The 281,793-nt window shown below is 51.3% G+C and overlaps 7 protein-coding genes and 1 long non-coding RNA gene across 17 annotated transcripts in view; 3 read left to right on the top strand and 5 right to left on the bottom strand.

Annotated features, from left to right (window-relative positions):
• Positions 1 to 600: 600 nt before the first annotated feature.
• Positions 601 to 123,746, bottom strand: PPP6R2 (protein phosphatase 6 regulatory subunit 2). 3 transcript variants are annotated; one of them, XM_030013014.2, is made up of 25 exons: positions 123,596 to 123,746; positions 93,088 to 93,221; positions 74,161 to 74,406; positions 66,595 to 66,781; positions 65,713 to 65,850; positions 55,371 to 55,436; positions 53,892 to 54,004; positions 49,126 to 49,239; positions 47,789 to 47,915; positions 47,126 to 47,278; positions 46,198 to 46,401; positions 45,465 to 45,529; positions 42,048 to 42,163; positions 40,313 to 40,398; positions 39,891 to 39,971; positions 37,814 to 37,911; positions 35,180 to 35,237; positions 33,573 to 33,700; positions 32,428 to 32,603; positions 30,826 to 30,988; positions 30,348 to 30,436; positions 28,965 to 29,172; positions 26,070 to 26,093; positions 18,036 to 18,191; positions 601 to 16,480 (listed from the first exon to the last, which is right to left on the bottom strand). In XM_030013014.2, the coding sequence occupies exons 3-25, from the start codon at positions 74,385 to 74,387 to the stop codon at positions 16,429 to 16,431; spliced, it is 2,829 nt and encodes a 942-aa protein (XP_029868874.1). In that variant the 5' UTR covers positions 74,388 to 74,406; positions 93,088 to 93,221; positions 123,596 to 123,746; the 3' UTR covers positions 601 to 16,428. The 3 variants fall into 3 exon arrangements, with proteins under 3 accessions (XP_029868874.1, XP_029868877.1, XP_029868876.1); XM_030013017.2 differs by lacking the exon at positions 26,070 to 26,093 and having other exon boundaries at positions 123,596 to 123,743; XM_030013016.2 differs by lacking the exons at positions 93,088 to 93,221; positions 123,596 to 123,746 and adding an exon at positions 86,498 to 86,604.
• A 5,008-nt stretch (positions 123,747 to 128,754) lies between these two features.
• On the bottom strand, positions 128,755 to 130,481 carry LOC115340963. The gene is made up of 3 exons (XR_003923254.2): positions 129,729 to 130,481; positions 129,297 to 129,417; positions 128,755 to 128,902 (listed from the first exon to the last, which is right to left on the bottom strand). It is a non-coding gene; the product is annotated as an uncharacterized LOC115340963 (long non-coding RNA).
• A 189-nt stretch (positions 130,482 to 130,670) lies between these two features.
• DENND6B (DENN domain containing 6B) lies at positions 130,671 to 154,140 on the top strand. Of its 3 annotated transcripts, XR_003923580.1 has the most exons (21): positions 130,671 to 130,855; positions 136,757 to 136,795; positions 136,893 to 136,935; positions 138,296 to 138,408; positions 140,079 to 140,159; positions 141,966 to 142,071; positions 142,624 to 142,703; positions 142,964 to 143,026; positions 143,836 to 143,891; positions 144,508 to 144,630; positions 145,042 to 145,137; positions 145,238 to 145,332; positions 145,898 to 145,963; positions 146,676 to 146,740; positions 147,173 to 147,262; positions 148,183 to 148,236; positions 148,613 to 148,722; positions 150,794 to 150,896; positions 151,186 to 151,261; positions 151,764 to 151,838; positions 152,186 to 154,140. XR_003923580.1 is itself a non-coding variant. In XM_030015566.1 (20 exons), the coding sequence occupies exons 1-20, from the start codon at positions 130,712 to 130,714 to the stop codon at positions 152,306 to 152,308; spliced, it is 1,725 nt and encodes a 574-aa protein (XP_029871426.1). In that variant the 5' UTR covers positions 130,671 to 130,711; the 3' UTR covers positions 152,309 to 154,140. The 3 variants fall into 3 exon arrangements, 2 of the variants coding, with proteins under 2 accessions (XP_029871426.1, XP_040979452.1); XM_030015566.1 differs by lacking the exon at positions 151,186 to 151,261; XM_041123518.1 differs by lacking the exons at positions 151,186 to 151,261; positions 151,764 to 151,838; positions 152,186 to 154,140 and adding an exon at positions 151,684 to 151,744 and having other exon boundaries at positions 150,794 to 150,913.
• Positions 154,141 to 154,146: 6 nt separating this feature from the next.
• On the bottom strand, positions 154,147 to 165,253 carry LOC115341765. 6 transcript variants are annotated; one of them, XR_005932411.1, is made up of 13 exons: positions 162,377 to 165,253; positions 161,551 to 161,594; positions 161,150 to 161,213; positions 160,719 to 160,859; positions 159,939 to 160,037; positions 159,667 to 159,722; positions 159,404 to 159,544; positions 159,177 to 159,219; positions 158,766 to 158,846; positions 158,517 to 158,670; positions 157,865 to 157,935; positions 154,513 to 157,320; positions 154,149 to 154,415 (listed from the first exon to the last, which is right to left on the bottom strand). XR_005932411.1 is itself a non-coding variant. In XM_030015185.2 (12 exons), the coding sequence occupies exons 3-12, from the start codon at positions 161,163 to 161,165 to the stop codon at positions 157,165 to 157,167; spliced, it is 927 nt and encodes a 308-aa protein (XP_029871045.1). In that variant the 5' UTR covers positions 161,166 to 161,213; positions 161,551 to 161,594; positions 162,377 to 165,253; the 3' UTR covers positions 154,149 to 157,164. The 6 variants fall into 6 exon arrangements, 5 of the variants coding, with proteins under 5 accessions (XP_040979455.1, XP_040979453.1, XP_029871045.1 ...); XM_030015185.2 differs by having other exon boundaries at positions 154,149 to 157,320; positions 160,719 to 160,828; XM_030015183.2 differs by having other exon boundaries at positions 154,149 to 157,320.
• Positions 165,254 to 167,801: 2,548 nt separating this feature from the next.
• Positions 167,802 to 172,611, bottom strand: GCC1 (GRIP and coiled-coil domain containing 1). The gene is made up of 3 exons (XM_030015182.2): positions 172,531 to 172,611; positions 170,657 to 171,715; positions 167,802 to 169,330 (listed from the first exon to the last, which is right to left on the bottom strand). The coding sequence occupies exons 2-3, from the start codon at positions 171,701 to 171,703 to the stop codon at positions 168,026 to 168,028; spliced, it is 2,352 nt and encodes a 783-aa protein (XP_029871042.1). The 5' UTR covers positions 171,704 to 171,715; positions 172,531 to 172,611; the 3' UTR covers positions 167,802 to 168,025.
• A 288-nt stretch (positions 172,612 to 172,899) lies between these two features.
• Positions 172,900 to 177,005, top strand: ARF5 (ADP ribosylation factor 5). Its single transcript, XM_030016243.1, is given in 7 exon segments — positions 172,900 to 173,081; positions 173,181 to 173,261; positions 174,750 to 174,859; positions 175,274 to 175,345; positions 176,167 to 176,211; positions 176,213 to 176,293; positions 176,430 to 177,005. Coding segments are annotated over 7 exon segments (543 nt in total). The 5' UTR covers positions 172,900 to 173,014; the 3' UTR covers positions 176,517 to 177,005.
• A 5,707-nt stretch (positions 177,006 to 182,712) lies between these two features.
• On the bottom strand, positions 182,713 to 188,245 carry PAX4 (paired box 4). Its single transcript, XM_030016310.1, has 10 exons — positions 188,128 to 188,245; positions 187,136 to 187,266; positions 186,833 to 187,048; positions 186,029 to 186,092; positions 185,515 to 185,646; positions 185,136 to 185,218; positions 183,961 to 184,030; positions 183,587 to 183,672; positions 183,173 to 183,314; positions 182,713 to 182,918 (listed from the first exon to the last, which is right to left on the bottom strand). Exons 1-10 carry the CDS (start codon positions 188,243 to 188,245, stop codon positions 182,713 to 182,715), a joined length of 1,248 nt encoding a protein of 415 aa, XP_029872170.1.
• Positions 188,246 to 201,059: 12,814 nt separating this feature from the next.
• SND1 (staphylococcal nuclease and tudor domain containing 1) overlaps positions 201,060 to 281,793 on the top strand; it is a 130,938-nt gene continuing 50,204 nt past the window's right edge. The window contains exons 1-14 of the mRNA XM_030014964.1: positions 201,060 to 201,211; positions 205,715 to 205,864; positions 207,132 to 207,252; positions 210,073 to 210,151; positions 212,811 to 212,971; positions 213,195 to 213,286; positions 213,913 to 214,071; positions 214,511 to 214,617; positions 214,895 to 214,985; positions 221,059 to 221,172; positions 249,113 to 249,202; positions 264,661 to 264,761; positions 276,275 to 276,385; positions 281,744 to 281,793. The exon at positions 281,744 to 281,793 is cut by the window's right edge and continues 23 nt beyond it. Of these exons, the coding sequence (XP_029870824.1) occupies positions 201,137 to 201,211; positions 205,715 to 205,864; positions 207,132 to 207,252; positions 210,073 to 210,151; positions 212,811 to 212,971; positions 213,195 to 213,286; positions 213,913 to 214,071; positions 214,511 to 214,617; positions 214,895 to 214,985; positions 221,059 to 221,172; positions 249,113 to 249,202; positions 264,661 to 264,761; positions 276,275 to 276,385; positions 281,744 to 281,793 (1,501 nt within the window). The 5' untranslated portion in view covers positions 201,060 to 201,136. The remainder of the gene's footprint in view (positions 201,212 to 205,714; positions 205,865 to 207,131; positions 207,253 to 210,072; positions 210,152 to 212,810; positions 212,972 to 213,194; positions 213,287 to 213,912; positions 214,072 to 214,510; positions 214,618 to 214,894; positions 214,986 to 221,058; positions 221,173 to 249,112; positions 249,203 to 264,660; positions 264,762 to 276,274; positions 276,386 to 281,743) is intronic.

A 281,793-nucleotide genomic window follows, 5' to 3' on the forward strand; every position in this document is an offset into this window, starting at 1 on the left:
GCCAAGACTAAACCAGGGCAAGTGAAAACACCATCCAGGCTAACAGGGAGAACATCCATCACTTCAGCACCTCTCCTGTTAGCCTTACAGCCCGCAGGCACCAGGGGTTTCCTCCAGAATCAGCAACCCTGCCACAGCACTGTTCCCCACAAGCATCATGTCACTCGTGCTCTGGACACGAGCTGTGCATTTGGAAGAGCAAAGCCGCTCTCGTCTTACAGCAGTGGTGTTGCTGTACCCATCGTCCTGCGAGACAGCGCAGGTGAAAAATGCCGCTTTTACCTTCTCCCTTTGACAGCAACAGATGACTTGAAAACCAGCAACCCCAGCCTCTGCTCTCACCAGGGGCTGCAGGAAGCCACCCGAGCCAGCCCAGCTCCTCCACCAGTCCAGCAGCTCTCCTGGGTGTGCCAGCAGAAGAAACCTGCAGGTTTCTGCAGGCACCACCCCGAATGCTGCCTGCACTCAGCCCCTGCCTGCACTTGCTGCCTGCCTGCATGCAGTGGTCGGGCCGAAGCTGGAGAGCGAAGCTGTGGGTGGGATGCAGCACGGCGGGGGCTGAGCATGTCCTGCAGGATGGAGGAATCCACCACTGGCACGTGAATTTTGAACTTTTATTGATAGTTGGAATTTACAGCCTAAAACTGACAACATAGAGAGATGCAGACTTTTTTTTTCTTTCTTCTTTTTTTTTTTTTTCTTTTTTACAAAAACAAAAACCAAAATAACCAAAAGCCACCAGCATCAGATTTACAATATAAAAGTTTTGACAGTAGAGAGACTAAAGTACATCTGGAATTACTCAGAAAAATAAACAGGGAAAAAAGGCAGTAATTTAAAATTTGTCCCTCATATATACACATAGATACACAGACATTGCTTACAAAGACCCGGTTTCAACATTTAAGGGCAGTAGGCATCATGAGAAAAAAGGCTCCCCTATGTCATTGCACTAAATTAATTAACCCAGGTGGGCACCCCCCCGCCTTTGCCACCCCTTCCCAGTTTAGAGGAAAGGCCACATGAAGCTAGAACGGGATTTCCGCATTCCCCGGCATCGAGCCCCGGGGGTCCAGGGCTCTCCGAGGACCCTCCCTCCCCACACCAGCCACGGTCTCATCCATCAGCCATTACCGGTACGGCCACTGCGACAGCCCCAGGACACCGTCTATGCAGGCAAGTGTTTCTTATTGCTATACAGAGTGCATCTTACCTATCGGCCACCGTTTGATGGGTTGTGGTTTTTTTAAAAGGCATAGATTCAGCCCCTAACGCTTGCTTTTCCAGCCAGGCCACCTGGGCGCCTGCACATAAAACCTGCCCCCGAACCACTCCTCGGGGAAGCACAGCAGCTGGACTTCCCGACAGTGCTCTACAGGTCATCGGCAGATTTTCAGGGAAACTCAGCTCTCGGGACACTGGAACAAAATGACTGGATTTTCAGAAGAGCAGAGAAAAATCAGGTGCAGAGCTATGCTGAAAATCTGGGCTCACGCCTGGGTACCGAGCACTGCAAAAGCCAGCTCTCAAATACATTAATGCCCCATCCCCACTGCAGTGCCTTCCCCCAGCTCAGACCAGTGGATTTAAAGGATCTCCTGCTCTCAGGGGCCCAGGAAGGTTTCACCTCACATCCCCCACGGCCCCGTAGAGCTCTACCTTGGTTGTGACACAGGGACCGCAAAGGTGGCCGTCTCCACGGTCCTCTCCTGAAATGAGTGGCTGCAGCCAAGAGCAAACCCCAGGAGCAGGGCACGGCCGCGGGCGCCCCGGGACGGTCACGCACCCTCCCCGGCCAGAGCTCCGCTCCCTTTAGGAGATGCTGGGATGAACATGCCAAGCTCCCAGGCTCTGACCGGCATCGCTGCAGTCACTACAGCTTCCCAGTTCTCCTGGAGATAAGGAATTATTTAAAAAAACAAAAACCAAACCTGTTTTGGTTTGTTTTTAGTTTAAACAAGCATTTTGGATCCTTTAGCCTAAGGTGGATTTTCTGGGGTGGACAGACCTTTAAGTGGTTTGTGCTAACAGTCAAAAAGCCAAACATTTCCAATTGCCTCAAGTCTAAACTGCAGCCAAACGGGAAAGAAACCGATGGAGGTTACGGAAAAGCCCCGGAGAAGCAACTCCAGAAGCTCCAATTCAACAGACCGTGGACCAAGATAAGGTGGCAAAGAATATTTAATATTTGATTGCTTTAAATATGCTAAGTGCAAATTAACTGGTTAAATGATGGTGTCCTGTCGAGTTAGGAAAATCAGAGCCTAAAAAGGAAGTTTCTGTTTGTCTGAGCAGACACACCCTATAGTAAAAATATCATTAGAACCATGGATATTTTAATGTGCAATAATACATATTACCCACTCCATGTATATACATATATGTATGCATGTATACAGGTACACACACACACATATATATATATGAGACGACTGTCTTAAGCACTGCCAAACTGATCTAGTGCCGGTACTTGGGTTGTATTAAAGAAAAGGTATACAAAATACCAGATCAAGAAAAAGGTTTCTATAAAACTTTACATTTCAACTGAAGCTGCTCATCTAAATTTTACACACTGTCAAAACCCGGTTTGGATACAAAAGGCAAAGACAGAAACAGACAAGGAACGAAAGTTAAAAACCAACAACCTTCTTTTCCATGAGCCTCACTGAGAAAAATGCCAAAATGAAAAACACCCTTAAGCAGTTACTTTTTTTTTTTTTTCAGTCTGAAAACACAGCTTTACCTATCTAGAGAAAATGGCAACAAGTATAAAATAGTATTTTATCTTGAACTGAAAAAACAGTAACAAGTCATTTTGTTCTCACGCCTCAGCCCAGTGGAAGCGAGTCCCCAGCAAATCCTGCCCTTCCTCTGTGTGCCCAGTACCTTTTCATTTGTACCAATGATTAAGCTGTTTTAGAAGGTGCACACTTACTAATCAAGAAGTTATATGCAAACCCAAAAGCTCTGAGAAAAATAGGTTTAAGGTGAATTTAGAAATATATATATATATATATAAAAATATATATATATATATATATATATAAATAGTCCCTATATACGTTAACAACTGAAGATGAAGAGCAGAAGAAGGGAACAAAGAGCCGAGGACTTACAAACCCAGCACTCTCCAGCCAGCAGCTCCTTCCACCAAACCCTCACCCTGCCTGGGATCTGCTCCTGCCCGTCCTGCAGCCGCCTGCCAGCGCAGCCCTTGTCCCAGCAACTTCCACCTCGCAAATAAAACTGCCTTTTCTTTTATTGGGCACAACCTTCTGCAAGCAGAAGAGACAGTTGATACTTTGAGGAGAATTTATAAAAATACACGTAAAATATTTCAGGCACAGCAAGCAAACGGAAGTATATTTCTCACTTCTAAATCTGCTCTTTAAATTACCAACAAGGCTGGTAGAAGAACTGATTTTCTTTTGTGAAATTCCAAGAATTCTTTTAATCACAAGGTCTCCTCTGTTCTCTTCCATCTCATGGTCCAAGCCCACAAGTCTTGGGTTGCTTACATCCTCAGCCAAACAGGAAACCAACAGGAAAATTAACACTCTGATGGATGCTGTAAAAATATCTACAAAGTGGGGTGGGGGAGGTCAAGTGTTATTTACAAATTGGCCGTGAGTCCGTCTGCACTGATGGGCTGTGAGCTCTCCAGGCTGCTCCGACATCCCTCCAGCGCCCGCACCGACACAAACGTCGTGCTGCTTTCTCCGTGCACCTCCTGTGACCCAAACCAGCCAGCGAGCTCAGCCCACCCCAGGGGAAGCCTAACTCCAACCGCTGTCTTTGTTTCACGGTCTGGTTTTAAGGGTGGATTACAGACCTACGCAAAGCCGCTGCTTCGGAAGCCTCTGCAATTAAAACCCTGCAGGGGAGGGGGACGTTCCTTTGCCCCGCAGTCAAGATTACGTCCATCACCAGGGCTCCTGGCCTGCTCCGGCTCCACTAAGACGCGGTGGGCTCTGGGGAACTCCAGCCCGGCCGAGCACCAGGCATTTCCCGACGCAGGGAAACCCCTCGGCTCCCTCCGGCTGTAGCTGTCGGCAGGGAAGCGGCACAAGCCTCTGGATCTCATCTACTACCGAGCGCCGCACCAGGAAAACACAGGACAAAGGCAGCAGGTTTTTACTGCTTCATGACCCCTAACCCTAGCACTAACGAACGGATAATTACAGGCCTGCAAGGTTTCTGCTGCCAGGCTTCTCGCGGGTCGGGCCAGCTAACACCCAAGGACAAGCCGTGTCACACCAGTGACACCAGTAATGGCACAGCTCCTGCCAATGCCACCCAGTTAAGAACCTGCAAACAAGTGACACAACAGAACAGCTTAGGTCAATACATGTTCTCATCTCCCCTAGTACCCCTATTAGTCATCATCTTAGTACACCTTTAGAAACTGTGATTTACGGCGAAGCCAGCTCAGGACCTGACCTGTCTCCTTTGACATGAGAGGCTGCGGATTTGCAGGATCCCACCAAAGGGCAACGATCCATAAATACAGCCCCAAACTGCACAACTGGCTTGCGATGAATTCAATGGCCAGAGCGAGGTCCAATTTCAGCGGGTATCAATTTAACACAGAATGTTTTAATGTTTCCATTATTTTCAGTTATACTGATATCGTGCTGCTACTAAAAGTATGAATAATTATAAAAGGGAAAAGCTTGTCAGCAGCTTTTCAAGTATTTCTCAGTGACTGTTTTGCAGAAAAATTGCTTTTCATTCAAAAAACAAAATTCAGATGAGGAATATTTATATTTCATAAGGGGAAAATATTTACATGCCCATATTGACAAAGGACGTTTTAATTTAAATTACTCATTAAATAATAAAATATTTAATATTAAATATTATATTTAAACACAAAATTAGGTATAATCAATTTCTTAGGCGCTTTTAAGGATAGTTTCTCTAACACCTGGAGGACAAATTCAATGTACATTTTTTAGTTGGACATCAATAAAACATTCTGAAAAGACAGTAGGATGTACATCAAATTTACCTTTACTACTCCATGTTAAATGCCCTGCTGCACTAGCCCCCACCGCATAATCTCCATTATCCTTTAGAAAAAGGAGCCTGCTCTCCTTGCATAGCCCTGTCCTTAAAGGCAACCCACCAACCTTTTGCATGGAGGCACAGCAATGCTGCAACATCTCCTGATTCCCCATGCACTACCAGTAACGGTCCTGAAATCATCTTCACACCCTGACTCCACATAAAAGCCCACGGAAGGGAGGGAAGGGGTCCTTGTTGCAGCCCCCGGTGAAGAAGACCTCGCTGGACTCAGCCGGGAGCTTGCCGTGCAGGAAACACGGCCACAGCCGGGAAGCTCGGCGGCACACGCCGGGGGATATACCAAGTGGCATAAGCAGCTATGAGGTCAGGGAAGCGTAAGAGGAAGGAGAGCACAAGGAACTGAAAATACCTTTTGTTGGGATCTGGATGGATATAAGGCACTCGGAACAACAGTGGGGTATTTGAAAATTATGATTATTACAGCGTGGGATCCTTCTGCGCATCATGTTCTCTTTCCCCGTTTCCTGGCTATCTGGAGATGAAACACGACTTGGTTCCAAAGCTGGAATGAGAAGAAATTACTCCTTCCGAACTAAAACAAAGGCACTAGTGCTTTTCTATCTGGAATTTTTATTGCTGATCATTGTTTTGCCCTAGAGACAGCTCACTCCTTCAAGGGCACTCAGTCATCAGCTGGAATGCAAAGAGGGCGAACTCTGTTGGGGCGAGGATGGGGTCCCGGGTGGGAACGGGGGAGATGAACCCGACCCAGCCACAGCGGAGTGGGCGATCCCGACCCCCCTCAGAGTGGCCACCATAGATGCCACAAACGCATCTCGTGCACGAAAGACGACACACGTACTCGCAAGATGATGCGATTCTGCCCCCAATCCCCGTGGCAGACAGTTTCAGGGGAAGGCTGGCCAGGGAAGGATGGTCTGGTGGATTTGTACCATAAAAGGTGAAGTAGGAAAGTGTGAGAAGCGAGACAAACTGAAGTTACACAACAAAAAAAAAAAAAAAGGCAGGCTCTATCCCAGCTAGGAGCTGGTCAGTATCTGAGTGAGCACAAATGCCTTTTCTTGGTAAAGTTTCAGCAGACAGAGTGACAGAGGGAGAGAAGTTGTTCACAGGTTTACAAGGGAAATAGCAGGAGTGATGTGTTCAATAAATGGCAATTAATTACAAATGAATAGGATACGTGTCACATGAAGAGAAGTTTCTGAAAGGAAACAAAGGAGTCCCCAGTACTTTGAACTCTCCCACCCTGTGCTTTGGCCAATTTATTTTAAGAAACAAAGAAAGAAAGAAAAGTCTGTTCAAAGTCTCAGGCAAAAAGAAAACTGTGCTTTGATAACGACTGCGAAGATATTCTTTACAAAGATAATGCTTCTATTTCAAATGATATATAGGAACTGAACACTGAATTAACTATTACAACTTACTGTGTTATTTGCTAAATACTTCCTTTTTTTTTAACTTCTAATGTTTTCATGTAACATGCATATTTTCACGTGATCCATATGTTACATAAATTTACAGCATGAGGTAATTAATGGTTTTCTTTATGTTATTTGATTCTGAAAGAGTAAGAATGCAGAACTTTAAATTACATGTGTGATCAATGCACTTTAAGGCAAGTTTAGTGCCCTGTGTTATCCTAACTGATACCGGCATGTTTCAGATAACTGACAAATCCCCTAAAAAGGGTCTGTCCCTGCTCTGTAAGGTGCCACTGAGAACAGAAGCCATTTTGCCTGTTTGCCCTTTGAATGTTTTGAGCAGACACACCTGGAGAGGTGGTGATACGTAGAGAGAGCCCGGACAGAGAGAACACACCGCTGTGCAACAGATGGATGTCGTCTGACCTCGGGGGAGAAGAGGTGATTTTCTGCATAAAGCCATTTTTCCAGATTGTCCTGGCAAGTCAGTCACAATTTGGTGTTTAAGCCTTAGTCTGAAGATGAGATGAGCAGGAAAAGAGTTAAGGTTTCAGTGCAACGTCACTGCCATGCGGTGAGGACCATGGAACACAAGGACCATGGAGGAACATGCCAGCACGGTGCCAGCTCAGGGCTCCCGGCAACAGAGGAGCACAACCCTCCTCTCGCACAGCCTCCAGTGCAAGGAAGTACCTACCACAGGTGATTCTTCAATACCTATTTTGTACATCAAAGCCCACACGGATGCAGCATCCAAGAGACCTGGCTACATACACTCCAGTACGTGCTTAAAGGAGGACAGAGCAAGACCAGGACCTCACCGCCGGCAACCCAGCTCTGGCTGGCTCAGACGCAACGTTCACCATTTCAGCAAAGGATTTCCATGGGCTTACCAAGGAGCAAGAAATAGTTCCACGCTGTACACGACAAAAAAGTTTTCAATTAACATTTGCTGTGCCTGTAGTTAATTACATTTCAAGTTTAGTTCCATTAATTATCTAGCCTAGGAGACACTTTTGCAAGCATCTAGCAATGGCAAGCTTTACCGCAGAAGACAAGCTTACTCAAAATCCACCAACAGTGGGAGATCCTCTACAGCATTTCTAGAATTCCTAGAAAGGTCTAGAAAAACTAGCTACGAGCATCAAAATTACATGAGAAAAGATTTTTAATAGTTTACATCTGTCCAAACAATTTGAGAAAATAAAAAATAGATGGGGAAGGATCTGTCCTTTATAAAAGCCCCCCCAACTTCAAGGAGAGAAAAAGGATTCTTCTCTCCTGATCAGCATCAAATATAAAAATACATTTTACATATAGGCATATTTCACTAACATTTTTATACTTATGTTGTGAAAGGTGACAGATAACAGTCACTAGGAAATACAGTTAATTTTTGTACAAAAATGAACAGGGAGGTTGGACTGGTCACCACAATGCCCTTCTAGTAATGAGGTAAGTGAGTTTTAGATGAGATAAGCTAGCATATAGGAGCCAAATTGTTTATTTTCTCCATTCAAATTTGTCAGAAAGTTCATAGTGAATGTACACATAAGATGCCTGCTTAGATTTACTAGAAACTTCCTATCAGCTGGCATTTTATCAGCAGCTACCACGGAGGGAAACCATTATTAAAAATCGCTTTCTCGCCCCAAATGAAACAGCATTCCCTATAAAGTTGGAAACTTCAGCCAGTATGAAATCAACAGGAATTGTATCAAACCTATTTGCCAAAGAATCTTAAACTTTCACTGAACTGAATTTTAAAAATGGTCTATTACTTTAAGTACCTCTAAGGTGTCCATTTCTGCTACCTAAGACCTATAAAAATAATTAACGATGCATAATTCTGGGACCAAGCTAAGGCACTGTCCATAATGAAACTAAAAACGCGCAGTTCCCCTGACCAGAAGGATTTATTTTTTGCAAGTTGTCATGCAAAGGTAAAATTATTACTTCAAACTTCATCCCGAGTTATTTTAAAATTTAGTAATAATGGAAATCCTGTGCTTAGAGCTCACAATGCCCAAGTCTGAGATATGGCACTCTGTTCTGACTGAGTGAACACACTGGTGCAACCTTACCAAGACATGATATTTAATACTAAATGTCTCTTTCTAAGATTGAACGAGCTACAAGTGGGTTTGGGTTGTTCTCAAGTTTGGGACCCTTTTTTTCTCAAATAATGTTTTCTTGCTTTGATGGAGAAACTAACAATGCAGGTATCTTCTATCCACAAAACAAAAACTGCCAAAACAACACATTTATTAAGAAAAGGGGGAAAAAAAAATCACTTGCATAAAGTCAGTCTTAGCCCATCTTATGAAGGCCATACCACCCGTTTCCAAAACACAGAGCTCTCCCCTCTTGTGCCATGTGCCAGCAGCAAGGTATTCAGCTCCACTAGAGACAACTGTGCTCTACTTGAGCTCGGAATGCACAGACTGTGAGGGGATGGATCTGAAAAAGAAGAGGCACCTATCGCAATAGCAAAGCGCCACAAACTCAGATTTAATCTCAGCAAAGGAAAAAAAATCCTGTTGCAACCTGATTAGCTAGCTATTGAATCAAATAGAGAACAGTTACAAATAAACACCTAAGCCCTAGATTTTTTTTTAAAGACACATATTGCTGCACTCAATGTCAATACACTTGATAGCCTCCAAAACCAAGGTTTTAGTTTAATTAGCTTTCAGAGCGCCTTCAGCTCTTCCCTGCCCATGTTGCTCTTGAAAATAAAACTAAATCCTTGCAAGCCTAGCGTTAACCATATTACACACAACCATATTCTGGATTATGTGGTGGTTTGAGTAACAAGGCTTAAACAAATCCTTTTACACCCTGGTTAGAGAAACCACACAACTTAGGACAAGACTAGAAAAGAAAGAAGCAGTAGCACAATATGCGTTAAGGAGCCAGAAGCTAACAGTAATGTGAAATGTACTGTGCAATGAAAGGAACAGCTTTTCTAAAACCACTCTGAAGTGTGCAGCATCATCAGTTTAGTTAGGGGCCTCTGTGAATTTTCCGTGTACAGTACTCAATGCAACATGTCCTAGTTTAAGCCAATTAATATTAAGCCCCTGAATGACACGACCTTGTGAAGATGGATACACCCAAGTACAGCTCTCCATTCTTCTTCACCTCTTTCCTACGCATCAACTTTTTTTTTTTCCAGAAGTAAAGCCCCCATCCCATGCAATCTGAACAGAAAGCTGTAAGATCTTCTCAGAACAAGGGCGTATCTTTCAGCTGTTTGTTTGGTTGGTTTTTAATGGCCTGTGATGTCCAAACCAGAGAAAAACTCTCCTGCACCACAAGCCAACAGCCACGCTCCTAAATCATGAACCTGCATCATACTGCACAACCCTTTCAGTGTTTTCCCCCACCGAGTGCTCTCCCCTAACATGAAGGGACTGGGATGAGATTCAGAAATTGAGTTTCCCTTCAGGAAGAAACACCTAAAAATGTTTTATTTTAAAGCTGGGGTTGGCAAAAGAGCATGTAGGTGCATTATGCTTGCCTTGTGAGAGCTTACAACCGGAGATACAGATGCTTGCAGAACAACAGAGTACGTGGCAGAATAGGATTCCAGAGAGAACTGATGCCAGGTAAAAAAAAACTAACAACAAACGAAACAAAGAAAATTAGCATCCCATTGTAAACAGCAGGTTTCATTTTGTCATTTTGTTCTAACAACAGCAAAACCTCTGGTAACAAAAAAATCAATTGTTTATAATTTCTGAACATGATTCAGGCTGAGATCACTGCTTTGGGAAGAGCAAGAGGAGAAGAAAACCTGTTCTTTAAATGAGTGAAAACTGCAAGATGAGCTGCTATATGGCATCAAAAAAGTCAAGTATTACATTGCAAAAATATCGAATGATCTTATTTATCAAGTATAATTAATCTGGCAGCCAAGATGCAGGACTTTCCTCTCGTGAAGTCTCAGGTGACATCAAATTGCATGGTCAGTATCACAGTACTTGCAAGACTTTGTGGCACCTCTTCCACCACGACTGGCAAAGCACTTTGGTCTTTAACATTTGCAGAAATTAGGGGACTCTGCCATACAGCAGCTGTTTCCCCCACCAGATAAACTGAACAACTGAAGAAAATGAGGCTCTTTCAGCTTTACTGTGATTATCATTGCAATAAGACAGTGCTTAGCACAACGGAAGGTGAAGTCTAGAAATAACTTACTAGTACATACTGATGAAAACACTACTGAAGACAGTTAAGAGTGTCAGACAAGAAGTGCAGAGAAAGAGGTGTAACAACCAAAAAGCCCTAGCCCAGGGCTCTACAGCCCCAGGCTGTATTCTCAGGCACAGCTCTAACTGGGCAGGAGGGAAATCAAGGCGCTTTGTGGCTAGAAGGATTTAGCAGAGACTGAAGCATTAAGGAGCATGCAGTGTGGTGTAAACCTTTAGTGACTGGCACTAAGGTTTGCTCTAAGTTATGCCACTGATAAATAATGATTTCGATTACAGCTCACTGGCTAATTTTTGGAAGAATGATTTTGGGATGTCAGTGGACAACAATAAAGCCATTTTAAATTTTTCTTCCTTTAGATATATTATTTAGGAATGTCCCTTAACTTTCATCCACCTGGCACACTGCACCATACCTAAAACCTTTCCACTGGCAAACTGGGATGCCTGAACCTTTTTGAATAGATGCTGAGGGGAACACTGTGGGTTTTTTGCTGTTTTATTTTTTCTTTTTCTTCTTTTTTTAAATAAATTTGTGCACCCACTGTTTTTCCATTCTGCTTGCCAGCTGCAGCGCTCTAAAAAGCAATAAGGGCAGCAAAGCCTTGGAATGCTTACAAAATTTATATCAGGCTTTGCTGAGGACCTATTACCCAGAAGAGTAACTGGGATTTTGTCTGGCATAATTGTTATGACTCAAGAGAAGAAGCAATAAATTGTATTTGTGTGGGGGAAAATTTTGTTAGAAGACTGGTGAAACTGTTGAATAAACTACAATCATGTTCCTTGATCACTTTCCTTCAAAGGACTACCTCACCTAAACTTTAATTTGAAGTTGGTGCATACAATTTTAGAGGACCTCACCAATTCGGGACAGCAAGGGAATACAAGCCCATGAACCCAACCCCCGATCTCCCCTGGTTTGAAGAGGGTACGTAACCACCCGCCTGCTCATAGTGCTGTCGTCCCTGCACCCAGCATTAAAAGCCTGTAGTGAGCAACAGAAATAATTAATCCATACCACTTGAGTTTTTATCTGCTATCAGATCACATCTCCATGGCTCCAAACTAGTTACGCTTGATCTTTCTGCAGCACAGGGTTTTCTGACTGCAAGCCCTACAGCTGTGCTCTCCCCACAGTTTAATACCCAGGTACTGAACACAGGAGTTTGGATGCCTGAAAACAGTCATCTGATGTGATGATGGCAGGACTCCTGAACGGCTGCATCATCCCAAGTAACGTATTTTTCCCACAGTCCAACCAGCCAAAGATAAATGTGCTATGATTCAAGAATTATTTAGTGTTGGCTAAACTGATCACTTTTTAACTGCTAATTGTGCACAAAAGGCCCCCTCCTCACCAGCATGAAAGCACGTGGGCAAGGCTCTGCAGCAGCAGGGATGCCAGCAACAGCGGGATCACTGGACAAGCCGCTGCTCTCTTGTAATCCACCGTATCAACACCGAGCTGGGTAAAATCCTTGAACTAGAATATCCTAGCAGAACCATTTCCCCTCAGTAAGGTATGCCTTGCTGGTTTTGGTCTTGTACAACAAATGTTTAATCGATGACTTGCTATTGATCACGGAGCTGTACATAGATATAAAAGTTAGGCTCGTTGTGCTCTGAGTGTCTGCTTCACCAGGTTTCTCACAATATCCAACTGTGTGTGTATAAATATACATGGAATAATACATATTGCAAATATATATCTATATACACACTCATCAGTATACAGATTCAAACCTAAAATTATATATACCATATCGATATGGACAGATTCAAAATACTGCACATAAATGAGGAAGGACAGTGCTGAATATAACTTCTGTTTAGCCTTCACTGCTTTCTGACCAAGTATCTAAGCAAGCTGAGGCGTTTTTCAAAGGGTATAGCTGGGTTAAGTAAATCCATTTTCAGTAGACAATACATCCCGCTACAACCTTGGGTAAGAGTCTTTCCCTAGAGCACAGGGCTTACTCGGTGAGAAGGTAACGCAGCTCTCCCGCAGTCAGTGTGCCCCGAGATGCCACCATGAACAACCGCCATGGAGACACAGTGCTGGCACTGCATGTGGCATGGCCTGACCTGTGGAAAGGGCTTGGTCAAGTCACTGCATGCTGTACCTTACAGTCACCTGAAAAGAGAAAGCAGTCGGAGCACCCAGCTGCCCTGCAGAGCATCTGGCAGCAGTCTGGGACGGCGAGGAAGAAAGCTCAGACAGCAACAGGGACTGAGAGAGGCCATAGACTACAGGCATGGGACCCTCCAACCTCAACACATCCACTGTGACTCCAGATAGACGGGAAGCTCAGACTTACAAAGAGAAAGAAATTTATGCACGGTTTACCTACAAAATCATTTGAGCCAGGCAGGAAGGAAACCATCATCTGACTCTGGATCTGTTCTGAACTGCAAACCCCAACATACCAAGCATGAGGAACTTTTTCTAGATGAGCTTGTTGGCTGGTGTGAAGACCAATCCTACAGGAGCGATGAGGTATAACTCAGAGCTTAAATCCCAAACGTGGAGGAATCATTCACTGTCACAAAAGGAAGAGAGCTTGTGCATTTCTACAAATCTAGTTAACTACCGGTAAAATGTCTTATCACAAAAGTAACTGGACACCAGTAATCAAATTAATAAACTAAGATAATGTGTCCCCCAGTAACTAAACTGTGGTTTTAGATCTGCTTACTGGATATGTTTAAATATATTATTAAAGCTTTCATTTAAATTTATTGACTCAAAGCCAAAAGCTAACGAACAAGTTCAGAGTCTGCAACGAAAGGCACAGACACGTCCTTGCGTGTATCTCAAACATTTTAGGATGTTATTGCTGCCAACTGTTCCGTATAACTTTTCGGGTGGAGGTTACTGCTCCCCAAACCAAGGCATCATGAACAGATCAGGCGGGTACAGCTAATCAGTATTCTTGCAACATCGGCCAGCACGGATTGAGGTGATGTAAGGTGACCCCTGTCTATGACGTAACCTAACGCAAAGATCATTCATCTGTTCAACAAGGTGGCTGAAAATGTATCAAGCCAGAAGGATGATCAAATTGTGCTTGCTATGGACACTTCCCCTTAATCTCTTGATCCTAAATGGACTTGGTCATAATTGCAGCATGGTGGAACCTGCAAGCACCACAGTCAAGAACCATGAATGAGAACAGACTGGAAGAGAACTATTGCCACCTGGTATTTAATGGGACTGAAGCCCAATCATGGTCTTCAACCAGCTGCTGGAATAAGTTGAACTAATGTATTAGAAGAATGATTTTTCAGTTTTCATAGTATCATTTTTAAGTGTTTAAAGAATGCCTGAAGAGAACCTGATTTTCAGAAAAACTCTAGCACCAATCCTCTGAAAATTAAGACTTTAATGTGTCTCCAATTAGGAACTCAAAACCACTAATCATTTCTGATAATCCTGGCTAAGGGTGGGACTGATCTCCAAATAGCAAGCAGCGTAACCAAAGCAGAAAGTGAGATTTTTCCTCCCAGCGCAACGTAACTTTAAATTATTATTTTAAATTACAAGGAGTGAGTGAGAAGGCTTCCAGAACAACAGTACTGTGCCACGAAAGCACCTGCTTACCCAGTAATTGCAGCTGAGAGAAATCACAGCTATGTCAGCAGCATACAAGTGGCCCACAACCCTAGCACACAACTTCCAAGATGCACACAGTAATCTCATCCTGCTTTCTGCACTGCAACCTCCGTATCTGGTATTCCAGCAAAGCAAATCCTCAATTCTCCCTAAGAGCAAAAACGAAAATACGTTATCTTTGGGCACACAAAGATAACCTCGTGCTGCGGGTATGTCACCGTCGGATACTGATCCAGCAGAACAGACTGACTCTAACAGTGAAAACATTTTGTTCATCTCACTCCCCCCCAACACCAGCTCTCAATACAGTTAAGAAAATTCAATATGCACTACATACATATCACAGTTAAAAATAAAGTATTTTTTAAGAAGACTGAAGTCTGGCTAGGATGCCTTTGCTCATAACAACAGATCTGTGTGAGGTACTTTTTAATACTCACAGGATAAAGTCCCTCGTTATGCACAAGTGAGAATATATCTGAAAATAAGCTATTTGGCTACCTATGTGTCAAGCTTCATGCTTTTATTCCAAAGTGAATGATTTTCCAGCTTAGGTCTTGGACTAATAAAATAAGCGGCATTTACCATTTGACAGGTGGATTTCAGCATACAGCTTACACACAAAAGCAGGCCCAGCTCTGTATCTAGACTACGGGGGTAGAGCATAAGCACTGGAGCACTGGTCGTGGCAATCTGCTGTTACCAGCCCGAGCCTGCTTCTGCGAGTGGCCCAACATCTACACCCGTATGATCTATGTGCACAAGTCCGGTCTGGGAACAAGCTCAACGCAGAGGCCAGCACCACTCAGTGCAGACCTGTGTCTGAAACTGGTACAGTCTTTACAGGAGTAGGTCCTTCAGCCTACGCAGAAGATCCTGTGTTCCAGAGTCAAGTACACACCTTCAACTGACCTTGCTCCCAGGCAGTTTGAAGCGCAGTCCATTTCTCCATACTGTTTTACTCTACCATCCCAAGGCAGCGGTATGTGTCCCCCCCACCCTAACTTCTCCATGACCGACTACCTGGGGGCTAACAGCAGGAGTCCTGTGCTGGGGCCATTTCACTCTCCAATGTTGTCACTAGGTACAAAGTGCAAAAGTGTTGCTGTTCCTGCATCCATTAAAAACTTTAAAAACAGAACAAAACAAACAGAAAAGGATTTCCATAATAATTTGAAAATACATTAGTCTCCAAAAAGCCAGCAAACACCTGATAACCTGTTTGTGCCATATCTGCTCTTGTTCCTGCATGGCAGCAGTCCAGTGGATCATTATCCTCTTAGCTGGCAAACAACATGCTACCTTCTTTGCATACTCTCCAGCCAACGGAGGATGACATCCGGGAAGTTGAGTTTTGATGGCTCGGACAGAGGAGACCAAATGCTAACTGACCCAAGATCCTGCAGTGAACTGTCACGTCTCCAGAGGAGAGAGCACTGAGCAATTCACTGGAATGAAGAGACTTCCCATTTCTCAAGACAGTTCAGCATTACAGCAAGTTAGCTACTTGGCCTCTGGCTTGGGACAATGTCAATGACTTCCCTCCCACCCCACAAAAATGTAAAATAAAATCCCTCCCTGCTTCATCCCATTTAAAGTGTTTGCATCTTTTCCTCCTATGAAATGTTTCTGATAAGGCTTTATTGCTATACAAAAGCGGTGCAAATGCTGCCCAAAGACAGCTCCATCAGGAACTTTGGTCACACGACTGCGGGACTCTTGTGCACTGTCCAAGTCCCAGCGTTAGACCTGCTACCTTTCTGAAGAGAAGCTGAATACTGTGTGCAATAACACTAAGGAAATAGGACTGAACCCCAAATACAAAACAAAAACAAGGGAGAGAGGGAAGGGGACAAGGAACTAAAATTAGGCAGAAGGCTTGCTTGGGAAGAACCCCATCATTCCTGTGATGACTAACTGATCAATGCTACATTTAGACAATGCAAGTGTCTTTCAGAACAGATTGTTGGTGTTGAAACTACATGTCTGGTCCTGAATGCCAGCTCTCTCATCAATGCAGCATTTATTAAAAAATAAAATTAAAGTGAAAAAAAAAAAAAAATTGACAAATTGCATCACCAGGTAGCAGCCTGGCCTGGATCACACACGTCCCATTGCATCTGTTTCATCAAGCAGGGCCATTTAATGTGGCTTCAGCACAGGGCAAGACTTCTTCTTTCCTAAAGAGAAACACAAAGAGTAATATTAGAGAAATGTAACTGCTGGAACATACTCACTCCTAAAGCTTACTTTCATCCTGGCTGGAAACTTTCCTCTTCAGTAGTATATGAGCCATCCTTCCTCTATTTTTGTTTCTTCTGCCTGCTAAAACATTATTAGCTTCCTAATAAGAACCTCCTCCAAGTCCTTTACAAAATACTGCGTTTAAAAATCCAACCAGAAACTGAGAAGTCAGCTTTGACCGCTGATTATACAACATTAATTAATTTATTGAACCAGAAGTTTGGAACATGACCGTCAGGGTCCTGAGTCTATCAGAAGGCTCTGACCTGACCAGCCTTGTCCGGGGCCTCCCCCCGTCAGGCACCCTCCACCATCAGCCTGGGAGCTGGATGTAGGTCTTTGCCGGAGCTATGCCATACGCATGGCTTTGCGCCTTCCTGCCGCCGCAGACCTGCTGACTTGACTCCATGGCTTGTCCTTGGATCCACCTCATCCCAGGACGAGGACGTGAATGGCTATCACTGGATGGGGTCCCACGGGACTGCGAACCTTGTCTGCAGGGTTTTTGCCCCCCCACCCCACTTTGCTGTCACCCTGTCAGCGCCTGCTGGTGCACGCAGGGCCCTGACAGTACCTGGAGTGTGGTGGAGAGAACAACGACCCGATGGGATACTTGGCTTCCTCCCCAGTAAGAGTTACCCTAGCACTAGAATTTGTGTGAGACTGGTTGTAAATTGTGGGCTCAAACACTAGGCAGTAGCTGTACCGGGGCAATATAAAGAGCAATAGTGCCAATAGCCGGGACAGATTTTAATGGAGTAGAGTTGAGTGGATCGGTTGCATGAAGCTCAAAGCGCTGGTTAGAACTTCTTCCTTTTACCAAAAGTACCTAAGAGAAGAAGTTCCCGTAGGATGGCTCAGATGTCTGGCTTCAGCTAAGCACCATCATCTGAGATTCAATCTAACAGCAAGCTTGCTCCAGGAGGATTGAGACACCCGAGAGAGGCTGTCTTAGCTCAAGAGCAGAAGCACGTCATTATTAATACGCATCTCTCTGGCCAAAACCAGGAGCCAGAGCAAAGCTGTGGAGATGATAGCACTAGATATGCAGAAGGATTTGCTTCCATATTTAAAAAGACCTAAACTGTCACATTCACAAAAAATTATTAATATCATTTCTCCTTGAGATTACTTCCTAGTTCAGTTATCAAAACACATTTCTACATTCCTCATAATATTTTAAGTGTAAAAGTCTATCTGTTCACCTGAATGTACAACCCACAGTGAGTATTTGTTATGCATGAGTAAGAAATGAGAAGTCCATTATCTTAATAAACCAGATGATTTGACAGCACTTCTGGGAAACAAAGATATGTGCAATATATCGCAGTAATAGCTCTACACTACCTAAAGTATAATGCACTCCAGGACACTCTAGATGTACTACTTCGTCTTTGACTTTACACTGCTCGTAGAATAACCGCATTCAGTGACATGGTAAAAACCAATTCTCTGTCACAGGCAGGTAAAGGAGAATTTTGACCATCTCACCTGTCTTTTGTGGCCGTTTCTGTGACAGCTGTGACAACAGCAGCGGTGTTCTGGTGCTCCTCTGAGTGCTGGGTCACGTTGTTCAGGGGTTTGGATGCTTTTGTTGTTCCGATGTCAGTGATGGCCAGCTTATCAATAACCATGCAGTCTGCATCACTGTGTGGGGAGAATTCAAGTTCACATTAAATTGTCAATTAATATGGCTTAAATTCCAATGGAGAAAAAAATATTCCTCCTCCTCTCCTAGCACAGGCCACAAAAATCCCATAAAGAAATAAGAACCGAAAATAAACTGGAATTAAAAAGCAGTGTATGCATCCTGGAGGCTATGTTTCCTAAAAATCAACAAAACACCAAATACGCACAAGAACTGACAGCTCCTCAAGAAAGGCATTCCGATTTCCTGCAGCAAAATCCAGCCTAAGAGTTCCCCATGTGTCCCCGTTCCCTGCAAACCAGACATTTTACCACTCTCTGCAACTACCTCTGCTGGTGCGCTCTCCTACGGACAAACACAGAAAAAAAGCAGCAGAAGGATGCAAACGTGAAGTACACTTGGCCAAGACTTTGCAAGTTTAGAGTGTCCAGAAAGTCAAGTTTACCACTGGGAGCAACAAACCAAAAGCAGACTGCTTGCCTTGTCGGTAACTGGCGACTGTCAGTACCAGTACACAGGACCACAGGACAACCCGGGCTGAAAGGGACCTCAGGAGATCCTCCAGTCCAGCCTTTCGCAGGAAAGGCAGCCTAGAGGAGTTCACCTCTCCCGGAATTGCCCTCCGTTACCCAACAACGCACAGCAGATTTTCAAGTCTGCTGCTCCTTAAACTGCTGGTTTTGGCAAAGTGCATTTCTGGTCTAATACAGGCACCTACGTGGCTCGGCTCTACAGATTTTTCCCAAGTGGCACCTGACACTTCTGTGTGCACCTAGAAAAGACTTAAATTTAAGTACAGAACCTAAAATCCTGAGGAAGAAAAAGAAAGTTGATTGGATGTTCATGAGTGGTATCTTCAGAAGCCAAACACAGCTAAATTAACTCGCTTTCAGTAATACATCGGACAACAGATTCCCATGGCTGAGGGATAACATTTTCAATGATGTCTCCCTACAACAAACTAGAAGCTCAAATCCTGAAAAAGGAAAAAAACCTGCTAGCACAAAACCTCCAAATCTTCTACATTTGTATTAAAAAGACCCATATTTCTAACTGGAGAAGTGATTTCTGTGAACATCCCTATTTTTTGCCTTCTAAGGCAGAGGACAAGCTTGCATTTGAATGATCTTCCTCACAGTTTTAACCCAGTCCCAGTTTCAAGAATGATTTCTTCTCCTTCTTTCAGAGCGCAAGCCTACAAAAATGGAAGGAAGGCTCAGTAGATGACTGAGCTGGAATCCTGTCACCAGCTGCCAGGGGAGTTTATAATGCATACATATAATCACAGTCTGGTAATTAAAGACATCTGACAGAGATTTTGAGATCAAGGTTCTATTTCTGTAGCTACTTTTCTGTGTGCTCTTGAAAAAAATACATTAAAAATGGGGAATAATAAGATCAAAACATTTATCTTCCTAAAGGGCTAACATGCTCTTAAAAAGAAACACTGTAAGTGCAAAAATATACCTTAGAGAAACTGCAGGGGATAGATGAGACAGCAGAGAATTGAACTAAGTTGCCAGAAATGTCATTAGAAAATTACTTCCCCCACAAGAAACTGGAGCTCATGAGATTTAAATTGCTCAAAGATAAACTTCTTAAATTCAATCACTAAAATTTCCATGACACAAGGATTCCGATGTTATGAAATCCTGAGGTCATCTGACCACTAAGGGGGCATGGAAATTTATCTCTCTTCAACAGGCTCACGAAGAGCGAAGCCGGACATGCAAACCTCTGCAGAAGGATACTTACAGGCCAAACTAACAGGGTAAAACAAAACAAAGAGTTTGCGTGGAACACAGAATACTCTGACCCAGGCAGGATGGTTCATAACAGTATCTAATTCTAGCCTAGAATAAACTCTAGTACCTGTAAATATTTTGGATTAGTATTCCTCTGGTCAGCTTATTTTTAGCAGCTAGCTGTGTCCCTTGAATGCCAGCCTGGAATGACCTTGCTGCCAGTGCAGTCGATCAAATGGTCCACCTCCATGTCACCCAACAGCCTGGTTACATGCTCCAAACCCTGACCGGGCTGAGGGCAGGGACAGAGAGCATGTCACCCACAAAGAATATAACTGTTCTCTCATGAGGTTGGTTAAGGCAGGCTAAAGAAGAGGAGTTATCAGCAACAACGTCTGCATCTACTGCAGACTCTTCTTAGTTAAGCTCTGCAAATGGATCTCCAATACTTCCCATTCCAGAAAGAATTAGGAATTTTTAAGCTCCAATTCAAAGCCACTTGTACAAATTTTCCAACAGCAAGCGTAAGTCTGTCCAGAACTGTCTCTTTTTTCACAATGGACAAGCACTCAGCACAAACAACTTGTGAATGCCACCTACGGCCACGCCCACTGGGCTTTCCAACACAAGAGCTGGGACAATTTTCCTTTATGTTCACGAAGTTCAACATCATAGCCAAATTCTGCAACTTAACCACCAAGTTTGTAAATACTGCTCTGGAGGTCACTTGTAGCAGAGACTCCTCTCTTTCTACAAGCACTGCAATGCTTTCTGAGATATCTAACCAGCCCCGGTGCACAAGCCGAACGTTCAAACTCTTCAGTCTTAGAAGACTAGAAGATAGGACCTGCATTATTAGGCCCAGCCATCTTCACCTGTAGAAGGTTTGAACATAGTTTGCATAAAATAAGTTGGAGATGTCTCCTCCTAAGCACTGGCTGGTTGGTTTGGGACTCCTCACCTGGGTGCCTGGTGAATATCAGGCTTAGCAGACCTGATCAACTTTGCTTCACCGTAGGGATAACACAGCCGAGCTCAAAGCATCCTGAACAGGACAGTCTCTACTTGACCTTCATGCAATAGGGCTTGTGCAGGAGAACTTTAAGAAGTTCTGGCGGTCTAAAGAAACTTTATGGCAGCAGTGGACTATTGCCTTGTGTCTTGCAAAGTGAAGAAAGTGGGCAACTAATCAGCTGGGAATCTCCGGGAGGTATAAATACCTGTGTGCTATTACAGTCGCTAGCAAGGAATACCTCCTGCTGCAGCCAACTTCAGAACATGGAATTTGGTGAGTTTTGGCCATAGTCATTTGAGGGTGATGAACTGAGGAATACCCTCCAATGGCACATTTCTCAGACTGCTTTGAAGCATGGCAGGGGATCGTAAAGATGATGAAAGGGAAACAAGTCAGTCATTCTCGTTTACTCTTCCTGATGTGTTACCTGATGTATTTCATATCTTAAACTTCACCTATGGCTTGCCTTTTAAGGCAGCAAGTTCCTTGAGGCAGGTACAATCACATCTCCTCTGGGTGATGCATACTGCCAAGCACTCAGATTTCACTTAGAATAATTATGTGATAAATTACAATAATAATTTTAAGCTAAGAAGTATTTAAAATACTACTTCTTCAAAAGCTGTTATTTTACGCTAACTGATGTGTACATGTACTAGACAAGGAAGGTTACCGAAACACTTCTGGTCAAAGTCACTGGTGTCTGTGCAAAATATATGCACACACATACGTACATGTATACCACCTCGCCGCTGGGAAACATGAACAGGTTTTCTGTTTACACCAACAATCAGGAGAGAAGGTATCAAGAAGGCTTCCAGTGACCTTTCCCAAATGCACACACATTGCTTTAGACAAGGGACTTCAGAAAATGAACTTTGGCTTCTAGCTGCCTCTGGGGAAGGTTCCACCTTCTGCTGGAAGCCCAACAAAGATGAGCCTACATAGGGCGTAGGACTTGCTCATCCTGCACATATGTGAATGCTTTGCAGAGATGTGCTTTTCACGTGATAATGAAAACTCGCAGCTCTCTCAAGCAATGAGTTCAACTCCATCAACTTCTTAGGGAAAAATCTGCCATAAAGACAGCATGGAGTTCTCAGCTTTTACTATGTGTAATATAATACATGAAAACAAGAAATATTGTATATCCTCATTCCAGACCTTAGGTGCTACAAAATGGTTGTTCATTCTTTTTTGCCCTAATGCCCAAATGTTGAAAATGCAAAGCTTCCTGAAGCTAACAATACAACTGTTTTCCTTGAAGTGCAATTTCTTCTTAGAAAAGCAGGGTTCAACAAAGTTCATACTTCATAACCACTGAAGCTGTCATAAACCCATTCTATATCAAAACTGATACCCAGTTAAAATAAAGTGATATGGTGTTCTATTTATGAAGATGAAAATGTCAGGAGCTCACTTAACTTCTGATAACAATTCAGTTCTTCCTGTAGATTTCCACCAGCTTTATAGAGAAAATACTTCGGTATTGCAATTTTTTTGAACACCTCTCTTGCTCAGTTTCACTGTGCAAACTTCTTTTTAACACCCATTTTGACAGCACTACTGCAAAACACATCACACTCTCATCCTGTCTTTCCACTGGTCTATTTACTGAGAGCCTCTCGGATCCAGCAAGACAAATTAAGCTATAACAGGTTTGCTGGTGGTTCAAATAAGCCAAGCTGACTCTGAACTGGAGTGCCAGATGGAAATCCACATGCTACAGCACCTAAAGCAGCTCTTCCCGACGCTAAGTGCAATACTGATCTACATCTCATTGCCAAAAGGTCTATAAAGAATTCATGCTGTAGTCCCAAACGATCGAAGAGCTTTAGGTATTTTGGGAAAGAAGGATTTGATACTGAATGAAACAGCCTTAGAGTTCAATTCTACCCACCTCTGAAGCTCACTACTGTGGCTCCTGGGATACACTTTAGATATCCTCTAGTCTCTTTGGTAAACAATTAGTATCATAGACAACAAAACACCGTGAAGACACACTAGGAAAAACAGTTGTACTATAAACAAAGAAGCAAGACATGTATAAAAAGCGTACCTAAACACAAGTCTCATGCTGAGCCCACAAGCAAGTCCTTAAAAATCAGGCTCTGCAACAACCAACCACAAGACAAAGTAAGAGATGCAAGGGCAGCCATGCTACACATGTACTTCTCAACACACTCCCAAAGTATTTCTTGGCTGTTAATTAGACAAAGCCACACAGCATGAGAGGTCTGGCTTCCAAATTTACATGCAATCTTCATTAAAAAGGCCAACACTTATGTCAGCTTTGAAGGTCCCATCTATGCCAATTATTGCACTAAGCATTCACCTTTGATTGGAAAAGTTTTCTTGTGAAATGGGACCTCAGATTAGTCACTTTTATGTTTCTTTCTGAATAAACGTACACTGATATGCGGCCAAATTTTACAAAAATGGTGGCATCATGCTCCATGCCCCATTTCCCACAGCATGCTCGTTTCCCTTCAGCATCTGTCCAAAGCATTCCAGCAACTCTTCGCAGTTGGGCAGCAAAAGGAGACAGAAGCAAGACGACCGTTTCTCACGCTGATGCTTCATGCTTGTCACATGCAATGGTGAACCCGAACGTCATGCAAGATGAACAGTCAGCAGGCACAGAAAAGAAACACGTATCCCAAAAACGGGAGAGCTCAAAACATCCACTGTGACAACGTCACTCCATTCAGCTTGGGAAACTGGAGGATTATTTTCTCTGCCGCATGTAAGCGGGCGCTGCACCAAAACTCCTTGCTCAGTGACAGCCAATGCCAAGGGCCACCCTGTGCAAGCGCCCGGCCCGGACCCCCGGGGGGTACGGAGTCCCCAGCCCCCATGCCCAGAGCAACAGGAGGAACCACTGCCAGCTGCTATTTCTGAGCTATTTCAGCAATTTAGGGTTGTCACTGCTGTCAGAACGAAAGTTAAGTACTTTCACTCCAGAACTGTGTATGATCAGAAACAAGGGGAGACTTTTACAGTGATTTTACAGAAACTGTAATGCAGAAACTGAAGAAATTTCTGCAAAATGCAGAAATTGCTAGTGTTGTCTCATTTTCACCTCAGTTCTAAGGAAACCGCTGCAGCACCTACAGTGTCTGCCTCCAAAGCTGAAGAATGCACTAAATGAGAGTTGGTATCATACAGACACAGAAGAAAAATATTTGTTTTTAACAGGCAGCAACCACTATTTTCAGATGGATTCCAGTCTCCCCTCTAAACTTTCTTTTTCAGTTGCTTATCCAAGCTAGTCGGGTGAGGAGGCACTAGGGAAAAGGGACAGTAAACATATCCAACCATTAAAAAAAAAAAAAAAAAAAAAAAAAGATTAGATGGGAAAAAAGCATTTTAGGTAAAGTTAATAAACGGGAACAGAAATTAAAAGCTGCAAACATCCCAAGCCCACTATCACCATACACAGCAAAAGCTGGATTTTTTTTTTTAGCGGGATTTTTTTCAGCTGGATTTTTTAAGTGCAGCTCATCTTTTAAAGAGCTCTTTAGAAACCTTATTTGAACAACTCAGCAGCAAAATACTTCAGATAAGCTTTTGCATTTCTTCTTTTTGATTTTCAAAAGCTGGGTTAATATCATACCATTAAAAATTAAGCACACAGACACAGAAATGCAAGTCATTTCCCACAAGAAGTACTGCTCACATTGCATACACTTTTGCATCCATTATTCTGCTTTCCCCATTAAATGCAAGTCTCATGACTGTTCTGCTACAAATAGATCGATAGACACGAGCAACATGGAGCTGCCCGGGTTAACACTGCTGCAGAGCCCTCACACATTTCACCTATCTCGTTCATCAATTGCTCCTAGAACTTCAGCAAAGCCTTGCAGAAATTTCTGAGACCTTCACAGCTTGCGCTTACTCTGAACAGCTTCGAGAATGCTCAAACAGTCAAATACTGGCATGGACTACACCTCTCAGATCACTCATTAATAGCTGGAATATTACTACATTTTTCTGGCAAAACGTACAGCCTGATAGCACGTAGTGTGAGATAAATGCAATACGTACTCACCTACTTATGAAAGAGGCAGAAAACTTTCAAAAGTTTGTTAAAATGACATTGTTAATTATTAAAATAGTAAGTTAAATAAGTACATGTTGTAATTACAACTATTTCAAAATACCACGCAGCTTACAATTTTGAAAGCCTTTAGTCTCTGCAGACTGCAGGCACATGCTGAGCTGCATTTCCTGAACCTCCTGCTCAGAGAAGTCAGGATGGTATTTCTCTTCATCAGGTAACCGTGCTTTCTAGATCTGAAAGTTTACATGTTCACTGTAACATACTCCTCTTCAAATGAAACAGTTATGAGACATGCTTATTACAGTGAATTTCTCTTTTTGTCTCTGATCTCATCCAGAAATTACAGCAAAGTCTTGCTAGCTTGCACAGTGACTGGGAAAATTAATTTAAATGGATGAATTCTAGAAAATAATCATTAAAAACCCCACAATTTAAAATGGAAAGAAAACATTGGGGAAAAAAAAAATATTTGGTTAAAAAAAAAAAAAAAAAAGCCTTTGGAAAATACATCAACCATTATTTTATGGCGTATTACAACATGCAAGTAAAATAGTTGTTAGTGCTGTTGTGAGAAAGAGTCAAAGAGACTTGACCACTACCCCACCTAACATAGGCAGCAACTCTAGCAGTGTGTGCATTAGGAAACAGCAGTCAGCAAGGCTTTCCTATAGTCATCCTGACTAGAGCATGAACTTTCCCTTTAAAATAATAAAAAAAATCCTATTTGCAGAAAGAGCTCACAAACAGGTGGAATGGCAGAAGCTCAAGGACACGATGCATGAAACTACTAAACACTCTATTTGCTTTTTAATGGTTCATCAATGGCTATGTTGACTGTGTGCATACTTTCACAAAGGACTATACACAACCTCAAATTCAGGTTTTCGAAATATAATTTCTAGGATCTGTTTTAACTGATTGTGAAAAGATGAGCTTTCCCAGTCCAATGGTCCAACAGCTCTTTTTTCCAGCCCAGTATGAAGTAACTAATGGGAGAAACTACTTGTCAGGTGGATGTTTGGAACCCTGAGAAGGTCACCGTCATACATACCCTCTGACTGCAGGTCTAAATACTCTGAGCAATACCCACAGCAAGAGAGAAAGGCAGCAAGAGAGGCAGAAATAGAAAGAAAGCAAAGAAAGGAAGAAAAAGAAAACAGTAAAGATTGCTGAAAAAACAGACAAAAGAATTAACTTTGCAACTGTATCCTCAAGCGGTGCTCCTGTCAGGAGAATATGCAGGAACATTGAAAAGCTATTTCAAAGAGTATAATCACTGAACACATAATTTTCCACATAAAATTCAGATCAATATACAAAAAAAGCAGAAGATTGGATACACTGTAAAAAGCATCCTTCTCAAGACTAACACACACTTTCTGAAGTTATCAAAGAGCGAGATTTAGCAAAACTGGAAGCTCTTTAGTCAGAGAACTTCTGCAAAACTACTTATTTTTTCACAAGAAACCACTATATAGAAGTAGATATGGGAAAGGAAGTTAGCTAAATACATTTAAAGTAGAGAAATTAGCTAAATACATCTGAAACACCTTCTTTTGTATCATGTTTAAGGTAGCCAATATTCTTAGTCAGAGTTTAAGCAGAACTGCCATGAGGGACGTTCTACCAAGCCATGCAAGGACAAATCATTAGCCTTCCAGAGTTTAAATTTTGGGGCAGTACGGGCAGGCAGAGAAGCATCAGCAGTTGAGAAGATGATCATGGAAGGTATTTAGAGGCATGTACTGTAACATCTGGAGGCATGTACTGTAAGATCTGGAGCCTTCATGACCCTAGTGATTGTAGAATCCACAGAGTCCTTCTGTAGCTCCAAGGAGTATTAAAGATCCCCACTGTAGACTTCAGTATTGCAGGGAGGGGAAAAAAGGAGAAGACCTGTTTCTACAGAAATAGGAATGCGGTTCGGTAAAAGTTTAGCACTTTTGTGGAAGTGCTTGTGGAAAGTCATCAAGAACCACATACTCAACCCAAAATACTCAAACTTTCAGCATTTTTCATTTCCTTGGCATCATTAAGGAACATGGTAAGAAATGAATATATTCACTACAGGCCATCTGAGTTTAACTGCATCTGTTCCAACAGAAGGCAGATTGGTTTGGGAGAGCTGGGGATACCAGGAAGTTTCCATTATTGTCACTGGTCAAGATGGCAATCCATACACTGGGAGAAACCTGGCTACGAAACAGATCTGGAACAGCTGAAACCACAATCTATGTCACAGGTTTCTGGCTTCCCACAGCTTCTATTTTGATTTTTGGCTGTGGTTATAGCTGTGGAAAGCTACAGCCACCTTTAAAGTGGAGACTGTGGTTATTCAAGTATTTACTTTCTTTGCCAAAATGGAATTAGTTTTGTAGAACTGCAGTCATGCAAAACCAAGCAGGTTCTGGAAGCCTTGTCCTTATTGAAAGTGCTCGAGATATATACACTTATTTAGAGAGAAAAACATGTTCAAAATTACACTGCCTGAAACACCAGTATAGCCCGCAACATCTAACCAGCCAAATCAGAAAAAAAATTTTAAAAAATCCTACCTGCTAGGAAATAAATGGAAGACCTAAGAACATGCCAAATAAGATTTACACTGCTACTGTGAATCCAGTCACATGTGTAATACTACTCTACTTACACCATGCATTCGGAGAGGAAAAACATCTGGAGCACAGAGTTTGTTTTAGATACACATGCCAATGGATTTAATTAGATATAATTCAAGTACACTGAAAACTGAAAAAGGAGATGCTGCTTTTAGCACAGCAGGCAGTATTCTTATTTTCCTCATCTTTCATTTTTCATGAAGCCAGTCTGCTTGGCCATGCCATCCCTATGCATACAAACTAACGCCATTTATCAAAACAGCTCTTCAGATGCAATCACTGCAAGCAAAGAAATCTCAGGGATCTTACTTATTTCAAGTATGAACAGTAAAGGCCATTTGAGGTGGACTTAAAAAATAAAACCCAGTCATGTTATTAAAAACTCAATTCAGAGTTGCCTAACCAAATGTACCTTTGGTTAACTGCCCCCCCATATTTTTACTTAGTCCTGTAATCCCACTTGTTTTCTGAGCCAGTGCTTTTTAACTCCTAGTAGCTATTTGCTGGAGTGTGTACACATGCCAAGCAGCTCACGTTGACTATCCAAAAAAGTCACATAACCACAACATTATAAAAAGTAAATGCCTGTTCCTGAGTCAGATGCATAAAATACAGTGACTCCAACTAGTTAAATCATACCCTACATACTTGTAAGGAATATGAGGAAAACCCCCAAATATCTTAAAATTCGGTAATATTTCTGGATGCACTGAAGTGAACTAGATGCTTACTGTTTTGAAAATCAACTTCCCCCCTCAAATGATTAATGTAGGCTAGATTCAAGCACATGCAATTCCAACCAAACTCCTGCCCAAAAGCTAACAAATCTCAGGATCTGCTGTATCTTTTTCTGGTATTTTGCATTTTTTATCATTTATCGCCTACAATGTACTACTGTGACAACGAGGGGAAAATGATAGCATGAGTCATTTAAATCTTCCCCCCTGCAAGACTACACACTGATGCCATGTCAGACCTCGCACTTTTGCCATCAGTGAGGCTTTGCTCACTCTTCTCTGCAATCTGACCTGGCACCCCTGCGTGAGCCCAGGCCCGGATCTCTTGTGCAACCAGGCAGACAGATGGGCGATGCTTCTGTGACATGGCTGAGTGACTAAAATGAGCCACACGTTTCTTAAAATAAACCCATTATAAACATTTTCTTAGAACAAAACCCCTGTGACAAGAAAGCTGTAAAACATTCTCCTCACGCAGGACATTTAGAACCATGGTGTCTAAAAGGGAAAAGTAATATATTAACCCCTAGCAACACAAGGGGTAAAACCAGGGCAGAGCAAGACCCCAGCCCAAGGAGATTCCTTTCGCACCTGGTGAAAACAGCCTTCTCATTTTTAGCATCCATAGTCAGCTTGATGGTTTCCTGGCCTGAGCCTGTGCTGATGGTTTCTGTGACGATATCAGCTTTATCCTCCTCCTCGTCGCTGTCAGAGCCTCCAGAGGAGCTGCTGTCTGAGGCCACCAGCGGCGCTTTCCTCGTGACACAGACGTTCCAAACACAGGGAGAGGCAGCACTGACTGAGAAAAGTAAATAATTCACATCACAAAATTAACAAAGCCACAGGAACAACTCCCCAGGTACAACCCCGAATAAGTAGGGTGGTGGAAAATGGAGTGTTTACAATTATTGCAAATTTTGAGATGACGGTTTCTGTGCAGATCCCACAGCATGCAGTATTATTTTTGCAAGTGAGGAAAAAACCCAACCCCACAAATCAGTGTTCTCCACCTGCCACCTCATGTCTGTGTTTAATACACGTAACAGAGGAGACTATTTTCTTCACTTGTGGAACAGTGATAACTCTGAACAGAGGATTAAGGCAGTCCCTGGGGTCTCTGCTAATTTAACTTAGCTCTGAGAACTTGTTGTGATATAATTTAAGCAGCTATACTTTTTGAAGTGTTCATTGGTTTCCATTCCACATGCAAACCTATCAAGAAAAGCCTCTCACGAAAGTGGCGTAGAAGTGTTGTAGTCTCAGTGAGTGGTTTTCTTTCTGAAGTTGGTACCTGCTCACACAGCTTGATGTAACGCACAGTGCCTGACTGAAGATCACTACCCAGGTAGGCTTAAACAATGTGCAATACATAAAGCAGTCATCACAGCCAGTCTGAGCTCTACCGAACTGAACCTCTAGCTCCGCTGGGAGAGTATATCAGAAAATGCATGTGGCAGAAAAAGATACCGTGCTCTCCCTTCCAGTATTAGCCACCTTTCAGTGGTTACTACAGACAAAAGTTTAATTTAGTTCCATCAAAGTCCTCTGTTAAATTTTATTTTTCTTTCCTCAGAAAGGAGGGAAAGAAATCAGACTGAGGCTAACCAACTAGCTCAGCACAATTACCAATAGTATAACCTACCCCATCGTTTTAATTTTTGGCAAGTAATTTTATAATCAAGCGTACAGTTAGAATAGGACTTTTGAACAGTTTACAAATGATTGTCTCTGTGACATCAACTCTCACTAACTTAAATTTCATCCTTTTCTCACTGAATAATATTATCCCAACAAGCATGCACGATTTCTGAGTTACTCTTTTAATAGACTGATCTCTGTACGAAAGAGAACCTTCAAGGAAGATAAGGCAGATGACACTGGAGGGAAGTTCTCCCTAGCAGACTTGGTACGCTCTGCAAAATTCCAAACAGCTTAAATAATACATCTGTTTTGTTTTGTAACATTCTCACTTACAGTTTTTGTCCTGACTCTGCTTCGGGTTTCCATCTGAATCGTTGCTTTCTGTATCGACAGGAGAACTGCATCGTGGACCTGATTCTGAGCTAAAGTAGGGGAAGAAAAAGTCTTGAGAATGAAGTATAGATATCTTGGTTGTGCTTCCAAATATTCCCAAGAGAAGAAATCATTAGGGCTTTTAACTTCTAAAAAAGGTATTGATTTACTTATTTTATACTCCTAGTGTAGCAGCAATGACGATACATAAAGTATTCCTGTATCATAAGACATGAATGCTAACACCAGTTAGAAGCACTGGAAGGCAAAGGGAAGTATGAAGCCCTGATCCAGAACACTCAGACTTTATTAAAAAATAAAAGGTGTAGCAAGGGGAAGGGAAAGGGAAGAAGAAAATATCACAGTAAATGCACTCCATCAAACTGTATTTCAAATATTCTTTCATTCAAAAGTTAAAGAAAGAATGTGTGCCTCTTACCAACAGAAAGGCTGAAAGTCTGTAAACTTTGCCCATCCTTTCTCCTCTGGCGTGGTGTTCTCTGGAGCTGCTGAATCCCATACACTCGATCCAACATCCATGGCAACACAGGGTGCAGGGGGCTTCGAGTTCACGGGCTCAAACACAGCCGTCCATCCAGATCCTAGAGACACAGAAAAATGGACTGGAACGCTTAGGAGTTTTCAGAATCTTTGGACATCCCAAAAAGTGATCCCAGAGACAAAAAAGGGAAGACCATCCAATGGCACTCCTTCAAAAACTACAGGAAGCTTCCTGTCTCACATGTTATAGACAATCAGCTTGAAAATCCCTCTTCTGATAAATACTGATGTTATCCACAAGAAAGAAGCATCAATTAAGAAAAATGACATTATGAATGTCTTCATTCTTTCAGCCAGTGATTTGCAACTGAACTCTAAGTACCTTAGTTTCCTGTCAAAAGCTAAGTGGCATGGCTTTCAACCATTTCAATCACTAACTGTTTAATTTTGGCAATTACAGGTAAGGAATTGATATATGGATTAAAATGTTTAAGATCACAGAAGTCATCTTGAGCAAAACTAAGAACATAATTTGTTTTTTACGGTCCCAGCCTACTCCTTATTCATTAGAACACAGTTCTATTCCTACAAATCACAATTTTTTAAAAAGCATTTTCCAATACCTTTTTCTCAAGAAAGAGAAAGGATTGCAGAGGCCTGTTGTGCAAACTGATTTGCACGCAACAAAACCGAGAGTAGGAGAGATCCACCAAGTTTACACTCACTCATTTGAACCAAACTCTCTAGAAGGGTAACTAAACTGACGTACACTATCCACAGGTTGCCATTTGTGTTGTTTATACTGGTTCTTCCTAATAAGAATCAAAAATATCCGAGACTACCAAATGGGTGTAGAGAGCTGATTACTGGAATAAATATGCATTATGCTCACAGTTACACCCAGGAAAAGAAACATTTTTAAACTGAAAATACTTTCACCAAACAAGGAATGAATGTTAACATTTTTGTCTCTATTTCAGTTGACCAAATTTGTTTTGCTGACAACACTGTGTGTCTCATGAATTTACATAGCCTTATTTGCATTGTGATCTGGGAAAACCTTGTCCCTCTCCAGCCTTCCTCTAGGCATTGTAAGAATGCATTTGCAACATGCGAACTAAAATTAGAAAGGCAGTTAGGCAGAAGAGACCTACATGCGGCATCTACATGGAGTGTGGAGATACTTGGCAAGGGTCTGCATAAAATTCATAATATAATGTAAGGAGTTAATGTCTTAATGCTCCAATAATATTTTGTTCATTAGTATTTGTACTAAAAGAGCTAGTAGTAGCACTGTACTTGTACCTGTGTAGCTGTCTTAGCATAACTGAAGCATCACACTACTATTCTGAAGAAGCTTGGCAGGGCTCAATCTCACTAATATTTCACAGGCAAAAAATGAAACTGAAATTCACTCTTATCTGCACAGGTGGAATTACAGAATAGCCATAGAAACCAGGCAATTTGCAAACTGCTATTCTGAAGAGATGATTGCAGATCTCATTCCACCAGTGGGATGGTGCTGTTTTAAACTCTTTACCTTCAGAGGAGTCAGAGTCTTTCTGCTCAGAAATATTATTCTTGTTGTTGTTTGCTGAGGAAGGAGGCGGCTGCTGTTCTGTTTCCTCCTCTTCTTCGGAGTCCACACTACCATCATGATCTCCATTCTCAAGATCACTTTTTGATGAACTCTCTGAGGTCTGAGATGCTCCAAATCTAAATCGCAGAACTCAGAATTAGAAAAACCCTTACAGCAGCCAGTTCATCCCTCACCTGCTTCCTCTCTGCCCCAGGGAGAAAACACAAAATGCAAGCTGACCAAGTGATGCTGAATGCCTTTTACAGGGCTTATTTCCCAAAAAGAGACAAAGCTCAGACAGACAATAGCAGGCACTCCTCCAGATACTTCCACTAAAGTCCCTACGTGCTTTACTTGTCAAAATGTATCTGCAGAGTTGTAATGGGAAATATGTTGCAGTGACATATTCAGGGCTGGATATTGATATGAGCAGACAAAACAGTAGCAAATGAGGGGAATACTAGTGTAGTATCAACTCTGTGTATGAACAAGACAATCCGTTTATTGATGCTATGCAAATAAACACTAAGGTCTTGGCCATTTTTCCTGTCTCATTTGATCATATTTTCAGACTTAGAATTATAGAAGTAACTTCATTTAATAACTGACTATATCAAAGGGATGAAAGATTGTAAATGATTTGCAATGCCAGAGATGCACCACGGGAGGTCACTCACTCTCACGTAAAACATTACTTTTCCTCTTTCAACATTTTGAAAAAGAATATTCTGTCTACTTCCCTCAGTCTTACTATTCTCTCAGCCTCCTCCTCTTCAAATATAAGGAAAGGAGTAAGTTCTAAGTATTTCGAACTAAGGGTGGGGTTGTTTTTTAATTTCTTTGACAATAGACTCGGTAATTAGGTGTTTCCATCATTATTGCATTCCCTCAAATTGGATCTTTGTTTCACATTCAAGACAAACCATCACCTCTTTTTGCGGAAGTGTGACATGGAAAGCACTCTGGTTTCCGTTAGAAAAAGGCCTCACAGCACATAAGTAACAATTAAACATGCACTTAACTGAAATGTACAGTTTCACAGCATTTAGGGGAAAATAAATAAATAATTAAAAAAAAAAAAAATCTATCTTTTGTTTTCACCTTACCGTGTTCTTGATTTAACTTGGGTTGCATAGGTTATCTCCTTCTCTTCCCAGATATCTTCTTCTTCCTCATTATCATCAAATTGTTGGATCCGCTCATTGCAGCAGGCTTCAAAGAGGGAAGCATTGGGCTAAAATAATATTAAGAAGAAATCAAATTCCATTCATTCTTTGGAGACAGACACAAGAGCTTCAGTGATGAGGAAGTTCATAGAACAGCATTTGTAAACAACTAATACCATAAAGGTGTTGGCATTTATTTCATTTTACATCCCAAGCTATGCAACAAGCAATGTTCAGCTGTGGAAGAGTAATAATAGCACAGTGTGCTCAGAAGCAGCAAGCCCATGATAGATTAAGAAACACACACAACAGTTTCTCAGCCTACACTCCTTCCAAAACAGCAGCAACTCCTGCACGCTGCCTCATAGCTATTCTGTTATGTGAATCTCTATGCATCCCTCACAGTGGCAGGGATATAAAGTCACTGTAGAAAAGGGCTGGAACAAATGACCTTAAGAATACATTTGCAAACTGACTGGCTTGGAACTTAGAGAATAAAGCGATGCCATGTATGCAAACTGTCCCGCTTGGACTAACAATCCACAGTGCAACTTCTTTCAATGACTGCATTCTCCTTGACAGAACTGCAAGGAGCTTCTAAGCAAATATGACAACACTTAACTCACGTGCACACACCCCCTGCTTCAAAACATACAACCTTCCATTCTGGAAATGACAGTTTTCAGACACCAGTAAAGTGAGGTATCCGCATAAATATACAAATGGTCTGCCTATTCGAGTGTTCCGGGATCTCTCAATCAAAAGACTTAATGGTGACTTCCAGATGGTGCACAGTCCAAACCAATGGCTGCATTAGAATTCCATCACACACAAAAACTGCCTACTCAGAAAAAAAACAAGTTAAGATAAGCGCATAAATAGCTATTGGTGGCTGCAGACTTAGCTGGTAGATTCAAAAAGAAAACAAATTTTCTGTATCTATACAGCACTGTCTAGAGCAGCCAAAAGAGAGAAGAAAAACTCTTTGTACTACTGTTCAAGTGAAAAAGAAAGTATTTTAAGACTGAGGAAACCTAAGTCTTAGTATTGACAAAAACAAGCTTCCATCAGGAGATGAGCCTGGAATCACCTCTTTCAGCCACTGTCCAGCTTTTTCAATGAGTACTGATTTAGGTCAATAAAACAGAAAAGGCAAGAAACAGCATGGCAATATTTAGACCCGTAAGTCCTCTCTATTTGCAATTTTTCCTAGTCTGTGCATGGAAAGATTATCAAAGTAAAAATAAGGACAATAGATTGACACTGCAGAGAGAGAGAGAGAGAGAGAGAGAGAGAGAGAGAGAGAGAGAGTCCTTCAATGTAGAGTACTATTTCTGAAGATCCTCACCAAAGCTATGAACTCTAGGGAGATTCTCTGAGGGCACATGTAATGCCCTGAGTTCCTTAGCTGGACTCAGCTACAAGGACACCTTTTCATTGACCAAAATAACATACCAAATCTTTCTTTCAAAATGACAACAGCTGATTCAAGCATAACCTTGCCAGAATCTGTCCTATTAAATAAATATCCCAAAATGCCCACTTACACTGTCATCATCTGCATCTATATTGAAGTTTATCTCTGCAATCCTGTCAAAGGGAGCACTGCAAAAAGAAGGGAAAGAAACTTCAGTGATGGCATGGAACAACAAAGCACTTTTGCACCCCCAACAAAAGACCAGAGGATAGCTAACCACAGAGGCACTCAATGCCTTCTGCATTTGTTCCCTGAATATTCACTTCTGTCTTACGTGCAATGGTCTCCTCTCTTTGAGGTGAAAGATTATTTCAGATTTTCATGCTTAGGCCTGATTCAATAACTGAATGAACAACCTTTGTCATTATCTTGACAATATGGTATTTTGAGGCTTCATGGCAACCACAGCAATGTCTGGCTGTTACTTTGCAAGTCGCACGGTACCTATGCAGCACAAAGGCTATCTTAACTTTTTTTACCGGGTCTTTCCAGCTGAACCAAATCTTATAGAAAAAACCCAAACTCGTAATTAATTAAAAAGAGAAGGAGCTGCACCCAGCTGCTCTGGGATTCCAGTCCTATGTTCACCCAAGAATTCCATCAGGTTCCTCCGCATGAGACAAGACCCAGAGAGACCGAATCCTGCACGGTGGGCATATACCCAGAAATATCCAGATGGGATCGCACCTGCCTGTTTTAACATGATTACAGTAGCTTCAGGGAATCTTAGTGTACCAATGGCTCAACAACCCCAACGCATTACTAAGACATGAATGCTGCAAAAATCATTAAATATCCCAATTTCTGATTTGCACCCAAGAGAGTCTACTGTAAGAACAGCAGAGGGTGCTACAGGCCAAAAAACTCCAACCTACTAGCACAGTTTGGGTCAATGCAGTATTTTTTCACCATATCTACGTACCTCTGAGTTTGGACAGTGTTACTTTCTTTTAAACAAGACTGTTCAGTTAGCAAAAAAATACTGTCATGCAAATCACCAGGACATTGAAACATGAATAATATTTCTTAAAATATTCAAATTCCTATCTGCAACAGTTTTCAACAGCTGGAAAACAGATGACAGGGAGCACTACTCAGAACGTTCAATGCCAGAACAGTTCTGTAGTATATTCCTCCTTTTGTAATCACGAATACAGAGAAGGCTAGCACATCCCAGTTACAGATTTTGTTCAGTTTCATGTTCATTTTAAAATGGACATTACTACCTTCAGCAGCTCCTCACATAAGTTAAGTCTTCCCCTCCACTTACACACACACAAGTTCAATATTTGCTGCTATTTGATAAGAAGTTAAAAGTGTATTTTATTTTTTTAAAAATGTGTAGAACTAAGTAATCCATGTTCCATTAAACTCTCGTTCTAGTCTGGAACTTTTTGGCCTTATTAAAGTTCTGGACATCTACAATGCTCATAAAGAAAAAAGACAGGAAAAGCTTGGACTCCAAAATCTTTCTCCATGTTAGAATACAGCTCCCAACTATTTGGCAAACACCTTAATGGAGCTCCTATGACCCTAGGGATCTTATGACTCTCTACTTTGATTCATCCTTGAAAGCAACTCTGAAGCAGCCAAACTATTTCCACATTGTCATTTTATTTGAGGTGTTTCACGGAGCCCAGTAGTTGCTAAAAATATGATCTGAGCAGAGCCAGCAAAAGAATCCTCAACAAATCAGATCTGGAGCAGCTGAAGAGTTGGAGCAAAGTGGCATGCCCAGAGCTTTCTGGGCTAAAAGTTTCCAGTTTCTGTCAGGATTCCAAGATATCAGGAACCCGCAGTTCTTTGCAGAGCAGACCCAACATTTGCTGGCCCATAAGTATCGGCCCTAGGATGGTATGTACAGCAGGTACTGCCACATACGCTCCCTGTCACCTTGGATGACAAATAATTCCTTTGACTGAGATGAACATTGCCATGAGATGAAAGTGAATGGGCAAAACCGTTGAGCAGGAAACACACTGGGTATCCTCCTGGAGCACTTTTCTGTCAATAACTGTATACTAAACAGTTACAATTTCTGAACCATTATGGACAAGCGAGATAATTACAGACCCAGTAATTTTGTTAGGTACAGTTTTTAAGGTGAGAAGATGAGCTGCAGTTTTAATTAGATTACAGTAGTTCTATAAAGGCAGCACAAATTCCGAACACTGAATTCAGCAAGTTGCGTAACATTAAATCCACCTATATCTGCCTTCTTTGAACTGTTATTTGCTCCTGCCTTATCTATATTTCCTTTTTCAGAAGAGAGAAAATGGCTAAATTTTTCCATGGGCTTCAGAACACTATTCTTTCTACTCCTGATTTCAATAAGGACTTAATGCCACTGGAGAATATCTGTATAATTGCCTAGAGTAAGCTCTAATGCTTTGCCTTCTGTGCAATTAAATTTATTCTAGAACATGGCTGGATAATAATTGTGTGTTTTATTAAAAATATTTCTCTTCAAAATGAAGAAACACTTTTCCTTGGTTCTAAAACTGTCTTTGGAGATCAGGATGGACTCCTATAAAAAGAAAAAAAGGTCAGCTGTTTTCCAAGCCATTGATCAGTCTTCTGTTTGTTTCAAGCCAGAGGAGGTACACAGTGAGGTTCATTTTAAAACCTGAACCAAAAGAAGAAAGATTAGATGCAAAGAGGCTTAAATGCTACATATAAGCCTCTTGAAGTTTTATAAACTTACTTGATATTATCATCCTGGTCTGCAAACTCCTCATCGTTAAAGCCAAACTGATCCACAAAGTTAGCTGTCATCTGCTGGATCTGGTACTCAGAGAAGGCCTGAGCAACGGAACCCAAAAAGAGCTATCATTAAGGTGTCCAAAGATATTCAGTTAAGCTGGCTGAAAACACATATTCTAGGAAAGCATTAATATCATAGAAAACTGATGAATTTTGAGAAATCATCTACTCCAACCCACTTTCTCAAAGCGGGATCAGTCAGACTTCTGCAAGTCCTGGACAGATGCTTCTCTCATCTGCTCTTAACTTCTTCCAAAGAGAGTTATGAAATTTTCCCAGTAAACCATTTGTTGGCTTCACTATTCTATTAAAATGTTGTATTGGGTTTTTTTCATTTGTTTGTTTTCCCCTGATGCAATATGAAATTTACCTTACTGCAATATAAACCCACCACTGACATCAGGAAGGTACTTTTCACTTCCTCTAAACCCCTCTTCCTTGTTGGATGAGGCATATGTCTCTGTATAATCTTGTCTTCTCTTGACCAAGTGGACCAAATTCTTTCAACTTTTCTTCATGTGTCATGTTCTACACCTCCGATCATTCTCATTGTTATCCTCTACCTTACCTTTTGCTAATAAAAATCACTTTTGAAGTTCACTGCCTCCAACTGGACGTTCACCAAGGAGAATGGGAAAATTATTCCATATGTCTTTGAGGCAACACTCCCACCTATCACATGTTTGGTTTCCTGCAGCAGCTTGGGTCTTCTCTTTTTTTGCTTGCACCTCAGGATAATTGCCCAGATATGCTTTTGGTCACATTCTTGCCTTGTCATCCACGCCTCGTTCTCTATTTATGAAAAGGATTGCTTCTGCCTCCAAACAGACTCTCACACTTCCTCTTATGCACTGCGTTATTATTTTTTCAGATCACTTCTCCTATTTGGAGGATAATTCTGAATACTGGAAGGTAGCCCACTCCAGCTACAGCTAAGTAATTCAAATATGCATCTTTGCAGCTGCATTTTGTCGTGACTCCACTGCAGGTGATATGAAGTACCCATGTTCCTGTCTGAGGAGTTCTGCAGTAGTCCTGTCACTATTTCTATTGATACTTGTCACAGTAAAAGACAAAACAATTTTTTTTTTTTTTTTTTTTTTTACAAAGACAGTGCATTTTCCCTTTTTTAATGCGCTTTCTAAGTATCAGCTGAGGAAAAAAAAGGTATTTGTAACATCAGAGTAGGCAGTTAGAGTATTTGGACAAAAGAATAACTATAAACTATTTTCAGCTCATTTTTACCCTTAACTAGATTTCAGATTGAGATTGTTTTTTTACTCCCCATAGGTAGCTTCCTACCAAAAAGGTTGAAACTTGTATGTTCTGCTAATGTTCTTTATGTTCTTAGCATCAAAAAAGGTTGGAAGAACTTGTCTAAATATTTCATCCTGAAAAGCAGCTTCCATATATTTGATGGAGCTTTAACCAGAGTACCTCAGATTTTGAGGATCCTGCGATCTTTGCTAAATGCAGATGAACCCTTAATTACCTCTGTTTCTTCCTAGGTCAAGGGCTTTTACCGCTCTTACTGCTCCTGCTTACTGTTCTTTACTGCTAACATTTTAGTATAGCTCTTTCAGTTTTTAATATTAGACTGCATAGCCCAAGAGGAAGCAGAACCCCACTGTCAGCTCCAATTCTACTGCAAGTAGGTGATGCACACTACCTCGTTGGCTGGGAACTACAGCAACTCCCTGCAACTGGTCTACAACCTCAGGACGACCCAGCCCCCTAGTGTGGAAAGAACCAGGAAAAGAGCAAGAAATATGCAGAGCCTCACAGAAATGTGAGACACATCATGTATCTGGGACTTGCATGCAGTCTGAGCCAAATTTATTTCCAACTGGAGTCTAGACTGAAGTCTGCCACGTAACTAACTATATTGGAAAAACACAAAAGAGCTGAACACACTGACAAAGAATAAAATTTAGGAAGCTGCTCTATACTAGGACAGATTAAGGGTGAATCAGAGAAGCAAGCCTCCCAGGAATAGTGAAGAGCATGTGTCAACTCACCTGCTGGAGAGAAAGTTCATTGGGAAAAGCACTCTCGATGTCTTCATCCTCACTGGAAGAGTGCAGATGGTGAGTGCTCACCTGAAAAAAGTACAAAAAAATAAGCACAAGTGAAAGCTAAGAAAGCTCAAATACTTTCATTCCGCAAATACAATCAAAGACCAAACTCCCCAGAAGACAGGAACTGTCCCAATGAATAACACAGAAACGTGGACTATAGTTTACCACCATGTATCAGAGCTGCTGCTGCTTGAAGAACTATTATGGGATATGTTTTCTACAAACACTCTGCCTTTGTAAGCCTACGTCATAAAAACAAGCAAAAGAAGAAAAAAAAACCAGAAATAGACCTTTTTTTTAGTTACAGAAAGTCCAGAAGATAGCAGGCCTATCTGAAATATGAACAATATCACTGTTCTCACCAAATCCACTGTATTCCTCCTGTTTGTTTCCGTCAGTGTCTCTTCTACAAAACTCTCCCATCTCCCTCTGCAATCTTCAGGTAGCTCTGTAATAAAAGGTCACCATAAAGATTACCACAACTCAATGAGAAGGGATCAAAGCCAGTCATTTAGCCCCACTGGTTACCTGGAAGTTTTTGAGCAGACACATACAACTGCACATGAGCTAAGTAATGCATGCATTATGTAAGTACTCTGCAAAGTGAATTACATTTTACTCATGATTTTCTAAAAATGGTAAATTCTGCAGAGAAAGGAACATCTTTCATTAGGCCAACCAACTAGTCTTAACAATCTTGACACACTTGTGGAATTACAGTGGGCTAAAGATACAAAACTTTTACTACAACTTTCTGAAAACAAGCATACAAGTGACTCAAGTTCTACTCTTTTCTTCCTTTTCTTTCATGGCGATTGTGGTGGGTTGACCCCAGCCAGCAACTAAGCACCCACCCAGCTGCTCGCTCACTCCACCCCACAGCAGGATGGAGGAAAGAACTGGAAGACCGTAAGTGAGAAAAACTCATGGGTGGAGATAAAGAAAGTTTAATAAGTGGAGAAAAGAAGGAAAAAAATAAAACCCAAACCAAGTGATCAAAGGCACTCTCTCACCGCCTCCTACCAGCCAGCCTCTGAGCAGGAGCTACCTTTGAAAGACCGTCCCCCCAATTCCTACTGCTGAGGACATGGCATGGAATAGCCCTTTAGTCAGTCCAAGTCAGCTGTCTGGCTGTGTCCCCCCCCAGCCTCTTGTCCACCCCCATCTGTCCCCCAGGGTGGGGACAGAGTGGGTAAAGAAAGAGCCTTGGTGCTGCGCAAGCACTGCTCAGGAATAGCTAAAATAGTGGTGTGTTATCCACACCGTTTTAGTCACAAATCCAAAACACAGCACTGCACAGCTGCTATGAATAAAGTTACCTTCATCCCAGCCAGACCCAGTACAGTAAAACAATGGAGAGAAATAAACAGGACTTGTGAAACTTTCAGACTTTACTAAAGTATTTATAACTTCCCAATTTTCATGTAGATATGACAACACACCAAGTTACTATATTACCATTTGGTATGTTTGTTAGAAGCCAAAAATGGAAACTCAAATCATATTTGTGCTCATTGTTTCCCGTAACAGATGCAGAAGCAAAATCTTATTTCCTCTCACACAAAAATGTCAGATAGAACTAGTTCTCAAAATAAAGTCCAATGAAGTTACGATGGACAACACCTGGCAATGTGAGTATCTCCGACAAAGCAGAGATGTAGGGCCTCTGTGATCATTTACTCCTGTGTCTCTCTTCCTCTCAGACAGGTATAAGAATAAGGGAGTATAGAAACACCACTTATAAGCACCACCCTAGAATGCTGTAAGCAAGCACTATAAACACACACATAAATCCAGAAGAAAAGAAGCATTCTTTAGCACAAAAAGGTCACCTTCAGTCTCTGGTTGCAAAACCAAAGCTTCAACAATTTCGGTGTAGTTGTATGAAAACAAAGAGCAACCAAATTTGGGCCAGACATTTTTTTAAGTTATGGGAAATTGTGATATTTAACTCAAAATTATTTTCATTATAAAAGGGACCCCCATGAAATACATGCAATAGAAGTCCTTCCAAAAGGTCTGCAAGGGTTATTTAATCAAGAAAAAAAAAAAAACAAAACAACCAAACAAAAAAGGAATGGAGAAAGGAGCATGTACCTTTAATGAACTCACTAATTTGAGTCTGCATGGGGCCCTTCTCCATATTCTGTACTACAGCATTGGCTATCCGGGTGAGGTGGCCCATATTGCCTCGCCTCATTCCACCTTCTGCCCTGAAAAGAGAAAACAGCCAGTAGCAACATAACCAGGCACCAGGAATCCCAGGGTCACAGTCATAACCGCTTTCATAATCTAGACATGCTAAGACTTCCCCACTGTTGCAACAGTCTGACATATGTACACATTACTCCAAGCAGGGTTAGTATAGAAGATGCAGCAGAGAATCAAGCAGGAATGCCCTCTGCTCATGCAGGCAGGACACAGGATGAGTTTACGCAGAACAAATGAACCTTTCTGCATTTTTTCATGTATTGAGAAGGAAACTGATCACTCATCCAGTTCAGAATACACTAGATAAAATTTAAGCCAGTTACAAAGAGGAAGCTACTCAGGTACTTTGAAAGACTACTGCAGAAATAAATAATCTGATTATAATTTCCACTAAAGAAAACTCACAGCAATAAGAATTTACATCACTACTACTGAAAAAATCTTTAGAGTTTTACTTGCGATTGAAGTATTAAGCAGATGAATTCAAGAGAACAAAAGACACTAACCTACAACCATTAGATTTCCCCCTTTCAAAAAAATATAAGAAGCCAACACTAAGTCCAAGTAGTCTCTAAGTTACTTTGAATCTTCATCAGTTCTCCTTCACTGGATAGCGAAGAAGCAATCTTTGGAAGGTTGACTCAAGCCACCATAAATAAAATTGGTAGGTCAGAATCAAACTAAACAAAAATAAACCCCTTACAAACAGGATGACAAGAAGCTTCCACCTCACGTTACTAAGTCTCCAGCTGTAAAACAAGGGTTTCTTTCCTAGATGCTAACAGAGCCAACGCATAACAATAAAGACACTTATTTTTCCTTGGGAGAGAAGAAGACACTAAATATATCAGAGTTAATTTTGAGCTGGTATGCTGTGCTCACATAAATTCTTCTCTGCCCTTGCTGGGGGGATTTGTGTGCAGCAGTCTAAGCTGACAGGTCAAATACAGCAAAGCTATCGGACAGTTATCAGCTCGTCTGATCACATGCAGTTACAGCTACATTTCAAGTTGTTTTTTTTTTTTTCTTTATGACCTCCACACGCATTGAAAAGTGTGATCAGCACCTCCTGAATCTCTAAAAAGGATAAGGTTATACTGAAATTATCCCAGGCTTTCCCCTAATGCTGGAGCTGAACATATGCAGGTGAGGAGACTAGACGGTTTGGAAAAAAACCCTACGTCTTGCCCCTCCACATGTTCCTGTAGCAAAAAACAGAGTACAAAGGCAATACAAACTATATCTGTACGTATGTCCTATAATAAGGACAGCACTCTAACCCCAAATTCAGCATTTAGAACTATTCAAATAAAACAAACACCTGGAAATGAGTTCCGAATGCTAAGCTATAGCCTTTTGCACACAGGCTCATGGCAATTTCTTTCACACCTCAAACCAACAAGAGAGCAAACAGCCCCAGCCCAGATCCACGGCACCGCTGAGCGCCTTGGCTGCACCAGTCCTGCCATGAGCCCAGAGCCACCCCCCGGCACCACTGTCCTCGGGTCGGAGCCCGCCTGCACCAGGGCAGCCGGGAACACGGGGTCCCCACGTACCCCCAAGACCACGCAGGCACACCCAGAGGCAGGCTACAGCAGCACTTCATCAGAGACCTGCAAAGAGCTGCACGAGAGGAGAAAAACCCGTGCATAGCTGGGGCGAAGGCACACAGCACTGTCCTATTGCTCTCTACAGAAACGCATGTTTTCCAGCACACTTGCAAAGCTCAGCTTTCTCAAAAATTTAAAGTGCACAGTGATAAAAGCAGCATACAGCAATGTTATATCCGTCTTCTTTGGTTGTATACTCTGGGAGGACCTATACAACATTTTTTCTGAGCTGAGCAGTCCTTAACACGCTGCTGGAATGCAGCCAGCAAACATGCAAGATTAACTTTTATTTCAACACTTCCAAATACTTTTTATCAACCATGCCACAACTGGTGATTACTACATTTACATGAATAGCAAGGCAACAGTAAACGGATGTTTCCTATAAACTCACACTGATGACCAGACTTACTTTATTTTAAATTCTAATCACCTAGGCAGATCAAATGGACTGCAGTAAAAGAATTATGTGGGTTACCTAGAAGTTAAATTCTAGTAGTTATAAAGTCCTTCAAGAACATATGGAATAACTAAAACTAAGAGAACCCAAAGAGAAATTCCATGATCCAAGAGGAAAATATATTACCACCATTCTTGCTGATGATTTTTAAGAAATAATTCCCAAGCTCTCAATTTGGAATCTCTACCCCTGGGGCTCCCAGTGCTTGACTCCATCTCCTCACTGAGTGCATGCAATAATCTTCATATAAACTCAAACTTCTTAAAGCACACCATCTGAGATACCTCTTGTTAACTCAGTATTTTTTTCTTGCCATTAAAATTCTTTCCAGTGTGGTGACTGGAACTGTTTGGCATGAAATATGTATGAGCTCTAGTTCCTATCTAATTTAATTAGGAAAACTCTTAAGCAGCAACCACAGATATTTCTGTTACCTACAAAACTGTGCACAATGATAGTTGTGCAATGAAACTATCAGCAAAATTTGTTATCAACAGCCCAAGGGGTTGCCAGAGAGAAAAAAAAAAACCCAAACAAAAACCCCTCAACAAACCCAAACCAAACAAAAAAAAGGCAAACCAAAACCCAACCCACCAATTATGGCCTGACAGCAAGCCTAAAATAATTACTTTGGGAATACAAAGCACTTTGAAGTCATAAAGACCTCAAAATAGCAAGGGAGGACCAAAACATTTAGATAGACAAAGAAACAGAGGCCTAGATAATATTTTCACTTTAATATGTTTTAGGGTTTTTTTAATTATTTCATTCTTATAATCATTGCAATCAGCATGAAATCCAACTGTTTTATAAAGTTAGAATATTAAATGTGGGGCAAATCTGGGGCAAAAATGCTTGCCCACCTCAGTTTTCCACACAGCTGCTCACCTCTAAGAAGAATATAATTGTGCATTTAAGAAGGAAAAAAAAAAAAAAAAAAAAAAGTTAATATGCTATATAATTTCCTGAGAAAGCAAGAAAGAAGCATATTGTGTGTTTGGGTTGAGATGTTATAAACATTAAAAAAAATAATCATGCTTTCAAATTATATGCCTATTTGGTGAATTTGTTGTTTAACATGCAAATAATCCTAATTGCAAATCACAACCAAAATCCAATTCATTTTAGACACCATTAAGTTGTAAATTATCCAAATAATTGAAAGAATATTTCAAGGCAATATTCTAATCTGCAGCCCTAGAAGAAAGGCCTTGTGAACCCAAAATCCCTTACTGTATTTTGTCATTGGCTTCCCAGGCATCCAATATCCTTTGTACTAGGCAGCATTTCTGGAACAGCTAGAGGGGAGAAAAAAAAAAAAAAAAAAAGAAGAGATAGGAAGAACATTTCAAAAGTTTGCCAAAGTAAGACTCATGACTTAGGAAGTCTGTACTGAACTATAGTTACTTTTGTTCATTCTTTCACTCCTACTGAACAAGAACTTAAAGTTCAGCACTTATCTTTCCCAAGAGCTCAAGTTTCTTCTTTCTCAATTTTTTTCTCAGAGGATCCAGGGAAAACAGCAATACCTATAAACATCTTCAGCCTGCTTTTGGGCTTCACATGAGCAGTAATGAAGAACACTGTTGTCATTTTACAAACATAACAATAAGTTGTCATCATTGGGGCCACAATCCAGAAGCTAAAACGTAGTTAACTAGTTGTAGTTACTATTTTTTTTTTGTCCAAAGTTTATATGCATCTTTACTAAAAAAAAATTAAATAATAATGGATTCACAAGCCCATTAAATGAGATGGGTGGTATGTTTATTTTGTAATTGGATGCTAAAAACAAATGTACAATAGCAAATACACTTCCATCCAGAACTGACAGAACCAAGTTATATCTAGACACTTTTAAATAAACTCCATGCTCTTGAACAGTTAGTCATACCATTTTCTTGTTAATGCATATGCAGACTGAATCAATCCGTCTAAAATTCTCAGGTGACACAACGAGACTTACATGAGTAACCATGATATTCTCGGTATTGCTTTCTGGAGCCTCTAAGTTCTCTGTAGCCACATTTCCATTCAGCACCTCTTCTTTGCTTTCTAGGTCATTAGTAATAGTTTTTCCCTCTTGCACAGAGTGTGAGAGAATAGCTGCTATGGACAATTCCACTTGGAAATGCAAAAAGTTATTCCATGTGTATTTAAAAAATAAGTCCTGGAAAAAAATGAGAAAAAAATCACTCTAGATGTATCTTACTATTTTTAACAATCAAATGATATCAGAACACTGCCCGACTAGTTGTTTAATCAGCAATTCCACTAAAACGATTTTACTTATATGACTCAGTATCCACTTATAGTTGAATGTGCTCTGTTTGCTCTGCTGTAATGTATACTTTCCTATAAACTGAGCACATGGAAATACTCTCGTACACAGCTAGGGCTCACAGCACAGACACACTGAAAAAAAAGTTATCTATTCTGTGGCTGAATCATAAGAAAAATATTAACTAAATAATTTCTAAGTATAAAAATAATTTTCTGAAAGACTGCCCAGGTTATATCGGCAGTTTTCAGAACACGTCCCTGTTCACAGCTAGACAAAAAGATCACCCCTCAGTATTATGTGAGCTGATACACACAACATACCCAAGCTTTCTCAATAACCAGACTATTTTGCATACGCACTACTAAACTCCTGTAACAATTAATTTGAAGCATGAGGTTCAGTTCAAAATACTAAGCATCTGTATTTGTATTACAAAAGCTATTCTAAGGATGGATGTTCCTACTTTCAGCAGATTAGAAAAATAATTAGACACTGGCAGACATAAAACAAACTACCTTGCACTGAACAGATGAAAAGGGAAAGCAAAAATCTTCCCAGTTTAAAGTTATGCCCCCTCTCCCCATACACAGTGTCACACTGTATTACTCACAAGTAATAAATTCATGGTACTGAGTCTGCATAGTTCCTGATTAATACTGGGAGTGTTTGTGTGAAGCAGAGCAGCTATTAGACGAGATCCATGAAGACGAGCATTCCCCAGTGGCTCCTCCAAGACACCAATTGTAGTTAGGATTGCTGTTTTCTATCAGAGAAAGAGATAATGAGTACCTCAGCGAAGACAAACATTTCCTTTCCTCGAGTGTGTATGCACAATGATTTGACTAAACATAAATAGTTCATTTCATAAATATTCTCTTCAGGTAAACCTAAACCATCTTCCCACACAGAGGACAGTGTCGTGCAACCCCTGTGAGACTTCTATTTCCAAAAATCGAAGATTAAAATAAAAATATCCACTAACTAAAAGTTCCTTTCTCTTCACCCGTTAACCATCTTTACACAAGCCAGCAGTCCCAATGTATCTCTACTTCTTGGTTTTACTCGAATACAATGGCTTTGAAAATTCCTACTGCCTAGTCCCTAAGCACCTGAATTATAAACTTTAAGTGTGCATTTGTCTTCAAAAGATGTTTGCTGGTTCCAGCACATGGCACTTTCAGAAAATATCCAGGAAGCCTGTGTGTAAGGAAAGGGAAACCCTGAAATGCAGGTCAGAAGCCATTTGCTCCTGAGAAAGGCTGAGATGCCCTACCTTGGGAGGGCTGAGCAGCAGCTGGTGGAAATCTTTTAGCCTTGGTTCAATACCATGTAAGATGCTGCTATTGACAGTGTAAGACCTTTCAAATCCCTGAGTGTATGAGTCCATCAGTCCTTCCACCCTGTAAAGAAGAAAAGCACAACAGTTAAGATTTGACAAAATCTTTAAATGGTCTCCAGTCACACTGTCCATATTGGTCATTTTCTCTTGAAAAATAGCTATGAATATGAAAAATAATAATGTTCAGCTAATAAATACATTTACATAACTACATTATATATTAATATATCATTTACAAGATGATATTCACATAACAAAACTGTGAATGAGATGAGTGGGAAGTCTGCAGAGCTAACAGACGAATTACTGAAGTGCTTCCTGATTTTTAAGACTTCCCAAACATTTGAAAAGTAAATTACATCAGCAACAGTTAACTATAAACATTTGTTAAAAACTGTAAACCTTCCACAGGTGTTCAAAAAGATGTACATAAATATATTAACTGATGAAAACCTTGCGCAGGCATGTAGCTGTGCTCATAATCATACCTCTTTATTGGCAAGCAGTAAATTACAACAACTATTACTAGCCCATTCCAACAGCAGTCTCACATTGGAATAGAAGAAATGCTTTCATTTCAGTAATGAAATGTAATTCCAGCAAGGCAGGAATGAGCTAGATAGGAACCCCTAAGCCTCCAACTCATAAATCTTCAGAGATCCTGGACACAAGACACAGCAGAATTAGTATCTCAACTTTTCAGTTTTAACCTGCACGTGATTTTCTGACTAGCAACTTGTTTGTCCAGTGCCATCTTCTGTCCTACTTTCCAGTACCTCCTCCTAATCTTCCATCATCAACTTCACTCTTCCTTATTTTCTCCTTTTTTAAAAATTGAGATTTTCAATGTCTCCCTTCCTCCCCAGAACTCTCTTTTGCCTTTTCTCTCCTCTGTCTCCATAAAAAAAAAAAGGCGGATATAATTTTAAAAAACAAAACTAAAACTATACAGCCATATATATATATATGCACACATCATCACACAGATTATGCACGATGTATCATTTCCTCCCCCATTCTGCATACATTCTGCTGCAAGACCTCGCTATACACGTGCAAGAGAACTACAAGAGCCCACAGAAGGGCCCAGTTGCCAACTGGTACAACTGCCATGAGGTACAGCGACTGCATCAAAAAAACCAAACAGTTTTTCTTGTACTCATTTCTAGACAGCACTTCACACTAGGCCAAAAAATTTCCTTTTTTGACAGAGTAAAACTAGATCTGAGTTCCTAAAATTGTTCTTGCTAGGGAAGCAAGTGCTAACTTACCCAGAGCGCCTTGTTTCCAGCAATGTTAGAAGAACTTGTGTTCCATTCACTATGCAATTTTCAGTCTGTTCTCCATCAAACATATTCTTCAGGAGTTGCTCTACACATTCCTGCCTGTTGATCAACATACACACATTAACAGTGTAAGAATTAGAAGTATTTGGCAGTTGCTTTATTCACAAAATACCCATTTCGGGGTCTTCTGGAAAAAAGGGCTGCAATTTTTTTTTTTTTTTTTTTTTTGAGAAAGAATAAAGACTTTCCTCTCTAAAGTCTCATATGACAAGAATGGTTCTACACCAGGTTTCTGAACTCACTTACTCATCACTAAAGCAAGACCCAGTTATAAACACCTAGACTCCAAACCAAATTGTTGTTCTCCTTTATCAACAGGATATACCTCTTAGTTATAAACTGGAAAACAACCCAATTGGTAACTCAGTCAATTTAATTTATTAAAGACAATAGGAAGCTATTAGCTGATGGTCTAAAATTATCCATCAGAATCACAGCAGACAACAAACAGTGGAAGTTGACGCTTATCATTTGCCAGTGGCATAATAAGATCCAGGACCTGGAAATGGAGACCAACAAATGCAAACTGTAAATAATATGCACATTTTTAGTAGTCTGAGCTATTATCCCCTTGAAATATCTTAATCAATTCACCACCTCTTTGAGCCCTTAAACCAAGATAAAACGCCTTCCAAATACTGACAGATTTGGGGCCAGGTGGAGGGATCACCAAGTGAAGTGTTGAAGACTGTTGGAGTCAGAATGAATAATGATATTGGTCCTTTCTAGCATTAAAGATTATTCTGACATGGCCTTAAAGCTGAAGAAGAATTAGCATAAAAGTAACAGCCCACTCTTCTCTACTATTTACCATGCCAAATGAATAATAGATATGAGGAATATGAGGTTCAGGCTGGCACTGTTACTCGTCTACAGTTACTTGACTGCAGCAGTGCCTGCTTCCACCTCTGTATTCAGACTCCTTCCCCATGCTAATTCTGAGGATGTTAATGACAGTCCTCCAAAATCCAGTACTCATCAAGTGCCTTTCTTGACTTGCTAAGTCACATGTCCAGCTAAAAACAGTATTACTCAAGTTCACAGCCTAATTTTTACTATTTTCTAACATTTGAAAAAAATCTCATTTACATTTGTATAAATAAAATACGAGATAAAAATGTAAAATACATGAATAATGCATGAGAGAGAATTATTTTAATAAGTAGCAACTAAATACACTCCATCAGCACAAGCACAAGAGGCAGAGTCAGGAAAAAGAAGTAACAGTTTACCGTGATTAACTGAATTCACGTTTATTGCATACAGCCAACAGTTATTGAAAATCTAGATTTGCTATTTATTCCATAACCTTGATCACAGCTCCTTCTTGCTGCACTAGCTGATCATTAATTCACGATTCATAGATTAAAAAAAACTTATCCAAAGATCAACAAAGGTTACCAGCAATGCTTGGAAAAGTTGGCCAAGAAAAGTAATGAGATGTGACCTTCAGCAGAAAGGTAAGTTGTGCAAAACATCACTTTTGTTCAAAGTATTTTTTCTTCTAAGCAGTGAAGTGGTATAATGACTCTTCGAAATGTTTTTTTAAAGTGCAAAAACGTTGTTATTTATCTCCTGGAAGTTACAGGTAGTCCTTGAAAACATGCAAAGTGCATACACAGAGAGCACCAGGGAAGTGAAGGCAACTGGGAGGGAGAGCGAAGGGAGAGGGGGAAGAAGCTAAAGACCATCTGAGTATAGTATGAGGCAAACTTCAAATTGCAGCTTTGTATAATTCTTTGTATAATCAAGGAAACTTGCTTAAATTATACCACTGGTGTCACCGAGGCTCTCACGAAAGACCACGGGCAGCAATGTTCTGCCCCCAACACGGCAGGTTCCACATCTCTCTCTAAAACTACTGAGAAAGTCTATGACTACCAAGAAAGTCTAAAATTACTGAAAAAGTCTGAAAGTACTGCATTCTCCATGGCCCACCACACCTCCCACCACAGTGAACCATGACCCTCGTTAAAGGCCCTGGGCTTCCCAGGTGAAATGACCAAGCTGGAGCTCATCTCCAAACTTTAAAGGGCTCAAAACTGATACAGGCTTGATGAGATGCTGAAGGCTCTGCAATCAGGGATGCAATCTGCACTGAAAATCCAACGTTGTGCTATTTGACAAGAAAGCATTATGGCAGGCCATGGCACAAAAGGCCAGATCTGCCTTATTTCTGTAGGCACAGTAAAGGAAATGAAGCATTTAAGAAAGAACATTTCCCAGCAGGTGCAGAGTTACACATCAATGCCGTGGAAGATCCTGTGCACAACTGCAGAGCCCATGGCTTTTCAGTGCTTGTGTGCAGCACGATTCACGTCCTGCTTTCACCTACTCACATCAGCTCCTGTCCCAACAGATGCCCCTGATATTCACGTATGAACCAACAGCTCAGAATCAGGAGAAAATAACAGCAATGTCACATAAATTAAGCAAGCTACGAGTTGACAAAAACGTGGAAAATAGGAATTTTAAGCCCTAGTTATAGATGCTATATTATTGATTGCCAGCCTCTTGTTTCATCCCTTTTCTGTCAAAGTGGTGCCTTTAGGCCTAAAAGAGCCTTTTTAGGTTTCAATCTCATGTTGAATCTCCCGTAAATGTTCTTAGGTTTGAAGCAAATGTAGGAAGCGGTAAACATGCTAACATAAATAATTTAAAGCTACATTACAAAGAAACAATGCCAAGGGAATAGAGTAAACTTAAAAAAAATCAACACGTTCTGGTACACAACTCATACTTAACATTGTTTGGGAAATAATTCCTAACAAAAATAACTCTTTGAAAGCTTCTTATCAATGTATTCCCCCAGTAATACTAGAGAAGTTAGTTCTGCATTTGAAAAAAAACCAAAACCAAACTTCAAATGAAAAAACTTCTTCCAAGTTTCACTGCAAGTTGTCTGGACATAGACCCACAGGTTCTGTAAAGAAGTGCTCAGCACTGCTAGCTGGGATCACAAGCATCCTTACATCCTTTTTTCAAGAGAACACCTATCAAACACAACTTAGAAAACCTGAAACACTACAAATGCTGCTTTTGCCGACTGTACGCTAGTCCCATTTATCACTCGATCACATCTTTAGAAGAACCCAACACAACCCAACAGTTTCCAAATGATGGAAATCACTAGATTTCCTTCCCCACAATTATTTAGTGACAGACCACCTTCAAGTAGGTTATACAAGATCATCTGCAAACATCACAAAACATGAACCAAAACAGCTTTTCTACATTTTTCAGCCAAACTACCAGGCCTAATAAAAGGCAACAGTATCTCTATTTACAAATTTGTCTGCGAAGTTTATCAATCAGAAGGTAGAAAATGATCAAACCAATTAGGTATCTGCGTTGTGATGTGCCATCTCTAAAGCATTGCACAATGTTTCTGAGACATGAGAGCTCAGGATGGTCACAGGTGACCAGGCTTTGAGGAAAAAGAAGTAGCTGACACCAACTCTAGTGTATTAAGAGATCCACAGGGATGGAACACAGAGAGAGGAGATCTGAATTGTCACCGTCTAGCCCTAACACCACAAATAAATGGAATTACTTTTTGAATGATCAAGGAGGCCTAGGGAGGCATTTAAAGTGTGCAGGCTTACTTCTTTCAGGGCTCAACCAAATTCATAGAATAAAATGAGGGAGATTAATGATTCAGTCTAAGTAACAGGCAGGCAGGCAATCTTTGATGAGATGTATCAGGCAGCATCTCAGCACCACCTGATCTCTGTGGAAGTGCAGGCAACCCAAGGTTCACTGAAGTTAAGAAACCTACAACTGATATTTGACTCAGGAGCCAAAACAGCATGCCAGAGGACACTGAGAGTGTGTAAGCAGACCTCAGCAAAGGCTGGAAGGCAAACGGATAGTGCCCCATACAAAACAATGCACATGGTGACATATGAGGTACTATGGTGAGAAACTCCTTCTGTTGTCACAGCATTTGCTTCCCCTTTTTGAAGAATGGCAACTTGATGATCTGAAACCCGTCTATATGGTATATGCAGCATGTTCACCAGTGGGCAGTTAAGAGCCACTGATTAGCCAAGTATGACTGAATCATAGAATCATTTAAGTTGGAAAAGACCTTTAAGATCATTGAGTTAACCTCTGTTAACCAACAGCTAACCAACTGTTAACCTAGCACTGCCAACTCCACCACTAATCCTAGTCCCTAAGTGCCATGTCTACAGGTCTTTTAAATACCTCCAGGGATGGTGACTCCACCACTTCCTTGGGCAGCCTGTTCCAATGCCTGACAACCCTTTCGGTGAAGAAATTTTTCCTAATATCCAAATTAAACCTCCACGGAACACTGTCCATGCAGGAATTTTAAGATTTGTCTTTGTGGGATTTGCCTCAACTATTGCCATCGTAGTTCACCTTTCTCCAAATTCACTATGAGTGTTTTAACACACTCCCTAGTATCACCTCATGTTGAATTAGGTTGTGAGCTTTGGGGATCACTAACCCCAATCTCCTGTCTTCATACAGAGCTACAAACCACAGAAATCTCAACAGAGGCAGTTAAGTGATGCTACAATTTAAAAGCAATATTAAATGGTTGGCACAAATGCCAAGAGATAAGCAAAGGCTTGACATGCATAGTTTGTGTCTCTAGAGAGCTATCAGTAAGCGACAATATTAGTAGCAATTAGTTTAGCAACAGTCCTCTGACAGGTACTTACGATTCCAGTGCTGTGAGAAGTGGATCAGGCTCAGGTATATCCTGGAGTTGATTGCTCTGGTCTCTGCTCAATCTTATGATATCACACAGGGTCTGGGAAGCATTTGATTGCCTCTGTAAACAATGACATAGAAAATGTTTCAGTGCTAATGTCTCTACATGGCTTGTTCTGGCCATCAGAGAAAATTTAACATTGCTGGGAATGCAAGAAACTGAATAAATCAGAATTTTTCAAAACGAGTGCTACCATGCTCTAGATTATTCATCTGTTAAATACAACATTGATGTGAATTATTAGAAGCATTAACAGATTTTAAAATCAAAGAGGTCTTCCTGAACTTAACAATTAAATGCATTTAAAGATTTCAGAAAGTAAGGATTCTTTTTTTATCTTCCTGACCAAGTGTGTTAACTTGCAAATTTCAAATACAAGTATTTAATTCTTACTTCTCACGACTCAGGAGGTTTCCTCCATGAAGAGAATAAATGGCTTGATAAAACCCTTTACAATTTAATTACTATGTATTAAAAGGCTTTAAAGTAGTATTTTGATAAATTAATCGTCTCATTCTGGCTATCAATCAAAGACTCTCTATAGCTACTGTATGTGCAAGATCTTATGCTGTAATTTAGCATTTATCCATAAGATAGCACTGCTGAAGGCACACAAATCAGCATGTTACTTCCCATTTTTTCTCTCAGAAAGGGCTTTTTTTGCTGTGATGAGATGAGGGAATCATAGTGTCGGCATTAACACTACACCAAAAGAATCCTGTGCCATCCAGTTCACTTTGCTGCTGGCACTCACAGGAACCGGTTAACAAGTGCCACCATCCCCATCTAAGCCAAAGCAGGCCAGCTAGAGATCAACACGCTTCCTTGTGTTTTTCCTGCTCAGCATCCCGGACGGCAGTCAACACCCAAATGTGAAATGATAGCGTAGGAAACTGAAACCCAGACCTAGAGCTCCTGGCTTGGATGTTTTGTGAAAATTATTGACAGAATTAAAAAAAAAAAAAAAAAGCACTCTAAATTTAATACTCAACATGTCTTTTTCATGGGCTCAGAGAACTGCATCTTGTAGATTTTACAACTGAATGCTTATTTACTTATGGTCTAAAAAGAATTGAAAGTTACAGCAAATTTGTTAATTTAAAAAGCTTTTCAACAGCCCGTTTCAAATAGCAGGTTCCTACTTAAAACCAAGGAAGTTACCACTGACTGTAGATATTGAGACGAACTGATGTAGTGGCAGAATGAACTAAGAAATTGGTAGTAAAATAAGTCAAAACCAGATTAAAAATACAACAAAATGTTTTGGTATTGAGCAACCAGAGGACAGGATGTCCGCCCATACAGACCACCCTCATTATCTCCTTCCGTAAGTCACCTGGGCATTATTGAAGAGGCAGAGAGAGTCTTCTGGACCTTACAGGACGCGCTACCCACAAAGACAAAACTTAAGTCTTGTCATACTCACGTCCTCATCCTGGCTTGAATGGATCAGTTCCACAAGTCTCTGAATAATCTTTGCTTCATTAAGCCACTGGAGGGAAAGGAAGGGGGAAAGAAAATCCTTGATTGATATCACAGAATTCAAAACAAGAGGATCTTCGAGAAGCTTTGCATAACACAGGCTTTTCAAGAAGGGAAAGCCCTTTCCTTCTATTTCATCATCAAAGCCACAGGCAGTATACGAACTCCCCTAGGCATAAATAGAGATGCATTTTAAATTGCATCAGCATGTACACCCTGCCCATGGAACTGAAAACCTAAATACCTTTGGAAAACATGGAATAGATCAGTCATAAACATTATCTCATCTGAAGCAGCATTAGCATAATTATCAAGATGTTCTTCTCCTACCATTTCCTATTCTTACAGTCTTACTATAAACTTACTGTTTACACTAAATAATTTCTCAGACTTTGAGATGACATAACAATGCTGCTGTTATATCTTGCCTCCTTGCTCTATGCCAACTTCAGACTACTTCCTGTTCTTAGTGCAAGCTATCGCTTTACCTCCCTTCCCTGACCGCATGCAAACCAAGTATGCCATCTGCAAATGGTATGTTCCAGCCTCTCCCTTCCCAGCTTCATCTGCAAGCTCAACTTCTCATTTCCACCCAACCATTTTCACTCAAATTTCTATGGTCTTCATTCCAGGCAAACTGCTAGATGTCTAGCATCAATCAAACTAATCAGTCAAATCAGGCAAACTAATGCATTCTCAGTTGCTTTTGAAATAACTGACCAAACATTAATTAAAAGGTAAAAGACTTTGGAGGTTTCTGCAACGATATAATCTTCCATCACTCTTCAGATGAGTCATGGAGAAAATGAACAATCTCCTGCCTTCCACTTCTTTTTAAGAAGGCTCCCTGCATATCTTCTTCCCTTGAACGCTCATTTTTTTGTTATCTATTCACATGACTTCAACTATAATCCTTATATCGACTCTTTACCAGCTTTGCTCTAATAACCCTCCTACGGATCTCATCCTCTCCTCTCTAATGCCATGCTGAGTATGATAAATGTCTGACTTAAAACAAAAATTCCAGATCACTATTTTTAGTGACTTTTCCCATGAATAATACTGTTTTCCTACCAAGTCTGAAATGTCTGACTTTGTCTCCCTTCTGGTGTACCTTATTATTGCAAAAATACTAATGTTGTCCAAAAATCTTCCCAGCATGCAGCTGGGAAACCGAGTATTTCATTCAAGACCATATTTTCAGATCTGGTTTCTGTAATTTCTTCCTCCCAACATCCAGTTTACCCAGAAGTTGAAAAACTGGGTTCCTAAGACATTTTTCCTCAACAGTCTCTCTATCAACCTATCTCCTCAGATTCTTCCACTGGTTTCTTGTTTCCCAGCATCAAAATTATCAAGACCATCACAGTAGAGTTGATCCCTGCTGTGTCTTAATACATCAGTCTTGCCATCTCCTTTCTACTAACAAAGCAACTGTTCATTCCCTCTTGGCTCATTTAGTCTGCAAGCATCTTTTGTCATTTTCCTGTGCTTGGATATGACTACTGAAATACTTCTTTCAAATCCTAAGACTCAGTCTTCTGATGGCAGCTCAGGTAGCTGTCAATTGGCAATTTACCAAAACAGCTTCATCAAGATGAATGAAATTCTCCTCATTTATATCTTCTAAAAACCAGCTGCTCATATCTATCAATTATGCCTACTGGTAGTCTCTGTAACAATAAAATTACCCATCTTTCCTTTCCCTTTCTCTGTGCTACATTTGCATGTTTCATTTTGCATCATCAGTCACACACCCCATGTTTGCATAGCACCATGATTACAAGCCCAGATTTTGACTGCAATCTGGGTATTCCCACACTATTAACAAATTGCACAATTTCAGTAAATAAAACCAAACACATTTATATCCATTTTTACCTGCAAGTTTCCTTTCGTCAAATCATAAGCTCCATTGACAGGGTACAGTGGGCGTTTCAGCCTGTTTGTTGCTTCATGCAGAACCTACCTGCCAATCCGTGTCAGCAGAGGAATTTTTACCTATCGAAGTTCCATCTACCCTTACGACTTCCACAGCCCAGAAGAAAACTACTTATTAACACTCCCACATTAAATGTATTTTCTTTCCCTTGCAGAGCACAGCAAGATAAATCCCAGCCCTCCGTCATAGTTTCAACTTTCTTTTGTATCAACATTCTCCCCAAAGTCCTACATTGCTTGGGCCTAGGGGCCTTATTAATTAAAAATGGGAGTTACACAGTAAGCAAGGGTAAGAAGGTTTGCTCTTTTTTCCTGGACTGCCATAATAATGGGCTCTGGGGGGGAGTTGGATGGCCACAGAGAGAGGTACTGAGGAGAGGGAAGCATGATCATTCATCTGAACAAAGGAATTACTGTTCCTGGGAACTGAGGGACACAGAAAATGAAATTCAAAAGCAAAAAAACCCCAACTGAAATAATCTGTTAAGATCAGAAAAGCAATACCAAAATTTGGTGAATTAAGAAGCACCTAGTAAACCTGGAAGAGATCAATTCCTCTGTCTTGAGGCTGTTGTCAAAGAGATGAACTTTGACATTCACAAGAGAAAGACTCAAATAAAAGCTGTGACACTTACAGGACTTACCTACGTGGACTGAAGTACAATAGCGTTACCCTCAGCATCTCCCTTAAAAGAGTCACACCTGAAACACAAACTCTTCTGACCACATGCAACTCAGCAGCGTGTTTACTCTCACTGATGAATGACACGCTTGTAAGGAATTCACGGACAGAACACTTGCACATATGTGCAACTTGAATTATTCTACAGGAAGACTGCAAGACACAGGGCCAGCAAGCAGGAGGCGGCTGATGTAGCCGTTGTTTGTTGCCTGCAAACAAACCAGGCTCCTGTGTTTGCTGCCTCCTGATTAGGGAGCATTGGGCTTCTGCCCAGCTGCTGCTGGGGAGCACATGTATCACGTATGCTCAGGCACCACAGAACAAGCAGGACATGGCAAACTGGTCCAGGCAAACTAGGACTTGGCAGTTAGTGAGGCAGTGGGCATGGAAGGGGCTGTGGAGGTGCTGCTCAAGGCTGCATGGGACTGCAAGATCTGTGCAACCGCAGTGGTGGCATGCAAAAGGGCACGGTCCCCACCACCAGCTGGGGCAACTGTATCTGGCACATGGGAGGCCTCAACCCACATGAAGCTCTTGAGTGAGGGCATGGGCAACCAGGTCGCAGGCAGCAGGGAGCACCTGGTGCTTCTCCTTGCTGGGGATAATGTTCCTCACCTGCAGCAGATGCACTCTCATCAAGGCACTGTGCTGCCAGGTGATGGGAGTTATGGGCAGAGGCAAGAAGACAATGTAATATATTCTGGATGAAGAGAATTTCAACAGGGGTTTTCTGCAGAGACCATGGAAACAGTCAGGTTTTCCTGGACCCTAATTTTGCATGGAAGATGAAATAGCCAGAGACTGCACAGGAATTAGAGGATGGAGACTCCCAGGTCAGGAGTGTCTGGAAACTGGGAACATGAGAAAAGCTCTTTCACCACCAGGAGATATGCACTTACAGAACAGGCATTAACAGCTTGGCGGTAACAGGCAAGAGGAACAGGTTTCCTCAGGGTAGTCATCACAGCCATCTGAGCCTGAAACTCGCACCAACAGGAAGAGGCAGTGGCAGACGAGCATGGCTGGAGACTCCCTTCTGCAGAGAACAAAGAACCCGCTCACCACCAGATTTGCTGTTTTGACAAGCATGCTGCTTGCCAGCAGCTCAGACTCCCCCAGCGTGTAGGGAGACTGCTGAGGCTCATCCAAGCCTTTGGACGACCACTCCTTCCTCCTGACACCATGTGTGCACCGATACCACTGCCAACGGACATCTCAGGTGTATCACGAGTGACTACAGGGCCCTGCTAGGGTGAAGCCCTGAATCAGTCCCTGTGCTGCCCATCACATCCTTTGCCAGGTTCAACTCTGGTTGAGCTTTGGACTTCCTAACAACATCCATGTCTGCTCGGGCAGCCTCTCACTGCCAATCCTGGGTGCTCCATCCCCGCTCCACCATCTCAGCGCTGTCTGTGCGTGCGTGAGCTCAGGCAGGAGTGCCCTGCTCACCCATGCAGACCTTCTCCCACGCCTGCTTGACTTTCTGCACATCCGGATGGACCATTCTGTCTAAGCACTAACTCTTACCTTTCTCTGCGATGACTTCCCTCCCACATAACCTGTTACTAGGCTCGAGGACTGGGTAGGCCTAACAGCAGAGGTTACCAGTAAAAAATGATGAGTCAATAGTGGCAACCAGTACTCCTACGTGTTTTAAACACTTACGTGAATGATACCACATTGGGGGGCTGCAGTTGATATGCAGGAGAGGAGGAACCTAGACAAGCTCGAGGGAGGAACCTCAGAAGTTCAAGAAAGGCAAAATGGAAAGTCCTGCATGAGGGATGGAGTAACGGGATGGGAGTCAAGGAGCCAGGAACAGCTCGCAGAAAAGGCCAAGAGGGTCCTTAGTGGACCTATTACACCAGGAGTCAGCACTGTACCCTTGATGGCCTGAGGGCAGTCAGCAGTGCGAGAGCAGGGATTGCTCCCCTCCATTCAGTGAGACCCATCAAGATACTGGGTCAGCCTGGGGCTCACCAGCACAGGACAGACATTGCAATATTGCAGCAGGTCCCATGGAGGCCCCTGAGGCGGTCGGGGCTGGAGCACATGAGATTGGACAAGAAGCTGAGAGTGGGGTTTGTTCAGCCCAGAGAGGAGAAGGCAAAGAGGAGACCCTGTTGTGGTCTGCGGCTGCTTAGTGGGACGGGGAGTGATGACGGAGTCAGGATGCTCTTGGAGGTACCATGATGGGATGAGAGGCACAAAATGCAACAAGGGAAATTCCAACTGGATATTAGGAAAAAAAAAAATCTCCACTTGAGGGTGATCAAACACTGGAAGAGGACCCAGACAGGTCTCTGCTCCTGGAGATAGTGAAAACTCATCCAGCTAAGGCCTTGAGTAATCTATTTTAATGGGACCTGCACTGCAGAGGCATTTGGACCTTCTCAGGGTCCATAATCTGCATAACCTGCGTTATGCTATGAATGACATTTTGAAGTCTTGCAAGGTCAATACTTAAGAAAGTCTGTTACATTAGGACATCAACAAAACTTAATTTTCTAAAACCTGATGAAAATATACCTAATAAGAGTGTGACTTTGGCTTGGATGTTCCTAATCAGCCACAGTAAAAGAAAGTTCGTGCTTGATTATTTAAGATGGTCGTCAAACAAGGGACTCTGCAACAATCAACAGACCGAATTGTCTGATCTTTCAAGGATCACAACGTGAATAGTCACTTCACTGAAGTATTCACAGTAAGCTTTCCTCCACTGAGGACTGATCTTGCAGTAGGACAGTTTTTATTACAAGAGAAAGATATCTGCGTTAGTCTAATCTAGCCCTGGGAGCTACTGTTTCTTTAGGGTAAAGATGGCATGAAGAATATGCCCTTTTTATTCTTGTAGTTACCTGTGAAAGCAACAGAAAAAAGCAGGACAACGTGCACGGTTGGGGGGGGAAGTTCCGTGCTGTGATCACTACCCATGGTAGACTCTGACAAAAAGGCTACACGATACCCTGGCTACAAGAGGTGAAAACTGGAGCACCAGTTCAACCACAGTGGTACAGAGCTCACGAGGGGTTTCTACAGAAGTCACTGGCAAGCCATGGTCCACGCCTGGGCACTCTTCGCCAGGACAAGCAGATTTCTCTTCAGAATCACAGGGATCACATTCTCCCAATTACCAATGAAACCGTGTCAGCTATGTCGAATGGTGTAACTGACTCTGCAGCCCAAAGGTGGGGTTTGTCATGAGATCGCAGTGACACGCTGTGCTTCAGCTGAGCCATAGCAGGTTCTCTCCTCCAGTCCTGAATCAGGAAGACAGGCTAATTCTTCTCCATGAAGATTAAACAACAGAGGCTGTACTTTCTGTCACTAAGGAAAGCATGAGAAGATGAAGTGCAGAAGAGATATCTATGATAACTGGATCTGCTTCACATAAATTCACAGTACATGCCAGCAAAATCAGACGTGGAATCTTCTCACAGCAGTTGTGCCTCTTTGCTTTTTTCTAGGTAAGATTTTATACTAATAACACACAGACAGAGGACAGACTTCTTTGATGTCACTTATCTGTCCTGATATTAAAAATGCTTCAAGAAGCAACCCGTATCTGAACTTTCTTGCTGCACAAGAAGTAAATTATTTAAAGTCAATATTATTTCTTTCACAAATCCATAGAGACGTTCCAGGATCAAATGACACCGATCAAAGAGAATATGCTGTCATCCATCTGCACAATGTCAGATTTGTCCAAGGATATCAAAATGTAGGTGCCTGAAAGACAAGCAGGCTGGAAGGACCTCCTCAGAGGTTTCTCATGAAGACTATTCTAGTATTTCCAATTGTCAGAGTCCAGAAACAGGGAGGAGACAGAGCTGTAAAGATTCAATGTAGACAACAGATTATTTCATTTACATTGCACCCACCCCCAGGCTGCTGAATTTGGAGGCTTCCTTGTACAGTGGTGGTTCTGTCAAACTCAGGACAGAAGTATGCAGGAACAGCACGCGCTAGCAAAGTTTTTTCCTGATAGCACAGCTCTCCAAAACAACAAAATCTGAGCTACATGAACAAAGCATTCCTCTGTCATGCATGAACAGAAGGAAATGCATAAGGAATTATCGTATTTTCATGTTAACTGTATGCCTTCAATTACAGGTCAAGGAAGAGAAAGGGGAAAACCACCACAAACTGTAGTTCTACAAATAGTTTAAGAACATATAAAATGGCACTGTCACCTTCTCTCTGCTCATACTCATCCATTTATCTTCTGCTCCTTTCTCCTCCCTTACCATTGCACAAGTCCATGCAAAACAAAAAACTAACCCAAACCAAGGAATTGAGCGGGCTGAAAACAATCCTGGCAAAAAATACAAATGAAAGCAAGGTGTTTTCAGTTGGATCAATTCCCTAGTCCATGTCACCTGACAACCACACAAACACTTCAGCTGGCAAAGATTCAAGAGGAGCTAGACGGGCAGAGCAAGCAGTAAGAAGGTGAAAGCAGGACTGCCTGTTTCTGTGGCAATGTCAATGTACAGCGCTGGTGGAATCGCTGGCCCAGCTTCGCTCGGTGCTCCAAGTCAAATGCTTGCACTAGGACAGTGAGAACCTGCACCCTGGCTAACATCATCTGAGCAAGCGGTAGACAAGGAAACTTCAAGCACACACTTTAGAAGGTCCATTCAGTAGAAAACAGAGCAGAGAACGGAGCCACCAGCACCATCCAGCTATCACAGTCTAAGGATCTCTAAAATGGGAGGCCAGAGAATTACTCTTGTGCAATTATCAGGGAGTCACTAACTTACAGAATCAAAGCAACAATGTGGACATCAAATCCCTAAGAAGAGGTGCTTTGGGACTTGTTATGCAGAATATGATTTTGTTTAACTTAAAACTTAAGATGCCATCTTCATAAATCTGACACTGTAAAACTCTAGCTTTCCAGACAGCAAGAAATATATAACAAACCAAGTCAAGTTCACAGGATTTTGCCAGCATAGCAATGTCAAGCGGAAAAGTGGTCTTTTCACACCCCTAAGTGATGTACTCTCAATGGCAGCACTTTCTAGTGAAAAATGGTGCTTCTCAAACTTTACTTGGACAGCAAAGCTTTCAGCTTTTGCTAAGTCACACAAACACAACACAGAAGGCATTTTGTTGTTCAGATGACATTCATATTGTACTCGGGAAATAGCTGGAATGTAACCTGGAGACCCTGATGTAATGTTAGACCTCCTTAGATACTATCCAGGAACAGGGTATATCAATACCAGGGAAACCTTAAAATACTAAGTTTAATTGCTGTCACTGTGCTACAAAAGTAGTTGATAAACAGCTAGCCAAAAAATCTATGGCACAGGATGTCTATCCAAAACACTAGCTACTGCATGGAGGAAGATGTGCGGATAGGGAAAAAAACCCTAAACATGGCATTTAAAGACATACAGTACTGTCAGTGAATGACATTTGAATGCAGGTTCAACATACAGATCAATCAGTCAGCTGGAAACTGTTTAACAGATGACAACAACACATAGGAATTTATGACACAATATGTAAGTAGTTAATTAAATGCACACAAATGAAAAAGTGCAGCTCAGATCCAGATCACAAGATAGGTGGACGCCGCTGTGCTGTTTGATAAGGGGTGTGCGGCCTTATGGTTACCATCCAATACACTGCTTGACAGACCACGTTCTCCTGAATTTCAGCAGTTAGGAGTGGGAGAAGAGTGGCTAAGCAGGAGCGAGACCCTGGGAAGATCAGCCAACTGCAGCTGTACGAGTTCCTGAAAAATTAATACTTTTCCTCTTGCTAAAACTCAAAACAGACTGATATCTGAGGTGTCCAGCATTCCAAACAAACGTGAAGACTGCTTTGAGGCATCAGAGAATTCGCAACTGTTCTAGCTACCAGCTGACAGACAATATTTTTTTTCCTGAAGTGATGAAAAGCTAAAGCAGTCCATGAAGTATAACTCTTATTTCTAATACCTACCAAAAATCAAGCTTGCAAATTAACTTTTCTGGAAACCTAAGTTTCTGAATATATTGCCAAAACTGCTGATAAGTAGCTCCTCTAAACATTCAATCCCAAATTTCAATATTGCTACTACTTTCTGTTTTTCTGAGAAGTTCTTAAGCCATTGGATTTTTAAATGCTTGGGGGTAATACTTACATTAAGACTATTTGTAAAAAAAAAAAAAAAACAAAACAAAAACCAACCTTCAAGTGCACCTCCAGTGCCACTTGGTATCTTCACTTTGTTTTCATTTTTTTTGACTGTGTGAAATCTTTAAGAGGTAGAATTAACCTGATAGGATGGGGTTAAAATATATCCCTTCCAGATCCGCGTGTTTATGGACGGCTGATATTTGGAAACCTGGATATTTGGAAGTTTCCTGGAGGGAAGCCATCCATCCAGGAAAAACACTACTCATTTTAATGTCGGAAGAAGAAAATAATTGCATTTATCTTGGTAATATTACACTGCGCTATTACAATGTCTGTCCTGCACTGGTGAGCCCCAGCCTGGCCCCAGTATCTTGAGAGGTCTCACCAGTGCTCAGCAGAAGGGAGCAATCCCTGCCCTCACCCCTCCGGCTGCCCTTGGGCCATCATGGCCTGGGATGTGGTTGGACCTTTTCTACAAAGCTGCTTTCTCTTCCAGTGAATCCTCCATCGTCATTATCCTCCATTAGTCCATCTCTTGAAGGCTTTTTCCTCCCATCTTCTTCCTTAGTATTACTATTTGATGTCTAACCAATTGAACTGCTGACTTTCCTGTCAAAATGAGGACTTCTTTTCGTGGGTGAATGCCCATACAGGTCTGTAAGGATCGATGTGTGCCTGTATTTTCTTCGTTCTCTGAACAGCATGTGTACTGCATGATGCACTGTAAGGCTGAGAGGAGGAATCAAGCAATGGTAATTATCCATCCTGAGTCTCTGCAAAGAACGTTTACCTGCTAAGCTATGGTGTGGTCAATGCTCCAGACACAGAATACTTAGGCAGCAAAGTTTGCCAAACATATAAAATCTGGTGCGGGCTTCAGTGACTCGTGTACGGTTTTCCATATGGCACACTGCTCTTCTGGTTTACTGAGAGGGAGCCAAAGTAGGTTTTTTCCCTCCAATCCTGTACATCTGCCCACTAAAGGGGGGCTGAGGCAGCCTCACCCAGACTGGTCTATGAAGGGAGAAAAACTTGCCCCACCTGTGAAGCAAACTAAGCATCTCAGTAAGATATTTTATAAGGCTGCCTATTAAAGAGGAAGGGGAGGGAGGAGACACAAGATATCATCTACCAAAAATCACACACACCATTGAACATGGTGAGGAATTAAACAAATTACTGTCCCAAATGATCAGTCTAAAACTCTGAACACTGGGAAAGATTACAAATTTCCTTTGTCAAAGCTCTACAGCAAAAACAGCTAGAGTAAATAGTGGTTGCTATATGGAAAAATGAGTTGAAAATCCTTTACTGCCAGGGACTGAACTAGGCTTCTGTCATGCAAGCTACAAACAGGCTGAAGTACCCAAAGTAACCAACGTGCAGACTCTAGCACCAAGAAAAATAGTTTTCAGAAGAGTGGATCCACTCGCATAATAAATGACAAAAAGAGTTCCATTTCTTTAAGACACAAACAAACAAAACCCCTTGTTCCCAATCTTGTAAAGAAAAAAAAGTAGTAGATTCTCACATTCAGTACTTCCTGCCGTAGAGTTGCAGGCTCCACACAGCTGATTAGACGAAGCAGGAGGTCCATCATTGCTGATGTATCTATATGCTTTAGCACCAGGCTAATAAATTTGTCTTTTTTCCTCAAAAATGCAATCACCTAAAAATAAAAGTGTCATCATCAGTTGCTAGTACAACATACAGACATGGCACACAGAAGTTCCTACACTTCACCTTGTCTCAACCAACCAATCTTGATGCAAAACGGCTACTAGGTTGAGAAATTGTCCAGACAACGAGAGAACAACATTCTCATTTCAAGACAATACTAAATCACATCTGTTTAGCTATCTTTTCTTTCCTCTATGCCACAAAGAAACCCAAGCCCACAGAAATAAGAGCATCAAGAAGCTGGTGAAGCTGGAGAATTTTCCATTCCACTAAGGCTCTCTGGCAGCCTTCGTTTAAGAAAATCACTTTTGAATTGGAACGCATGTATTCCTAAAACAGTGTTCAGCTCATGTTTCCAGCACCCCTTTTACAGGCATGAGACCGAGGCATTGTTTATGTAATGAGATGATTCTGGGCAACGATCAAAGGATGCATCAATATGCCTTAGTATGAAAAATAAAGCTTTAACTGTGACACAGGAATATCCCAGCTACTACAGATCTAAACCCAGAACTATGCAAAGGTATCTAAATGAGCCAGCATCTCTCTCAATTGAGGAATCCAAAGAACTTTTCAAAGGCTACATTTCAATTCCAAACTTAAAGAGCACAGCAAGCTATTTTTCAGCTCTAAGAACACAAGATCATGAGGGTAGCAATGATACTGCCATACAACACAAACAATGTTAGTGAATTAATTTGTGCTTACATATCAGGACAAATCTAATCACTACCTGTTCCGTTTTTCTTGCAATGAGATTCCCAATAGTCTTACTGAAGAAACTGGCAAGCAAAGGGTTCAAAGGAGGCTCGTGATCCAAGAAGTCATAGAGGATATTCAGCAGAGTTTCATCCCCTCCTAGCTTGTCATTGATCTGCGGCACATCCGAGGTCAGCAGTTCACAGGCTGTGTTTGGATATCTGGAAGGACAGAACCAGAGCAACTAAAGGTGAAATGAAAACTCTCAAGAAAATCTTCCCTTATTAAAGTTATAAAGAGTAGGAGGATCACCCTTCCGGGGAGCAGGGGGGAAAAGAATATCACACAAGAAAAAAAGAGTCATCTACATTAATGGCGCATTTTAAGGAAACACTGTTTCCTGTAGCACATCATGTGAGTTTGTTTTTTTGGGGTTTTTTTGGGGGTTTTTTTTTGTTTTTTACAGCTGAATTATGCATCAGCTGCCTTCAAATTGCAGTTAGTTCTGATTTTTAAAAGTGATGCTTAATCAGTTTTAATACACTTAAAATCTCTTAACATGAATCCATTTGCGCAACTAAAGTTAACCCCAAAATTGAAGGTTGATCTGAAGAATGCTTATTTTAGCAGGTTTCTGTAACGTTTCTGAAAAATTCTTCCTTCCATGACTGGAGCGGAATTAAAAATAAGCATCATATTTTATTTTTTAAATTAAGAGGACTAGAATTTAGAGACAGAACATTAGATCTAACACAAAACGCGTAACAAATAAGCATACACTATGTACAAGCAAGGAATTCATAGCCAACCTTTTGAGTTTCAATTTTTCAGTAATGTCTATATCTGTAAAATTGTTTTTCAGAAAATATTATTATGCCTGCTTTAGATAATTTTTCTCACTTAAATCAGAATATGAAATTATATTTGACAGCTTATGAAATCCTTTTTGTTTCCTGACCTTGCTTCTTGCTCTTCCAGGCGGTACTCTCAGAAATAGGTCACATTTATGATCAGAAAAGGTAATAACGTGTTTACAATTATGTTTATAATTAGACAGTCTCAAAGTGCATACATAAGAAACAATAATCTAAACTCAACACAAAAAAACTGCTTTTGGGGGACTGTTAGTTTTGCTAAAAGAGTAAAGTTTCTTCAGGTTGAAATTCTACATTAAAAGCTAACTCCACCATATAGCTACATGGCACTGTTTTGCAAACATTTTACTGATTCAGTCTCTCCATTACTCATGCTATGAAGGAATTAAGCAGGGGATGGGAGGCTGTCACGCTACAACACCAAAATTCATCTAGCTATTTTTTACTTTTTTAAAACCTCATTTCAGCATTTCAGTGTTAGTGTCTTAATTTCATATTCTAGCTACTGTCCATCTATAAAAAGGGCTTAAGAGAACTCCTTCGAAAAAGACCTATTCACCATCACACAGAGCTTATTGTAATCAGAAACAGCAACTCATTAGTGCTGTGAAATTCAACCTAGCACTGAACTTTAACACTATTTTCACAGTTTCAATGATATATATGATCCTAGAGTCAAAAGGCAGCTGGATTTTATTTTTAAACCATGATTTACTCTTACCCACTAATTGTTTAAAGACTCTGACAGGGCACGCTTGAGTGGTTCAGCGGTTCTAAGCACAAAGCAGCAATTCTGAACACCAAACTTCCCACTGAGTGCCAGTTCTTATCCATGTTTCCTAAAGTAGCTTTGATTTGTTATCAAGTGATACAGTTTAAAAATAAAACCTGTCCTTTACAGTTTGAGCATCTTCTCTGTGTAAGCTGAGCTGGTTATCTTTTTTTTTTTTTTTTTTCCCCCAAAACAAAAAGAAAATTTACTACAGATTTTAGTAACGGTCAACTAAATTAATAGCAACATTAAAAAAGCTACAGAATACTCTTGCTGCAAATGCGTGTTCATTCTTTAAGTAGTGCATTCACTTTCCAAATAAAAATTGTGCCATTCCGTAAGACAGAAACCCAAGAGATTTTCTGCTTTTAATAGTTATGCAAGGTCTACCACTTTTTGTAACTTTAGACACAAGCCAACATCAAGATCAATATAAAACACTCCTGCAATATGACTGTTTCTACAACACAAAGGGAATACTTTCACTTTTGTAAAACAGTGAAGCTGAAACAATCTTACAATATGCAGCAAGATTTTTTTTCCCCCTAGCCTCAATCTCAAAGGAAAAAACCCACCCAGAAAAGAGCTGTGGAAATGACTAGGTACCTCTCTCATCTCTACCACCTTTGCAGTAAGATCTGTGAGTGTGTAACAGAATCTGGGTTGAGCGTTTATCTGGGTTTTTTTCCTCTCTTAGTCAAAATTAGTTAGGTTTCTACTCTGAATCTCATTAACAGAAAATCAAGAAGAAATCTTAACAGCACCTCCCAAACTTGAAATGGAACCCTCTGCTCTGAGCTTTGATCTCCCACCTTCCTAGACACAGCACGTTTCACACATCTGGCAATGCTTCCTAAGCTGGTGACTACCCATCAGGGAAGAAATTGTGGAATTATTGTAGGTCTTTGGAAATTTCAGCTCAGTTCTTGGAGTGACAAGACAGACAGATTGCTGGAAGTCATGCAAATGGAACAGATAGGAAAAATATCATGTCATTGTGTGAACTGACAGCATGCTCGTATCTCAAGTACAGCATGTTTGAGCATGCCATCGTATAAAGACATCACTAGGACCATCATCAGGGACCAGACACCAGGAAAAGATTTTTTTCATTCGATCCCACGTGGCTGTTCTTGGCACCTCTTCTGTGAAGAGACCTGCAGCTCTTTCTTCAGCTGTCCACCTGCCTGTTCTTCCCGCCGGTTTGCCTTAGCTGTACCCAGGAGTTACGTACGTGTGGCTTTCATCCCAGTGTTGTACATGTGGCTTAACTGGCAGGATGCTCTGCTGGCCCTTGGCTCTTTTCAGGTCACAGCTCAAGCTGGAGCTTCCTTTCAGTTATTGTGCTTTCAGGTGCATAGCTTTATGCCCACCTCTACTCTAGTAACTGTTATTGGTTTGCTTTTCTTACATTCGTTGAATAGAATTTTTATTTTGGAAGAAATTCCACACCTCAACCTTCCTAATTTAAGCCTTACTTTACTCATCACACTTCCATTTGGTTCTTAACAAGGAGAATACATCTTGCCCTGGTAGTATATAAAGGGTGGAGACAACAATAACTTTTCCAGTATATATACTGCATTGCTTTGTGTAGAGCCTTGTGCTTTCGATCATGAACACACACTCACGTTCACTGTTTATCGAGTATTTTGAGCATACTGCCCACAAAGACTCCAAAGCCCTCCCTGAGATGTAAAAGCTGACTTGAAGCCCACCAATGTGCACATGTAACTTGGGCCATGAGTCACTACACAATCAGCACTGACTGTATTTGCTTTATTACTGCTTGGCCATATAACATAATTAAATCTTTCTACCTTTTAACTAACCTAAGTAAGTTTGTATTATCAACTTTCTACATTTATAATTAATCTCCCCTCTTATTTCACGTGCGAATATATCAAACAGCACAGGACTCAGCAGTGCAAAACCAAAAACCTGGAACTGCCCATTTTTCCTTCACCTATATTTCTTTTCTTTAAACAGTTATTAATTGATGACAGAACCCTTCTCGGTTATCCCATGACAGCTTGTTTTCAACAGTCTTTGATAAGGGACCTTATCTTTTTGGACTGCATTTATGCCACATGAGGCGTATCACCATTATCCATGTGTTTCACTGACTCCATCAAACTCAGCTCCTGAACTAAGCCTGACTTCCCTTTACAAAAGCAGTACTGTGAGAGCCTGCATTTAGAGAGGTGTCTATGAATCATAATGCAATACCATAAATTCTTCAATGTGCACAATGCAGAAGCCAGATTTACTGGCTCACAGACCCTTCTTAAGAACCGGTGTCCTATTTGCCGCTTCCAGTCCACTGGTTTTAAGACTGACCAGGTGAGCAATTTCATATTTTAATTCCTTTAGATCACTCGGGTGAATACCAGCTACTCCTAACAATTATTCTACTGATTTTGTTCCACAGATGCTCCAATTTGAGACAGTTTCTCAGACTATTCCCCTGTAAAGAAAGATACCACTTGGGAATCTCCCAAGAAGTCTCTAAAGTGAGTACCAACACGGACAGCTTAGTTATATTTTCTGCTATGGTCCTATCTTTCTTTCACATGGGTCACCCATCTACACATTCTTAGAGAGGCTTCCTTATTTTGATGGGTTTACAGTGGTTTTGCCTTTAGCAAACTGCTTCTCAAAAATCCCTTTGTCCAGTCTCATGGATTAACTCTCCACTATATCCTTTTTCCATATCTGGACACAACTTCCCTTTTGTGAGGATGTCCTTTTACCTGTAATGGATTATTTGTTTTTAACAAAGCCAGTTTTCTACATTAGGATTTTTTTTAAATCTTTGTAGTACAAGCTCTGCATTTACCACGAGCTACTAAAATGTTTCCAGGCCAGCTGTGAGCTTTTTACCCTTTCACAGTACCATTTACTTCCTAACTAACCTCCTCATATTTATGTAGTTCCATTCCTAAAAGTTAGAAAAACAAACCCCAAGCCCATGATAATGCTGTTATGTCTTTTTTGCTCCTATGAGGATGTTAAGTCTGAGTACATTATGGTTACTGTTACAAAGTGATTTTACAACAGTTATATTTCTTAGAGCCCCCAAGCGTATATGAAGACTTATTTCTCCTTTTTCTGGCTCATTGCTCCATGCAAAAGTCATTCACGATTCCTAAAAACTCATGCACCGTGCCTCCCTGTGATATATATCCTGTCAACAGGCGGATAAATGAAACCTCTCATTGTTATAGCACATTCTGCTCTTGCAGCCTTTACAGTCTCCAAGTTTCATGCAGTCAGATCCAATACTTCACCCTTTCTATTTAGGCACGGCATCCCAACCCATAAGTTTTCCATGCTGCAGCTAACTTATCTCACTTGACACTCAGCCCTCCATCCCCTAAAGCCCACTCTTACACCAGCAGAATCTACTCTCCCCTTCCTATAACCTGTACTTTCATTACTGCATGGTCTCAGCAGGTTTACGAGACTCCGTAGTATGTCAACAAGTTCATTATAAATAGACATTACAGTTCAAATAGTTTATACGCTTCTTTGATTGCTACAGGTCTTCATCTCGTTGCTTAGTTTCACATGCTATGCTTACATGGGGATTTACTCTTGAGTTCTCCTCTTTGCAGTTTCCCTTCTGAACTTTACGGACTTCCATCCTACTGACCTGTCAAGAATAAATAATTTTGATGATTCCATTTCCACAGCATGCATCATTGAGCAGCATGCCCTTCCAAACCTAGTTTCTCCCCTGTTCCAGTTTAGAAACTTCCATAACCTTTTCTTAAGAGTCAAAAATTGGATTCCATTTGGATTTAGACAGTCCATTCTTCCTGCTTAGCCTTTATTTATTCCAAAAGCTTCCCCAGTTTCTAATAAGCTTAAACCCTCTTTCCCCTCTCCAGTGCCTCACCATGCTTTGAAAATGCTTCTCTGCCTAGTCTACCCAAGGTACTGGAAGCATTTCCAAAAAAAACCCAGCCTTAAGATCAGCTCTATTTGTCCTGGCAAGCAGGTCATTATGCAGTTCTTGTTGCCATCCAAGACTCAGATAAGTATCTGTCTATAGTATATAACACACTTCCCACCACTATACCAGCTTTTCGAGCAGGCACCTTACGGGCTGCTCTTAGAAGAAGATATAATGCTGCCATCTGATGAAGAGATCGGTGAGTAAGACTGCTAACTTAAGGCCTTCCCAACAAGATTTTCTTCTATCTTGCCAGCACACCAGACCACAGCACTGGAGGCTGGCCTCTTCCCACCACTGTCTACCTTTGTCTGTGCCTCCTCATCAGCCAACCTGGCCTTGAGCTGCCTAAACCACACGCTACCTTCAAAAGTTGATGAAAAGGCATATAATCCTGCATGTGAAATTCAAGGATGCCTGGGAGTAAACACTCTCATACTGAGCTTCCCTCTTCATTTTGGTTTGCATTAAGGATTTTGCTTCTTGAGAAATTTTTGGTTTTCCCCACCTTCTCTTATTCTTAGTCTGTTCGGTTTCAACAGGAAAAAGTTTCCACTTCCACCCTTCAGCACACAGGATCAGAGACATAAACCGCCTTCTGACAGTAGCCACAAAAGTCTCAAAAAGAACAGGACTTAAAAATATGGTCTGGTTAACTGAAGTAGTATTCTGAAGTGAAACAGACAATGTATGAATTAGGACTGGCATGGTACTGGAATCCCTCATTCTCTCCTCTGGCAAAATACACCCAGATTCCAGCAAAGGACCACAAGTCACACATTATTCAGCATTTCCTCTGCTCATTAACTCTTAGCACTAAGGAAAGTATTGCCCATTTTCTTCAATCAGATATTTTGGGTTTGAGTTCGTCTCAGGTTAGCTGTGCAAACAATATGGATAAAGGGCTGCAGTAAGCTCAGAGCCTGTCACCCCAGGAAAAGCCAGTTATTCCGATGTAATACAGGAAATGCAAAAAGTCCAAAGACTGTTGTGTACCACATCCCTGGTTTAAGAGTACCTGTACAAAATTTGCATTTGTAGGACAACAGTGTAAAACTAACACTCCTGGTTCCTTCTGGCAATTCACATTTTATAGCAGAGGCCTTGCAAAAGCAGCCATATAATATTCCAAGTTACTATATAACCTATTTCCTGGCATTCACTTACCTGGAAATAGTCACCTAAACATAGTTGATCAACTATCTCGCCTAATAATAAACCTAAACAATACTACCATTTCTTCTGTGGACTTCAAGCAACAGCAGCAATAACCAACACTGATCCATTCCCACAGTGACAAACTTGCCCATTTTTATTTATTTATTTATACACAGAGGAGCTTTTTATTTTTACATAAACTTAACAAAGAAAAACAAACTTCCCAAATCCAAAACATAAATATTTTCAAGTATACATTTAGTTAAAAATGTATAAACACAACTTGTTATGAGAACCAAACACATCTAAAGAGTTCACCATCATAAGAAATAGGCTTTTTACACAGTTAGGCTCTCTCCCTAACTATATGATCACTGAAATCAGCAGGTTTTGCATATGCAGCACATTGAAAATATTACATGTTTTACTCACTGTACAGCTCACTTTCTTTTGTGGGCTTGGCTACTGAAAACCAATCAAATTTAGAAATTTCTCAGAGCAGAATGCTTTTTGCTTGCAAATTTGATAAAAGTGTACTAAAGGTACTTTTGAGATACTAATTATTTTGCTTGTAAAGTTTTGAACAAGCAGCAAGAGTTGTTTTTTTTTGGTTTTTTTTTTTTTTTTTTAGACAAACTCAATGTTAAACCATTAAAAGTACAGAATCAAGCTTCTGAAAATTCACTACAAATAACAAAATGCTGTGAAATATTTCACAGTACTAGAAAGCCTTTCTCCCACGACTGAAAAGGTTACATCCATCTCGCACCAGAGCATTTCCAACATCAAGATCTCTCATTCAGTTTTCTTCGTATGGGACAGAAAACAAATACCTACTTGAAGCGGACCTTCTCATCCATATCCACAGGGGGCTCATGTGTGATGAGGTTGACCAGCTCCTCCATGCAGTGCTGCTGGCAAAGAAAGTCCAGCAGCTTGCGGTTCTGAGCCTTGCACTCCTGTAAGATGTCATCTTCATCCATCAGCTCGTGAAGTGTCACATCTTCTTTATCCAGCAGCTTGTCCACATGTGATGTTGTGTTCAAATCAAACTTCCAGAACATGTTGATGGGACACAACTAGCTATAATGCAAAAGAATATGAGTTAATCTTCCATCTTTGCTATTTATTCCATCTTTATAGTTCTGAGCAGAATACCTTAGTATAGCTGCCAGCCAGCTTGTAAAAATCAGGTAAATTCTGTAAACAAAATTAGCAACTTTTCACACCAGAAAACTAACACAGCTTCGATTACAGCTGTATATCAACAACAGACACAATATACGCATGAATTAACTTTAACTGCAAGTAGCTGGAACTAAAAAACAAAGATTATGTTCACACATAAATGCTTTGTTGGATTAGAGTCAAGGCTGGTCACAGATAGAGAAAGCAGGCTACTGCACTATAAACAATTTGCATTAAAGGGTTTGGGTTTTTTTTGTATTATTTGTATTTCAGAGTCATGCTCATCAGCCATGATTGCAACAATCAATGATTTATGGAAGTGGAAGAAAGGCCTCCAATGTATATAGAACAGCAAGAGATAGACCATAATAGCAAAGTATTTAAAAAAAAAACAAACAACAAACCACCAACCTACTGGACACTGCAAGCAATTAACAACAGCAGCAAACCTAGAGCTGAATTGCTAATAAATATAAACCTTATAGAATACTAGAATATGCTATTAATCTCATAAATGTCATAAAAGTGTAAAACTGAGTGGTCTTTTGTGGTGCAGAAGAGTGTATTTTGTTTACCAATAATATAAATGGGCAAAAGGATACTATAAATCAAATCTAGAAACAGAAGCTGAAGGAGCAGCGTCCTTTTCCTACACATTCTAGATCTCAAGTCTTCATACATACTTGCTGAAAGGAAACCCTTCTCACCATCACCTTCCCTCACAGGAAGTTTCACATGGACATTTTACATCATCCTAACTAAATACAAAAGATTTTGACACAGTTCTTTGCAAAAGTGGTAAACCGAGATACTGCAAATAACAAAAAAGTGACAAACTATTAAAGACCAACTTGAGCTGGAGCCTAGTCCCACAAAACTACAGTAAGTTAATCTTTCATGGACAGTGATCAAACCCTGCCCCAGCTGCATTTTTTGCCCCCTCCAAGTCTCCATGGCAGTGCTTGGGGACCCCCTGCCCGAGCAGGATTCCCTTAACCCTGCTCGCAATGGTTCAGATCGTCCCCTCTGACGTTCCCTCTCTGTATCTGCTGCACCTTGCAGGAGCCTTCAGTGTGTGACCAGAATCATATGCTGTACTTCAGATGAGGTTTCACTATTACCATATAGATTAGCAAGAATATTCCCCTTCAAACAGGTTTTGCTAAATATAGAGCACTGCACTTTGTATTACTCATTTTCATCCCACTCCTACCCCTAACTCTTTCCTTCCTTTTTGTTATCCTGATTTTTCTCTATATGAGCTCTATTAATTACATTTTTCCAGTTAGCTTCCTCAATACACTTCAACTTTTAGAATAGTTATTAATTACATCAAAACAAGAGACAGTGTTCAGACCATCCCTAAGAAACTCTTCAGTGGTCTTCCTCTTAGTATTTTCTCTTATAATTCTGTCCTTTACCATCTTACCTCATGATCAGCTAATTCACCACAATTCCTCAATGAGCCATAACTTTTCACAATCCTGTTCTGGCTATTGTACCAAATACCTTAATGATCTCCACAAAGAAACAAGATTTACCAAAATTCTTTTATTTAGACTATCAGCTGCCAAAGAAAGAGCTCAGATTAGTTTGGCACAATTTAAATTACTGATTTTCATTTCATTTTGCATTGTCGTATCTTTTACTGTTCCCTACAGGGAACAAATAAGGAGTAATCTTCATTCTTCCCCAGTAACACTTTCAGTGTCTTCAGAGAGTAGAAGGTAACTCAAATTCCTCATTAGTAGACGTATGTACTTCAAAAAGCAGCTAAGTCAGCTAACTATCTGAGAATTTGAGTACAGCCTTTCATTTCTGGCTCCCGTTTAGTGTTTCAGACTAAATTCTTCCCCAGACACTGTCTCATCCTCACTCAAACCCCATGGCTCTGCTACATGTACAGAAGCCTAACAAAAGGAAAAAACCAGCTTCTGTATGAAGGAGCCCCATGCAGGAAGAACAGTCACCTCCTGGGTCTGTATGCTAGGCAGATCAGGCACAAGGAGGGACCACGAAGAGATGGCATTGTGTTGTAGGCTATGAGGATCAAAGATGGTTTCAAGAAATAAACAATCATTAACGCTAAAGAAAGTAAGAGAATAACTGTTATTCCCCAGTGACAGAGGTGATAAGCATAGCTCAAACAAGATAAACGCTCTGTGTAATAATATCATTAAGCTAAAACAGATTCTATAAAGTGAAATAAATTGGATGAGAGATGTCAATGTGCTACATTCCCAGATTATCTGTATATAAGCATGTGATTTTATACAACAGGATCACAACGCTTTTTTTAACCTAACCCACATTACTATTTCCGCAGCAGCAGGAACACTTGCTTCAACCATTCATTTTGCTTTTTCCAGCACCCAAAAATGTTACCACGCCTGATCTTTTGCCAGTTCCACTGCTTGCATAACTACATCTAAGACAGAATTTTGAAATTATCCTTTAAAAAAACCAAAAACCAAACACCAAACAGAAAACAACAGTTTTTTCCTCCAGGAAGGTTTACTGAAGAAGGGGGGCACTGTTTTCCAGTTACCATAGCTGGGCAATTTAAAAGGCTATGTAAAGACCCCAATTTTTTAATTACATATATAAATATCTGGGTGCCTTGTAGTCTATCTTTCACACTGAAGCTCCAAATGAAGGGCTTACAGGAACTACTAAATGAAACACATTAAAAGAAACACTAATTTTTTATTTATTTTTACCAATTAAGTTATTCACATGCATTTTCTGCCCTACCTCAGTTCAAGGATTCTTCACGTGTGCTTGTATGGGTCTAAGGATGTCTAAAAGAAAAAGGATTACCTTACAAACTTAAGGCTATTTTTTTCTTGGAATAGCTGTGTTACCCAGGATATTTGATCACAAACTCTGTGGAGCTCCACTCAGTGCTTCAAAATTTGTCACAGATAACTTTTCTATTTCAGAGAGCTTTTTTCCGTGTCAACATAATTCTTTCTTTTAATGTCTTTATCTCAGAGATTTAGAAGAAATCAACAAAATCTTTGCAAGTTCATCTTTTGTGACACAGCACTGCTGATATGACGAAGCCCTCTTTGAATATATTGGTGGTGCGATACTAGATTATAAAGGGAATATTTAAACTATGAATTACCAAGCCATCCAAAGTACAGTCTCCTCACAGCTTTTTGTCTTCCCGCAGTCCTCCTGCACGCCACATTTACTGGCTGGCTTTGGACTTTCAGCATTTTGAGGCAGAGCTCACATACACATTACAGGGAAGTACATGGCCCCAATCCCAGCAGAAACAGAACTGAGATCCTGATCAAACATCACATCCAGGAAATCACTTTATACTTATGAAGTTCATTTTAAACATCAGGGGACAACCACTTCTAGTCAAACCTACAGCATCACATTTCTTGTAAAGCTACCTGTGAACATCAAAGCTATAGGCTCTATTTGTGACAGCCCAAGCTCAGTTACTGAGGGGAAAGTGTGGGGGGAAGCTTCCAGAACAAAAGCTTATTCAGACCTCCCCCACGGCCCATCCACTGCCATCTCCTACCAATCTTCTAAACTGCCAGATTAGTTTAGGTTGATCCCAATCTTTTGGGAACTAGATCCTCTGCCTCCCTCCCCACCCCCCACCCCCAAACAGCATACGAAGCGGAAGAGAGAAAAGCAGTTTCTAATTTGAGCTGTTTAAATCAACAGTATATTGAAATAAATTTAAAAGGTTAACCTTCAGCATTATAGCAGCAAGCAAGAGCTTCTGCACCCATCCATTAAGCTACTGAAAATGCACTCATGTAACTGAATTTCTGAGTTAGGAACAGACATCTGAATTTTCAACCTACGTGACACTGCTGTGACAGTAATGCTGTTTGGCTGTATCGTGTGTTCGTTACAAACTGTTCTTCAGATATTTTTAACTAACTATGCTTAGTTATAAATTCACCGAGTGAAAAGCTGGCATAAAAGGCCTTAAATTAAGAATGTTTGGGTGCACAGTTAACCTAAATACATATATATTCCATACATATATGTGGAATACACACGTAAATCTCACGTTTCAAATCTAAACCCATTATAAATCTGTCAATTCTACACTTTTGAAAAACTTTTTCTATATCTACAGGGAAAGGTATCTAATCTATAGGAGACACTGATAAGCTGTCCTTAGGAAAGGACAACAGCTCTTCTCTCAGCACAATGCAGGCAGATCCCCTTTCCAACCTTCTTCTTAAAATGAAGGTTGAGAAGAACTGCTGAGGAGTTTGGCCTCTCCCGGTCCTCACTGGCAGAGCCAGGCTTCTGGAAGACACTGATGCAATTCCCAGCGCCCTGGGACTCGGTGCAGCTGCATCCAACTGGGAAGGGAGGCTGCCTTGCAGCAGTGACTCTCCCACCACATTGCCCAAAGCGCATGCAACATGAGACGACTTCTTTGCCCTCATCCCAGCCAAAAAAGCTCTTAGCCATAGTGCTCTTACAGGATACCCAGTAAAATGCAACAAGTGAGATTTGGAAATGATTGTTCATGACGTATTGAAACCAACAGTTTGGCCTAACAGACAGTTAGGCCAAAGCAGGTGTCGAGGCAATCAAGTGAGGTTTTGTAATCCACGTAACATCTCTGCAAGATCGGAAGTGGAATGGTACCACACACAAAAAAACCCAGAGACATACACGCCACTTAAGGACCAGCAGAACGAGTCACAACCTACAGGAGCCAGATGAACTGTCCTGGAAGGCCACAAGTTAGGCACAAGAGAGACAACACACTGCTGTAGCACTGTCCGTAGGGTCTGAACTACGGTGCAGAGAAGTACTTCTCTGGAAGCAGAAAAGTACAGCAAAGGCTGAACAAGCAGCTCCTAGCGCTAGCAAATTCACAGAGTCACAGAATAGTTCGGGTTGGAAGGGACTGTAAAGATCATCTAGTTCCAACCCCCCTGCCATGGGCAGAGATATCTTTCACCAGATCAGGTTGCTCAAAGTCCCATCCAGCCTGACCCTGAACACTTCCAATGATGTGGCAACCAAGCTTCTCTGGGTAACCTGTGCCACTGTCTCACCACCCTCATTGTAAAACATTTCTTCCTTATGTCCAATCTAAACCTGCCCTCTTTCAGTTTAAAACTATTGGCCCTTGTCCTGTCACTACAGGCCTTGGTCTAAAGCCTCTCCCTTTCTTATAAGCCCCCTTTATATATTGCAAGGCTGCAATAAGGTCTCCCCGGAGCCTTCTCTTCTCCAGGCTGAACAACCCCAACTTTCTCAGCCTTTCCTCATAGGAGAGGTGTTCAGCCCTCTGACCATTTTTGTGGCCCTCCTCTGGACCTGCTCCAACAGGTCTGTGCCTGTCTTGTACTGAGGACCCCAGAGCTGGGTGCAGTACTCCAGGTGGGTCTCACCAGAGCGGAGCAGAGGGGCAGAATCCCCTCCCTCAACCTGCTGGTCATGCGGCTTTTGATGCAGCCCAGATATGGTTGGCTTTATGGGCTGCAAGCACACATTAGTGGCTCATGTCCAATTTTTCATCCACCAGTACCTCCAAGTCCTTCTCCACAGGCTGCTGTCAATCCCTTCATCCCCAGTCTGCCCTGATACTGGGGACTGCCCCAAACCAGGTGCAGGACCTTGCACTTGGCCTTGTTGAACTTCACAAGGTTCACACAGACCCACTCCTCAAGCCTGTGAAGGTCACTCTCAATGACATCCCTTCCCTTTAGTGAATCAACTGCATCACTCAGCTTAGTGTCATCTACAAACGTGCTAAGGGTACACTCAATCCCGCCGTCATTGATGAAGATATTAAATAGTATTGGTCCCAGCATGGACCTTTGAGGGGTTACAGGTTTCCACTTGGACACTGAGCCATTAACTGTAACTCTTTGGACATGACCAACCCACCAATTTCTTATCCATCTAACAGTTCATCCATCATACCCATATCTCTCCAATTTAGTGGCCAGAATGTTGTGGGGGACCTTATCAAAGGCCTTACATAAGTCCAGGTAGTTGACATCTGTAGCTCTTCCCTTGTCCACTGATGCAGTCACTCCATTGTAGAAGGCCACTAGATTAGTCAGGCACAATTTGCCCTTGCTGAAGCTATGCTGGCTGTCTCCAATTGCCTCCCTGTCTTCCATATGTTTCGACATCTTCCAGGAGTATCTGCTTCATGATCTTACCAGGCATGGAGGTGAGGCTGACTGGTCAATAGTTCCCAGGGTCCTCCTTTTTACGTGATGTTTCCCTTTTTCCAGTCACTGGGAACTTCACCTGACTACCACAACTTTTCAAATATGATGGACAGTGGCTTGGCAACTACATCAGCCAATTCCCCCGGGACCCTGGGATGGAGCTTGTTGGGTCCCATGGACTTATGTATGTTCCTCAGGTGGTCTCAAACCTGATCTTACCTTACAATGGGAGGAACTACCTTGAGGTTCAGGGGCTTGAGAGATGTGGGAAGAGTGATCACCATTGAAAACTAAGACAGAAAATTGTTGAGTGCCTCTGCCTTCTCCATGTCAGTTGTCAGCAGTTCTCCTGTCTTATGTATTGGGGGGGGGGGGGGGGGGGGGGGCAGCTGTGGATTTTCTTTAATCTCCCTTTTCTGGCCAATGTACCTGTAGAAGCCCTTCTTATTATTCTTCGCATCCCTTGCCAATTCATCGAGATTTTGCAGACTTGGATGGTCCAGAAGAGCTTTCCACCCAAACATCAACATAATCAACACCAGTATGCTTGCAGCCGACAGTGGGGGCAATGGCACACCATTACCCAAACCCAGGCAGCACCAACAAGAGAGAAGAGGGAAGCTCTTGATGAAACACAGTCATCCCACTTGTGGAAGCAGCAGAATACCTACACATACATACACGCATGCATACAACACCCATGACGATTTCAGTATGCTCATTTTTCCATGAAGCACATGCAGCCTTCTACAATATGCAACGTAACTGCTGAAGCACATGAAAACATATTGAAAACACAGAACAGAGGGACAGAAAAAAGTTCTACATGATGAAAGTTACACCACTATGAATGCTCCATTTTGAGTTGTATCAAGAAACAAACTAGTATGTCTATAACATAATAAAAAATGTTCATGATTACTTTAAAAAAAAAAAGTTAATCTAGAACAGTAACTGCCCCATTCTGCAATGGTTAGTAATTAATTTACTTTAATCTGCTTCACTGTAGGCAAGCCACCAGAACTAACAAGGCACTTGTTCTTTATGAGCTATGGAGAGCTTAAAGAGAAGCACTCACAAGAAATGGGATCTCCCCATAAAGAACCTGAGCTACTGTGAAAATACTTGAGCAGGATTAATCACCAAACTGCAGTTCATCTAACAGGACCTACCACAATAAACAGAAACCAGAATAATCCACCTACTGAAATGATGGTATTGCCTTGTAGAGCCAGGAGCCCAGAATGAGCAAGCCCTTTCTTTTGGCATTAGGATATAAATCTACCTTCTTTCTGTAACTCCAAAAGTGCACTTCACCTCCTTCCAAAACATTGATAAGAAAAAACACCTACTAAGTAACAGGAAATGGGCTAAGAGAAACTGAAAACAGCTAGAGAGTTGCTGCGTATTATGAGCCCAATAAATGGTAAATACAATTTCTTCTTGTGATACATGACTTACAAATATTGAACACTGTTTCCTGCTTATGTTGTCTTTAAAGACACCTACACAAACTTGAGGAACTTCTAAATACTAAAATATTAAACACTAGAAATCACTAATAAACTTAAGGAATACAAGGTAACTGCACAGCAGAAGAGGTAGATGAAGAAACAGGAACATGAAAGAGTATCCTACTTTCTCTAGCAATTTGTGGCATTGCACACCCCAATAAAGAAAAAAACACAAAACAAAACAGGAAATTAAATCAAATCAGGGCATCTTAGGCATCTGATGGCAAAAAAAAAAAAAACTAAAAAAATTCAGATTTCCAGGACAAAGCATCCACTTCTTTGTGGTCTTAACTGCCAACTTTAAACACTTCCAATCATTAAGCATTAAACAGAGCTCTGTTCTCTAGTTTTAGGCTCTGGTGGGGGTGGTTAATGCAATTTCTGAACAATCTAACAAAGCAGGGCGCTCTCGGGCCTTTTCACCCAGCATGAATGGGAGGGCTCTCTAAAGCTGAAAGGCACATTTTACTCCCTACTGCAAAAGCTGGTTTTAGAAACAGTAGCATCAAACAGACCCATGCAGGGAAGTCAGTAATAAGAGGTTAGGAAATGAACCATACTCTGTTCACCACAAGCAACTCGGTCACTATCAAAGCTGATGGCGTGCAGTTGTAACTGAATGTGGACAAAAGCAGAAGAGGCCCTCTCCAGAGCCTGGGCCTCTTCCCCAACGGCTAAGGCACTACTTGCTGGTCAGAGCAGGAAAAGGAACATCCTATCTATGCTGAGTATTTTTGTGGTCTGCATTGTTTCCTCCTGCAGAATTGCTGAGAGCTCAGCTTGGTCTTTATGTCCTTTAAGTGTGAACTGCTTTCTGAATTCATTCCTTCATTCTTGTCAAGGAGGTTTCAGTCCTCAGAATAGTAGGGCCTCGATGGCCTCTTAGCATCCCTCAAAACCTACCAACAAGAAGAGTATCATGACCAAGTTCAACATCCAACAAGCTACCACATCCAAGCCACCTATAGCTGTACAGCAGCAAAGAGGAGGGATCCCTACAAAGGCAGTAAGCACAACTAGCTGTCCCTCCATCAGCAGGAATTTGAGCTTGTTTCCCATGCTTTTGCAGTATCTTTCAGTGTGCTGCAGCACTCAGAGATTTGAAAGACCAGTTTAGCCAGGTGCACTTGGTTTAATAGGTACATCTGTAGAAACGCTGATGAATGCCTCTCTTCTCCAAAGAAAAACACACTTTTTCACAACTTTTACTCTTGGCTTTATGCCTTATTGATGCAGTGTCATCTCATGGAGAGTTTCAGTTATCCAGATACAAAACAACTAAGCAGCATTAAAGTCTGCTAAGAGGACTCAAAATTTATTAACCTTTTGATTGTACACAGCTCTAGCAGATTCTAACAAGATCCGTTATTGACATTTCTGATCAGAAAAGCAATATATTGTATCCATACAGTTGCGTGATTTCTCCTGCCTTCTTTCCCTGATAATCACTAACCTCCCATACACCTTCCCGGCACAAGTAATAGTTGACAAAACAGACAGGAACAGGTTAACTGCTTCATCAACATCAGACACCGAATTTCTGTCACCATCAGGCCATCCTACTTCTTTCACTCTTTGACTGTAACTGCTGAACTATTTGACCTTCATCTCTAAGTGAAGATGACTTAGGCTTCAGGTCTCAAGCAATGATTGAGCGATACTTTCCACAAAACCCAGAAAAGTCAGGAGATACAGACTGAACACTAAGACACATCAGAAAGCAATATGGAGAAACATTTCTCTAAAGTTTATAAAAGTCTGCTAGATAAACAAATACCAACTAATTTACAGTCACATAACAGATACTACTGCCCTTCATTAAGCCTTCTTAGTATCTATGGTTATTTATTCTATGTCCAGAAAAACATTAGAGTATACTACAATGAGACTCCAATGTGCTGGGAGTTTCAGGGATATAACAATAAGTAACAAGGCCAAATCAGGAGTGTTAGAAGCAGCAGCCTAACCTAAAGTGCTAAAAGGATGAGAACATAGTCAGGAATTGTTTTTTGTAAGTATCTTCAATAGGAATAAAATCCTTCAAACTGTTATATTTCAACAAACTGCTTTTCCTTAGATCTAGATGATGACATAGCCTATTCTGACATTAAAAGAAGTACAATAGTTTTCATCTTGAAAGAGCTTTCCATTCTGAAGAGGGAAAAGTTTCTTAAATGAAGAATGCCCATTCCCCCCCCCCAGTTGTCATTATATAAAAGTTTGGGGTGGACTTTTGATTTAACCTTTGATACTGCTTCAAGAGTGCATCTTCAGTGCTGAAAGCATCTTCAAGTACTGTCAGTTCCCCAATTATCCTTCTGCAAAGTGTTTGCTACCCTACTTTGAAACTACCAATACTTTGCATCAACTTACTCCAGAAAGGAAGGCTTAGGTTTCCAGGCACACTGGATGCATTTTTGTTTTTTCCTGCGCCCAATATAGGACTGAGAAGGAAAGCGTTTATTAACTCAGTGGGCAAGAAGCCAAACAGAGCTCAAGCTTTAGCTTCCAACATCAGCTTCTGGCTAATGACAATCTCCCCCTTCTGTAAATGAAGAGGCTTTTATTATTTTCTTGAAATACAGTAACTCCTTTGGTCGGGATTTCTTAATTTCTTGGATCTTCTCAGAAAAAGCAGGCCTCAGAGCACTGAGATGCCTTATTGACACAGGAAGCAATACATTGTGTCAGTCTTCAATAGCAACAGCCCCCTCCCAGAAGTACAGGACCTCAATGCTGGAAAGCAAGGCAAGAATGATCTTTTCCTGGTAAACTGCCTCAGCCTTCTGTCATCATTTCATCACAGAAAACCTTAAGTCACACCTGAAGTCTCATGTTTGATAATTATCAGTGAATACTTCCTATGAATATGCCTAATCTTTTTAAAGCCATTTGGCCTTGCAATCAGAAGTGTTCTCTGACCTTAAACTGTACCAAAGTTTCAAATTGTTTGGAAAAGTACTTTTTAAACCAGCTGTTTTGAATTCACTGCGTACCATTCCTCCTCCCACCCATGCTGAGTTATAAAACACAACTGCCTCACATTCACTTTCTCCATACCATCTCTCACAGATACGTAGTGGAATACAAACTATTCAAGCAACACCAGTCAATTCTGAAAAATTAATAATCTATTAAAAGCAGAAGAAGGGAGTAAAGTAAAAGTATAAAGACAATGTTGATCACAAGGCTAAAGTGCAGTAAACAAATAGTTTTCTCTGCCTACAGTGATTACATTGTGTGCATTAAAATCACCACTTTAAGTTAAAATTGTTTAAGAAACACATGAGGATTGTATAAGTTAAGGAGCAGGATAAGTTAAAAACTTCAAGCTGTATACCGCAGATGAATTAAGAGAAAGCTGCTCTGTAAGGTCAGTTTTTAGGAATTGTGAAGTTGGAAAGCTACAATACAGCTTTTTTTATATATAAGAAGTTAAAAATTAAGCCTCAGTCTTTGTTTTAATCTGACCTCTATACTAAAATAGTATCTTTATAAAACTTATTTAAAAACGAGAAAGTGCAAACAAAAAGGAGCATTTGGCAAAAGTGATAACTTTTTCTTATGAGATGATGTATAAGTTCCTTAGATAAACTCAAGAAAGAGAATAGAGACCTAAGTGCTTGTTGGACCATAACTAAATAGTTATCATTCAAAATGAATTTGAATTTTCTCATTTTACTAGCCATATTCAACTATATAGCTGTTATTCCTTCACCTAACCTCATACCACAAAAAGATCATTCCTGCCATCTACCATGGTTCACTTATTCGCCCCACACTTAAGTTTTCAATTTTGTAAAACTGAGGAAGCCCTGAGCTGCACAAGGATGTTAGAGATTAACAGCTGTGAACAGCTTAAAATAAGCTTTCCATAACTGGGTATTTCTTCACCAAGCTGTTATCCCCCACCGCCAGCCTGGCTTTATTTGTAGCCGAGGCAGAGTTTGTCTGAGATACCAAGAGGCTGCTTACAGCCATGTAGATATTCAAAACAATCCCTGTTAAACAGCTTCTCAAGTTTCACTTTCCCTCCTTAAACAACAAGTAAAAAAGAGCTAAATCAGAATATGAGAACATGAGGATAAACATGTTAGGGTCAAGGTTCACATTCTTGCTGCTCAAGATAACTCCTGCTATTTTTCTTTTAAAGCTGTTTCTAGCTCTTTTATTTGGGGAAAAAAATTAAATGTACTCATTTTAACTGCTATAATGACACTTGTCCAGTCTGCAACTTTTCTTCAGCAGTGGAAAAGGCAGCAAGAGACAACATACACTGCTTACCTCTAGCAAATGCAGATGCTAGAGATCTCCCTGTTCCAGTTCCAGCAGGAGCCGGGACTGCTCTGCAGGCTTGGAAGCCCAGCTGGGTTTTATACAGACTGCTCAATCTGTGGGAATTAGACATCTTTATGGAAGTACAGATCAGAGTAACGTGGAAGGAGCTGACAGAAGGCCATCGAGCAATTCTGCCTCCCAATCAGCTAAGCCATGCTGTTCATACTGGTTTGTAAGGGACTCAAGGCTTTAATTTTCCCAAGTGCTTTGATCAGCTGTGAAGCAATTCCCCCGTACTGACCTTTTAACACTTTCCAATTGTCTCCAAATTACATCAAAGAATCACTGTTGTTCACACTTAGCTTTTGATTCAGGTTTTTTATAGATGTAAAATAAAAGATCCAAGCTGCTTATTTTCAAGCAGTTAATTCAATCACGTTGGTACAGTTGACAGGTAATTCTATCTGGGCAACAAGTTTACTGAACAGCTTCCTTAAGATCTGATTTACACTCAAAATAAGCCAGGTATACTTTCAATCTTTATGCATAAATAGCACTTTCACTGTTCTCTGCATCTTTAATGCTGTAATACCACAGAGTGCCACTCTGTAGAGTCTTATTGAAAGACAGCTACAGAGCAAGAAAGGAGGGTCTGACAACCTGGTCTTGGCAGGAGCAAGCTACAAACTGCAAAACAAGCAGTAGGGAGAAACAGTCCTACAACTTATCATGTGCTCTGCTCTCCTATGACAATGATCTTTGGTGTCAAAATAAAATTCACAGCTTAGTCCTCCAATTTGCTAGCTTTCTTCTGTTCTTGCTTGGAGTTGCAAAACTAAGACTTTTTGAAAGCTAGGCGTGCTCTATCACACTGAAGGAACAAGCCATTTCACTGAAGGCTGCCACCAGCAGGAAGGTCTGAAAAATCATGCCATTAAAAAAAAAAGAAAAAAGAAAAAGAAAGGACAAATTTCATATTACAATTCACAGCAAGAAACATGTCAGGTTCAGAACATTTTGAAGATCGATTTCTTTTCATTTATGATAATGAACACATTTTAAGGAAGTCAGGTACTGTCCAGACACACAGGGAGGGGGGACCATCCCTGCTCTATGCAGTATCGGGGCGGGGGGGGGGGAGACCAGGAATGAAAAACGCCTTCGGCTATTAAGCAGACTGAGAACAAGAGAAAAAACTGAATAAAACAGAGGTGGCAAAAGGTGTTCCTTGTTTGATATTTTTAAACAGCAAGTGGATTAATTGTTTCAAACTTTTTGTAAACTCATCTTTAAACTTCGTCTATAACAGCGCTCACCTGTGTGAGCCAGGGAAGAACAGTTTTGTCACAGAAATGTTTGCTCTCTTCAGTGTGTTCAAATCAGTAATTCATCCCTTCGTCCTCCTCATATTTTGTGGGCAAGAAAGATAATATGCACAATTCTGAGGACGCATGGTTTGTCTTATAATTCTGTACAGGAACAGGGAAATGAAATATTTCCTACATTTTTCCAAACAAGTTAAAAATCACAACCTTTCCCTTTTATTATTAAAATTAATTAACTGTATGTATTAGAAACTTGTACTACTTCGCTAAAGTACTGGTACACTCAGGTTCTAATCCAGATGAGGCCCAACACCTATCTACAAAAAGTACCTTTCTCCTGATGTCTGCCACATCTCAGGTGTTAGTACTTTACCTTAGGTCATCAACAGTAAAACTAGAAACATCTTTTGCTTTTTCAGGCAGACATCTCAAAGCCCTTCAAAGTTGCTTATATTCTCTCTGGAGTATCTCATTAAAGGGAAAACCATCATGATTTAAGGAAACACATTTTCTATAACTATATGCTGCCATTTTTGATGATTAACTGCTTTATGGAGAGCATTTTAAATTTGATACATGTAGAATTAAACTGTCATTCAAACACCTGCTATTTGCCAACAATACACTGCAGGAATTTTTTAATATTTAGAAGGTATGCAGAAGCTTTAGTCAAGAACCAGAAGAACACACAAGGCAATCCCTGGCTGCACACTGGTCCTGGGGTAGATGATTAACAACATAAACCTAAAAAAAAAAAAAAAATTTCCTCTTTCCATGTATGTTTCAAAGTAATCGCTACTTTTCATCTTACCCGTTATACAAGTAGAATGCCAAAAGTCTCCTTTCTCCTCTGCAAGGCTTGTAATGACCATTTCATCCCTTTTGTCTCACTTCATCTCATCCTTCCACTTATCAGTCATTTTCACTTTGTGGCCTGGATTTTATTTAACAATTCTGTTGGGGGGAGGTAGAGGGCTGTCTTTTTAGACGCTTCACCTGAGTACCATTAAGTTTGGTACAAAGGCCTCTACCTTTTCCAGAAAACATCAGGAGGAGTCTGCAAAAATAATAGGTGACTAAAATTCACCAACTGAAAAACTAGTAGCTCTACATATCACAAATCTTATAGCATCTTGCAATGCTTCTTTGGCTGCCATAAAAAAAAAAAAAATTACACTGCATCTCCTACTTCCCCTAAAACTTTGGGTGAATTTTTGTGTTACTCTATTATCTGAATTCTATATTTGCATTATTTTGCCCAGGATTATTACTGTAGTCAGTTCTGTAGTCACCAAAGGCTACCCTGAGCCTTACTGAATATGGGCACACATACAAAAAGTCCACAGCATTTTCCAACCTTTTAGAATGTTCTCAGTACTCCAAGACCAGTAAAAATGAACATGGATGGCCAGCAATCACCACAGGCGACTCCTTCTGGAAACCGGGAGGAAATTACCAAGATTTACTGATTTTTTTATTTAAGCCTATTTAAGCCGATTCCTGATAAAATGAAACATTTAACATTTTCCACTTAGTTACTAAGTGGAAACACATGGAAATGCTGAGAGAAGTACATTATCCTAGTTGTTTCCAAAAAGAAAGTATTTTTGAATACTTCTTTCCCGTAACATCCTTTCTGTTATAAAAATACAAAGGACAAACATAACTTCAGCAGCTATATCACAGCTGAAGAGTCTTCCTAAGTCCCATTTAATTCAATCTGCCTCTTTAGTCTCGACAGGCATGGATTCCTGATGTGAATTTTGGGGTTATCTTATGAATATTTTTTTTTTGCTAAGTTTTAGTACAAAATCTCCTTTATTTCCTCTATAAGTGTAAATAATTTTAAGCTTTGCTACACAGAGAAAAAGAAAAAAAAAATCTCTAGATAATTCTTTCAAATTGCAGTATCTGAGAAAGTTTTAGAACACACCTGCAAATCAGATGGTAATAGATCACCAGGACTAGATGGTATTCACCCAAAAGCTCTACACCTTTAAAAAGCAGCTACCAAACAACTAATTGCAGGGAATAAAGTACCACTTTATTTAACCTGGTGAACTTGAAGCCTAAAACTAGCTTTTTAAGCAAACTGTTACACAATTTAAAAAATCCACACCAAAAACATACATATGGACAAGGACAGTACAATCGATAGTTTATCTGAATTCCCACAGAAGTATTTTGCATGGGCTTCTCCAAACAACTTTAAAGAAAAGCTCACTTTCTTTTGTGAATCAGCAGCTGGTTAAAACATAAGAAATAAATCAAAAGCAAATTTAAAAAAAAAAAAAAATAGAAAAAGGCAGCAAGGAGGGTCCCAAAGGAAACAGTGCTGCACAATGTATTTATAAGAGATCTCAGAAGAAAGATGAATAGCGAGGTGGAAACATTTACTAGCAACAGAAAGATTATTTAGCTTAAACCCACCAAAGCTGTCACAAACAGCCGCAGAATGATGTTAATAAGCAACCAGACAATGAAATGGCAGATTTAACTCGGTGCTTACAAAAGCAAGTACTAGTCATGGGAGAAAACCCACCACTGAACAACAACCACTAAGTAGGTTAACATCACTCTGATCGGAGACCTGTGGCCATCCAGTGCTTCCAGACTAAAGTGCCCAAATCTTTATTCTGGGCACACTAAGAAAACAAATACTTGTAGGGTTTATAAACGTCACCAACAGGTATTTGAGCAGCAATGGCATCACTTCAGGTGAATTTGTCTTTTTGAAAAGAGGACAAGCAGGGGATAAGCAATTTGCCCCTGTCCACTATGTCCTGACTGGCAAATCCTTTCCTCTGGGCTTCGTTCAGTCTAATCCAGGAGCATTCTGTGACCAGTCAATGTCTGCAGTGTCCTCTGGATCCTCAGGAAGTCTCTCGCTCTCCACCAGTTCTGAAGCCAGGCTGTCCATCTGCCCCTTGCTCATCCGAGATGTATCCCACGCTCTCCTGGGCCGCAAGTTTCTTTCCTGCTGAACTTTCACACACTCACACTCTTCTGCCTGCCCCATCCCATATTCTGGGAAATTCTACCCCCAAGTATGCTCAGATGATCCCAGGAAGGAGCTATTTCCCCTCCTTCCAGACGGCTTCACCTGACCTGAGTGCCACAGCCAGGACAAAGCAAACAAGCAGCCCTCCTCTGTGATGCATGGCAATCCTTTTGAAGAAACATGACATTTTAACATACAAATAGAACAGATCCTCTTTGTTATATCTATTTGGAAATGATCTTGGAGCCACTGTTCAAGGATCTCAATAGAGAGCAGCAGCCAAAGAGGTAAAAGTAATGTCAAAAGTCATTATAAGAAAGAATAAGCAAGTAAACAGAAGGCATGACATCATTTGACTATCACATGTTTGCATCCTGAGTGCTGGTCTGGTTAGCTTCTCTCAGAAGAGACAGTAGAGCTCAAACAAGTACAGCTGGTCTGATTAGCTTCCCTTAAAAGAGATTGAGTGGAACGTGAAACAGCACAGCTTCTAATGGAAGATGCATTAAACTTGACTTGATACATGACTACAGCTCAGAAAAACAACAGATACAGAGAAAGGCATGAATGGTATTAAGGAGGTGAATAGAATGTGATTTACAGCTTCCTATAAACCCAAGAATGGGGACACCTCACAAAGTCATCAAGCAACCAGCAGGCAGAATGAAACACTAACATTCTGCATGGGAAGAAGAAACCCTGTGGAACTGGCTGCCATAGATGGTTATGGAGTACAAAAGCTCAACTGAGCTCAAAAACTCAGCTGGCTACACCAGTTCATAAAAAACAGGTTTATGAATGACCCTCAAATGTTTTACAGCCACTGCTGTTTCAGAAAAGACACTAACCTGTGGCAGAGAGTGGCAGAAAGTGGGAGTGCCTACCCTACATTTATACTGTTCCCAAGTACACCATTAGCAGGAGCAGGTATCAGAGGGTCCTGAGCCAGCTAGACCTGTAATTTGCCAGACTGGGCTACATTGTTATTTCCGACTTCTATTTTTTTTTTTATATATATCTCACTGGCATAGATGACTACAAATGTCTGGGTACCACCCACATGCTCTAGTTCCCAAATGGCTTCCAGAACAATTTTCATAGAGTCACAGAATGGTTTGGTTTGGAAGGGACCTTTAAAGGTCATCTAGTCCAACCCCCCTGCAATGAGCAGGGACATCCTCAACTAGAGCAGGTTGCTCAGAGCCCCGTCCAACCTGACCTCAAATGTTTCCAGGGATGGAGCATCGACCACCTCTCTGGACAACCTGTGCCAGTGTCTCACCACCTTCATCATGCAAGATTCCTTCCTTATATCTAGGCTGAATCTACACTCAATTTTCACCAGTTTCAAGCCATCAGGTCTGACATGGAACATAAATATAACCAGCTCCATCAGCAGTAGCATCTTTATTTACAGCTCACCTAAAACCTGCACTTTTCTGCAACAAAACTTAGGGTCTCCTCCTTCTTTTAGGAGTTTTAAGAATGCCTTTAATTCACAACCTATTCCCGCCGGGAGACCTTGCTTTATGTAAAATCTTTTGCCTTTGTAGCATTGAGAAAGCTCTTCCTAACTGAATTACCAACAGGAAAATGACCACGTCAGCCATCTCCACTGCTGGCACCAGGAAGGATTGCAGTGCTCCCACAAGCAGCCAGTCCATCTCCAAATAATCCTAAGGCAGTGAATCCCCAATGTAATTACATGCTGCATGAAAGGGCAGTTCCTCTTGTTTGCTTTAAACTGTCTGCTTGATAACTTTGTTGGATGCTTCCAATTTCTCACCTTAGGAAAACCTGTGAGTAATCACAGCCTATTCACTTTCACTACCCCAATGACAAAATGTATGATGTGTCATTTCCATACTGTCACTTCCTGGAACAGCCACAAGCAGTTCCCAGAAGTATAGATAGCCACCAGAAAGACAAAAAGAAGTTCTATCTTCCTCCCATCAATTATGTACGTTAAATTAGAGCTCAACTTTGGAGAAACACTTACCAGTTAGACCTGGGTTTGGGGAGTAACCTGACCAACATACCATGACTAGACTGCAGACTCAACAGCAGAAGAACTGAGCTTCTCAGTTGTATGTAACCTGCTCTGAATCTCATCAGCGGGACCATCCCAGTGACACTACAGTTCCCTCTCAAATGACTCCAGGTGTCAAATATCAAGAACAATCTCACTAGCAAACATCAGAACACATAATATAGCATTATAAAGCATGTTGTCATTGCTGAGCTTAAAAAGGAAAGGTAGATGTGCATACCTTCAGTAGAAGTTATTTCAAACGTGAAATCTTTTCCACAGACAGAGAAACATTTGGGTTACAGTTCCTGGAATATACCCAGCTTCAGAAAATTATTTTCATCCAGTGTGAATTCTTTTCTCAAGCTTCCTATCCTGGAAAATATTTTTAAAAGTTACTATTAACCAAAGGTAACTGAGGGCCAGAGATTTTTTTTTTTCCCCTAAACAAACTTCCACATAACCTTTCAGCCCAAAGAAAAATTTGAGCAAGACTATAGGTGACTAATACTCTTTGCAAAGCCAACACTACCACCATGACAGACATACTCCTTTCAGTTACCGCCCCTTCTGTAGCACAGGGCAAACATGAACCTTCATACCAAGCTGTGACAAGGCAGGGGTTAAAAGCCCCTTCTCTTCATAGCCCTTGGACTCAGCTGTGAGACTTGTACCTCATTCAAGAACATGTTTGTTTTCTTGACATCACTTCAAAAGAAAGTTATAGGTTGTCAAGGAAACCTAATGGTCATTTTCACATGTTCCAAGAATAACTGCAGCAACAATACACGTATTTCACATTTGGTCTGGGGCCCCCATCACCTTAAGGAGGCAGTGAGGCATCCAGAAGAGAGTTCACAGTGGTTTCAGAAGGGGATTCACAGAAGGGAAGCCGGCAAGAGAACCAAGCTTGGCTTAGCCTACCAAGCTCCCCCCACAGTTGACAGAACTGGGTTTTAACCAAGCCTCTCTCTGAATCCAGGTATTCCTTTTGTGCTGTGGGGTTATGACCAAACAGAAAATACCAGCAGTCAGTCCCTACATCAAATAATAATGTTCCCACACTATCCCAATAAAAAGAGTACACTCCCATTATTAGGGCAAATACTCTACATATCCAAACAGCCTTGCAAACCTCAATGTCAGAAGCCAGAGAAGGCATGACAGTGTTAACACAGCACTAGCAGAAAGAACAATTTATTTTCTCATCTTCTTATCAGTAATCACTTAATTGGAGGTACAATATTCACCCAAAACTGAAGTTGTCAATTTGAAGGGACAGTTCACAATTTTACTGTGCCTTATTTAAGGTATTTTACTGTGCCTATTTGATGCCTTCTTTTTTCCCCAGCATTTGTCCTACAAAGTCTTCTAAACATTATAAATGATAAACTGAACATAAAACAGTGCAGCATAGATTTAAAATTGTAACCTGAGGCCCAACAATTAAAGTGCTGCTCTGAAAACAGACTGAATTGTTTTGCAACGAAATCACCATACACCTCAGATGTATTCAGTATACAGCAAGCATACTCTGACAGAGCTTGAGAAAAAAGCTACACTTTTTGATTCTACGTATCCCCCGTAAAAGTCAAACTCTATTTTGGAAATTAATTTTTAGTTGTGGGTATCTGATGTATTTCTACTTAAAAGCAAAGTGTGAGAAGAAAAGCTCTGAACAATGACGTTAGATTTGGTAGAATGCAGTTATTATTTAGAAGCTACTTTATTATGGAAATTCAAAACATCTGCACCTTTCTGACACTTTTGTTTGTTGTGCTTGTGATCAAGATAAACCACGCTTCACTCCAAGGCTCCACAAGGTATGTAGTATTACTTCAGCCCCAATTCTGTTAAGCTTGTGCTTAAATCCCAGCCCAACGAGCAGTCCTGTTGGACTTACTGATCCCAAAAGCCAGGCACACGTTTACAAGTTTACATAATCTATGTGAAGGTGGTCAGCAGAACAGCAAACCGACTCCACGTACAGAGTACCCCACACTCCCTCAATGCTTTCTTTAGCACCGAGTCCATATAGCGAGACACGTGAAGAACAGGAGCAAGTACCCACCTTGCTCTTGCTGAAAGTGCATTTCACAGCAGTAATTGCGTCTTAAGGACACAATCAAGTTGCACCTTACTGAAATGGCCTTCCTGGATAATGGAACTATGGAAGCAAGCCTAAGTGACATTGTCCTTCTGACTTGAAAAAGAGTAAGAATTTAATCTCTAACATTTCAAGTGACTGACATCAGCCTCAAAGATCTGTCATTGTCATGGTTTAACCCCAGCCAGCAACTAAGCACCACGCGGCTGCTTGCTCACTCCCCCCAACCCAGTGATAACAACAACAATATAATGACAATACTAATAAAAGAACTGGAATATACAAAACAAGGGATGCACAATGCAATTGTTCACCACTCACTGACCGATGCCCAGTTAGTCCCCAAGCAGTGATCCCCTTCCAGGCCAACTCCCCCCAGTTTATATACTGGGCATGACATCACACAGTATGGAAAAGCTCTTTGGCCACTTTGGGCCAGCTGTCCTGGCTGCGTCCCCTCCCAACTTCTGCCCAGCCAGCAAGAAGGCTGGAGGGGCACAAGGAGAAGCTGAAAAATCTTTGACTACTTAGCAACAACTGAAAACATCAGTGTGTTATCAACATTCTTATACTGAATCCAAAACATAACACTATACCAGCTACTAGAAAGAAAATTAACTCTATCCCAGCCAAAACCAGGACAGACTTCTTTAGTGTTTATGCTATATTCATCTCAATTTTTCTTCAATTTCTGCAATTATTTTTTAATTGAAATAGTTACTGAATAAATTTCCAGGTAAGAGTGGTAGGACAACAGGATCTGCTGCATTTCAACACAGTTGAAAAAGATTTGGGTAATGTGATTAATTACTTTCTTACATTCTGAACACATACTGCTGAGATTTCAGCCTTATTCTCTTCTGAGATGTGCTTTATTTTATCTGACAACTGATTTGAAACAAAGCACAATAAAGTAGTTTAAGAGTTTATATTTTCTAACTTCTCTCCTAGTGATTTTAAAATTTTTGCTAAACTCACTGCATGTTAACCAGCTGCATATACAGACAAGTTAAAACATATAGCATAATATACCTGTATAGAAGTTCAGTTTTAAAGTCAAATCATGGACAGGTTCTATGCCGTTAAAAACAAAGTGTCTCGTTTTTAACAGGAGAAATCATCCACCTCAAAATAACAACTAGTATCTCCTGTGATTTCCTGAAATAGGGTAGAGAGAATAAACCCAGCAGATCAAACACACTCCCCGTACTAGAAATTTTAGGGGAAATGTAATCTAACTTAGGCTATGATTTTTAAAATATACTCCAAACAGACTACGCCGTGATTCCCTACAGTGCAGACACAGTAGTAGCAAGGCAAATGGACAGCTATTAGCAAATTCTTTTTAAGAGGCTTCTGTATGGAGACAGAAGCATTCCTAGGTTCAACAATGAAATAATTAAGGACGTGTAGCTTCAGAAAAGCAGAACCACCACAGGTCTTACTGGTGTCACAGGAACTCCCATCTTTGGGAAAACCACATCACTTTACAGAACACCTAAATATGGGTTAGTGCCACTGTAATCCAACAGTATGATACAGCTTTTCCATTTGGGGAGATACAACTTTGAATTAGGTTAAATTTGAGCTGACTACCTTCCTTATTCCAACAGCACATTTTTGATTCTTTGGAAACCAATGTTTGCAGATGCTGCTGTGGTAGACCTGCACGTATTCTTCAGGCCTGCAGCACACACATCCCAAATGGCTTTCACTGCGAACTTCTCACTGGTAAGGCAACGTGCCTAAAAACAATCAATAGCAAACTGATTATTGTAAATGACAATCTAATCAAAAGAATTCACTGCCATGCCATAAAAGCTAAGCATTTTGTAAAATTCTACAGATCTCTGGTTTAAATGGATAACGGAGCTTTGGACAGCTCAAAGATGCAGATGGAAACACTGCAAAAGAACAAACACAAATCCTCGTGATGTACAGAACAAGCCAGCTGCTCAGCGGCTGTTGTTGTGTAGCTGCTTATGGGGAGAGGGGTTCATGGTGGGATTTGGGGATGGAAGAAGTTGTCTTGTTCTTTTAAGTTAGCTTTGCATTCCACAAAGAAAAGTTTTTCACATGTGCTACACGTCACTACCCGAGACAGGACATAAACAGATCCTGCCTGACAAATCCTAGTAAGCCCAGTGCTCCTCTGCATCCTCATCTGCAGGCACTGCACGAGCCTGCTTTCACATTCTGGCACAGGACAGCCACGGCTCTGCTCCAAAGAGCCTCCAAGGGCCGAGCCCCACTGACTAACACTTACCTGCACATTACCACCTCCCCGAACTCAGCATTTCATGCCACCATGTGGTGTCATTACTTTGTCACCACTACCTGCCTTGTAATCACACATTCCTGAAAAAATGGAATACTCTTAGTTATGCAAGCAACTGCTAAAGTTGTTATACAAAGAATGAGAGGCTGATAAATCTACTGTTCAGCATTACTTAATGATTTCCAGCTTCAAAGTAGTCGCATGCCAGCCAAACCTTTCAAACAGTCATTAGAACCAACAAGGCAGAAAAAAAATTGAACCACTTTCACTTTATGAAAGAACATTGGCAAAACGCCCGAGTTACTTGCCCGAAGTTTAGTGTGAGCAAAATCTAAAGGAATTCAAGAGACTGCTGATTTACAGCTCCTTTCATTAGACAGCATTTGTTTCCAAATATCCATAATAACTAAAAATAGCTATGTGTCTTTCATATAGAGACATGCTTCCAAACTATCGTGGTTTAACCCCAGCCAGTAACTAAGCACCACACAGCCACTCTCACTCACTCCCCCCCACCCAGTGGGATGAGAGAGAGAATTGGGGAAAAAAGTAGTAAAACTCATAGGTTGAGATAAGGACGGTTTAATAGAACAGAAAGGAAGAAACTAATAATGATGATAACAACAATAATAAAATGACAATACTAATAAAAGAACTGGAATATACAAAACAAGGGATGCACAATGCAATTGTTCACCACTCACTGACCGATGCCCAGTTAGTCCCCAAGCAGTGATCCCCTTCCAGGCCAACTCCCCCCAGTTTATATACTGGGCATGACATCACACAGTATGGAAAAGCTCTTTGGCCACTGTGGGTCAGCTGTCCTGGCTGCGTCCCCTCCCAATTTCTTGTGCCCCTCCAGTCTTCTTGCTGGCTGGGCAGGAGAAGCTGAAAAATCTTTGACTTAGTCTAAACACTACTTAGCAACAACTGAAAACTTCAGTGTGTTATCAACATTCTTCTCATACTGAATCCAAAACATAACACTATACCAGCTACTAGAAAGAAAATTAACTCTATCCCAGCCAAAACCAGGACACAAACATATTAACAAATTAAAATACCAATCAAGAGTGAAAGTCCAGTTTGTATATAGTTTAGTTCTAAGTCACTGTGAAACTAAAGTATGTTGCAGCTTTTCTGTACATTTTTCTTCAAACACCCTGTGAGTAGAGCCTATCTTCCCTACCACTGCTTCTCCTTGCAGTCCTTAAGACAGAGGGGTTTTGAGAGATATTCCACAGCCTTTTTATGGAATCTGCTCAGATAACTAAGAAAAGCTCATTAACAACCAGTCTAAAATCCACTATATAAACCTCTACAAGGCCTTTGAAAGAGCATTTACACTTCAGCAAGTTATTAAAAAAAACATTAAAAATATCCCAGCTTCTTAACTACCTCCTGAGCCCTCTTCAGGAAATTTCCACCTGAAAAAAAGACTTGCTGAAGGATCTGCACAACCTATTATATGTACCCTTCTATTACTTTGGGTAGCATGTGCCAAGATAACATATATAATAATGGAAAACCAGAGACAGTATAGGCACTATACAGGAAGGACTGGCACTATACACCCGCAGCTCAGCCCCTCTGCTAGGAACCGACCTGGGTCCAGCAGAGTTGGGCAGCTCTAGCTCAGCATCCCCCCAGCTGTGCCCATCTCCCCAGGCTCCCAAGGGCCACACAAACACACAGAAATAGTTCAGGGCTGAGGCAGCAGGCTCCCCGACATCTCTGCTGGAGAAGGGCGACTCAGACCCAACCCTATGCGCCTGCAGAAGTCAGCCTGAATCCAACTAAGACAGCGGCATGCCTGCAGCAGGGGCACCAAGAGAGCTTGGATGCTTCTTGCAGTGCTCCTCTGCTTAAAAAAAGAGAGACATTAAAAACAGAGCACATGTAAGGAAGTTGTTGGTATGTGGAGAACTCTCCTTGGGGTCCTCCTGCTCTGGTACCTGCTTCTAGGGGGGAAACAGGGAGAAGCGATCGAACTGCACCAAGGCACCTGGAGGCTGGAACTCCGCTTCCCTGCAGTGAATCCATGCACACAATTTCTGTGAACTAACTACTAGTAACAGAGGATTGTTTATCCAGAAGAGGCATTTGGAGAAGAAAACATTGAGGAGAATTAGAATTCCTACATAAAAATAATCAAAAGGTTATTTAACTCTTAAAAAGGCAATGTGAAAGCAAAAGAGCATCTCTGGCTAGCTATTCTAATGGCTTGGGCACAGCAAGAGATGTAAGCATATGAAAAAAGGACATGCATGTTTTGAAAATACTATATAAAAAGCAGCTACTTTAAAAGAAATCTAAAGTCTTCCCACTGCCTTTGCTACTTTCATATGGTTGATCAGAAATATCAAGCAAGATTAACTAAATTTAACCTGTTACATAAGCTATAACATCCCTCAAGACTTTACTAATAAAGTTAGAATTTTTGTCATGCAAACTAAGAAAAAAAAAAAGCATTTCTACAGGGTATCTCCATTGCAATTAAAGAGCTAAACAAAGGAACAGGTAGCTTACATAAAAACACTAACGGCCACAAACAATTCTCTAGTCAGTTTTATCTTCACTTGCATAATTTTGGAATTCATTCAGCCGCTGCCCACCTACTTTAAGAGCAGTCACGAAAAAAATTATCATAATCCAAAGGAAAGACAAGCCCAGCATAAAGCAGTCATCCTTTCCATGTTTTCTTCTCCAGTGCACAAGCGAGAAATGCAAGTACTATTTAAGACAGTCCAGAGGCTTGCCCATTGATGGGATTTTATACTATCAACACTTGCATCAAATTTCTGAAGCTGGACTTTGAGATCATCAACTCTTTCCTAATCCTACTTCTCTCAAGATAACACCGCCAGGAATTCAGGGATAAAATGGTGTAATAACTGTAAAATTGTCAAGGAGAATAATGGGAAAGCTTATTTATTATTTTGAAAAGATGAGTGAAAAATCAGGATACTTTTTAGGTCTTCTAGAAAGCTGTCAAGAGTTCACCCTCCACAAAAGACAATAATTTGTCCACAGGTCTTCAGTACATTGCTGTCAGCTCTACCATCTGCATTGCTCCGCAGGCACTCAGGCATCAAGATTGTTTGACAAAGCTGTGGCCTTATACCTAGTATTGGTATCTTATTTGTAAATTAATTCATAGGCACTAAGGAAAAGACTCCCTGACAGTATTCTGCTGGACATGGGCACCACACTAATCCTCAGCTAGAACTGCAAAATTAAGATAAACATCAAACAACCGAGATTACTACTCCAGATATTCTAGACTAATTTTAGTCCACAAAATCCTGCATCCTGCTACTAACCTACATGCAGCCCCAAGACCACTTAGACGATGTTTGGTCTTTTCCACTTCCTCATTTCTTAAAAAAAGAAAATAAATAAATAATAAAATAAAAATCCATCCACTAACTCTTCTGAGACTCAACTGTAATATGGGAAGTTAAATATTCCCATAGTCACTAGTTATGACAGTAAATAAATACAACAGCTTACACAAATGAACCGCTGTACAGTTAATGGATACTTCTGGCATTTATTAGTATATACTGAACCTTACACACGGTGCTTTTTTTTTTTTTTTTTTCCAGAAACTATGCTGTAAACAAAGTTACAGGGAATCCTCCTCCAACTTCCATTGCCACTTCATGTCATTTTCAGAAGAAAATTTGGCTCCCTGCACATTTTCAGAGCACTTGAAATTTTATAGAAATTGCTGAAATTAAAAAAAAAAAGCGCCAACACCCAAGAAACAAAATTTTATTTGCAGACAAAACCAAACTGATCTGCCATCCTTTTTAAATGATGTATGTTTTGAAACAAAGGTTCATGTCTCACTAAAGACTAAATGCTGTCCTTGCTGAATTCGCAGTAATTAATGGCAGTTTTGGAAAGAGATGAAACAAGGCCAGTTGCCTCTTCTTGCGTTTTCACAGGCTGCAAACTTACAGCAGAAATGCATATCTTCACATTTCTCTCAAACAATAACAAAGACTACCTAGTGTCTCACGCAAAGATCTGGTTTGGTTTTAATACTTCCCACAGAGAGCAAAAGAGTAATTTTAGGTTTTATCAGCTTCTTAGGATAATCTTCAGTATCGACAGTATTTCTGCAGCAACAGTACTGCATAGAGTCCAATCTCAGCTATTTTACCATAGTCCTTCAGTCACATAAAGGGTATGAAATACCGTTTAAAGAGTCAGCAACTAGTTTAATCTTAGATTAACATTTTAGTATTAATGTACTTCTCTGATAACAACGGAAGAATTCCTTTAAATAATTACTGTGGGTATATACCCTCTCATTTCAAGAGACTATGAAGTATTTGCCTTTTTCCACTCTCCCTGGAATTCATTTTCTATCCTAACTGTAAGAGCAGACAGCCTGCTCCTCTCTACCCGAATGCTGATCTCTGTTCCCAGCCTCTGCAATTCATTTTTCAGGCTTCACACACACACTCTTAACAGCAAATATCAGTTTAAAACAAATCCTTTATAAATTCAGGTTCAGAGCGACTGCAAATTTACTTTCCTCTCCATCTGGACATTTGCAAAATGATATGCAAATCATGAGATACATGAAATGATACTGGTAATTATAGAAGTAACTGAGACCAGTTACTATTTTAAACTTGTGGCCAAGCACTGTGAATGTCTTTCACAGAAGCTGACCCATCCACAAAAACAGCGTGTTATGGTGGCAGAGCTTGCATGAAATCTTTTCAAAACTGTTAAGTACAACGCAGGATGAATACAAAGCCATCGTGGTTTTTCTGAGTTAGACAATAAAGACCGTAGAAGGTCCTGTCCACAAGGTCAGGCATAACCAGATAACTAAAAGCAAGCTGAAGATTATCTAGCGCAGTTATTTATGGCAATAAACTGCCAAACTGCCAAAAGACACCAGAGCTGCAGCAGAGAAAGAAATCAAGGACAGTGTTTTATTGTCAAATGTGCTGGCTGGAAAGAAGCTGGATTCTACAATAAATCACTTGCGGAGGTATGGAAGGCCCCCAAAAAACATCTTACTGTTCCTTACCTAGCATTAACAGCAGCACTGTCACACTAACACCTAGTGATTCACAAGGCAGGGGACAGTGTCATTTCAACCAATTTTTCTTCTACTGCCAGTGTAGCATACTGCTCTTTCACACTCCCAAGCTGGTACTTTAAGTCAGCTATAATCCATTTTAAGAATCTGTCAAGCCACTCAGTAACTAAACAAGCTGAGGAAAGTTGCCAGTTTAATACATAACACCATGCTGTTACCTCATAAGAATTTTTATTTTCAGTATTTTTATCACCAAGATCTTCCCAAGAAATTTGATAATTTGGGTTATGAAGATTTTTTGACTGCACAACTTAAGTTGCCTAAAAAGGGCCCAACTTTCCAGAAGAGTTAAGTAAACACCCTCCAAAATTCAGAACACACTATAAATGTCTCAAGTCACCCATGACGAAGTCTGCAGACACATCTGAAAGTCTTCCTCCTGTGACTGCTGGAGAAGGGAGACAGAAAGCCATCATCCTGGATGCAGTTCATATCAAAAAAGGCACAAGACACTCTTGAGAATCATCCTTGTTTATCCAAGTTCTTGTTCTAGAAAACCGTAAGTCTCTATACTATTCTATTCAAAATAGAAATTGATTTAAACTCAAGCAAGAAATAATACAATGGATGAGTTGTAACTGGACTTCAGTAACATAATTGAAACCAATGTTTGTTCAACTAGTGCAAAGCTCCATGACAGGAACCCATTCAATACTGCTCCTGCAGAACAGCCTGCCTCCCTCCCCTCACACTCCACGTTGCTGCTTCTCAGAGAGACCAAAGAAAGTTCAGGTAAAATTACAACAAACATCAATCCACAGTTAAGTACAGTCACTAGCATTGTGCCAGATATACACACAGCATGATAGGTGGTAAGGAAAAGCAAGCAGATTAAACTCATTCTACTCAGAATTTAATTTTTTAGATTTAATACACAAAATCCACAGTGAATTAAAAACTAACACTTGCTCAAATTCTGCAATGCTAAAAACCAAGCTTGCTAAACTTTTCAGGTATTCTGTGACAAAACCACCTATGCACAGGCCACGTGGAGGGGATGTGGGGACAGAATGAATGCTGTCAGCAACTACAAAATTCCTTGCTAGAAAAAAACCCATCACATAGAACCCAAGGCTAACAACATCTATTTCCAGAAGACACATAAACGTATAAAAATACCACCTAAAACTTATCATGCTCCTGACTCAAGGCACAAAAAGTAATCTATTTCAATGAAAACACACAGTTATAAGAAAACATGGCACACTAGGCAGTCTAGAAGTAATTCTCACAAAACGTGGGAACATTGAAGCTTCTGTACATTTCGCTATTTTCTTTCACCATGATTTCTCATGCTTCTCCCACACTTCTGCCAGGAGAGGTCAGGGTCTCCCCTCCTTGATCTTCACCTTTCCCATCATTTGCAAAAAAAATGCAGGGTTGTCAGTGATTTCCACCTATTTGTTTTACAGCACATGCAATGCCTTGCATTTGTCCCAGAGAGAGGAAGAAGGCACATGAGAAATAATTTAGTCCTGTGTCAGTTATGTGCCCTGACTAAAGCAAAGTGCTTTTGAATTACAGCCCTACAAGAGCTCAAGCCAATCTCTGAATTCACACTGCCACGTCTCTTCCCTTGGACGAGCACCACTGCTCGCCTAAGCCTTTGGTGTGCCAGCCTCGGGTGCCAAGTGGGTAGGTGACAAACCCAGCAAGGCAGTAAACAGCGCAGGCTGGGGGCTGTTTTGACCAATTTAGTGTCCAGGACCTCACCAAGTGTTCACACAAAAACCTATGCCAGACAGGTACAAACTGCTATGAAACCACACTAAGTCTAATCAAATGCCTGGATACCAAACTATAGTCATGTCATTTTTTTATACTCAACCACAGACAATGCAATCCAAACACCATAACTCAGCATCAAATTCATATACAGCAACCAAACAGCTATGAAGACTGCTCAACTTAAGACTGGGGAAGTTAAAAGACTCATGGCTGGACTTAGGAAAAAAAACATGGCTTCTGCCTCCTTAAGCCAGATCTTAAATCAGTTCAGTCCGTTCGCACCACAGCTACACCCAGGAACTCAGAACATATTGTCAGTTTTCAATATTCTTCAGTCTTCCCCAGAAATGCATTTACAGGGTCCAGCACATACTAATTTAGTGATCAAATCTGCAACTGAAAGGAAAAAAGCCTCACTGGACACACTATAAACTGGCGAGCACTGTGTGGAAAGGTGCTTCTAGTTACTACTCGAATGAACTGCTGTGAACGGCATTCCTTCAAAAGAAAGTCAAAAACTCCTCAGAGTAAAAAAACATGCCACACTTTACACCTCTAGAATATCATCCCTGTTCTTGCTTGGTTTTATTTCTAAGAATCAAACAGGAAGATGCAAGAATGTCTTATATAAGCATTTTAGGATGCCATCTGAACTGATGAACCCATGCAAGATACATGCATACTACCGAAACTACATAAAACCCATAAAGAATATGCACAGAAATCATGTTGCAAACAGGAAAAAAACCAAAACAAAACAAATCCCCAAAAAACAAACAAAAAAAAGAGAAACACACTCTCGCCATAAGTCTTACTTTTAAGGTATGTCAGCTGTGCATGTGGCAAGAGCAACGGTCTTTCTGAAATTAGTGAAACTGCAAGCAAGGCTCCTGATATGCACTACCACTTAACATCAACGTAATGATGTTTTTAAAAAGGAGCTTCCCAATTATACTGACGACTATTTGCATGCCATTTTCTCTGAAATTCAAGTTGCATAACAAGGGCTCTGAGAACATTTCTTTTTGTACTACCAGAGAAGCAACTTTGCAGAGTAAATGGAAAAAGTGTCTGGTTCCAAATCCTCCAAGAAGTCTTTGGCAGCCAGCTGCTGACAAGTAGCACACTCCTAAGCCTCGGGTCCATGGGAAGCTGGGAGGAAGAGAGGGGAAAAAAGGAGAAAAAAAAGAAAAAAAAAAAAATAAAAGGAGCACTGCTAAGTTGTTTGGTACCTATTAAGAGAGTTACTGGCTAACCAGCCAGAAGAAATGTGTCTGGCAAGCTCCGACAGTAACATGTTTTGCACCAACAAAAAGGCTACAGATCTCCTGGGCAGTCTTCCACATAAGCCTAACTTGCCAGAAGGAATCAGCAATAAGTAAATTTACCACCTAAAAAGTTGCTTGGTCTCATTTTTGCTTCATCCCGTTCTTTTATTATCATTTATTTTTAAAAGCCTTTCTCAATTTAAAAAGATCACTCCATAAACATCACCCACACACCACCTAACAGCTCTGAAGAAGAAAAGTTGTCCAGTGACCAGAAAGTCTCCCTTCCTAAAGAAAGTCTTCATATTACCCAGATGGGTACTTCAGGTTAAGGGGGAGAGGATGGGGAGGGGACAGGGATAGTGCAGGAGTTTCCATTTTGTTTGCAACTGAAACTGAGCCAGTACCATGGCTGGCAAGTGGAAAGTAAAGTTTCACTATGCTTCCCCAGGGCTTCCTGAACGCACCAAGTTTGTACAGAAATTTGACATTCTTCCTTGAGCATTCACAGCCTTCTTTAAGGCTCTTTTCCACTTGCTTCCAGCAGTATTTTAAACCATATCCTCCTGCTGGAAGCAAGTTCTATTTAGAAATTTTTCTAACATCTCTCAGAATAATTTCAAAGCACACAGCCACAGAGCACACTTCCACACCAGCAGCCCCTGGAGAGGCAGAGCTACCCCACCGCCATGCTCTGCACAGCCATAGGAAGGTTGAGGAACGTGCCGAGCCGGGACCTTGACCAACACCGCAAAACATCCTCCACCACCTCACACCACAGGGCTGACGCAGAGAGGCCAAATACCACTACTGCTGTTTGTAGAAGCACAAGTGTCCACCACCAACCCAGACAAATGGCACGTCAATTAGAAGATGCTTCTGGGTGAAGGGTCCGTCCTGCTTATTCCCATTTTCAACAGTCTCGTTTTCTTCACTTTCCCTCTGACAGTCAGGTCAGGGCATGTTCAGATGGAAAACTCAATTCCCCCTTTTCTGGGAAGAGTATTTCCCACTCGAGGTAGCTTAAAAGAAAATCAGCAAGCATATGGACTATCACAGAAACCAGTCCATTAAGTGTCGTCCAAAACTGACACTGATACAAAGTACAGCTAAAGCTAACTGCAAAAGCCAGGAAATACAAAGCAAAAATACCATCAGCCACACTCTGCAGTACTGACTCTGATCTCTGAACTGGCACGTACCCACTGGGGACACACCACAAGAATGATTCAGACCATTTTTGAACAAGCAGATATACGTAAAGAACAACTGCGTCATTTTATGGGCTATGGTGTGTCCCACAGAATTGGATGCTTTTACCCCGACACTTGCATAACCCTGGGCTCGTGACAGCCACACTGACCAGTTCACAGACTACCCTCAGCAGGTGCCAGGGCTCCTGCGACAGGAGACACAACACACCTGTGTCCAGAAGCATCACGGACTCCTATGCCAAAACGTAACAATGCAAATAAAGGCAACTATTGAGGACTACAACCTGACAGCAGTCTCAGGGCACGCAATAAGCCTGAAGTGATTGCTGCCCTGTATGGTACAGTTCGAGAGACTCCTTAAAACAAAGCAAGGACATGGCAACTTCATGCAAATTAAGGACAGCTGTGCACAGCACCATTAACAGTTTAGCAGCTTTTACCTTAATGAGGCTATGAACCAGCAGTTTCCTGTAACAGCAACAGCCACAGAATGGAGGAGATAGAAGTGCATCTCTGGAGATCATCCAGTCCAACCCACTGCTTTTCAAAGCGGGGTCAGCTGGAGCTGGCTGCCCAGGGCCATGTCCAGGCAGGTTTTGAACGTCTCTAAGGATGGAGACTCCACCACCACTCTGGGCAGCCTGTGCCTGCATTCAACCACCCTTGCAGTGAAAACATGTTTTCTTATGTTCAGACAGTTTCCCGTATTTCCATTTGGGCCCACCGCCTCTTGTCCTGTCACTGGGTACAGCTGAGAAGAGCCTGGCTCCATCTCCTTCACTCCCCTGTGAGGAATTTATACATATTGATGAGATCCCCCGAGCCATCTCTTCTCCAGGATGAACAGCCCCAGCTCTCCCAGCCTCTCCTCATGTGGCAAATGCTCCAACTACTTAATCAACTTTGTGGCTTTTTGCTGGACTCTCTCCACTACGTCCGTATCTCTCTTGTCCTGCAGAGCCCAGCACTGGACCCAGAACTCCAGATGTGACCCCACCAGTGCTGGGCAGATGGGAAGGATCGCCTCTTGACCTGCTGGCAACACTCTGCACATTGCAGCCCAGAAGGCTCCTGGCCAGCCTTGTGTCTGCCAAGACCCCAAGGTCATTTACTGGAGAGCTGCTTTCCAGCTGCTCAGCCCCAGCCTGTACTGGTGCATGGGGTTATCCTTCCCCAGGGGCAGGGCCTGACATTTCCCTTGGCTGAACTTCATGAGACTGCTACTGGCCCATTTCTCCAGTCTGTTGACATCCCTCTGTACAGCAGCACAGGTCTATTAAGCACTCCTCACAGTCATATCATATAGCGCACCCCAGATGTGCTTCATTTCAGCCTTTCAGAAGATATGCTGTTATTTGTCAAGGGACTGGTAAGCGTGCATCATTCAAAAAGGGAAGAATCAAGCTTTTGATGATGCAAGTACTTCACAACTGCGGTTCTGCATTGGAGGTGACCAGAACAGTATTATGCATTTAAGAGCAGAACAAGGAAAGTCTTGTTAGTGAATCTGTTCAAAACAACTGAAAAAATGTACTCTGGACACACTAACAATCCCTTTGAAATAATTCTTTCTCCAGTTCCTATCAACCACCAGCTGTTGTGTTTGAAGGGATTTTAGCCTGGTCAGACTGATGGAAATCTTGATGATGTTTTAACCTACACCTCATACAGCATGAATCAGATGTTAGCATCTTCTGAATGTATTTTAATGCCTCAAGTTCTCTCCTGCTGCTAAGGCCCTGTACACTAACAGCACTCAACTATTTCTTTTCTTCTGCTGTTGCACATACCACTTCGGTTTCTTGAGGATTTAACTGCTGTGACCTGTCAAAAGACAACTGCTTGCAATACACAGACTACCTGTGTTACAGTATTCTGTATTACACTACTTACAACCTTTTGGTACTGAAGCATCAATGCTGTGCTGCTGCTTTGCACATCCACACCACAGGCTGCCATCCCTTCAAACCCCACTGCGATCACCTGTCCCCAGTACAAGGTTATTGGCTGTTACTGGTTGCCTCTAACAGCCTCTGCAGTTCATCACAGCCAATACCCCCTGTCCCATCACCATCCTGCCCTCATCTTCCAGCTCCATGACCCCATCACTGTCAATAACCTAACATAGGTGGAGATGGCACACTACAGTACAAGCCCCGTTCTGGCAGAGCTTGGATGCAGCACCACGCCTCGCTGCTGAAGTACACCCACAATACAAATAATAGATGACTTACAGCAGTCTACTCTTCTTTGGGTTCAAAATGCTCAGAATCTACATTTCAGTTTGTCAGGGGGAGAGAATTGTGAGCTACTCAATTATTTCTAGAGCTCACTCTCAACCTCTTTAGGACCCTACTTCAGACTCTTTAGGAATACACTCTCAGTGCTTGTTTCCAAGACGAAACAACACTGATAAAAAATCTCCTCATTCATCTTATAACATAGCCAAGATTAAATCAAAGATCCGTATTGATTCCTCTTATATTCACACAAGGCATGAAGAACAGTGAAAAACGCCAATGGATGAAAGAAAAACCTTGCTATGTAAATAAATACTACAGTTCAAAAAGAGAGATTTTTTTCAGATTATTATGAAATTATACCTGAGACGTCTGTGGTTCTCCACACAAACGAAAGCAGTACTGGGGATTTCCTGCTGTATCTAATAAGCATTGGAGCTGTTGAAGCCCACCACTACATGGAGAACAAATAAAGCCCTTTCAGGCAGTCATGTATCTCCTTCCTACCAGCTATACTTCTCCTGTGAAGTAGCTGTCCATGGAGCCACGAGAAGGCAAAATAAAAAATAGAAAGTTAAAGGCAGGAAATACAGAACGCCTCTTCACCAACATTTAACTTCTTTCTAGCCCACCTAATCTGAAATTTGGAAGGACTTAGACTTCATTAATACGCACTGCTTCAAATTCAAATTGGTATCATGTCCGCCCTTGGTAGTCATGTTGTCTTTTGATGGTAATAGAAAATTCAACCTTATTAGAGAGAAGCCTCTCTTACCTGAAAAAATGTTTTTCTCTTTAGAAACCTACTTGCAGACACCCTTTGAAAGCCAAGTTTTGGCAGTCTTTTTGCATCAGTCCCTCCCCAAGCATAAAAGCGTCACATCAACCCAACAACAACAAAAATAGATGTTATGAAGCGTTATCTGACATGCTCCACGTGCTTCCATGAGTAATGCTACCATGGGTAGGCATATTATTTTAAGTATGGTCTGTTGCGAGCAATAAAGTCCGAAGCATAAGAGTAAGACGTCAAGACACAAATTGTCTTCTACAGGTATACAGAGCCTTAATCTCTCAAGATCAAACATTAGGCAAATCTGTTCCAACCTTAGCGCCACACTGAAACTGTAGCTTAATACTACAATAAAAGACTAAGCACAGTCATGAGAAAAACGGAAACCAAGGTTTGCGTTATAGCCAGTGAAATAAGTTAACAGTTCACATAGCAAACCGAAGTAGGCCTTAGGTGTAAGAAGGCAATTTTACAAGCAATAGCTGCAGTAAGTTAAGAAACTAAGATGAAATGAGTAGCTGTCCTTAATACAGCAGCCTGAATGAGTCCAAACCAGCCTTCTCTGTTCCCAAATTACAATCACACAATTAGCCCTTCCTCACTTGAAATAGCTAGCTATAGGTTCAGTGAAAATAAAGCCAAGGGACATTATCTACGAAGGGTTCTCTATGAAACGCTGCAAGAGGCGTCACAGCAGTTTCAGGACAACTTTAGAAGTTGCAGGACATGAATAAAACAACTATTTTAACATCAGAATTTTACATAAATATATTCTCATTCATCACTATTCTCTTTCTTCCCTTCCCTCACTCATTTGCCCGATTCTTTTTTGTAAACTCTGAATAAAAGGCAAAGCAGGATAGGCTGGAGTCCTCAGAGGCAATGATGGTTCCAGCAGCTGTCCACACACACCCCAGTAAGCACGCGCATCCCACTGGACGTCAAACTGTTACGATCTCAGCAATTTCTGCCAAGCTCTGACTGCACATGTACACATCAAAGTCTCGAGAACATAAAACACAGAAATGAATTATAGCCTTTATTCCCTCCTACAACTGAGCATACAAAATTATACATTGTCTCTATTGTATTCAGCTAGCTTTGTAGTTAGCTATTATCTTAGTATTGGGATAACTTAAATACTTAAAACCTATGAAAACTATTATCTTATACCATGTTTCAGCCTTAGTAAAAAAAAAAAAAAAAAAAAAGGACTTAGTTTATCATTATTTTATTACTTCATCTTCCTTCCAGCCCTCAAAGTCTCATAGCCTTCAGAGGTGAACTGTCAAACAGTCAGAAGCTTCTGTTTTATACAGATGAAGGATTTATCCTGGGGCGGGGTGGGGGGGGGGGGGGTAGGAAGAGTATTTTGCCTGTAGGCCACTTTCAGAGCAGAAGGCCAACAAAGCTTTGTCTGAATGGCAGAATGGTTTGTCAAGGTCTTCTGGAGTGGAAGCAGCTTCCTCTAGCGAGTGCATCCCTGAACTCCAGTGCAGGCATCTGCTTCTGCCCGAAAGGACAGATTATCATCCTGCCGAACACAGGCAAGCACACACCTCCTGGACAAGAAGAGTCAAATCTCCCAACTGAAATTTGTCACACTTTATCAACCTGGTATCCCAACCCCACCATACGAATTAAGCAGAGGCCACAATACACTTTATTAATGGCATTTTCAGGAAAGATTCAGTATCTGGATTTTGATGTTTCAGAACTAGCGAACCCAGCACTGTATACTCAGCCACAGTTACACTCCCCAATGTGGAGGGACCTGTGCCGTACGTGGCAGCGCTGAAATCCACTTTGCAGCCTAGCAGCACCAGCCGGCTCTTAACTCTCGCTCCTCCTTTTGCCGTGATACCAGCTCTGCAGCCCCCTTTCCCCTAACCTTTTCTTTGCAGCGTTCCGGCACAGCGTTGTCCTGCCACGTTGTCCAGGGTTTGCCTTGCGACTGTCTCCGCCCCAGCATCAGAAAACAGGAGGGGAAAATCTCTGTCCCAAATCCACCCTTCAGAAACGGTGTACAACCTCAGAGGGCACCTGTACTACAAGGGGCACTCACGTCGCTCCATGGTAGAAGAAGATGGGAACACTGAACAGAGGATTCTGTTAATCTTCAAATGTTACCATATAACTAAAGATGTTTTTCAGCTTCCTGAGAGACTGCTTAGCCCAAGCCGTTGATTGGAAAACCCTTTGACACACTTAGAATTCTCAGATAAAAATTTATCCTTAACCAAAACAGTATTTCAGGCCAAGGGCCTGCTTTTGTTTTCCTCTTCTGAGCCAGGGATATGAATTTCTTCATTCCTTCTTAACATCTAACTGACAAATGAAACAGACATCTACACTTACATTCCTTGGACACAAACAGTAAATCACAAGTACTGCAGGAGTCCGGTATACCAGCACAGTAAGGGGTTGTGTTGGGTTTTTTTTCTTTTAATAAAAAACTGCTGCAGGCAAAAAATTATGAAGGTCTGTCTGTTGTACAAATCTGCACACAAAATTAAGAGCTACTTCTAATTATTCTATGCTTCTGAAGTTCCCTAATAAAGAGATGATATCAAGAAGTACTTTGTTTTGATGATCAACTTTATCCTCACCTAGTATCTAGTTAAACAGCCTTCTAATTGACGCCCTACCCCGTGCTAAGGACAAAATTTGCACAGCTTCTTTATTTGAATGTTACATTTTTAATTAAATTCAACACACCCAGACACTGAAGAAACTGCAGCGCTTCAAAAAATGCAGGAAAAGCTAGCCAGAAAAATATACCAAATGCACTGTGAACATAATTGCACAAAAAAGGTCTTTTTTTTCTAGGCCAGTCAAAAGCATATGGAGCTAAACACATACCAAAGAATTAAACTCCACAGCCTACCAGCTTCACGTTACCTATAAGGGCATAGTTATCTCAAAATTTTTAACCTGTACCTCACTCTATCACTAATAATTTAAGAAGATTAATAGTCAAACATTTTCATTACTATTCTCTCTGTTTATGTAGCTCTAGAGTCTGTCTCCCCCACGGAGGAAGGCATCAGCAGCATCTACAAGGCACCCCAGGGGGATTTCTGTGCTTCACTTTAAAGATTAACCTTTAAGTGTAAGACTTGCAACTTGATTTGAATATTAAAAAGCTAACGCACAATCATTGTTAAAACAAGCAAAACAAAATCACGGGGGTTTTTTACATGTCGATTTACATGTCTTGCAGGACTCCTCAGACACTCCACTCCTCATTCACTTGCACAGCTTAAACAAGACTTTGAAGCCACTTAGACTGTTTACTACATGTTGTTTAAGCAACAAATTAAATCTTCTCCTGGATCACCGCAGTTAAACCCTTCAGAAATAATTATTATTAATTAGACTACTATCTCAGAAGTGAGATGCTGGTATTTACTGGGACACACAAGCAGCATTTCTCAGAAAACCCAGTTTGTCACAAAGTCATTTACCGCATTGATCTATGGACCCTGGATATTTTATTTTTTGCTGCAGAGTAAGCCAGTATTACAAAAGAAACATCATTCCACTCAGACTATTAGATAGCAAACCAGCAGCATTTGCAAGCTAAGACTTCCTGTTGCGCTTTACAAGACAACCAAGAGCTGTACATTTCAGATACACCTATTTTAGTACTGCGATGTCCTCCAATGAGCAAGAAAACTCCTTTAATGGTCCTTTATACAAGTTCAAAGCTTCAAAACTGCATTTGTGCCTCTATCTACATTTTTTGCATGCTGCAGTTTTTACCAGAATGTTCCGACATTGCGCTTTTCTACCAACCAGACTACATGGAAACAAGGCACAATATTGCTTTGTCAAAACTGTAACAAGTCAGTGCCTTAAAAGAAGATATTAAACAACATATGCATTTTAATTTCCTTAATCTTTCAGGACATCATATAGACGCAGTCCACACAAAGTTTACGTAGTTCTACAGGTAAAATAAATATTAAGACACTTTAGAAGAAAAAAATCTTATATATGACAATGGACCATCAGCCTGTTTTCCCTGCATGGCACCACTTAAAACTATATTTATGGGCTAAGCTTCATTATCAGAAAGGAAAACAATCATTTGGAAATCTCAGACCCACCCTTAGGAGTTCAATGGGCTTTACCTGGACAAATAAACATTAAAGCTCAGGTTGCTCTTGAAATCACAAACCAGAATTATGCACTGACAATGTTAGGCCATAGTTTGCCATGTATTTAAGCCTGCATTGCTGAAGAAAAAAAAATTGTTTTCCTTTTCCATGCAGCTATTAGCAGAAAAAAATTTCAGCTGAATCACTCCCCCAAACTCGTTCACAACATAGCTGCACAAATGCTTGTGCCAGCAAGGAGGGAGGGTAGAGAAGTGACAAAGAATGGGTAAGAGCAGCAAGAAGGCGACAGCTTTTCAGCAGTAGTGCCAGCTTAAAGGCATATCAAACTATGGCTTTAAGCACAAATTCTAAGAATTAGTTCACATTGTAACTAAATGGCCTTAATCATAACCAAACCCACTAATAAAAAGCACAGGTTCTGCAACAGAAAAGGTGAAGATTTCAAATGACTCAAAAGGATGACATTTATTTTTCCAAGCTTAATAAAGAATTCTAGGGATTGCATAAACTTTGGGACAAGAAATTAACATCAACCTTGCACAAAAGATCATCAGTAAGTACCCTCGATCTCTATAAATATCTCAGAGAATGCAAATTACAATAGCTACAGGAACAGAGCATCATCTTAGTGATCACCTCTGACTATCATAAAACCTCATGTTCAAGCTTGCTTGGTGTTGCAACTAAATACTCAGTTACAAGGAGTCATCGTAAGATATTAATTTGCATACAACACTCGAAGCCTATTCGAGTAACAATTCCCAAGTCAGAAATTCAGTTTCAAGCAAAGCATGCTATAAGCAACAGAAACATTTGCTGGGTTGTTGTTGCAAAGGAAAGCATTCCCTCCAGCGCCGAGAGCACTCGCCACCGTAACTTTCATAAGAACACCCAGCACTTCAACAGGCCTCACAAGCAACTCGGCTTGAGTGAAGTATCTTCCAGTTAATTTAAAACCTGCCTTCTCAAACTACAAAGAATAAAGACGACTACTAATCCCTTCCAAAGATGAGAGAGTTCTTTTTGCATTCTACAAATTCTGAAAGTAATGTGGTTTTTTTTTTCTCAGCTGGAAAATACTATAGTGACATTTTAAATAATATTCTTGTTGCTTCTATATCTGAATAGCACAATAAAGCACCATATTACGAGATGCCCCTCCCAATTTAGCAAGCTGGTATATTTACAAGCGCAGTACAATGCTGTACAGAGACACCAGCTCAAGTTTTGAAAACAGAGAAAGCACATCAGCTCCGCACTGAGCTGGAGGTGATGGAATGGGACTCCTTCCAGCTCTACAGCTCGTCCACAGATCTCTCTGCATCACATTCAGCCGCACAGTACAGACATAACCTCAGGAGCCTAAGCTAAATTTCCCTCCACTGCTGCATGTAACAGTCCAAGTAAGAACAAAGAAGTGGTAAGGGAAGCATCCTAGGTTTCAAGTAAGAAATATCATTATAGAGAAACAGCTTGTGGCATTCAGTCCCTGAAAGCAGGCAGCACCCGCTGCCTCAGAATTAGGTAGAGAAGAAAAAACAACATGGAACTACAGGAGCATAAGGAGGGTCTTCTCTCAACCCCACCAGTATACTTCACAGTATATTAAGGTGGTGTTCAGCATCATGCATAAACAAATGTTCTCCCCTCTTATTTAACAGGTAAAACACCCACACTAACTCTTGGCTTAATTGATATCCCTGACATCAAGCTCGACAAGTTACATACATGCCAAAAATTGTGAACGAGAAATACATTTAGAATTCCACACATCATCAGACTTTCCCTTGCTCTTTTTAAATATAGCAGATTACCCAGTATGGTTTTTATCTTCTCTGCCCTGCTATTTTCTTTAATCACATACCTCAAAATTGTCTCTAACACTAACACGCATAATATTTTGCCATTTTCAGGCATAGCATCCATTCCAATAATTATACTTTCGATGTTACTTTGGCTTATTACTTCACACACTGAGATGGATTTTCACAGACCTTCCATCTACACTGCCTGGTCTTCCCCCATCTCTTCCCTGTTAGGCAGCCGGAGTTTAAACCAGTCAATATACATAAATTGTAGTGATTTCCTTCCAGCAAGAACTGCCTTTCATGTATTAAAACTTAAACACATAGGTCAGCAGAAGACTGTTTCTTTTTATCAAGGGCCTTTGAGATCCTCCTGTTTCTCCAAACACTAGGTCTGCTGTCTGGTAGTTAGCGATTTGGTAAAGTTTCTGCTTTTCCCAAAATAATATATTCATGACCAGGGCACAATCCACCAGCTCTAACAACAAACCGTGATGATGCAACAGTATTTTCCTCACATGGTAAGTGTTTACTGTGACTACTAGGTGATCCGGTTTCACTTCACAGTTCCTTGTAAAAAAACTCAAGCATATATCCAAGCCCCAAGTATACATTAAATATTTTTACTTGCTGGTCTCTTCTAAGACTAAAAATAATTAAATAGTTTTGTTCTTGGGAACAGCACCTCTTCATTCCAACATTTTCTTACAGTTATTTTAAAAAACAGCACTGATAAGCTCGCTTCAATTGAGTAAAAAATTTCACTCATGAAAAATGAAGTCAAAGCGGCAAGGTTTTTTTCTGCAAGACACAACATTCTTTAGCAGTGCTGCCACGTAAAATGGAGGGGAAATCAGGACCGGGGAGGCCATGGACACACTGGATGAAAGCTGCCACACTGAAAGCACTACAGATACTAACACTTACTACTTGTAGCAGCTATTTTATAGGGACTACAGTTAGCTAAGAACAAAGATGACAAAGTAACAGGAAAAACAGAAGTAATGAAATTAGCTGCCTATTTTGTAAGAGGAAACGGTGGGTACAGTGTAACTTCAATGAAATCCAATATGCATGTATTCCTGGCACCGCATCCCTAAAACATCATGTGTCTTTCTGCAAAATTTGGCATCCTCAAGCACCTTCATATTTTTGTAAACTACTCTGCTACTTCATCCTTGAGTCTTCACAAAAAAAACTCAGACACATGTAGCAGTCTCCAGGACTGGTCATAATTAAATGGTCTTTACAGAAAGTACAAGGAAAAAAATCAATATTTACATTCACCAAAACAGTGATTAACTTCTTTTCACCTTAGGGTCCTCTTCATGCTAAGCACTGAAGAAACATGGAGAAATCCCATCTCCTGCACCATGGAGCTTACTGCTTATTTATGACCCAAACTAGGCAGACGATCACAACGTATAGCTACTCCTCTGGCTAGCATCTATATGACTCAAACAGAATCTGGAAAACCAACTATGCTAGTGATGTATATGACAAAAACTTAAGTTTGGTTATTGTATTGGTCTTAGATAACTATATGATTCTGAATCATTTATAGACACTGCTTTCAAACTTATCAGTCAGCTATGAAAGAGGAAGAAGATTCATCAAGCAGAGCTAAGGGCATAGCACATTGCAAAACATATCCAATGTCTCATTCACCTTACAATCCACCCAAGGGCGAGAGGACAACCTCGCTGAGATGAGGAGGTCTCCATCAGAATCTTTGCCTAGCAAGTTGTCTTCTGCAATAGGATCTGTCTCACCTAACGTGCAGATCTTTATACTACGGATGACTAATCTGAATTAGTCACCCAGACTCCTTTTGCAGTAGGAGAGAAATCAGCACTTCTACAGCAAAACTCAGCTCTATTTTAGACTTCTGCATCAAAAGAAAATAAGCATCTCTTTCTCTCCATTGACTAAAAAAGGAATCCTAAATGGTTACCTCAGAAGTAGACATTTACATCATAGCCGTGTGAACTTCAGTGAGAGGTCTCCAGCCCCTGAAACACAATGTTGGGGCGGGGGGGGAAGGCTCGGAAAGAAAACAGAAGAAAATAAAAAAAGATAATAGAAAATTTAGGATATACCATGGACAATGTAGTGTTAAAAAGTAGTAAGAAAAGGACTTGGAGAATGCAGAAGTAGTAAAAAACAACTCAGCACTAAGAAAAATAAACTTCCATATTAAAAAAAAAAGGATAACATGCAATAGAACCAAATTGAAATCCATCATTTAGTATTTTCTAATTTGTTAAATTGAGTGCTGATTGAGCATCTGTTGACTATTAATCGGGTACTCTGGCTCAGGAGCTGAGGTCCTGGGACTCTGAGGATGACCTGAATATTCTATTCACTAGGCTTAGTTTGATTTAATCTAACATGGAATGACGGCTTTTGTTAACACTACTGCTGCAGCCCCACTATTCCCAACCCCTTCGTATTTAAACTGTTCAGCAAACGTTCCAGCAGCGGTGCACATCTGTTCCTACCATGCCTGTTAAGTAAAATAAACCAGTAGAAAATGAGCAGGGAAAGGGGGGTAAGTCTTACAACAGACTGGCTCCCTGTAAGTATGGGACCAGCACTAACGAAGAGGGACAAACCAGGAACACATTGCACCGCAAAGTTAGATTAGTTAAATTGAACCACACCCTATTTAAATCCAGATGGCGAGAGACCTGCTCTTTTTACTCTTCTCCTTCCTGGGTCACACATTCCTGCATCCTCCCTTGTGTCAGCGCTGTTTGTGCAACTACACATCGAGCTGGTTGAGGGAGCTGATCCAGCTTAAAACTACTCCCTCCAAGCAGGGTTAGCACTCAGCCCGCTCAGCTCTCCAAAGTGGTGCACCACACAAATATTAATGCCAACACATGGCGACCTGGACTCGGGCCCATTGATGTTGCTGTGGAACTGCAGCCTTAGCCCTCTGGCTTAGGGAGACGGGATACAGTTTTCAACCTGTTTGCTTATAGTCTCAATTATCCTTCTTAAAAAAAAGAAATCTGTCTTAACATAAAAGAATTACATTAAATGGCATACCAGAGGATCTTCTGAAGGAAGAAAATGAAAAGTAAACAGCTAAAGAAACACAACCTTTCTCATACCACCCCGCTGCACATGAAAGTAAGAAGCTGAAACAATCCGTGGGTTTTGCAAGAATATGAGGAATGAAAAGAAAGGAAGAAATTGCTACACAGGGGAGAATCTAAGTCGCTCATCACAAAATGTCAAGGCATACCCATCATGCATTTTCTCAGCTAACATAATTAAGTCTACCACAGAAAAATCAAAGACAAAACTGAAACTGAAATATCTTGTGTTCTATTTCCTTCTTCCTTCCTGTAGGTTGCAGCAAGAAAGACCATCTCCACTACTGCAGTCTTTGCATTTTTTTGTCTTTCTCCCAGGAAGCAGTGCCAGTCTCTGCTTTGCTGCTATTGCTCCTAATTCTGCCAAACAAAATCAGAATCAAAGTGACTTAATAGTTATCAGTGTCACTGCAGGCCACAATGCTCTGAATAGCAGCGAACTGCAGAACTGAAATAAAATCTTAAAAAAAAAAGACAACTAGCACAGGCATAATGGAAAGAACAGCAGAGGCATTTGCCAACTGAACGCAAACCTTGAATTCAAGTAATCAATATGTTTGGAAAGTTTTCTTTGCAAACTATGTAGATTGCCTACTATGCCGCCTACCATGCCACCTACCAAGCAAAAGCTGGTGAACATTTCTTATTCTGCCTAGGTAAGGAAATAGTTCCCAGCTCTGCCTGTTTAGCTCAAATAACTTCTTGAACTTTGCCATTTAACCATAATGTTATTTTCTCATGCCTTCCGGTTTCCCCTTCTGTCCAGATAAGACTGTGTCCTTAAGCACACGACATTGACACAACAGTAAGAAATTTAGTATTTGCAATGCAGTGACATCCAGAGGCACCACTTAGGGACAGGCTGCCCCTGTACCAGGCACCACGTAGGCCAAAGGCTCTGCGGGGCAGAGCCTACAATTCATGCACAGAATGAGAAAACAGGTAGACGCAAAGAAAGAGAAATTGAGAGGGAAAATCAGTAGCAGTCAGCAGTCACAGCTCAACAGCTGCAGAGCTTCTATGCTCAGGCTAATGATTTTAACTTCCTTCTTTTGACATTACGTTCTCCTAAGCTAGCTTATCCTAATTTTGCTGACAAACCCCTTTCCAAAGCTCAGTGCCACATGGTGTTTAGTTTGAAGCGACCCCTGCCAAAGATGACAATTTTAGTTAGGCTTCAGGCATTGCTATGTAGCCATTTATTATTGTAACTACTTGCACTGTCTCAGCTTTATCTAGGACTAAATGGCATTAATAAGCAAAAAGAGAGAACGTCACTGTTAATTCAGCCAGTGATGTCAAACTTCTCATTTGCAGAGCTGATCCAAACACCATGTATGCGATGTGTGTGGCATTCAAATTCCACCAAAAGCCGAGGTTTTCTAGTCTGAGATTTTTTTAACCTTGGCTATGAAAGCTTCATTTCCCAAGATAACTAGTATTTATTTGTCCGAGTTCCTCCCCCCCATACCAGAGTTAACACGCAGGTAAAAATAGCCAAGGCATGTAACAATAATGTCAATATTGGTTATTGCCCTGCTGACTGTTTTAGCAGATCAAAACGAGGAGCACAGAAGTCCATCACAGGGGGAAGGGAGGATGGTGGGAGGAATATAGACAGGGAGAGGGAAAGAGAAGAGTGCAATTAAAAAACGAAGCGCCCTAGAAACATAGCAGTGGACAGAAAAGACAACATACTTTTGCTTCTAATAATATTGAATCAAAGAAGACACTTAAGTTCCTTTGTTGCTACTATTGGTCACACAGAGGCCACATTCTTTCCCTGATCCTTATATAAACCCACTGACATCTGTAGATTTTCCGTGAAAAGGAGGTAACAAACACTCAAACCGATTCCCCAGCCCATAAAACATAATTAAGAACAGAACTGTGTTACCCTATAAATAGGGCTAAGAGTAAAAGACTGCTGCTCTGAACTGTGGCTCCATATTTGACTGCTCAGATGGAGAGCTGACATCATTCATTAATACAGTCTATTAACTCTGCTCTCCTCTATTAGTTTTTCAATAATTTTGCATCTAGCAAAACAACAAGACCTCCCACAAATATTCATTCCTATAAAGTTCTCAAAAGTTATGTCAACCACTCAGCTCCTGCTTTGCTCTCAACTCACTGACCTCATCTGTTTCTCCTGTGTCATTTACACCCAAGTTTCCCAGTTATTCTTGTCATTCTACTATTGTTTCAGAAACATTTACTATAACAAGATACTCTTCTATTTCCTGGCATTCCAGTTTGCCCATTTTTATGGCTGAGCTTATTACACTGTTCTAGCTATTGCCCTTCAGGCACTAACACTTCAGACTCCAAGCCACTGTGTTAAGAAAACATACTACTTGATTATGTACATGAAGTCATTTTCCCTAACATATAATCTACAGCTTTTACACTTGCACTTCTACACACCTTATTATCAGAAACACAGAGTAAGAAAACTCATCTCCCCTGTTCCCCTGCCCCGAGCTTTCCTCAAACGTAACACCTTTCTTTGCTGAAATTCTTCTGCACCACTGATGTCTTACTGTATCTCAGTGAAGAAAACAGTTTTGGTTTCCCTTTGACACCTTAGCTGATAGCCAATACAACTCAGGGGAGAACGGGAATGAAGTGCTTCTTCCACAGAGCATGGAAAAACACCATTAGCTATGCCTGGGATATCTCCCCACCAAAGAGGAGGGGAAGCATAACTAAACGATTCCTCCTTCTAGCTCAGGATCGCACTATCTGGGGACAGCAAGAATTTAATTCACTCCAGCTGACTCCCAGTCCAACCAGCAAACTGTGAGTCGGGGGGGGGGGTCCCACTCAAAAGCACTGCCAGCCCCTAACAGCTCCACCGGCACCCCTCTGCAGAAGGGGGGCTGCAAGGGCTTTAGCCTTCCCCCACAGGGGAGCACTGCAGAACAGGCTATGCCTCTCGTGACAGTAGCCTGGAGTTTTCTAAAAATAATTTAAGCCCACAGACTGAGGATACTTGCTTACTAGGAAAAAAACCCCAAACCTATCTTACAGATAGTTTTCTCTTTGTTATTCATTTTTTAGGGTCTCCCAATTTCTGAACTACGAACTTAGAAATTCAACCTGTGCCTCCTACAACACAACCAAGACTTCATCAAATGCCAGGTTCAGAAGGAGGATGCTTCAGTGCTCCCTGCCATCCCCAGAACAAATGCTCAACATCAGTCACTCCCTCACAGTCTGAGGTTTGCAGGAACCTCCCAAAACCTCAATGCCGTTTTCTGCACCACCTGTCTGATACCATTCTGCTAAGACTGAGCTCTTCCCAGAAAGCTGCTGCAGCGCCACAAATTTTCCACAATTTCTAGACAGGATGTTATCCTAGGTCCCTGGATTTGCAACGTAATACAAAGAAAGTACAAAAGTCACCAGAAATGCCTGCATACCGAATACACGAAAAAACAAAGCAAGCCTTCAATTTCAAACCATTTTGTTGTTACCCAATCCGCAGTCATCTTCTCCTGAGCAAATGTTTATTGCTATCACTCAAACCAGTACAGATCATTATGTGTTCCTATTGCACATTACAAAATTTAACTTTGCTTACCATGATATCACCATTGGTTGCTATGGAAATTGCTATACTACCATCCACCAGATTTTTTTACCACTGAAGTATTTTGGCAGACTGCTTTTAAGTATCAGAGTAACAAGAGAAATCATAAATGTTTATTCTCCCATCACTCTTAAAACAGTGCTTTATAACAAAAATCTGCTAGTAAGTGAGTACATGCTTGGCTTCAAATGTGTAGCTCTGGACAGGGGTGGAATCACAACTTGCTCCTTCATTTTTTAGAGAGAAAATAAAGTACATTACGAAAACAAGCTTCGGTTTTTAAAATACTAATTTTTAAGTGGAAGATCAAGATAGGAAAAAAACCCTCAGGTCCCTCCAAGTTCTCTCAGTTTCTCTTTTTCGCTTCCTAGTTGGTTTGTTTTTTTTTTTTAACTAGTGCAAAACAAGGCCTTCAAATTAGGAAGGGAGCCCTCATTAGACTTGTCAAGAAGTCATCTTTTTGTAAGATTACACGTTGTAGTGATTCCATCTGTGGCTACAACTCCTACCCCAGTCTCTGTACATTATTAACGTGACATTTATTTTCACATACTGCACATGCGAAGCCGGTGGGGTCCCTCGCGCAGGCTCCGGGCCCCGCACACCCCAAGTCAGCGGGTCCCCAGGAGGCTGACCCCCGCCTCCAACCTTGCCAACATCGCCTCTCCCAACAGCTTCAGCAATTAACCACTGCCTAGGCATGAGTCACGAAAACCTGGATCCCCGCGTTCCCACTACCCATCCCCACCAGGTCGAACATCACCACCGCCACCCCCCCCCCACCCCCAAAAGAAAAAAACAAACGAAAAAGCAAACTCTGACACGCGCAGAAAGTCCGATTTAACCCAGATATCGCATGAAACGACACGGTGGGACTCCGGCACGGCCGAGAGCAAGGACTCAAAAATGGACCTCTGCGATCAGAGCTGCTGGAGGGGCGGTGCAGCCAGCACCAGCGGGGCTACGGGGCTATTAAAAAAAAAAAACAAAAACCCCAAAACAGTGAAAAACAAACCAGGGGCAGCTAGACGCGACCCTGCAGCCCAGGCAGCGCTACGGGACGGGTGACCGATTCCTCCCGGCGGTCTGGGGGGCGGGGAGGGGGTGTCGCTGCGGCCGAGGAGGCCGAAGCGGAGGCGGCGGCGGGGGAAGGAGGCGGCGGGGCTGGCGGGGCGGCAGGCCGCGCACCGCCTCCGCCGCTCGCCGGGCCCAGCGCCCCGGCTCCGGCGCAGGAAGGCGAAAGCGGCCCGCGGCGGGGCGCAGCCCGCGGCCCGGCCAGCCCCGGTCCCGGCGCGGCGGGAGGGCGGCGGTGACAGCTCGGCGGCGGCGCGGGCGGCGGGCCCGGCCGCGGGTCTCACCCACCTGCTGGGGGTCCGGGCCTGCCCTCCGCCCCGCGGCGAGGCCGCTGGCGCGCTGCCTGGCTGCGAGGGCCGGCGGCCCGGCGGGCATGGGCCGCGTCCGAGGCGGGGCGCCGCGGCCGGGGCTGCGCTGACAGCGGGCGGCGAGGCGGCGAGCTGCGGGCGCTCCGACTGCCTCCAAAATGGCGGCGGCCCCGCTGCTGCCCTGAGCCGCGCGCGGGGGGGGGGGGGGGGGGGGGGGGGGGGGGAGGAAGAGGGAGGGGGGGCGGGCGGAGGGGAAGGAGGGGCGGGGCCGGGGCGGGCGGAGGGGAAGGAGGGGCGGGGCCGGGGCGGGCGGGGCCGCGCGCACCGGGGGCGGCACCCTGGGCCGGGGGGCGCGGCGAGGCGGGGCCGCGCCCCGGGCCGGGGGCGGCGGGAAGGGGACCGGGAGCGGGACCGGGACACGGGGCCGCCCCCCCCCCGGCCTCGGGGGCGGGTCACAGCCCGGGACAGCGCTCTGCGGCAGGGGAGACGGGCCCCGGGCCCCCGGGGTGGGTGGCCCGTGGTCTCGGGGGACGCAGGCCCAGGCCCGGAGGAGCGCAGGCCCCCCGGGCCCGGGGCGCGAGGGGGAACGTGGGGACAGCGGGACCCCTTCTGTGATCACTGCCTTCAAGTAAAGGGGATGGGGGAGACCCCTTGTTCCCCACCCAGCACCGGTGGGGACGGCCCTGGGGTCACTGGGAATAACGCCGGAGGGAGGAAGGGAGAGAAAGGCACTGTCATGGGGCTGGGGGTGGTTAACGTTGGGGTGACTCGTGTCCAGGGAGGTGGGGATGAGTGTGGAGGAGAAGGGAGGGAGCGTGATGGGGAAAAGGAGGAGGAGAAGGAAAAAGGGACGACCCAAACGATATAAGAAAGCAGTACTAGGGAGAAAGATACCTCTTAGTCATGCTTGCTTGCTGGGTTAAGTAGGTTTCATTGTTGCCTTGCCCAAATTTGTCTTGCAACGTGAATAAACTGCTTTCTAATTGCCAACATCGTACAGGAGCCCAAGAGGAACTGATCCAATTCTTCTCTCAATTCCGAAGTGAATTCCTGCCATTAGATTTACCGCTACACCTCGTCTTCTTCACTACTCTTACGCAGGCCTTGACCCTGCAAATATTAACACACACGGTTAAAATTTAACGTGTACCTGTCTGCTTCAGAACCTACGGACAGACCTGCTGTGGAAGCGCCTGCTGGAAGAGCCATGGTGGCAAACATGCCCAGAGGATGGAGATGGTAACAAGGGAAAATGCAGATTTTGTCAGCAAGGCATGTGAAAAAATAAACAGTTCTGTACTGCCCTGTTTACACTATAGGGTTTAGGAGTTTTGCCACAGAAATGCCACCAAAAATTTCACCCATGACTAAATGGGCAACATTTCCAGTTTATGCCCGTTTTTTTACCGTAAGGGCTTGAAGGCAAGGGCTCCAAGAGTTTATACGGTACCCAGTATGGTAATTAACACTTTGTTGGCCATTAATAAGGAAAAAAAAAGTACAACCTCAGAAGTTTCATTTCTCTATTTTGTCTATTGGAGGGTAATGAGCTTATAAAGCATTTTTTGTGGCTTATTGTGGCTTCCGGGGACACGACAATGGCTATCCAAGCAAATTCCCAAGTCTTCCAGCCATCCCCAGAGCGTATTCATTTCCACCATGTAGCGCAGGAGGGCCGGGGCTGCAGACCCTGTCTTCTCCAGCTGATTACTAGAGTACCAATCTTGGAACAGCTTCCTTCTTTTCTCCTCCAGCCCCATGAAATGCACTAAAATACAGCTTAACTATCTGGGCTTGGCAGCGAGCACGGGCTCGGGCTGCCAGCTCACCTCTCCCCGGCCAGGACACAGGCAGGTACAAGAACAAGGAGAGCTACTGAAGTAGGGAAAATAACCTGCGGGTCTGAGACCCTGGTTGTTTTACAAGGGCAGCTCTTTTCTACTGCGAACAAACTTGCCGGTCTCTTCTGTGGCTACTCGTGCTGACATGCAGATGCTGAATACAGGTATGACCTCTTTCCTGTTCAAACAGATACAAAAATCAGTGTTTGCCTACTTGTGCACGTATGAAAATACACTAATTTTAGGTTTCACATCCTTTGCTGTTGTTAAAATCCACACCGGGATGTAAGTAATGAAAAATATTATCATGTTATTGTCCTCTTACCAGTGTTTCAGCTTTCCTAAACAGGAAGAAGCTGATCATTTAGTGTCCTTCCTCCAACCGCTTTAGCATTTCCAGAGCAATTGTTTATTGAAATTCATGCTGTCCATATTCAGTGTACTTAAAAACACGCATCTTGAATGATCTTACGATTATTTAGCTTCTAACACAGAAAAAATATATTCAGAAAGGACTGCCTCTTTCACAGTTTTATAGTAAACTTCCTAAGGATTTTTACCATTTTGTCCTAAACCATTACGGTGATCTCACCAGGTTACAGAAACGTGGATTTACTTTTAAATCCTAATGCCTGTGAATAAGGAACAGGTTTGCTGTTTATGTGGTGTTTTCTGTCAGTCTGGATTCCCCACTGATCATTTAAAAAATCACACAGAACGAAGAGAAAGAAGGAGCAAGGTACAACAGTGCCAGCTCTGCTTAAATAACAGTAACTCAAGCGCTGGGACAGAGCCGCTATTCTGACCAGTGACCTCAGTTCTCCCCGTCTTCGAGAGAGATTAAGCAGCTGAGTCTGCCTGCCATTGTGCTGTGTCAAAAAGTCTTGTAGAATAGCAGCTCAGCCGCAAGCTCTCTGAGATAGCAAAGTTGTCATCGTGCTAATTTGTATGTCATTTAGCATATTGCTGATGCTAATAATAATGGATACGGACAATTTAGAAACAATCCAAATTGTGTAAGCAGGCAATGTATAAAACTCATTCTCGCAGGTGGCCAAACAGGTGCTCGTCGAAGGGCACAGTAAGAATTCACCCTGCTGCTCCCAACGACGACAGCCTGTGACTGTGATTTCATTACCTGCGCTGTTGCCGAACTGTACCTAAAGCCTTCAAACCAACACCACGGCCGGTCCCAGGGCGGTTAGCCCTACTTTTGTTGGGCTTGCACCCCAGGTATTAGCATGCGTAATTGCGTCTTCGTCCTGCATATGCAAACTCTCAGTCTTTGGACTACAAGGCTGGTGAACACTGTCTCACTTTTTTTCTACACATGGAGCATATATTTCACAACCAAAGCTATGTCGTTAACATACACCTCTGAGCTTGAAAAGCTGCCACTCTTTAGCTCAAATAACTGATTTACACATCAAGCAGTCAGGACATATTAAATCGTGTTTTGTTGTGTGACTTGCTGGACTACTAGCTAGTGAGGGTTCATTCCTTTCTTTGAAGCATTGAACCCTGTTCTAAGGAAGTTTTGATTCTGAATTTGAGGTTCAGTGAAAAAGCATAAAAAACAGAGTTTTTGTCAGAAATCCAAAGATCACTGCAGTGAAGACTTGGGCAGAGTACGGCTACTTGTATCTTCAGACCTTCAGTGCAATGAGCATTTCAGGTTTCAGACGCTAAGCACAGCTCTCCAGTTCTGGAATCGGAGGAATGAGTCCGAGCCTTACTAAGATTCACACCTAGAGTGGGATTAGGCACACATTTTGCTAGGAGGCTGCACGACCAGAAATAGGATGTCAATGATCAAGAATGCTGGGCTCTATTCTTGGCTTAGAAATGAAGTGTGATCTAGTGCCTAGAACAGACATTATATCAGGATCGCCAAGCTACAGTTTTGACATTAATTCTGAGAAACACTGAAGGGAGGAAGGGAAGAGTCTTAGTCGTTCTACTGGAGTCATAGGCTCTTTTCCTAAATATAATTCGTGTGTTAGGTTTTCCAAACACCAAGAATTATATTTGGCTGCCTTTTGGGGCAAGTTATAAGGCCTTGTTCAAATAACAAAGCCCTGAAGTGCGCAGAATATAAACAGCAATCAGAAGTGAGGCTGGCGAGCTAACATTTCTTGGCTTACAGCATGTTGCACGTTCCTCTAGTCTGCAGGGTATTTATGTTTCTCCTCTTGTCTGGGGAATATTATCCTGACTGGCAATGCAAGAGAAAAGGCAGACAAACTGAAGCTGAATGCAAAATATCCTGCAAAATCTGGTAGGCCGGCTGCTCTTGAGAGCTCTGATGCAAAAGATAATTATAGATGAAAGTGTAGCAACCGCTGTGGTTAAGGTTGCGAAATGTTCTATTTACTCAGGTTGCTTAGGAGCCGTGCAAAACCAACATGCTGGCCCTGTGCAGCACAGTATCTCCAGTGAGGCCGGAGCTTTGGAGAGGATCAGACCTGCAGCGTTCTCCAGTTCTGCAGAACCTTTATTGCCCAAATATGGTCCAGGAGTATATAGGCGCTTAAAAGGCTAGAAATTGCAGGCCTGTGATTAGCTGCTTCGTAGAGATCGAAAGCTCAGAAGGTCCAGCCCTCCACGCTGAGCAGATTAAATACTCTTGCAGAAAATAACATTTTGCAGCTTTCTCTGCAGAAGTCCGGAGGAGCACAAGACCAGCACCCTCCCCATCCCTCACAAAAGGGCTGCAGAGCCAGATACCCATCAGGGCTTAAAGTCTTCCCTGTTTTTGTTTCAAGACAAGCAGAGGAAATTAACTATAAAAGCTCTTGTGTTTAGGCAACATTAAACCAAAAATACTCTGGGGCATGTCCTCAGCTTGTGTAAATTGTCAGGAGATATCAAAGTAAAGATCAAATGCGAGGCCTTCCCTCAGATATCCTGTGTGTGTTATGACACAGCAGCTACACGCGGTCAGAAATTGTTTTCCAAACAGTAGCATAGTGCAGTGCAGTAATACCACAGTTAGGCTAATGATGCGGTAGGACCATCACATATTGTGCTAACCAGCATCACCCCTTGTCTTTTTTTTTTTTTTTTGCACTTCTTTGATTACCTTGACATGCTGTTTCTTCATGCTTAAGCCATATAATCTCCTTGTCTGGACTGTATTGCACCTTGCTAAATGTAGCTGTGGCCCATTATTAGGGTGCAGAGGTGCTACACTAACAAATAATTAATTGTAATATTAACTGTTAAGTAATAATGATTATTATTTATTATAGGTTCTCAGCATACAGTATCTAAAGAATTTTTGTTATGGTATGCTATGTTACTTGTTTAATATTAATGTTACGTCCAGCCATATAGCTGTCACAATACCTGCACATAAGGAGAAGCTCTTTAGTCTTCCTATTGTTGAAGACTTTCTTCATCAGCCAATTTCGCCACCACGATCGTATGAAATGTTGGTGAGGTCTCTGCATAAGAAGAAGAAGTCCTAATACATTTTTCTTCCTTGCTAAACATGTAAGACAAGTTATCAAAGAAAACAAGTGGAAAAAAAAAAAAACACCAAGCTTATAGCTGATTCTTGCCAGAAAAGGGGCATGATGAAAATATAAGAAAAATAACCTGAATAAAAAATACTGGACATTTTTTGCCCCATAATCCTTTGTCCCTTAATAAAAATCACCTTTAATCTTATTCAAAGGGGTCTCATATAGTGGATTTCACTGCAGCCACACATACATTACTGGCTTGCCAAGCAGAAGAAAATTCACTGTGAATAGAAAGGGTAATGGAAGTACTTATAACATCTGAGAAGTATAAAAACGATAGCTGAAAGACTTAAATTAATATTGAAACACACACCTTTACTCTGACCAGGAAACTATCATAGGCACAAAGTCAGCACAGACCCAAGATCTCTCGTTCTCTCTTCTCAGAGTCAATTTCCAGGAGTCGTATTGCAGGATAGGCAAGTATTGGAATCCTAAAATAAGTTTTCAATTTATCAGTATATTGGACATATAGCCAAAGGACAGGACACAAATTCATTTATAGGGGTGAGAGGATCTCTCTCTGTGTATCTACCAATTAAAGTTAATAAGGCAGATTCTCCTCTAAAATAATGTAAATCTGAAACAATTCTATTGGTTTTGACAAAACTACCCCCAATATGTACCTTTGGGCCATGATGTAGGTTATCAAGGAAGCACACAAAAATGTGCGCATCTGTTCCCATAAAATTAGACAAGAAAACTTTGGTTTAGCCCAATAAAGAGGCTTTACGGCCAAGCTCACATGGCTAATGTCAGGATTGAGGTTACTGCTTGCGTGAGCGAACACCAGCTTCTCCATCACATAACTCAGCAGACAAACTTCTCTCGGAGGCATGGGGCGCAGGTGGGACACTGGGAGAGGCAGTCAGTATAAGCCTGTCTTAAGCTGGTGCTGCTGCAGACTCTTTCTCCTTCTTAGGCTTTCTCTTTACAGTGGCCCTAGTGCTTATGTGCTCCATGACTGAAACAGGCTGAATGGTAGCCTAGCAATAAATAAGCCAAAAAAAAGAAAAGAGAAAGAAAAAAAAAAGTGAACGGGTTTTAGCCAGCCCCTCAGGAAATCTGCCACGAAACTGCTACGTATCACTGATATTTTAGCATTTCCTAGCTGTCACTGTCCTCCCACCCCGAGAGCTGAAGAAATACGAGAAGGAAGCAGCTCATGCCACAGAGTTCACGTGCCTCAAATCTAACCAAAATGAGCACGTTAAGGTCCCAATTTACCCTTTGCCATTCACTTTGGCCAACATCCACCCCGTGCCGAGCACAGCTCTGCTGTACACCCCCTCCGGCCCTCTCGGCGATGCGGGCGGGGGGTCAGCACGCCCAGGCCGCCCACTGACACCGTTCCCAGCCTGCGTGAGTCCACGGGCCGGGCCCAGCCGCGGGCACCGGGCCCGGGCAGCCGCCCCGGCGGTGCCAGGCCGGGCGAGGCCCAGGCCGGCCCGAGCTGCGGCCCGTGGCGAGCAGGGGGCGGAGGGCTGAAGCTCTGGGGAGCGGCGGCCACGTCCCCCGCGCCGTGTTTAGGCGAGCCCGCCTGCTCCGTCCACGGCCGACGCCCGCCATGCCACCCGGCCCGCGGGCCGCTCTGCCCGGCCGGCAGCCGTCTCGATGGTGGGGGCGGCGGGCGCGGGACCTCCGGGCCGCCGGGGGGCGCGGCGGGACGGGGCGGGGCCGTGCCGGGCTGGGCGGGGGCGGGGCGGGGCGGGCGGAGCGGGCGCTGCCATGGACGCGCTGTGCCGGGCCGAGCCCCGGTCCCGCCGGCCCGCAGCCGCCTCCGCCTCCCCGCTGCCCTGGGCTCGCTTCTCCGCCTGGCTCGACTGTGTCTGCGTGGTCACCTTCGACCTGGAGCTGGGCCAGGCCATGGAGGTGCGGGCAGGGCCGGGAGAGCGGGGTGGGAAGGGGGGGGGGGGGGGGCCTGTCTGGGCCCGGGCAGGGCCGGGAGCTGTGGAGAAGGGGCGAGGGGAGGGGGGGGACACAGGCAGGGTTTGGGGGAGAAGGGGACACGGCGTGGGGCAGCGAGCGGGGGAGGGGGGGCAGAGCAGAGCTGGGGGTGTGAGGGGGACAGGGCAGGGCAGGGCTGGGGGGGGGACTGGGAGCAGGCGGGGTGGGATGGGGAGGCGGGCAGGGCCGAGAGGAGCTAGGGCAGCCCGGGATGCCCACGGGGGTGTATGGGGGCCGGGGGAGGGGTGTGCTAGGAAGAGGGGTGAGTGGGTGAGGTGGGCAGAGGGCTACAGGGCTGCCGAGGAGGGGGAGCGGGCTGCGAAGGGAGGAGGGTGGCGGGGAGAAGGCTGTGGAGGAAGGGCTGTGGGAGACAGCCCATGGAGGCAGGCAGGACTGGGGTTAGGGAGCTGGGGGGGGGGGGGGTGTAGGGGTGAATGTCGCTCAGAAAGACAGGTGTGATGTGTGGGGTCAGCAGGCACGAAGGAGGGGCCGAGGTGGGTGTGTGGGGAAGGGGTGGGGAGCTGGGTGGGAAGTGGGGGAGCGATGGGGAGATAATGGGGTGCTGAGGTGGCTCTGTCAGCCTGAGGAGCTGAGGTGTCAGAGGCTTCCCAGGAGGTCTGGTATGCCTGTGGGGGTTATTGGGGGGCCAGGGAGGGTGAATTGGGAGTGAAAGGGCTGGAACAGTTTTTCCCTATTGCCCGGAAGATTGCACTGTTTGTCTCTGAAAGAGGATTTGAAGGGAGTTAGATACCTAAGGCTTGTAACGTGACTGAAGGCAAAAGCTGGTTGGTATTCTAAGAAAATGCAACATAAGGGGACCAGGTATGTCTGGATTATTCTGAACCCAAGGCATTATCTCAAATTCCTTTGTATTTGTTGTGTAATTGTTGGAACTACTCCTCACTTTTCCTTGGTGTAAGGAGGTTAACGCAGTTTTTCAGAGAATTGAGACTTTCCATTTTTAAAGTCATGCTGAAGCTTCTGAAGGGAATGGAAAGTGGTAGAGATCAAGTTAGCCTATTGCTGCTCTGTTTTCTTAAATACTTGATTATGTTTCTTTCCATGAAGCCTGAAAATAAATAAAAAAAAAATCTGCTGTAGACCTAAGTTTCACATGCTCTATACTCTTTCCTGCAAAACCAGGACTGATATACCCTGGAAAGGATATGAATACTGGGATAATAATTAGCATTTACAATTTAATGCTTCATAGGTGTGTTTTAATATGTAGCTACAAAGGTGCTTTCTTACCAGCTTTATTACCTGTCTAGCATTATAAGGAGGGGACTTTGTGATTGGGGTATGCAGAATACAGTCTATTAATCCCTGGAAAGGTATTTTTCTTCTTCCTTTCCTCTCTTTTCCTCCCTTGCCTATATAAGTATTGATGGGAAAATGTTTCTCATGTGGCATAAATGACCAAGAAGACTGGGAACATCTCGGCATCTGGACTGAGTGATGCCATAATCCCACCCTCACTTTTCCTTTGGTTGTCCATTGTGGATTTCTGTCTCCGAGCGAAGGGTTTGGGCAAGGAACAGGGGTCTGTGTTGGGTAAGACGCCTAAAAAGGAAGCCAGGCAGAGGAGAAGCTGTGTGATAAAGATCCTGCATTCCATTCTTGATGGGGTTGGGAAAATAAAAAAGCTCAAGCTGTTACTGTCTTACAGGGGAATTCCAAGTAAAATTATTTCAAAATTTTGAAAAAGTGTAAATATCACTATTGCCAGTAGTCAAATGGTGGTGTTATCTTCCTGCTTATTTGCTATTTCCATCTGTTGCCTTGGTGGTTTTAGGTTGGGTCCAGACCCTGTGGCTTGTCTCCAAGCAGGCTGATTTCTGCAGTGGAGAAGAGGGAGTTTTATGATTTGGGCTCTTGACTGCAAGTTTCAGGGTTAAAAAAAAAATGCGACTGTGGCACCCAGCCCTGTGGGACTTCAGTCCTGGCTGAGTTTGCACGGGAACTTTGCCATAGACATTACCAGATCAGTGTAACTGACTGAGATTAGATCTTGACAGAGCTCTCTGTGGTTTTGTGGATGTACGTATATCCCTCCAAAGAGTGATTTATGCACAGAGGCTGCTCACGCACCCAAGGATTACACAGAGTGACAGGCTACAAATACTTGGAGTAACTTGTGCTACCTCACACGCTCGCAGCAAAGTGAGTCAGAAGGAAGGGAAACCTCCCGTTCTGGAGGTTGCACCATACTTTTCCATCATCTCTGTAAAACAGTGTGTGAAGATGCAGACATCCCAAGTGTAGTCCAACCTTAGGAAGTCCCCTGCAGTTCTGCTTTAGGAGCAGGCCTGTCTCAGTCGGTGTTTCTGTGCTGAGATCCTGTCATGCTTTCCTGAAGAATACTTTTTCCTGAGTATAGAATTCTTTCCAGATAAAACATCTCTTTTCTTCCCTTGCTGCCCAAAGCTACGTGGAAGCCACATTGTTGAAGCCTGATTAGCGTGTGTTGTCTGTCCTTCAGCGACACTGATTAGAGAGGCAAAATTACCCCTGGAATGGGGTAGGCTCCGTGGCTACAACTTCGCGGCCAAGAGCTTGTTTAGGGTCTGCTCAGGTTTCTGAATATTGCGTGACTTGTGTTCTGTGCAGTTGTCTCGCAGTGTAGATACACCATCAGCCTGAAGTTCAGTGACTGCTGACTCTGCTGCTATTTAAATATACAGTAGAAAAGGTGTTTCAAAGGAAAACATAGGTTAATGCTGAAATTAGGTATAATTACTGTTTCTGACTCATCGACCAATTCACGTTTCTTCAAATAGTCAATTACAGACAGCAGAAATACCAGGGGGAGAGAAGACACGTTTCTGAGATGATCCTCTCTGGCTAGCAGTCTGTGTCCTGCAGGAGCAGCCCTCCCCACCAGCCGTTTGCCGTCCGACTCTGCAAAGGCTCCGACTTCTCTGGTGCCACTGTCATAGAAACGCTGAAAATTTGTCCCCATGGCTCTGAAATATCCCTTTTCACAACAGCACTGGCTCCTCCCTCCCTGAGCTTTTCCAAACACAGGCACTTTGTGAAGCTGGGTTACTTTGGAGTCACCAGAAGTCATTTTCTGGGATGTTCTCCGTGTTGCTATGACAGCAGCAGAGTACTTGGCACCCTTGCCGATGTCAACAGCAAAGCTTTAGTGCAAGGATCTGTTTTCAACATGTGTCACCTCCACACTTGTTAATTCAGTATTGATGGGAGAGAGAGCTATGTCACCAGTTATGACATAATTTAAGCCCTTTGGGGCTACTTCTGAGATATTCAGGGACTTTCACAAATAAAAATTTCCTTTTTCTTTACTGTCTTTTTGCTTTTGAAAAGTTCTAGTGACTAGGATTCTTACTATTTTACCTTGAGTTTTTAACCCTGTAAATATTTAGTGATTTCCCCCCCGCCCCGAACGTAGAAGTACATGTCAGACTGTTAAACTGAAGGGGAAGCAAAGATGCAGAAGATAAGGCCCGTTTTCCAAAAACATGAATTTTGGGGTCCGACAGTGCTTCTGTGCTCAGTCAGAAGCATGTGAGCCTGATTTTTTTTTCTCCCCCCCACCCCCAAAAATGCTGAGCACACATCTCCAAGTGAAACATATGCTTAGTGTATCTGAAACTTGGACCCACAAAGCAGCTAGGAGCCATTAGTATCCACTTCTGGTCTGATTTACTTGCAGAAAGACCCCACAGGAAAGGCAGCAGGAGAATTAGAAGTCTGTCTTGACTCTTGAACTTCAGTTTAGATCATCAGCAAGCATTGCAGAAAGCAGTATGCTGTGAGATTCCTGAGCTTCTTGATGAATCAGCATCAAATGTCCAGGTCTCTGTTCCTGTTCTATCCATTATTAACAAAATAAATGTTTGTATGATCATTAAATTAGTCATAACCACAGGAATTTATTCAGTTGCCTAATGCAAAAATATAGCAAGCAGAGAAGTGTGTCTTCTCCTGTGGCGTAGTTGTAATGCATCCCTTTATGCTTCAGTGTCTAAAAAGCCTTCGTCCTCTAGTCATGCCTTAATGTGCTGCCTCATCGCTGTAGCTTGGATGTGATAATTTTGCTCCTGTATTTTCGTAGCTTTCGTCTTTCAGAGAAGCTTTAACCGAAGGCTAATCAGCGTAATTTTTAATTGTTAATTTGGCTCACTCTCTGAAGCTGATTAGATGACCTTGCCAAGGAATCAGTGGGGAATTGTCAGAGCAAAGCAAGCTCGCTCAGTGAACTTCCAGCACTCTGGCACGGTGCCACCCTTGCTATTTATAGACTTGTAAGAAGAGTCAAGCACTGAAGAGAGCTCCTGATTTGAGTACCAGATGACTCGCACACTGACCTGAAGCAGAGTTACTGCCTGGGAGCTGCAGAAGTCTGATGAGCAGATCTCCATTTTTCAAGTCATTCAGTGCTAAGTTTCTTTCTCATCCCCTTATGTAAAGCCACCTGCAATTTCTGCCATTTCCTGATCAGTAAGTGCTATAGTAGCTGTATAGATTACTTCTACAGATTTGTAAGTACTTTGGTTTCTGTCCTCTGCCCAGTGACATGTGAAACTCATTATTGCTGTAGCTGTGTCATTTCTCACTTCTCAGTGGGATTGTTTCTGTAGTGGATCTTGCTTGCAGTTCTGCCCTCGGCCCTGACCTGAGAAGTCTTGCACAGAGTTCTCTTTTATTGGGTTACGGTAAATGCAGAAACAGTGTTATCAGCATTTACATAGTTCAGCTGCAAAGCTAGAGTCTTTAACTAGATGCTTTAAAATTCTTGACAATCTCTCTTATCTGAAATGCTTGATGATAAATTGGGTGTAACACAATTCAGCTGTCACTGGTATGCTGACAAAGCATGAATCTTCAAGCCTGTGCCAGACCCACCTCTTTCTGTACAAAATAAACCTTGGCTTGTCTTTCTAACAACAGATCAAATCAGGGAGGCTAAGCCAGAGCTCCAAATCCCCTCAAACTTCTCCTGCTGCCCATTTTCTGCTTTTTGGTCACTATGAACAGCATCTCTAGCTGGTCAGTCACTCAGGACTGTTAAATAAGTGTTTTCACCCTGGAGGCTAGGATATATACCCAAGTCTGTGTCTAACACCAGACTTTGTATTGTTTAGTTTACATAGGTTATATTGTTTTCTAATCTCTTCATACAGCTAAACCTTTTTCCAGACTATCATTGTCTCACTCTTGATTATTGCTACATCTTTTCCTCTGCCCTTGAGGACAGTAGTCTTGCCCTGCCTGTATCTTTGCAGAATGCTGCTGCAAAGGTTGTTTCCCAGTCATGGCTGTTAACGCTCTCTGTGCCATCCTCTAGTGGCTCTTCTTTCCATACCTCATCGCATGTATGCATAGCTTCTTTTTTAAAGCCATTCTTAGTCTGTCCCTACTGTCTGTCTTCTCGTTTCATTGCTGTGAGATCTGTTTTTACCTCTCAGCAGCTCATGATGCCAGCCTTCCTTACTCCTTCAGAATATTTGGTGGGTTTAGTGAATTGTGACTTTTTAGCAGGAATCAATACAGAGAAGTTAGCAACGGGGCTGTGGAGCTGTTTGTTCACTGAGCTATCAACTCTGAAGTTAAAATCTAAGTAAAATATAAGCCATTTGGTTGGTCTCCAAATCTACTGGAATAAATACCAATTCTGCGACAGGTTCGGTGCAGCGGGCTATTGACAGATTTTAAATGGGTAGATGTACCTTCTTGTAGGATATATTACTTTGGGAAAAATAAGGCACTTACTATATGGAAGCAATGTTTATAGATCTGTGTAGAAGTCGGGGGGCGGGAACTGAGTGAGTGACTTATTGACTCTTGTCTCTTTTGCAGTTGGTATATCCTTATGACTTTAGGCTAACAGAGAAAGAGGTAATAACTATTTTTTTTTCTTTCTTTTTCCCTGGTTTTAAAGATACTGAGCAGCAATGATGGAGGTTTTCTTACTGTGTATTTTTGTTTGTTGCAGAAAACTAGTATCTGCTACTTGTCCTTCCCGGACTCCTACTCAGGTAGGTAGCATCTGTTGGCCTTGCCTGCAGCCTGCGGGATGGTTCATTGCCGTTATGAAAGAAATGGGTTCATGATGGAAAGAGTGAGTCATCGCCTCTAATGCAGCAGAGACTGATGGGCTGTATCTCCTAGAACTGCGACATCAAGGAGCACCCAGCCCTTAGGTCTGAACAAAGAGGCTTCTTGTCATTTTGATTGCTCTCTGGATATAGAATCTGTGATCTAGTAGGTGACAGGACAATTTCTTGATAAGCTTGTGCACTCATGCTTCACCCATGCAATAAAATACAAAAAATAGTCACGGAGGGTAGGTTCCCTGAGGTTTGCAGCTGTCGACTGTCAGCATTTTTGTGTTTGTGAGTCAAGTGCTCAGTGAAGAGAAATAGATGGGGAGAGGATGCTTTCACAGCAGAAGTATTCCCAAAGCTTGTATTTATAAATCAGAAAGGTGGCAATAAGAAATAAACGTGTTAGTTCATCCCAGTACCTGTTTCTTTAAGACTGGTTCCTGACTGTTAGTTTTCTACAGCTTTGCCCAGTTTATTTTTAAATGTTTTTAAGGATGTACTTTCACTAGGTTCTCAGAGTTTGGTGAACACTCAGGCCAAATGTCCATTTTATTAAGGTAAATTATTTACTGATAGTAATATCTTCGTAACACACGCAACAGTCTTTACCCTTCTTCGGAGCATAGCACCTGCAAAGAGTGGGAAGGGAGTATGTCCTCTCACCCTATTGTAGCGCCTTAGTCTGTTTAGCCTTGTGTTTTGTGCAGTGAGCTTAGAGTGTTTAACTCTTTGCTCATAACTGACCTCATACTCAGCCCTGCTCCTTCTGCCCTTCCAACTGATGAAAACTCCTGAAGACTTCATGCTGCTTTTTTTTCTGCTGTACAAAGTATGCTTGGTGGGGAGTGAGCAGTATAGTGTGACCTGGGAGGTGCCTGGCTGTGGTTCTTGTCCAGGTCATTTGCTAGAATGATTGTGCAGGGGATTGTTGTTAAAATCAGTGTTTGTGTGGTCTTGGATTAAGGCTGTTTGTAGGTTTTTCAGTAGGGTGGATAAGAAATGGTGGCTGCAGCTACTCAGGATTGATGGTACTGGCCAATGTCTGTAAGTTTTGCAGCCACGGCCTGGCAAGGTTTAGCTTAATGATACCAGTTCTTGTGTTCAGCTGTGTGTTCTTCCTGTCTTGCACCAGGTTTTGGGCATTTCTTTATGCTGTTCCTCTCCATTTTCAGTTTTGGAGTTCCCTGTAAATCAGCATCCCTGTTTATGTCAGCATTTTGGATTTAACCAATTTCCAGCTTTCTCTTTACTGAAACTTCTTCCTGAGCATTTATGGTCTTCTCTGTCTCAGGTGGCCTGGGGGATACTCAATTTAGCTTCCGCCTTCGTCAGTCTGGGGGCCAGAGGACCACTCATTATGAGGATGATGGCGAGTACAATAGAGAAGCACCCCTAACGCTGCAGGTCAGTTGCATTTCAGTGCACTACTTATACCTGCTAAGCAAACAGTAGTCTTACTGGATTAAAAGCCAAATATACTTTTGATTTGTTTTCTGTGCATAAAATACTCATTTTCTCTGGCCATGGGAATAGTCAGAAAAGGAGAAAGCTTTCAGCGCAGGGACTTACTTCCACATTAATACCCATAGAGGGCTGTGTTGAGAATCCCAGCTACTCTGAGAGATGGAACTGAATCAGGGGGACCCCAGATTAAGAGCAGTGTTCGTGTCTAGCTACAGCGAAAAGATAAACGGTGGCCCACAGGTGACATCCAACAAGAGTGCATGGCTACCTGAGCACGTTATTGTGAGGCAAGGCAAAGAATATCCTTTTCTGTGGTAAATTAGATGTTTACCTCTTTTGTTGAGGGATGGCAGTTGTTTTCATTTGTTGCAGGATCTATGTATATAAAAACAGCCGGAATAATTGGCGTGCCGCAGATTCACACTTTGGCTTGCTCTATGCGGGCTGGTTTAACCATACTCAAGCACTAATATCAGGAGTGTCTGTTAATTGTGGTTTTTCCATCAGTGAACTGTCTGTCCATTTCATGCAGAGAAGGGATGTGCTGAGCACTGTTGCTTCTTTTAATTGAGCAGATGGCCACCAGATCAACTTGTCCTCTTCTGCTTTCTCCTTTGAGATGACGCTTCCTGTGCATGTGCCTTTTTAACACTTCTGCAATCTTCTTGTGATATGCTTTTGTGATATGCAATCCAGAAATGGATTAGTGGTCTGAGAGGGAGTAGGAGGATTTCTTTTCCTAAATTCTGGTCTAAAGATTTTTTAGCTTGCATACATCTTTACTGCTTTGTAGCAATCAGACGCTGCCTCACAGATTCACCTAGCTTTAAAGCAGTAAGGGAAGTAAAACTGCCAAAGTACTGGATTCTGTTGTGGAAAAATAATATTTGGGAAGAGCCTTAAACTGTGGGGCCTGTGGGGCTTCGAAAAATGATATTAAGGATGGTCTTTGTGTTCAGCACTGATAACTATGCTTCCTCCTTGATGTCTGTGGGAACTTAAAAGGCATAGCATGTTTGAAATGATCACTGGGGATTTGTATTAAATCTGTTAGTTTTCATGGATGCTGTGAAGGAAGCATCATTCAGCTTTGTGCTTCATCCTGAGCAAAGTTTGACTGGTACTGCCTTAAATGCCTGACTAAAGAGGAATGGTATGGTGGAGGATCTTTCCTCCTCTCAGAAGATGATGTATTCCTTCCTCAACAATACATTATCCTCTGGCTAGCAAAGAAAACTGACAGTCAGCACATCAGTGGCAGCAGGGGGTGGCAGGATGAGTTCAGTGGGTTGGCTCAGCTGGTCCTATTAGTGGAAACCTCAATTAACCCTTTAGATGATGGCCCTGAAGGTGCTGCAGAAAGGGGGTAGTGAAAGGTGCTACGTGGAGGCTGTAATTTTTTGTGAATTTAGCTGTTTTGTATCCTCTCTATCTTAGCATTTGGTAAACTCTTCCAGATAGCTGAGCATGGATAACTTTGGTAAATAGGAGGGAGTGCTGTAAATGTATCATAGCAGGAGTGAGGTATGTTGTTTGGTCAGTGGCTGGAGGGAGTTTGGTGATAGCAGGAATCGTTTTCTCACTAACAGCATTGTTGGTCTCTCTTGCAGCGGGAGTCAGCTCATTATTTTGGTTATGTATACTTCAGGCAAGTCAAGGACAGCTCGATGAAGAGAGGTTATTTTCAGAAGGTGAGTACTGAAACCAGATAGCTTGCTACTCTCAACTGGTACGTAGCTGTAAAAAGGCACCTATCCATAGCTGTAAAATAGCACCACTTCCTACGTGACACCCACAGTGTTTCTGCAGGAAACAGCAAAGGTCATGGAGAACAGGAATATGTGGAAAGTGTAATTCCAAACAAACCTGGATGCAGTTGCCATGGTGTGTTAATCACATGAGCAGTGACCTGCTGTCTGAATCATGAGATCCTAAAGTACTCGAACATTTGCTTCAGTATGTACTCTAGTGTTGCAGATAGTGAGAGGATATACTTCGTTATTGCAGTCTGTGCTAGTTATACCTTAACACTACTCTTATATTGCTTTAATCTTTCTTCTTCCTCGTAGCCATCTGGGAATGGATTTCCTGCTGGGCTGATTGCTTCTAACTAGCAGCAGTGACACTGCTGGTACCTCACCAGCCTTGTCTCTTATCATAAATTTCTTTGACACAGACACTGGGAAAAATAATATAAACTGCATGTTTATTTCAGCATAAATATGCAAAGTACTTTGTATTTTTCACACAGATAGTTATGGTCACTGCCTGAAAGAGAGTAGAATTTCAGGCTTCTTCTAGAGAAGGAAAATATTTTACTTCCATCCAAAGAACCATTTTTCTCCATGGGTCCATGGAATTACTCTTTCAGTAGTGTTTTTTCACATAAAAGATAAAATGCCATCCTCTCAAATGAGCTTTGAATATCTGCTCTTCAAAGAGCAATGCTTCATAGTAGATCAGTCTGGTAACTTGCTGGAAGATGGGGACACCATTCTGTCCCAGCAGTTACTTGGCCTGCTGTGCTTTTATCTCCTCCACCTCTAGGCAGTGACATGGAGTTTCTTTCAAAGAGACATGCCAACACAAAAATTAGTTTCTTCGTCTCCACTAAAGCAGTGGATTGATCACTCAAAAAGTTGGAGGATTAGAGAAACTGGACAACATGGAGACCTGATGAACAGATATTTATACCAGGCTAATGCCCTTGCTCTTTGGTAGACTTAGAAAAGTAGTGGGCACATTGAATTCCTCAGTGAAGTATATTGTTATGCTTAGATGGTTGGGTTTTTTATTTCAAATGGCAAAGTTTTGGGTTGGAAAGGAGGTTTAAATGACTATTGCAGAAATTTTCACTGGATCCTAATTAATGTATTCATTAATAATTAGAGTAAGAGAATAATCAGCATAATAATGAAAACCCTCAGTGGGTCTGAATTGGAAAAGTTGTAAAAAAATAGTGGTATATTTTGCAAAGAAACATTAGGAAGAAGCCAAAACAACAACAAAAAAGGCATTGCTGGAAACAAATCATCATTATTTCAAGTTACTTTGTTCTTCCTCAGAATTCCTTTAGTTTGTTTATCTACCTAATTTCAGTTTCAGTGGTCTGCTCCTTTGCGCTTCTCTGTCTGAAATGGTTGTTTTGGTAGCTTGGAACCTATCAGCAGTTTATTTTTATTTTTCCTCCAGTTGATCTTTTGCTAGGTCACAATCTCATCCCTCTTAGTTGCAGTGGCTCCCTGGTAGAAGCTGCCAGCTGAGCTTATTCATTAAACAAAAAACTCCTTGCCTGTGTGGATACCCAGGGTCTTTCAAAGCCTGAAGGCTCAGCGACTAGGTAGCTGGCAAGAATCCCACCAGTAAAAGTGCTGCTTTTGAGCTCTTCCATGGTTTTGATGTTGGTTTTTAAGTGTAGCCCTCTAGTAGGCAGTATATGTAGTGCTAGAAATGATCATGTCAGGGGGTCTCTGATTCCTAAATGTAACTTTTTTCAGTCTTTGGTGCTGGTCTCACGCCTTCCATATGTGAACTTGTTCCAGTCATTGCTGCAGCTGATTGCTCCGGAATACTTTGACAAGCTGGAGCCATGCCTGGAGGCAGGTGAGCAGTCAGATTGAGGAGGGAGGGTTTGCATAGTGAAATCTTTCTGAGGTTTTATCAGGAAGTTCTTGAAAGACAGCTGAAATGTTCCAAATTAGTTCATTCTGGAACAAATTCCAACAGGGAAAAACTTTCATCCAAGTGGTTGGCTTGTCAAAATTATAAACAGCTGTAAAGGATGCATTAATGGGAAATGTCTGACAACCTTAATAGATGATGCTGTCAGTTTTGCATACAATGTATTCCCAGAGAGAGGAAAAAAACTGCTAATGCTACATCTCTGTCTAGATCTTTATTGCACTATTCAACTTAATCATGATTTATCAACAGTATAGTGCTGCTGGGCCTGCACTGGAAACAGTGGTGCAGATGTAAGTCTGGTGTCTGACCTAAACTTGCACAATTATTTGATATAGTGTTTGTCTGCAGCTAGCTAGGGGGACACGTGAACTAGGAATGAGTGATGATTAAATTGGCAGAACTCATAGGACCAGCTGAATTAGCTGTATTGACCTTCAGATTAAACTTTTTTCTTTACCTGTGTCCCTGCAGTGTGCAATGAGATTGATCAGTGGCCGCCTCCTGTGCCAGGACAGACTCTGAACCTTCCAGTGATGGGAGTTGTCATTCAGGTACTTGTTGCTGATGATCTGTACTCAGCAGCAGGCTGAGGCATGCTGGGAAGTGGAACATGTATCCCTTTTCTTCTGGATGTTGAAATTGCTCTTTACTCTAGATTCTTTCCCTTTATTCCTAACCTCTGTACTATTAGAACTGATAATTGAGGAGGCTTTCTTACATGGATGGTTGGTAGGAAAGTAAGCAAAGTGTGTGTGCATCCTACCTGATTCCATCTGCCTGGATAATCTGTCTGATTTTATTTGTAATCTAGGTGAGAATCCCATCAAGGGTGGATAAACCAGGATCAAGCCCAGTGAAGCAGTTTAATCAAGAGGTGAGATGAAGTGTGGCATGACACAAGCCAGTGATGGGCAGAATCTAAACTACTAAGGAAGGAGGGTGGAGAAGAACTAGAACTCTTTCAGCCTTGTCTTCTTTGAAACCACTTTGGCCTGGGATGAATGTGGTTTAAGCTACCTGTCTGGTTCAAACTGCATGCTTTCTTGCCTGTGTCTTTCAAAACAGGATTCTCTGCACAGAATTTGTGTGCTTCAAGTTATGTATGTGTGTTGTTCTCACAGTTTTTGTTCACCTTGCCTTTCCTGGGAATTCATGTATAGGTAGGTCTCCACGAGACCCTACCTTAGTTTTCTCTGTTGTTTTGCAGCATTTGCTGTCTGAGCATCTTTACTGCTTTTATTGAGCTTTGATTTTTGTTCTTGTTCATTTCATCTTTTCCCTTTTTGTCTCCTTTGAATAATGTTGTCATATTTCACAACTTTTGGTACCCATATTACCAGCCCTTATTGTCTCTGTCTGTATCTTAAGCCTTGCACCAGCGGAAACTCTAGAAAATAAAGGAGCAGACACAGGAAGTCTTTCACATCTTGAAAAGAAGGGATTCTTGGCTATCTTCTAGCAAAGGAAGTTCATTTGGACCTTGAGTGCTCAATGCAGATCTGTTCCTGGCTCGTATCTCTAAGCGTTAACCTTGTTCTCTTCTTTTTGTGTTTATTGTAGAGGGAGCTGCTTTGTGATTTGTGTGGTCAGTTTAGATGGCATTTCAGTCAGGATGCTTCCATTTACTAACAGTTTTGGGTTTGCTTGATTATTTATTTATATTTTTTTTTCTTCCTCATTTAGAATCTGTTACCAGCCCCACTGGTTCTCCCCAGTATTCATGAACTGGATCTCTTCAGGTGAGAGCCACCATCCCTGCAACACTCTTCGTTCCATCTGCTTTTCCTGCTCATAGTATCCTATAAATCGTAGGTATAGTGAAGATGTCAAGTGAGGAATCAAAAATTACTGGTTTGCAGAGTGTCATTTAGAATACTGGACTTGCAGGGCTTGTGCAGTGTTTAAACCTGTGTGCACTGCCCTTAAAACAATCCCCTGTATCCTGGTTAGAGGAGGGTTTCTTCCCTTGGCCTCAGCTGGTGATCAGCTTAAGCTCTGAAGCATACACATTGTGTGTCTGAACCAAACTTTTTCAGCATTATAGGTGCTATTCTAATAGACATACATCTGCTGTAATCCACATGCATTTTACTTTGCTTAGATGAAAAGACGTACTGAGAGCAATATGATCAGCAGGTTGCTTTACATTGCTTAAAGCATTTCCTTTAAACCTGTATAAAATGGTTGAACAACGGCATGTGTAAAGACACATGGCATTCTGTTGTGGAATACTAAAAGTCAATCCTAGATTTCAAATTCCCAGATAGAAGCACATCTGGGTAGGCTTATATGGAGTAACTGTGTCTGGTCTTTCCTGAACTGCATTTCTAACCTTGTTCTTCCTTTCACTAACAGGTGTTTCCAGCCAGTGTTAATTCATATCCAGATGTTGTGGGAGCTGATGTTACTAGGAGAGCCTATTGTTGTAATGGCACCATCCCCTACAGTTTCTTCAGAAATGGTTCTGGCACTTACCAGGTAATGCCCTCAAATTCTGAGATACAGGCAACTATACTAATAAATTCTGTCAGTTTTTCTCTTTCAGATCCACCCTTCTGCCGAGTCAATTGTGTTAGATTTAGTTTTCCTGTGAAAGCATGTAAGATAAATAGCGTACCAAGAGAGTCTTGCTCGTATTCCACCAATGGTAGAGAAGGGTACAAGTGAATCTCCCGTGTTGGGAGACCTTATGGTTCATTGCCCTGAGGAACTTTGTCTCCCCAGCTTTTGAACTCTGCTTTAGCAAAAAAAAACCAAACCAAAATCTGGAACTCCTCCAAAGTGTTACCTCTGGCAGGACAAAACACTGCTCTAGGACATAAACCTGATGTAAAGACACACTCCTCCTCTCTGAAGTTTATATGGCAACTATTCTGTCTATTGTTACAGCTGCCTTGCTCCTCTGAGGTACTGTTGTGACTACCGCCCCTATTTTACTATCCACGACAGTGAATTTAAAGAGTATACCACCAGGACACAAGCTCCGTAAGTAGCCAGTAGACCCTTGCTACCCACTTGCCACTGTCTGTGTGTGAAGGAAACCCTGAGGTTAGCATTGTTCTGCTTTTTTTTCCCCTCTTTCTAGACCAAACATTGTTGTGGGAGTCACAAACCCTTTCTTTATCAAAACTCTCCAGCACTGGCCACACATTCTTCGGGTTGGGGAGCTCAGAATGTCAGGTAAGGGTGGAACCAAAGTGCTGTGTGCAGGTAGACCTTGTTAGAGGCTAACAGTGAGTTGACAGTTGCAGTGCTAGCCATCGTTTTACACATATTCATTCCTGTGAAAGCTGAGAAACCAAAGGAAAGTCTAGACTCTGACTCAGTTGATGTGTAGAATGAGCACAAACAATGGTGAAGACAAATTGTTGAGAGGATAACTTGCTGTGGTTTTTTTCTGAAGCATTAAGAAAAGGAGAAGTCCTTCCTGGGCAGCAAAGAGAAAATTGCATAGAGAAGGAGAGCACAGTGGAGAGAGAGAGACTCTGATTATTATCTATGAAGCCAAGAAAACCTCTAGGTTGAGGAGCGGGGTTTTTTGCAATGCCTCCTTAACACATACCTGTTCCAAAATTTTAGCAGGAAAGTTAGCAGATGAGAAGGCTTACGTGAGGGTGGAGTTAAGGGAGGATATGATTTACAAGTGTAGGACTGAATGTTCTCGAATGTGAGGTCTCTCATGTGCGTGCTGTGGCTGTGACGGTAGATTCAGAGATTGAACTAGTCATTTGATGTCTTTCCACAGGAGATCTGCCCAAGCAAGTTAAGGTGAAGAAGCTAGCTAAACTAAAAACTCTAGACACGAAACCAGGTAAGTCCTTTTGTCAGACATCATTTAATTTTGTTTACCCTTCCACATGGGGGATTTTGCAGGCATGTGTACATTGCATACGTTACTCATTGCATCTCCACGAATGGACATTTCGATGTTACCATCTTCTTACACGTTATCATCTTCTCACACTTGATCCGCTACACAGTAGTGGCACTTCCCATCTAATACAGAAAACCTGTACATCTTTGTTCTGAGATTGAAAAAGCCAATATAAATTAACTGAACAAATTATTTTATTGTTGGGAGAACAGCTTCTAATTTTCTTGGGTTTATTTTATGTATCATACCTGCTTTTTAGACGTGATGGAAGTCAAAGGAACTCGCTTACCTAGATACAGCTATCTTTCACTTAACTTAATGTTCATCTCAGGCCTAGCCATAATCTGACTCCAGTAAATTACCTCACCATAAGCTTAGCATGAGAAGGTCCTTGAGATAGTTCAGCGTCCTTTAATCCTGCTGTGAGTACGGGCTGCATTAGCAATTTCATAATTTTTGTAATCAGTTGTTTATCATTTTTGTAATTACACACACACATACACAGAGCTGCCAGGGTTTGTGCTAGGAAATTTGGTTCTGTTATCCCTGCACTGTATAACAGTGCCTCCTCTAGATACACGGGCAAGGATTTGTTTCTAACTTCTGTTTTTTTCCTGGTTTTGATTTGTTGGGGTTTTTTTTATTCTAGGAATCTATACTTCCTATAAAACATTCCTTCACAAAGACAAAACCCTGATAAAAAGATTGCTAAAGGTAAGCAGTTTCCACTCTATCCTACATCCTGTATGTCATTATGGGAAAACTGTGCTAACACCTGGGTTTAAACAGATGACACTTCCAAAAGGAACAGACTTTTTACAGTGTGTGATGATTTAGTCAAGTATACTTGGCCATGTTTATTATGGCAGTTTTAAAATTTTTCACTTCATGTTATGGATTAAATGCTGACACTAATGATAACCTAAGTGAGAACAATCCTTATCAAAAAAAGAATCTGAGAAAACAGATTCTATGTAGTGAAATGTGTGTGATACGTTTAACTAGAAAGGAGAATATGTGTTTTGAATGGTACAGTTTTCCAGACTACTCTGGACTGGTTGCTTGTAGCTGCAGTGTTTGCAAATTCTGCATCTAGCTGCGTAATAGAGAATAGCACCTTTGTGAATACCCTGCTTGTGCTTGCAGGGGATTCAGCGGAAACGCCCATCTGAAGTCCAAAGTGCCCTTTTGAGGCGTCACCTCCTGGAGCTCACCCAGAGTTTCATTATTCCCTTGGTGAGTTGAGCAGAGACTTGTCAGAGTGGTGTAAGGGTGAGATGGGAGGTGAACAGGAGATATTTGAGTGACAAGTTTGCACTTGCCCTCTTTCATTCACCCACACCTGAGCATCTGTAATAGATTCCATGGAAAGGAACTAAATGTTTCTTGAACGGAAATTTCAGTAATTAGCATAAAAGTATGCAGGTTGGATATTCAGCACACTGTGTGTAAAGACAGAATGTTGTTTGTTTCCTGCAATGTAGGAATAGGTGTTCCCTGTCATTTGATGCTAATGCCAAGTATTTGCTCTTTTTAACAGGTAGTCAAAGAGATATATAGGGAAGGGACAGGAGCCCAAAACATTCCTCTTGCCCTCTAACGCTGGAATCAAACCAATTGCCACTGTAAAATGCTTCCTTCTGGCTTTGGGAAGCTTTGCTGTAGAACTTGAGGCATGTCCATGTGGTGATCACCACCATACGGCAGATTTTAACGAATGCTTTCTTTCAAGGCCTTCCCTGTCTAGTACCCCTAGAAAGCTGCTGGTGCTTTTTTGGTGACCGTCCAGTTGGCCAAGTTTGGCTCCTCCACTTTCTTTTCTACATCACCTTAGGAGGTAGTACATGGGAGGACAGAACATCTTCTCAGGTTTTAGTCCCTCCTGCCAACTTCAGCCCACCTGACCTTTTCTCACATGGCATGCTTGGGCTTCTTGCAGCATAGTTTTGTGACCTAGCCCCTGGTGGGAAACAAGCTGGAACACTTAGGCTCGTGTAAAGTGCAACTATGAAGGAAAAAAGAAAGAGAGAGTATGAGGCTGTTGATTGGGCCTATGATGTTATTGGAGAAAGCAGTCAAACTCAGTGACCATGCAAGAGGCTCCTTGATTGTTGTAACTTATATTTATTTATTTTTTTTATTTTATTTCTTCTTAGGAACATTATATTGCAAGTCTGATGCCTCTGCAGAGGGCCATTACTCCATGGAAGGTATGTTGAATTTTCCAATCTCTTCTGCTTTCCTTTGACTGAGGGGATTGGGAATAGTTATGCCATATGCTGATCACATACTCATACTCTCTGTGAACTTCCCTCATTGAAGCAAGAGGGTTATTACTCCTTTAAAAAAAAAAAAAAGTTGAAACAAACATTGGGACAGATGCTTCCTGTTTTGCAGTAAGTTCAGCTATTGTGAATCTAATTTGAATTTTACTAGCAAGCCTGGTTAAGATGCTCATGCATTTTTTTTTTTTTCTTCTCATAGTCATTGACTCTGCCTTTTGCAGCCTCTTCCATTGTAAATATAGACCTCGTTTTCCTCCGGTTCCTTTTGGGTGCTGTGTAATATGGTCTTTCTGTTGTGCAGAATCCTCCACAGATTCGTCCTTTCCGACAGGAAGATTTCATGAAGACCCTTGAGCATGCTGGTCCCCAACTTACCTGTGTACTCAAGGGTGACTGGTTAGGCCTCTACAGGTAGGATTTTGGTGATTACTTGCCTTATCCCCTTAACAGCTGGTGCAAGTTATAATAAACATCAAATGCTGAATTAGAATTGGGAACAAAAAGGGAGCTTTGGGACAGAGACTGATCACCTGAAAAACTCATGCCTATGAAGAATTGATTAACTAATAATGGTCAGGAAGACCAAATGCAGGGCAGAATCAATCCTGTGTTTTATGTAGTCTCTTAAATGGATACCATGGGGTTTAGAAGCTGTCAATTCTCCACCTTCATGAACTTAAACTAAGTCGTCACTGCTGGAGAAGAAGGGGACTCGTCTCTGACATCAGCTAGGTCATTTATTGTCCTCCAGGGAATCTTCAGTGTCTGGTCCTGGACAGATGAGGTATAAAGACTTGTAGGTCTTCATCCAGTAGTGGTTGTATGTGTTTGTACAGCATTCAGGACAATGGCCATTTCATTTTTACTGCATGATGGCAGTGCTGTTACGACATAGAAGGACGTAGTTTCTTCAGGGTAGAATTTGAGAGAGCTTGCAGGAGAGTTTTTCCATAGTTTTCATAAAGGATAATTAGTTATAAATGGGATGGTGAAGACACTTATCACAATGTGAGTAGGAAAAATCCAGAAATCAGATACCCTGTGGGAAGGAAAATGGGAGATGTCCAGATATGGAGAAAGGAAAAAATTCCAGGATTGAGCAGAGAAAATAATCATGGATTAGTATGTTTTGTTGTTGTGATAAAGTTTGTACATTTTGTGCTTTAATGTATTTAGCAGAAAACAAGCAGTTCCACTCCTCGTGGTGTGGGTGTGGTAGATTTAATTTTGGTTAGCTTGGTTAGCTTGTTGTTTGTTACTATTTTTCAATAAATTGGTTGAGGTTTGCAGGCAGCTGATGTATATGCAGAAGTTTACACATTCCGGGGTTCTTAACTGTGTGAGATTTTGTGCATATACTATTTCTGGTGTTCCTAAGTCAAACCCTTAATTAAAAAAATAAGTCTGTCTGTATCACAGCAGCATCTTGAGATATTGGTTGGGTTTAGGACTCCACTGTGCTGTGGAGAGTGCATGAACAAGAGTCCTTGAAGTTGCAAAAAGAAACTGTACAAACATCAACTGCGTTCTGCTGGTGAAGTGCTCTCTGCAGGTAGCCTGAGGAAGTAGCTTGAAGATATGCTAAGTGGGCCACTCTTAATAGAGGACAATGCTGAAATATGGCATCTGAGATATCCCTGCTGTTAATGACAGAGTGGCAAAGAATGTGCTGCTAAAGTGGCCGTTACTCAGCTCTATATGGCATCTTAAACTTTCTCATCTTTTTCCTTTCTGCTGCCACAACCCTTGTCTTTCAGTTAGTGGCTTTTCAATCCCATTTTGAATTTGATCCAAAGTTCTGTAACACTCTGAGATAAAAACAGGTATTGTGCTGCCCCCTGTTCATTTTCCTGCGTAGCTCAGTAAAAACGGAGGTTTATTACTGTACTGCACTGGAGAGGTGTAAATTACACATCCTTTGACATAGCCTAGATGATTCCTTGTTTATGTAGGAGAGACGTAAATCACCAATTATATGGGACTTGGGTCCATGCTAGCAAATGGTTGAAAGGTTTAAATATCAGGAAAGCAGAGGAATTAAGCAAGATAATGCAGAGGAATTTGAATTTCTGCCTATGTTGAACCATCCTAGTTATCATAACTCCAAAGAAAAAGTGGGCCAAAATCAGGCTACAGAAGGGCAAAGAGCACCGCTGCTTGCGTGGGCTGAGGTGTGAGCTGATGCAAATGAAGGTGTGAGACTGGCAGGATTGCTCCCCTCGTTGGTGACAATGTGCTGAAGCTGCTCAGCTGTATCATGTTCATGCCTGACAGAAGAGAAGCCTCTGGAGTAGGCAAGATACCAAAAGAGCGTATTAGCTCATAATCGGTTACCACCCCTAATGACACTGTGAATCAGAATGTCTTTTCCTCTCACATCTGTATCTGCTGCAGTAGGAAGGGGAATCTGTGTGCAACGGAGCCAGCGTGCTTCTCTGGATTTCCCTCTGTCCCCTTCTCAGTGTCACCTCTTTTTTTGCAGGCGTTTCTTCAAGTCCCCCAACTTTGATGGCTGGTACCGTCAGAGGCACAAGGAAATGACCCAGAAGCTGGAGGCCCTTCATTTGGAGGCAATCTGTGAAGCGGTATGTTCCAGCTGCAGGTATTAAAACCAACACCAGGACTCTCAGGCCTGAAACCTGGGAGATGAGGGCACTGCTACCTTGGACGCTTATTGACGCGTCTCGATTCTGCACTGATGGATGGGGGACAGTGCTTTGTGCCCTTGGGAATGACAGTTCTGCCTCGCGTCTGTCAGTGCACAGGAATAACAGCACATGGGGGACAAGAACACGAGCAGCTCAGCTCCCCTACTTTGTTAGCCAGTGCAGGTCCTGCTCTGGCTGCTTCTATCAACTATTTTTCATTCATCAGGCCCTTCCCAAGCCAACAGAGTGCCAGACTGGAAGTGTCATCTGTTGCTGGCTTCCTTAATGCCTAATGAAAATAGGTAGGATTTTTAGTAATGACTGCTGGTACAATTTCTTAAACTGAGCAGCTGCTGGGGTAGTCCCAGGAGCTCTGGCAGCCTACCCAGGCGCATCTTCAGCTGCAGCGCTTGCTTCACTGTTCAGCAGTGCAGGTCCTTGAGCATGGTGTGGGGAATGCCAAAGCTGTCTCCTTTTTTTTAACAGGCCTGACTCTGGCAAATAAATTCTGAGCACAGCACAGAATTCACGGTGCTGACTGGAGGAGGGAACCCCTGCACTGCCTGCATATTACTGCATCTTTCCTTGATTATTCTCTTGCAGGCAAGAGCTTGATGCTGTCATGGTCAGAAAAGTGGGGAGAGCTCTATCTTGCTCATTTAGGCTTAAGTGCTGCGAGCAGAGTTGTGAAAGAGGATGAGAAACCTCCTCGATTTTGTTTCAGGCTTTGCTTAGGGGTATCTCTTTGAGAAAAGCTTCTGTAAAGAAGAAATGTCCCTGAAGAAAGCTGTTCTCTCTCTTTAGAACATTGTGGCCTGGATGAAGGACAAGTCTGAAGTGGAGATTGTAGACCTGGTGTTAAAGCTTCGTGAGAAGCTGGTAAGTTTTCCTCCTGTCTTACTGCACTCATTCCTTTCTGTCTTTATCTCTGTGGCAGGGAGAGACCAGGGACATGGATCACACTTGTTGCTTAGAAAACTTTGTTCTTGCTCCCTGATATGGAGCACTGGCAAACGGGACAGTCATGAAACTTTAGTGTTTGCATAGAAAAGGATTCAAAGTTCTGACTCTTTTCATCTCCCTGAGGCTCAGGTGGCAGTTTCTTGTCTGTTGTCTCATACCCCAAACTAAAGAGACAACGTGAAGTTTGCTCAGCCAAAGGCAAAGCAAAAAGAGGAACTTTGAAGCTATTTTAGAATTCCTCTCTCTCCTCTCTCCCCCTGTAGGTAAGAGCCAGGTGCCAGCACCTCCCTGTGAAGGAGGAAACTCTGCAGCGGGTGGGCCTGTATATTGAGACCATCATCGGCTCCTTGCCAGAGGATCTCCAGACTGTGCTGCACCACCACTGAGCACGGTGAAGGGACTCTGTTGGAGAAGGAAGGGCCCTCCCACCCTGCTCCGAGCTGTGGGCAGCTGCAGTTGCGTTTGGAAAGGAATGTTCTTCTCTGATCCAGCCAGCGTGACCTGATCTGGACCTTGCTCGCAACTGTGTTTGATCCTGAGCACGTGAGCATGTGGGTCAGAACTGTAGCAGAAATGGGGAACTGTGTGCACTATTCTCTGTCTAGTCCTGCTTTGAGGAGCTGGATTAGGGGACTGTAAATGAGAAACTGTTCCCCGTGTGGCTGTTAGTAGGTCAGAAAGTGACAGCCAGGCTTCCAGCAGCATGTGATAGGCTGTGCAAAACCTGTGTTGCCCATCTATACACATCCATCTTTGTCTAGTGCTCAGGCTCTCAAAATTTCAATGCCGTCATCCTGCCTGGAAGAACCGGGACCAGCCCTGTAGGGGGGAGTTGTTTCCAGGACAGCTCCTGACGATGATGAGAGAGATGCTAGTCCCCCCCATCCCCCCCACGCAAATGATGTGAAAAAATTGTCACTGCCCATTCAGCAGCCTGACTCATGCCTGCAAGAGCTTCAGCTGTGATGGGAGTGGGAGGATTAATTGCTGGATGTAGAATGCTGCTGTTTTTTCTCCAAGGCAGAAACAGAAGAAGGGGCTGGTGCATCTGCAAGGAACAGAGCTCTCCAGAGATCATGGTGGAGTGCTGTGTGAATGGCAATAGCTACTGGAGCTCCACAGAGAGGAGCTGGCCTCCAAATGTAATTTATTCTGCTTGAAAAATCAAGTTTGTGTGCTCTAATAACATACAAGAGAGCTGGAGCTCTGCCTTGGGCAATGAGAGATCTAATGTGGTCAGCCCACTTGCCGATAAAACACGTTGGAGAATGTGATTTTTACAGCCTGCGTGAGCCTTGCCAAGGGGGAACTTGCAGAGTGGCCCTTGCGTGGGTCCCACTGTGAGAAGTGCGTGCTCGCCCTGTGCTGATGTCAGTGGGGAGCAACCTCCAGCTCTCACCGCAACTTGTTCTTACCACAACCCAGCTTCCAGCTCGGTCATTCTGCTCCCGTTCACCTCTTGGGAAAGAGAGAGATGTGCGTGTGTGTCTGGGCTGAATGTAGGAAAGACTTGAGGCTCTGCTACCAGCTTTGGGGGCAGTTGCCCTCTGCCCGAGAGCGCCGTCTTTCTGCCAGCTGCCTTGGAAATGGATTTGCTGTAACCCTGGGGTTGATTGCTGCTACTGTAACTGCATTTCACCATCTGCCAGTCCAGCCAGGGCCTGAATGTTTGCCTTAAGAATGGGTTTTTGGATGGGTCTGGCAGCCTGATGCACTCCTCTTCTGTAAGAAGCCCCAGAGTGTACCTTTGCACGCAGCAGGAGAGTTCGGCATTTCAGCCGAGACCTGCACAGAGCTGTTGGCAGTGCCCTGTGCTCACGAGGTGGAAGGTGTGCTGTTTCACTAGCAGTCTCTGCCTGTTGCTCCACTGCGTCGGGGCTGGGGAGATGTCAGTGTGTCTCAGAGGTGGCTGAACCCTTCCTGCATTTTCTCCTACAGAGCCAGACACGGACAGTGCAGGAACAGCGAGCAGGAGGCTGCTCGGTTTCCCACCACCTCCAGCCTGGAAGCAACCAAGCGAGGAGACATGCCATATCTCCCTGTAGTAACAAATTCTGTACAATACTCCTTAGTGGCAGCCCTGCCTGTACAGTGTATATTCTGTATATAGAGTTCATGTGTGCGTCCGTGCAATAGCTCTGCAGTGACTGTGGTGGACTGAAGCACTAATGTATAGTAGAAAATACTAGTTTAAAAAAAAAAAAAAAAATTAAGCCAAGCTGTGTCCTGTTTTTGAGTCTTAGTAGATTTATTCGGTTAGGAATGGGGTTTCTCTGCAGAGGTGCTGTTGAGCTTGGTCGCTCATGGCCCTCAGCTTGGTGTTTTCTCAGTCTCCGTTAGACGTCTCTCCGGGGCTCTCGGTCAGCACAGAGGCTCCTGCTGCCTTTCACAGACTTCTCCGTAGGGTTCACTAAGCCCGGCTCTGCAAAGGGTGACTCGCACCTGCTGGCTGCTGTGTGTCCCTCTGCCCTACCCATGGCACGTCCGAGGCACCTGCAAAGCAAACGCTGCGTGGGGTGGAGGGTCCTGTGGTCAGAAGCCTTGGGACCGGCTGCCGGCCCCAGCCGCTCGGGCAGACAAATCCCCTTACTGAGCATCTCAGAGTTCAGGTTCACTTCAGGCTGCTGTCTTTTCCCCCTCTTTGTACCCAGTTGAGTCCTTTTGGCTCTTGTGTGCCAGTTGCCGCTGTTGTGTGTACTGTTTTCTCTTCCCCCCAGCTCTGTCACCGCTTCTTCCAGGAGGGGTTTGTCCTTGGCTGGGTTTGGTTCTCCAGAGACACTGGCACTCCTGGAGGTGACTCTTCAACTCTTTTTACCTGGTTATTGATTTTTGGCTTTTTGTCATCCTGGCTATCTGCTGTTCCTTTTAACACCCTCCGTAGGTGCTGGTTTGTCTCCTTCCCCTTTACTGGGTTGGAATCGTGGCCTTGCTGCCGCATGCCCTGATGGTGCCCAACCTGCAGCGTTGGCTGTGGGCCTGCCCCACACTTGTCCAACAGTATTTTCACAGAAACGTGGTGCTACTGAAGAGATGGGGAGGGTCACCCTTGTTTTCATAGTCTTGTGGTTTGTCTCTCTTCTGCTCCCCCAACCTCTTTAGTCTTTTCCAGCCCTTCCTTTCCTCTGGGAATCTGCTGGAGTGGGATCTGAGGTCGACCCAACTTGTCCTCCCCATGGCTGTGCTCCTCTGCTTCTCTGCTCCCCCGACCCGTTTGCTCCCATTTCTCCTTGCAGAACCTTTGCCTCCCTGCAGCCCTAGCAGTGGGTTTGTTCCTGTTTCTCCCAGCAAGCCTCAGCCTAATTATTTTCTCTCCCACCAAACATGCGGGAGAGGGCTCATACCACAAACGCTTCTGGCGTTCACCTGGTACCCACAGGAGGAAGCCCTGGGTGCTCGCAGACTCGCGGCCTTATGACTTGCATTATTATGCCAAAGCAAACACCGGGTTTCATTGTCTGCCAGCGGTTCATCCCTTACGTCCTACACGGGTGCACTGTACTGCCCTGCCCGCACACCCAACAAGTCGTTTGCTTTCCTTGCTGCGTCTTATCCGTCCCTGGGTGACTGCATGAGCACGCACCCTTATCTTGTGCAGTGCTCAGTAGCCACTGGCTCATCTTCCTATCACCTTGTAGCTCAACAGCCCAAACATCCTCCTTCAGGTATTATTCCTCTCAATGATATATTTTTAGCTTTCCATTCCTCCCAAGGAGGTTAGACCATATATCCTGCAAACTACACCCATTATCATTCTTTTTGCTTTCCTACCTAGGCTGCTACACACCATCCATTTTTCTCTTTACCTGCCTCGACGTCTAACAGTCTTTTCTGTTCTGCCCTGTTCCTAAGTCCTGGTTCTCGTGCCTGCATTAAGAGCCTGGGAACCTGTCCCTGTCCTCCCCCAGCACTGCCTGCACTGGGTTGCTGGTAACAACCAACTTTTAAATGGTTCTGAGCCCTCGCCCCGCTCCTCACCTCTATTTCTGGTGGCGCAGGAGTCCCAGTGGTCACCAAACAGCACGCCCAGCAGACATGCTGGAAGGAGCCACTGCCAAGTCGGTGCCCGGTCAGTCCATGCTCCCACATCCCCTGTGCGGCAGTTCCCCCGTGGTCCCCCCCATCACCCCACCGCAGCCCTCGTGGGCTGTCACACACCTCTGCTCGTCAGTACTTGAGCCCGTCTCAGCACCATCTCCATCCCCAGCCCTGGCAGCTCTTGATGGCGTGCCTAGCTCTTGCCCTGAGCTATTTTCCCTGGGCTGGAGGTCTCCAAATGCTCTTCACGTGTCCGTTTGTGCTAGCTGATGGTGTGATGGGGGTGGGCACGGCCCCACCAATGCCCCCTGAAGGTTTGTCTTTGCACGGGTGATGGTGCTTGAGCACTCTCAGCCCCAGAAGTAGAGGAGGTATGAATGAGCATTTGGGCTGATTTTTAACTTGTTGGAAGAGGCTGTGGGGCAGAATCATCCCCAGCCGTGCCTCCTTCATCCCCGTGGACATGGCCTTGGCCACGAACCTTCCCCCGAGGCAGGAAGGAGGCATGAGCCGCCTGGCTCACCGCCTGTTTCTGTTACTTATCTAACAGCAGCAAAGCCCAGGAGCGCCTCAGCCATAATACCTTTATTTATAAGCACTTTCTCCCGAGCCCTGCGGAGGAATTTGGATTGCTCCCTGGCAGAAAGTGTAACACTGAAACAAGGCCAAATAAAACAGAAAAAAAACCCCACCACCTTCCCTGGGATAGTTGCAGTCGATGTTCAGTTGCTGGAAGCCCTTAGGGACTGCCAAATCGTCTGCGTGCCACCAGCCTCCCCCCCACAGCACCCGAATGCTCATGAACCTGCAAAGCCCTGCTGCTGCCAACAGCCGAGTCGTTCGTGGTGCGGAACAGGGGCATTCTTCTTCCAGAGAGCTCCTGTCCCATCTCCCATGGTCCATCTCCCGTGCGGCGACTGCTTGTGGTTTTGCTGTCTGCATGGTGCAGGCGGTGGGAAGTCGGGCTGCCTCCAGCAGCGAGGGGCTACGGGTGGACTTCCCACCGGGGCAGAGCCACTGCAGCCCCCCCACCGCTGTCGGAAACCTGCCCGGTGCTGCCCGCGCCTTGCTCGAACCTTTCCAGGCACGAAGGGCCATGTCCAGAGAGATCCTGCCCGGCTACGGACAGGCTGCGGGGAACTGCCGGGGATGTGCAAATCCCGCCGAGGTGTTGGGCAGCCCGGAGTCAGCGGGATGAGGTGACAGCCTAGGGAACGGCCCCCAGGGACTCGTCATAGAAAGCCTTGAGGCCCCGGTGATGCTGCAGGGAGGGTCTCGTGCCCACTGCCTCCTGACGGAAGTTTTGCCTCAGCCAGCCATAGACCAAACTGTGCAAGAAGCCCTGGAGGGAGACAGTCAGGGCCTGCGAGAGAGAGACGGCAGTGGCAAGCGCTGCCTTTACTTGCCCCTGGGCCACCCGGTGCCGCAGGAGTGCCGCAAACCACATCGCCCTCTCCGCGCCGGAGAGGAGCTGCCCGGGATCGGCCGGTGTGAACGCACGGGCAGGGTGACGCCGGGACACAGGAGGTGGCTTTCCTCTTGGCGTGGTCAACTAAGGCAAGGGAAACACCTGGGCAGAGCTGAGGAGCGAAACACCAACCACCAAACCAGGGGGAAGAGCCCCAGCAGAGCCCGGCTGCCACCAGCAACCCGGGGCTTTTGCCCCGGGTGGCACCAGGTCCCGGGGCTGGCAGCACCCGCAGAGCTCACCCTGCCCAGGAGAGGCATCGCTGCAGTCAGTGGGGACCGGTGTGCTCCCGCTCCCCTTGCCGGGCTCCCGCAGCCCTGCCACTGCGGCACGGGGACAGCACAGCTCTCCCAGCTCCCCCCCCACCCCATCACCGCTCCCACATCTGATGGGGACAAATGTCCCCGCTCTGGAGCCCAGGAAATGGGTTTTTACTTACTGTAGCAACGTAGAGGAAAAAGACCGAGGCAGGTTTGATGCTGGTGAAGGAGAGGAGGGTGAGGAGGAAGGCTGCGGATGGAAGACAAAAGGACACTCCTTGGTCTTCCTCTCTCTGATAATGCTTCATCTGGAGTTTCCCTCTCCAAGTGGCAAATGCCCTTCCCCTGTCACAGCCTATTTCCCATGGCACAGGGGTCTACGCAGGACAAGCACATATGTGTACAACGAGGTCCTGCCCAATGCGCGGCCCAAGGACCTTGGGGAATTCATTGCCACAGATTTCTGTAAGGCTGAAAGCATAAACGGGCCCCCAAAGGGATGAGATATTGCTAAAAAGCAGGTCCATCAAACATGATCCACCCTCCAGCTCAGGAAATGCCCCTGGAAAAACCTGTCATCGTAAGAGCAGGCTGGGCTAAACCAGCCGCCAGTTGGACTCGACAGCAGCGATCGGGGCTGGCTGTCCTCTCATTCTGGGTCTGCTCAGCCACGGAGTCCTACAGACACCTGGAGGCTTTGCAGTTATTCAGTCTAAGCCTCTCGTCTTGGACCTGGGTGCTGTCTCAGCCCAGGAATAAAGGGGCTGCAGGAGGAGTTGTGGTGGCTCACGCCTGCTGTGGGAGCTGCGGGGCATCCCCACTCTGACTTGCCTGGCGCCCAGCAGAGCAGGAAAACCAGCTGGAAGTAGTGAGAGACTTTGCTGACGCTGCGGATGCTTCTGCCGGCAAAGCCATCCTTCTCCAGGGTCAGCAAGGGCGCCGCGGCATTCCTCCGGCACCAGAGCTTCACCCTGCGGTACAGGAGCTGGACGGCGGGGATCGGCGTCAGCCGGGGCACGCTGGCTGCTGCGGCCAGACCCTGTGCTTGCCCCGCTGCACCGCGCCGTGCCGCTGGCTTACCGTGCAGCAGCTGAGCACCAGCAGCAGGTACAAGAAGAAGACGATTTTCCCCTCCAGGCCCACGTCCTTCCTACCTATGTACTGAGAGGGGTTGGGAAATCAGCGGGGCCACGGGCCAGCTCTGCCCCGAGCGGCTCCTTCTACAGAGGCAAGGCTGAGCCGTGCCACAAGCCCCACGGCGTGGGAACAGCCACCACTGGGGCACTGCCGGAGCTGGGAGCTGCCCCTGTGCCTCTCCTTGAGCAGGGACACTCCTGCCCCGTCCCTCCGGCAGCATCTGCCCACGCGCCGCAGACCCGCTGCCTTCCCAGTGGCCTTCCGAGCCCAGCCGCCCTCGGCAGCGTTGGGCAGCGGTGTCTGCTAGACGGGCAAAGGCAACGGTGGGAGGGACGGGCACCCGGCAGCGCTCACCTCGTAGCAGATATCCTGGGCACGGTGGATGAGGAGCAGGCAGCTGAAAGGACAGAGGATGCTGGCGGCGGTCCCCTAACCCCCCCCACCCCAAAGCCTTCACCACCCGGAGGTGTCCCTTGTGCGCCTTGCAGGGACAGCAGCACGCCCAAGCCCATGGGGAAGGGAGAGGGGTGCCCACCCCCAGCTCCCCCCCTCGGGGTCAGCGTGGCGGGCCGGCGGCGTACCTGGAGCAGTAAAGGCTGTAGGTCTCGTGCGAGCGGTTGCCTTTCCACGGCACGACGGGCTCGATGGGTCTTGGCGCGATGTCGGTCAGGGAGGTGCCACGGGCGATCAGCTGTCCCAGGAGCGTGAGTGCCGGCACCAGCCTTGCAGGGAGAGGCGGAGGTGAGCGCATCCATCCCGTCCTGGGCAGAGCCGGGAGGGCGGGCGCCGTGCCGCAGCCCGGCTCGGGGTGGAGAGGGGCTCGGGGCCGGCGGCTGGCACGTACCAGGCCAGGATGTAGGGCAGCCCCTGCCATGCGCTCTCCAGGCACCCGCTCCTCTCCTGCAGGGAGGAAACTGCCCGTGACCCAGGGCTGCGGGTCTCGCAGCAGCTCGAGGCTCCGGCCCCGCTCCGCCGGGATGCAAGGCAAGCCACTAACACCCCAGGGAATGGGGCTGCCCTCGGATCCCCTCGCTGCTCCCCGGGTCCTCGCCGGGCCGGAACAGCCGCATGTGCAAAGGATGATGCCCGGCCGCACCATGGCTGGTGGCCACTGACCTGCAGAGCTGCCACGTGCCAGGCTCTCCAGCCGTGGACGGTGCGGTAGGCTTCGTACGCGTAGACAACCACCATCAGGAACGAGACCGCGTAGAAGGTCTGGGAGAGGAGAGGGAGAGCGGGCTCCTGCTGTGCCCAGCACCCCAAAGGCACCTTCCCCCTCCCCTCCTCGTGCTCTGCACCCCGACGTCCCGCTGTCCCCCAGCAGAGCTGTGCCGGGAGCAGCCGCGCAACAAGGGAGCCGCTCTCTGAGACATGCAGCACCAAGAGCAAATGGCTTCGTGCCATCACTGCGCCCACCCCGGGGAGGGGGACCGGCTGGCTGGTGGCTTTGTCAGGGCAGGAGGGAAGTGGCAGGCAGGAGCCGCAGGCGCTGGGTAAGTTTGGGCACGAAGGGGAGAACACGTCTGCACTGGGGAGAGCCATGCCCTGCTTTGCTCCGGCGCACGTGAGCGGCTGCGTTTGGGTTTGCCATCCCGGCACTGGTGGCAGGGCACGGCGCGGGCAAGAGGGATGCTGCCGGCGGGGGGGGAATGCAGCACTTACCTAACAGGGGCTGGGGAGAAACACTGGTCATGTTTCCCCAGGGAATCAGCCTTGGTGGCTCAGGACAGTGACAGGGGGAACAGGAGCCATTTCTCGGTAGGAGAAATAGTTCCCCAGCCCGGGACTTCCCTGGGGACACTCCAGCCCGCAGACAGGTCTCAGCTGTTCCCAGGGGTATAGGAGGAGATGCCCACCTCCCGGTGCCACCCCACGGCGCGAGCCGACCCCCCCTACCGTGGCCAGCATCAGTCCGTAGGGGCAGGCAGCGTACGCCGGGATGAAGAGCGGGGCTGGCAGCAGCTGGATGGTGGCTGTGCTCAGCAGCACAGCGGCGGCCAGGAAATCTGCCAGGGCGAGGAGGAAAAGGGGGCGAAGCTGGGGGACGGGACACAGCGTTAGCTCTGGCTGGCAGCGTCACGCCGGTGGCAGCAGCTTCTCCCTGGCTCAGCAGAGCTGCCGCGGCCACGACCCTCCCCAGGCCGGCCAGGAGCAGAGTTAGGACCCGCTGCTCTCCGGCGAGGCTGGTGCAAGCATCCTGCATCTCCTGCCCCCCTCCAGTCCCACTGTGCATTAAGCCCAGCAGCAGCGGTGCTGGCCCGGCTCTGCCTTGGGGTTAGCTGGGGCCAAAACCCGTCCCTGTGCCCCTGGGAGCCAGCGGCACTCACCTGGATGTGGCAGCATCGCCTCCGCCGGGAGGTGACAGCGAGGACCGATCCACTGCCCAGGAGGCTGGAAGAGACGGGGCTGGCGGTTAACGTCCCTGCGGAGCAGAGCCGTTGGTGCCCCAGCACGGTGGCTTCCCAACGAACCCATCCCAGTGGGGATCCTGTGCTCAGCCTCCTCCGAGATGGGAAGGGGCTGGCACGGGTATGGGGTGTGGGGTCCCCTCCCTACAAAGGCAATGGGACGGGGCAGAGACCCGGGTTGGTGCGAGGACAGTTCCCACACCCCAGGTTTGGGGTCCGAGGGGGCTGCGGGTAAGACAAGAGGCCACGTGCAGGCAGGGCTACGGCTGCTGCCTCCCCCCCTCCCCAGCACCGAAAGGCCGGGGGGGGGCAGAACCCACCTCAGCAGTGAGGCCGGCAGGTAGATGCACGTCAGCACGAAGACCTGAGGGAGAGAGATGGAGAGGAGCGCGGGCTCAGGCATCCTGCAGCGGGGCCACAGCGGGAGCCTCGGCTGCCCCACGGGCGTGGACCCCCAGGCACGGCCGGATTTGTTCCCGCGGGCATCCCTGGCCGAAGCAGCGGTGGGCGGCCGGTGCCCCCGTGTCACCGCAGAGCGGGCAGAGCAGAAGCAAAAAAGGCATCTTCCCCAAGAGGTTGTGCCGGGGGGGGCTGGAGCCTTTCGCTGGTGGTGGGCAAAGTGGAGGGGCCAGCGGCCGGTTCCTCGCCAGCCCCGCGGTGCTGCCGCATGGGACGAGCCCCTCGGCGGCGGCTGCACGAAGGGGTTTCCCTGCTGCGTCCTCCTCAGCTTGCCTCACCGCAGCACCTGGGTTTCCTTCGCTTGGGGCTGGGGAGCGCCGAAGAAGCCGCGTCCCGCTCCGGGCTTGCGCTGCTGAGAGCGGTTCCCAGACAGCGCGGCGTGGGGCTGCCGCGGAGGAACCGGCGAGACTGCCGGAGCCGGATGGCTCCCAGGGCCCGGTGAGTCACGCAGAGACAGCAGAGCAGGAGCAATCGCCCCCGAGTCCTGGGCCGGGCAGCTGGGACCCCTTTGCTGGCAGCTATGGTCGCCTTTTGCAGCACCCCCGCAGCGCTGTCCCCCCATCTCCGGCGTGGGGGAACCCCCCCTCGGCCAGGGGCCCGTGGGGGAGGCCTGAACGGGGTCTGCAGGATTTGGCAGCGTCTTTCCCAGGTCTCTGCAGAGGGTTTCCCGCACACATGCACCTTTACCTGGTTATCCGAGAGAGCCGATGGGTGTTCCTCTTCGTTCGCCATGGCCGGGCAGCTGCGAGCCGAGAGCTTTCCCAGCTCTTCTCTGCACAGCCTGGGGACGGGTCAGCAGCCGGCAGCGCTCGAAAGGCTGGCACCGGAGCTAGTTGCCGGCTGGGCTCACTCCACGCTCCGTCTGCAGGGACACGGCCGCAGCTCTGCCTGCAGAGCGCAGCCGGAGGAACCTGCCCAGCCGGGGCAGCAGGAGCTTCCCCACAGACGTGCAGGCTGCTACGTGCAAGCCCTGCGAGCAGGGAGGGGATCAGCCCCTCGTGCTCGCGGAACCCAAGCGAATGCATGGCAGCCTCCTTCGCACCTCCCTCTTGCACGCTGGGGAGTGAGAACGCAAGCAAGAGACGCAGCTCCCCGTCGGCGCCGGGGTTGCAGACGTGAGCAGACGTGAGCGTGGCCTTTCTCCATCCCCTTCGCCTCCTGGCTGCTTTGGCCATCTGCCGCGAAGCTGCATGTGCAGGCAGCGACAGGCATCCCCACATCTGCTGCTACAGAGCAAGTTCCCTCCTTGCTAAGAGGAAGAACTGAGGCACGGGAAAAGGGTCAGCGGGGCAAAAGAAGCCCACGCAAGGTGAGCCCCAGAGCCCAGTGCCCCAGCCAGCCCTGAGACCGCAGACTATGCCAGCGTGCTGCGTGCGGGCGGCTCTGCCAACACCGGGAGACCGGGCACGAGCAGGGACGGGGTGACAGGAGGGCTTGGTGCAGCTGCCTCTGCAGGATGCGGCCACGACGCAGTCCCGCCAGTTGCTTGCAGCGGGAAGCTCTGGGAGGGAAAGGCCACACAGGCACAGCAGTCGCTGCCGAGAGCACCAGAAAGGCTGCTGGAGGGAAGAGAAGTGCCAGCCGGGACAGCCACCCCACCCCCGCAGGCTGCCACCACATCAGGGAGGGCAACTGCGGCCGTTTCCTGATGTTCCCCAATGATCTAATAGCAAAGAACAGGCCAAACTTGCAAGTCAAAAAAATTTAGTTTTTTATACCTGTTCAAGCAGTTTTTGCAAGACCAGAGAACCAGGACACCACAGCCGGGCTGTGCCGTCACCAGCCAGGGCTGGTGGCTCTGGCAGACCCCAGCACCCTGGGCAAGAAGCTCTGCAATCCGGCAAAGTGCAGCAGCACCAAGCCTGGCTGGTTGCGGCAGCGTGCCAAGGGAGGCTGGGGGCAAAGTGCTGCATAAGCACATGCCAGCAGCCAGCCCACGCGCTGCTCCCCACTTAAACCACAGGTCACCAAACAGCAAGCAGAGTTATGCTTCAGGTGTTTTTTTTTTTTACTTTTATTTCAGCGGTATTGGCTAAGTGAAGAGAGGAAAGAAGGAGGAATGATGGGGAACGTCTGAGGGATGAAGAAGGAGCAGGGAGAGGGGCTGGAGCAGAACAGAGAAAGGAATTGCACTGGGTGAGCTGCACAATGTTGACAACAATGCAGAGGACCTTGCTTTGGCAGCTCCTGGAGATGTTCCCCCACAGCTGCCAGCTGCCTCCTTTGTAGCCGCTCCTTTTTTCCTCCATCAGGTGAGGAAATGCTCCTTAAACCCGGCTGGTCACTGAGCAGTGGCTCCGCATGGTCCCAGCTGGACCCCGTTTTGTTCCCCTCCTCACCATCGCTGTAAACTGCTGCAACCTGCCCTCTGGCCAGTCTCTCTCCAGCTTGGCTGGCAATTTTTCCTGCCCAGGACCAGCAGAGGAATGCAGACCTGTGGGTGTGGAAGAGGCATCTCACAATGGTCATGGGACAGTGGAGTCAGTCCTGCTGCATCTGACAATCATCACAAAACCCACCACCACTTGGGATCTATTCTACATTACTTCATTCTCCAGGCAGAGGCTCTTCCAGAAGCACATGAGGCAAAGGGAGAACCGGGATCCCCTCTCAGCCTGTGCAGCGAAGCCGAAGCACGAGGAAGCATCATCACCCTCAGGCGTTGTGGGAATGGCTCCTGCTGCTGCAGGGTAAGATTTTAAGCAATCCCCATGGTTTCAGAGGCACCACTTGATTCAGTGTTTCCAAACTGGGACCAGAGACCGGGCTCTTCTCAGCAGATCCCTCGGCTGAGCCAACACTCCCACCATTGAGAAGTGTTTCAAAGTTGAGGAGCCCAAGACCAAGCACTCCCTGGAACAAACTCTCCAATTTCTATCTAGATGCCTCCATCGGAGCAGCACACGGATCCTGCGTGGGACCAACTGCCGATGCTCTCTCCTCCTCCTCTCGTGAGGAACTGCCGACTGCTTGGCTTTGTCATCCCCTCCCAAGACCTCCAGCAGGCACAGGTTCTGCCTGGGGCTTATTTTCCCTGAGGATTTTTTGAGGAGAAATTGGCACCAAGGTTTGCAGTAGCTGGAGCACTGCCCTTGCCTTCAGCAAGGTGGGATTTGTGGAGTGGACTCCAGCGAGCTTGGCCACTGACAGGACAAGGACCGCCGGCACAGCACTGAGATGGGAAAGGACTCCGTCCTGCTCAGCTGCTAAAGCTCTCCATCCATCCCAGGCACTTGAATTGCAGAGGGGCTTGCAGCCTCTGGCTTCCCTGTGCCGAGATGCGTGCTGGCTGGGGAGCCCCGCTCAGCTCCTGCGGCCTCTCAGAGCCCACTTCCTCTGCGAGAAAAACAGCGTGCGCCGTGCCGGCCTCATCACGTGTGCCGGGGAACGCTCGGGTAAAAAACCAGCAGCGGCCGCAAAGCTGCAGCCGCGCAGAGACCGTGCACTCAAGAGCGAGCAGCGCATACCCAGCGCTGAGCAGCGGGGCTCGTCGGACTGGAGCGGCAACGGCTCATCAACCCGGCCGAGCCGGCGTGAGCTGCCAAAGGCACCGGCGCTGCCCAGAGACACAGCAGCTCCCTCCCGAAGAGCTGCCCAGGTTGCGCGGTGCACCAAGGCCTCCCCGGGCAGCATGGCATCGAGAGCTGCTAAATCAACCCTATTTGTTAACTCGGCTCCCGGACTCGTGAGAGACCTGGGCGTTGTTAAAACAAGACTTAACACCCGTGTTTACAAACACTTTCCCTGTACTCTGGGACTGGGAAGTTGTGCTTTAGTAGCCAAGCTTTAATTAAAAACAAAGCAGGTGCATGAAAACAAAACTCAAGTGAGATTTTGCCTACGCAGATGAGAAAGCTCTAGAAGCTTCAGTAAAAGCACAGCTGGGAGTAGCCAGTCCCCAGGGCTGCAGGCAACCACCCAACATCTCTGGAAGCAAAACGTCCCTCCCTGGTTTTAAGAGAGTAGTGACCATTTAAATATTAGCACAAGCACTTCCTGATGGGCGCTTTTCCAGGAGATCCAGCCAGCACAGCTCTTCCGGCCACACAGAGATGCTCCTTCCCATTTTGGATAACTTAATGCCAACAGGCAGCATTGGGGACACAACAGCTGGCACGCTTATTTTTTTTCTCCTGACCTTACATACCCTTCACTACAGAAAGCACCGGCACTCTGCCCCGGACCTCAGGAGCAGTTCCACTGCAGCAGATGACTTTCTGGACAGAAAAACCCGCCCTGCTGACCCCACAGAACCTCTCCCACCCGCGAAGCCTGAAGCCCCGGTGTGAGACACCCTAAGATAGAGCATTGTCCCCCCGAGTCGCGCGGACCAGCCAGGACCCAGGCTCGGCTGCAGTTGCTGAGCCCTCTCATGTCACTCACTGCTCGCCTTGTGTGTCGCTTTTCAGAGCCAGGTGCCATCCCAGGGAATCAGGCCCTGGCAGCGCCGGGGGTGGCTGCAGCGGGAGGGATGCTGCACCCTCCGGTCCCTGTCCCTGGGGACTGGGCAACCAGTGGGTGCCCTCTAGTGGCCCCAGCACCCAGGGGATCGGCTGGGGAGATCCCCAGGGACCCAGTCTGTCCCTCCAGACAGGTGGCTGCTTCCCTTGTCTCAACCATCAACCCGGCAGGGGAGAGACGGAAGGCGAAGGGAAGGCAACAGGGTAAAGCCAGCCGCTGCCCTAGCCCTTCAACCGGTGAAAACATGGGCTCTGGGGGTGAAACAGCGCGTTCCCCTTCTCCAGCCTGTTGGCTCTCAAGGCACTCAAGCACAGAGCAAAAACAACACAAGGAAAGTCAGGTTCCTGCCACGGCAGAGGGGAGAGGAGTTTGCTCGTGCCAGTGCTGGCCACGCACCGAGCCTGCCAGCTGCCCTTCCCGGCCTGGGGGGGCAAGAGCAGGCAGCTCCCCCAGCACACTCACAGCTGTATGCCGCAGCTCTCCCGAGGCCCCAACCCTTCTCACGCAGCCCACTAATATTCAAAACACACGCTCTGGTTTTAGTCTCGCAACCGTTCATAAGACGCCTAATACAGCCATCTTCCCAGCGAGCCAGGGCTTTCAGCTCTGTCCTTCTGGGTCTAAGCAGTCAGGAGCCGGCAGATTCGGAGCACAACTGCAAAACACAGGAATGCCAGCAGGGAGCTTACAGCTTACCAAAGCCAGAGGTGTTTCAAAATGTTTTGGCTTCTTTCCTGCCATGCTCACCAATTTGCAAGGAAGTTACGCAAGAACTTCAAGGTCTATGCAGCAACCAGCCAGGCCTTCGTCCTCACAGTGTTTACCGCAAGCTGAGGGCACACACTGCCCCCAGAGCTGTTATCTTCTGCCCCTCACTGCTGCTTGCTTCTTTTATCCCAGCAGGAGCAACGCCTTGCTGCCAAAAACAACACTGCAGAACATCAAAACTTCACTGAAACTCCCAAATGCTCAGAAAATGACTGCTGAAGGGTCAGTGTGCCTATTTCAGCCTCTTCTCTGTTTGCTTTCTGCAACACCCTGGTTCCCATCCCAAACAAGGTCAGAAAGCTCAGATACCTGCTCTAAAAGAACTGCTACATAGCACCCGCTGGTTTGACACTGGTGGGGAACCACTGCTTGCACCACTGCAGTTACAAGGGTTCAAACTTAAATACTTAGGATATCTTTTCTCCTTCCTGGAAAACACTGATAACTGCAGAGAGAATCCCTGGTCAGTAATGAGAGCACACCATAACATGCTGCACCATCTGATGGTCCCCAGTGCTATGGGGAGTTGCTATATCCACTGGTATAAATTTGGCTCCAGGTAAAAAAAAAAACTTTTTTTAGCAAGAAATTGCTCAAGATTTTCTGCATTTGGATGATGCTGGTAGTTAAGACTCATCCTTCTCGCAGGCTTTCAGCTCTGTCTTATGTTATTTTAGCACCTTGTTAAGTGCTTCCCCCCGCCCCCTTTAAATCTTTTGAGTCACAAGCCTGTCTGGTGTTTGAAGATACAAGCAAGTTCCACTCTAATAGGGCTCCTCACCCTATGCCTGACAGGTAGGGATTTTTTTAAAATTGTGTTTAAAAAAAGCATCAGTATCTTCCTTTTTTTTTTTTTTTAAATCAAGTTCCAACTCAGAGCAAATTCTCACACCAGAGAGCAAGAGAGCACTGTATTCCTACTGGAATAGTTGGCACAATTCTGCTTTAAATTAGTGCTAAGAGCACTAGTTTAAGCCCAATTCTTTGCTGAAAGCTCCCTGCTCCATCACGTGGTTGGAAAGAGGTTACACCACATGTGAAGTGGTCTTAGTTAATAATCAGAAAAGTGTTACTATGCAAAAGCAGTTAGGAATAAAAGCTACCATCTCATCTCTTCCCAGAAAGCCACCAGCTGCTGTAAGCTGACTGTTTTGTAATAGTTTGCTTTTCTTCTGGGCTGAAATGCAGAATAGTCAATATGGCAGTTAGAGTCTGCTGGCGACCAAGAGAATCTGGCAGTGTCAAAAATCTATAGACAATGTTCTTGAGGTATTCCAGGTTGGCTCCCTCTCTGCTCTTATCTCTGAAGTTCTTCTCGATTTCGCTTTGAAGTGCAGATATCTCCTCCCGGTGCTTCTCCTCCTCAACCAAGATTTTTTCCTGGAGCTGGTGAACTTGCACTTCCAGCTTGTGCTTCTGCTTCCTCAGCGCTACAATTTCCACTTCTTTGCGAGCCAGCTGCTCTGCATACAAGAAGAAGGTAGGCTCACTGGTGGTGGAGAGATGAAGAGCCTGGGGGAGAATCTCTGAGGAATCGTTACCTGGTGAGTCATTGCTAGTAATGTCAGTCCCTGACACTAGGTAGTTTTTGGATCCTTGAAGCCCGTAAGGCAACGTGACAGCTCTCAGCTGCTCCAGCTCTTGGTCCTTTTCTGCCAGCACCGCCAGGGCTCGGTCCCGCTGTTTGTGCATCTCCTCCTCCAGCTTCAGCGCCCGTTCCCTGTAGTCCAGCTGGCATCGCTCTAATTCCTGCCTGTGAATTTGCTGCAGCTGGGACAACTCTTGCTTCTTGGCTTCCATGTCTTGCTGGTGCTGCTTCTCCATTTCATCAGAGGACAGCTGAAGCACCACGTATTTCTCTTTCAGGTCAGCCAGCTGCTCTTGAGCTTCCTCCAGTTCTTTAGCCAGATTGCTGTCTTTGGCCGACTTGTTCTTGAGAACCACTTGCGCCCTCATCTTGTACCTTTCAAACTCTTCCTTCAGCTGCTTCAGCTCCTGCTGATAGTACAAAGCAGTGGCCTTCTCGCCATCCCCAGCCTCAGTGCCCTTTGGCAGCTCCAGCTCACACAGCTTCTCGATGTCCAGAGTGGGTTGACTCTTCTTAGCTGCTGCCTGCAAGAGCTTTTTCAGCTTCTCCATTTTATCCTTTAGAACATTAACATCAAGATTGGCTTCTTCTATGTGAATATCAACAGGCGACCGGCTGGAGGCAGCGATGGCCAGGGTTTTGTTCTCCAGGTCCAACTGTACGATGCGGTCCTTTAGCTTCTGAATGATCACTTGGTCTTTCTGCTTGGCTTTTTCGTAAGTGCCAAGTAGTTCTGACACTTCGGAGACTTGGCCCTCCAAGTCAGCCACTCGCTGCTCCTCCATCTGGGCGTGCTGGCGGAGCTGCTCCTCTGCCTGTGCAGCCTGAAAGCAGAGAGACACAGCAGGGTTAGATTAGCTCAACTCTCTGGGCAGGAGGTCTGCGGTTTACACGGGGGCTTAATTCTGCTCTGCTGAACTCCAAACAAGTGCGGGGCCATCCTTTCGCCTAGAATCCCATACAAACCACGACACTGACTTGCCTTTTTGGATATTTGTTTATTTGGGGATAACCTAAAAGCATTTCTGCTTTTGTTCCCTGCTCTGCAGAGTTCCTGTCACCAGCATTATCTGTGTTGCTGTAGGTGTGCGGGGGGTGGGAAGCAGCAAACCCACGTCACAATCTGCTACAGGATTTTTTTAAAATGTGCGTCTGCTCTAAAGCTTTCACACATCTAACTGCAATTTACCTAAATCCTATATTTTGTTGCACCGATATTAATATAATTCAGTGGTTTCTGGGTAGCTACAACAAACACCTGGTGTTCACAGTTTTTACAGCTATCGAGATCCAACTGACTCGACAGTCACCACTGTGAACTAAGACACAGCCGGAGTCAGGTCACCTTCACCCCTGTCAGAGAGAAGTTGTTAGAGGTCACTTAAAAAAAAAAAAAAAAAAAAAAAAAAAAAAAGCAAACTGCATTAAATCAGCCTGATGCTTCAGATTAGAAAGAAAACTTGTTCCAGAATGCAAGGAGATGAGGAAGATCCCATTCCAGAGTGTTTCCAGATGCAAATTTGGTTACTGGTGCCAAACCCCTGATGCCAACCCCTGAGCACATTGCCCCACAACCTGCAGAGTTACACAGGTTCCTCTTTTCTACCACATCCCTCTTTCTAGCTCTTCCCCCTGCATGCACACAAGCTAGAGCCTTCCTCCTGTATTTTCCTTTCTTCTTTCCCTAGATCACTCTGAGTTTCACTAAAGAAGGTTAGTTTTTATGAGCTCCTGTAATTGTACCTTGTATTGCGCTTACATACAAGACAAGACACACTCATTGCCATAGTGGGGCAGCGGAAAGGTCTCTCCTCCCAAGCTCGGCCACCGTCACACCAGAGGGTAATGTGTTCAGAACCAAATGACGCTGTGGAGGAGTTACCGTGTGATCACCTCAAAGGTTGCTCCCAAATCCAAAGGTCACCACCCCCTGATTAATGACTTATACGCTGTATCACAAATAGCTTTTATTCTCCTCTGGGACTACCATCCCATCAATCAAAGCCATGATACTTTCATCCATTTCAAACCTCTTGGACTCTGCAGGACCAGGAAGGAGAATTTGTGCTCCTCCAGCCTCAAACCCTGCCCCAATTGCTGCCGATACATCCCACAGAGTGAGCTGCTCCAGGGCTCATACAAGGCATTACCTTCTTCATCTCTTGTAACAGCTGCACTTGGAAGTGGTTCTTAAGGCTGGCCATCTCCTCCTGCAGATCCTGTATCCGGGGGTCTGGCTTGTTGTTCTCCTCCTGAACAGCTTGCAGCTCTCTCTTCAAGTCTTCTACCTCCTGGCTCAGCTGCTTGATCTGCTGCTCATACCCCTCGGCACGGTCAGCCATGCACACCCTCCCGGCCAACGCCTCCCTGGTCTCCTCCAGCTTCAGCTCTGCATCCTGGCGCAGAGTCCTCTCGCTCTGCAGCAGCTTCTGTAGCTCTCGCAGCATAACAGCATGGTCACTCTGTTCCTGGGCTCGGTCATGCTGCTGCGTGATCAGACGGGCTTTGGTCTCGGCTAGCTGTTCCTGGACAGACTTCAGCTCCGTCTCCAACTTCTTGGTCTCGTCCTCTGCTTTCTTAATGGCATCATCCAGGTCCTGCTTCATCTTCTTCTTGTCTGCTTGGTACGAGGCTTCCATGCGGGACTTCTCCTGCGTGACTGTTGACAGAGCACTGGTCAAAGTGGCCAGCTGGGTCTTCAGCTGGAGCACTCTTTTATCAGCCTCACCAGCAGCAGATGACACATCCCCACTGCTCGTGCTGATGCCACTCTCTGAACCACTCGTCTCTTCTGATTTAAGAGAGGAGGCGGCGGCCGTGGGCTTATCATCCTCAGGCCCTGGTTCACCCTTGGTACTGGCCAGACTGGCAGCAGTGTCTGCACTGGCAGCTGTCCCCACGCTATCTTCGCTGTGAACCGAGCTCCTGTCATCAGCAGAATCGGCAAAGGAAGAGCTGGAGCTAGCCACAGATGCAGGCTGAGCACTACTCAAGCCAACATCTGCCTCATGAGACACAGACAACACTTTCAAGCTGGCTTCCAATGCCTCCTTCTCTTTGAGTAGGCTCTTGTAGGCTCTGACGACATCCTTCAGCCGAACCTGGTACTGAAGAAGCTGCTTCTTCTGTGATTCGATAGTCTCCAGAAGATCTTTTTTACTCGGACCACCTCCAAAGTTCATGCCAAACTTCTCCATGATTTGTGCAACCTGAAAGGAGAAAAAAAGCACAAAGGCTAAACGAGCAGCAGAGACATGTTTGCGATCGGCAGGAGCAGGCAGCTAAGCAGGACCACCACCCTGAACTCCCCCAGGACACCACACAGTTAACGACTCTGCAACGCATCTGTCACCGTGCACCAAACCCTGCGCAGGTCCTGCTCCGAGGGGAAACTCCTGCTATGACTCGGGTGCCTCAAGCGCCTCAGCCAGAACCAGAGAGAACGTTTTAACGCCTCGTACAGCGATATGTGCCGCTGCAGCCGCTCCCCCTCAGGTCAGTCAGGGGGGCTTACGCCTCTAAATGGCTCCATTTTTCCTTTTCAAGAGAAACAGCCCCTTTGCCTGTCCCTTGGCAGCACAGCTGCCGGCCGTGAAGGTAATCCAACCGCTGCCAGCTCTGGGTGGGGGGCCCCAGCTCTCGGGGCTCCCCACGGCAGAAGGCCATGGCGGGAGAAATGGGGGGGGGGGGGGCTCTTCCACTGCAGAGGGCCTGCCACGGCGGGGTGGGCTGTCAGCACGAGGTGGCCGGAGAAGTCACGGGAGGGGAGTACGGCCGGGTGGGACGGTGACACGGGGGGGGGGGGGGGGGGGGGGGTAAGCTTTGGGGGAAGGGACCGGGGGCAGCCGCTGAGGGGGGCTGCGATGCCGCGGCAGAGGGGCCGCAGGGCTGGAGCAGAGGGGACGTGGAGGGCAGGAGAGACTGCAGAGCCGGGGGGGGGGTCCCGGGTGTCCGTGGGGGTCCCGCGGAGGGGGGGGGGGGGGTCCCGTCTCCAGGGCAACCCCCGCGCCGCCGCAGGCCTTACCTCCGCTCCGGCACCCGCTGCGCACGCCACTTCCGCCCGACGCCTCCTGCCGCCGGCGCGCACAGCGCATGCGCCTCCGCCGGGCAGCGCTGCGGGGCGGTGGGGAGGGGCAACGGGGCGTGGCTATAAACGATGAGGGCGGGGCTAGACGGCCGAGGGAGCGCCGGAGGGGGCGGGGCGATGCGGGGCCCCCGCGAGGTGCAGCGTCCCGGGAGGGAGGAGGGGGCGGTACAAAGCGGCGGAGGGGCGCGGCTTGTCCGTGAGGGGCGGGGTCTGGCCGTGCAGGGAGTGGGGGCGGCGGGCGTGGGGGGGCGTGGGGAAGAGGGCGTGGCCCAGCGGAGGGGGGCGTGGCCCGGTGCGCGGGGCGGGGCCTGCGGCGCGGCGGAGCGCGGAGGCAACGGGGTGGCAGCGCGGCCGTCCCGTCCGTCCCGTCCCGTCCGTCCCGTCCGTCCCGTCCCGTCCCGTCCGTCCCGCCGCCGCCGCCATGGGCCTCACGGTCTCCGCCATCTTCTCCCGCATCTTCGGCAAGAAACAGATGAGGATCCTGATGGGTGAGCGCGGGGGCGGCGGAGCAGGGCCGGGCGGGGGATGGGGATGGGGCCGGGGCACGTATCGGTACCGGCGCCGGTGACACCGCCTCTTCGTTGCAGTGGGGCTGGACGCCGCCGGCAAGACCACCATTCTCTACAAGCTGAAGCTGGGCGAGATCGTCACCACCATCCCCACCATCGGTGAGTGCCCCGGCACCGGGCAGGGCCCGCACCGAGCACCGGGTACCGGGCAGGACCCAAACCCCGCCGCCTCTGACAGCCGGCACCGGGCAGGGCCCCCAACAAGCACCGGGTACCGGGCAGGACCCCCCCCCCCCCGCCTCTGACAGCCGGCACCAGGCAGGCCTCCCCCGCCACATCCCACAGGCCTTGCCGCCCACCCGGGTACCCCTTTCCTGTGGGTCCCCCGGGCCAGTCCCTGGTGCACCCCGATGGGCTGGGGGCCGTGGGTGGGTGAGATGTGTGGCATGACGCCCAGTGCCCCATCCGCCCAGCCGTTACCCTCCCGTTATCCCCTGCCTGCCTGGGTGCTGGGACACAGCCGCGGCCGGTGCCCGGTGGGGACCTTGGCTTGCACCCCAAAATACCCCTTGCGGTCCCCGGGACAGGCATCGGCACAGACCATCCGCCCCGACCTGCACGGCAGGTGCCAACCCGAATGTGCCACCCTGGTTTGCTGCCCTCCGCCTGCCCCATGGTGATGAACACAGCCCGAGCCGTTACGTCAGCGTGATCTGGCTCCGGTCCAGAGAGGGCAAAGGTGTTTTCATGGCCAGGAGGTCGCTTGGACCATGGGGATCCAGTCTGCCCGAGCATGGCAGGCAGGGCAGGCAGCTGTCCTGCCAGATCCTGGTGTGAAGCTTTCAGTGGGGTGCTCGGCACCGTCTCCCGTAGCATCTCCCACAAGCTGATGGAGGTGGATTGGGAATGTGCTGAGCTGCTTGGGTCGGGAAGACCGGTCAACTGTGGTGTACCACGCTGACCGGTGCTGCTGAATATCTTCATTCATGACCTGGGTGATGGGGAGAGAGCACCCTCAGCAAGCTTGCGGACGGTCCCGAGCCAGGAGGAGTGGTTATACACCAGCGGGACTGTGCTGCCATCCAGGGGGACCTGGGCAGGCTGGAGAAATGGGCAGAGGAACCTCATGGAGTTCAACCAGGGGAATGCCAAGTCCTGCCCTGGGAGAGGAACAACCCCAGGCCCTGGTACCTGCTGGAGAGCAGCTCTGAGGAGAAGGTCCTGGCAATCCCGCTGGGAAGGAACCTGAGCAAGCACCAGGCACATGGCCTTGTGGCTTGGGGCCACCAGACCCTGGGCTGCACTGGGCAGAGCACTGAGAGTGGGTCGGGAGAGGAGAGTTGCTCCTGCCCCTCTGCTCGGCTCTGCTGAGACACCTCGGGGTGCTGGGTCTGGTGCTGGGCTCCCTGGTGCAGGAGAGATGGGGACATGCTGGAGTGAGTCCAGTGCAGGGCCACGGCGATGGTGAAAGGACTGGAGCGTCTCTTGTACGAGGAGAGGCTGGGGGAGCTGGGGCTGCTCAGCCTGGAGAGGAGACGTCCGGGGGGGGATCTCATCCATGTGTGTAAATCCCTCATGGGGGGGTGTAAAGAAAGTGGAGCCAGGCTCCTCTCACCCTCTCCCCATGCCCCTCCTGCCCCCCCGCAGGGTTCAACGTGGAGACAGTGGAGTACAAGAACATTTGCTTCACTGTCTGGGACGTGGGCGGCCAGGACAAAATCCGACCCCTCTGGAGGCACTACTTCCAAAACACACAGGTACGCTGACTCAGGGCAGGGATAAACTTCATCAGCTGCAGCGGGGCTGGCTCAGGCTTCCCCGGGGCTCGTGGCCTGATCCTGCCTGAACTGGGTGTGTGTGAGTGGTGGCAGGGAACGCGTCCTGGTCCCTGGTGCGGTGGCCCCGCTGGGTGTGCTGGGACGGCGCCTGGGTGTTTGCCCCATCGCCCCAGCGGAGGGGAGCGAGGCAGAGGGGTCCGGCAGAGGAGCAGGCAAGGGGTGAGGGGTAGCACCGTCCCTGGGGTGCTCTGGTTTTCTGGGGGTGCATGGGGGGGGGGGTGGGTGGGCAGCAGGGCTGCTGACCCCTTGGCCGGGGGGGGTGCCTGCAGCCCGCCTGGGATGTCCCTCTCTTCTCTGTGCAAGCTGCCTGCTCCAGCCTGGCTTCTCCCACAGGGTCTCATCTTCGTGGTGGACAGCAACGACCGAGAGCGAGTGCAGGAGTCTGCCGACGAGCTGCAGAAGATGGTGAGTGACGGCGGGGATTTGGTCTGGTGGGGAGGTGGGCATCCCCCAGCCCTCCTCCCGCTCGCCCAGCTCTGCAGCAATGCCTGGTTGGATGCAAGATGAGGCCTGGATCTGCTCTGCCCGTGTCGCGGTGCCAGGGGCATCCATCCAGAGATGGGCTTGGGGACCCGACAGAGACTCCTCTGCCAGGCAGAGGCTGGACCTGCAGGGAGCAGGAGCAATTGCAAGGGGGGAAAATGGCTGAGAAAATGTGGTTTTAGGTTTTACTTAGTCAGGGCTTTGCTAGCCGAGTGCCCAGTCCAGAAACGATGTCCGAAAGCCAGCCTGCGAGGCAGGGGTCATTTACTCCTTGGTGTGGCTGCCTGGGGTGGGGGCAGAGCATCCTTGGGGAAGGAAGCCGGCGCAGAGCGGAGTGCATGACAGCCTGAGAGCGGGAAGAAGGGACGGGCAGATACCCACTGCCTGCTTGCCGTTGTTTGGAGAGCATCGTGCCTGCTCTCTTGCACCGTCCCCATGGCAGTTGCTGTGCCCCCTCTATCACTGGAGCCCCTGGCTCCAATGCGGGTGCCCCTCTGCGAAGGGCACGGGTGCTCCTGGAAGAGCATCCTGGTGCCACCGAGACCTCCAGGCATCGATGGGGGCAGGAGGACAGCCAAGATACTGGAGGTGAGTGGAGGAGCTGGAGAGCCCTCCCGGCTCTTTTGGTCTGTCCAAGCCAGGTCTTGCTTGCCGGGGTGCCGGTGCTGCGGAGGCTCACCGAGGGCTCACCGAGAGCCACCCTCCGGCAGCGCCCGGCTCAGCCATCCCTGCTCTTTCTGCAGCTGCAGGAGGATGAGCTGCGGGATGCCGTCTTGCTGGTGTTTGCCCAACAAGCAGGACATGCCCAACGCCATGGCGGTGAGCGAGCTGACCGACAAGCTGGGGCTGCAGACGCTGCGCAGCAGGACCGTGAGTGTCCGGGGTGCCATCCCCGTCCCCATCCTTGCAGGAGGGACCCGTGGGGCACGGGGCTGCTCCTGGGGTGCACCGGGCTGGCGATCTGCAGAGCCCGAAGCCCTTTTCTCCATCTCCCTCTGTTTTGCAGTGGTACGTGCAGGCAACGTGTGCGACCCAGGGCACGGGGCTCTACGACGGGCTGGACTGGCTATCGCACGAGCTCTCCAAGCGCTAGCTGGGCCAGCGGCACAGGGACCGGATGAGCCGGGGACGTCTCTTTCAACTGCTGTTTTGTTTGGGGTTTTTTGTTTATTTTGGGAGGGGGGAGTGTTTTTCCTTTCTCCCAAGCGTGGCCTCGTCTCTGTGTGTTTATCTGGTAGGACTTGAACCTCAAGGACTCTTCGGGCAGCTCCATTTTGCGGTGTCCTGCCTTTGCCCTGGCAGCGCTGCGTGCTGGCCGCCCTCCCCACCTGCATGTGCCGTCTGCGAGAGCTTGCCCGGACCTGCCGGGGTGGCATGTCCCCAAGTGTCCCCGCTCCTCACCTGGAGCTGGCGGTGGGGGCTGAGCGGGGCTGGCAGGCAGCCCTGCCGCTGCGGGTCAGAAGGATCCTCCTTTTTATCCTTCCATAAACTTTATAGTTCTCTTTCTCTCGGGGAGGGGGCGTATGGCTGCGTAATGTGCTGTTGTATATCAAGTAATTAAACACCACCACTTTGTACCCTGTGCCCGGTGCATTTCTGGCTGGCTGGCCTTAGAGCCCCGCTCCCCAACATACGTCTTCCACGAACATCTCGGGACACAGGGATTTGGGCCTTAATAAAACCCTGCGTGCACTGTGCTGGGACGCAGAGGAGATGGGCAGAGACTCCGAGATGCGTTGGCAAGCTCATTTTCTCATCCCCTGGTGCCAGGAGGGGGTCTGACCCGTTTTATAGCCGCCCCGGGGTGCTGTCAGGGGTCCGTGCTGCCTCCTCACTGTGCTGGCTGCCGTGAAAGCCCTGCGGGGTCAGCTCAGGCTGCATGCTGCAGGAGTGCTAATTGGGTTGTAATTAGTGGGACCCAGGCAAAACCAAGTGTTTGGCAGCCCAACAGCGGCCATGCTCTGGTAGCGAGGGGCTGAGCCCCGGGCACTGGGAGAAGGGGGAGCAGCCTGGTCCTGGGTGCTCCCTCCAAAAAGCCCACGGCTGGCAGGCGGGAGGCAGCGGGCACGGAGCATCCGTGGGGACTGGCAGCAGCAATGCCATGCATGGCTGGGGGTGGTGAGGGGATGCCTCCCGGTAAAGTGCACTGCCAAACTGTGTGCCCTGCAAAAAACGCGCTCCCTGCATGGAGCTGAGCCGTGTGCTGGCTGTCCCCCCGGGGATGTGCTGGCTGTTCCCTTGTAACAGCTCAGGCGGGTGCTCAGTGCATCAGCACCCATCCTGCTGGTGGGCTTCCACCCAGCCCAGGGGTGCCTGGCCAGGGAGCAAGGGTCAGCAGGGGCTGGAGCAGGGAGACAGGAGCTGGGTCCTTTCACAGCCCGGGGAGCTGAGGGAAGGGGGGACCTGGACTCCCCTCCCCTTGGTGGCAGACTTGGGGCTGCGTGCCCCTTCCCTCGGGGCAGCTGGGGGGGCAACTGGAGCCCCGGGGCAGAGCTCGCAGGTTCCCAGGGCTCAGCACTGCTGCCCCAGAGCCCTGAGCCTGCCACCGGAGCTGCTACAGGTTGTTGCCTTTGGTGGAGAAAAGTGGGGGGGACAGTATGAGATGGGGGGTTCTGTACTTTGCTGCAAGGTTTCCCCGGCACACTTGGCTCTGGGGCGCAGCACCGCGGTCTGGATCGGTGGTGCCTTGGAGCCAGGATCGCTCATGGTGCAAAGACCCTGAGAGCGGTGCCACGGGCAGAGCACGGGGAGCCCAGGTTGGACAAAAAGCAGACACAACCAAGGCGGCCCCATGGTGGAAGGTGGGGGTTAAGCCATGGCCTTTGTAGCATGTGTCCATCCCACCTGATGCACCAGGCTTGATTTACAGCATAGCTAGAGAATCCTTGGAGACTGAGAAAGGACCAGAAGAAACCATATCACAGCTGCTGGTGCATCAGCCGCTGGGCTGCTCGGCTGAGAAACAGCCTCCCCATGATCGTGACAGCCTTGAGCCTCAAAAGCCACTTTGCACCAGAGGACAAGGTGATGCCGGTGCCTTTGCTCACTGCCACGGTTCCTGGGGGACGGTTAATCCCTGCAAGGTGAGTGATGTTTCATGGTGATGCCGGATGACCTGTGCCCATCGGCTCCCAGCGCCGGGCTCCCTCCCCCGGGTTGTGCACGGTCCTGCTGGCGCTGGGGACAGCTGTGTGTCCCCATCTCCCTGGGGACAGCCTAGAGCAGCAGCCTGGGGGGGCTCAGCTCTATGCCCAACATGCACAACCCCCTGCTCACCCCACTCTCAGAGAGCCGGGGAACTAAAGGACAGCCACTCACTGCGAATAATTTAATGCCCCATTTAGCACCAGTTCCTCCAGCCTGGCCTGGACATCACCGTCAGGCTGAGATGAAGTGCCCTGAAAATGCCAGCTGGAAGGCCGTGGGGCGTCCCTTTGGCACCCGAACGCTGCCACCTCCAAGCTGGCAGCCCCGGAGCGCACATGCCATGATGATCTTTGCAGCCCTGCCAGTTTGCTGCCCGCTCTGCCCTGGCTGCTTCCAGCCCTGCCGGTTCCCCACGGCCACTGGTGGGTACCCGGCTGTGCCGGGGTCCCCTCTTCTCCAGCGGTGTGGCCGGGACACGTCCCCTTGGCCACGCTGAGCTCCCCGGTTCGCTCAGCGCTGTCGGTGCTGCAGGAGGCAGGAGAGCAGGCAGGAGAGCTTGCTGCCTGCTTGCTTCTCCGGGAGGGGTGTGAAAAACTTGCCTGTGCCCAGGGCATTGCACAGTCACAGCAAAGGGCTGGCGGGGGGACCAAACGCCCCGGCTGCACCCCAAGCTGGGAAAGAGCCCCCCACCATGCTGCAGCCACCAGCAAGGGCTCTCGGTGGGACGGTGCCTTTGTGTGAGCTGCCGAAGGGCTGGGGGGGGTCCTGCCCTGCACCCCCTCCCCATGGACACGCACCCCAGGGGCTGGCTCCCTGCAGGCTTCCAGTACCCCACAGCATTTCGGGTGCCCCGGGGGGCACCTGCAAACCCACCTACCTGGCCAGCCCCTGCAAATGAGGTCCTACCCCATGCAAGCGGGCACATCGGTGGTAGTGTCCCGCGCCGGCTGCCGGCCCCTGCTGAGGTCTGTCCTGGTGGGTCCAGTGATTTCATTTTTAAATGTTTTTGAAGGGCTGCATATGAAATCGCAGCTCTGGTGCCGCAGGGCCTGAGTGCTGATGACCGCAGCAGCCGGCCTCCTGCAGCCCCTGAAAAATACACCCAAACCCATCCCAGTCACTCCACGTTTCTGGAAGGAAAAGGCTCCTTCGGAGCCACCACGGGTGGCTGGAGGTCCCGGACTCAAGCGGGCGTTTCACAGCCTCACACCGCCCGGCCGCGGCTGTGAACGGCCGCAGCTTTGGGTACTGCCGGGGCACGGCGGTGGCTGCTGTGCACAGTCCTGGTCTGGTGCCATCGCGGCGATGCCACCCGTCCTGTCCTCATCCCTGTCCCTGGGGCTGAGCACGGTTGAAATCCCACTGCCATGGGCTCCATGCGTGCCGTGGAGCTGCTTGGGGCTGTGCCGGCTGTTTGCAGCGCCGGCTGTGCTGGGTGCTCGGCAGCCCACGGTACGGCATGGGCTGCGGCACACGGGCAGAGGGAGCTGCTCAGCGGAGCTGCAGCCTGGGGCTGCCGGAGCCTTGGGGTGTCCCAGGGCATCCTTGCTCACCTCCATCTTATGAGTCTGCTCAGACATCAGAGAAGTGGGAATGGGGACACTGAGGCTTTCCCTGTAAGGCAGCTGGTCAGTAATACATGCCACGAGTTTGGCAGGTCTCTCAGCCCACCTCTCCGCAGGCAGTAACGTGCTGCACCGGTCCCTGGATGCTGCCGCAGCTCAGCCGGGCAGCCGGGACAGATGGGCGGCCAAGGCAGGACTGGGGCTGGCGCAGCCTCTGCGCCATGGGTACAGGTGAGCAAAAGCCTTCACAGGCATCCTCAGGAGTGAGCTTTTTGCAAGACTGGACGATCGGGATAATGTGGCCACATAATCCTAGGATGGTTTTTCACTTAGAGAAGTCCACAGAACATTCTTCTCTTATAGAAAAAGACACAAACTATACTGGAGCCCGACGTTGTTCTGGGGGAGAGAGGGGACCCCTGGGCTGCCCAGCCAGCACGCTGCAGTCTGCAGTCAGCAGCGGTCTGCTGAGGCTGGACCCTCGGCCAGGGGCTGTGGGCATGTGGGGACGGTGACCGCCAGACTGTGTCCCTCTGAGGCTGCAAATGGGGAGACCCCCTCACCTCAGTCTGAGCCCCCGCCCAGCTGGTTCCCTTTGGCTGAAGGAAACAATCATTTCCCTTCAAATAAAACCCTTTCTTCAGCCTGCAGCGATGCTCTGTGCCAGTGACGGGCGCCTTTACCCTGGCTCCACCGTTAAATTCCATTTCTAAACAAAGAAAAGCCCAAAACTTTTTATTTAGAGCAAGGATCTGCCATGCGGTCAGGGCTCATCAGTTCTGCAAGGTCATGGTGGAGGGGCCAGCCTGGGATCTGGGACGGCTGGAGTGGGTCCTGGCTGTGCCGCACAGTTCTGCCTGCTGAAGTCCCATCCCTGAACTGGGGCATGGTGAAGCCATACTGTGGCTCGGGGGCTCGCCAGCAGCTACAGGCAATCGTTGGGGGGGGGCACAACAGCCACAGCAATTTTTTTCCTGCTTCCCCATCCTGCCCAGCCCCTGTACCCCGGCTCCGGAGACTCCCCAGCTTTCCAGCTAGGAGAGCTCCCTCCAGGCTAGAGGTTTCTCTGGAGGTGCCAGGAAAAGTCCCCATTTAACGGTGAGGTGTCCCCCACTTCCAGCAGCCCCTGACGGGAGCCGGTGCTTCATGGCGCTGCGGCAGGGAGGCAGCGTGAGCCCGGCGGGCAGGAAAAGGGGTCCCCAGCCGGGGTCCCGTGCTGCCACCCCCGCTGCTCCGCATCCTCCCGCCGAGCAGCACCCCGGCACAGACGCGTCAAACCGGGGGCTCTGCGGGGAAGAGGGACTCGGGGTCCACGCTGGCCGGCTGCCTCAGGGTGGGGGGGGCCAGGCAGAATCTGCCTGGGATGGAGCCCCGGCTCTGCTCAGCAGCACGGCCCCGACGTCTGGGCAGAGATGGGCAGAAGCACCCAGCGCCGGTGCCTGTGGCGATGGTGGATGGGAGTGTGGGCATTGACTGTCCCCCTCCATGGGCGGTTAATTAACTTTTCCAGGGTAATTTAATGCTATTGTAAATAGAGGGGGGAAGCTGGAAGTGGACAGAGGGATGCTAGTTGGGGGATGCAGCAGTGAAGCGGGGCAGTGACACTGCCCACCCTTCTGCAGTGTCCCAGGGGCTCGGACAGGGACACGGTGCTGGGGATGGTGACAAATGCTCCAGTATGATGAGGGGGTCCCCGAGGCGCTCGGCTCCCACTGCCTGACCCCAACCAGGGGCATGGGGACGTGGGGCTGGGGATGTGGGTGTCCCCCCAGGGACGTGGTTGTGGTCCTGGTCCCCACAAGCCACCCCAGGCAGCTGAGGAAGAGGCTGGTGGCCAGGCAAAGCTCGGCATGAAGCTCTCCTGCCTTGGGGGGGGCAAAACTCCCACTGGGATGGATGCAGATGGGCATCACCCTGCTGGGGGGGGGGGGGGGTGGTTTGGGGAGCTGCCGGGGGCTGTCCCGACCATGCTGTGCCCCAGCCGGAGCCGGGCTGAAAACCCCAGCTGGGATCAGAGTGGGTCTGGGGTGGGGGAGAGGGGATGGGGGCTGCAGGGTCTGTAGAATGGGTTGGGGGGGTGCCGTGGGAGATGGGCGTGGCCCAGGGGAAGCAGCAGGCTGGATGATGAGTGCGTGGGGTGGCTGTGGGGACCCTGCCATGCAGACAGCAGGATGCTGTCTGTCCTGCAGCTGCTGCATCATCCCACGCAAAGCCTTGCAGGACAAGTTTCGGCTCTGCAGGCTGGCAGGGCTGTGCCGCAGCCGGTGGCACCGGGATAAACCCCTCACCCAGCTGGGAAGGGGCACACTCGTCCCCCATGCGCCAGCAAGGCTTCGAGCCCCGATAACCCAAATCTGGGCAGCGTGGCAGGATGCTTCCCCCCCAGTACCCACCCCCTCTGCCCCACTGGACCCCATGGGGCTGAGCTCCCGGGAGGGGAACGGGGCATTCCAGTTTGGAGGGGCCAGGCGGTGAGCCGACGGTGGCCCGGCTGTCACCAATGCGCACCAATGCATGGACATCCTCGACTCACTGCGCCGGAGGGTGTCTCGGAGCCCCCCATCTCGCCGGGGACCCTCAGAGCCAGGGGCACCCCGGTGCGTGGAGGTGGGCAAGGGGCTCCGGCGAGCTGGCGTGGAGCGGCGGCACCGGGGGGCTCAGCGGGGGTCCGGGCAGCAGGCTGGCAGCGGGGTGCAGGTGAGCCCGGGGGGGCAGCAGGGCGAAGGGGGGGCCCTCCAGGGGCTGCCAGGGAGCCGGAGGGGGGCTGCTGCCGGGGGCCAGGCCTGCGGGGTGGAAATGGGGCTCAGGCAGCGCATGGGGCTGGGGAGCATCGCCCTCGCCCCCAGCCCCGCTCTGCCATGGGGCAGGGGACACCCACCCCGCCAGCAGCCACCCATATCGCTGCGGGGCCGGGGCCAGGCGGGGAGGGGGACCCGCTCCCCACACCCTCCAGCACCCCGTGGGGTCCCGCACCCCGCCGCCGGCTTCCACCCTGGCCGTGCTCGGGGGGTCCCAGCCCTCCCCACAGCCCTTTTACCGCAGCAAGCATCGTCCCAGGAGCAGGGGCCGGAGGTGCAGAGATGCAGCGGGGCCGGGGTGCCAGGGTAGCTGGTGAGACCGTGGCCGTGGCCGTGGCCGCAGAAGGGCTGTGGCGAGCTGGTGGGGGTGGCCGGGAGGTGCTGCGTGGGGAGCAGAGAGCGGGATGTCATGGGGAATGCATAGGGATGCTTTGGGACCTGGCCACCCCAGAGGGGATCTGCAAAGCGTCACCCTCCAGCGCGGCTCCAGAAAAGGCTCCCGGGGAGGGCAGTGCCCGGAGAGCCCAGAGCAGCCGGGCAATGGGAGCGCTGGCTCCAGAGGGTGCCCGGAGTCTGCTGGGGTGCCGGCCAGACCTCCCCATCACCCCGGCTGGAGGCTGCAGCGCGGGAAGGGACCCCTGGCCATCTCCTACCTGTGCTGAGCCGGTGGCTGTTGCGGAGGGGGGGCAGAAAGCAGCCACGGCTGCCCCGTGGGGCAGGATCCAGTCGCACCAGGAGCCTGCATGGGGAGAAGCGGGGAGGGCAGCGCACTGGCTTGGGGACCGCGTGGGCTCCCAGCCCTGATTTTGGGGTGGGGAGGGCTGCCTTTCACCAGAGGGAAAGCGGAGAGCAGCCGTGTCCTCTTCCCAGCTCCGAGCGGGGCTCTAGAGCTGGGAGGCAAGCTCAGGCATCCTGGTGCTCAGCGCCAAATTTCAGCCGCATGCCCTCCTGGGGTGGCCCTTGGACCCCAGCCCCTTCCTCGGGCATCAGGTCCCACGTCCCGTCCCCTCCGCCCCTGGGCTGTCACCTGCACCGCCAGCCTCCAGCTTCCGCTTGGCCTCGCGTCTCCATTTCGCTCGTCGGTTGGAGAACCAGACCTGGGGAGGAGGGAGGGGGCTGAGGCTGCCAGCCCCCACCCCAGGCAGTGCTCCGGCTCCTTGGCACCGCTCTTTCCCCCCGGGACATGGGCTCTTCGCATCCCCCCGGGGAATGGGTATGGGTACGGGACATGGACATGGGCAGAGGAAGGGGTTTGATCCTGAGTCTTCTCCACCTCATTAGGCTGCAAGTACGTGCCAGGCTCTGGGATGCTTCTCCAGCACGGGGCATGGGAGACATGTGTGTGCATGTGTGTGCATTGCCACGGCGTGCACGGGCAGCCCTGCCCCGGCAGAGAGGGGGACTGGCTGCCGTCGCTGCCTGGGGCACCGAGCTGGCCGGCGATGGTCAGTGGCTGGGAGGGGAAGGGGCTGCCACGAACCGGTGAAGGTTTGCCAGCAGCGCAGGGATGTCTGCCGGGAGCTACCGAGTGTGCCCTGGACGCGTGTGTGAGGGGAGTGTGCCAGGGAGTCTGCCATGGTGAGTGCCACGGAGTGTGCCAGGGAGTCTGCCGTGGATTGTGCCAGGGGGTGCCCCACGAAGCGTGCCGTGTAACACGCCACGGAGCGTGCCGTGGCTCTGCAGCGCTGTGTTCTCCTGCCCTGCACCTCTGCCCTGTGGCACCATCCTGGGGTCCAGCAGTGTCCCCACAACCTCCCGGGCCCTGCGCTGGCCCCATGGTGGGGCAGAGCCAGGGAGACCAGAGGCCGGGAGTGGGACCGGAGCGGTGCCTGCACCCGGCTTTGCCCCGGCAGACGCGAGAGACCAGCACGACCCGACAGAGCCAGCCCTCCCCTGCTCCTGCCCGTGCCCAGCCATCAGAGGGTAGAGACCCCCGACCTGGGGACAAAACCTGCTCTCGGGGGTCACTCTCCTGTTGGCGCGCACGCTGCCCTCCTGAGCTCGCTCCCACCTCTGCCACCGCCAGCAGCAGTGACACGGTTCGGAGATGTCCCCGCGTGCCAGGACGGAGCCGTGTCCCCCCCAGCGCTGGCAGGCTGGGCAGCCCCGAGCCCAGCGCCCTGGCTGGGATGCTTTGGTCGACAGGATCAGGCCAGGTGCGCTCCCGGCCGGAGAGCGGCAGCGTGGCGGGTCTCCTCTTACCCTGATGGTTGTGTCGGGCAGCTGGGTGGCCGCGGCCAGTCTCTCCCGGGTGACGGTGTCCGGGTACTGTCCCCTCTGAAACTCTGCAAGGGGGATTGGGGTGAGGTCAGCCTGTCCGGCGCAGCCACCCCAACAAATCCCGGCACCACGGCAGGCGATGCCGGGACGTGCAGCTGCAGCCGGTCCGTTGCCGGGCCCCGGAGCCCGCAATTCGGAGCGGTTTGGGGCACCGCAGCGATGGGCGTGCCATGCAAAGGGACAGGAGCCCATCCAGAAAGTGGCAATGCCCTCCCCTGGGAATGGCCCTGCACCATCCTGGCACCTCGGGGCGGGCATGCCGAATACCCCGGCCTCGGCCGGCGTCCCGTGAGAGCCGCACCTTTCTCCAGGGCCTCTGACTGCTGGCTGGAGAAGACCGTCCTGTTCCTGTGCTGGGTGCTCAGCGGGAGCCGCCGGCTGGATGCGGAGCCCCGTGGAGGGTGCTGGGTCCCCGGGGAGACGGCGGCACCGGCTTCGGCAGGTGAGCGGCAGCCCGGGGGATGCGGGGCGGAGGGGGCGGCGAGAGGGGACACTGCGGGGACAGAAAGGTGGAAGATGGGGGGGGACCCGGCGCTGGGGGCTCCCCGGGGGGGCTGGGAAAGGTCAGGGAGGGTCGGTCGACGAGCCCCTTTGCTTTGGGGGCACAGGGTCGGTGCGGAGGAGCCGTACGCGTGCACGTGCATGCGTGCGTGTGCACGGGTGCGTGCGTGCACACGCGGGTGTGTGTGCAGCCGGGAGGCTGGTGGCAGCCGGGAGTAGGTCTCTCCCGCGGGGTGCACCCACCCCCAGCCCCTGCTCCATGGACCATCACCCCCAGCAAGGCTCACCCCGTGGCAGCGGGTCTCCGGCAAAACCCCGCTCAGCTGCCGGCCGCAGGTCGCTGGGCAGGTTCCTCAGCACCCGGTTGATGGAGGAGACCTGGGCAGGGAGAGACGGGGGCTGCGCCACGGGCAGGGGGTGCAGGGTGGGAGCAGGGGGTGCTGGGCAAAGCTCCCGCCTGCGGTGGGCATCCCTCTGCTCACTGCAGGAGCTGGAGACGTGCTCAGGCAGCACCCAGGTGGGGAGGAATCGAGGTGGATGCCCCGAAGCTCATCTCCGAGGTGCTCTCCTGCAGCCGCGCCTGAGCACGTGCCAGGGATTCTCCGCGCCGGGGCTATGCCCATCTGCTTGGCTGTTTGTTGATACAGGCAACCCTTTAATTTCGGTGGGCTAACAATATTTAATGTGAGGCAATCTGCACCTCGGGGCTGGAGACGGTGAGATTTATAGGGGTGGGTCTGTCATTAGGAAGTACGGCTTTCTGCACTGAGGCTGCAGATTGCATTTTATTGTCTCTGCCAACCAGTGGCACTTGCAACAGACACACCACAGTGTCCCGGTGCCCGAGACGACGGCCAGGCTTGCTGGGGACACCCGGCGGGGTTCTGCTTTAGCTGGGAGGGAGGAATTTGCCTTCCCCTCCCTGCCCGCTTCTCCCTCTGCTGTCTCGCAGGGCACCGAGCCCTTCCCTGCGCATCCCTCCCCACCACCCCCAGCCCATGCCGGTGAGGGACCCCAGCCCACAGCACCCCAGCCATGGGGTCGGACCCCCCCCCCCAAGCGATGCGCATCCCCGGCATCCCTGCAGCCCCCCGCGGCTCTCCCCAGCAGAGACTCACGCTGGGGGTCCTGTCACCAGCACAGATGCCCTCGGCGTGCAGCTGCCGGCGGATCTCCCAGGCGAACAGGGAGGGCTGCTCCAGCTTCAGCTGGGCGATCCTGGCCACCACCTCGGGGGTGGCCATGCGGGGCTTGCTACCCCCGATGGCCCTGGGCTCCACGACCCCCGTCCTGTAGTAGTGACCCAGGATCTTGCTGACGCAGCCGTTGGATACCTGTGGATGGGGCGGCTGGGGCAGGGGCTCAGCGGGAAAAGGATTTGGAGGAGAAGGAGACCCCCAAACCCCCCGACTCTGGCGCACCTTGAGGCTGCGGGAGATGTCCGAGGTCCGGATGCCGCACGCCGCCAGCTCGATGATCCTCTTCCTCTTGCAGGTGGGGAGGGGGCGGCCGTTCACGAAGAGACCCCCCAGCTGGTTCACGCCGCTGGGCCCTGGGGAGAGGCCAGGCAGCCGGTGACGGGGGACAGGGCTTGCTGCGAGGGGGGATGCTGCCTGCCCTTCCCTCCCCGGCTCTCCGGGAGAGCACCAGGGCCTGAGGCTTTGCAGGGCGAAGGACCGGTGGCATCGGGGACCGCTGTGCATTGAGGGGGGGGTTTGGAAGGGGCTGGGCAGGAGGACTTGGAGCTTGGAGCAACGTGGGGATCGTTTGCTGGGGTGTGGGTGCGGGCAGCGCACGGCAGGAGCAGGCAGGGAATGGGGGGGGGGGGAACCAGCCCAGGTGATGCTGGCAAGAAAAATACCCCATGGAGGAGCACAGGGAGAAGGAGGTTCTTCCAGGCAGAGGCAGCTGCAAAGCGGGGTGACAGGCTGGGGTGGGCAGGGAAGCGCTGAACATCCCTGGGGGGCTGGGAGGACCCTGCAGAGCCATGTGTATCAGCAACCAGCACGAAATTCGGGCTTTGCAGGGGAACAGCATCTTCATTTGTGACAGAGCAGGTGCCGACACAGCACCTTCCCGATTCCCTCCGGACCACAGACTCCGGGACCGTGGTCCCTGAGCCGTCCCGGTGCAGCAGCACCCCTCACCTCGGTGTTGCATGGTGAGGCTTCACGGGGCTTTCGGTGCCTGGGAATTGCCAAGAGGGGACGGTTGCTGTCGTGAGGCCGGATAAATCAGCAGCGGTGTCCAGGGCTCAGCCACGTCCCCTGCCCACCTTCCTGTGAGAAGAAGGGGGAGCAATGGCAGAAATTCTGAGCAGAGGATGGAAACACTCGAAGGTATCTGGCTGCTTGGGGAGTCATTGCACTCCAGGCACAGCAGATCAGAGGGACGCAGGCTTTAAAGTGCTCACGCAGCTGCAAGAGGCACTTGGGCTCTGAAGGGGCTGGGGAGATGCCGGCGATGCTGCCTGCGCTGCCTGTACCCAGCGGCCCCCGGCGTGCGGCACAGCTGGCTTGGCTGAGCCACATCCCGGCGCCTGCGTGCGCTCCCTCGGACAAGCCGTGGGGGACGGAGGGTTTCCCCATGCCCACCCCGCCGCGGCTGAGCGCCGGGGGTCTGCAGGGTGTCGGGGGGACGGGGGGCAGGAGGTGGCAGGAGCAGAGGAGGCAACAGGATCGGGAGCTCTGGGTTTGTGCGCAACAGCTTCGGTGCTGGTTCATGGGCCGTTTATCACCCACCGTAACCCTTCCTTGCTGCGTCTCCAGCGGCTGCAGGCACAAGTGCATGAGATCACCGCTTCCCCCTTGCTGGCAGCATTGCTGCCTCTCCGTGTATTTATTTATTTCAGAGGGAGGGTCTGGCCCTGCGCTCCCATTGCCCCGCTGTAAATCCAGAGCGGCTCAGCTGCAGCCGATGGCGTGGGGCTGGGTTTGCAGCACTGAGAGCCTAACCCAGCCAAGGAGAGCCTGGCAAGTGATAACCAGGTTAGCAGGAGCCTCTCCTTCGGTCGGAGACGCACCACCGCTCTGCCACCTCCGAAGATCAAGGCTGGCCTTACCCACATGCATGCAGGCGCATTCCCAGAGCCCCTGCGCTTTTCCCCATCCCGAGCACTTCTGTCTGCCTCTCTCCCAATGTTCCCTCGCTCCAGATCCTGACCTAAGACAGCCCCACAGATTCAGACACTGCTGCCCCAGCTGCGGAACACCACCACTGCACCCAACACCCCCGGAGCAAGTCACGACGGGACCACGACGGGCTGGGAGCAGCCATTCCTCCTGGAGGAGATGACCCCGGTGGGAACCAGGGCCGGAGGGGCCCATCACCACCGGCTCATCCCTGGTGCCACCAGAGACACGGGAGATTTCAGCCCCGTGGAATCGGGAGGAAAGGCAGGGCAGCTCCGAGTGCCAGGCATGGCAAAGGGGTGCTGCGGGGTCTGGGGCAGCACCCTGCCCCGTGAAATGGGGGAGAGGGGACATTTCCACAGGGATGCCGGTGCCATCCCTTCTCTCAAGGAAAACCCCGCTCCCCTTGCCGTCTGCTCAAGCAGAAACACTCGTGGTAATTAGTGAGCAGCACGCTGAGCCACAGAGGTGCCACACAGACCGACGGCTGCTGCTGCCAGCACTGCCTTGCCAAAGCCCAGCAGCCTGGCCGGCAATCCTGGTTAACCTGGGATTTCACCTGAAACACCCCGAAAACTCCTGGACACCCCCAGCGTGGGGCTTTCCCTGCTACAGTCCCCAAATCCCACTGCAGCCTTGGCACTGCTTTCCTGCATCACTTGGGAACGTCATTTGGAGCCACAGACCCCGATTATGAAATTCAAGAAAAGCAAAATAAATCCAACAACGGGGACGACTCAGCAGAATTCCTGCAGGTGAAAAGCAAATGTGCGGTTCGCCTGATCTTCCTCTCATTAGGAAAGGGATGGATCACCCCGGAGCAAAGCACACAAGGCTGCTCCACGAAGGAGGGAACAAATGGTACCGGCAGGACGCGTGTCCCCTCAGGGGCTGCCACTGCACCTCACCGGCATTCCCTGGCTTTGCCTCAGCGGAGGGCTTGGCCCCTGCTGTGCCAGGAAGCGACACAGGGATTTCTTTCCCCGTGGAGAAACGGGTGCGCTGGGAAAGCCAAGTGAGTTGTGAGCCCAAGGTCCCTCTCCGGTCCTGCTGAGGGATCTCGGAGGAGCGGTGAGTCTTTGTGCAGCGCGCAGAGGGAAGGCGAGGAGTAAACGAGATGGGAGTTGACTAGGCTAGACCTGAGCACATCATTCCTGGAGGAAGCCCAAAGCCTTCTCCCTGTTAAGGCACCTTCACCGCGCAGTTTCTAATGGCAATTGCTTCCCATGGCTGTACAGGACAAGAAGTCACAACCCACCCCCCCCAACCCCTGCCCGAACCTGCCCAGTGCTACACCCCATGCGCATGCAAGCGCGAGTGGATGTCTTTGCACGCGTATCCATGCGTGCATGCGCATCCGAGCGCACCGACGTGTACGCACGCACTCCTTCCTCCGTGTGCGTCCGCTTTTGCCGGCTCCCATGCCGCCGCATCCGCGTGTACATGCGTGTGTCCATGCATGTATATATGCATCGGACTGAGGGGGTGCAAGGGGGAGGGGGGTTACCTGGAGAGCCACGAAGGAGCCGAACCGGCTCGTCCTGGAAGTCAACCGGGTGCTGGTGTCAGGGCGGGATGGCTGATGAGGGAGCGGGGCCGTGATGTCATGGGGCAGGAGGAAGAGGAGGATGGGGAGGAAGGGGGAGGCCCGATGGGGAATGAACGGCCTCGCCCAGCACAAGCCCGGCCCGGGGAGGTGGGGGGGGGGCTCCGTCGGGGCTCGGGGCCAGCTCGACCGAGCCGTCCCTGAGCCCTGACGGAGCCCCCCCCTTCCCCGGGCCGGGCAGTGAGTCGGTACCGGTGTTACCGCCGGTATTTCAGCACTAGCTCCCGGTAGACAGCACCCCCCACCCTCCCCCGAGCATCCCGGGTAACCCCCGACGGAGCGTCCCCGGGGGGCTTTGCTCCCGCATCTCCCGCAAAGCAAACAAGGACAGACATAGGTGCCATATGGTAAAGCGCTTGGGATTCAATCGTAAATCCAGATTTGCTTTTATGGCATTATTTTTTTAAAATTTTTTTTCTTGGGGGGGGAGTATTGAACAAAGAGAAGGCAGCCCGGGGTGGCTGGGCATTGCCCCAGTGTGCAACCCGAAGGGCCGGCACAGATGGCCCCCTTCTTCGGAGATAAAAAAAAAAAAAAAAACCCACGTTGTAAACCTTTCAAGTAAAATATTTGAAGAGCAAATATTAGCCAGCGAGGAGCTCTGCACCGCGGCCCTCCGCGCCCGGCCCCGCGAGTAATTGAGCGTTATTAGCACCCCGCTCCCGGCCCCCGCGCTCCGCGCACAACCGCCCGCCTTTGGAAAATACCATATGCTCCCAATTACACATTAACCACAACCCTCCGGGACCCGGGACCGGCCCCGGCCCCCGGGGAGCCGCCGCGTCGTCCCCCCCGGGCCGCCCCAGCCCGTTCCCCCCCCCCCCCCACACATCCCGTACCCACCCCTGGCAACCGGGGCCGGGCTCCCGGTGGAGCGGAGAACGCTGGCAGCCGGGGCCGGACCCCCCCCACCATCCCTGCTCCGTCCCGGCTGCCGGGGAGCCCCGGGGGACCCCCCCGGGACGGGTGAGCCCCGTGCGTAACGCGGCACCGGAGAGCGGGGCTCGGCCCCGGGTCGGGGAGGCGGGGGGGGGCCCGCCGCCGCCGCCCCCCTCCCCGCCTCCCCGACCCGGGGCCGAGCCGGGGGGGGGTTGCGGGGAGGCCGGGGAGGCCCGGAGGAGGCCGGCGGACCCCGGGGAAATTGGGAGCGGTGGGCACCGGGCGGTGCGTCCTCGGCGCGGGGTGGGCGCAGCGGGTGGAGCGGCAGCGGGGGACGGGGAACGGCCGGGGAGGGCACGGGGTGGGGGGGGGGAGGTCGGGGGGGTGAGGTGGGGGAGTGGGGAGACAGGGAGATGGAGAGGTGGAGAGGTGGAAACATGGAGAGATGGAGAGGTGGAGAGATGGAGAGGTGGAGAGGTGGAAACATGGAGAGACAGGGAGATGGAGAGGTGGAAAAACGGAGAGGTGGAGAGATGGAAAAACGGAGAGGTGGAGAGATGGAAAAACAGAGAGGTGGAGAGATGGAGAGGTGGAGAGGTGGAGAGATGGGGAGATGGAGAGGTGGAGAGGTGGAAACATGGAGAGACAGGGAGATGGAGAGGTGGGGAGATGGAGAGATGGAAAAATGGAGAGGTGGAGAGATGGAGAGGTGGAGAGGTGGAGAGATGGGGAGATGGAGACACAGAGAGACAGGGAGATGGAGAGGTGGAGAGATGGAGAGGTGGAGAGGTGGAGAGATGGAGAGGTGGAGAGATGGAGAGGTGGAGAGGTGGAGAGATGGAGAGGTGGAGAGATGGAGAGGTGGGAAACATGGAGAGTCAGGGAGATGGAGAGGTGGAGAGATGGAGAGATGGAGAGGTGGAGAGATGGAGAGGTGGAGAGATGGAGAGGTGGAAACATGGAGAGACAGGGAGATGGAGAGGTGGAGAGATGGAGAGGTGTAGTCATGGAGACATGGAGAGATGGAAAGACACAGTGATGGAGAGATGGTGAAATGGAGAGATAGAGAGATGGAGAGGCGAAGACATGGAGACATGGACAGGTGGAGACAGATATGGAGAGATGGAAAGATGCATCAGGTCCCACCGTGCCATCTGCATTTCCTGCTTGCTTGCACGTCTCCTCCCATCCACCTTCATCTCAGGGAAGAGCTTTTTTGCAGACAATTCCTTTGTGGTGGGAGTGCAGCCAGTGCTGGTGTGCAGCGCAACGGGGTGGTCTGGGGGCAAGGATGGGCATGGCAGGATAGGGTTGGGCAGGAGCTGGGGGGGGGGGGCTGCCAGCCCCTCCTCTCCTGCCTTCCCCTGGGGCTGGGCAGGCCCCCTCTCTGCCAGGACCTGACGGTATGCGGGGGCCCTCAGTCAGGCTCTCCACATCCCCTGCTCCAGGAACCCAATGTTGATCCCAGGACCTCAGCTTTGGTTTGGATCCGACTTCACGGATTTGCCCCTATGCAGCGGGTGGGGAGGGAGCGGGGTTTAAGGGTGCTGCCCGTGGGTGCTCAGCGGATGCATCTCTGCCAGCATGGGCAAGGGAGGAGCGGCAGCACGGAGGGCAGCTCCCTCCCTGCCTGCCCTCGCCTGCCCGAAGGACCAGGCGGTGCCTCCCTGGTGAGGAGCAAGTGGCAGATGCCCCGGTAGCCCCACCGGTAGCAGGTGCCGTGAGTGTCCAGCCGGGCTCCCGCTCGCCCGGCCGTGCGGTGCCATGACCGTGCCTCCAGCTGGGGCTCTGCGGCTGGCAGGTGGGACTCGGGCAGTGCCCTCACCGCAGTCAGTGCCAGCAGCCTTCGGGCAGCACCTTCCCACCATAGGGAGTGTAAATGAGAATGCCTGGGGAGGGGTTGGAGGAGGGAGTGCTGCCTGGGGAAAGGGGGGGGACGCCAGGGTGTCCTGGGGAAGGATTGGGATGCTGTGCTGCCCTCAGGCAGGAGAAGGACTGAGGACAGGGAGGACAGGACAGGGATGCTGAGCATCCCAGGGGCAGGATGGGCATGCTGTGCTTCCTGGGACAGGATGGGGATGGTGTATGTCCCGGGAGAAGGGCAAGGATGCTGAGCATCCCAAGAGCAGGATGGGGATGCTGAGCATCCCCAGGGTAGGATGGGGTTGCTGTGCTTCCCAGGGGAAGGACAAGGATGCTGGGCTGCCTGGGTTTTCAGCAGCTGGCACATGTTGGTACTGGCCCAGTGGCCTGGGGACCTTGCTGGCTGATCACCTCCTGACTGTATGTGCCATCATATACCGTGGCAGCTGGTGGGCACCAAAGGGTCCCCTCTCACCAGCTCGTGATCATCCCAGCTGCCAGGAGAGCTCTCTCCCTGGGACTCAGGAGTCCCAGGGCAGAGCTGCAGCAGCCAGCCAGGCAAATCCTGGGGGGATTTGCTGCTGCTTCTCACCACGTGTGAGTATGGCATGAGTGTGGCATGAGTGTGGTGAGGCTCCCCCTGTGCCCAGGGAACACCTTGTCCCTTGCAGGCAGATACTGCAGGTTTTTTAGGGTGCCCAAGGTGCTGCTTAGCGCAGAGGGAGACGGAGGACAAGGCAAGGCAAGGCGAAAGGTGAGAAGGCAGGAAGGCAGGCAGGAAGGCAGGCAGGAAAGAAGTCAGATGCAGGAAACCCAGGAGAGAGGATATTGTTGGGTATTTTCACACCATGTAAGCAGTGGCACAACATTCTTCTGCGCTTTCCTCTGGTGCAGGCTCCTCCGTCCCAGCCTGCACTCAGACACGTGGGCAGGGGCGTGTGGAAAAGCAGCAGCAGCTCAGGCCTCCGAAATCCCCTGTGGAGCCTCTGGAGCCTCGGTCCATCCCTGCAGCCGGCCCTGGGGACGCCCTCCCCAGCCTCCATCTGCGTGGCTGGGCAGCCAGGGGCACAGTGGTGCTGAGGATGGTCCCTGCTATCCGGCAGAGGAATAAGTCCAAACACATGGAAAAATTAGAAAATTAAGTACCTGGCCCCAGGAAAAGCATTCCTTTGCCAGGGGTAGATTTTTCCCCATCTCCCTGATAACAGGCAATTTTCTGCCTGGCGCATTTGCCCAGAGCAGATGTTTTGGCGTGGGATGCTCCTGGTGCGGTTTCTGAAGATGCCCAGAGATGGTTGGCAGGGCTGCCAGCGAGGCAGGCATGGTCTGGAGCAGAGGAGAGGTAATTTCTGCTTTCTCACAGTGTGCCCCATCCCTGCAAGCGGCTGCACCCTGGGGCAGACCTTGGGTCTCCCCGTATCTCCCCGCTTCTCCCCAGGGCCCTGAGGTGGAAGAGCAGCTCCGGGTCTGTGCTGGGACGCTGCCAGACACGGAGCATTGCTGAGCGGCTTTGCGGGCAGGAGACCTGCCCAGGCTGCGGGGGAACTGCTGGGGACCTCTCGGCTGCCCATGGCCCCACCGGAGACCCTGGGAGCTTGCTGGGCTGCGGGCCTCTCCCCGAAACTGCCATCCTTCCAGCAGCCCCCTCCAGCCTCCCAGGGCTGTCAGACCCTCGGGGCTGCCGTGTCCCACGGGATCCCCTCTCAGAAGCGGCACTGGGCAGAGTCCGGCTCGCTGGCACGCAGGATGATTCCACTGCCCGCACTGAGCCGGCGCCTGGCTCTCCCAGGGGGGCACCCAGGTCCCCACTGCCACCACCGGCAAAAACGGGGGCATGCTGCGGGCACAGGGGGGCAGGGTGCAGAGATGAGCACAATCCTTCGGATGTCCCAAAGGGAGGGCATGTCCCAGGCAAGGTGCTGAGGTGCTAGTTTGGCACCTGCTCAGCAGTGAGGTGGTGTCTACCACGGCTGCTGGTGTGTTGGGGTGTTTGCATGGAATGGGGGTCCAGCCAAGCAGATCCATCATCTTAATTTTCATCTTCATCTTCATCTCCATCTCCTTTTTAAAGTAGATTTTGGCTCTGGCTGATGAAGACACCTGTGATGATATAGGGCAATTGGATTTCTGCAAGAAATTTGACTTAGTACGGCATGATGGATTGATTAAAACCTCTTGTTATGTGAAATTAGGTGAGCGCACGTTAGGCAGATGAGAAGCTGGCTCCCGACTAATGGGAAACACTGTTTGTGGGGAGCCAGCCCACAGCAGAACAGCGCACTGGGACCTGGGGGACCGGCCACAGCCACCAGCTTCGCATTTTCCGAGCAGTGGCATTTCCAGGTGACACTGGTGGCCTGTGCAGCGAAGGAGGAGGAGGATGGGTGCATGCACCCAGGACCGGGGCCACTGGTGACTGCCATGGGCCAGGGGTCAGCTGGGAAAGCAGAGCCCCTGAGGGTCACCCCAAACCCTGAGCTCTCGGGGCAGACGTGAACTCTGATGAGCGCTCATTAACCCATAATTACAATAAAACATAATTGCAGACGGCTGGGCATTGCTGAGCTCTCCCTACCCAGGAAAGAGATTCCTCTGTGCCCCTGCCAGCCGGATTTGGGGCGTTTAACTGGAGGACGCTCAGCAGCTGGAGGACGGAGCCAGGGCAAGGGTCCTGCCCTGTCCTGGGACCTGCCTGGGGCTTGGGGAGCTCCCTGGGGAGATGCAGCCCAAGAGCAAAGTGGGTGACAGTGGGGCCTTGAGGACGTGCTTTCGGGGACGTTCTCTCCCCACATCTCCCGTGCTGTGCTGGTGGGAGGAACGGGGACAGACAGCCCTGCCCAGCACGGCTGTGGCTCGGGGCAGAGCAGCTCTGCACAGTGGGTCTGAGCCGCTGTCAGTGGGTCCGGGGCTGAACAGAGACTTAGGGACCGGTTCCCCTCCCAAACTCTCATCCTTGATCCCACCAGAGATGTCCGGAAGGTTTTTCCTCCTTTGGGAGCTGGTAGTGGGCTGGAGACAGCCTCAGTCTGGGGAGTGATGAGCAGCTTCCCTGCCCAGGAGCATGGGTGATGCTCATCAGCGCTAACGAGCTGGAGCAGGGAGCGATGGCCCCTCGGCCCCTGCACTGGGAGATCTGTGCTGGCATCAGGTACCTGGGCTTGCAGCAAGGAAATGGGAACGTGCTGGGGTTTGGGGTCTCGGAGCGCGTGGCTGGGAAGGGACACGGGAGAGTAAATGGGACCCCGCAGGGACAAGGGACGAGGAGCTGGGAGGACGGAGGGGACCAGCTCTCTGCAAGCAGAGCTTGCAGTCATTAATAGTGCCATCGACACTGCACGGGAACAGGGACACAGAGGGAGCGGAATTGGGAATGCAATTGTTACATGAGATTTTTAGCAGCAAGATATTCACTCGCTAGCAAACGGCCGTTGCTCATGCCTGGGGTTTTGTCCAGCATTTGGCAAGCAGCTTCATTCCCCAGGTACAATTGGTGGCAGAGGGAGCGGGAGGGGCAGAGCCCCCCGTCCCGTGCAGACCGCCTGCCGTCTGTGCAAAACGAATGAAGCACCAGGAGATCATTAGTGCTGTCGCAAGGCTGCGCACCTGGTATTGACGCTCAAGATAACAGGCTTTGGAGCGTGCTTGAGAATTGCTTACCATCCTCGGCAAGAGGAGACCACGTCGTTAAGGTCCTCTGATGCCCAGTTACTGTTTTTTCCCCCTCCTCATCCCAGCTGAGAGCCACTGCCACGCTGGTCCCAGGGGTTGTGGTCGGGAAGGGCTGAGCATCACCCACCACGGTGGGTGCTCTCTGGCCAACGAGGATGATGGCACCAGGGGGGTCCCATGCAAAGCGCCGGGATGCTCTGAGATGGGGCTGGGGGGGTGAAGTGCAGCTCCCCTGGGATGGCAGGGCCATGGGGGACCTTGAGCCACCAGGCATTTCCAGGAGGAGATGAGCGCGGACTGGAAAGCCCTAATGGGAGAAGCGGCCCTGGGAGATGAGGGAGTAGAGGACAAGGCTCACGTCCAGCCCTGCTGATGGCTGGCTGCGTTGATGGGTTGGACGGGGAATTGGTGCGCTGCAGGGTCATGCTGGGGGTCAGCACAGGGCCCCTGGCACTGCTGGGGGCAGGGGGAGACCCCCTTTAACCAGCAGCAGAGCAGCCTTTGCCTCCACGGTTCCTACAAGAGCCAGGTACGTGCCCGCAAGCCTCATCCTGCATTGCAGGGGATGCATTTCAGACCACCAACGGGCTTGCTCAGGAGGCTGGAAACCCCTGGGGCTCCTCAGGGAGCTCACACCCCATGCCCACCCGTGTGTGGCTGCATGGTCCCCAGCCAGGTCCCTTCTGGCACCCAGTGTCGCAGCGATGCACCCAGCCCATGCACTGCTGGGGGTCCGCGGGGGGCTCCGCTGGGATTTGCACGCAGGAGCCTGGGAATAGTGACCGGCCCCTTCCCGCAGCCTCGTGCCTCGGCACGCCGGCCAGCCCCACTCTGGCACCCATGGTGCTGAGCTGCTGTGCCAGCAGCTGGCTGGCACCGCTGCCCTGGGGCTCGGACGCTTCTCAGCCGCACCGCCTCCAGCCCGATTACTTGCAAAATGCATCACTCTGCATTGTATTAAAATGTCAGCGCTTGACACGAAATATTGATGGGCTCTGCATCGAAATACAGCCCGGGTGCTCCCCCTGGCACGTGAAGGACACGGTGACAGCACCGGGAAGCCCTGGGGTGCGGAGCAGGGCCGGAGCATCAGTGCAGAGCTGCACCAGCATTGGGATGGCCAGGCAGCAGCGACGAGGGCAGGTCGCTCCCTGGGGACCCTGATTCCCACCCAAGCTGAGTGCTGGCAAGAGTGGGTCTTGGGTCTCTTCTGACCGTGTTGGCAGCCCAGCGAGGTGGTACAGAGACCCTGCAGCGATGGATGGGACCTCAAATCCCATGGTGGTACTGAAACCCTGCAGTGATGGATGGGACCTCAAATCCCACGGTGGTACTGAAACCCTGCAGTGATGGATGGGACCTCAAATCCCACAGTGGTACCGAAGCTGGGTGCTGCAGCAGGTTGGGGACGGTTCAGTTACCCCAGAGTGATCCCGCCGGCTTTCCCCTCCTCTTTGTAGCTCCTTTCTACGTGTCTGAGGCTGTTTTGTGTCTTTCTGGGCTTTCTGCAGCAGTTGACCCTGTTCCTCACCGAGCACCAGGGATGGCTGGAAGAAAATCCTTTCTTTTCTCCTCCAGAAAGCACACATGAAAGTTAAAAGCCCAGATGAGTCAGCCAACCAAGAAAACCTACTTTATCTTAGCATTCCCACCTACATTTTAACTTTCTTTTCTATCAAAAAGATGATTATTAAAATATTCTGGCTAAAAGAGGCAATCTTGGGACTTGAAGACGCCTTCATCAGAGCCGGAGCTGGTGCTGGAGCACACGCCGTGCCCCTTCGCCTCCCCTGGCACAGCCTGGTGGGACGCAGCCGCGAGCCAGGACAGCAGCACAGCAAGGACCGGGCCCAGAAATGCTGTAAATCAGGGTGACGGAGCAGCTTTGTCAGGTTTTGGGGCAGAGGAGATGATTTCCTGCCCTTCACGGGCGAGCTCTTGCCCTGGTGCTCATGAATCACGGTGCGAAGTATTAAAAAGGAAAAGGGGAGAAAACAAAGAAATATGTTATCATAAAACGAGCTAGAGCAAGAAAATTAAAAGCTGTGGAGGGCTGCAGCAGGCGGAGAGCGAGCCAGGAGGAGGATCCCTCCCTGACCGGCCCGAAGCAGGGTGGGAGACGTTGGCAAGGGCAGCGCGGTGTCGGGGCAAAACCCCCGGAGCAGGACCCCGAGGACGCCGCAGCAGAGGGGCCAAAGGCTGCGCTGCTGCTGGGCTTCGCGTGTTGGAAACAAACCCTGCACGGAAAGAACACTGTTAACATTTAGGCTGCAAAATGTGCCCTGAACAGGTAGAAGATGCCAGCAGGGCATGACAGCCCCGAAATGCAGGCAAGAGCCAGCCTCCCGCCGCAGACCCCTGATGGATTCGGTGCACCCACTTCCTTGGGGGGGGGGGCCAGGCTGCGGGGGGCAATGCCAGGACCGGCAGACCCTGCTGCCTCTCTGCCGGCCGAGGCAGCCGAACCAGACAGGGCACCCCGACAGCGGTGTCTGTGCCATACGGCATCACGCGCCGGTGCATCCCTGTTTCCAAGGCAGGAGCGGCCGGGGAGCACGGGTGGGCTCCCTCCCACGCTCGGGGGGGCTTCGGTACCCCGTGCAATGGGGTCTGGCTGCCCTGTGGGACATGGGACCACTGTCACAGCAGCAGCAACAGCTGCAGCCGCAGCTGCTCCCGCCAGCCTGGAGAGCAGTGCCGCTGCCGTTCCCCGGAGTGGGGATTGCAGAAAGATGCAATTGCCTGGATTCCCTCCGTGACCGCTCAAAAAGAGGATAATTGTTTCCTACCACCCACAAATGACACGACTCGGTACCAGGCTGGCAGTTTCTGAGCTGGCAGAGGCGAGTGCCGAGCTGAGCAGCGGCTGCGGCAGGGTGCGAGGAGCTGGACCTGGCCCACACCGTGCCCTGGCACCGCGGTGAGGGGCACGCCGCAGGGCTGCTACTGAAGGGCGTGCTGAGGGCAGAGGTGCTGCTGGGGAATGGGACAGCCACGGATGGCGTCTCCGGCCGGGTAAGCACCAGGGGCATCCTGAATCGCCTCCCAGGCGGGGCAGAGTCCTTGTCCGTGCATGAACCACCGGCTGGCCGGTCGCTTGCTGGAGCCGCCTGCTTGGATGCCGTGCCCGAGCAGGAGTGACCCCGGGTCCCAGCCCCGCGCTTGCTCCCCGGGTCCTTCTGCTCCAGGCTGGGCTTGCAGGGGGGATTTGGGGTCACCCGAAGATGTGAAGTTTGTACCCACAGCCCCCTCCGTGGAGAAGGGCGGCCGCACCGTGCCGGAGGACACCCCGGCGCCGCATCCAGACTGCAAGTCCCCGCTGCCACGACACGACGATGATGACGGGTGACCTCGAGTGGTCGAGGCCACTGGGGAGAGACAGACCTCGCCTCCCGGTGCCGGTGACCCCCCAGCAGCCCCCGGGTAGGCCGGGTGGGGGGGTGTCTCCGTGGGGCAGCAGAGCGGGAGGAGTGGGGGGTGCCCTTGGGGCCGACCCACGGGGCAGCAAGGACCCGCCGTGCCGCTGCCCACCCCGACACCGGCCAGAATCACCCCTGCGGCAGCGGCCGAGCAGGGAGGGCGGGTGCGGGGGGGGGGGGGGTGTCCCCCCTTCTCCTCCCCTTTTCTCCCCAAAACCGCTGCTCGGGAGCACGGGCGGTGGTGCTGGGGGAGCCGGGGTGGGGGGGAAGCCCCCCCGGGACCCCTTTCTCCCCGCCCGGGGCCGGGGGGGGGCTGGCGGGTCCCGTTGGTGCCGCCGGTGCTCGGCGCTGCACGGGCGCGGAGGGAGAAGGGTGGGGTGGGGTGGGGTGGTGACGCAAAAGGGGCGTGACCCCGCCCGGCCCCGCCCCCGGCGCGGCAGGAGGCCACGTGGGAGCCCGGGCGGCCCTTTGCCGACGTGTCCCTGGCGCCGCGTGCCCCGGAAGTCCCGCCTCCCCCCCCTCCCCGCTCCCCTCTCTCCGCCGGGCGGAGGGGAGGGACGAGGAGGGGCGGGGCCTCCCGTGACGTCACCCCCCCGCGGCGGCGTCTCGGGCCGCTGCCGCGGCGCCATTGGCCGGCGAGCGGCGGGGAGGGGGCGGAGCGGACGGCGGGGCCGGCCTCCCGTTGGCCGTCGGCCGGGCGACGGGGCGGGGCGGCGGGAAACCCCCGCCTCCACACACCCCCCCCCCCTTCCCTTTACCTCCCGCCGCCGCCCCGCCCCTCGGCTCCCTTCCGCGCTCGCACCGGGCCCCGTCCGCTCCCTCCGCGATCGCCCCGTCCGCCGCCCCCGCCCCGCCATGGCCTCCGCGGCCCCCCCCGGGCAGGGCGGCTCCGCGCCGCCCCTCGCCGTCCAGCGCGGCATCGTCAAGATGGTAAGGGCTCTGCCGCAGACCCCTCCGGTACCCGGGATATCCCCCCCCCACTTCCCTCCCGGTTAACCGGCACCCCCACCCCCTATGCAGCTCCCTACGGTGCCCGGGACCCCCCCCCCCACCGCCCCCCTTCCGCTCGCCGCCTCCATTCCCGGAGCTTCGCGCTCTATCTATCCCCGGGCCCCGGCCTCCCCCACGCCTTCCGGTGCCCCCGGGCCCCTTCCCCGTGCAGCCTGCCCGACGCTCCGGACCGGCCCTGGCCCCCCCCCCCGCCACGCCGGTGCTCGGTCCCCGGTGCCTGCTCCGCAGCAGCTACTGCCCGTCCATCCCCCCGCGGCGGCCCGGGGACCCCTCACTGCACACCCCCCCCCCCCCCCCCCGGTCCTGGGACCGGGGAGCGAGGCTGCCCCGGTGGCCGTAGGGCCCCGCCGCCCCGGCTGTCGACCCCCGCTGTTGGGATGGGGCAGGAAGAGCTTTCGATTCCCCCGGTATCTGCCGGGGCTGACCGGGAGCCGGTGGTCCCGCTCCGCTACCGGCCCCGAACCCCCCGAGGAAACTCGGGATACCCCGGCGGCGTGGGCGGCAGCCCCGTGGCACCCCGTCTCCCGTGGGGACACCCCACCGCCGGCTGGGGCGTCCCTCGGGGTCCCCCACCTGCTCCTCTCCCTCCTCTTATTCTCACGCTGCCGCCGGTGTCCCCCCCCCCGGGAAGGAGCGGTGGGACGGGGTCCCCGACCCCCCCCCCCCCCCTCCAGCCGTGTCGGATCCCCACGTGTGCCGGCAGCGGAGACCTGGAGGGCGAAGGTCAGGGTCCGGCAGCTGCCGCTGGGATCGGGTCCTCGTGTTCCCTCCCGGTGCCTGTTCTGCATCACCCCGTCACCTGCCGTGTGTCCCCCCCACACCCCGGTGAGGATTTGGCCACCCCACCCCAGTGGCTGCTGTCACCGGCCGTGCTGCTTGCGGCAACCGGCTTGGTTGGATCCGACCCCCCCCTTCTCCACGTGTCGGCGTCGAGCCGGGCTCGTGTGCCAGCGCTGTCCCGGCTCCTGCCTTGGAGCCCGTGGGCCGCTCGTCACCGTGCCTTGTCACCCTGTTGCCCAAACGGTGGTTTTTCTTGTGCCCAAATACAGTTTTTTCTTGAGGTTGCAGGTGACCCGCTGCCTTCCGAACGAGACCTTTGCTCGGGGCACCACGTCACGCCGGAGCCCATTACGGCGGTGGGGACGGGTTTGGGGATGCTGGAGGTTTGGGGACACTGCTTTAGCTCACCGGCGGCGTGGGGAACCGTTCCCGCCACCCTGTGCTGTCTCATGCCCAACGAGCCGATTTTTGGGATGCTCAGGGAAAAAAAACTCACCTGGCTGGTCGTGCTGTCCCGGCTCCGTCTGTGGGGACACAGATCCGTAGTGTGATTTTGGGCGGGATGGTTGGTGTCTGCTGGCCGCGAGGCAGCCATGCACGGTGGGCACTGGCTCCTGGGGGCCACACGCACCCCCCCCTATGCCTGGGGGTGGGGTGGGTGCTGGTGCCTGGAGTGTGCCCCATGGTCCCCCTTCCCTTCCCGGGGCAGGCAGCCCAAAATCCCTGCCCAGGAGGCACCCTGGAGAGGTGGGGGGGGGTCCCTGGCTCTCTGCGGTCGCTGCTCTGCTTCATGGTGGTGCCGCGGAACCAGGAGTTGCCGGGGCCAGTCAGAGTGGTGCCGGCCACCTGCTGCGCCACGGTTCCCATCACAACTTTTTGAACTTGGAAGGTTTTTTTTGTTGTTTTTTTTTTTGCTGCACTTTCCCGATGCACGTTTCCTGTGAAATCACAGTGGGACTGCGGGGTTTGGGAGCAGAGAGGGAGCTCGTCCTGGCGCAGCAGAGCAGGACGGGGGAGCAGGGAGGCAATGGGGGTCAGGGCCCCCCCCCCCCCCGCCTGGAAGAGGCACCGCGAGCCCGGCTGAGGTTCTGCCCCATGGGGTTTTTGGGGGGCTTGAGGAGCTGGGGGAGGACGCAGAGTCCCAGCGGAGAGGTGCGGCGCAGCGTGGCACGGGGGCCCCCGGCTCGGGGCTGAGCTGGGACCCCGCGTTGGTGAGTCTCCAGGTAAAGCTGGGGGCTGCCCCTCTCCTTGCCAGCGCCTGGGGACCCTGCCTGGGGACCCTGCCTTTGCCTCTCACCATCCTTCCCATTCCTGCGATGGCTGTTAACCCTTTGTGCCCCGCAGGTGCAGCTCTGGATGTGACGGTCTAGCCGGCGGCTGTGCCGGCAGGACCCCGGTGCTGTCCTCTCCCACGCGTGGGGTTGCCTCTGCGGTGGGAACCGGGTCCATCCTGCTCGTGTCCCTGTGCCGTGCCCTGGCCTTGGCACATCCGTCACTCTCTCGGCTCAGCCTGCACTAACTACAGCTTTTGCAGCCTGGTTTAAGCCTGGTTTAAACCCAGCTTTCTCCGATGAGGTGCCTGGGCTGAATTTTGCCAACAAGGAGGAGCACGGCTTGGGCTGGCACGCTGCTTTGGTGGGGGGTGAAGCTCGGGTGCTGGCATGGTCTCCCAGTCCCACTGCTGTCGGAGCCTGGCCAGAAGTTGCTGCCCGTAAAGTTGTGTGTGGCTGCTCCATGGGCAGGGACGGGGACACGGGGTGGTCCGGTGCTGGGGGTGGCATGCCCACCCTAAAGCACTGCATGCACCCACGGAGCACAGAGCAGCTCCGCTAACAAACCTGTCCCCTTCCCGGGATCCAGGGTTTGTATTGGTAATTGGATAAAACAGTTGCAGCATCTGACTTATTTCCCCATGCCCTATAAATTAAAGATTAAGGTTAATTACAGCGATGAAACCTCTAAGTCCTTAAGTATCGAGCACTGAGCCTTTGCCAGGAGTTTGCTCTGTGTGCAGCTCAGGCTTAATTTGAAGCTCGATTCCCAGCAGCTCGAGCAGCGTACCGGTCTCTGCTGTGGGCACGGGCGCGCAAGAGGTGGCGTGGGGCAACAAGCGTGATGCTGTGGTACGACCAGACCCTCGGGGTCGGTGTGACAGGGCTTGTTTCGGTGAGGCGCGGTGTGAGCCGGTGTCCCTGGCGCTGGGCCGGGCTGGCTCCTGTAACAGGGTACGAGTCCTCTGGCTTTGGGATGCGCCGTGAGCATCCGTGGGGATTTCGGGTGGGCAGCAAGCCAGGGCGCATGCTGAAATCCAACCCGGAGGTTTTCTGCGAGCACTTCGGCAACATCAATCCCGCCTGCAGGGAGCCGATGCCGATTAAAACGGGAACAGGGTGATCCTCGGCACGCTCGCTCTGCCTGGCCGGGAGCCTGGCTTGGCGGCCGGAGCCGGCCCTGCCGACACCGTGGCTGGCGGGTGGGTGGCTTGGGGTCTTGTGTGGGGACAGAGCCATTGAGAAACCTGGGGGTTTTTGCAGGGCGGGGTGATGCCGCTTACTGGAATTGAGTTGGGTGCGAGAAGGAGAGGTCCAGTTTTGGTCTCTCTCATTTCTGGGGATTCTCCCAGCAGTTTTTTCCGTACGGGTTTATTTTTCCAACCTCGATGCAGTTGCTTGGCTGAGGTTACCGCCCATGGGCGCAGGGTGCGTGCGGCCAGCCCATCGCCGGTGCCCGCGGCCCCTTCGCTCCCAGCGGGTCAGATCCCCCGGTAAAGGTCTTAGCATCACGGTAGGTAGAAGCATCCGCTCTGAGCGTGGTCCTCGCCCAACGCTCCTGCAAGCCTCGCCGAGACCGTGCCGAGCAGCCCAGGTGGTTAAAGCCCTCGTGCGGAGAGCGGCATCCCTCTGGGCCGGCTGGCCGCAGGCACGTTCCCCCTCTGCGTGCCCTGTCCTGGGAGACTGCCCCGGGGCAGCACCGGTGCCAGCTTTTCCCTGCCTGCATCCTCCTGTGCCGTGCCGGCAGCTGCGCGGAGCCCCTCGGGGTGCTGTGGGCACGGTGCCCTCCCAAATGCGGGGGTCCTGCTGCTGCAGCGGGGAGCGATGGGGCTGCCGGAGCCCCGGGAGGTGGGTGGAATGGGATGGGATGGGATGGGGCTGCCCAGCACAGTGGTGCTCCTGGCTCGGAGCGCTCAGCAGCCAAAGCAGCCTGGGGAGATGGCCCAGTTGGGCTCATCTGACCCGTCTGTCAGCACCGGGAGTAAAATCCCGATCTGCCAAGTACTTTGTGTTATCTGCCATGCTGGGATCACCCTGCGTTCAGTTGTGCTGCGCTCCGAAGGAGGGGATGGGATCTTTGGGAGGTACCGCTGTGAAGGCGCAGGGTGCGGAGCTTGGCACCGTCCTGCATCCCCGAGCAGAAAACCCGGGGCAGCTCCTGACTCTGCCGGGCCCGTGAGAAATTGTGTCCTGTGGTGCCGAGTTTCCCATGTCCTACCTGGGGCAGGATCCATCCCTGGAAGTCTGTCTGTCCGCACAGCGTCACCTGCCTGTGTGCTCAGCTCCGTCCCTTCTTGCCTTCCTTGCTCTCCTTTGCCGGCTGCTGCCGCCGGGGCCGGGGGACCCCCGTAACCCCTCTGCCTCCCCGCAGGTGCTGTCGGGCTGTGCCATCATCGTCCGCGGGCAACCCCGAGGCGGGCCCCCCCCCGAGCGCCAGATCAACCTCAGCAACATCCGCGCCGGGAACCTCGCCCGCCGTGCCGCCGCGGGCCAGCCGGATGCCAAGGACACCCCGGACGAGGTGGGTGCCCCCCGCGAGCGGTGCCGCGCAGCCCCCCCTGTCCCAAGGGTCGTGGGTTGAGGTGGATGGGGTGTGGGGGGGGGTCTCCAGGCTGCTGGCCCAGCTCTGCAGACCACAGCACCCTCGGCTCGCCCATCACAAGGAACGTTGCCCGTTCCCAGACCTGCTGCTGCCGTCCCGTGGGGCTCAGACAGCTCCCTCCTTGCCAGCGTTGCTACAGGATGAAACAGTCTCTTCAATCATCCTTTAAGGGATCCTTTCCCTGCTCCAGCCCCCCAGTGTGGATTTTGGGGCGGATTTCTTCTTCCTCACCCTGTTACGGTCATAAACATGGCCAGGACGGGGCGGGCATCGTCTGCTGGTGAGGACCAGGCACGGCTGGGCAGGGTCTGCGGGACCAGGGGAAGCCGGTGGTCCCTCCAGGCTTCCTCTGCGGGGCTTTACCTGCTCCGGGGGCACAGGAGGCAACGGGGGCATTGCTTGGTGCAGGCAGGGCTGCCTGTGCCGGCAGCGGTTGGGAGCAGCGGGTTTCTGTCAGAGGGAGCCCAGCCGCGGCCACCCATCCTCCCAGCCCCGGGGGTGGCGCAGAGCGCTGGCGGCTAATTGCTCTCCTTGGGGAGTTTGTCTTCCAAACACTGCTTCAGCCTTTAAATGTCACTCTTTTAAAAAATTATGCCTGTCAGGTTTGCTAATTGTTTATGAGCACGTCATGTTCTCTCCTCCGGACCGCGTTCCCCACCCACCCGCTGCGGTGGAGTGGGGCTGAGCTCGCCGGGGCTCCGGTGCGTTCCTGCCTCGGTGCAGGGAGGTGCCGGGCGGGATGCGAGAGCCCGCTTCTCCCGGCCGCTGCGGCCGGTCCCGCTCTGCTCCTTCGCCATGGGCAGGAGCCGGAGGAGCCCCCCGCCGCGTCCCTGGGAGCTGGGGCTGGTCCAGCCCCCTGCGTCACCCAGCTCCAGCCCGGCTCCTTCTGCCCCAGGAGCTTTCCTGGGCTCAGCCAGATGGGTCTGGCTGTGCTTGGGGAGCACGAGGCCGGCTGGAAAACCAACCGTGACCCCTTTTGGGAGGACGGAGAGGAAGAGTGGAGGTGTTTCTCCTGCAGAGTAACAGGGTCGATTCCTCTGCAAGCTCGTGGGCTGCAAACAGCCTCCAGTGCGGTCCTGGGCTAATGCAGCACATGTGGAGGAGAGCACGAGTCCCCCGGGGTGGGGAGGTGGGCTTTCCCGGCTGTGTTTGACCCATCGTCTCACCTCAACTTCTTTCTCTCCAGCCCTGGGGGTTCCCGGCTCGCGAGTTCCTGCGGAAGAAGCTGATCGGGAAGGAGGTCTGCTTTACCGTGGAGTACAAGACCCCGCAGGGCCGGGAGTACGGGATGGTGTACCTGGGCAAAGGTGAGTGCAAAGGGCTCCGTTGGGCACCTAAAGAGCTGGCGGGGAGCGCGCAGCGAGGTTTGCGGAGCGCGCGGCGCTCGCAGCCGGAGCTACTATCTGAGAGGGTGGGTTGGGATGCGGTGTTGGCAGCAGAAGGATGCATGTCCGGTTTTCCATGGAGCTCCAGCTTTTGGAGGGGAATGATGGCCGGCAGCGGTCCCGGCTGCCCGTAGGGTTGTGCAGAGCCGGAGTACGGCTGCGCTCTCTGGAGCTGCAGTTGCTGGTTGATGCACCACAGCACGTGGACGCAAGCCATGGCATTAGGCGAATTCCCACAGGTTACCCCTTGCCATCCTTTTTGTCATTATAAATCTCTTCTTATCTCTGGCTGATTGAAGTCTCCTAAAAGGAATTGGCTTACCTGTGGCCCCTGAGGATGCGGCGGAGCGCTGGGAGCAAAACCTGGCCTAGCCACTCAGCCCAAATGCTGCATGATGCCTGCAGGCAGCACTCTCCGGGGCTCAGAGTAGCTTGGGGCAGGCAGCTTTTTTGGTGCTTGTGCAGGTGGGCTTTGGCTCTGGTTAAGTCCCCTTTCATGGTGAGCATGACACTGGACTGCACTCTGTTGGGTGCTGCGTCCCCTCTGCCAACAGCCCTGGCCGATTTTTGGTTCCAGCCGTGCTGGTGGATGAGCTTTTGGGCTCTTGCTCCTCACGGTTAGCTCTCAGCCATCACCTGGTCTGGTGAGAGTAATGGTGAAAGTGCCTTAGAGGTGGCCGCATCCTGCTGCCAGCTTCTGGACTGCTCTGCTCTGCTGGGCTTAGCTCCTGGTTGGACTTCTCATGTCCTCGGGTTTCAAGAAGCGGAAGGTGAGAGGGTGAGCAGGTGCCGTGAGGCAGTCCTTGTCTCCAAATACGCTCCCCGGCATCGCTGCAGCACTCGGAGCCTTTCCTGTGGTGGAAGCGGGAGGTTGACTCGAACAGCAAACGGCCGGGACTTGCTCACCACCACAGACGGGGCTCATCCCGAGGCAGCGTGGCACGAATGGAGCAAGTAGGGTCCGCATGGAGGCCCAGGGAGAAAGGAGGTGGCCAGCGATGAGGGGGAGGATGCTCCCTCTGGGTCTGCGGCAGGAGTTCCCGGTGCCTCTGCCTGGGCAGGATGAGGATTGCCGGCCATCCGCTCCGCTGCACGGCCAGAAAGCCCGGCATCGCTGATGGCTCCCGGTTCGCCGCTGCAGAGGATCAGCGGGTGGATTTGTGGCCGTGCAGCTCCGCGGGAGGGCTGGAGCTCTCTCCTCGGAGGTTTTCAGGCTCAGCTGGACGTGGCCAGGGCCAGTGTGGCCCGAGGTGGGCAATACCCCTGCCTGGAGCCCCTTCCCACCAGCACCTTGTCACTGCTGCGAGGGTGACCCAGGGCTGGCTTCCCACTGCCGCTGCATCCCGGCACGCTCCAGCCAGCACCTCCCACATCCCTACGGGGGTCCTCCTCCAGTGTGGGAATGCGAGACCCCCACAGTCCCCAGGCTGCAAGAAAGGGGAGCAGGGTCCTACGTGCTGCCAGGATGAGCCTGTCCCCTGAGACCACGAGTAACTGGATATTGAAGTTAGCTCCATGCTCATTCCTGAGCTTCCAGTTTGCTCGTGGGCTGGGGAACTGGGAAGCCCTTTGGGATGGGGATCCCCTCCTGCAGAGGCGGGGATCATAGTTTTGGGCCATCCTTCAGCAGGAAGCCTGGCAGGTCCTGACGCCGCAGTCTGCGACAAATAAACCTTGAAAGGGGTTTTGTTGTTTGGTGACACTGTGATCAGTGGAGTGCTCCCTTTCAGTCATCTGCAGCCTTGTTGTCTGTCATGTTAAGGACTCTTGTGCTGTGCCTCCCACGTAGGTGTCGTCCTTATTGTTAAATCCCAGCCTGTCACACCGTGGAGGTGAGAAATGAAGCATAAAATGTTTCCTGATGAAGTTTGTCAAGGTTTAAATACTATTAATATGGAAACGCTGCGACAGTTTCCCTGGCAGTGATGCAGCAGCTGTCTGCGGCTCTGGGCTTTGGAGCGGTGGGTGCTTTGAGGGGTGGGCACTTGCCATCGCTCGCTCGCCAGTGGTGGCTGAGCCAGAGTGAAGGTGCTGGGGAAGGGTGGGGGTCCAGGCAGTGTCCTACACCCCCTCCCCAGCCACTCCCCGCTGCTGCTTGGGGCTGTGCGACCCTGCACCCTCCCTTCTGGGTGGGCAGTCAGGGGTTTCTCCTGGGGGATTCTGCCCAAATCTTCCTGTTTATCTGCTCTCCCAGGCCCGGGATCCCCCCCCCGGGACTGTGGCATTTGTCCCCCGCCTCCCCGGGAGCTCTGGCTCCTGGTAGCCGTGAAACCCCCATTTTCCTGCGGAGGAAGGGTGCCTTACGTGGAGGTGCCCGTTGCAGGTCGTGCTGGCAGCGCAGCCTTCGTTGGAAATCCAGAGAGCCCCTTTGGTGCTGGGAGGGTATTGCCTGCCTCCCCTGGGTGCTGGGGACATCCCCTTCCCACGGAGGTGGTCCTGGGTGACAGCAAGCCTTGCAGCCCAGTGGTGCATCAGAGCAATGTGCCGCCTTCCCACTTGCTTAGCTCTGATCCGGGGGAAATGCCGTCCCCAGGAGAGCCCTGTGCTCCTCTGCTCAATGCATCGTGCAGCCCATGTGCTGCTGGGACACCGGGCTAGTGATGGGAGCCTTTCGCTCCTGGGTTGCTCCGGCACTGGTTCGCTGGAATCGTCTTGGGAACGCTTGCCAGGACCGAGGTGCCTCTGGGCCGCCCCCTGCGCTGGTGGCTTGTCTCACTGACTCCTCTTCTCCTCTCTCCGCAGACACGAGCGGCGAGAACATTGCCGAGTCCCTCGTGGCCGAAGGGCTGGCTTCCCGCCGGGAAGGGATCCGAGCCAACAAGTACGTATGTGGCTGCGTTCCTGCGCTGCCCCGGTGAGCCCGTGCTGAGCGGCCGCGCCGGTTCTCTGCCGTTATTTACCCGGGCATGGAGCCTTTGGGTTCCTCGGCTTTGGCCGGGCACCCGCCCCTGCTCCAGGGCTCTCTGCGGTGCCCAGGTTTCACAGGCATCGGTGTCCCAGCACGGTGACCCCTTGTCTTGAGGGTTGGAGTGGTGAGGGGCTGGGGAGGGGGAGCAGGGTGTCTCCTTGCCCTGGATGCTGAAGGACCAGAGCTGTGGCCCTGGGCTGCAGAGCAGAAAATCTTCTGAAGCTCTTGGTTGCTGGAAAGTAACTCCTGGCATGGAGTCGAGGTGCTTTAATTCATGCTAGAGAGGCGATGTTGTGATGTTCCTGCCCCTCGTCCCATGTCCGGGTGGTGCGTTGCCTGTGCCAGTGCCATTGGAGCTGATGCCAATGCTTTGCCCCAGCCCCGTCACGTCCCAGAGCAAGGGAGAAGCCTGGCCTTGACTGCGGTGAGCTGGCACCCCCCCCGCACGGCCCTGGGCACCAGCTATCCTGTTCCAGGGGTGCGAGTTGTTTTTGTGGCACTGCTATAAATACCAGTCGGACGCTATTTCCATCCCCACGCCTGCTGGGCTGGAAGCTTGCCCGTGTCGCTTCCTAAAACTGTTCCTGGCACACTTGGATGCTTTCCACCCAGTGTTTTCAGTAGTGCAGCCTGTAAACAGGTATGTTGAGTAAAGAGAGCGTGCATTGCCAAGGGCGTGGATTGGTTATTTTATACCCAGGCTTGTCAGTGCTGAAGCCTCAAGTGCCAGCGGGTCCTGCCTGCTGCCTGCCTGGGGACACGGTCCCTGTCCCGAGCCCTTGGGGAACGTGCTCTATGCCTGGTGCTGGTGGGCTCTGGATGCCCTCGGCAGAGGTCAGTGGCTCGGCTTTGGCACGGTCAGGGACCGCTGCAGGGTAGTGATGCCTGGGAGAGGTGCGAAAGCTGCTGCGCCCGTGCTGAAAGACCTGCAGAAGCCGCCTGCTTGCGGGGCTGCTGGGGCCGGGGGCGAGGAGCTGCTGGGAGAGTGGGTGCAGCACCGGTGGTGGAGCCTGGCGAGGACCGGCGGCGTTGGTAGGATGAATTGGGGTTCAGCTGGAGTCGGCTCTCACCGCCCTGTCCTGATTCTGCACCTCCTGCATCGCTCTTGAGCTGCGGAGGTGGAATGAAGGAGGAAAGCCTCTGCCTGCCAATCTGCTGGGGTTTTTGCACTGATTTTCTCCTGCTTCCCGTTGGAAATGTCCCCCTGGGACCCTGCTGGGGCTTGCGCCGAAGGGGGACCGTGAGCCCGCACAGGGCTGGTCGTGAGCAGCCGTGGCTCGGTTCCTCTGTGTTCGTCCCTGGTTTCCAGCCAGCCTTCCCCACCAAATCCCCCTCGCCTGGCTCCACTGCAGGAGCACGTCGGCTGCAGCCGTGCCGCTGATCCCATCGGAGGATGGTTGCGTGGCAATGCAGCTGCCCGGGACTTTTCAGGAGCTTCTGGACTGGCCCGTTGTGCCGGAGGGAAGGAAATCGGGATGCAGGTTGGGTGCTGTTGTCCGCTGCTTGTGCTGGGGGCACCCGGGCAGCTCCACAGGAACCTTCTGGTGGCTTCAGGCTTGCGGGGGTCTGCTGCTTCAACCCCCTCCCGCAAGCACACCCAGCGGGCAGGACACCCGGTGAAGCCGGTCACCCTGAGCCCCGCGATGACGGTGCAGGACCTGGACATGCAGCCCCCCTGGCTGGGCGATGCCGCTGCCATGAGCTCCATCACCGGTGCGATGGGGCTGGTGCAGCACAGTTAGCACAGGGCTGAGCTTCCTGCAATTAAATATCACCTAGAGTGCATCGCTGCTCCACGTTTGCTCTCCTAATTCAAAGGGTGCATTAATTAATGGGTGCGTGAGGTGACTCTGAGCCACTCGCTCATCAGCTACTTGAGTTGGGTGCTTCTGCAGTGCATTTGGGATTCATCAGGTTGCAGCTTTGCCCTGAGCTGAAGAATGCTAAAACGCAAATATCGCCAAATTTATTTAACGAGTTATGACAGCACGTGGCAGGGCTGGCTGTCGGCGCTGAGAAGGGGCTGCTGCTGCACTCTGCCTTTGGCAGCTGCTGGTGTGTGCAGGACCGGGGACGGTCCGTGGTTTGGTACGGCACGCAAGCTGCATACCTGGGTTTGCCATCCCTCCTCTCCCAAAGCGCACTTTGCCGCTCGGGGAATTGGGGCTGCTGCTGCCCTGTCTCCTCGGGGCTGCCTTTTCATCGCAGTGCGCAAAAGCAGCCTCTGAAAGGGTTGCCTGGGCTAAACCTCCCCAGTCTATCAGAGATGGTGCTTCCAGCGGCGGGTATTTGGACATTGATGGCGCAGCCTCCGTGCTGCGGTGCCGGAGAAACTTAATTTGATTTACTGTGTGTTGCTGTCAGCAGCACGAAGCATCGCTCACCAGCTCACCCAGGCAGTGCCTTTTCTAGATGCAAGTGATCAAATCTCACTAAAGCATCCAGAGAAGTGCCTGGAAGATGGATGTTCCTGGTGATGGAACATGCAGGAACTGGCAGCGTCCCGCCTGCCCGGGGCCTGGCCTCATCCCGACTTGTCCTGTCCTTATCCCGACTCGTCCTGTCCTTGCAGCCCCGAGCAGAGCAGGCTGGCGGAGCTGGAGGAGCAGGCCAAGAGCGCCAAGAAGGGGATGTGGAGTGAGGGGACGGGCTCTCACACCATCCGGGATCTCAAGTACACAATCGAAAACCCCCGGCACTTCGTCGACTCCATGCACCAGAAGCCAGTCAACGGTAAGCTGGCACCAACTCTGGCCCTCGCTGCTGGGCGCTGAGGTCGCCCCTGTCCTCCATCCCCGGCTGCCTGCCTGCCCGCGGCCTCGGGGGCGGGTTGCCCACGCCGTGCTGTTTGGGTGCTGTTCCCGGCACCCTCTCGCCGCAGAGAGCTGTCTCCGGCTCCGCGGCTCCTGCCGAGCCCCTCCGCAGCAGGACCGACCTTTCTGCTCTTGCTCCGCAGCCATCATAGAGCACGTCCGGGACGGCAGCGTGGTGAGAGCCCTCCTCCTCCCCGATTACTACCTGGTCACCGTCATGCTCTCGGGGATCAAGGTGAGGCTTGGCCGCTGGCCCCTGTCCCTGGCGGGTACGCTCAGCAGTCCTCTTTGCAGCGAGTTCCTTCTTGAATTTGCACCGTCATTCACCGCGCATCCTCCTCGGCACCTTTTGGCACCGGGGCAAGCGTGCGGGGGTTGCTCCGGTACCTGCCTGCTGCCCCGGCTGCCATCCAGGGAGGGATGGAGGCAGGGGTACCGCTGCCTCGTTGCCCGCCGTGTCGTCCTGCCTGCACCCTCCGGTAACAGGCTGGTTGCAGCCCGCGGTTGTGTGCGCGCCGGCGCGGGGTGTCACCACGGGGATGGGAAGAGGTTTGGGTTAGGCGGGTACCAGCTCCGCGCTGCCAGGCCCGGCAGCTCCGGGCTGTCGGACGCCCTGCAAGGATCCCCTGGTCGCTGGGTGAGTGGTCGTCCCTTGCTCTGCTGGCGTGGGCTGCCGTCGAGGTGGCTGCGGGTGCGTGGAGCCGAGAGCTCGGCCACCCGGCGCGGAGGACGGCTCTTGGGCTGGGGGCTCCTGGGGCGGACGGGGCAGAGCAGCATTCCTCCCCGAGGAGGTTTCTCACCCCCTTCCCGAGGTTTTAGGGGCCAGCGCGTGCCCTGACCGTCCCCTCCCCTCTGCTGCAGTGCCCCACGTTCAAGCGAGAGGCGGACGCCCCCGAAGTCCCCGAGCCGTTTGCGGCCGAAGCGAAGTTCTTCACGGAGTCGCGGCTGCTGCAGAGGGACGTGCAGATCGTCCTGGAGAGCTGCCACAACCAGAACATCCTGGGCACCATCCTGCACCCGGCAAGTGGGGCTGGCGGTGGCAAGGGGTGGGGAGAGGGTCCCGGTGGGCTGTCGGACGGTTGGTCATCACGTGCTGAAGATGCTAAAGGTGGTTGCAAGGTCCAGGTGCCTCCTCTGGTGAGGGCTCAGGGCATCTAGGAGTCATGGGCTCTTTACTGGTGGGTGTGGGAGACCATGGTCCATCTGAGCAGCCCGCGAGGAGAGCAAAGCCCCATGGGGTGGTCTCCAATAGCCCTGGGGGCACCGGCTACCGTGGCCAGGCCTTGCAGGGCTCTTTGGGGACCTGTGACATCTAAGGGGCTAAGCAGGGCGAGTGCGGTACCCCCCTCGCAGCGGGGCAGGGACGGGGGGAGGCCAGCTCTCCTCAGGGGCGCAGGGGTAGATGTCGATGCCGCGTCCCCCCCGCAGCTGAGCGTGCCCCTCCTCCCCTTCTCCGCAGAACGGGAACATCACCGAGCTTTTGCTGAAGGAGGGCTTTGCCCGTTGCGTGGACTGGTCCATCGCCGTCTACACCCGCGGTGCTGACAAGCTGCGTGCGGCCGAGAGGTGAGTTGGGGACGCCGGGAGCCGCGGGGGTGGGCACGCTCCGAGCTGCACCCGTGGGGTGCTTGGGGTGACTCCAGCCCCCTCTCCCCATCCACGTGTGGGTACCCCCAGTGCTCTCCCGGGTGGGAGGTAGATGTGATCTCTCCTTGCGAGTCTGCGCCAGCCCCACTGCCTCTGCCAGGGCTTTGCTGGACAATTTAACGTATGGCACGTCCGTCCCCGCTGGGGACGCCAGCCCGGGCATCACGCCTGTCTCCCCCCCCCCCCGTCCTGCCAGGTTCGCCAAAGAGCGCAAGTTGAGGATCTGGAGGGACTACGTGGCCCCCACGGCAAACCTGGATCAGAAGGACAAGCAGTTTGTAGCCAAGGTGAGTGGCTGGCAGAGCAGGCGAAGGGGCAGGCAGGGTCTGCCTGCGTGGGGGCAGAGGGCAGGGTACCCGGCTGCCCGTGCCGGACTCTGCGTGTGCCGGGACAGACCCCGCAGGGTTTTGCCTCCGCTACATCCCTGCCGCGGACCGCGGTGCGAGACCGTCCAGGCGCAGGCTGGGATCTCAGGCAGGCCTGGGGTGGGAAGAGGTGAAACAAAACGAGGGGAGGGGAAGGGCCCAGGGTGCGTGGGGAAGGGCTGGTGGGTGCCCTGGAGCCTCGTTTGCCGGCTGGCCGGGTGCCGCAGAGATGCTCTTACCCTGCCTGCCGCTTTCCTGCCTGCAGAGGGATGCTTGCCCTCAGCAGAGTTTTCCTTCGCTCTCCTGCCTGCGTTTCCAGCGCCGTGTCCGGGCGCCAGCCCCGCGGCCGCCCCTGCCCCGATCCCGGGGGGTTGCTGGTGTGGAGCCGTGGGGGGTCCGTGGGGCAGACCCCCTGGCTGGCACCTCCCTGCGGTGGCTGGCCCAGCTCCGGGACCTCGCTAGCCCCGTACACCAGAGCAGCCCCAGGGATGCTCCCGGTGCCCGCGTTCCCGCCGTACGGAAACCGTGCCCCCCCCCCTGCCCCGGCGCGGTTCGGAGAGCGTAGCCGATGCAAAAGGGAGGACGCGAGGGGAAGGTCGGTGGGGCTGACCTGGTGCTGCCCCTGCCCTGGGTGGTGGGTGTCCCTGCGGACGAGCATCTCGGCCGGGAGCGTGGCGGTGGGACGCGGTGGGACGCGGGGATCTGGGCACCGTTCGGGGAGGGGGGGGGGGGGGGGGGGGGGGAGCAGCCCGCTAGATGGTGCTGCCGGCTCGCCCAGCGCAGCAGCCGTGGGGGGGCTTCGGTTCTGGTGGAAACCCTGGGAAATGCGCAACAGCTGGATTTCTTGGAAAGTCAGCTTAACGCCTGTGCTCCCCGCCCCGCATCCGGGTCAGATCCTGCCCCCGGAGCATCCTTCCAGCTGCTCCATCCCTGCTGCGAAGGAAACCGGGTTTGTGCCCGGGTACCTCTGCCTGCGGGCATGGGAGCGAGCCGGGCTGCTCCTTTCCCTGCCTGTCCCGGTGCGGCCGGCGGCAGGGCTCGGGGCAGAGCACGCCTGGCCGGGCGCTGGCTGCGGGAGCTTTGGAGCTGCCGGGCAGGGCAGAGCCAGGAGCTCTCGCAGATGGTCTGGTCTCAGCCACGCGGTGCAACCGGCTTAATTAGTTCATCCATGCGGTGCTGTCACCGGCAGCTGTGCGGCAGCTCCGGTCCTGCGGAATGAGGCTGGGGAGGTGCCGGCTCGTGTGTTAACTCTGAGATTGCGCCATTCTCTGCAGCTGGCTGTTTGTCAGCTCAGATACGGCTGGCAGTAGCGGTAGTGGAGGTCCCCCCAAAATTCCCACCAGCTTTCCCAGGCGCTGAAGGGTTTGCAGGGCTTTTCCTTTTTGAGTGGCATATGAACGTGCGCCGAATGCCCAGCCCAGAGGGTCTCTGAGAAGGCCAGAGGTGAGAGTCCATCCCCGGGGAGAAGGACCATGTTTGGAGGTGCTGCTGTCGCAGTGAAAAGTAACACCTGGGCAGATGCCCCTGCGGGCACGGGGATGGCCGTGCGAAGGCGCTGGCGTGCTCGCAAGTGCCATCCTGCCGCTGGCAGAGGCTGCTGCCGGAGCCCGCGCCAGGAGCCGGCACGGGGGCCGTTAGTCATGCTTTGCTCAGCAGCTTGCGGAGGGGGCGGGTGGACGCTCCTGGCATTTCAAAGATGCCCGTTATTTTGTTGAATGGCTCGTGTGCAGGCTGGGACGCTGGCGGAGAGTTGCAGCAGGCGGGTCTCTTGTCCCGAGCACCCCTGGCAAAGCAGCAAAGGTGCCTGCGGTGGGTTTGGGGCTCAGCGGCATCTCCAGCCCTTGTGCCAGGCGTTGCCATGGGGCAGCCATCCCCCCAGGAGCGGTGGGAATCCACCCCTGGTGCCGTGGAGCGGAGGGGACCCTGATGTGCAGGCTGCATCCCGCTTAAGGTCCTGGGGCAGAGTGTGCAGGATGGCCCCCCTGGTTCTGGGCACAGCCCCTCGCTCTGCTGGGGGTCCCCCCAGGCTGGGAGCACTCGGCCCCCCGGCTCGCCGCAGGCTGGGGTCCGCTCCGGCACGGTTTGGCTGCCCTGGCTCTGCAGTAAGAGCCCCCAAACACAGTTAAGCGCCGCGATGCCATCCTGCTTCCTGGGGAGGCGATGCAGAATTTCTCCGCCTTCAGTTAAAACCTGCTCTTTATGCAGGCCCGTGCAAATCAGCATTTAGGGAGCTGTCAGCCGAAGCACCCCCCAGGCACCGTCGGTTTTGCAGTGTCAATTTTTGGTCTTTTTCCCTTCCTGGGAATTGTAAGTGACAGGGAAAATCAGGACAAATGCCCGCATGCCTTGGAGTGCCGGAGCTGAACCCAGAGCTGGGCACATGCCCAGCCTCCCTGAGGAGCCCCGTGAGCCCCCATCCATCCTCCCAGTGCCCTGCAGAGGGGTCTGAGCACCCGCAGGCAGCGGGCAGGCAGGCAGGCAGCGGGCAGGCAGCGATTGCTCCGGCGCTGAAGCCGCCTCCGTGCTCGGCAGAATGCCGAGGTGCTCGTTTGCAGCGGCAGAGCTGACGTAGGAGCTGCCAGGGGGTGGTGGGGGGAGGAGGAGGAGGAGGAAGATCCCAACCTGTCTTTGCACTGTTGAGCAACCGCGGCAAATCAGCTCCGGCTAATTTTGGATCCCGCTGCCGTCGCGGTCAGCTGCCGGTGCTTTGAGTGGAGGGGTTGGTTTGGGGAGAAATTAAGGCTTGGCCTCAATTGTGGATTTGATGCCTGTGAGTGGCAAGAAGAAAAGCGGTGGAATAAAAATTTGAAGGGGCTGGAGGCTTTCTCCTGAATTCCCTACGTCAGCTTGTCTTAGAGCACCCAGGGATTTGGGACAGCGCTGCTTAGAGTTGAATACATTACGCTGAAAGCTATCCTCTGCCAAAAGCTGTTTATAATACAGCTTTGTACGTGGGGCTCGGAGGGCTGTACGAGGTTGTGTCGTCCCATCTCCCCGCTGCGGGGCAGGATCAGCCCCCTCGGGGGTTGGGGGGGGGTGAGGTTGAGAGCAGCCACTTGCCTGGGGCATGCTGGGCTCCGTGGGCAGCCCCTCGGCCGCATCCAGGCTTGCTGGCTGGGCTGTGTGTTGGTTCCTGCCATGCACTGGCTCCAGCGCTTTGCAGGTTGGAGGAGGCAGTTGTGGATGAGCTGGGTCTGTGTCTTTTTTTTTTTTTTTTCCCCCCTGCTTTGCAAAATGCTCGGAGCCTTCATCGTGGCCAAATCATCTCAGCTCTCAGTGGGATCTGCCAGAGCCAGCCTGGGAGCTGCTGTCCTGCTGACCTGAGCGCCAGACCCTGCCAAAACCCCTCAAAAAGCAGTTTCCTGGTCGGGGGGGCAGCACTGGCCCCTCTCTCGATGCTGGGTGCCACCTCCCAAAGTGCCACTGTCCCTGTCTTGCAAGGTCAGGGTGCAGGAGGTCCCTCCTGGCTTTGGGGATGCTCCCTGTGCAGCAGCCTGTCCCTGAGCCCTCTCCCAGGAGAGCTAACGAGCTGTGCTCGTTACTGCCGGGCAGGGAGTGCAGGAGCAGGCTGCCCTGGGGAGCCGGGGGGGCACAGTGGCAGCTGGGGGAATGGCCCCATGGTCCACAGGGGTCCTGCTGGGTCGAAGCCCATAGCGGGGGCAAGCGTGCAGGGCGAGCAAAGCGCTGGGGTGGAAAATTGGAAACCTTGTTGGGATCAACACTCTCAGTGAGAAAAACTTCTCGCATAAAAAAAATATCGACAAGGCACCGCTCTGACCTTCTTGCCGCAGGGGAGCAGTGATGGGGGCGAGGGTGGGAAGCCTGGCGGGGGCTCAGTGGTGGGTCACTGGAGCCCATCTGCTTGGAGGGGCTTCACCCAGCGCTCCCCTCCATGCACCCGGCTGGAGGAGCCTGGGCTTGGGATGAAGGCTGTGTCCTGGGGGGGTTTGGGGAAGCAGTGCTGGTGGAGCATGCTGGCTCTGCAAGAAGTAGCTGCGGAGATTTTAAAAAAAAAAAAAAAGTAATAAAAAAAAATCCTTTCAATCCATTTATCAAAGTGCCTTTTGAGGCAGGTGAAGCCACAATAAATACTGGATAAAGGGAGCTGGCCACAGCAAGCTGAGAAATTGTTAGCAAGAAAAATGGCATGGCCCCTGAGACGGTGCTGAGTCTCCCATTTTGCTGCCGTTGTGCTCCCCTCCTGCCCGTGGGGTCCCTGGGGAGGGGGCCGCAAAGCACCTTCTGCTGCTTCTATGCACGGGGCGATGCTGCTGAGCCGGGGCCGCGGTTCCTGCCTGGAGGAGGGGAGAGGTGGGCACCCCGGGATCGCCCTCCGCTCCCGCTGCCACCCTGCCCTGTCCTGCCTGGGACTTGCAGCCTCTGGGTGCCCCTGCCCCGGGTACCACGTCCTGCAGCATCCCGTGCCCCCGCAGAGACCCGTCGCAGCTGGGTCAGCCCGGCCGAAGGGCCCTGCAGGTTATTTCTGCCAGGAAGGGGATGCTCGGGGGGCTGGAGGGGCTTGGCGAGTCCCCGGTGCCAATTGCCGGCTCCTGCACATAAACCGCGGCTGTGCCGGGAGCTGGCGGCTGCCTGCCAGCGGGAGCCTGCCCTGCTGCCGCCTCCTGCCAGAGAACAAATGAGATCTGACCGCAGCTCCGACATGGAAGTGCGGAGTTGCGCGTGATGGATGTGTAATGCGGCGCAGGATTTGCCCCTGGATCTGACCTGCAGCTCCCCTGGCTGCAGTATCTTGTCTTCACGGCTTGCTTTTTCTAAGCCTTCTGCGAGAGGGAAGGGATAGATGCCCGATGCGCTGCTGGGGTCCCATCCTGACCCTTCCAGCGGTGAGGATGCCCTGAAGCATGAGATTTGATTACTTCGCTTAGCATGCAAACTGCTTTGGGCTCGGGTCTGCCTATGAAAAGCAAAGGATCTGGGTCCCAGGAGAGGCCGAGTCAGTGGGTAGGGATGTCCCCTGGGGGGGTTTGCTGTGCTGAGAGTAGCCCTGGCAATCCTCGATGTCTGCTTTAATTTTAATTCCTATAATCCTGTTATCCCTCTGGCTAAGCACGTTTTGAGGGACTGATGTGCTTGCTGGGGCAAAAAGTGCTGTAAGTGGAGCAAATGTGTGCCCTCCTCACTCTGCTTCCCGCCCCCCCTGAGCTCTGGCTCAGCTCTGGGGGGATGCATGGGGCTGTGCTCCCTGGGCTCGTCATGGATGAGCAACAATGGGAACCTTTTGCTCCGGTATGACTCGGGGGACTGGGTTTGTGCTGGGAGCGGGTAGGGGAAGGTCTGTGCCCTGCCAGTGGCAATACCTGGGTGCCTTGTCCTGCTCTGCCTGCTGCTGCTCCGTCCGGGCTGGAGAATGGTGTTTAATGAAAACTGAGAAGATTAAAACAGCATGCCCTGAGCCCTGCTGTCCTCCGCCTGCTTGCACAGCCCTGCCTACCTTTACCACCAGTTTTTCTAATTAATTTGCTCCCTGGGTGCATGGAGAACCACCAGCCAGGACACACTGTTGCACAATTGTCGGGTGGAAGAGCCTTTGCTGCGGGCTGTGCTCACTCCCTCCTCTACGTGCGGTCATCCATCATCCGGTATCGGTGCCTGTGGTCCAGTCCCTTCTCTGGTTTTGTTTCTGGAGTGAAACCCTGGGGGGCTGAGCCTCGGCACGGGATGGCATATAGCTGGCGATCTGCTGGTGTGCTGCGGCATCACCATCCGGGGACCTCGCAGGGCTCTGACCAGTGCTGAGCTCCTCGGGCTCGGAGAGCGGGACCACGGATGCACTGCCGAGCCATGTTCGCTCCAGTGACCCACCGGGCACCGGGAATGGGGTTGGAGCCACTGTCTCCGTGATATCTGCTGGGGGCTGAAGCTGGGGTGGGTCGGGGTGCGTGCCGGAGCCCGGGCATTGTCGCGGCGGTGCCCGGCTCTGGGGCTCGTGCTGCCTGTGGGCATGGTGTTCACCACGGCCTCTCTCCCTCCGCAGGTGATGCAGGTGCTGAACGCGGACGCCATCGTGGTGAAGCTGAACTCTGGGGACCACAAAACCATACACCTGTCCAGCATCCGACCCCCCCGGCTGGAGGGGGACAGCACGCAGGTGACCGTGGGGACGTGTGGCGGGGAGGTGACTGCGGGGTGAGATGGGGAGGGTGCTCTGCTCTGCTCCCCAGTGGTGCAGCATCCCTGATGGGCAGCAGTCGCCCGTGTCCGTGACTGTCCCTGGATGGAGTCCCTTCCCCGTGAGGCTCCTCTTCCATCTGGCCTGACCCCCGCCCCGACTCAGCACTCCCTTTTTCTTCTTGGGGGAGCCCCATCTCACGGGATGCAAGGGGCTTTGGGGAGGGTTTGAGCGTGCACTCTGATGGCTGCAGGGAGACCGGTGTCTCCCTCGTTCCCTGCCTCAGTTTCCCCCTCTGTATTGCGGTGCCATTGCGGTTCTCTGCTCTGGGGAGGTAGAAGAGCCCCGTTTCCAGGGCGTGGGGCAGTGGATGATGCATGGTGGGATGCTGCTTGGGGCTGTGCTGGTGGATGGGTGCCCCGTCGCTGCGGACTCGTGCCCCTCGGTGGACGGGCACACAGGCAGCAGGGAAGCTGCTGCCCGGCATCCTCGGGTCCTTTGTCACCCGCAGGCTTTGGGCTGGGACTGTTCCTTTGCTCAGCGGCGCAGCAGCAGCTCTGCCCTCCCCTTCCCCTGCAGCCTGATGTTTGCCCATCGCTGGGGGGGGGTGGAGAAGCAGGAGGCTGCAGGGCTGCTGGAGATTATGCAAAGTGTGCAAAACCCTTTGATTTTCCTTTTCCTCCCCGCTGTGCCATTCAGCGAGGTGCTCAGCTGTGCAGCCCCCGAGCATCTCTGCCCTCCGCTGTGGGGCTGGCTGGGGTCGGGGAGCGCTCCCCTCCTTCCTCCCTGCATCCGAGATGAGCGGGCTCCTGTCCTCCGGCTCAAAGGGATGCTCCGGTGTGACTCTGGAGACCTGCAGTATCAGGATCTGATGGAGAAATGCTGGGGACTGAAGTCTTCGGGAAAGCGCTGCATTGTTCATGCACAGTTTGGTCTCCGCTGTGCTTGGTTTAAGCATCTTGCAAGCCGGCGTGTACTGGACCTCAAGCCCCGCGCTCGGCAGTGACATGAAAGCACCCGAAATAAGCTCTGCCGTGCGGCTGCGGGTCGCACGCTGAGTCCCCTTCACCTCCACTCAAAAAACCTCTGCTGGGCTGGGAGCCGGGATGCCGGTTTGATCCCCGTGCCCCTTTCTCGGCACGGAGCGGGTGGTGACCGGGGCAGCCGGTACGTGCCGGCGGGGCTGTGACCTGCGGCGTGGGCACAGAAGCCAGGCACTGCCCGCCTTTGCCTGCCGGCGACTGATCTGAAACCATCCAAAAGCTCCTTAGGGCAGGGATTTATCTGCTTGCCTCTTCTTTCTTTCTTTTTATTCCCACCCCCCCCTCAATGGCTGATGCACTCGAGAGCTGCTGAGACCCCCGCCAAGCACCTGCATTGTTCCTAGCAGAATCCTCCTCCTCATCCAGCGCCTCTCGAGATGGCGAGGAGCGCTCCCACCTGCGAGCGGGAGGAGGGCTTTCCAGCCGGGAGCAGGAAGCCAACCTTCACCCAGGATTACGCGAAAGCTGCCTTTTCCAGGGCTGGTTTTTTTTTCCCCAAACGGCTCCGACGCGCTGAGCGCCGGCCGGGGCTGGCCTGGCCGCGCTGGCGAGTGACGGCACCGCGTGCCACGGCTCCCCGAGCTGTCGGTGTGCGCAGGGGCAGAGCCCAGGTTGCTGTGGGAACAGTAATTTGGAAATTCCTCCCTCCTAGGATGCCGCCTTGTTTTGTACACACTGAATTATGAATAACTTCCCAGATTAGCTTCTTCCTCCCGCTGTTTCTCTGGCGTCAGCGCCGGGCGGACGGGAGCCGCCGCAAGCCGAGCAGCATGCTTGCACGGCAGGGAGGGCATGGGGTGGCTGCAAAGCGGCCACCGGTGCCGGTTGCGGGGGGGGGACCCGCTGCCTCGTGCCCCGCCGGCATCGTGCGGCGCTGCCGGGAGGAGCGCGGTTTCTTTGCGGAGCGGTCGCGGTCTCCAAGGAGACTGCAGAAAAGCAGCTGCCCCCCGCCACGCTGCCGGCTCCCCTGGCAAAATCCTTTGCTTGCTTCGGCACTGCGGCCCCGGCGCGCGGGCGGTTGCCTTCTCCCTGCCTGCAGGGAGCTGCCGGGCTCGCCGCCGTGTGTGGTGCTGCCCAAGGGATGCCCTGAACGGGGGCTCTCCCCCCCCCTCGCTGGGTCTGCGGTCTCGCTGCAGATGCCCTAGCACACCAAAGTTGCCGGATTGCAGCCAAGTCACTGGTCTGCATCTGGCTTCTCGTTTGGGGAGCTCGTTGTGTGGAGTGGGCTCGGCATTTGGAAAGATCTGCACTTCTAGATTGCATCCAGGGTTTGCAGGTGCCAGGTCCTGCTGCCAGACCCTCCGGTGGTGTGAAGTTACCCGTCCTTACGAGCATGGCCTGGCCGGCGTGACCCCAGGTCCTGCAGCGCTGTTGGGGAGCAAGAGCTGCTTCCATCTTCTTCCTCTCCTTCCTTCTGCTACAAGAGCTGGAGCAGCCGGCGCTCCAGAGCCCGTCCTGCCCCAGTCTTGGGGGGAGCCTGCGCGGCTGTGACGGCCGTAGTGATGAGATTCAGAAAATACCCATCTGGGTACTCGGCTTGCCACCGCTGTGCCAGCCTCTTGCTTGGGCATCCCCAAACCAGGAGGGTGTCAGGCCCCGGCACCGGTGTGAGCTCTCTTGCCCTTCGTGGTCTCCCCAAGGCTGCCTGTGCGTGCCCTTGCACCGTGCGGGAGCGAGTTCGGCCACCCCAGCTTGTGGGTGCCCCAGTTAAACCTCATTTATTTCTTTCTGGGTTTTATCCTTCTTTAGGCCCTTCTGCATCTTCATCTCTGGCTCTGCTTATGCAGTTGCTTAATTACCTGTGAATGCAATTAATGAAATGTTTACACCCCCCCTCCCCTTCCAGATCATTTGTTTTAAAAAAAAAAAGAAAAACCGTCCAAAAACCCAACAACTGACCAAAAAAGCCCTAGCCAGACGAACTAGGCACCTTGCTCAGCTGCGTGCCCCTCTCTTCCCCACTCCTGACTTGGTGCTTTGCTGCTCGCAGGGGGGTGCTTTCTGGCCCCGAGCTCCCCCAGACCCACGGTGCCCGGGGACCCTTGACTGCTGCTGCTGCTGCTCCCCTTTAATCCCTGCTCCAGCTCCTACACTCTGGAGCTTTCTGCACTGGGGGGAGCTCAGTGTGGGAGACCCCGATCCTAGCTGCCCTTGCGAAGATGGAGCCTGAGCTCAAGGCATGCACATATATATATATATATATATATATATATTTTGGGTTGGTTTGGGGCTGTTCTGGAAGGCTTTACCCATGAGGTGTTGTGTGGGGGTCCGGCAGCTCCGTAGCGGAGCGCTGGGGCTCGGCAGCGTTGGCTGCGAGCTGCTTTGCCCGCGGTCGGGGCTAGACGTGTACCCACCATAGTAGGTAGCATGTAGTTAGCGCGGCTCTGCCGGGGAGATCCATCTCCATCCCGCCGAGCGCAAATTGGTCCCAAGGCACCTGATCGAGTAGATGGGAAATGACAAACTGAAAATTCAGCGTAATAAAATCCTACAGCCTTTCATCTCCCGCCTTCATCACCCAGCGCGAAATGAATCCTGAGAGCAGTAGCTGATAGCATTTAATATCTCTATCGCTTGTCTCTGTCGAGGAACATAACATATTCAGATGAAGATGCATCTCCCCTTGCTGCCCAGGTGCTGGGTCTGCAGGTGCAGCACCAGGGCCGGCTGGAGCCCCTCGCCGGGACGGCCGGAGACCCTCACCGGGACGGCTCCCTTGGTTCGGGGCAGCACCTCTGCAGCAGGATGCAGCACGGCTCCTTCCCGCTGTGCAGTGTCAAAAGCCGAATGTTCCTGGCAATCCTTCCCCAGGCCATGTCCTGCTACCACCGTGGGCTTAGCGGCTCGCCGGGCTGGAGGCTGAGCCGTACCGCTGCGCTCACCGCGGCTGGTGCCGCCCTCGCCTCCGGTGAAATTGCCTGGTCCTTGTTTGGCCGGGCTGGAGCCAGGGCTGGTTTCTGCTGTGTTTAAGCCCGCAGCTTTGAAGCGCTAGCTTGTTTGACAGCATGACCTCATTTCACAGCTGTGGGACACATCTGGGATTCGAAACGTGGGGTGCTCCAATCTTTGGGGTGAACGAGGCGTCTCTGGGCACGGGCAAGCCCTTCCCCATCGCTGCGGCTGATGCCCATCGCTCCGGCATCCCGCACCGCTCGGCCCTCGTACCCCGTGGTGGGGTTTGCGGTCCGTCCGTCTTCGGCCGAAGCAAGTTGCCGGCATGTTGGACCCGACCGAAGGCAGAGCAGCCCGTGCCGCTGGCGTGTGTTTCCGTGGGACAGGAGGCAGAGCAGACCCCCGGGGAGGAGCTGTGGCTGCGAGGGGCTCCGACCCGCCGGATCCGCGGGCGCTGCTGGGTCCGTGGGGAGCAAGCGGTGATTCTGGCTCAGAACTGGGGCTTTCCTGGGTCTCGGTGTCACCACTGTTCCCGGTGTTTGGGAGGTTTCAGCTTTGCTTTTTTTAATCAGGAATTCGCTCCCTCGGACAGCTAAATTACAGAATCTCATTAATGGCTCTGTGCTCTAGCAAGCTATATTTGCCCAACTGATGCAACGGCAGTACAAATCTGCTCCAATCCCCCGATTTATCTAAATTGATATCTTAATTGGTAATACTCTTGGAGTGGGGGAGTCAAACACATGGACCCTGATTCAAAGAGTAAAACCAGGGAAAAAAGCCATCCTGCTGGTGGTGGGTTGGGTGTTTTTGAAGTCTGAAAGTGGGGCAGTGTCTCCCCCGGCTGGAGCGGGGCTGCGGGGAGGGAGGCAATTGCTGCTGGGGGGGCTCGAGGTTTTGGCAATGCCAGAGCCCCTCCTCGGCCCTGGGAGCTGGAGGGAGGAGGTAGAAAGGGAATCGGGAGCAGAGATGTCCCGGCTCCTTTCCTGGCTGTGCCGCTGCTCCGGGACTCGAAGGTCCCTGCTCCTGCCTGCGCAGCAGAGATAAGGTTGACATTGGTGGTGGGGGATTTCTTCAAGGATTGTCTGGACAGCCCTCAGGCACCTTCCAGCTGTATTTTCTGAGGACACAAAGCCAAGGCTGTCTGGTTTTTCTTGTTTATCCTGGATGCTGGCTCATGCCTGTCCACCCGCTCTGCACCGACGCTGGTGTTGGGGTGCTGGGGTGGGCTCTTGGGCACCTTTGGGTGCCTCCAGCCCTCTCCAGCTGGAGCACAGGGTGGTGGGTCTCTGGAGGAGCAGGACCCCGGTGCTGTGCCTGCTCCAGCTGCCGGGGCTCGCCGGCTGCCAGTGTGCTGCAGGAGCAACGGCAAGCCTCACGTCTGCCGGCAGCGCGTTTGGCACGGTGGTAGCTAATTGCAAAGCTGACACAAGCGTCAGGGCTGTCACCGCACCGGGCAAACTTGGAGGAGCAGGCACTGCCGCAGACAGAAAGCAGTGAAAAGCTGAAAATGTAGGGAAGCTGGAAATGGCTTCAGAAAAAGAAAAAAACAGAGGGATTTGGGCTTGGATTATTTTTTTTCCCGCTCTCAAATGAGCATGTGTGCGGGTTCCTTGGCTTTCTGATATGTTTCCAAAGGCAGGGAACTGCTGGCTCACGTTGGGCTGCGAGCAGATGAGGGATTAGCCAGCCCCTGTGCCTGCCAGCCTCCGGAGAGCAGGAGCTGTCACCCACGAGGGGTCCTTGTTCCCGGCCGGTGGGGACCCTCGCAGCCAGGGATCAGCTGGGCACTGGGGCCAGCAGGGAGGGCGAGCCCGCAGCCATCAGGCTTGACCCGCCGGCTGGTCTCAGCATCTCTGGGATGCAGGGTCCCACGGTGCTCCCGATGCCGCTTCCCCTCTGGTTTCATGGGGTGGTGATGCTGGGCAAAATGCACGTGGCCCCGTCCGTCTGTCCGCCCAGCCGGGCACGACGTGTCCTGCCGCAGGGAGCAATGACGCTGGAAGGTCGGTGCCGGGGCAGCCGCGCGGCTCTGCCGGGCTTCGGCTCCTCACGTGGTGTTTGACTGCAAACCGCTGGCTCCCAGAGGTGCCAGTATTTAAGTCTGAGCAAGGATTTTTCTGTGCCTTGAATCTCGTGTCCGATCTGTCTTCCAGCAGCGCAGCCCGGTGACCTTCGCCACCCCCTCGCCGCCGGGCAATGCCAGGCGATGCCCGGATGAAGGCAGAGCATCGGCCGCACGGCGCGAGGGCGGGTGATGGACAGCAGCCCCCGGCAGCACCGCTGCTCCCGGTCCTCATCATTCTGCCCGCCAGCTCTCTGCCACACTCCAGTAGATTTTAGAAAGAGCCATATTTTACCCAAACCCCATCAAACGGCGGTACTTTCTCTCTGCTCCTTTCTCTGACACTTGCTGATTGCCAGGATATTTATGGGAAATTGGAAGCGCTTTATAAAAACAACCTGCCCAGCTTCCTGCCGGCCCCGTCCGGCACTGCCGGAGCAGGAGCTGCCGGGGGCTGCGCAACCGAGGACGGGCAGAGGGTGGACCTTGAGGTCAAGGGCAGCCCAGACCACGCAAGCTGCTGGTTTTGGTGCTCTTTGAGATGGATTTACAACCTGGTTTGAGATCTGGGAGACGAGCTGTTCAGGAAGGATCCCGTCCCGCTTGTTTTTAGCAATCGCAGCTGCCATATCTCTAGAAATGAGCTTTTCGTTCCAGCGTTGCGACACTTTGGGGTACCCGATGGCGCGCGGGTCTCGCTGGCAGAGCCTCGGGCGCCTGTGGGTGCCTCATCCTGCTCGGCCCCTCTCGGTGGGAGCCGCCTGCGGTCGGTGCCGCGCTCGGCGAGGCGAGGGCTGCTCGACAGATGGTTTGCAGGTGTCCGCCTGGTGCTTTTCTGCAGCAAGCCGGATTTTGGAGAGAGGGCGGCTGCGCTCGGCTTGGCAGAAGTTTGAACGTTATCTGTGAACGTGGATCGGTTCCTCCTGTCCCTGCAGAGGCTCTTCTGGCATCCTCGGCTCGGCAGGTTCTGGGGAGCGCGGGCGACGCCGCGGCCCCTGCCAGGAGAGGCGGCGTTGCGGCACGGCGCGCGGCTGGCTGCATCCCTGCCGCGCTGCCGGGGCGGTTGGGAGTTTGGCAGAGGCCTCTTGGAGGTGGCGCGTTGGCCGGGGAGCGATGCGCTCGGTTTGCTTTGCAAAGCCCCCCCCCCGGAGCTGTTTGGGTGATGGCACAAATAACGGTGGTGACGATGCCAATGGCGCAGCAGCCCAGGCTTCTTCGGTGCCAAAAACAAGGTAGCTGCTCGCCTCCCCGGCTCGTCGCCCCTAGCCCCTTTGTGGTTCGGTAGCGGCAGCAGCTCCGCCGCCAATCTCTGGCTTTCCCAGGGCGGCACCGGAGCCAGGGTGCAGAGGTGGTTTTGCTCTGCGGCTCCTACCGCGCCTGCCAGCACGCATCCCTCGCAGGCAGCTCCTGGGAGCCAGGCTGTGCCGGGCGGCTCCGGCAGAGCTGTCTCCTCTTGCCTCGCCCTGCCCGCACATCCTCCGCCACGGGCAGCGGCGATCCGGCGATCCAGAGGGCTCTGCCTGCTCGGGACCTCCCCATCGCTGCCGAAACCCTCAGAGACAACTTGGGGTCCCCCTGGGCTTCTCCAGTACCTTTCCTGCAGGGTTATTTCATGCCTCCCTCCTTCCCTCCCCTGTCCGCGTGCTCCTCGGCACAGCGGCGGCAGCTCTTGCCCATGTCTCTGGTGCAGCGGTTCCTCTGCTGCTGCCTGCCCAGACCAGCAGTGTGGTTTTTGAAGATGCGTTCATGGCTGGGAAGGAAAGAAGAGTGCCTGGATCTGCCAGCCTGGCAGGAGGCTTGTTGGTCGGCTCCCTGGAAGTCCCCCGCTGGGAGCCAGAGCCAAGGGCTGAGACGGGAGCACGGGGAAGGGGAGCCACGCTGGGACTCCCCGAGGACACTGACTACGTGGGATGTGCGCCCACGACTTTCCCTTCTGGGCAATTTTAGGGCAGCAGCCAGGCTGACACTGTCAGATGTCCCTTCTCTGTGTGGCACGTTGCTTTCAGAGTCTCTGGTACCAAGTTCATCTCCTGTTGTCCATCCTAGGGAGGCATCCAGGCTGCTCCCAAACTCGGCAGGGGTTTCCATCCCTTCCCAAGGAGGATCCCTCATTTCCTTGGCTTCATGCTCATCTCCTGGCTTCTCCCATTGCTTTGGGCTCTTCTTGGTACCTTCACCCTTCTGGTAATGGGTGGCTCAACGCAAGCAGCCTTGGAGGAACCTGGGGGATCAGCCAAGCTCCCCCAGGACCTCCAGCTTGTCATCGTCCCCCGTTGGCACAATGAGGATGGTCCTTGCCTGCAGCAGCTCAAAGCCTGTGGGTCGTGTCCAGCTGGCCAGGATCTCTGTGCCGGAGTTGAATTCAAGGCTACTGCAGCCGAGACGAGCCCTGCCTGGTGAGGGATGCCGTACAGCTCCGCCGCGGCGGCAGACGGATTGCCTGCGAGGGCGGCAGGGTCTGCGTGGAGAGAAGATCTTGTTTCCCTATTTGTTGAGCAGGGTTTGTACTACAAAAAGCGCGCCGCACTCAACGAGCATAAAAGATTAATGAGAAACAAACCCATGAACTCATCAGTGTCTCATCTTCGCTAAATTACAGTTACAAGGATCATCATAGCTCATCCATGTATTGTGTAACAGAACTGATTGCCGGCGTGGATGGGGTGTGCGGTGAGCCCTGCCGCGCTGGCGGAGCAGCGCGGCGTAAAACGCTAAGTGCTCGGGCATATGGCCTTAATGTATTCTAAATATTGGCAGAGGAGAGGTGCATCTGAGGAGAGGCGGGAGCAGAAAGTGGGGGCACTGGAGTTCCCTGATCAATATTTAATAGGGGCTGCAATAGCTTCCAGACAGAAGACATATGAAGTCAGCATGTTCTTGCAACCTGTTTTCTGCCCTCCGGGTAGCATGCTTTTTCTAGTGTAAAAATGATTAGCTTGCACATCTCTCCACCGTTCCTCTCTCCCTTCTCCCTAAGTCTTTCCACGATGGGAAAGCAATTGTTTGGCATTTGGTTCGGGGCTCCAGATTGCTGAGATTCAGCTCCTGGCAGCGCAGCATGCTAAATCCTGGGGTGGGGGTTTTGGGGGGGCTTTGGGCTGATCCAGACCCCTGGTAAAATACCGCTGCTTTACCGCAGGCGGGTTTTCCTTCCCCCGGCTGAACAAGCAGGCGACAGCACAGCCAGAGCCTGGCTCTCGGGGGATCTGTCGGGGCCAGGTACGAGGCCTGATCCGGGCTGGATTAATTTGTGAGCTGGCACAGCTGGGTTCCTGTATGGATTACAGCCTCTGGCATCCCGGGAAATTGCTCATGGCTTAGAGAGCAAAAGCTTAGCGGCAAACAAGAAAAGAAAAAACCCCGAAGCAGTAAAGCAGGCAGCAGCAGCGTGGAGGAGCAGAGGCCGGGCTGGTGACGGGCTGCGGGCAGCCGGCCAGCCCTGGAGCTGTGGCTGACACCGGTTCGGGGAGATGGGCAGGAACTTGCCGGCAATTACGAAGCAGCTTCTCTACGAGGCAACGGCTCCGTGACCGCAGGCAGTAGCTAACTCGCACCGCGCGGCTCCAGGGCCCGTGTCGCCGGGAGGAAGATGCAGCCGGGAGGAAGATGCGGTTCCAGACCATATGCTCTGCGAATAGCAGCGGCGCTTAAGTGCTTGGTCTTATTGATGCCGTGTAAGTAATAAGCCCTGAAGATGGGTTTGTGCTAAAAGACTTCCCAAACAACTTACATTTAAGTGTTGTAATTCTTCTGACCCAGCAGAAGTGCCTGGTGTTTTGACACTGATGCTTTGAGGAGGATCCAGGCACCTGCCAGCTCGCATTTAGGAGGATGACACTCCAGCGGGGCTTTGCGTCGTGCTCTCTGGGAGCTGCTCTGCTCGGAGAGGCTTAATCATCTCCAGCGCCTGCAGTCCGCAAGCGTTAAAGCAGAAACGGGCAGACCTGACGTCCTCGGCGCGCGGCCTCCCAGCTTCTCGGGGCGGCCGGGTCTGATGCTGTGCTAAGGCTGTGGCAAATGCTTCTCGGTCTGCTGGGTGAGTGTGAAAACGCTGATGGGAGAATGAAGCTTTGACCTTTTGATCTCATCAGGAAGCTACTGTGAATCCTCTATTGATGGTTAAATTGCACTAAATTAGAGAGGAGCTGTGCAATTCTGCCACATTGCTGAACTGTGCAATTAACGTCCTGCCTAGTAACAGCACCCTTGTGCCTCGGGAAACTTAAGCCCGTGATTTTAGGTACGTGATGAACCTCCCTCTGCAAAGGCTTAATTCTTTTTTCCCAGCGGCATATGACTTTAGGAGCCTCTCTGCTCCATCTGGGAGGCAGCCAGAGCCGTCCCCGCCGGCAGCACTCTGCTCTGCAGGGAGCCACAGCCCCCTGCAAGGAGGTTGAGTTCAGCGCCCGGCACGGCTGCGGCACCGGCCATCACCCCGGCATCACCCCGGCTCCTGCCCTGTGACCAGTGGGATCGTCCCTTGGTGACTCGGGGTGACCGAGGGGACGCTGGAGGGCACGGCCGGGGCATGTGTTGGCTCAAGGGCACTGCCATGAAGTTGGCATCGCCTTTGCTGGCTTGCTCTGTCCGGCTGATGGGATACCCCCCGCTCAGGTCCCCGGGGCGGTGAAGGGATACCAGCAGCTCCATCACCGCACGGACCCGCTGCGGCGTTGGGCTGGACGCAGGAGGGGGAATCTCCCGTGCCGAGAGCCGACCCAGGCTCGCGTCCTCGCCCCGCCGCCTCGCTCCTCCTCCTGCGCTCGGCTTGGTTTGGAGCTGGTTACAGCAACGCGCGCTGCTGCCTGCTTTCTGCCTGCGGGTCAGGGCTCAGCTTTTATGCCTCCAGCCGGGAGCACGACAAAGGCATCCCTCTCTGCAGAGGGGGAGGATTGCTGGAGCGAGCAGAGAGCTCGGTGCCTCCCCCAGCCCCCCCTTGCATCACTCGGGCATTTCAGCTGTGTTAACACCTCCCTCCACGCACCTCTCCAGCGCCGTGCAACGCTCTCCCGGCTCAGAGTAATCATGAATATTCCCCCTGCCATTAGCACCGGCTGCTGGAAATCTCTATTTAGTCGCTAGACATTTGAAGACGTGCAGCAAGGGATGGTGTGTGTCCCTTGCTGGCACCCGCAGCCCACCCAGCTCCTTCTCCTGCGGGTGGGCTGCAGGGAGGGGATGCTCTGGCATGCATTCGTGCACCTTTGCTGGTGCCGGTTGTCCATGGGGACTGCGAGGGACGGTGCACGCCTGTTCCCACGCTCCGGGGTGGAGGGGACAAAGCTTCGCCCCTGCACCAAACTCCTTTTGGTGCAGCCCCAAGCCCGCTCTTGCCTCTGAGCACCGGTGTGCGGGCAGGCTTTGCTGGTGCCCGGCTGTGGCAGGAGCATTTGGGTGTTTGTCACCCACGGCGATGCCTTGTATGTGAACAGCTCCTGCCTTGGCAGCTCCCGAAATCCCTAGTGCAAGGGGCAAACCCTTGGAAGCAAGCTTCCCATGGAGGAGCCGTCCTGGACCTGCAGGGATTGATGCCAGCGAAGCGCTTGTCCCATCCTGGTGCAGGGCTGCCTTGGCACAGTGTAGCCCGGGAATCACCCGTGGGTGTGCTGGCAGTGACAGGGGACGTGGACCACAGGACGTGGAGCTGCCTCTCGAGGTCCACAATGGGTTGAACCGTCTAAATTTTATGGAGGCTCTGGCTGCTGGGCTGAGGTCTGCCAGGTCGCACTCGGTGTGCCAGATGAAGGGCAGCGGTGGGGCTGGACGGACGTCTCTGCCCGCACCAGCCCTGGCACATCGGTTCCGCATCCTCCTCCTCTGCTAAAGGTGGTGGGCAAGGGACACAGCGTGAGGATGAGGGACAGTGCAGGACAACCCCTCTTCAGCATTTCCTACCTTGACCCTCTGCTGCAGGGTTTGGGGATGGACCCTGCCTGCACTGCGGACCCTGCCTGCACCGCTGCCAGCCCTATGGCAGCTGCTGGTGCGAAGCAGCTTCCCCGGGTCTGGCGGGGGGGCTGCAAGATTGCCTGCGAGCGGGACGGGGTGGTGATGGTGACAGTGACGGCTCAAGATGGGGACACGTCTCTCGGTCCCCGCAGAGGGGACAGCAGCTCCATCCTTAAAAGCTTTTTGCTTCCCTCCCGGTCCGGCCGCTGCTGTCCTAGTTTTCGTTGGCTGCTATTCTTCCCCTCCGTCACGTGCGGGTTCGGCACGATGCACTCAAATACAGCTTCATCTTCTGCTGGCTTCTGCGGGCGGCTCCGAGCTGGGCTCTGAGCTGCTCCCACGACTTAAAACACCTCCCTCGACCCGGCACCCGGGGCTGCCGGTGCATCGTGGGGCTGCGCTTCGTAGGCTGGAGGATTAACAGAAATTAAATTCCCCAGGAGCAGGGATGCGGTCGAAAGGGGATGCACGTGTGTGCCCTTCCATGCTCCGAAGGGGCGTGCGACCCCGAAGCCGGGGCAGTGAGGTCCATCGAGCGACAGCGCTGTTATGCATCCCTCAGGGTTTGCGGTTATCATCTGTAATTTGGGGTAACGGTGTTGAAATGGTGGAGGTTTTTCCTTAAGTCCTGAAATGGCTGCCACCGCCTGAGACGGGGAGCCTGCCAGCAGCTGCTGGCTCTTTCGCTCTGAGCAGAGCCTGTCCCCGTCCCCTCGGGGACAGTTTTAGGGCCGGGCTGAAAGGAGGCCGAAGCATCTCCTGGCTTTGCAGAGTCCCACAGCCACGCTTTGGGTCCAAATCGGCCCCGTTCTGAGACCGGCGACCCTGTTTTCACGCTCCTTGTGAGCAGATCAGCCAAAATGCTCCTCGAGACCTAAAAGCCGCGCGACCCCTTGCTTGACGGCCCACGGTGTCGGTGTGCGATGCCCGCAGCGGTGCCCCATGCCAACGCATGGGCGGCTGGATTTCGAGCTGCTGAGCCTCCCCATACCCGCTGCCGGCTGTTTCTGTCCCTGGCTGCTGGCACGGCATCACACCCACTGCACCCAAAATGCCGGGGAAGGTGTGAAATGCCAGCGCCGAGCCTCGGAGAGCTGCGGTGACAAGCGGAGCTGGAGGCAAAGCGGGTCTGGCTGGGAGCACCAGGGAGCCTGGGGACGCGTGGGCAGCGCAGGGGACCCCGGGTGCCCCGCGGGGCTGCCTGGCTTTGGTCAGGGGTAACCCAAACCCACCATCTCTTAACCGACATGGTTTTTGCCCATTATCTGTCAAACTCCACTCGGTCCCCAGCCCTGCCTGCGTTAGGCTCGATGCTCCAGGGATAGCCCTGGGCTTCGGCTGGGCTGTTGGGGGAAATGCAGCATGGGGATGTCCCAGCGTGGGGTCTGCAGCAGCGGCGGTCGGGGGAGTGCAAGCCTTATCCAGGCTGGGGGTGTCCGTCCTTCACTCTCCCTCCCCTTCCCGCAGGGGCTGCAGGGAAGAATCCCTCCTCCAGCATTGCTAGCTGTGCCAGCTGCCGGTGCTTGTGCTGGTTGGGGCAATTAGCATATTGAATCACTTTGAGATTTTGGACAATAAATTACTTCTCGGTCAAAAATAATATAAAAGCTCCATTACGCACGGATGGAGGCGTTTGTGGAGCTGGACTGCTGCTCCGCTGGGATTCTGGGCATGTTAATGCATTTGGGATCGGCTGGGTGGGACGGGTGCTGGGGCTTTGTGCCCGTGCCAGCCACCTCCCTTGAGTGCTTTGGGGACAGAGGGGTGGCAGAAAGGACCCGCACCCTGACCCATGATGGGGACGGTGGCTGCAGCGAGGAGGGAGCCGGGTTGGTCCCGTGGAGCCCACCAGTGTGGGGTGGCTTTGCAAGAGGCTGCTCTGGGCTCCGGTGCCCGGCGCGGTGTGAGGGTGCCCGGGTAAGTGGGGTGCTCCACGGTGCGCCGAGACGTGGGTCCCTTTCCACAAAAGTGCCGCATTTGGGTGATTTTTGCAGCCACTGTTCTCTCATGCTCTGTCCTGTGGAGGGGACCCTGCAGCCGGCTCAGGTCCCCGCTGCCGGGGCCGGCAACGCGGCGCAGGGTGCCACTGCTGTCGTCCTCCCCTGCAAATCCCCAGGGATTGCTGATGTGAGTCAGGCTGGCAAGAGTCCTCCTTCAGCACTGCAACCTCCCTTCCTTCGTTTCCCTCTGGCTTGGAGAGCAACATGGGAAGGAGCGGAGTTGGCGTGGTCTGGCAAGGCACTCAATCCCAAAGATTTCCTCCAGCAGGCAGCGGGGATGGGGATGTTGCCTCATCTGCCCTGACCGAGCCTTGCTGCCAGTTTGCAGGCAGGCAGGGGCAGGGCTGGCCCCCTTTGCTGGGGCAGGAGCTGTGCCGTGCCGTGCCGTGCCGTGCCGTGCCACTGCGCCTGCGCTGCCTCCTCCTCCCGTGTCGGCTCCCTCCTGCAGCCCGGTGCTCCGAGCATCACTCTCTGCTTGGGGCTGGGTCGTGGCAGGACTTGACATTGGCATTGCTGAGAGTGGTGACCCCCCCGGGGTCTGTCCCTGGGGGTCTCTGTCCTGGGGGCTCCCTGGATGGGGGGGAGCAGCCCTGATGGCCCCTTGGGATGGTGCCAGCATGCTGCTGGTCCTCGGCTGGCACAGCGGAGCCCCCGGGGATGCAGGGCGATGCTCCCACCAGCCCGGTTATCTGCTGTGATCCTGCACCGAGTGGGATGGGGTCTCCGCCACGTCCCACCGTGGGAGCTGAGCAGGGCAGGGATGCGGGGACGGATCAGCCCCCTCCGTGCCGCAGGAGGGGGTGTCTCAGGGGGGGTGTGTAGGATTTGCCTTGCCTGGGATGAGGCACGTGGTATGGTCCCTGCGGCGGCAGCTCGGCAGAGGACGGATTCTGTCCCCTCCGGCAGCGGCTGCAACATGTTGGAGACACGAGTGTAGGTGGGCAGAGGAAACCCCCGCGAGGGCTGCGCGTCCTCTCCGCCCGTTCATGGGGCTGCTGAGCTTTAAGGCAAAGATGAGCGGTTGAAACCACAGAGGAAAATATTTTTAAAAATGTTCTGTAAGCCCTACGAGGTCTGCATTACCGCAAGCAGATGGGCATTCAGCGTAAACCTGAGTTAAATAGCATGATTTCTCCAGGTTTTTTGGACAAAAGCGTACCTGGGGAAGACACACGAGCTGTGGGTGGACTAAATCTGGTGTTAGGAGGAAGAAAGATGCCAGAGCAAATGCCTTGTCTCCTGTTTAACAGGCCCTTTCAGGGAAAACCTGGGCTGCTCCAGCATGCTCCGGGGGGATGTTCCTGGCTGCCCTTGTCCGTGCTCAGGGCTGTCGGCTCCCTGTGGGTCCCTGATGCCACTGGTGCATCTCCAGCACGTGACGGTGGAAGCCAGTAATGGGCTAGATCCCCTTTTCTGGGGCTCTCGGCTGTGAGGCATTCAGAGCATCTCACACTGGGCTGCTTTTCTGGTGCTCCCTTGGCTCGATGAGGGTCTCAGGGGAAGTCTGGTTCATTTAAAATAGAATTCAAACATTGTGGTGATGTAAAATTAAAAAAAAAAAACAAACCCAAACCCTTCTGAAATTACTGATTATTTTTATACATCTCAATTTCCTCATTAGGGGTGACATTATCTCCTCGTCTGGGGAGAGGTGGCTCTTTGTGCACGTTGCCAAAGCGCTGCTGGTTGATGAATTCCCCGTGGACGGGTAACGTCGTGCTTGGGTGATTTCCCCAATTAGTTCCCAGGAAAGGGCACTGCCTTTCCTGCTGCTACCTAAAGATGCTTTGCCATTTTTGTGGCTGGACAGAGGTTGCAGCAGAGCTGCACATGCAGGTAAGACACCCCTCCAGATGCTCTCGCTCCAGCACCGAAGCCTGAATTGAGGAGTTATTCCACAAATATTCCTCAGCTAGAAATATTCTCCTCTAATGCTGGCGAAACAAAAACTTCAATTGCTAAGAAATTACTTTTTGCAAGAATCTTGATGGGTTGAAGCAGAGGCTTTCCTTGCAAAGGGTAATCCCGTTTTTAACGAGGTAATTTATAGTTGCTGATTACAGCCCCGAACGGTCCTGTGTGAGCAAACACGCTGGAGCAATGAACACGCTATCTGCTGGTGACAGGCTCCCGCGGGTTGAGAGTTGAGAGGGAGATATCCAAAGGATGCCTGTAATTAGCCCAAGCGTTTAATTTAATAAAACAAGTGACTAAAAACATAAGCGTGCTGTATTCTAAAAGCGTTGCACATAATTACAAATTATCTTAATTCAGCGCCAGCACAGCCAACTTGGTAATCGCCTCATAAATAACTTTCATTAGCTGATTTCAGCATCCGCGCTCAGCGCTACCTCCAAGGGTACGGGTGATTTGGGGGGATTCAGGGAAGGAGGGGGCTCCGTGGGGCAGGCGGTCTGATGTCGGGAGCAGGGCTGCGCGGCATCTGTCTGAATGGCCAGGCATGGCCACGGCATCTGCCGGCGATGCCCCTCCAGGCTCAGATTTCGGGGATTGCAAGGGGATGCTGCTCCAGGTGCTCCGGGGTGTCCGGGGCATCGCTGGGCGAGTGTCCCCAGCCCCCGGGGTGACACCTCTACCAGCGCCCTTCCCAAAAATGCCTGTTTGACCCCCAAGCCCTGTGCGCCAGTGCTCATCTGCTGATATTTTGTGCCGAAACGGCATCTGCAGCTTCGCCTTTTATTATCATGCCGGGAGAGAGATGATGATCGTATCGATCGCGTGGTTTCCATTTGTCCTGTGGCTTTTCTGCTGGGGCTGTTTTATTTCCCTGCGGACCAGAGCAGCCGAGGCTTCGCCGTGGCTGCGAGCCGCAAGCTTTCTGCTGCCCTCCTCCCCGTCCTCGACGCTGCCCGGCCCTCCGTCAGCCGTCACGCTGATGGCCACGCAAGTGCTGTCTTGGAGCGAGCGGGGAGCGAGCAGGGAGCGAGCACCCGCCATGAGAGCACCAGCCCCTTGACGAACCGAGGGCGAACCGCTCTGCGGTGCCGTGGGGGGAGCATGCCCCCACATTGGGGGTCTCCCAGCTGGGGGCTGCGGGTGCGTGATGCAGAAGACCCCGGGGAGGGTCATCAGGAGGCAGGAGACGGGGGCCACTTACGGCAGCAGGGATGCTGTAATGGGGCAGCACCATCGGCAGAGCCGGCTTGTCCTGGGCAGGATCTGGCTCATCCCCGCGCCGCAGGAGCGCGGCTCCCGAGAGGGTGCTTGTTCAACGTGTAACACAGGCTGACAAGACAAACAACTTTATTAATTTAAGCCCGCTGCTAATGGGATTGCAAGCAGCCGTGCAAAGGAGGGTTGCGGGGGCACGGAGCAGCTGCGGCCGGCGCGGCCGCCCTGGCAGGGGAGCCGGCGGGCACGGCGGGTTTTGTTCCTCTTTGTAAAACCGTGGTCTTGCGGATGAGGAGCAAAGCGCTGGTGTGGGGCCTTCAGAGAATTATGGGCTGCAAACTGTGCTTTTGTACCCACTTTTGAGGAGTTAGAGGCGCTGAGCATGGCGGCGACTAGAGATACGGGCTTTGCTCTCGCAAAGCAATTAGAATTACAGTGGCTTTGGTCTTGGCTGCGCCTGGGCTTGGTTTTGAGCCCAAAGAGGGAGCAGGGACGGTTTCCCAGTACAGGTGGGAACCGCCGGCGTTGCATGTGCCGTTTACCTCGGGGATGCTGCAGCGCTGGCTGCCGGAGCACGCGGCGGGATGTGCACTGCTTGTGTCGGCAAATGCCCCAGCTGCATCCCTCTGGGAGGCGGAAAGATGGAGGAACAAGGCTGGGGACCGCCGGGGACCTGCTGCCCGTCCGGAGCAGCACGTGCCGGATGGAAGTTGCAAACTGCAGAGACGGAAATTCCTGCAGAAAATGCTGTGTCCTGCTTCATCTGTTGCTCCATCGGGCAGGAGGAGCCCCAAAGTGACTGGTTATGGCACCGTGCTTGTCCTGTGCACGCCTGGGACAGGCTGTGCCGCGCTGTGGCGGGTAAGCATCTCTGCTGCCGAAAGCCGCCCTGCGGTGCTGCCCGCATCCCGAGAGGCATCTGCATCGTGCAGCCCTGTAAGCCCTGCTCTGCTCTGGGGCCGGACCCGCCGGCGTCTCCCCCATGGTAGCCTCGGGTGCCTCTTGCCACAGCAGGTGGTGGGTTCCTGGAGGGAGACCTGGACATTTTGGGGTGAAATCCAGCCATTTCTGCTCCGTGCAAGGGGCTCCCAGCTCAAACAGCTGCTGGTGCATCCAGAGAGGAGGAAAACCTTTCCTTTCCTCTTTTGGGATGCCATTAACCTGGGGGAAGGGTCCTTCCAGGGATGCCCGTGGCTCGGTGGGACCCCGCTTTGGGGAAGACCTCTTCTTGCCACGACCTTCCCGGTGCTGCCGTTCCTCCGTGCTCTTCCTTGCCGGGAGCAGCACGAACGCCCCAGGCCCATCGCAGGCTGCTCCGTGCTGGGCTGGCGTCTCCGGTGCTCCCCATCACCGTGGGCTGCAGGTCCTCCTGCTCTTCACCGTTGAAACGGGCTGGCAGAGGGAGACGAGCAGGCAGCGTGTGGCAGCAGGCAGAAGGTTTAAATTAGGGCCTCTCTCTAACGTGATTAATAGTTGCCTTCAGGCTTGATGGAGATTGATAGTTGCTGGCAAAGCTGCAGGAGTGAGCCCAGGCGCACGGTGAGCGCAGCCCCGACGCCCTGGGGAGGAGACCGGAGCGGCGTGCGCCGGCAGCACCATCAATACTGGGGCTGGGCTCTGACGGGTTTTATGGGAGAGGTGGAGGATGGATGCGGGATAAGACAGGAAAAGACAGCGGCTGGGGTGGAGTGGCCTTTCCCCGTCCTGGCAGCCCTTTCTGCAGGCTGGATTGCTCTTGTGCCCTGGGCTGCTTTCGGGAAGGGTACTGGAGGATGCGGAAAACTTGCTCCATGCTGGAGGTGGTTCAGCCTGGCCCTGTGTCCGGCCGCAGACCCAGCTCCCTGTTGAGGATGATGATGGAGAAAAAAGCCTTCGGTGCCCCTGTGCGGTGTGCCGGTGACTGGGGCTGGGCTGCTCCTACTTGGGGCCACCAAAAACCTGGCTGTCTCCTGCCTTCCCGAGCCAGCTTTGGGTGTGCCGAGCCCCTCGTCTGCCTGGGAAGAAGCAGGAGAAGAACTTTTGCAGAGCAGGGAGGACTCGGAGCGGCCGCCATGGTGCGTTGCGTTGGGAAGCGAGGAAGGTCGGCGCCGAGCTCAGCCCGACTGCGCACGCCGCGAAGGGCGGCTGCCGGCGAGCTCAGCCCAGCCGGCACTGCCGTAGTGCCGAGACGCCGTGGCCAGAGTCACCGCCACTGTGCAAGGTCCCTGCTCCCAAGGGGACAGCATCGTCCCCGCCGTGCCGAGCGGGTTCTGGGGTGAGGGGGCACCTCCGGCTCCCCCCACCCTGGGCTGCGGTGCCAGTGCCGTGCAGGGCCGGGGGCCCGAGGGGAGGATGCTCCTGTGAGTCCTCTCAATACACTTTGATAAAATGCAAAGCACCTTAAAATGGTCGACTTCCAATTACAAGGCTCTGGCGGGGAGCCTGTTTTGATAATGAAAGCGATTAAAATGGGGGCCTCTCTTTCTTGTTTGGATATGGAGGCTCAGCTCAGGAGAAATTTGTTTTTCTCTCTTTAATTGGGCTCCGCTAACGATGTTTGAGTAATTCCTGGGCCTGAGGTGCTCTGATACCACCTGGGGGCTGAGCAGGGGTTTGGGGAAAGCCCTCTACCCCCGGGGTGCTGGCACGGTAGGGATTCAGCCACGGTGCTCGCTCCCCAGGGCATCTTCTCCCAACTCCAGCACGGTTGGTGCCGGGAGCACCGTGCCGGCACTGCCGCCCTCCTGCCTCACCACGCTCTCCGCCGGCGGTGCGCGTTAATATCCCCGTGGGTGCCCGTTGCGGGAGAGGAGAGAGGCTCCCTGGCACCGGCTGGGGGGAGCTGTGCCCTCCCGGCAGGGCTTTGTGCCGCCGTGCCACCCCCACCGCCGGCGAGTCCCCCGCTGCGGCACCCGCGGGCAGCGCTGGCCCGAAAGGACGACTCGGATGGGTGCGAGGTGCCGTTGGGCTGGCGATGGGGCGAGCACCCGGCGCTGGTGGCTGGAGCACCCACCCGTATCGCTGAGCTGGGATGATGGGAGCGACCAGCCGGGGCTTTTGAAGCTGCCTGCTCTCCCGCTGCAGGCAGGTGATTTAGAAGAAGGTGGGAGCCGTCCTGTAGCAGCAGGCACAGGATAACGGGCTTCCAGGGGAAGCTTCTTCCCGACCCCCGTTAGTTCCGAGGCGTCCCTTTGTGTGAGAGTATCAGAGAGCTCCCAGAGTGGCCGCTGGCGTTAATCCTCTTAGAGCCGTAACTCCGGCCGGCCGGTCTCGTTCGCTGCAGGAGCGGCCGCCGAGATGCTCTGATCTTCCCTGTGCCCTCTCGGAGAGCAGCTGGAGAAGAGCTGCTCTCCCAGCCTGGCAGGGAGGCTGCCGGAGGGGCTGCCGGATCCACCCGTGCCCCTCAAACTCATTAGTCCTCGGCCGCTGCCACAAATGACTCCACTCCTGCACGGCCCCCCGCCAAGTTCTGGCTGCGGCTGGGCTGCGGCAGATCCCTGTGCCGGTCCGGTCTGCCCCACCGAGCACGGTGGCACCGCGGTCACCGCTGTGGCCGAGGATGCAACCAGGTGGGGATGGCAACCCGTGCAACCCCTGGGGCTGACCGCGGGCAGGGCAAAGCAAGGCAAGGCAGGGCTGCCTGCAGTACTGCCCTTCTCTCACTTCAGCGAGGTCTCTGGGCATGCACTCTCTCCTTTGTTGGCGTTTAAAAACCCTCTCCAGCTCCGCCGTGGCCAGCCGGCATTTATCACTCAAGTGGTTGAGGGGCTCGTGGTGCCTTGGTATCGAGTGCCCGCTGCCAGGGAGGGGGTCTGCAGGCAAGGAGGGAGCGGAGAACACTTCTGCAGGAGAGCAGGCAGGCGGCAGAGCAGGCAGAGCACTGGAGAAGCTGAATACACACTTCACGCTTTGCATCCAGGAACTGGCACCTGCTTGTGCAAGCTGGGGCCGCCCAAGCAGAGACGCTGCTTATTTCTCTGGTGCGGTGGGAGCCCCTCGTCCTTGTTTCCGCGCTGCAGCACGTGCCTGCGGTCCTCAGGGCTGTTGCTTTCCTGTAGCTGTTTCTGCTCCTGGTGTCATCCCCTTCCTTGCAGAAGCGCTGCCCGGCTCCTGGGACGGACCCGTGAACGAGCTGATGCCGTTTGTAAGAGCATCGCCCACGTGTGTGCCGTTAAACCAGATGCGTGCCTTGCCATCTTTGCAGAGCAGAGCTTTGATGCGTTACGGAGGCTTTGATATGGAAAAGCCTGTCCCCAAACGCTCGCTCGCTTCTGCTCGCCAGCTGCAGGCTCCTCTCGGAGCCCTGCGCCGGGTGTGCTTGTTACACCAGCACGGAACACGCTGCCGTGTTTGCTGTCACCGCCTCGCCGGCCTCCGTGATGGATTTCCCACTCGGCACATCCCCTGGCGAGCCGAGCGCGCCGGGTTCAGCCGAGGATGCACCGGAGCGGGAGGGCTGGGAACCGCAGGCGTGACACTGCTAACGAACCGTCCCCCCTTCCCTCCTTCGCCTTCGCGCTCCCCGTGCCGGGGGGGAGCGGGACCTGACTCCAGGCAGCCCGGGTCCCCCCCCCCCGCCGGCTGCCGCCCCGAGGATTCCTCTGCCTGCCGGAGGGAGCCCCGCTTGCTCCGGATCGGATCCTTGCCCCGGACCCGGGGGCAGCCCCTGATCGGGGCAGGTTCCCCCCACCCTGGGGTCCCTCGGGGGCTGCTGCGTCCCCGAGCAGCCCCGCAGCCGCCAGGCCCCGGGGACGCCGGGCACGCTGCCGGCGACGCTCCCAGCCGCTTTCGGTGGCAGCTGGTAATCTCCACCTCTCCTCGTCGTTTTGAATGGCTTATTCTCGCGTGTCGCTTGGAGTTGATTTGCTATGCTAATTGCTTTACAAATAATAAGCTTCCCTAATTGCGCTGGTGGGGAAGAGGAGAGCTCTCCCCACCTGCGGTCCGCACGGCACCGCCGGGCTGCGGGTCCCGGCCTCTTGGTTCTTTTGGGGTCCTCCCGTGAGGGCTGGTGCTCGCAGCATCCCGCGTTGGGATTCTTGTAAGAAACCCCAAAATCCTGCGCACGGGAAGCTGGGAGCTCCGGCTCGTCCCCCGGGGGGGGGGGGTCAGGCCGTCCTCCCCTGCTCTGCGAGCCGGCGAGCGCTCTGGGACCGGTGGGGAGTCGGGAGGTGCTGCCGGCACGCCGGGCTGCGTTTCATCGGCTGGGGTCTTGGAGCGTTTTCAGCTACTCCGAATGCGCCCGGATCCATCGACATCCCCATCTTCTGCCCTTGGGAAGGGGGCCAGGGGCTGGGAGCGGGACCCCCGGGGCAGCAGGGAACTGAGGGCGGTCGGTGTTTAACCCCACCGTGGCAGGATGCAATCCTTCGCGGCTGCTGCTTTCCTGAAAACAAGACTTTAATTGGCCTACTGTACAGTGTAATGATGTTAATTTGACAGGAGAGCCGTAATTCACTCAGCCTGTTAGATATTTAAAGCCACGTGGGGGTTATTTAAGGAGGAGGGAGGTTGGGAGTGCTGCTGGCACCCAGTGCTCACCAGCACCGGGGGCAGCACCCTCTTTCGAGATGCTCCGTCTTTCATTTTAAACAAAAAGCTGGCTTCTTTCCCTGGGCTCCCGGGCACGTATCTGCGGGCAGCCTGCAAGGAAGCAGCACGTTCCCATCGATTTCTGGATTGAAATCCCTGTCTCCGCATCCCAGGAGGGAGGGAGGGGGAGCAGTTTACCCCTCCCCTCCTCCAGCAACTCTCCGAAGATGAAGCTCCACGCATTGACTTTCTCGCTAATAACGACTTCCTCACCACACACCTTTAATTGAATGAGGCTAATATGCTGCTTTTTTTTTTTTTCTCTTAAATTATTTTTTTAATGGCTGATGACATTCCCTGGCTGCCGGGGGAAGCCGGGTCCGGCGTTTTGGCATTTGCTGCTGGTAGAGCTGTGCCATCCCTCTCGCCCGTTCTGCTCCCGGAGCAGGATGCGGCCGAGGACGTCGCTTCCCCGTGCACCGTGAAATGCTGTGTCCAGGAGGGCAACAGGGAAGGTGGCTTACAGGGATGCTGCTGTGGTTCAAGCTCTTGGCTTCAAAAGTAGTTTAAAAAAAGCAATATCTTTCTATGTGTCTATAATTGCTGGATGTTTGACGGTCGTAGAATTTAGTTAACATCCTTGCTGTTATATTGATTTTTAATGTTTATTTGCAAAACCTCAAACGTGTGTCCAAGTTCTTGAATGGCTTCCCAGACCAATCTGCTAGGCCGCTTCCCCTCTGATATAAAATATCATTTTTACAGGCCAGCAAAACGGTATTTAATGGTGGCTGACAGGGCAGTGGTTAAGGGCGATATGTATTGGACACTTAAACGTTTCTATTATCCGACTCCTGGCACAGCCCATTGCGTTTTACTTGTGCTGGGAATTGCAGAAGAGTTTGCATTTTTCATCAGCATCACGACGACGCGGCCTCAGTGAGGACTCAGCCCTCATCTCTCCGGCTCCTCTGGAGCCAGCGTGGCATGGCCGTGGGTCCCGGCACGGCATGGCACGGGGAGGGCGGCTGCGCTGGCAGCGGGGACGGCACTGTCGCCGGGGTGCCTGTGCCGGTGGTCCCCTCTTTGGGGTGGTCCCACATGGCTGCAGACCCGGGAGATGCTACGAGGTCGCTGGTTGGTTTTTTTAAGGCAAACGTTTGCTTTTCATGTGATGCCGGGGAGAGCCACCGCCACCGCGCTCAGAGAAGAGGCTTTTAAGCACTTGAACGCTGCTTCCAGGGCAGGCATTTCCCCTCTTCTCATTAATGCAGCTGCAGGGTTTTACACGAGCCGGGTAAATCCCTGGCTAAGCGGCGGCGGAGGAGCCCATCCGGAGCACCAGCCCCAAGCCAGTGCCGTGCCAGGACCCACGGCTGCACCACGCCAGCACCGTGCCGGGACCCACGGCTGCCCCACACCAGCCCTGTGCCGGCTGGGATGGCGGATGCATCCCGTGGGAGCTTTAAAAGCAAAGCTGGGGCATCTTTGTGAGCAGCTCCCATACCCTCCTCGTGCAAAGGCTGCCGAACCGCTCTCAGGTCGCTTCTCCGCCAATGTCATTGCTGCCGGCACCTGAGCCCCTCCGGCACGGCACCGTGAGCCGGGTGATGCCGGGGCCACCCAGGGCTTTGCCACTCGCTCCCGCCATCCCCCTTCCTGCGCTCCAGTGCTGTGCGGGACGGGCTTAGGGACTTAACAGCCTGTGCCAGATACACACTTAAATAAGCAATAAATTTGGAGTTCGTTAGTGAGGATTAATTAGTGTTTGCGCAGGGCTTTGCCTGTGCAAAGCAGCAGACAGGAGCCTGGGCAGCGTTATTTAACTTGAAGCTTCGCCGTGACCTTGTCGAGGTTGGGAGAGACTCGTCACCCAGATCCCATCGGATCCCACCACGGCTGCGCTGCGAAGGCGGGCGGAGGAAAGCCCCGCGTGCTCCCGGCTGCGGGGTCCGGGGGTGGCAGCCCCCCCGGGGACTCGGGGACAGGGGATGCTCCGAGAGCCCGGCAGGCAGAGCAGGCAGCTGAGTGCAGGCAGCAGGCTGCTGCGTGACCCTGAAGCGAGCGTCCTTGTGTTGCGGAGCTGCTCGGACGGGGCTGGGGAGCAGCAAGCCTGGGTTTGGCTGCAGGGGAAAGGCAGCGTTTGTGTGCAAGCGTTTATTTTGGGGGCTCTCCCGGTCTTTCGGGGGCTCTCCTGGCCCCGCAGGGAGCAGGGGCTGGAGTCAGGAAATTCTCCGTCTCCGCACAATGATTTTTCAGCGAAGCGACGGCCGTGGCTGTATGGCACCGCTTTGCAGCACTGGACTGTGAAATGAGGAGTTAGTCATCCCTGCTCCTCCGGCTCTGCGTGGCCGGGGCCCTGCCGCGAGGGGACGGGTTCGGGTTTGTGCACGCTGCTGCGGGGTCCTGGGGGGATGCCCCATGGGAGGATGGCCCCGGTCCATGGGGGGATGCCCCAGGAGGAGCGGGCAGCCCCCCCCCAGCAGCCCCGCTCAGACCCCGCTCCCGGCACTGCAGGATTTATCACGCGGCTCAACTCCAGCCCTGGTGCGGGACCGGGAATTTTTCTGGCACCAGCTAAATAACGGAAACGCCTCCGTCCCCCTCACCGGGGAGGGGAGCAGCGTGAATAATGCATCGTCCTGCGGCTCACCGAGGCGTAGCCAGGGAGCCGGCCCAACCGTGGGGCTGAGACGGGGCTGGCAGCAGCACCGGCGTTTCCTACGGCATCAGAACGCTCCCGAGTCCCCGTGCCGGAGCTTCCCTCCGGCCACGCACCGGCCGTGCCGTCCCCATGTGCTCAGACGGGGCTTTATTTTATATGGGGCGAGGAGAAAACTCTCTCCCTGCTGGAAAACCGGCTTCAGGGCCAGCTAGCTGGCACCGCATCCCATGCTGCCTGCAACAGCTCCACGCCGGCCTCGTCAAGCCCATCTCATTAGGCGCCAGGAAGTTTTTCTGTGCCACAAATGATATCGGGCTGATCCCCGGCGAGCGTAAAAGCTCCTTTCCAGAAGAAATCCCGTCTCTGCCGGTCCTGCACCCTGCCAGGCTCGGGACCTGCCCTCGCCCTGCCTGCAGAGAGGTTTTCAGCCATTGCACGGAGCAGGAGCCTCCTCCGGGGACAGGTTCGGCGCTGGGTGCAGCACCCGCTCGCTGCTGCGGGTGGGGATGCCCTCGTGGGATCCGGCCCGTTCCCATCGCCAGCGCTGGCAGGGGCTGCGGCGCCGGGCGAGCTGCGACGCGGGTGGAGGAGGGAACGGCTCCAAGGAGCAGCCTGGGAACGGCGTCGAGGACAATAAACTCTATCAAAGCCTCATTCATTACGGAAGAACGCGGAGCACGAGTGCCGGCGTGTCTTTGTCCGCTCGCTCCCTCTCCCATCTGATTCCTCTCCTTCATTTCCTGCTGCTTTTGCCTTATCTCCCTCTTTTCAGTGTATTCCTCCCCTCACCAGCTCGGCGGGGTGTGCGGGGGGCTGTGCCCCACGGCACCGCGCCAGCGAGCAGAGCGGTGTGCCCGTGCCAAGGGCCATCCTCCACCGGCGTGGGCTGGGAAGCTCCCAGGCTTGGGTTGGGTTGGGTTGGGTTGGGTTGGGTTGGGTTGGGTTGGGTTGGCTTCGCCTCCCTCCTTCCTCCCCTCGCATGCTGGCAGGGCCCGAAGGTGCCATAACCGTAACGGTGCCGGTGCAGCCAACTGCAAAGACGTGTCCAAAGTCCAGCATGCCACCAGCAAGGAGCGGGATGTGCCGGCGAAAGCTGCGTCGTTCCCTCCGGGGATGGTGCCAAGCAGCGGCAGCCCCTTGGCGCTGCTTTCAAAGCCAGGTCCGTTGTGCCGTCACACCGCGTGCTGCATCCAGGGCTGGTGGTGGCCCCGTTTGTGGGGGACAAGCCCCTCGGGGGTGGTGGCTCCGAAGACGCTGTCCCCGGCGCAGGGACTGCTCAGTCCCCAAAGCTTCGTCATGGGGAGGGCGACCAGGGACGCTGCTGCGCGCCTGCCCCGTGCTCTTGCAAGTCACCTGCTTCGGCCGCTCTCGGGGACGGTGACTGGTCAGGAGGGACCCCTGCCTGCACCCCTGCCTGGAGCCCCCGGACAAAGCCAGGGGTTGGGGGACACTGTTCCTGCCGCTGGCACTCAGTCCTCACCCCGGCTCTTTTCTGGCAGGGACGTGAGCCCCTGCCCGTGCCGTCGGGCGACGCGCTGCCCTGCCGTGCCGTGCCGTGCCATGCAGCCCATCGGGATGCCGTGGGGCGCTGGTGGCTCTGGGGGCAGAGGGTGGCCCGGGAAGGGTGAGCAGCACCCTGTGTCCTATATGGATTATTTTGTACATCTTGTATATTATCTTCTATAGCTCACCGGGCTCGCTGCTGCCAATCCCGCTCCACCACACCTGCCGCAAAGCTCGTGTGGGTGCAGCCGTGCGGTGCGGCTCGAGCCCTTCCCTGGCCCCTTCCCGCCCCCGCGTCCTTCCCAAATCCCCGCTGCCATTTCCGCTGGAAAACTCCCCTTTTTGCTCAGCCTTTGAAGGGATTTTACCATCATGAGAGGCCCCCAGCAGCTGATGGGCAGCGAGCGGCCAGATGCCCTCTGGTTCCCTTTCCTGGGCATCTCATCCCGCAAGTGCTGTTAATCACTGATAACGAGCTCATCTAATGAGCAACTTTTGTGCAGGAGCCTGCGTGAGCAGGGGCCGTGTACCCGGTTTGCACAGCTCTCTTAATTACAGAGCTCTTTGAGCTTTATTTTCCCCTCCTGCGGGCAGGGTGGGCGGTGGGTGCAGGGAGGGGGTGCTCTTTGCGGCTTTTCGGGGAGACCTTTGATGCTTCCCTCTGCGAGCGGAGATCCCTGGGCAGCGCTGAGCTGCCTGGCACGGGGTGAGCGGGGCTGGGGGGGGCTGGCGAGAGGGGATGGGGTGGTCGGTGGGGGTGGTCGGCTCGTTGGAGGGACCGTGGCCATCACCCCCCCCCCCCCCCCCGCCAAATTCCCCTCCATCCCTTCCCCTTATAGAGCTGCCACTTAAACTTGGAGGAGACGTTCAGCCTGGCACTGCGAGATGACTGCCGGCACGTCCTCGTGGGAGGATGCTCGTGTCGGCCAGGGGCTCCCCTCGGGGTTTCGGCAGAGCCGGGGCTGCGGCGATGCTCGGGGAGCCCACCCTGGGGTGCGGGAGCGGGAGGGCACCCACGGGAGCGGGCAGGGGGTACTGGGTGCACCAGCTTTGGGGTGTCTGCTCTGGAGCGGGCTGCCTCCCCGCAGGGATGCTCATCACAGGGTGGTTTTGGGGGGCTCCCCTGACCTGTGCCCCCTCTCTGCCCCCACTGCAGGACAAGAACAGGAAGCTGAGGCCCCTCTACGACATTCCCTACATGTTCGAGGCCCGGGAGTTCCTGCGCAAGAAGCTCATCGGGAAGAAGGTACGGAGGGGACGGGGACGGTGGCGAAGGTCCTCGCTCATCCCCGGCACGGGTGGGTGCTAGCGAGGGGCCGGGAGCCGGCGCTGCCTGTGCCGGTGGTGCTGTGTGCGAGTCCTTACGGGTGACCCGGGGGCTCTCCGCGCGGAATTGTGGGGTGCACCCAAAGCTGGAGAACCCTTTGAGCTGGCCCCTCCGAGGGGCTGCAGTCTCGCTTTCAGCTGCACCCATTTCCCAGGAATGCTGTGTACCTGCGTCGCTTTATATATCCCTTTGTTTCCCCGGCATATTTTTCTAGGCTGGTTTAGAGCAATTCAGGGGAATGAAGAATATAATGTGCACTTAACTACTGAAGCACATGCTCAGGATGCAATTTTCAAATGCTCATAAAATGGTCAAATAAAATCAATTTCCTTCATAGCGAGGCTGCTCGCTGCTGCTCATTGAGGACTATTTCCATGCCTAATTGCATCTTTCCATTTCAGAGCCCTGTTTATATATTTAAAAAAAAAAAAAAAAAAGGAAAAAAAATAGCAGCTTGCGAGACTTTTCTAATGGGAAGTCTGTCACTTGTCGTAGTCAAAAGCGGCTGTGAGGATGTTGCTGGCACTTGTGAAGTGAGCTCTGGTCTCTGAAATGGAAACCCAGTTGTTTCTGGGAGGGTCCAGGCCTCGTGCCAGGCTGCACCTTGGCAGGGTCCCGGTCTGAGTGCTGCCAGCTACCCCGGGGGTTACCGGCACCGGTTTTCCTCCAGCCGCCATTGCTCTGCAGTGCAGCGGAATGGGGTTTGCTCTCTCCCATCCTGCCGTGCTCGGCTGTTGCTCAAAACCACCTTTTTTTCTCCCCAAATCTGTTTGCATTCGCCCTTGCACGCTCGCAGGTAGGAGCCGAGGGCAGTGCCTGGCTGGAGCCCCCGGCTCCGGTCACCGGGTCCCCACGGCAGCTGGGGATGGGGCTGGCCCCGCCGGAGCCCTTGGTGCTTATGGTGCTGCCCGCGCCGGTCCTGGGTCCCCCGTGCCCACCCCGAGGTGCTGGGGGAGCCGTCCCCTTGTGGGGCAGCCCCAGTCCCCGGCCGTCCCCGAGGCCGGTGACCGCTCTCTGCGTCCCCCGTGTCCCCGCGACCGCGTCCGGGCGGCGCGGGCTGCCGTGCCGGGGAGGAGGGTGAAGGTTCTGCCTTCCTCCCGAGACGCCCAGCACGGTGCCGCGGCGTGAGGCATCGCGCTCAACGCACCCAGAGGGGTGGGCGGCAGGATCAGGCCATCCGGAGGGACAGGCAGGGGCAGGCAGCGGCGCACCCTCGCTGCTCTGCTGCCGCTGGACCGCTGTCAGCAGCAGGAGGAGGGAAGCGGGACGGCAGCCAGCTGCCGCCATTCCCGTGCCCAAAGTGGCTGGTCGGGAGCCAGTGACCCCCAGAAATAGAAGCAAAAAGCCGTTTGGCTGGGAGTGCCGCCGGTCTCCATTTTTAAAGCTCCCCATAACCTTGCAGCGCGCTGCTGCGGCACGCGCCGGGCTCCTGCCTTCGCTGTTTTGGTAGCCTTGGGAGCCGGGCGCCCGCTTGCCTTTGATGTTGCCTCGTTTGCTTTATAAATATTTCCTTTGTCAGCTCCACGTTTTTCACTTCAGATTAATTTGATTGAGGAAAGCGATGAAAAAATCCTTTCCGTTAATGATCAAAACAGTCCCTCGAGGTTGGCGGCGCGTTCTGATTTGAAATGACAGCCTTGCACGGGGTGGCTCGCCCTTGCCTTCTCACGGCTCACTGTCAGCATCGATCTTTGCGGCAAAATCCCTCTTTTCCCACCCCCTTTTTTAATATACTTTTAAAGCCCACCCCGGCAGGGAGCTAGCGACTTCTGAGAGCTGTCTGCTTGCGGGGAGATCAAACGGGGTGGGCTGGCACCGATGCGCGGTGCTGCCTGCGGTGTCGGCACGGGTCCAGCGCTGTGCACGTTTGCAGGGGTGCCCCGGGGAGCCCTGCCTGTTCCGGGGACCCCTGCCACCCTCCGAAGGGTGTCCCTCCCTGCAGAGTCCCAGGGTCAGCTGATGTCCTGGATCCTCTGGAGATCCAGATCTCCGGGATCCTCGGGCAGGTCCAGCAGTCAGAGCGGTGCCGAATGCTCCAGCCTCACTCTTGGCATCCCCGGCTGTGAGTCCCCGTGGGCTGCGGTGGCCCCTTGAGCTGCTGCCCCCCCACCGAGCACCTTCTGGCCCCCTTCTCCTCCCCTCTCCTGTATGGGCGTGATGGGTGCCGAGCGGCTGTGGCCGTGCTGGCACATCCCTGAGGAGCGGTGGATGCAGGGATCCTCCCCATTGCAGGGGACTTGAGGTTTGGGGTCTGCCCTGAGCATCCCCAGCGCCCACCCCAGGCTGTCCCTCAGGGCTGGGGCTCCCCTGCCCGGCTCGGAGCCACCTCCTGCCTTCCCGCTGCCTTTCGTTTGCCCGGGAAGAGCTGGCACAGCTTGACGGCGTGACAAGCCCTCGGAGGGATCGCTGCTGGCAGCCGCTCCGGCGGAGCGCGATCATCCCCTTCAAGATTGATGAATTGAATATTAGGAATAATTAGGCCAGGATGAGTTTTCGGTCTCGCTGCCGGTGCTTCATCAGCCGCCTCCTCGGCCACAAGCACCGTGTGTCTGTCCGGGCTTGGCCGTGCCGTGCCCGCTGCCTGCACCCCGGGGGCTGCCTGCACCCCGGGGGCTGCCTGCTGGGAAATGGATTAGGGCTTGTCTCGTGGGTGCTGTCCCTGCGCTGTGGGGACCTTCCTTGCGGGTGATGTCCCTGCGTGGTGGGGACCCTCCTCCTGGGCGCTGTCCCTGCACCCCGGGGACCCTCCTCGTGGGTGCTGTCCTTGCACAGCGGTGACCTTGCCTCGTGGGTGCACGGTGGCAGCTCTGGGGGGCTGGTGTGACACTAGAGGGAGCTGCACTTTAGGAATTATGGAGCTGGATGTAACCCCCCCCCCATCCCACCCCACCCCACCCCACCTCATCCCAAGGCAAGCAGCACCCCCTCCAGGGAGCGGGACCTGCTCCTGGCAGCCTGGCCACCCCCTGCCAGGGTGACCGCTGACACCCCCCTCGCCGTCCCCTGCCCCGCGCCGGGCAGCGTGGTCCCTTTGCCGTCCCGGAGAACGTTTGCTTTAGTACATGGACATGGAGCGGTGGTGGAACAAGCCGTCCCTCGCCCCTGGGCGGTGTGCGCTCGGGCAGGGACCTGCCGGCCTTTGCACGCGCGTGTGCAAGACGCAAAGTGTGAGCTGGGAGCTGCTGGTGCACGGGCTCTCGAGGTATCGGCAACCCCAGCTCCCTCGGGCCGGCTGGCTGGGGGTCCCCTGGGGCCGCCGCCCGCCCGTGCCCGGTGCCGCGGGAGGGCAGCCCCTGCCCAGACCCGGCTGCTCCGGTCCTGGCACGGACGGACGCGTTTCGCCAGCAAGGACAAAAGTCCTCTGGCTGTAGCGAGCCGTTTGTCCTCAGCTGCCCTCCTGTCCTCGTCCTGCCACCTCCCGGTGCGTGTGCTCCGGCTGTGCCGCAGGCAGCGTGCCGTCCGGTGCAGGCAGCGACGCTGTGAAGGCAGCAGGGGCCGTGTTTGGGGTCAGGCGCCTCAAAATCCCATGAGATCCCATGATCCCTTCTCCTCTCTCGTTTGGAGGTCATTGCCATCCCTGCCGGCTCCAGGCGGATGAAATTAATTGGAAATTAATAAATCTTACTGCTGTCTATGGCTGTCCCAGTATATCACGCTCCTGGCTGCACGGCAGCTCCCGTGGGACATCCCTCTCGTTGCCGGACCCGGCAGGGAAGCTCTCACCGGTGTGCGGTACCGTCCCCGTCCCTGGCTCTGGGTGGGCAGCAGGGACCTGGAGCAGCGGGATGGGCTTTGCCACGGCTGCTTTTGTGGGTGTCTGTGGGCATTTGAGGGGAGCAGGGGCTCGGGGACCTGGAGGCGGCTTGGCCGGGGGGGGTGGCTACGGTGCGGGATGGTGAGTGCAGCCGTGGCCAGGAGAAGGGCTGCGGTGAGCGGGCAGGCGGGCAGGCAGGCAGGCAGGCAGCAGCCCGTGTCTCCTGCCCTGTGGTTGTGCCCCACTCTCGCCGATGCCCGTGTGCGCTGGCCCTGGGCAGCAGCCTTGAGGGGGTGCGAGTTTCCCGGGGCAGGCGAGCAGCCAGCTTTTCTGGAGCTGCCAGGCACCCTGCTGCCTGTCCCACCGCCCGTCCCTCTGTCCCGCCGTCCCTAAGGGCTTTCCAGCTCCGGCTTTTTCCAGCACGAGCCCCAGTTCATGACTGGGAGACCCTGAAACCCAGCCCGGGGGCAGGGGCGGCTGTGTTCCCCCCAGGCTGCCTGCACCGGGCTGCCGGACGCTGCCAGCCCGGCACAGCGGATGGGGGCCTTTGCTCCCACCTCCTGTTTTCCACCCTCTTTTCCGCCTCCTTCCCCGGCCGCTCGCCCCCGCTCCCAACCCTCCAGCCCTGCGGCAGGAACGCCGTGTCCCCCCGCTCCGCCGATGCGCCGTCTCCCCGTGCCGCGGCACAGAGCTGCCCGCGCTGCCCGCCGGCTGCCCGTCCTGCCGAAACGCAGGGGCAGCGGCGATAGGTTCCCCTGGGCCCCTGCAGTAAAAATAAACGGCTGCGATTGCTTCCAGAAATAATTCCCTCTGTCCCCCCTCCCTCTGGAGAAAGCACCGAAGGGAGAAGAGGAAGAAACATCCTCACGGCCGCGGCCGTTGCCTGCAGCCGCCCCTTTGCTTTCGGTTCGTGCAGCACTTATCACGTTAGGAGAGGAGCCGGGCTATGGGGAACTGCATCCCAGTTCCCAGGCCCCTGGAGATAGATGGAGTATAATATATTTCTTCTCTCGCCCTTTCATCAAAGCAGCGTGAAGTTTCTAAAGCTGGGATTTTTACAGCGCGTTGCTTTTCCCTTTAACAGACAGGATTTGTTTTTCTTGACTCTTCTGTTAGCTTTTGCTCTGCTGATGCCGGCTCCCTGCACCACCGCGGCACGCGCCCGGTGCAAGAGCCGCTGCGGTTTCTGCAAGGCCAGCCACGGGAGTGACCCAGCATGGTGGAATTTGCCCGGTGGCACAGGATGAACCGGCTGCCACGGCCCCGGCCCCCGCCGCAGCGGCAGCGCCCGCCGGCATTCTGGCTGCTGTGTCCCGGTATGGATTTGTCTCCCGCGGTGGAATAAATCTCTGGTGCGCGTCGGGGCGGGGACGGCTCCCTCCGCACAGACGCTGCCCATTGATTTCAGTGCTGGGCATGCACCGCCGTTAAGCAGCCTTTTTTAATTACGCCATCGTGCAGGCAATTGAATCGAGTCTAAATGGGCGCTCTTGGCCCTTTCCTCTAATTAGCTGGGGGGGGATTAATCATTCGGATGGAGGGAGACGGCACGAGGGAACTCAGGGGAAAATATCCCCTGTGCACGGAAGCGATTCAGTCCCTTCCTCAAGGGCTGCCCCGCAGCCGGCGGGGAGGGCAGCGGCGGGGGGGTGGCTCTCCCCGTGGTGCCCGAGCAGCCAGGGCTGCCCGACGGGCTGCTGCCGTACGGAGGTGGGGCTCTGCGGTGTGCCGGGGTCCCCGGTGCCGCTACACCCGTCCCCTCTGTGTGCCGGTGTTCAGTGCCTCCAGCCTCGGTGCCAGGGGGCTGTGAGTGTGGTGGGGATGCGGGAAGGTCCCTGGAGATGCCGAGAGGCGGTGGCACTGGGGAGAACCCCGTTACCAGCCCTGCAGCTGGCCCCGGGTGGGAGGGCAGCTTCAGTGGGCAAAGGCGGGCAGCAGCCCCCCCGCTGCTGGGCTGGAGGTGGGGGTACCCCTTTCTCACCCCCCTGCACCCCATCAACCACGCGACTGTGATCAGGGGCTTGTGCGGGGCCAGGGCAAACCCCCAAAGCCACTCAACGTGCTCCTGATACTTTAATTTTATGCCTCTGGCCCCGGGGGATAATTTCAGCCGTTCAGCCAGCCCCGGTGAGACGTGCGTACCCGGCAGCGCTGCCCCATCCCCGTGCCCCGTCCCCGAAGCCCGGCACCGCGGGGGCGAGCATCCCGCTTCTGCCGCAGCAAAGGGGCTCTGTGGTCCAGGCTGGCGCAGAGGGACGTGACGCTCCCAGGGCACGAGGACCGGCGGTGCGCGGTGTCCCCGGTGTGTGCCGTAGCCAGTCCCTGGATTGGCAGGAGGTGCAATCGTGCCGTGCACGGTCATCCCCGGATCAATGGGGTGGTCGATAATTGGAGACTGGTGGGCTGCGCGTCGTTGATGCTGAGGGACGGGAGGAGGAGTGTGTCTGAACCGCGGCCGTGCCTCGTCTTCCCCCCTCCCGGGCAGAGGGGTGCGCGGGTGGCCTGCCCTTGCCCTCCATCCCGATGCCTGCGCCGATTTATCTGCAAAGCTTCAGCTTATTTTTAATGCCTGGGGATTTGTTAGCGATGCAGCTCAGGGATGGAGGCTCATCAAAGGGAAGGCTGACAGCGAACTGATAAAACCTCTCATCCGCAAGAGCCTGCGAGTACAAACCCGAGCCCCCAGCGTACCTGGAAAGCAGCGGCTGGGGGTTTCCCTGCAGTTTTCCAGTGCATCTGCCTGTGTCTGGTCAGATAGCGTAGCTCAGAGGCACTGGGATGCTTCCCGGGATGCTCCTTTTGGGCTTACCCAAAGCAGCATTCCTGGTGCCAGCACCACCGGCAGAATGGAGATCAGACCTAGGAAAAACAGGGGATGGGGTTTGACTGGGGAAAACATTTTCCCCTGGAAAGTCATCCCTCTCCCCAGAGGAGGGAAGGCTTTTGCAGACTTTTGCAGATTTTTGCAGACTTTTGCAGATTTTTGCAGACTTTTGCAGATTTTTGCACTGACGGGCAATTTTTGCTGCGTGTTACTGGCAGCCTGCAAACTTGGGGAGTGCTGGCAGCATGGCACAGCATGGCACAGCATGGCACAGCATGGCAGCGGCCGCTCACCTAGTGCGGTGACGGTCGGGGGTTTTTTGGAAGGTCCTACCTTCTGCAGAGCGGCGCGGCTGAGAGGGATGGGGACAGTGCACAGTGAGGGGGGGCTGCTGCTTCCCAGCCACTGCCAGCACCGGGAGGGGGGAGATGATGGTGCCGCGGCCCGCACCGCAAACAGCCGCACCCAGCCCTCGAGAAGCTGCGACCGCGTGCGCCCGGTCTTGCTGGCCGCGTGCCGGAGCCGGGATCCTGTGCCGAGGAGCGCGCCGGTGCCGGGGAGGCTTTGCAGGGTGCCGGCTCCCGAGCTTCACGGGAACGTGCTGCGTCATCGCCGCTGCTTTCCGGCGTGTGAAATTGGGGAGGGTTTTGCTGTTGAAAGCCTTCTGGAGAGCTGGCTGCTCCCCAGTGCCGAACTTGGGAGAGATCTTCTCCCGACTGTGTTCTGCTTGGAATAAACAGTGCGTGCAGATGCAGATGAGCAGGAGGGGAGAAGCCTGCCGGCACACTCAGCTCTGGGCGCTGCAGTGGGCTGAAATGGCTCCCTGACAGCAGGAGAGGGTGAAGAGAGCAAATGTAGTTGTTCCTGGTGTAATGACCAGAAATTTGGGGCCATTCCTTCTCCGTACATCTGTTTTCCTCTTTCTGACGCTTCTTCAGATGGCTCTGCTGGGCACGCCAGTGCCAGGCTGCAGCCCGGAGTTATTCCCAGCTCCGGCAGAGCCTGCCCCAGCAAGGTCAGTCCTACCCCGGGGCCGCTTGCTGGGCTCGGCTTGGCTGGGCTGGGCTCGGTAGCCCCGCTGCTGCCGGAGCCGGTGGGGAGGAGGGAGCGCAGAGCCCCGCGGGCGCTGCAGGTTCTGCTTTCGGCAACGGTCGAGGCTCTGCAGGCTCCACCGGGGCTGCTTTGCGGCATGGTGGCTTGGAGCATCCCCCCGTACCGCATCCCGGGCTCTTTACGTGCCTTTCTAGGAGGAATTGTGATGGGAGGATCCGGGGAGGAGAGGTGGAGGGGGTTAGCGAAGGGCTTGGTGAAGCCAAAGGCAAACCGAGCTGGCTCCTGCTCGCCGTTCCCAGCAAAGCACCCTTCCTGCAGCGGGATGGGTGGTGAGGCTGGGCTGAGCCGGCACACACAACCCTTGGGAAGAAAACTGCCTGTCCAGAGGGAAAATGTGGTGCTGGATCTTTCCCCCGGGGGTCCCGGTGCCCCCGCAGTGCTTCCTGCATCCCCTCACCCCGCCGGGATTCGCAGCTCCGCTGGGCACGGCGACAGCTCTTGCTCATAGAGGCCACAACGTGGCATTTATTGAGTGTCCTGCCAAGTCACGGAGGAAGCGTTGGTCCCGCTGGGCTCTGTTAGGGATGGGGATGAGCCTTGGGCCGGCTGGCTGCAGCCGCCTGCTCCGGTATCGTTCAGGACTCACCGAGCGGTGTCGGCAAAGAAGGGCTTGGGCTCGAGTGAGTGATCGGCCCCAGCTCGTGCCTGGCAGAGTGGAAGAGCTGGAGGAGGGTTGCAGAGCATCCAGGCGTGTAGGACCTGCTGTCCAGCCCCATCCTCCCTCGCTGCTTTGTTTTATCTCGCACTTCACTTACAGCTGATGCCGTCACCGCTCTGCTGCCGGACCCTGCGTGCCGGAGCGTGGCACATCTAGAGTCCGCCGGTGCCTCCCTGCAGCGTCCTGCACCACGGCCGCAGAGCTTTCCCCTAACGGCCTCTTCCCCGGGGCAGCACCCCGAGGCTGGTCCCAGTGCCGGGATGGGGTGAACAGGGTGCGGGCAACCTGGGTGCGTGCCCTCCCCTGGAGCTTTGCTCGGGGCTCGGGACCCCACGCCAGCACCCGCCGGGCAGGGGAGAGCGGGCCACGGGTCAGTGCCGGGGGTGCTGTCCCGTCCGATGGGGGATGGCGGGCGGTGGGTGTACCCCCCAACGTGGCACGGCATGGCATGGCATGGCACAGCCTGGCTGGCCTGGGACGGCAGCCCTGGGGACAGCGGTGCGGCTCCGGCACCGGGGCTTGGCAGCGAGCCCCCGTGCCCGGGCTTCCCCCCCGCCCCAGTAGCCAGGCTGGAGGATTTCGGGGTGCAAATGGAGTACGTGGGTTTGGTTCACGGGTGGCATCAGCCATGTCCCTGCTGCTCCCGGTCTTTCCGCGGGGGGCGGGGAGAGGAGAAATAAAATAGGCAAAAATCAGGGCTGTGGGACTGCCCCAGCTCCCTCCAGCAGCCCTTGCTGGTGCTGGGAGCGGCGGTGCGTTACGGTACGGCTGGGCACTGACCACGGCAGATCATCCCCCTGCCAGGGTGTCTGCCTGCACCCGTGGGTGCCCTCCCCAAGCTGGAGCTGCAACGAGGTTGCGTGCCCCCCCACCCGGGGTCTGCAGGGCCCCTCCTGCCCGGAGGTGCTCTCAGCCCCTGCAGAGGCGGGGGGGGGGGGTCAGGGGGGTCATCCCTCCGGGGAGGGATGGGCAGAGGTGGGGGCAAGGACGGGTGCGGGACTGCGTGGGCAGCACCCGCGTTTCGGTGCCTGCGGGTTGGAGAGGGCAGGGGTGGGCTCTGTGCCGTGCTGGTGACGTCCCTCCCTACTCCCCTCGCTCCAGCCTGGCCCGGGGGGGCTCGGAGGGGACCGTCCCCTGCCGCGGGGACACGGGGCGCAGCAGGGAGGAGGGGTCCAGGCTGCGCCGGGTGGGCGCAGAGTGGGTGCATATGGCAGGGGTGGGTGGCAGACCAGACTTGCTCTGCTATAATTACTGTCTGAAACGCCTGCGGATCTCCCAGCCCTTCTTCGTCACAAACTCACAGGGACTATTTTTACCCCACTCTGCGAGCTCGTGCCGCGTGTCAGGGCCGTGAAGGGGAGCTGGCCGCCCCCCCTCCTGCCTCCTAGGCTGGGAGGATGCTCCCAAAGACCTGCCTGCGAGCACCAGCCTGGCCAGTGAGCCAGGGACCACATCGTTGGGACCGTGACGCTGGGGACAATGTGCCCGGGGCCACATCCTGGGGACCACGTACCAGCGATGACATGCTGGGGACCACATCGTTGGGACCGTGATGCTGGGGACAGTGTGCCCGGGGCCACGTCCTGGGGACCACGTACCAGCGATGACATGCTGGGGACCACATCGTTGGGACCATGATGCTGGGGACAGTGTGCCCGGGGCCACGTCCTGGGGACCACGTACCAGCGATGACATGCTGGGGACCACATCGTTGGGACCATGATGCTGGGGACAATGTGCCCAGGGCCACATCCTGGGGACCACGTACCAGCAATGACATGCTGGGGACCACATCGTTGGGACCATGATGCTGGGGACAGTGTGCCCGGGGCCACGTCCTGGGGACCACGTACCAGCGATGAAATGCTGGGGACCGTGTACCAGTCACCATGTGCCGGGGACGCGGTGCTTGGCACCCCGGGCACCGTTCCTCCTCCTCCTCTTCCAGCCGTGGGCGTGAGCGCGGGTTTTTTGGCAGCGATGGCCCTGCGTTTCCCAGGGGCCGTGTCCTCCCTGCGCACCCTCGCGCGAGAGCCGGTGGCGAGGCACAGGGCAGGGGGGGACGGGGACAGGGACACGGCTCGCCGGCCCTGGCTCGGCCACCCTTTCCCCTCGCCCCGCACCGGGGTGCCGGACGCCTCGGTGATGGGCGAGCGCGGGCAGGGGCTGGCAGGTCCGGCGCAGCCCTGGCTGGCGGCGGGGGAGCCGGGGCGGGTGACATTGAACGCGTTGGCTGCACAAAGGCATGTGAATCTCTGTAGTGCCGTTCTTCTCGGGGCTGGATCTCCTCCAGGGAGGAGAGCTGGCGGAGTGATTTAATTCACACTGACTGCAGCTGACCTTGGAAATCCGCCGATAGACGGCCGCCATCGACGCTGGCTGGTTTTGGGAGGGAGCGAGAGCCCGCCGCGGGTCCCATGGGTGCAGGAGCGATGGTGGGGGGGTCAGGCGGGGACCCCGCGTGATCGGCCAAGCACTGCGCATCCCACCCTGGTGCCGGCCACCCCCTGCCCTCCCGGCCCCTCAGGGGTGCTGGCAGCCACGGGGAGCTCGGCACGTCGCTCTCTGCGCCTGGGAAGCGCTTTGCTTTTTATACCCCCGTGAAATATTGACCGAGCTGCGGGTCTGTGGGGCGGCAGCGATGGCAGCGTGCGTGCGTGCCCGGTGTCGGACAGTCCCGGCTCTGCGGTCGGGTGCTCCGGGGTGCTTTCCCTGCAGCTTTGGGTCCCTGCAGGATGGCACGTGGATGAAGCCAGGCTCAGCATGGGCGCAGCGTGGCTCTGGGGGGTGGCTGTGGGAGCCCGGAGCGCAGCCCCAGAGCTGGGTGCTGCTGCTCAGCAGTGTCCCCTGGTGCTTCTGGGTCGGGGGTCTGGGTCTGTCATGGCTAAAAGCAGGCAGGGGGGGCTCGGCTGGGACGAGCAGCTCCCCAAGCTTGCGTGTATGTCAGTGCAAGGTGCCCGAGTTGGTGCTGGGGCTCCGGGAGGTGTCTGAGCTGGGGCTGGGTGTGCAGGAGGTGCCCAAACCAGGGCTGTGGATACTCTCGGGAGTTGATTTTCCACTGGTGAAAACATGCCCAAGGTGAGCGTTCTCCCTCTGAGAGCAAGCACGGGGGAACAGGAGCACCTTTGCATGCACTAAGCCACCTTCCCAGGTCAACGGTGCCGTTAGCTCCATCAACGTGCTGCAAAATACACCCGGGACCGGAGCCGGGGGCAGAAACCTGCCCACGGCCGCTGCCAGCGAGCTGGGATCATGCCGTGCTCCCTGCGCGTCCCTTCTCTGCCCAGGGCCAGCGCACGAAGCTGCTGCCAGCGGGCGCTGGGGACGGCGCAGAGGTTGGCACGGTGGGAATGTTCCTTTTCTTGCTGGGACACAAGGAGCCGGGAAGCAGGAAGCAAAACGTGCCCTTTGGGTGTGCTTTCCTGCCTGTTTGCTGCCTTTAATTGCTCTGAGCTGGCAGCCGTGGAGGGGACGCTTAGGGGGCAGCTCTACCCCAGGGGCTGCGGGGCATTAGCAGGAGAGGGACCGAGATGCTAATGATGGGAAGGTTTTAATTCCTGGTTTGCAGCCAGCTCCCGCTGCTGTCACGCTGCTGACGGCAGGTCCCGGAGCCCCGGTTGGGTCCTTCGATACCGTACCAGCGTCCCCGCGCCCGGCGGCTCCGTCGTAGTGCCGTGGGTGCTTTCACAGCGCCTTTCATCCCGGGAGCACCCCGGGAGGTGGGTAAATACGGCGGCCGGAGCTCCGCGCCCTGCGGAGACGGGAGTGTCAAGAGGCAGAGCCCGAGTCTTGGCACGACCGGGCACCCGCGTCTCCGCTGGCAGGTCCTCGGAGGTGCCAAAAATGAGGTGCCAGCTCTGCGAGAGCCTGCTCCGTGCTGCAGCCCCTGGGTTACCGGGCATGTGGCCGTGCTGTGCCGTGCTGTGCCACGCCGTGGGTCTCGGTGGGGGGGGGCTCCTGCCAGCCCTCCCCTGGGGGCACCAGCCCTGAGGGGGACCTCCAGTTTGCTGGTGCTACTGGGGCTGAGCTGCTGGGGAAGGTGAGGACGGGGCTGTCGCATCCCGGCCACCCACAGTCCCACTCAGCCCGAGGTGGTGGCGGCGGGGACAGTTTCGAGTCTTTTCATGCTGAATCCATAGGATTCTCCAAGCCTGCTTGTTCCAGCCCCAGGGGAGAGAGTTTTGCTTTTGCGACTTGTCAGATGCAGCGGTGCTGGCATCACGTAGTGGGGGACGTGCCAGCTTTGTCACTGCAACAAGCCTCAGCTGCGTCTGTCCGGGGGACGCAGCGCTTTGCAACACAACACGTTGCACCGCAAGGTACTGCAATGCAACGCAACACGATGCAACGCCATGCGATGCAACACAATGCAACACTTCGCAATGCAATGCAACGCAACACAATGCAACACTTTGCAATGCAGTGTGACACAGTGCAACACTTGGCAATGCAACACAGTGCAACGCAACACAGTGCAACGCAACACTTTGCAATGCAACACGATGCAACAGAGCGCGATGCAACAGAACGCAATGCTTCTCCGCTGCGGGCGGAGGTGTGACACCCAGCCCGACTCCTCCTCGCTCTTCCCCTGCCTGTGATGATGCAGGATCCGAGCCCGAGCTGTGGGGTCGTGCGTGCCGTGTACGCCCCGCCAGCGGCGGGCGCAGCATGCGAGCTCCTCGCCAGCCGACACCGGCCTCCCGCCGGCCTTTCGCCAGACCCTTTGCCTAATTCCAAGCAAGGTGTTGGTTCCAAGCTGTGCCTCGCTGTTGAGCCAGATGACATTTAAAAAGCCCTGTAGTAGCTCGAATTTCCTAACCTGCCTCTCGGAGTAATCGTTGTCTTTTTTTCCCCTACAGTTGTTATGACAATAGTTTCGCTGGGAGGAATTGCTTTAACCGCTCCCCTTAATTGGCTCTTTCCTGCCAGAGCCCCCTCTTTTGCTGCTGCAAACCTTGATTAGCTCGCCTGTACGAGGGAGCGAGCTGACGGCGGGGGTTTGTCAGGCAATTGTACCTTTTTTGCATTTTTATGCTCATTTCAAAAGCGAGGTTTGGGAAGAGCTGACAGTTTGAAGAGGTTTACGGATGCTCCCTTGCACTGCCGAGCTGGACGCCTGTCTGTCTCCCTTTGACTCAAGCTGCCGACACTGAGAACTGGCGGCACGGGGCGGGCACGGTGCCATGTGATGGCACACCTGGAAAAAGTCTATAGTGTCTAAATACAGCCCCCCGGCTGGACCGGGGCAGCGGGAGGCAGCACCAGGACTTCCCTGGGGAGGCCAGTGTCACCCCCGTGTCCCGCCAGGTTCCCCCAGCCCAGGGCAACCTCAGCCTCCTCCGGCTGAAGTGCCGGTAAACTGGTGAGGAAGGTCCTTTTTTGGGCCAGCAAGGCGGTGGGATCGGGTTGGATTTGCATAGAAATGGCACGTGCAGATGTGGGATTGCGTTAAGTGTTCGAGCACTCGGGCTTTAACTCCGGTTTCTTTTTCCCTGCTCTTTATTGCACGGCCAAGGCCAGGAGTTGCAGCTCCGTGTTGCTGTGCAGGCGAGCGCCGGTGCTGCCGGTGCTTCCGACGCTTCCAGCCCCGGTGCTCCCTGCCCCGCACGCTGCTGCCACACGTCTCCCGACCCGGGGGCGAAGCTGCGGGAGCAGCCGATGGTTCGACTGCTGTTGTAGGGTGCAGACCGGAGCTGGGGTCCCCAAATCCTGGGAGCAGGGAGGAGGGTGGGCAGCGCGGCCGAGAAGGGAGCGATGCCAAGGACCGGGATGTGCAGGTGGGGCAACGCTGCCTTTCCAACCCCCTGGGGAACCGCCGCTCTTCGGCGGGGGCACTGATGGCTTTTCCAGCCTTCCCGCCCCACGCCTGCTGGGAGAAAGCCCTCACTGCTGCGGTGGGTTGGCACGAGCCTCCCGTGACCCTCGGTGGCATGGTCACCGAGCCCTGCTCACGGGGACGAGAGAGCTGCGGGGTGATGGTGGGGGGGCAGGTACGGCACCATGGCTCCCTGGTCCGGTCCGGGGATCCAGCTGGACCACGAAGGCCTGGTACGGGATGGAAATGCTGATTGCTTGTAATGGGCGCTGGGGTGTGATGCCCGGCAGGTTCGGAGCGGGGGCTGATGGCTAAGAGCTGCCGGGAGGGTGACGCCCGGGGGGGCTGTGGGGCCGGGAACCTGAGGCACGATCTCACCCATGAGCATCTCTGCCCCCGCCAGCTTGTCCCGAGCCCTGGTGCAGCGGGAGATGCAGTCACCCAGCAGAAGTTGCCCCCCCCCGCCAAGGTGGACCCCCACTCGCTGACGTGCACGAATGCCGCGGCTGCCCCTGTCTGCGGGAGGACAGGAGCGACGGCGGTGCGGGTCGGGCGGGTGGCGGTGGCGTGGGGACGGCGCACACGGGGACAGCGCGGCTCCGCGCTGGGTGCACGGCCGGGTTTCCAGGGTGCCCGAGGCTGCTCCCCGCCTTGCCAAAGCATTTTGCAAACCGGCCTCTGCGTCCCGCTCGGCGCGGTGCCGGCGACGCTGATGCCAGCTGACAGCTACGGCTTAGCAGGGAGCTGTGCTCTCATCTACCTGCAGGTACAGCTGAGCTCTCCTACCGGAGGCCAAAATGCAATTACCCGTAAACCAGGAGGCATCGGGGCTGGCTGCACCGCTCGGGCTCCCTGCCGCAGCTCGCCGGCACACGGGGGGCTCGCGGGCACGCCTGGCGGGAGCCGGGGTACACCCGGCAGCGCAAGTGCCCGTGCCAGGAACCCGGGGCGGCAGCTTGTCCTCCCCGGGAGGCTCCTGGTTTAACGTGCCCGGCCCTGGCTCGCACGCTGGCGTGTCAGATGTTGCTTGGCTGGCAGCACCGTCGGTGCCAGCAGCCGGCTGGCGAACGGCTCCTTTACCTGGGCAGGGGGAGGTGTAGGGGCTGGCCGGCCAACAGCAGGGATTTGGGGCGGGGGGAGGATGGGGGGGGGGGTACGGGAAGCCCCCGGGCTGGATGGCTCTGACCCCGTGCCCGTCTGTCTTGTCTAGGTGAACGTGACGGTGGACTACATCCGACCAGCCAGCAGTGCCACCGAGACCGTGCCCGCCTTCTCCGAGCGCACGTGTGCCACCGTCTCCATCGGAGGAATGTAAGTGTGGCCCTGGGGAACCGGGCACAGCGCTCCTGCCTGGCGCTCGCCGGCGCTTCGCCGGGCTCTGCCACGCGCCGTGGGGACGCCGGGGACGGAGGGTGGCTCATCCTCGCCGCGGGGCTGCGTGGTGCCGGCGGCTGGACGGCAGGAGCCTGCCGTCCCGCTCTGCCCGGGGCCCCGCAGAGCTGCACCCCCTGCGCTCGCCGACCCCCAGCTCCGGCAATTTGGGGGTGGCAGGCTGGAGGACCCCCCTCCACGAGCCAGCCGCCTCAGGGAGCAGCGTGGCCGGTGGGTTGCTTTGGAGGAACCATCTCTCTCTGCTGTATGTCCCCAGGATGTCTGTCCTTTGCCAAGGGACATTGCCTCCCCGTGACGTGGTGTGGTGGTGGGGGGCTCTGCCGGAGCAGCCCCCCCTCACCAGCCCTGCCCCCCATTTCCGTGCCTGGGGCAGGTTCGGTGGCTTTCCTCCCCCCGGACACTGGGGTGCCGGGCTCCTTTGGCACAGCCCTACGGAGAGGTTGTGCCGGCGAGGCGTGCGTCCGGATGGCAGCAGCTCTGGGAACTGCGTAGGGATGATTTATCATAGGCCGTTTGGTTTCTTTCTTTTTTTTTTTTTTCCTCGTAGCAGCTATTTTGGAAAGCAACCAAAGTGCTGCAGCGCTGCGCTTTTCTTCCCCTTAATCCAAGGTCTGGGAAAGCTGCGGAGCATCGCGCTGCCCAAACATGGCCCCGTGCTGCCTGGGAAGCCGGAAAGCTCCCCGTCACCCTGCTCCGGTCTAATTAAGGCGCTCGTGGAGTGACCTTCGGTGATGCTTGTGGGTTTAATATCCCAAGGGAGATCCAGCCTTGCCTGTGCCGGGGCTGGGGCTGCTCCGCGCTCGCTGCTGGCCCGTGCCGGGATGCTGCTCCTGGGATGAAACCACGGCAGCGGGAGCCTAAAGGGCTTTCCCGGGTGGAGATGCTGGGTGCAGTGGAGCCCAGCGGAGCAGCCCTGCTCTCCTGCGCTGTCTGCACCAGCTTTAAACCCACCCAGTTTATTCAGTGGTGCTTTAACCGCCTCTCTGGGGAGCTAATTCTCCAGCCTAGTGTGTATCGCCACGTTTTTGGGAGGGACAACCCAGCCACTGCATTTTTGGGGCTGTTTGTAGGAAGATGAGGTCTTGGGTCATTGGCAGTGCACCAGGAGGGGAGTGTGCGGTGCAAAACCCACTGGCCCTCTCCCCGTGGCTGGCGGCTGCGGTGCTGCCGGCCCCAAGAGACTCCCGGCAGCGCTTGTGCCGTGCCCAGCGCGGTGGAGGGGCAGGATTTCCCATCTCAGGAGCATCTCGCTGAGCGCTGCCGCCTGCTCTTAGCATCTCCAGCTGCAAATTGCTTTCAAATAGCTCCCGAGTCGCATCCCTGTTTCGGGAGGAAACCTGATGTGAATTTGCAGGGCTGCTGCTCATGTTGACTTCATTGCCGTAATCAGGCGTCAGCGGAGCGAGCCGAGCGAGCGCTGGGGGCTCACGCCGGAGCGTCTCTGTGGCGTGCGAGCCTCCGGCGCACGGCATGGGGCAGCCCCTTGCTCCCGTCTGCCTGCGGCCCCGTCGCGGCAGTGCGCTTCGGTGCCGGGCCGTGGGGTCCTTCGGCTGCCGTGGTCCCGGCGAAAGCGTGGGCGTAACAGAGCAGGGTCTGTGCCGTCCGTCCCGCGCCGCGCTGGGGACGGAGCGGGGAAGAAAGCCTGGCTTGTCCGCCTGGCATCTGGGCTGGGCTGAGCCTGCTTGGCAGGCTGAGCACGCCGGCAGCTCGCTGGGGCAGGCAGCCCGGGCAGGGGGCTAACCCCTGCCTGGCTTCTGGAGCCTTCGGGTCCCTGATTCCTGCCTTGTTGCTCTTGGTGCAGGCAGGGCAGGCAGGGGGGAGCCTGGCCAGCCGTCAGCTGCACCCCTGGGGCGGCACCTCTCCCTCCCCGAGTGTGGCAGGAGGATAACGGCCACCCTTGGGGGAGGATGGTTACCTACCCACACCATCCCCTCTCCTCGGGGTGCTGGGTGGGTTTGCGGAGGGCAGATGCTGCTCTGGGCCCCTGCCTCCCCTGCCCGGCATGCAGGCAGCCCCTGCTTCCAGCTCAAAGCACCATGAACTTGAGGAGCTGGAGCACAAACCCAGCTTCACCTGCCTGTATCCCTGCCTGTATCCCTGCCCGACCCCGGGCTGCGGTGCCTGACTCCGTGTCTCCCGCAGGCGGGCTCCGAGCTGGCAGCGCTGACTGCCCTCGCCGCGTCCATCGCGCTTCTCCCTTCCAGCTCCCCGGCATTTTCAGCTCGATCCCTGGCTGGAGAATGCCGGTGCCGCTGCCTGGCAAGGCTCTGCCCGATGCCCACGTGCCCTCCCCATCCCACTCTGCCGGCGCCTGGTGCGCCGTGTGCCTTGTCAGCGTTTACCACCGCTGCCGGCACTGCTGTTCCCGGCTCATGTTTTCCTGCTGAGCACAGGTAAGGTCAGAGGTTTGTGCTCGGCTGTCACAACAAAGCCATGCTGACACGGAAAACAGGGCGAAGGGGCCGTGGCTGGCAGAGAAGGCAGCTGCCAGGACTTTGGGAGCCCCGTGGGCACCTCCTGTGCCGGTCTGAGCTCACAGAGACGGCTCATCCCACCACGGGTGCTGTTGGGAGGGTGCCGTGCACCCCGGGCACGATTAATGCACCCGCAAAATGGTGGCAGAGGGACCCGGGGACGATGGCGCAGGTCTGCTGGGACCAGCGGGAGTGGGTGCACCTGAGGGCTCTGGGTTCACACTAGCCTTTGCTCTTTGGGAAGCCCATGGCATCCCATGGCATCCCATAGCATCCCAGACTATCCCATGGCATCCCACAGGCTCCCATGACATCCTATAGCATCCCAGAATATGCCACAGCATCCCACAGCATCCCATGGCATCCTGCAACATCTCACAGTATCCCACAGCATCCCACAGCTTCCCGCAGCATCCCATCACGTCCCACAGCATCCCCGGGCACCCGGCAGCATCCAGTGGCTCATGGGCAGCGGGCACAGCGGGTGCTGGCTGTGGGGCTGGGTGGGAGCCCGGGGTGCCCGGCTGTGGGGCTCGGTGCTCCCCAGGTAGCTGCCGAGAGCCCGGCTCCCTCCCGGGGAACGCGTCGGGATGCGGGAAGGGGATGCTGTCCCCAGCCCGCCAGCATGGCTGTAACGGGCGATGCGGGGCCGGCAGCCCCTGGCAGCCCTGGGTCTTGCTGCCGTGATGAGCGTGTCCTGCTCCCTCCCGTCCCCTCGCGTGACAGGCGGCTGCTAAATCGGATCATCGGGAAGCGCTGGCTCTCCTCCGGCTGCCGGCAGCCCGGGCGGTGGCGTGGCAGGAGCCGGCCGCTGCTGCAGGGATGTCCCTCGGGGTGTTCCCGGACCCCCTTTGCCTGGATTTTCAGCTGGTTCGCTGGCAGAACCTGGCTGTCACCGCGCTGCAAGCGGCGAGGGGTCCCTGACCGACAGCCCTCCTGTTAGGGGGGCCGGGGGGCTGGATCCGTCCGATGCTCTGGCTGGGTCTCGGTCCGGGGGTCCCGTCCCCGCAGCCCTTCCCTGGGGGGACTCAGAGGCTGCCACGGTGCAAATTGCACAAATTCTTGGAAGAAAAGGCTACTAAAAATCATTAAAAATAAATTTCAGGAAAGCCCTGAGCTATAAATCCGTGCAGGTGCGGGGGGATACTTGCCCTGCAGGCAGCGGGGCTGGGATGCTGCGGTTTGGGGCTCATTTGGCACAAAGGGTGAGTTTTGGTGATGCCACCTCTGAGCATGGGGGGGGAGGCTCGTGGGGGGCTGGTTTTGGCACTGCCAATCTGTGCCAGGCAGCGAGAGCCAGAGAGGTTTCGATGGGTGAAGAGGCTGCTGAAAAACTTCCTTTTTGGATTTTTGTGGGGGGAAAACTGCAAAATGAGTTTCGGGGGGAGCGAGGGGGGGCAGGGGGAGACACTTGCAAATAGCCATTTTTCACTCCGCCGTTCTTTAAGTGGCAAAAACTGTATTTCACGGCCTAATAAGATTTTTTCCACAGCAAAGAGCTTTTCATCTGCGTTTTCATATTCCCATTCTTTAATCTGGGCTTAACTGGGGGATGCATCTTCCCTCTGCGCAGCAGCTCCAGCTCCTCTCCCCAGATGCTTTTGTTTGAAGCGAGGGGGCTGCGGTTGCCTCCCCCCACCTCCCCGTGCAGGGGCTGTGGGGAGAGGAGCAGGGAGCAGGGCTAGAGCATGCGATCTAATTCACGGTCAGGAAATTTCTTCTTTAAGCTGTTATCCCTGCGCCCCTCTTCCTTGTCCTCCTTCTAGCAGCAGGAGGGGGATTGGTTCAGCTGCAACGCACCCATCACGGTGCTCCCGTCGCTCTTCCCTGGGTGCCCAGCACCCAGTCGAGTGCCAGGATCAGCCCCCATGGGCAGGGCTGGCATTTCTGAGCCTTAAAAGCTCTAAACCTGGAAGGAATTCGGGGTCCTCCCAGGATTTGCAGCCCTGGGGGGGTTTTTTTTTGCACCCAAGCAGCAGGATTTCGTGGCTGGGGGTGTTAGCGATGCTGGGATGCTGGCACGGCTCAGGATTTCGTGGCTGGGGTTGTTGGTGATGCTGGGATGCTGGCACGGCTCAGGATTTCGTGGCTGGGGTTGTTGGTGATGCTGGGATGCTGGCACGGCTCTGGATTTCGTGGCTGGGGTTGTTGGTGATGCTGGGATGCTGGCATGGCTCAGGATTTCGTGGCTGGGGTTGTTAGCGATGCTGGGATGCTGGCACAGCTCTGCAAGCTCCAGCAGCTGCTCTCAGAGCATCCAGCCTCTCCAGTGGCCCAGGGAGGGTGACAAGGGGACGCTTTTTCACTCCCCTTCCCAGGAATGAAGTAGGAGCATCCAAGGAAGCTGCTCAGAGTTGGGATCAAAACACAGGAGCATGGGTTTGGGGTTTTTTCAATGCAATCTGCGGCGCTGCTTCCCCTGGCTCTGTACTGGGGTTCAGAGGCTGCTGGAGGCTGGAGGCAGCCTGCCCAAGGCGGCGAGGGCACCGGCCGGTCCTGCTCCGTGCCACCGCTGGGAACGGGGCGCTGGGCGAGGTGCTCCAACCCGCTCCGGCCACTCCGCCGTCCCGGTGCTCGGAGGCTTTGCAGCGTCGTGGCCACGCGGGTCCCCGGACACGGGTGGGAGGTCTCGGTGCCGGCAGGGGCAGGCAGGGCGCTGCTCACATGAGGGTGCCTGGGGACAGCTGCCTGCTGCAGGGTGCAGGACAGCACCCGCTGCAGCTGCGTGAGGAGTGTGACCTGAGCCCTTGGGAGCATTTTGTGCAGGAGCCGGGCAGGGAGGCGATGCTCCGGGCCGGGGGGGCACTGGGGGCTGTGGATGTTTCCCTGCCTGGTGCAACCCCAGGGCTTTTTACTGTGCAGTAAATGGTGCTCAGCTCACCGAAGCCCATGGTGCTCCGGTTTGGGTGTCTGAACTTTTCCAAGATGTTTGGAACAACATTTCCATACGCGCCTCTGTCTCTCCAAGCCCCCTAACAGCACTTGGACGCGTTTCTCCAGGGCCGGACTCTGCCCTTCTCCTGGCCGGGGACATGCGGAGCAAGGCTGCGTGCTGGAGGGCTGCGGTGTTCCTTGCCCGTGCAGAGCCGGAGTCATGCGAGCACCGGGAAGAAGAGGCAGGATGGAGGGGTGGTTGCAGCTGGCGGGGAGGCACAGGGCTGCTGTTCTCCCCGCATTTCTCTCTGCTCACCTGAAAAGGCGGGTGATGATCCCGACCTTTGCAAAGTGCTCCCTTGCACTGGCGCAAAGCTCGGGAAAGGACCCGGCAAGCGACGGGGTGGAGGAGCCAGCGCGGGGGTGTTGTGCAGGTGATGGGGAGATAAATGCCCTTTGCAAAGCAAGAGGCATCAGTGGGAAGCTGGGGCACCGCTGGTGCTGGGTGATGCTGGTGGCCACACTGCCAGCTCCACGCCGTCCTCGGGGTGGAATGGCAGCCAAAATCCATGGGATGCATGCTTTCCCCTCCACGAGGAAACCCAGCCCGGCTTTCCAGGGCGAGGGGCAGCTGCAAGCCCGGGGCTGCTTCGTCGCCAGACGTGCCGGGGGAGCCGACGGCGCGGCACAGGCGATTTACCCCCGCCGGGGTCTCACGGGGCTGGAACCGGGACCGGCTGCCAGCACTTTGCTGTTCGCCGCGGAGCCATGCGTGCAGCGAGCTACCTGCGTGGGCTGCGGTGCCAGGGTAAAGCTGGGCTCGCGCCCAGGAGCTGTGTAGGTTTTTGCAGCCCGAGCCTCTGGAAAGGGACCAGATTTTGCTGCTGCTTTGCAAGCTGCTCCCTCCTACGGGGAGGAGGTGTCTGCCGCCAGCCTCGGCCCTGAGGATGAGCTTTGCGAGGCTGCCGGTGGCTGGCTGAGGACTGGCAGAGCTCGGTGCCTGTCCCGGCGCTGGCAGGGACCCGGCTGGGCAGGGAGCGGGGCGGCTGCAAGCTTGGGGACTTGGAGTTAAGCCACTCGCACCCATCAGCAGTGCAACCGTGTGCTGCCGTCCCCGACACCCCCCCCGGCTTTGGTGTAATACGGTCAGTCCCGGGGAGGAGGTTTCTCCCCGGTACTGCCGCTCCTGCGGGCAGGATGGTGCAGGAGGTGGCTGGATGCTGCGGTGTACGGGGAAGGATTTGCTCCCGGTCACACTGGGGGTCCCTTGGGACCGAAGTGCCTTCTGCGGGCACTGATGTTGAGATGGTGCGAACCAGCACCAGAGCTGGGTCTCCCGGTTGCACCATGGGGTTGAAGGATGTTGTGCTCGGCACCGGCAAAGCACCGTCCCGCGGTGCTGTTGCTGCAGAAGCTGCTGAGGACGGCACGGTCTCGGTGGATGGGGCTGAAGTGCTGCCGGGTTGGAGGGGTCATGGGGAGCTCCCCGTCCTCCTCGGGGCTCTCTCCTCTCCCCAAAGCACCGGTGGCTGTTGCAGGCTGCAGCTGGGTCCGGGCTGAGCCGTTCCCCTCTTCTGAGACCGGCTCTTTCCCCCTGCCCGCAGCGGCCGAGCAGACCCAGCACCTTTCCAGCCTCCTCCTCGGCTCCATCCAGCCCGGTTGTTGCGCATTTGCTCAGGGCGAGCTCCTTGGCCGGATCAGAGCAAGCCGCCGGGCGGTTTCACTGCCGCTGGGTGCAGACCGGGGCGGTGGGAAGATCGCCTCGCCGGTGCTGCACGGCTGCCAGGGAACTGCAGGCAGCTGGCACCGACCGCCTGTCAAACCCAGGGGAGGAGGAGAAGCTCCCTCTCTTATCTCGCTGGCGCGTGCTGGAGCCGAGCTGCTTGTGCATGCACCGAGAAGGAGCTGGCATCCTTCGGAGAGCGGGGCTCAGCGTGTCAGGGGGACACGAGCACCGTGCCAGCCGGCTCCCGTGCCAGGAGAGGCTCACAGAGCAGCCCGCGAGGGTTCGGAGAGATGCAGAGCAACCGATTCAACCCGCCTCTGGTCCCTTGCGATGGCTGGTCCGTGCTGGGGAAAGACTGCCGTGCTGCCGGGGAGCGGACGCAGTGGATGCGGGAGACCTCTGCAGCAGGCAAACCCTGCGGTGGCGGCAGGCATCGGTGCCTGCCACGGCCTGGCTGTCCCAGCCCGTTTGCTTTGGGGTGGCAGGTTTGATTAGAAATTGCACAGGTTTACATAATGCTGCTTAAAACCCTCATCCTTGCAGAATTTAGCCAAACTTCCCAAATAAAGTCCCATCGGCATTGCCCCGATATGCTCCTGTCCGCCCCAGTGAGGAGGGTGAGGGGTGGATGAAGGGGCAGAGCCCGGTGCCTCCGCCACTCACGGTGGGCATGGCTGTCCCTGATCAGAGGCTCAGCTAACCCGCTCCGAAATTAGGATTTGTTTCCTTCTTATCAGGCTGTGATATATGGCAGGCTCACGCAGAGCTCTGGTTGCAGAGGTGGTTTAACATTAGATTTTTAATGATCCCTTCATTAATCCCGGTATTCTGGGATTTAATGCTTGCTGCCCTTTGACCGATGGAAATGATGAAAACTTTGATTTCATGCATATTGGATACTTCTGGAGTCTAGTGCCAGGAATAGCTGCTTATCCGCTCTGAGCGGAGGGGATTAAAGTGCTGGGGGATGGGGCAGGTGTGGGCATGGACAGCTGGGGTGGGGAGTGGGATGCAGGGCTGGGATGGACAGTGGGATGCCACTGGGATGGGGACTGGGATGCAGGGCTCTGGGCTGGGTAGGTACATTGGGGAGGGGACTGATGGCCCTTGGGGGGACAGGTCCCGTGGGGTCTGTCCTCCCCCACCCTCACTGCAGAGCGCAGCAGGGTGCAGGCAGGGTGCCCTCGCCCCACCGCTGGGGTGCAGGCGCCTTCTCTCCTCCCCATCACCCCGCAAGGCACCTCCGACCCTGCCAAACCCGTTTGGGCTCTCAGGTTAACGAGGATGGAGGCAGGTCCTGGGGTCTCCCTGGTATCCCCCATGCCCTGATGGGGTTCCAGCCCAGCCGGCTGCGGGCTGTGCCCACTTGGGACCGCTGCAAGCACCGCATCGTGCCGGGGAGCCGATGGCTCGCTCCGGGTTTGGCATTCCCGCAGGCAGGGGTGCCTGGGAGGGTTAGCCCCTGCTAACCGCACAGGGTTAGATAACCCCTCGTTAGGTTAATTCTCCTTCGCAGAGGGCACAGGGCTCTGCAGTGGAGCAGAAGCATTCGCTGGGACAACGGCTGATGCCCAGTGCTGGAGCCATGCAGGGTCCCAGCACGGCTGCTCGGAGCAGGGAAACTGAGGCAGCCGAGCACTGCGGCATTCCCGCAAGTCCTGCGGCATTCCCGCAAGCCCTGTGGCTACCCGGCACCTCCCGTTTGCTCTCAGTCCTCACCAGCCACAGGAACATCGTCTCTGAAACCTTAATTGGAGCCGGGCTGTGGCAGAGCGGGAGCGGAGGCTCGGTGGGAGCAGCCCCCAGGGGAGGCGATGCTGGCACCGAGGAGGGGTCCCCCCGGCCGGGCACCTCCTGCACCGCGGCCGATGCTCGGTGGTGGCAGCAGCCGGGACCGGCACCTTTTGGGTCCAAATCGGTGGTTGCGCCGGGTGCCTCCATCCCTTCTTGCAGAGCCTGTTGGGGACCGAAAAACGGGGGGGGAGTGTGGCCACCCTCCCTGTGCACAGCCCCAGCCCGTCCCGGCTCCTTTAGGACCCAGCAGCGCGGTGGGAGCAAACGCTGGCAATTTTGCTTGTCTTATAAAAAGCCATAACCATGATATTGCTGAATAAATGAAGCCATCAAACAGAGGTGGCAACAAGATTACAACACTTCACAAGTGCTGGGGGCAGAATAAAATTGTCCGTTTAGCGAGCAGACGGAGCACTTGCTAGCACAGTTGTTTCCTGATGCTTTCCATGTCGGGTTTTAATCTCCTTTGCTCTTCCCAGATCCTGCCCCCCGACCCCGCTTGCTCCCTTCCCCAAAATGGGGTTGGGGCGATGGGTCGGGATGGAGCTGCTTGGCCGGTGGAGGGTGCAGGGCAGGCAGAGCTGGGTGTCTCTTCCTCTGGAGGCTGCAAACTGGGGGGCCTGATGGGACCTCCCCCAGCGCAGATCCAGCCGGGCTTTGCATGAGCATGGAAATCCCATCAGGGCTGGAGAGCTGCCTGCTCCCGAGCCCCGCGGTGGGGACATGGGACACGAAGGGGTGCCCCAGGCTGCCTGCCCGTGCTTGGGTGGGATGTCACCGTACGGGAAGGAGCCGTCCTGCCCAGGGCTGGTGGTGATTGCTATCTGGGGCTTGTCCCCGTGGTGGGTCCCCAGGCTGGGGACGTGCTGCAGATCATGCTGCTCCGGGGGTGCAGCTGCAGCTCCCCGACACGGATTTGGGATGGAGGTGGCATTTCTGGGTGCAGCACCCGCTGAGGAGGGACTGGGTGGGCAGCTCTCCCCAGCGTGCCCATCACCAGAGTCTCTGGCCTCAGGTTCGCTCAGGCATCTCCCCCAGTGCGTGTTAGGCAAAAGTCTCCCGGTGACGCGCGTCCCTGCTCGTGCACCGAGTGATGCTCGGGGCCGTGGGATGGCGCGGAGACACGATGGCGAGTGGGGAGGGTGGTTGAGAGGGGCTGCGGCTGCCCCCCACGTCCTGCAGCTCCTCGCCGCTTCGGCTTGGCCGCAGATGGCCGGGGGGGCTGCAAACTCCGTCCTGGCGGGAGCTCGGCTGCTCATCCCGGCACAGGGGAGCCAGGCCACGTTGTCCTCACCGGCAGAGCCGGGCTGGCACCGAGCTGCTGGAGAGGTCTGGACCTGCCAGCACCCTTCGGCGCAGGAGCCCACCGGGCACCTCTTGCAGATTTGCACATCGTTGGGGTGCTGCTGCCTCTCGCCTCCGAGTCACCCCCTTAGTCCACAGGGGACCAGGGCTGGCGTCCCCACAGCTCATCCCTGACAGGGTCACCTTTTGCCATCAGGCTGTGCTCCCCCCCGCTCCCGAGGCGCTGGGGACCCGGGGACGGAGCCTCGCACCCAGTTCTGCCCAGCCCCAAACCTTAACATCCCCCGTCGGGGCAGACGGCGGTGGCGGGGAGCCGCTGGGACGCCGCGGGTGCCACCAGCCCTGCGCTCGCCTCCCCCCGGCACAGCCTCCTGTTCGTGCCCAAAATAGCTGTAGGTGCTTATTCCTGGTTGCTTGGCATTTCGAGCGCTACCTCTGCAGCTGCCTCCTGCTGCAGCTTATTTCCTCGTTTACAAATCCTTTTTTTTTTTTTTCTTTTTTTTCCCCCTGCTCCGAGGCGAGACCTATTTTCAGCTCCCGGTGATGGCTCTGCCCTTCCCCCTCGCCAGGGCAGGGGGTGCTCCCGGGGCTTGCGAATGGATCAGGCCCCCCCTACACATACACGTATACATATATATATATGCTTTTTTTTTTTAAGTAGTGAATTAGCGGTCCATGCCTTGCCTGTGTAATTGGAGGAGAATTACAGATGCGCTCAGCGAAGTAGAATTTATGAATTTGTTTAAAGCAGCAGAGTGTAATGGCAGCCAATTTACCACGCCGCCTCGGCACGTGGCGCCCGTTGGCAGCCGTCCCCCAAGCCCGGCCAGTGCCGACCTCCCCTCTCCGATGAGGGGATGGCAGGGATAAAAACGCAATAGGAAGGTAAAATCGAGGAGGAGGTTCCCATGGCCCGGGGGCACTGACCCCTCTGGTTTTGGGGGGTGGTACAGAGGTTTTGGGGTGCTGCCGGAAGATCCCCCACCGTGGCGGCCCAGATCCGGCACACTCACGCAGGGACCCCTCGGCCATGCCCAGAAGTCCCCGTTAATTGTGACCCGTTGCTCCAAGCACCTTCCCTTGGCCAGTGGCATGAAACGGGGTGGGGGTCTCCTCTTCCACCCCCCGGTGGGTCTGACCCCCTCTGGTGCCAGGGTCTGGTGCGACGCACGGGGTCCGGCTATGGTGGGTGCCGGGACAGATGGTCCCCTCCGCTCCCCCAAGCCGGTGCTGAGCCCCCCCGCACTTCTCTCTTGCAGCAACATCGCCGAAGCGTTGGTGAGCAAGGGCCTGGCCACCGTCATCCGCTACCGGCAAGACGACGACCAAAGATCCTCACACTACGACGAGCTCTTGGCCGCGGAGGCTCGGTGAGTGCCGTGCCAGGGCGGTGCCGCTCCCCCGGCCGCGGGGTGCCCGCGCTGCCTTTCGGGGTGTCCCGCAGGTTGGTGCAGAGCTGCACCGCATCCCCGCGGTGTCCCTTGTCCATCCGTCTGTCCCCGCTGCTCGGGGTCGTCGTCCCGCCCCGCATCCCTCCTGGCTGGGGCGAGCATCCTTTGCCCTCCGCAGGCAGTCCTGGCTCCGTGAGATCTCCAGCCCCCCCCCCCCACCCCAATCCCCCAACAGCCAAAATCGTCCCCAAACAGGACCCGGCTGCCCGTGCCATCCCCACCCCCTGCCGGACCTCGTCCACGCTGCCGGCGCTGCGCCGGTGCCGCAGACGGGCTCGGCATCGGCGCTGGCGGAGAGCCAGGCGCGCCGTGAGTCAGTGGGAAACATCGCGCCGCGCGGCGGGTTCTCCATCTTAATGCCGGAGCTGCCGGGAGGCAGCCGAAGGCAGATAACATTTGCAAAACGCCCGGGAGGTCAGTTGGAGTCTCACGGCCCGTTGCGTACATCGCGTCGGGGTTCAAAGGGCCCCGCTCCGCTTCTCGGGGCGGCGAGCCCGGCAGAACGCTGCCGCAGCCTTCCTGCCCCGGCCTGTCTGCCGGAGAAGTAATTGCATTTAAACCCAGTGACGTCTGAGCCGATCCGAAGGACTCGAGACACATTCTGGCCTCCTGTAATTAGGTTGAGGTTATCGCGGTGAGAAAAATGCGTGTGGATGCGTCCCCGCGCCGCGTCCTCGGCGGAGGCGGCAGAAACGCTGATGCTGCCTTCTCCTCTGCCAGCTGGGAGGAGCGGAAAGGGCTGCGTTTTCTGCCTGACCGGGCAGCCCTGCCAGCTCCGCTGCCTGCCCGCACCGCACGTGCAGGCAGGGATGCACCCGCGCAGGTTGTGTCGGTGCCCGTGGCCGGCCGGCGCTTGTACGCCGCTGGGGTGGGAGGGCAGCACCCTCCTTCCCGAGTCGCTCTCCTGGGGTGCGCGGTCCAGCTGCGCGCGGTCCAGATGTGCACAGTTGACGTTGCATGGTCCGGGCCTGCACGGTCCAGCTGTGCGTGGTCCAGGCACATGTGATCCAGCTGTGCACAGTCCAGGCGTGCACAGCCCAGGCACATGTGATCCAGCAGTGCACAGTCCAGCTGTGCACAGTCCAGCTGTGCACAGTCCAGGCGTGCACAGCGCAGGCATGCACAGTCCAGCTGTGCACAGTCCAGGCGTGCACAGCGCAGGCATGCACAGTCCAGCTGTGCACGGTCCAGGCGTGCACAACCCAGGCACATGTGATCCAGCTGTGCACAGTCCAGCTGTGCACAGTCCAGGCACGCACAGTCCAGGCACGTGTGATCCAGCTGTGCACAGTCCAGGCGTGCATGCCCCAGGCACATGTGATCCAGCTGTGCACAGTCCAGCTGTGCACAGTCCAGCTGTGCACAGTGCAGGCATGCACAGTCCAGCTGTGCACAGTCCAGGCGTGCACAACCCAGGCACATGTGATCCAGCTGTGCACAGTCCAGCTGTGCACAGTCCAGGCGTGCACAGTGCAGGCATGCACAGTCCAGCTGTGCACTGTCCAGGCGTGCACAACCCAGGCACACGTGATCCAGCTGTGCACAGTCCAGCTGTGCACAGTCCAGGCACGCACAGTCCAGGCACGTGTGATCCAGCTGTGCACAGTCCAGGCGTGCATGCCCCAGGCACATGTGATCCAGCTGTGCACAGTCCAGCTGTGCACAGTCCAGGCACGCACAGTCCAGCTGTGCACAGTCCAGCTGTGCACGGTCCAGGCACGCATGGCCCAGGCACATGTGTGATCCAGCTGTGCATGGTCCAGGCATGCACATTCCAGCTGTGCGCAGCCCAGGCATGCACGATCCAGCTGTGCACGGTCCAGCTCCCTGCAGGAGCTGATCACATCATTCAGCCCCACTTGCAGCCCCCTGCACCAGGGCTGGGTCCCTGCCCCACGTCTCCGCACGGAGAGCTGTGCCCGAGCCTTGCCGCTCTGCGGGGAGAAGCCCAACGGCAAGCCCGGAGCTGGCTGCAACCCCGTGTGTCCCCGCGTCCTCGTCCCTCAGCCCGTCCTCCCCGATGGCTGCCTGGGGAAGGGCAATGGGTGCCCCTTTCCTCTCCTGGCTCGGCTCCCCTCCGGCCGAGCTGCCACCCCCGCAGCGGTTCCCCCCGCCATCCGCCACCGCCGCCGTTCTCGTGCCCCCAACGGGCGCTGGCCCGGCTCCGGCTGCACCGGAGGCGGTGGCACGGCTGGGCCCGGCGGGGCGGTGGGATTTCGGCTCCTCCTCGGCAGCAACTTTGGCAGCAGCTGACGGCGCTGTGCCGACAGCCGGGGAGAGCAGCTTTGAGGGGGTTGCGGCGTGGTTTCTGCCAGCCCGCTGTGCAAGACTGTGCTCAGTTTTGCTGCGAGCCTCTCGCTTTTGAGGGGGAAGGTTGATAAATGGGCTCCCGAGCTCCCTTTCCCCCCTCCCAGCCCCGCGTGGCGTGGGATCGGCGGCCGGCAGATTGCTTGGGGCCTCATTGCCGAGCGACGGAGATGTGCCTTTTAGAAAGCGGATGTGCCTGGCATTAAATCAGCATCTCGGAGCGCTCCGGTGTGGGCGAACCTCCAGCCGGGTACTGGGATACCCAGGGCTGGATGTGGCGGATCGAGCCTGCAGCCGCGCTCCCGGCTTGGGGTCGGGGGTTGAGCTCAGATGATCCGAATATTGGGATGCTTGGGTGTCCCTGCTCGCTGCCAGGCGCGGGGCTGCCGTTCGGCCCTAAGAGCTGCCGCCCTTGCCCATGGCGGAGGGGGTTGTGCCGGTGGCAGAGGCGGCCCATCCATGCCATTAGCCGTGGCACACCCCGGTTTGGGGGTTGTGCCGCCTCGGGGCTGGCTGCCTCCATCCCACCGGGCAGAGGAGCTGGTGGCTCCAGAGCGGTGCCAGGGGCAGAAACAGGCTTCTGAGGGGAACAGGAGATTTGGAGCAAGATTGGGGTGCAGGACCTGGAGCTCTGGGTGAAGGGGGGCTTGGAGTGGTTTGGGTGATCGCTGCTTGGGGTTTGCAAAATCCCTTTAACCTGCCCGGCTCTGCAGCAAAGGCTGGAGTCAGATCTCCTCAGACCGAGCTGTCGGTGCCTGCTCCGTGGGGTATTTTAGAAAGGGGCTGATTAGTTTTCCCATCCCACCAGATTTTCCTGGAGCGGCTGTATGCCCTCCCTGCATCCTCCAGCCTTGCTTTCCAGCAAGGGGCTGCGCCAGGACCACACGCCAATGCCGTGCCGCCCCGCCAGCCTGCTGCGGGCAAGGCTGCCTGCTTCAGCCCTGAGCTCTGCCAGCATCCCTGCCTGCCCCAGCCTTGCAGGGCAAGGTGACTTTTCCTACCGACACGGTGCAAGGATGAGCATCCCTGGCAGCCCTTGCTCTGGCGTCCAGCCTGCCGGGTGTTACAGCACTTGTTTAACTTTGTCTTGCTTCTGAACCTGGGGAAAGAGCTGTTTTCCTGAAAAAAAAAGCTATTTCTGGCCAAGCCACTTATCCCTGGGTGCAGTGTTGAGCGGGGAGGGGCATCTCAAAGGAGGGTGAGGGAGAAAGAAGAAATCCTTTTGCTGATTTTAACAGGTTGGCTTCTTCCAGGCAGCTCCTCAAATGATCCAGCTCAGCAAATTGATTGCTGTACAAAGCCTCGGTAGGGGCTTTGAATTTTTCCCCTTGTATTTTTATTATCATCACGGTCCACTCTGAACAAATTCATGCCTCTTGCCTGGGAGCAGCTATTAGGCTTGAAAAATGAGGAACTTTCATTTCCAGCCTGCTGCAGGAGCCTGAGGACCAGCAGCCTGGGCCCTGCCCGTGGGGAAGGGGTGAATTTCGAGGACCGCGGGGCGCAGCAGCTTGTCGCTTGAATTACAGGAGCGTCTCGTGGGGACGAAAGGTGGAGAGAGGAGGTTGAAGTCCTGCTGGCCACCCTCCCGTTTGCAGAGGGACGTCCTTCGGCACTTGGGGACAGGGGACCAACGCTGATAAAGCAGGGCTGGCTTTGCTGGGGAAGTCCCCGGCTCCGGGCATCCTTTGGGATGAGTCAAAGTCTCCGCCTGGCCCAGCTGCAGGCACTGGCAAGCCCGAGCCAGCGGTGCAGCATCCTCTGGGAGATGCAGGGCAGGCGCTTGGTTTCCAGCCCCGCTTGGGCTGCTGGATTCACCACCATGCTGCTGACAGACTAAAAAAAACCCCCAACTCAAAAAACATGGAGCAGTGGGCTCACGAGCAGCCTTGGGAGCTCGCCCCGGCTGTGCCAAGCACGGTCACCCTCGGCACGGCACAGGCAGGGCGGCAGCGGGCAGCAGCTCCCCGCTCGCTTCTGCTCTGTGCCGGTAACACCTGGAAAATAAGCTTGGCCTTTGGAAGCTGGAAAAGGACAAACCTGTCAGGGGAAGGAGCTCTAATGAATGTGTGGTGCCCTTTCACCCACCGTTGCCGGCCTTTGCCGCGCAGGCAGCTCGGCTGAGGGTAGTGCCGCCTCCGCTCCCTCCCACACCCGGCAATAAGCCAGCCTGGCCGTGAACTGCATGAAAACCAAATAAATCTGCCGCCGGGCTGCCGGTGCGGCTGCCCTGGCTGTCCAGCCACCGAGGCGAGAAGCCCGATGCCGGGGCAGCGTGCGCCCCGATTCACCCCGTGCCGCTTGGCTGCGGGTGCACCGCGGGTGCCGGGGATTGAGGACCGGCAGCGCCGCGGTCCCAGGGCTCTGCCGGCGAGCGGTGTCACTAATCCCCTCCACAGCCACGTCCAGAGGTTGCTCCCATGCCGGTGCTGCACCCTCCTCCCCAGGTACAGCCGGCACGGCAGCCGGCATCCAAGCTGGCTCGGCACCGCGCTGCAGAACCAGGTCCGCATCAGGTCTGGGGCACCCACTCATTTTTCAGCCATGAATTGCCTTCCATGTGTGGTATTGCTTCGCTCAGGCTCCTTATCGTCTCTATATTATTTTAACCTGGAAGGAACTTATTTCCATGAGAATTGGAGCCTTCGCCACGTATTTTGCATTTAAAATGCTTCATGTGATTAAGCGCTGAAAGAAACGGGTATTAAATTTTGCATCTTGCTGGGGCACTTGCCTTCCTGTTGATCCCTCCCTTTGTGCGGGGAACAAAGCAATTTTATTTGGTAACGGGGACAAGTGGTCCCTCTGATCAGGTATGTGCTGAGCTCAGGTGAGCCGCCGAAGGCCGGTAATTGGGATTAGCAGGCTAACGAGCCGGCTGGTCTCTCCCTGGGTGGGCGCGGGGGGCAACGCCGGCCCTTCCAGCCGCCGCAGCGGGCGCTGACGGCTCGTGCCACCTCTCTTTTGCAGGGCTATCAAGAACGGCAAAGGGCTGCACAGCAAGAAGGAGGTGCCGATTC

The sequence above is a fragment of the Aquila chrysaetos genome, chromosome 5 (assembly GCF_900496995.4).
Source record: "Aquila chrysaetos chrysaetos chromosome 5, bAquChr1.4, whole genome shotgun sequence".
Taxonomy (NCBI): Eukaryota; Metazoa; Chordata; class Aves; order Accipitriformes; family Accipitridae; genus Aquila; species Aquila chrysaetos.

What these genes read in the sequence shown, in the direction of transcription:
- DENND6B (XM_030015566.1), top strand. Translation starts at nt 130,712, where the DNA reads ATGGACGCGCTGTGCCGGGCCGAGCCCCGGTCCCGCCGGCCCGCAGCC. An exon ending in TGATAAAAAGATTGCTAAAG is followed by an intron (nt 146,741 to 147,172) that starts GTAAGCAGTTTC and finishes TTGTGCTTGCAG; the next exon opens with GGGATTCAGCGGAAACGCCC. An exon ending in AGAGTTTCATTATTCCCTTG is followed by an intron (nt 147,263 to 148,182) that starts GTGAGTTGAGCA and finishes ATTTCTTCTTAG; the next exon opens with GAACATTATATTGCAAGTCT.
- PAX4 (XM_030016310.1), bottom strand. Translation starts at nt 188,245, where the DNA reads ATGTGGCTCAGCCAAGCCAGCTGTGCCGCACGCCGGGGGCCGCTGGGT. An exon ending in GCGGCCGGCAGCTGAGCGGG is followed by an intron (nt 185,647 to 186,028) that starts GTTTTGCCGGAG and finishes CACCTGCCGAAG; the next exon opens with CCGGTGCCGCCGTCTCCCCG. An exon ending in CTGGGACGATGCTTGCTGCG is followed by an intron (nt 182,919 to 183,172) that starts GTAAAAGGGCTG and finishes TCCACCCCGCAG; the next exon opens with GCCTGGCCCCCGGCAGCAGC.
- LOC115341765 (XM_030015183.2), bottom strand. Translation starts at nt 162,421, where the DNA reads ATGGCGAACGAAGAGGAACACCCATCGGCTCTCTCGGATAACCAG. An exon ending in CTGCCGGCCTCACTGCTGAG is followed by an intron (nt 161,214 to 161,550) that starts GTGGGTTCTGCC and finishes CGTCTCTTCCAG; the next exon opens with CCTCCTGGGCAGTGGATCGG. An exon ending in TACAGCCTTTACTGCTCCAG is followed by an intron (nt 159,220 to 159,403) that starts GTACGCCGCCGG and finishes CTGTCCTTTCAG; the next exon opens with CTGCCTGCTCCTCATCCACC.
- PPP6R2 (XM_030013014.2), bottom strand. Translation starts at nt 74,387, where the DNA reads ATGTTCTGGAAGTTTGATTTGAACACAACATCACATGTGGACAAGCTG. An exon ending in CTTCTCACAGCACTGGAATC is followed by an intron (nt 49,240 to 53,891) that starts GTAAGTACCTGT and finishes GTTGATCAACAG; the next exon opens with GCAGGAATGTGTAGAGCAAC. An exon ending in GGAGGAATACAGTGGATTTG is followed by an intron (nt 39,972 to 40,312) that starts GTGAGAACAGTG and finishes TACTTTTTTCAG; the next exon opens with GTGAGCACTCACCATCTGCA.
- GCC1 (XM_030015182.2), bottom strand. Translation starts at nt 171,703, where the DNA reads ATGGAGAAGTTTGGCATGAACTTTGGAGGTGGTCCGAGTAAAAAAGAT. An exon ending in TGTTACAAGAGATGAAGAAG is followed by an intron (nt 169,331 to 170,656) that starts GTAATGCCTTGT and finishes CTCTGCTTTCAG; the next exon opens with GCTGCACAGGCAGAGGAGCA.